Source organism: Natrix helvetica, assembly GCF_964273705.1.
Source record: "Natrix helvetica genome assembly, chromosome: 1".
Lineage (NCBI taxonomy): Eukaryota > Metazoa > Chordata > Lepidosauria > Squamata > Natricidae > Natrix > Natrix helvetica.
Window position 1 is genome coordinate 50,585,684 of NC_138548.1, and position 288,358 is coordinate 50,874,041.

The following is a 288,358-nucleotide window of genomic DNA, read 5'->3' on the forward strand; positions in this document are numbered from 1 at the left end:
TAGAAATGTGTTAAAATATGAACTGTAAATTAGCTGGACAGGAGGACGTCATCGTCAACCAATAAAACTATGAAGTGTGTGTGTGTGTGTGTGTGTGTGTGTGTGTGTGTATACATTATATATATAATGTTGTATTTGTGCTGATAAATAAATAAAGGCATATTTGGGCATACCAGGGGTTGTAACACAAATACATGCATACATACATACATACATACACACACACACACACACACACACACACATACATACTTGCACATATACATATACATAAATACACATACAGACAGACACACACACATGTATGCATGAATGTATGTATATTTTCATAGATTTTCACTGGTGTAGGTATGATGGTCTTGTTGTATTCGGGTCTTTTCCCATGTAAAATTGAGATTGTCTTGGCAACATTTGGCGAGGTCTCACTCACCATCTGCAGGCTGGGTTTTGGGCTTAAAGCGTGCACGGAGCTGTCGTCCTTCTTCAAATCTTGGTGGGGGTGTGTGGAGTGCTGGCTTTGCTTCAGTAAGAATCTTGCCAAATTCCTCACCAAAAAACTCCAACCCTACATAGAATCCACCACCTCACATGTACAAAACTCACTCCACTTCATAGAAACAATAAAGAAACAAAACCTACAACCCAGCAACCTACTCGTGAGCTTCAATGTCATATCCCTCTTCACACAAGTGCCTATAAAAGAAGCCTTGACAGCTATCCAGAACAATTCCAGGCCCCTAAGCACATCCTGAACTTGACCAACCACTGCCTAACCAACACATACTTCATCCATAATGGACAAAGATACAAAGAGATAGAAGGAGCACCCATGGGATCACCCCTCTCACCCGTCATTGTGAACTTATACATTTAACATTTTGAAACTAAACCCAAACTCTGTCTTAGCTAGGTAGATGACACTTTCGTAATCTGGCCATATGGGAAAGAAAAACTGGACAACTTCCTCACACATCTCAACAGCTTTCACCCCCAAATACAATTCAGGATGGAAATAGAAGCTAACAACCAACTTCCCTTTCTGGACATCCTAATCTACAAAAAACCCAATGGCTCCCTAGGACACACCATCTACCAGAAAAAAACCCACACCAACCGCTACCTAAACCCACAATCCCATCACCACCCTGCACAGATCAACTCTGTAGCCAAGACCCTCATCTCCAGAACCAAATGCCTAGCCAACAAACACTACCTGAAAACTGAGTTACACACTCTCACAAACATATTTATCTCCAACGGATTCCAAAGAAAAACAATTAACAACCTAATCCAAAGGGAGACTCCCCCCAAAAGACAAGACACAGAACAGACAATGGCATTGCCCTCCTCCCTTACATCAAATGCACCACAGATAAAATCAGCAAAATTCTCCACAAACACAATATCAGAACAGCCTTCAGTACTGACCAAAAAATAGCCAACATCTTAAGAAACCCCAAAGACAAAATCCAGGTAGAAAACCAAGGAGTCTATGAAATACCATGCAAAATCTGCCCAGCAACATACATAGTACAAACTAATGGGAGAATAAATGCACGCATTGCAGAACACAAGAACACAGTAAGAAAAAAAGTCCTTCCTTTTCCAGCACCTTAAAGCTACAGAACATGAAATTAATTTTGAAGGAACCAAATTAATCTCCAAAACTGAACACTTCAACAAGAGAATAATTATGGAAGCTATCACAATAGAGAAACACCCCCACAACATGAATAAATGTGAAGATACATCCCACTTACCAGACATCTGGAAACTAGCCCTAGTTAACAAACAACCCCACCACCATCCAGGCCATTACAACACAAAACAACAAGGGACACACAGCAAACACCAATCAGCACCAATCTACCAATCATGATACAACTACACAGCCAATCAATCGAGTGAGATATCGTCAAAATTTTGCCAAGACAATCTCAATCTTACATGGAAAAAGACCCGAATACAACAAGACCAGCATACCTACACCTGTTAAAATCTACGAAAGCAAGTATCTTACCTCTACAGGGAGGAAACCTTTCTGCTCACCAGGACCTACGAGATCAATCTTACACGGGGCACTGTGTTGTTTTAAAAGAGCAACATGTAACTCGAACATGTGAGCTTAGTTCAAGTCTCTTGAAGCTTAATGTTCAGTGATTCACCTTTGAATAGTCACTAGCTGTCAACCTAACCTTTTCATAAGATTTTAGTCAAGATAATGGAGAATTATGCATATTATGTTTATTCTTATAGTACATAGAGTATTAACATGCCTAAACAGAAATGGTAGTGTAATGTATTATAACATTTTAAGATAGACAAATCCATAATAGGTAGGTAAGTCAGTCAGTCAGTCAATCATCCTGCCTGCCTGCCCGCCCGCCCGCCCGCCCGCCCAGCCAGCCAGCCAGCCAGCCAGCCAGCCAGCCAGCCAGCCAGCCATTTATTATGAACGTAGATATCTTTTTATAGCATATTGTGCTTCTAAATGTGAGGTACTAACATAAATTAATAACAAGGTGCTGTAGTAACATGTCCTCTTTTTGCCATTTCTGTTAGGTAAAAGAAGTCAGGAACAATGGTACAGTTGAAAAGTACTATAAGTTTGTGTATGCACACTCGCTTCGTCAGTGCATGCGCTTTGCTCATGCGTGCAGCTAGCACACATGCACGCAGTTTATCAAACGTGGCTAAATAAGATGGCATAGTGCCGGGGCGGGTACCACCCACAGGTCGCCACTACCAGTTCACCCAAACCGGTCTGAACCGCCTGAATACCACCACTGGTTTCTTCTATCATAAACTATACAGCTTTCAAGCTGAACCAGGATTTGAAAATTGGTATATTCTACATTTTATTCTTGTTTAGAATACTCACATTGCCCCATTTAATTGACTGACAATTTTGTCTATGTCGGGGATTTCAGGTCGGATGCCCTGCTAAATCAACCCAGAGGGTGCTGTCCATTCTCAAATATTAAAATTCATCATAAATGAATAGGCAAGCAAAACACTATTTTTAATGCGCCCTACCTAACAGTTGAATATTATGGCTTGCTGAGTTCTTAATTACCTTTTGATTTAGCAGTTGGATTCTAGCCACAAAGCTTGAAAGTGTTCTGAATTCCAATGGGTTGGCTTTGCCTTTGGTGAGGCATACCTATTCTCTGGTGTTCAGCATGCAATGTTTGGGACATGTATGACAAAATTAGCAAATGCTTTCCTTGAATACTTTAGGTGTATAATGTATGTGTTTGTCTGAGTGTTCAGAATGCAACATAGACCTTATCATTAAAATATTGTATATGGGACAGTACATTTACAGTACAAGAAATTCCTGTGAATGAGCATTTTATGAGGATGCTTGGCATGGTAATCATGGTGAATTTTAGAAATCTTTGTGTCTCTGCCTAGAACTTATCCCTTTCAAGAAACCATGCATTAAAAGGATGGTCAGCAAAAATAAATTATGTTTTCCTAAAGATTTGTAAACAGACAAGTAAAAACCTGCTTGGCATCTGGCAGTATGTTAATGGAGGCCCCATTATTTCATTAATGAGCTTTCAGAGATAACAAAATGTCATAGCAACAATGGATGAACAGTTTAAGGATATAAAACATGGTCAAATTTTTTAGCCTTGAAAGATAAAAAGGGCAACTGTACAAGTCACCTGAGATAATTCTCTGCATGTAATAATAGCATCTCTTCCCTTAATGCATCAGCCTTGAGGCAAAGACTGATAAGATTTAAGGCTGACTATTTCCCAGACTTAAGGCCTACTCACTTTTTTGAGCTCACTTCAAAGGATATGGTTTTATCTGCTTCTCAAGTGGGAGACAAACAAAGGTCTTTCCAACTGTCATCATTGCTTTTTCCTTGACAGAGAGGGTATACATACACAAACCCCTCTGGAATTTAAGGTCTACAATCTAGAGGTCAGCTTGAACTATTTCCATCTGTAACACTGTAATCAGTAGTTTGGTGTCTTCTTCTGATGTCCTTGACAGATAACTTGAGAGTGGTGGGGGACGTTTCCTTGAACTGTATCCTTCTATTGGCCAGAGTTTTTAACAACACTACCCTCTCTACATTGTGACTGATCTTATACCAATCCATCTTTTCCTTCTCTTTTAAATGAAAACAAACAAAGTTCAGTAAGGACTAGAAGCTTTTTATACTTAAACAACTTAGACAAAGGCAGGGATCAGTTCACAGACTAGAACTCTCTTCAAAGAGAGTTCAAAGCACTAACTTTTGAAAACATTTCAATTATCATATCAAGCATAAATTGGAATTGCTTTAAATAGGAAAGAGGAAAGAAAAATGGGGAAAATATCTCTTTATGTGGGATTAAACTGCAATGATCATAAAAAGCTGCCAAAGAAATCTGGATGGTTTTGCCACAAGGGTGATGCCCTTCTTGCCTCACTGGTTTTCTACTAGGTGTCTGTCATAATTTATGAAGCATAATCCAAGACCGATCAGAACAAACAGATACCCAGCATGCTATTTTTGATGAAGAAACTCAGGGATACTTCAAGTATTGTCACGGGGTGTTCAAGACGGATGAATTTGAAATGATGGTAAATGTTGGCTACATTAAAAGAGTTACCCAACCCAATAGCTTGTTTGGTCTTATTGCCATTATTCTGACTTTAGATTTAGCAACTGGATTAATTGGTTATTCAATTAAGATTTCAAATTTCTTTTATAGCACTTGCAAAAATTGTAATAGCAAGAATGACATTCCAAATACATATACTCCCTGCTGATTCTTTGTTATGCAACTATATATTTGGGAAATGTTGTAATTAACAAACCAATTTTAGTATTTTATGCAGAACATAGGGAAACTGTCATAATCAAGGAGAACAAAGTTTGTGTATGTGGGGGAATACCATATACACAATCACAGAAGCAAATATAACCTTTTCAAATAGAGGAAGAAAACAAGTCATTCAGTAGCTGACTTTTCACACTGCAAAATAAAATAGTCTATTTTAATATAACCCTTGTTGCTATACAAATATGCCCACATTTATTTACTTTTTCTTATTTTAACAGAAACAAATGCTCAAAATAATAATGCTGGCAAAAATCCTTTTTAGAACACTTGATCGCATTAATGATTCATGCATGCATTTAAATGGATAGATAAGATGCTACAGGAAAAACTCAAATGGAATTTACTTTAAAATTGAGATTGCAGTTAGCTTCTGTGGAGTCAGCCAAAATAAATGAAGATGAACATTTATATTTTATCCATTTGAGTTGCTCAGAACTGTGCTTAATGGTTATGTATTTCTTTATCTCTTTTGTAAAGAATAGTACTTTCAAACTGTTATCATGTTAAACTTATTTCCTTTTTTAGCTGTAATCCTCCAGGGATTGCACTCTAAAATTCAGGAAAATGAGAAAGAGAGAGTCCAAATATTTTAGAAATAATTTTACATTTTTTTCAATTATGGAAAAATAAAATAAAAACCTTGATGGAAAAACTGAATTGATTTAACATAGTCCCAAAATGCTGTGAAAACATGCCAGAAAATCTTGGCTTCTCCCACTGACATGTTATGACATCATCATCAACCATCTTACTCTGTCTCTTAGCCACTAAAAACATTGTTTAAAAAATCTGCTGTTCCCAACTGCACAAAGATTACCTCAACTTTATAATAGGTACTGCAGAGTATATAAAGTTATCCAATAGTATATATCCCATTTTTTGTCACACTAAATAACACAAATCCTTTCACTCTGTTCTAAGTAGCTCCCACATCTCCTTTGCATCCACTTTCTATTCATTCTAGCAGGAAACTAATCTGTATTCTATTTGTTTTCAGATCATTCACTTCCAGTATCCACTTCCAGTATCCATTTCAATTTTCCTTGTCTTTTCTTTCACCTATTCGCTTTTCTTCCATTTCCATTTCTCCTCAATATCTGTCCCATATTCTTAATTTATCATCAGTAATTTCTCCATGATTCATCATAAACAATCAAATAATTCAAGTATACTTTTCTCATGTCCTAGAAAAGCTCAATCGATGTAATATGTTTTTGTGACAATTATTTTTATTCTTTTTTTTTTTTACTTTTTTCTATTTTACAAAAATTATTGTACATATACTCCACTTTACAATAGCTGGTATAGTCAAAAACTCATATTTGTACATTTATTAATTTATTCATCAAGCATTAATATTGCATTTGTTACTTTGCCATGGGAGATAATTTTCTATGAAGATATTAATCAAACAACCACCATTCTTATTCATTAATTTATTTATTCTTAGACAGTCATGTCACATAACAGAATAATTGTTTCCCCTGGAACAAATTCATTCAGAATATTTCAGAGTTCAGGATGTTGTACAAAACTTTTTTCTGAGTCTTCGTTTTGCTTCATTCACTGGTGTTTAACAGACAACGATCACTAATCTATGATTTCAGTTGAACTTGCTTTACAGCCTTGTAACAACTCAACCTCCCTATGGAATCTAATTGTATATTAGGCAAATGGAGTGGCAAATGGAGAATTATGAGAAACTCTAGACTTATCAGGGAGTGATTCATCCACAACAAGTGACTGATAGAAATATCAACTAAAATCATGTTGCCACTGGCCTGAGTGGGAAAAATGGTTTAATGTGTGATGCTCCCGTGATTAGTAACTGGGTCAGGTCCATGGTGGGCACAAACTCCTAGGATGCTTCTGAATCTATGCTCAGTGAATAAAGATTGAAGTCCCCCAGGACCATAAACCTAAAAAAAACTCCACTGCCAAGCCCAGCATGAAAGAATATGAACATAGAAGCTATCACGTAGCATGGAAGCTGTTATAGCAACAATAATCCCAACTTGATTCTCCAAGTAGAAACTTCACCTGACTATTTGCATCCCTGATAAGCTCAGGAGTTTCCTGGAAATACATAGCTACAACGCCACACACACTCATACACTTCTAGGTTACAACTGGTACCAAAACTGAAGCATAGCTGGTCATATTTTGGAGAAAGCTATTCCTTTTCTGTTCTGTTCTAAGCTTTGCTAATACATTCCAGGTTGGCCCTCACATCCAATATTAGATTTCCAAATGATGTCAGCTTCATTAGAGGCTCCAATATTCAACATAGCTGGAATCCAGAACCACGCAAGACACAAACATCAGGCCGTCAGGGTATATATAGATGACCAGAAGATAGAACTAATACAAAGCCTATACATGGGGCTTGTGATCACCATGTGTGACCCACCCTCATTTCCCCCTATACTTTATTGGCCATCAAAACCGCATTGGACAGTAATTTAGGAGAATTGTTTGTTTGTTTGTTTTAAATGGGGCTGAAGAAATTAATGGAAGCCAACAGTGGCTGGAATCAGAGACAAAATACCAAATGCTAAAGAGCAACATGAAAGCTATCTTCCTCCTGTTTATAAAATTTCTGAATGCATCTAGTGTTCATACAGAGCCATAGAGCACTGAACTAGAGAGCCATTAGTGTTAATCAGCAAAATTATTCCTAAGTGTTTATTTCATGTAGCCAAGTCTGCCCTGAGGAAGGTTTGCTCTGCGTATTCTTTTTAACTGATGTCTCTATCTCCTGTCCTAACTATTAGGAATTCAGACTCTTTTTGTCCATCTACCAATGCAACATGAGGGAGAAGGTGATAAATTCTTTTCTATCAACAAAGCTATCAATCTACTTCCAGCTGCTCAATGTTTATAGCAAGGAGTGAACAGATAATATCCCTGTTTATTTGAGCTACTGTTTTTATACCATGGTCAGAGTATCCCTACTAATTACATTAAACATTATCACTTCCCCCTTTTCATTCCAATAAAAATTCTATAATTTCATTCTGCTTACAGTTGTCTGTTCTTGCTTGACATACCTCCTTTCCCCACCCCTTTATGAATGAGTACAAGTGCTTCACACAGTTGTCATACTGCATTCTCTCATCATTGGCATGGTTTCTTTCAGCAGTCAAATGTTATTCTTATAACAGCTGGTTAGAAGAGTTGATCTGACATAATTATTCAGGAAGAATAATTCTGAGAAATAACTGGTCATATTTCTAATCCAGGCAAAAGCTGTGAGAAAGATAGATGTAGTCAAGAGACTACCTTTAGTCTAATGATACAGTATATATCTCAGAAGGAGATATAGAAGAGACCAGGAACAAAACATTATGAAATGTGGGCAAAATATTCCATTCACCTTAATGCGAGTTTAAAGTTTTGAAATAATATTATTTCAAAACAATGAGAGAAAAAATAATGAGAGTATTGTTTTAAATAAGTAAACCATTTACTTCATCATTGTCACATTACTTTTTATAGAAAGAAATGGGACAATTACTTTTATTTTTATCAAATTATATATGAGGACACAGATGCAGTCTTTCTTGATCATTACCAATATTCTACTGCAACTACTACCTATTTTCTGGGAGAAAAAGTTTTATGGCCTAGAAAACAACAACAACAACATATGTAAAATGAAACCACATTTAGGGGAAAAAACCACTAGATTTAAGATTATAATGGAAAATAGAACTAATTGCTGATGTGATCTGTTTAGCCTGTTTCCATATTCTTTCTTTCCCATTAAACAAAAATAAAATAGGTGTAGCAAGAAGAGAACTGCTGTCTGTGGAGAACACCAAGTGAAGCCAACTTGAAATCAACATCTTCATGCCCCTCCCTCCAGTTCTAAGATGAATGGTATGGTTAATTCACCACAAAAATAAGTTTCAGCTAAGCAGATAGTAATACTGCCACCATCTGTTCTTGAATCCTCTTTTCCCACGACTAAACTTTCAAATAAATGCCTCCAATTTCCCCTTTTACTGCTACTTGCCTCAGGTAGAATCCCAGCATCAAAGATGACAACAGTGGAAAGATATGACAGAACAGAAACTGTACCAGGCCATGCAGAGGCTAAATATGCAGGACCAGTAACCATTAACTTCTAAACAGACTAGTTAAACAAAGAGATAGAAATGAGAACAAAAATAAAGCTGTATAACTGGGCAAAGCAGCACTGAAAGGAAATAAATATCCCTGAGGTTTATGCCTATATTATCCTTACAACTTTTCCTTATTTGTCCAATCCTCTCCGGAGTTCTAAACCAAGCCAGAAAAATCTGTTCCTAAAGTTCTTGCTACTTTAAGAATCTGGGTGGGGGGAGAGTGGGGAGAACATTGAACTCCATCTCCCAGCCTGGATCTCACACTTTGTCAAGGAATAATAACTTCAGTTTTAGGCTATTTAAGACCTTCCAACTAAACAGTAGACACCTTAATTAAAAATCACAGTTAGTCTGAAGGCCTCTTGATCTACTATGGATGGCTTCCTTTGTTAGAGAGGCAAGGATACAAAGCTTGTGGGATCAAGGGAAAAATAAAACCCAGCATCCTAACTTTGTACATTAAAATAAAATTAGATTAAGTACCCTATAGCTGAGTTGACATTCTGACATCGTTTATTTTCACACCAAATTTTGGCAGCAAGAGAAGAGGAAGAGCTTAAGGGTTTATACAGAAGTACTAGAGGGGCTTCATGCAGTTCACATCCCATGGATTGACCATGTGTGCTGCTGTTACATCAAAGGCATAAGTAACAACTCTTCTTTAGCAAAGTGTGATGATCAATGGCTTCCTCCTCATCATCATCTTTGAATCTATGTACTGAGTTAATGAAAAGGTGGCAACAAGCTTGTTGAAACCACTGTATAATGGCACAATACTTTTATGACCTTTTTTATTACCAAATACAACAGTTCTTTAATGTCAAATGGATATTTTAGTCCTTTATCTTTCATAGCACTATTCTATTGTGTCTCCCATAGCCAACTCATTAACTGTGCATGGTATATCCCTGCCTTATAACACTTATGTCACCTACTGTAACTTACAAACCTTTAAGCCATTACAAACATATAATGTATTTCTCTATTTGGTACATTTATAGCCTTCTTTTCATTCATACCCTAGAGTAAACATTTGTGGTTTTGTTTCTTCTGATTTTATATTTGTTTACAATCCTAAAATATGGTAGGCTAGACAGACAGACAGTGACTGAAAAACAATGTAAAAGCTGTATGTCTTTATGTCTAGATTTGAAGAAAATCTACTAACACTTATTTACTCTATAAAAAATCCTACTATAATGGAAAACATTGGCATAACATTGATTTACCTGCAACAATCAGAAATATAGATAGAAAAATAAAATATATGGCAGAGGAAAAGGAAAGAAATATATAAAAACGGACTTTCCCTTTGTCATAGTTCATATACTTACTTTGTCAGCAAGTATAAATGATATCAAATTATCACCTTCTCTTAAAAAAAAACAAAAAAAAACCCACCCCACTCTTCACCTATATTTCATCTAATATCATATCTATAAACAACCAATGTAAAGAATGCATGTATCATGATCCGGAAATGATTTATAAGCTGACAGATATTTAGCTTTAAAGGATAATAGTAATACATAGAGACCAATTTTATATGGGAAATTTGCCACCACTTAAACTTCTACATAGGATTTTGTTGGGGAGAAAGGAATGCTAAGGGTGCAGATATGAACTCCACAGTGAACAGCAATATATAAACCAAGGAAAATAAAAAGTGGAATAAACATTTGAAAATATTGAATTAATCTAGTGTTATACGTATTGTAACAGCACATATTTTTGCCAAGCTCTGCTATTCAAGTTGATATTTCCTGAGAAAACTGGATTATCAGACTAAGTAACCATCTATTGATTAAAATGTATGTTACATCAACACACACACACACACACACATCACACATCACACAAAAGAGAGAAAGACAACACACATATTGCTTCTTTGCTGATACACCTATTAGATTTTTGGCAGGTTTCTACATATTGTTTTAAATGCTTCTATTTACCTTTGAAAAATTAAGAATATGGGATAGATTTTGAATATATATACAAGTGATTGTTCTAGCTCGGCTCCAGCGCGCATGTGTGTGCTGGCTAGCTGATTTTTGACTGGCCTGCCCACGCTGCCCTTCCCTTCCCAGGAGTCTCCACACGATGCCAGATAAGTAAAGGGCTCATGAAGAGGCTCTGGGAGGGCATTTTCAGCATCCGGAGGGCCTCTGGGGGATGGGAGAGGCCCGGAGTCTGGGGAGGATGAAAAATGGACCTACCAGAACCACCGGAAGTCAGGAAATGGGCCATTTTCATTCTCCCAAGGCTCCAAGAAAGCCATGGGACAGCAAGAGGGATGGGTCATGTGTGCATGTGCAGGGGACACAGTTCAGGGGGTTCTTAAATTATGGGTGTGGGTATACAGGCATGTTTTTGGCACCTGAGGCGAAAAAGGTTCACCACCACTGGATTAGACTGACATGTGTTTGTAGAAATGGCTAGTTTATATTATTATGGGAAAGGAAAAAGTTGTGGTTCAATGTTAATGTTTTGCTGCAACAGAGGAAGTCAGAAGTCAATGATTTTTTTCTTTGCCCAGCCCTTCCCCTCACTGTCTTCCTATTTTCTTTTGTATTTTCTATCTTCTTTTATAATATAATAAAAATATCTGAGAAAAAAGGAGCATTACTTCTGCTTAAGATGCAAGAGGTCCCTTTATACATTTTATTTTATACAAAAGGCTTCATAATTCAGTGTAAACCAGAGGTGGGCTGCACTTCCTTAACAAAAGGTTTGCTGGTTGTGAGAGTGCCCTTTGGGGAAGAAACAGAGCTTCAAACAGGCTCCTAATCAGCTCAGGCAGCTCCAGCGAGAACAGCAGGGGTGGCATGGAATGCAGCTGGGTCAGCCTACCAGCCAGAAAGTAAGTTATGAATGGATACCACATAAACATGGGTGAATGGACAGGCCCAGCCAGTAATCATAGATAGGGGTTCATCCAAACCCTTGAAACCATGCAGCAGCCCACCACTGGTGTAAACCCTAGGAAGAAGGAAAGTTTTGTATAAGAAGGGAGGAAGAGAGGGAGGAGGGAGGAAAGGAGGAAGGAAGGGAAACAACCTTTAGCAGAGTTACTGTTTACCTAGGATATTACAGGAAGAGAATTCCCCCCCCCCAAGAATTAAAGATCCCAAACCATTTTGGGGCTTAAGCCTCGTTATCAAGTCAATAGCATTCCTATAGCCATAGCAATTTTTCTGCTAGTATCATTTCCTAGGTGTTTTCTATAAATTTTTTCCCAATAACAATTTAAATTTAACTTCTTTAATGTGAAAGTAATGTCTGAAACTGGCATTGCATTCCTTTTTGCATCATACAGTATAGTTATTAGAAGAAGCAATACCAAAGTAATTATTCATCATACATTTTTACTGCAGAATTTTTCTACATTTCCTTTTTATAAAACTGGTACATTGTCCTATAAGTCTACCTGGCCTGTCTTTACTAAATATCCATGGAGGCTTATTTCCTATTATCTGCCACTTAAGAATATTTAACTGTATTCTTAAGTAGAGACTTTGATTTTGTTCTCAGAATATAAATTCTACTATGGAGTATGTCCTCTTGCCTCCTCTCAGGTACCAATAGTGTTTTATAGCTTCAGGTTGCAATAATTTCTTCTAATATTCTCTTTCTTCTATCTCCTAAATAGTTTCATCTAGCTCATGGGATAGATTTGAAGGTCAAGATAATTCTTTTCCATCTTATGCTCTTGATATCTTTGTGGAATTTGATTTTTTTGTCCAAGATTTTTATAGGATTTATGGGCATAAATTGGTAGTATTCCAACCAAAGACTAATTGAAACCAATTTTCCACACCTACAAGAATTTTTCTGAAGCAAACTCCATTAGAAAAGTAGCCAGCACTGAATGAATGACTTGTGTTTGGTAGCTCTAAAGTGTAAATTCTGACCTTTTTGAAAGGGAAAAAAGTCTTTTTGAAAGTGCCAACCCCAGAGTGAAAATGCCAGAGGGAGAGAAAAAAAAGGGAGGGAGTTGAGATGGCGAACAGCCTGTCTTACTTCTATTCATGAAATTCCTGGCTATCTTTCAAATAATTCAAGATTTTTGTTTTTTTCTTGCAATCAATGAAAGCTTTTTATTGGCAAATCACCTGTTTGTAAACTGATTTCACATTATTCTGAATGTAATTGAAAATTAATACTATTTGCTTATAGAGCTGAAGCATCAGAGTGCTAAGATATTTGAACTCATATGTGCATGAGTTTAATATATATACATGAATATTCCAAAAGCCACAAATAAAATAATTTATACTCAGTATAATACCCAATCCATGATTTCCTTATGTTCCATATAACGTGTCTTTATTAAGGCATGTAATTTTCTAATCTATATACTTGAATAATGTATCAAGAAAGCAGATGCAATCCTCAGTTAACTCACCCTAAATTGCCATACCAAATTAGTGGGTCCCACCATTTCAATATTGTTTTAAAAGAATAGCCTACTACATGGGAACTTGGCACAAACATTATTATCCATAATAGTTTTTATTTTTATTAAAAAGTAGTCCATACTTGGTGTTCATTGTCCATGTGTCTATACAAGATATGAAAAGGGAATTGAATTAAGAACATTTTGTATGCATGAATGTGAGAGAGCTGATATAAAAGTATAAACAATTGAAAAAAATCCAACCACAACCAAAAGTTGAATGCAGCATATATGACTCATTCTCTCTCTCAATCGCTGTTGCCCTCTTATTTGCTGAATTAGTAGGATAATTTAGAATACTGACATTGGGATGACACTGGGGAGAACCATTACCATGTATCGGGTTTGCCAGCTCTTGCTGTTCCTGGATAAGAGGAATTTGTCTGTAGCAGTGCATCTTCTGGTAAAGTTCTTATAGGGTACTATAATGAATTATTTGAAGAGTTGTCCTTGACATTCTCTAGTAGTTCATGACAGAAATATTAGTCCAGCCAAATGGGATTATGTTGTATTAATGTTGAAGGAAGAATTGGCAGTATAATTGCTTCTAGGCCTATCTCAAGTTTTCCTTTTACAACTCTGAGGAGTTTGAAATCCACATTTCAGCTTGTCTTTGCTTTAGGATAGATAAGATGGCCAAGTTTTACAAAATCAAGACAAAATTCAGGACAATGTTCACAAGTTAGGAATCAAGACAGAGTAGAACAAAAACAAAGCAAATGTGCAGTTATTGGATGGGGAATACCAGGCTGGTTATGTAGGGAAATGGTCTTGTAGTCAGAGTGACTGGTTAGATTCCCAACCTTGAATACTTTGATCTTTTTAGGCACCATACATTATGAAAGATTCATCAAAATGGAAAATTATCAGGAGGGTCAAAAACGCCATCCATAGTTGCCCTCTATAAAAACTTTTCTTAAATTAATTAAATAATTTAGCTTCAGGCACTTAGGCAAACTCGCCAGAAGTTAATCTAGACAAAGGTACTTGTCTTCAGGCATTTAGCAATCTGCCATTCTTCACCACTGTAGAAAATAGTCTAAAAAATTTAGTGCAAAAAAAAAAGTCTAATTTAATCAGGTTACTCAATTCAACTTTTAAAATGGGAGTTTGTCTGGAGTGAGCTCAATTCTTTTTGGTGCATGCTTTTGAGAACTTTTCAAGAAAGGGACTCTTTTCAAATATTAATTAAAACTTAGTTTCTTCTCCTGTTCTTCCTCCAATGCAATTTATTTTAATAGTCATTCTATAAATTCATCAACCCATCCATATTTTGGTAGCCTTTGGTAGCCTTGCAGGCTTTATCATACCGAATAGCCCCACCTGTCTCTCCCCTCTCTTTCTTCTAAGATATAATGTTAAGACTCCAATCATGTAAACCTTTAACATTTGTTTAATTGTTCTCTCTCTGTAAAAACAGGCTTATCCCATTCAAATGCATTACCTGACTCAATTATTTCTCCCCTAAATCCCCACAACTTTAACCTTAGACTGTCTACTCTTGACCTCACCCCATTCCTAAAAGGTCTGTAAGGGGCGTGCATAAGTGCACCAACATGCCTACCATCCCTGTCCTAACAATCCCATTTATTTGTATCCATTTCATGTATTCATAATCTTGTACCGTGTTTCCCCCAAAATAAGACAGGGTCTTATTTTCTTTTTACCCACAAAATATGGCTTGGGCCTCATTATGAAGGGAGAGTTTATTGTTTTGGGGTTGCCAGGCAGCTGCTCTCTTCCGAGCGGGCTCCCAAAGAGCCAAGCACAGCCTCATGGGCGAATGGCTATGTTGTGCTGTCACTCTCACTCATGCATCTGCCAGCTCTCACTCATGCACCTGCCAGCCTCACAATGCCCTGGCCCAGCTCTCTCTGCAGAGCCAGGGCACCTCCGCTGCCGCTGCCGCATAGCTTTTTCTGCGGCTTCCAAACCGAGTCTTCCGGCAGTGGCCATTTTGGGTGTACGCTCTATGGCTGTGGGCCAGCTGCCAGCAGAGCATACAACCATAGAGCGTATGCCCAGAGCAGCCATTGCCGGAAGACTTGGTTTGGAAGCTGCAGAAAAAGCCATGTGGGCGCAGCGGCAGCAGCAGAGGTACCCTGGCTTTATGGAGAGAGCTGGGCCAGGGCATCGTGAGCCTGGCAGGCTCATGAGCAAGAGTGGAATTGCCGCTCATATAACCTCCTTCCCCAGCCGTGCAGAGCACCATTCACTGGCATTTTGAAGGCGCCAAGCCACGGGAGCCGGGTGGCAGCGAACAGGTGCTCACGCGGCTTGGCAATACCCTTAGGTCAGTGAATGACACTGTGCCCAGCTGGAAAGGGGGTTTGCCGGCTGGCTGCTCATGAGCGTGGTCGCTTCATGGCTGCTGTGTTGCACTGCTGCGACAGCCAACACAGCCATTCGCCCATGAGGCTGGCCTGGCTCTTTGGAAGCCCGCTCAGAAGAGACCAGCCGCCCAGCAACCCCCCCTCCTCATCTGGGCACAGAGCCGCTCACCAACCTAGTGGTACCCCTAAGACACCAAGCAATGCGATCACCTTTGCCTCCCTCCTGGTTCTCGCAGCTTGGCAACTTCGGGATACCGCTAGGTTGGTGAGCTGAGCTCTGCCTGGCCAGAGGTGGGGGGTTATCCATGGAACTTATTTGCAGGAGAGGGCTTATATTTTTGCCCACCAGAAAAATGTGGCATGGTCTTATTATCAGGACATGTTGTAATTTCGGGGAAACACGGTATGTAGTTATATCCACTATCATATACCCGCTTGGCAAAACAAATAAATAGCAGGGAAAAAATATCTGTACGTTTGATTTGGGGGGGGGGAGGGCAGGACTACAAGTGGTTTGATTTAATCTATGTTTGTTAAAAGGGAAGGAGCCAAACAGAATTAGATCAGTGGGAGTTGGATTTAATTATCAAAAGTTACAGTCTGTTTCTATGTACAGATAGAAATCTTTGAAAGGAGGCCAATTTGCAGATGTGATCAATATCCATATTATCTCAAAGGCCAGAGTGGAATCTATTTTTCCCCAATCACAAAATAGGTGAGAATTATGGTGTCAAATTGGAATCCATTCAGATTTTCCCACCAAGGAAAAGTCTTCCATGGCATAAGATGTCACAGTGGATAATAGTTCTTTAAACAAGTTTCATTTGAAAGTACTCCCTGTGGGTGACAAACCATTAGACTACTTGTTGGTAGGTTCATTTTATCCATGAACCAACTAGAAGCTTAGGAGGAAGCAGCATTTACATCATTGTATAAGCACATGAGCAAGCAAATAGATAAATAAAATCATTGTCAATCCTCTCTTCTTTTCATGTTGTGAAAAACAAGTAATATTTTTTCCTGGGTAATATTTTGTTTGTTAGTAGAGAATAGGAGGATTAAAAAAAGTTATTTATAATTATGCATCTGCCAAATGTCATCTACCCACACATACATTGCATTATACACAGTATGGTTTTGAATACTTGTTGCTGAGGAACACAAATGTGGGAGTGTGATTGCCCTTGTGTCTATTTAGCTAGCCTGGAGATAGAATGTTGAATTAAATGGTGTTTTGCTGACTCAGCACAATTTTACCCAAAGCTAGAATGCATAATGGCTATAATGGCTAAAATTATGAGGTATTGTCAGGTGAATAAGCAGCAAATACAATAAGATTTTGCAGAAGAACATAAGCAGAGTATCATGTCTTCAAAAGTCTATATTGATGTCTGTAACAATTTATGGAATTGTAAAATTTGATGGGACCATTCAGACCATCAAGGACATTTTCATTTTCAAAAAAGGAATACCCACTAAAGTGCCTAGAACAATTCGTTGTCCAGTATCCAAGCAATGATCTCCAATCAAAGGGAGACATTGTCTTCCTTATACTTACCTTATCTCTTTAATTGTTCTTCACCGTTAGAAAGCTTTTTTCTAACTGTAAATGATGAATAGAATTTACCTTTCTTTAATTTACAATCATTATTTCTTCGCTGCCTTCTGGGGCATTAGAGAACAGAGAACAGATCTTAATCTCTACTTAAGTAATAGCCCTTCAGTGTTAGGGTTTTGTTTTTATTTTTTTGTAGAAAGTTATCATTTCTCCCTACTGTTATCTCCTCCCCAAAGGCTAAAGTACCCAAAGAGTAAAAATACTTATTGTTGGACTTAATTTTAATGCTCTAATTACAGTACCCTTTTTTATCCCCTCTGAACCTGTTCATGTTTGCCTGAATTGTTCTTAAAATGTGGTGCCTAGAACTTGATATGATAATCAAGGTTAGATCTGATCATGAGGAATATAAAGGAACATGCCCTATTTGCAGTTACATCATGCTGCTTAATAGTATTTAGTATGTAATCAACTAACATTCCACATTCTTTTTCATATTTTATTTTCTAACTACAATAGATACCCTTCATTCCATAATGCTGCACTTTGATTTTTTTCCCTATATGATGAACTTTGTGTTAGTCTCTGCTAAACTTCCTTTTGATACTATCAGCTTATTTAACCTAACCTATCAAGTTCATTTTGAATTTCATGTTTATTAGTATATTAGCTATTCCAATTTAATTTTCTGTCCTGTAAAAAATGGATAGACATTCCTTCCACCATTTCCTCATCCAAATCATTAATAAAAAATGTTGAAGGGTACAGGATTTATTATTATTATTTGCATTTTTCTAACAGACTATGCTTATCATTTTGTTATATATTAACTGCAAACATTGTTTTCAATTTATTATATTCCTGTCTTATGAATATTTAATTGCTATTTCCTTTCATGAGATTAAGAGATCTGCCAGCAAATGAATTTCCCTATTTAACTCTTAAATAACTATGAAATATTGGCAATAACAAGGAAGATGATTCATGTGCTTAAAAGTAATAATTCTTTGTATTCTAATTGAAATTTATTCTCTCCTTCAATGAACATTTAAAAATTCAAATAAACCCAATGCATCTTTACCTTTCTCTGTTCCTTTCCTCTGAACATCTGGTATGATCTTGTTGGTAAAATAAATACAGGTTTAGAATGCAACAGCACTGGGAACTTTTACAAATTTATATTTTCTCAAGAGTAGAAATGTCTACGCAGCCAGACCAAACAATTGATCAGACATTAAGATTAGCTACTGCATGCGGATTAAGGGAGCTGCTATATTCTTAAATGTCACTGAAATTATCTTTTGGTGATAGAGGTAGCAATAATAGTGGACTTCTCTCCCCAACTTCTCTCCCTATCTATCACTCACTGTAGGGGTTACTATCATGCAAAGAAAGAAATTCTAAGAGATAATTATGGTAAAGACAATCTTACATTCAGAACAGTGGTATGATTAAAAAAAATTACTACTGGTTCTGTGGGCGTGGCTTGGGGGCATGGCATGACATGGTTTGGAGGTCTTGGCTTGGTGGGTGTGGCAGGTAAAGGATACTGTAAAATCTCCATTCCCTTCCCACTCCAGGGGAAGGTTACTGCAAAATCCCCATTTCCTCCTGATCAGCTGGGACTCGGAAGGGAGAGAATAGATGGGGGCAGGGCCAGTCAGAAGTGGTATTTACCAGTTCTCTGAGCTACTCAAAATCTCCACTACCAGTTCTCCAGAACTGGTCAGAGCCTGCTGAATATCATCTCTCATTCAGGACTGAATGAAAGGAACACTATATGGAATTTATTTTATTCAAAATTATTATTCATTGGTCCATTGGATCAATTTTATTTTTCCTAGATGGCAGTTCTATTGATGGATGTTCAGAAACAAGTTCTACTAAGTTTCATTATTCTAAACCTTAAGTATGAGAATATTTTAGCCTACCATAAAAGTGTATAAACAATCATTTCTATCCAAAATTCATGGATCCCCAGAATTATAAAGTTAGAAGAGATCATTTAGATCCAGCTCAAACTTCTGGTCAATGCAGAAATCCAAATTAAAGCAGCTTCAATAGATGCACAAATCATCCATCCATAATCACTGAATAATTTTTTTACAGATGCTGCTGAACTTATAGCATTTATTTGACTGTGTTCCTTTTCTTATGCTGAGTAAAAATAGAATTTCATCCTATACCAGGAGTGCACTGTGTTATAGAAGAAAGAAAAAAGCACCCTATATTATATTGGAATGAATAAGATGATTCTGGTTTACTAGCTCAACAGATGCACTGAAAATACAACAGATGTTGTAGGTAGGGTTATTCATACTTATTTCATTACAGGGTAGGAATGTGAGCAAGGAAAAGGTGAAAGGAGCAAGGAGTTCAGCCCGACAACGAATAGTAATAGCAACCGGCTTTAAAACAGTTCAACTGTAATTAATCATTAAAATGGAAATCTGCTTGAGAGGCCATATTGGGCACAGAGACATATTTCCTTAAAGTACATCACTTTATATAGGATTGTGATTCAAGTTCATTGTTGGGTACATGCAGGTGATGTATGTCACAACAAGTTGAAAGAATGTATGAGTAGCTGCTAAACAGATTCCTCTCTTAATGTTTGCCTTGCTCCTAAGAAGTGCAGTTTGGCTATCTCAGATTGCCATCTAAATTTCAGTATCTAAGAGAATTGAACTTAAAATTATTTCTTTTTCTCTCTCTACACATCCTGAAAAAAAATTACTTGCAATTTTTTCTCCCTATGTGGATCAGACTCATAATCTCCCTCAAATTCCTCAAAATTACATTAGAATGGTGTGGGAGAGAGAGACGGAAGAGGCTGGCAGAAGAGCTTCTGCTGTTCCCCTATAGATAGTCTGCAGATTGTGTGCTAAACCATGTCGCCTGAAATACCTCAGTTTGCCAAAACGTTTGACTACTTGCAGCATTACTTCAGGCAATTACTTTATATGCACTGAAGCCAGGTTGGCGTACTAGCATTTGGGAAATGTTATAGAAATACCCTTCACCCAATTTGGGGTTGAGTGGCTTTGACACATGCCTCATATCTGAGATGCATCAAGAAAACATGATCACTTTTGCATCTGCTGCTCCCCAGTATTAAGGTGACCAACCGTCCTCCTTTAGGGAGGACAGTCCTTCTTTTGTAAGTTCTGTCCTCCCTCGAAAAGTGTCCTCCTACATGTCCTCCTTTTCGATATTTGAAGACTAATCTGTTGCGCGTTATGTGACGTATTTGTGTTTGACATGACAATTCGTCAAGACTCGGTATAGTGCGGTATAAGACACGATTATGAGACGCATGCGCTCCGCACGGGAGACCTTGAGAGAGAGTGCCGCGTGCAAGTGGCTTTGTTTACTTCTTACCGAAAAACGACATGGCACATATGCACACAGTAGACTCACGGCACGTCGGCAATTGAATGACTCACGGTAATTATTTCTTTCTCAGTGAATATTCAATTATACAGAGGTAAGTACAATTCACGTTTTATTAAACAGTTTTTAATGTTTTTTTTTTTACTTCATCGCAAGTATATTGAACAGATATTGAATCTTGTGTTGAATTTTTATCTAAAGAAATGCTAGACATTAAAATAGACGACAATTGTCTCTTTGAAGAAATTAGAAGACTGAATGTATATTTCAATTCTGAAAAATTAATACAATGGGAAAATCAACATGTTGAAATTGATAAAAGATGGGTGGATATTTTCAGCCATTTCAAAAATGAACATATTCCATGTGAACATTTATTTATCGTTGTTCAATTTACGTTGTGCTGCCCTGGAACTAATGCAGCAGTTGAAAGAGTTTTTTTCAATTGCCAATGATTTTTCGACAAGTGAGAAATCGAGATTGAATGTTGATACTCTAGCTGCAGCACTTGCCGTAAAATTCAATATGAAGGATATTTCTTGTTCAGATATTTCCAATATATTGTTAGAAGATGATACATTGACAAAAAATATTAATTCAATGGAAAAGTACTCATTTAAATAATAATTAACAGGCATGTAAGCATAATTACAATATAAAATGTTGCAAACATTTTTATTATGCATATATCATATTTTAGTGTATTATTGTTGCAATGAATAAAATATTTCTTTTATTTACGATATATTTTTTCCAATTTATTTGTCCTCCTTTTCATTGTGAAAAAGTTGGTCACCTTACAGTATGCTACCTATTCTGATACACAAACAAACACACACGCACACACAAACACACAAGTACTTACGTACATGTATGTATGTGTGTGTATGTATACATACACACGCACACAAACACACAAACACACACAAACATGCATACATACAGTATCTACTGAAATGTATGTCTTTGCAATGGTTCCACTTTAAATTCATCTTGCTTATTTCTGTTAATGTCCAAGCTTGTCAGGAACCCCTGAATTTTGATGATATCCTTTGAGTGGTGCTCTATTCCCTTATCTCAGTAGCAAGTATAGAGGTATTAATCTTGTGTTCTAACTCACTTCCACATGATTCATAAATATGTCTAACAGTTGAGATCAAAGGTCTGTGGTATTCTGCTTAACAGTTTCTTCCAGCTTAATATGAGCCATTGACACCCATTTTCTGGGTATGATTCTTCAACTAAATCTTTATCGACTTTGTGATAGCAGAATCCAGGCTGCATAGGACACTGTTAATAATTTGCTGAATGTGACTGCCTTTACAATTTGCCTTTCTCTGAGAGCTTAGGAAACACATACATGGGCAAATATCATATTCAATTTTGAAATTTCTATTGGAATCAGAAATGTTTATGTGCTGTAGTGCAGTAGCCATTGATAGGGTCATCCTAGATTGATTAATTACCCTTGTAGCCATATTAATCATATTGCACGATAGGTAATTCCCTAACTTCATTATAGCTGTTGTAAGTATCTTGTAGTAGCATGTAACTTTTTGTTGTTGTAAATTAAAAACTTATGAGTGATATACGAGTCACGCTTATTACTGCCTATATAACTATACCTCAAGTTTTGTTGGGCTTTAATCTGGACAGTTAATTATAATGCCTTTCAGAGTTTGAAATATTGTTCACTTACATCTTTTTTTCTCTTCCAAGTTTTAATCTCTACATTATACTATGTGTAATGATATATATAGCTATTATATTTTCCCACTTCTTAATTCTGTGAAATATTAGTTAATCCATATAGTTAATTAATTAATTGTGTGTGTGTTGCACATACTTGTATGTCCAACATTTCAAGCCAAGCTTTATTTTCACATTCATTTTTCCTCCTATTATCTAAATACCCATGGCTGCTAATATATATTTTTAGATTTTGATAAAAGTATTTTGAACTACATATACTTATTACTGAGAAACTCATTTTGTTCTTGTTTTTCATGAATGATCCAAAAATAATTGCTGCAGGTAGAAGCTACTAAAGTTTCCTGAAGGGATATTTCTTGAACAAAATCTGTGAGAAAACATGGTAACCACGGGTGATTATTCTTTACCGTTGCTGCCATAGTCAGTAAGGAGTCCCTGTGGATTTTATTCTACTAGTTTCTGCAGATTATAGGGGAAATCCTCATCTCCATTTCAAAACCACGGAGCCAGCATTGTCTGAAGACATTTCTGGAGTCATGTGACCAACATGATGTAATGGAACACTCTTATCTTCCCACTAAAGTGGTACCTATTTCTCTATTCACATTCGTATGCTTTCAAACTGATAGGTTGGTGGCAGCTGAGGTGAGGATGGGAGCTCACCCTATCATGTGGCACTTTCCAGTGGACAAGCCTAGTGTCTTGACACTGAGCCACCATACCACCTCTTGCTGAGCTACTTCACCACCCCTGCCATAACCAGTTAAAGAAGAAAAAAAGTCATGGGAAGAAATCTCTCTGTCCTTTACTATTCCTGATAAATCCAACCATATTGAAATTCTTCTTGATAAGTTCACATTCCTTTGTATGTTTACCTAATGGAAAATCTCTAATTCTTTTTTATATTTACATTTTTGGTTAAATGCTCATGGCAGTTTTATTCAAAATATGATGCCATCCAAAATCTCAAGTGGAAAACAAAGCTTGCATCTAGAGCAGGGGTATCAAACTCACATTGTTATGGCAACATCACGTAACATATTGGGATGTTGTGTCACAACCCCTGGTATGCCCAAATATGGGGGGGGGGGGGAGCATACTGCTTCCCTTTTCTGTCTTTCGGCTCACCTTAGGAGCCATTCAGGCAGAAAGCCATTTTTTTATGTTGCCTTTGTTACATTTGTGTTATATTTGTGTTACCTTCATTTATTTATCAGCACAAATGTAACACACACACACACACACACATATATACATACTCTCATACACACATATACATAAATATACGTACACACACACACACACACACACATTATATATAGCAATACCCTTACTGGGATTCGAACCTGGGCTGTATTACATATTAGGCAGATGTATTAGCCACTAAGCCACAGGCTCTCCTCCTTATCAGCTGAGCCAGGGAAATAGGTATGTATTTGTGTTGCAACCCCTGGTATGCCCAAATAGCCCAGATTCGAATCCCAGTAAGGGTATGGCTAGCTGATGAGAGCTAAATAGCTTGAAATAGATCTGTACTAGTCTTCCTTTATTTATTTATCAGCACAAATACAACACAAATATAAAAAGGCAACATTTAAAATATGGTTTTCTGCCTGGATGGTCTCCTGCAGTGAGCCAATAGACAGAAAGGGGGAGTAGTGAGTTCCCTCCCATATTTGGGCATACCAGGGGTTGTAATAGGGGTTGTAACACAAATACATACCTATTTCCCTGGCTCAGCTGATAAGGAGGAGAGCCTGTGGCTTAGTGGCTAAGTGGCTAATAGATCTGCCTAATATGTAATACAGCCCAGTTTTGAATCCTAGTAAGGGTATGGCTAGCTGATGAGAGCTAAATAGCTTGAAATAGATCTATACTAGTCTCACTTTATTTATTTATCAGCACAAATATAACACACACACACACACACACACACACACATACATACATACACACATACACACATACACACACTTACAGTTCACTCTAACCCACCAAAGTACCTTTCAGCTGCTACCCTAAAAGCAATGTTTGAATCAGGCCATCCTGACCTGAAGGCAGTTGTGTGGGTTTGGATGTTTTGCACTAGGCAGGCAGCAAACTTTAATGGAAGCCAAAGTGAAATAAAGTTAAGACAATGCCAGTGCATTTCATTATAAGAGACAAACTTAGCTTGGATAACTTATTCCAAATGGCCTAATTGTAAGGATTAACCAACTTGGTCTTTAACATTTAAATTTTAGTGCCACCCTCCTTGTTGCATTATTAAAGCTAATAGGGGCAACTGTGAGTGGAATGGTATTTGTGAATCACCTTGGCAAACAGTTGAACCTAGATGATGATCAGAAAAAGAGTAGTTAGTCTGCAGAAGGAATGTGGATGTGGCAATTATCTCAGATGGGACTCTTCCTATATTCTTGGACTGTAGAAGTGAACAAGGAGATATGTACTTTCAGATTTGCAAAATTCTTTAAAGTATTGTCACAACAGTGGTAGAGCTACTATTTCTGAGTATGCTTCTTGTTTTGACTGTCTCAAAAACTGGCTGTGGAGAAGTGGAAAAATAGATAAGATGGTGGAAACAGCATTGCAATGCAGGGCTATATCCCTATGCATAATATAATCATAAGATTCACAGCAAATTATTTGGGTTCTCTCCACCACAGCAACACCTGTTTGCAAAATAGATCCATGCTCATGATAAACCAATGCACCTTTAATCTCATCACAATATTTTCTCACTGAAAATATTGGGTCCAGTTCTGAATGCCAAAATTAAAAAGGGATCATGATAAATTGGAACAAGTTCATATGAGGATTATTAGGCTGGTGAAAGGCCTAGAAAACTAGTTCAATGAATGTGTGAATTGAATTGAACTAATGCAACCCAGGTGTAAATAATATGGTTGGAGAGCTTAACATAATAAGAATGGACTTCAATTAAATCCATTCTCAGTCATGTGACTTGACACTTGCTTCTTCAATGTTGTTGCTTTCCTAAAAACAACTAAAAATACCCACATGATTTTCATTTACATTGCTGGTTGACTGGAGAAATAAAATATCTCCCTGCCACAGTCATAACTAACATGTTTTCAAGTTGAATTTGCTCCTAATAGTTTGAGAAATATTTTCCGCCCTTGCTCCAAAATGCAGTGTAGAATAGAAAGTGATTTTTACACAAGCATTTGAAACAGGATAGCCTAAACTTTCCTTCTCGTTCTTTTTTTAAAAAAATCAGAGCCCCTGACAAGAAGGGAAGAACGAATTAGTGAAGTATTAATTATGCCACTACTTTAATTAGAATTGAAGTGTGAATTATAAAGACAGAAGAAATAGCTAAAACAACAAAATGGAAAATTCCTGATTAATTTACCAAAGATCTCCAAATCCAGAAATAGTGAAATATTTATTCGAAAAGTGATAAAATAGTTATTCTTTATCTGCTAAGAAGGAACAAACATAGGCTCTTTTAGTTACAAAATGTTAGCATGAATAATTTTAAAAATGGTACATGTACAGTATATATCTAAATGTGAAGATACAACACGAGGCACAGAAGTAGCTGAATCAACTGATACACGAAGTGGTATGATAACATTTTAACAAAGCAGAAATGAGAGATAGTGCTTAAGGAATGTACACTCTTTGAGTGTTGGTCTGTGGCCTGTAATCTAATCTTGGTTGTTTTACAGGACTGCAAACTAGTAACAACTTAGATATGTGCCAGTAGTGAACTTTATCTGTACCTTACAATGTGACCGAAATAGCAGCCCTTTAAATTGTCTGGTGACAAAGAAGAAAGGGCCATGATGGGCAGTGAGTATGTTTTAAAATAAGGAAGAGTAGAAGCAATTCACAATGTAATGATAAGGAAGGCATAGGGAGAAAGGGTCTTTGTTCTGATTAGGATTTTGGTAATATATAAAGTTCATTTGCCAAGATTTTTCTAGCTTTTTTCTGAGAAGAAAAATAATTATATCCAGTTTTAAATGATTTGGACAGCAGTGCTATGCATAGAAATTACTTCTACTGAAAACAGTATTTAGCATATGACATATCCTACATGGACTAGGAATATATATTAATATATATTTCATCTAGATTAGTAGAATACAATCAAATATAAATGTTAAAAAGAACTATGTTCAAATCCCAATGTCTAGGCCCCTTAACCATTGAAGTGCAGCATCATTTATATTTTAAAAAAAAATCAGATACTGGACTGGTATATGTCCTGAGCCTTATTAGCTCCTCTGGTCAGCAACACTTCCCATCACATCAATAATTCACAGGACTTTGTCAGCAAGGTTTGGAAACTAAAATTGGATCTGAATGAAACTATGGTTTCTTATGATGTGACCTTCAGGTGCATTCCAACAACTGAAGCTGTCATGGTACTGAAGAAAGGTGTGTTACAAGAGAGCACATTAGGCAACAGAACTAACATCACCCCAGACCACACATGTGCCATGTTGAACCTCTGCCTGACTACTACTTATTTTAAATACAACAAAGGTTTGGACAGACAAAAGCATGCCTGTGCCATGGGTCACCTGTGTTCCCCATTGTGGCCAAACTCTACATGGAAAAGGTTGAAATCAAAGCCTTAAACTCCTTCACAGGATGTCCACCTCTCATTGGTATAGGTATATGGACAATACTTAGGTCAGGATTAAAACATGGGAGGTGGAAGTCTTCACCAAACACATCAACTCTGTGGACAGATACATTAAATTCACACAGGAAGATGTTAAGGAAAACAATCTGGTTTTCCTGTATTGTGCAGTGCACATTAAGGGAGACAGGAGCCTTAACACTGAAGTTTACTGAACACAAATAAGTCTGCTTGTGAATAAACATATAAAGACTATGTTGGGCATTTAATTTGACTTAATTTAGCTGTAATTTGGAAGCTAATACTTAGTAATAATGTTTAGGCTTATATCCTTTTTTCCAAGCTATAACTTGTGGCTCATTCCCATTTTTGAAACTAAAAAATAAAAGCAGCATTTCTGACAAAAAATATCTAAATGTGAACAAGGAACTGATTTTTCTCTTATAGCAATTAAATGGCTATCAATAATTACCTAAAGCATTTATTTTTCCTATCTAATACTTTTATTATACTATAACATTGGCAAGTCAGAAACATATAGGACAACACAACTGGAGGATTGCAGTGTTTTATAGAGGAAAAAAGTTATTGAGTGTTTTGATATACTCTTGTTGAGTCAGAATTCTGGAAGAATTTTGGGAAGCACAATGCCAGATTGGAAATGTTATAAGCAGCCATTCTAAATCAGAAGATCTGTCTCAACATTATTCAGTATGATTTGCTCCAGAAGTAATCCTGCATTATCCAGAAGAAGACAACTATTCTCTAATAGTCTAGACAAGCATGAAGGGGCAAAACAGGTGCAAAGTTTTTCAAGCTATCTATATTCCAAATACTTATTTAAACATTCTTATGTCTTTGTTCTTTTTGGCTGGAAGATGATAACATTTCTTATGGTTAATAGCCTTCCATAGCCGGGAACACCCCTGTCAAATTTTAGACAAATAAGCTGTGAGAAAAAATTCCCAGGCTGAAAAGAGGATTGGTTGTTATCAAAACTAAGAACAGATGCAGTTTGTCCCTCTGTTACAGAAATGCCATGTCTCCTCCACCCTCCCTAAGCATTTTGCACTCAAAGAATGCTAGGAAAAGAGGGGAGGGAACAGAGACTTCATTGGAATGGAAATAACTTGCTGTAATTCTCACTCTACAATATACTCCTTATAAGATGACTGTACACCGCGCCGAGTCCCTTCTGGGAGAAGGCGCGGTTTATAAATTAAATAAAGTTAAGTTAAGACTCACTGATCAGAATCATTTAGATTTATTTGTTGGATTAACTGTTTCCAACATAATTTGAGAAATTTAATGAGTATCTTATTCATATATTTATTTAGTTTATATGTCATGCATCTCATAGTTTGAGGCAATTCTCAGTAAGGGTTCTCCATTTCTTCAGGCCCTGCTGGAAGTTCAGTCACCTTTTCCTCTAATTCAGGGGTGTCCAAACTTGACAACTTGAACACTTGTGGACTTCAACTCCCAGAATTCACCAGCCAGCCATACTGTTGAAGTCCACAAGTCTTCAAGTTACCAAGTTTGGAAACCCCTGCTCTAATTCATTAGTTAACTGCTACTTTCCACAACAAAAATCAGTTACTTTTCCAGTTCGGCTATCTAACAAAATCCCCATAGTCATATAACTAACTGGTCATGTCATAAAACTGGATGGCAATGATACCAAAGTAAAAGTTAAATAAGAATCTCAGTCAACTCCCAAAGATTATCGAGATTATAGGAAGGATCAGTCTGATTTGATCACTGAATCTGTTAAAATATTCATGACTGAGAGAGACATGGGAAGAAAATCAGCCAATGAATAGGCATAGCAACTAAGTCAGCCAATAGGAGTTTAAACAGATCTAAGTCTGTGCAAAGAATTGAAACAGAAACTTAAGAAGTAAATAGTCTGCTGCTCTGCGAAGTAAACTAGCAGTCTGTCTGGGCTGGGCTGGGCTGCTGAAATGAAGCTAACTGCTTGTATTCGCCTATAACTCTCCTGCCTTGTGTTTACATGGAAGAACCACCTCACTTGTTGGTATTGTACATTTATTCATCTATTCTTATGTGTATAAAGAAGTTAATGAATCCTGCTGCATCAGTTATCTGTGTGTGCTTCTGGATTTGAATTTATGCAACAAGCTCTGACAGAATCCAATACCCAACCTCTTCCACCATGACAAAATATTCTCTTTTCTTCTTTTTGGAGCAACTATTGTAGTACTGTAGATCACTCAGAGAACCAAAACAGGAATGAAGCATTAGGAAATAGACTGAGAACAAAACAGATTCTGACTATCCATTTTGTTTTCTAAAATTATGTTGCTGTACTACTATCTACTGTATTTTCCGGAGTATAAGATGCACCAGAGTATAAGACTCACAAAGATTTTGAAGAGGCAAATGTAAAAAAAAAAGTTTTTGCACTCTGCAGACCTCCCAAAATGGCCCATTTTTCACGAACATGTGCCCGTTTTGTTTTCAAAAAAGGGTATGCATAGCCTTTAGGAGACTTATGGAATGCTTTTGGGGACTGGGGGGCAATATTGAGCAAAAAAGGCCCATTTCTGCTCATTTCTGCCCTCCCCAGCCCTCAGGAACACTCTGGAAGCCTCCTAAAGGCGATTTTGGTGAAGGGGGAGCAGTTTTGGGAGGCAAAAAATGCTGTATTCAGTGTATAAGACACAGATTTTCAGCCTCTTTTTGAGGTAAAAAGGTGCATCTTATACTCCCCAAAAAATGCTAGGTTTTTTTTTAACCAACTCCAACATACTTGTCTCATACATAATCTCAACATACTTGAAAGCCAAACAGTTGGGGAAGACTGCTCAAAAGACTGCTTGTTGGTGTTATTTGTTTAAATTAAAACTTTTTGACCCAGGTTTCTATATTACGTTGTTTAGAAATGTTTCACCCTGTTCCAAAATGTATATTCTTTTTTGTTCCCTGAATCATTGCTTTGGATACTAGCTGATTTTGGCTAAAGCATGAGATATGCAAGATCAAAACAATATGTGATGTCTCAAACTTTGGTAAATAGTAATTATCCAATTTTATTGCCCATTTCTCATTACAACATATGATTCTTTTGAAATAGCAGCAAAAGATGAAGACAACCAAAAGCCATGGATTTTCAGCAACTCCTAAAAGCTGTGCATTGTATATGGTTCTTGTTGTCAGTTCATATGAATCATCATTTATATTTTCTTTCAAGTACAATTAATCAAAGATGTTTTTTTTTTCCTCTTGTAGAAAAGTATGTGGGAATGATTGAACATTTCACTGTGTTTGTAAGAGAATTGGCAAAGGTATAACCTGAACAAATTAATGGGTGACAAGTAACTTATCTTTCAGAAGATCAAGATAATTATCAAAACAAAATAAATAAAAAACCTAAAAGAAGATTTTTGGCTCAAAAGAATGATCTATATGAAATATGTAGCAAAGTTTACATTTTTGAAAAAAGTGGGGAAATGGAAAATATTTATTAGAGAGTGAGGAGAAAAAGAATGGAAACAAATCAGCACTTGGAGACTACCTTGAAGAGTATTTGGAAGCTGCTACTGGTACAAAATGTAGCAGCATGAGTAGTTCAATTCAATTTCAAACCTTTATTTTCAATGCACAACATGTGTACAACGAGATTGGCTGAGCCTCCCTTAGTGCACCCCTCTCAACACAAATGCTTCTCAATAACTCACACCGAAAGAAAGAAAATCCCTGACGCAGTACATCACACTAACAAACACACAATCATCTATAGTTTTGTTTGTCCATCAAGTTGTGCATATAACACCTGTATTACACATGCTGAAATTGGGTGCTGGTTTTTTTCTAAATCCAATTCAAGTTATTGGTTATTATTTATAAAGCCCTTCATGGCATGGTGCTATGCTATCTGAGGTACTGCCTTGTTCCACTCATATCATCCTTTCCCATCTACTCAGGCAGGGAGGAGTACTGTATATTACAGATCCTGTTGTTTTGACCAGTGGGATCAAGGAGGACAGCCTTCTCTGCCATCACCTCCGCCCTTTGGAACAGCTTTAACAGAGTAACAGAATTGGAAGAGACCTTATAGGACATCTAATCCAAACAAATGGCAATCGAATCTCTTCTTGAAAGTCTCAAGTGATGCCCCAACAACTTCCGAATGTAAGCTGTTCCATTGGTTGATTGTTCTCACTGTCAGAAAGTTCCCCTTAATTTCTAGGTTGAATCTCTCCTTGGTCAGTTTCAGTGTATTATTCCTTTTCTGACCTTCAGGTGCTTTGGAAAATAGCTTGATCTCCTCCTCTCTGTGGCAGCTCCTCAAATATTGAAACACTGCTATCATGTCTCCCCTGGTCCTTTCTTTCCCTAGACTAGCCATGCCCAGTTCCTGTAGCCATTCTTCATATGTTTTCATCTCCAGTCCCCTAATCATCCTGGTTGCTCTTCTCTGCACTTTTTCTAGAGTCTCAACATCTTTTTTATAGTGTCGTGACCAAAGATGCCCAAGATGGCATGGACATCTCTTTTTATGCTTTCTGAAAGAATCAAGATCTGGTCCTGTCAATTGCCATGGGTCTCATATATGATATATGACCCTGGTAGTGATTGATGATGTGAGGGTGCTCCTCCACCTTTTTAAAACTTTTAATACCCTAATTTAATATTGTTCTTGACTCTGTTTTAAATCCACTTTAATATCATTTTTTACGTTTTTATGTAAACCAGAGTCACTTAGAGGAGATGGGCAGTGTAGAAATATGATAAATAAAGAGGTTTGACCGAGTTGAGATCAATTCACTATTTGTAAGGTTTTGTCTATGTATGCCAATTTGGCATAGACTTTGTGATTTATTTGAATCTAATATAACACAAAGCTATTTGATTATGTACTGTTATACATTCATTAACTAATTACTGAGATGTGGAGGTATACTGTGTCATGAACTGAGGGGAAGCTTGGCATTATCTCTCCCTGATTTTGAGCAGAATGCCCTTTCCATTGATATTCTAATATAATTTGGCCAAACTAAATTCTAATTTGATCTTGAGTTAGAATAGAATAGAATAACAGAGCTGGAAGGGGATTTGTATGTCATCCACTCCAACCCCCTGTTCAAACAGGAGACCCTACACCATTTCTGACAGATGGCTGTCCGGGCTCTTGAAAGCTTCCAGTGATGAAGCACCCACAACTTTTGAAGGCAAGCTGTTCCATTGGCTGATTGTTCTCGTTGTCAGTAAATTTCTGCTTATTTCTAGCTTAAATCTCTCCCTGATCAGTTTCCATCCATTATTCCTTGTCTGACCTTCAGGTGCTTTGTAAATAGGTTGAATACCCCTCCTCTCTTTGTGGAAGCCCTTCAAATATTGGAACACTGCTATCATGTCTCTCCTGGTCCTTCTCTTCACTCGACTAGCCATGCCCAGTTCCTGCAACCCTTTCCTCATTGTTTTAGTTATGCCACAATATTTTGTATTGTGCAGTTATGCTTGACGACATGGAAGAAAGGGTATGACAAGGACAGAGAATATTGTAAAGCTGTTTAATAATAGTCTCATAGTGCCATAATAGAAAACTGACCCTACATTCTTTTTTTGTCTAAAGACAAAACCTCTGTTATACTATTATATGATGGTATACTGCCGTTGTCTCCAAGACTTTTCAACTAAATGCCACTTGATTATTAAAGAATTGAGATGAAATCAGCCTATCATTTCATTCAGAATATTGAACATTTCACAACTTTGACCTATAGGTGAAGGAGTTCCATAACCCACTTCAAATCTCCTTTTATCATCCAATTTCTAGCTCCTTTGTCATTCAGTTTTCAGTTTTTAAAAAAAGCCAATGCTCTAATATGTTTTCCAAAGGGTATGCATTATGAGGCAGACATTTGGCGTTTAATAACCATGACATAACAAAGACATATTGTCTTAAAACAAAAGCTGCTTTGATTCCACCCTGCCAACTATTTTTCTGCCAAATGTCAAAGAAAAGGGTTATGAACATTTATGCAGAACATTTATGTGGAACGTTTGATGTAGCAAAAAGAGGGGGCATTTCAGGACCCTTTTTAAGGTTTTTTTCTATACATTATGTGGTTTGATGTAAGAGGCAAAAGAATCTTAAAAGCGTAATGATGAGTGATCATTGCTCATGGTATTCCACAGTCTTTGGACGAGCTAAAAAAATAATAATCCTGAAATGCAATTTAGTGACTGTGGTAAAATTCAAAATGTATTAAAATTTGCAGAAAGTTGCTTATACTTTTAAAAAGGAGAAGATGATATGATTGGGAAACAGATTTTAATTGTAGAGAACTTCACAATTAGTGCCTAAACAATGGAAAGCAAAAAAGTTAGTCAGGAGTCCTAGTTTTACCAGTCTCCAAGTAATTGAGGGTCATAAACCAGAGGCTTAAAATGACTGATTTTTAATAGTGGTACTAAACGGAGAACAAAAGGAAGAGAATATTGATATCCTGATTGGGCTTGCAGATATAGGAAAAGATAAAAATCAATTTTCCCCACTTTGTAACACTTATTCCATGCACTTTAGCTCTCTAGTATATGAACACTGATTTTCTCAGAAGGATCAGTGTCTTTAAGTGATAGTTAAGTGAAGAGCTGTAACATTCTATTGAGTCTGCTAAGTCTTGTACTCCAAGAATTATATCATATCAAAACACAATTAACATGGATTTAATTATAGGTTCATTAATTAAATACAATAAGCATGATTTCAGATTTAACCATTTTTGCCTTTACTCATATTACATGTGCCTGATGGCATGTACGAATGACCTTGGGAGAAATCAGGAATACTGACAGCCTAGGCAACAATCTGATGAGGATTGTGTACCCATGAGGAGAAAGCCCAGGGAGCATCTCAGAGGAGACCCCCCCTAGTATTCCAGCACTAAAAATAAAGGAGGGCATAAATATTTCAGTCTTGTAAGATTGTTCTTTGAGGCAGTGCAGACAAGAAACATCACTGGGAGCATGAGCACAATCTTTATTACAAGGTTGCATTAGACAGAAACACCTCCTCCTGTCTCCCAAGGTCCCTCCTATGTACCATCGCAATGTGACAATGTGATATACGATGGTCCTTGGATATTATACCTGTAATCTGTCCTAAACGATACGCACAGGGATTCCATACCAGAAACTCATTGCCTTGAGATATTTGTTATTTTATTTGTGAAACATTTTACAAAATTATTTTATCTAAAATCATGAAAAAAATCCCTGCTATCTCATATATTCATATTGATTTAAATACATACTGGTACATACATACATACATACATACATACATACATACATACATACATACAGTATATACATATATACCAGTAGTGGGTTCCTACCAGTTCCTACCAGTTTGGCCGAACTGGTAGTGGTTTGGCAGCGACCCAGTCCTGCCACACCCTTTAACTGGTTCTCCGGATGGCACAATAGGTGCCACCATCTTGTTTTTCACTTCTGTGTATGCGCAGAACATTTTTATTGCACTGCACATGCACGCACAGTGTGCACCAAGCCTGTATGAATAGCGTGCACACAAGCGAACCAGCAGTGCCTGCCGGAACCTACCCATGATACATACATATACATACATACATACATACATACATACATACATACATACATACATACTCCCACATACATACATACATACATACATACATACATACATACATACATACATGATCACACTTTATATGTGTCCATCTGTCAATTGCAAAAGGCCACTTATTAAACTTATTGGACCTGAAAATTTGCCTTTGCAAAAAACCTTCCTACGATGAACTGCCTATATATTCAGATGCTATCTTAATAGCTCTTAGGTCCTTTATTGGGACTTAAACTGTTAATTTTTTACCTGTCAAGGCGGCCTCCTTCAGCAACCAAGAAAGAAAGCACTTAACTCCATTTTTTTCAGAATTAAGAGTACTTTTGCTGGTTATGAAAAGAGAGCAGCTAAGTAAAGCAAGGTCTGAGGCAAAAGCAAGCAAAATCATACATATCAATATTTGTCCAACCTCCTTCCCCGGTAGCCCCCATCCCATTGCCCAATCTGCAAATCCTTCAGGTGTCATGTGGGTTGCATCTCCAAGGAGCATCATCAAGTTGGTATGCAGGACGGTTGGTCTTGACCAACTCTAAACACCAGCCATCAGCATGCACAGTAGATGGTGAGAACAAAATTCCCTCTTAACAATCTCTCCTGTACCAAACATTCCTCTCCCAAATACCATTCCCCCATTCCCAGTTTCAATGGCAGCCGAAAGTGAATAGTAAAACAGAAGCTGACATTACCAGTCCCAGATTATGAATTGAATTGAAGATTAAATCTATAACAAAAACAACAACTCAGTTGTTACCAGCACATTGGGTACCATATTAAGGAATCTTAGATGCAGTGGTGGGTTTCAAATCCCATTCAAATCCGGTTGGAACAGGGCTTGCAGCGGCCTCATGGACGCACGCACTGCGATGCTCTGCAATGCTCCAGCTGATCCGTGGAGCATCGTGCAGGTGCTGTATGCACCATGCCTGCGCGGAAACGCAAAAGCCTTTAAACACCAGTAAGGAGCTCAGCTGGGCGGGTGGGCCCTCTGGAGCACCGTACTGGAACGGTATCTGGTGCTCCGGGCTGGCTCCGTTACATGCATACCTGGGCGTACCGCCTGCAACCCACTACTGCTTAGATGGCACTTAGAAAAGCTGCACATTAACAACATTTCCATCTCTGAGTTACAAAACGCCACACATATATTACATTAGCATGTTACGATCTCTGATGACGGATTTCTTAATCCCGAGAGGTGGAGGAAGCGGAGACTTAGGGGGTTTTTAGTGAAATGTTTTTTAAATTCTTTTAGGGGTTTAGGGGTTGGGGGGGTGGGCCAGATCAGGAGCGATGACGGAGCCAGGTCACCAGGCGGGGTCTTGAGCAGAAGGAGCAGAGAGGAGGAGGGGGGAGAGGATATCATTCCCATACAGGGCTTCATGATTCCAACAGTCGTAGGGAGGGGCAGATGCGAGGACAGACTAACAACCCGTAGTCGGTTGGGAGACCGTGGGTGCTGGTTACACCCGGTCGCTTGTACCAACCCCCGCGTTCTAGGTGGTCAGGATCTGCAGGCCCAGGGCCTGAGGCTGTTGTTATGCAATGCGAGGTCCGTTGTCAATAAGGCCCCCCTCATTCACGATCTGATTTTGGAGGGGGAGCCGGACCTCGCGGGAATAACGGAAACCTGGTTGGGCCACGAGGGAGGGTTACCCCTCGTGGAAATGTGCCCACCAGGTTACCAAGCATTTCACCAGCCCCGGGCCCGGGGAAGGGGCGGTGGGGTAGCAGTGATCATCCGGGAGGATTTAGAGCCGAGGGAGTCCACTGTGCTACAGACGTCCGGATGTGAATCCCTGGTTGTGAAATGGGGCCCTAGGAGGCAGATGGGCTTGCTGATAGTATACCTGGCTCCCCGCCATACATCAGCGACCCTGCCTGAGCTCCTCGAGCTGATCTCATCGGTGGCGGTTGAGACCCCCAAACTTTTAGTGATGGGGGATTTTAACCTGCCGTCGGTGGGAGAAGCATCAGAGGGGGCTCGGGAGTTCATGGCTTCCATGATAGCCATGGACCTGACTCAAATGATTCAGGGCCCGACACACGAGGGAGGTCACACCTTGGACCTTGTCTTTGCCTCTCGCCAGTGGTTGAGTGATCTGGGAGGAGTGAATTTAACCATCACTCCTCTGTCATGGTCAGATCACTCACTCCTCCGTCTTGACTTCCCTGGTGCTACTCCTCGCCGCGGGGAGGCGGAACCGGAGAACACTAGATGGTTCCGCCCCAGGCGCTTGATGGAACCAGACAGGTTCCAGACGGAGCTTGGGCCACCTCCTGCAGCCCTGACCCGCCCCCGGGTAGAGGACCTGGTGACCGTGTGGAATAATGCGACAACCGGGGCCTTGAACCGGGTGGCGCCTTTGCGGCCTCTCCGGCGGCAACGATCCACCCTGGCCCCTTGGTTTACCGAGGAGCTAAGGGTGATGAAGCGCCGCAAGAGATGCCTAGAGAGTCGTTGGAGATCCTCCCGAACCGAACTTGACTGAGCACAGGTACGAGCCCATTTAAGGACGTACCTAGTGGCATTGAGAACGGCCAAACGTCAATATTGTGCCGCTCTCATTGCATCCGCAGAGAACCGCCCTGCCGCCCTGTTTCGGGTGTCCCGCTCCCTTCTGTTTCAGAGGCCACGGGAGGCCCCTTTACAGGGCAGGGCAGAGGAGTTTGGGAAATACCTGCAGGATAAAGTCGCTCAAATCCGGAAGGATTGGGTCCCCTTCAGTGGCCCAGTCGAGACGCCAGTGGCGAGTCTTGAGAAACCTTTTTGGGAGGAGTTTGACTTGGTTGTCATCGAGGATTTGGACAGATTGCGTGGGCGACTGCGACCTACCACATGTTTGTTGGACCCGTGTCCCTCCTGGCTTGTACTGGCATCCTGGGAGGTTACACGCGACTGGCTCCTGGACCTAGTGAACGCTTCGTTGGGTGAGGGGTCTCTCCCGGCCGCCTTGAAAGAGGCGGTGGTGAGACCCTTGCTCAAGAAGCCTTCCCTGGACCCTATGGAGCTGGTCAATTATCGTCCTGTCTCCAACCTTCCCTTTTTGGCGAAGGTTGTGGAGAGTGTGGTGGCTTCTCAGTTTCCACGACATCTGTAGGAGAATGATTATCTAGACCCGCGCCAGTCCGGCTTTCGCCCTGGGCACAGCACTGAGACGGCCTTGGTCGCGTTGGTAGACGATCTCTGGAGGGCCAGAGATAGGGGCTGTTCCTCTATCCTGGTCCTATTAGACCTCTCGGCGGCTTTTGATACCATCGACCATGGTATCCTGTTGCACCGACTGGAGGGGTTGGGGATCCGGGGCACCGTCTTGCGGTGGTTCGGCTCCTACCTCTCCGGCAGGACGCAACGTGTGTTGGCAGGAGAGCAGAGGTCGACCCTAAGCCCCCTCATCTGTGGGGTGCCACAGGGGTCGGTCCTCTCGCCACTCCTGTTCAACACATACATGAAGCCGCTGGGTGAGATCATCCGTGGTTTTGGGGTGGGATACCACCTGTACGCTGATGATACTCAGCTGTACATTTCCACCCCGAACCACCCCAACGAGGCCGTCGAAGTGATGTCCCGGTGTGTGGAAGCCGTACGGGTCTGGATGGATGACAACCGACTCAGGCTCAACCCTTCCAAGACGGAGTGGCTGTGGGTTCCGGCTCCCCGGTTCAACCAGATAATTCCATCTCTGGCCATTGGGGGCATTCAACTTGCCCCCGTGGAGCGGGCGCGCAATTTGGGCATCCTCCTGGATGCCAAGCTGTCCATGGATGAACATGTGACAGCTGTGGCCAGGGGGGCGTTCCATCAGGTTCGCCTGGTGCGCCAATTGCGCCCCCTATTGGACCGGGACGCTCTACGCACAGTCACCCATGCGCTGGTGACGTCTCGCCTGGACTACTGTAACGCTCTCTACATGGGGCTTCCCTTGAAATGCACTCGGAGACTACAGTTGGTCCAGAATGCGGCCGCGCGGGTGATTATGGGGAGCACCAGGTACTCCCATGTGACACCACACCTGCGCGAGCTGCACTGGCTTCCTGTGGTCTATCGAGTGCGTTTCAAGGTTTTGATTACGATCTTTAAAGCGCTCCATGGCTCAGGACCTAGTTACCTCCGGGACCGTATTCTGCCCCATACATCCCTACGACCTATTCGCTCGCACAGAGAGGGACTTCTCCAGGTGCCGTCCACTAGACAATGTCATGGGGCGGCGCCTAGGAGCAGAGCCTTCTCTGTGGCGGGCCCAGCCCTGTGGAATGACCTCCCCCCGGATATTAGGACCACTACAGACCTCCGCTCCTTCCGTGTTAAGCTCAAGACCCACCTTTTTCAAATATCTGGCCTGGCCCAACCATAACTTCGTTACGCTCCTGAGGGGTTTTTAATTCAGCAATTTTATTTAGGGGATTTTAAACTGTGTTTTAACTGTGTTTTTAGCTGTGTTTATTGTCTTTCACTTGCAGGTCTACTCTCCTCCATGCACAAATGTAATTGTCCTTGTTTTTTCGGATGTATGTGTGTCCTATGTGTATTTTATCTTTTTGACTGTACGCCGCCCCGAGTCCTTCGGGAGAGGGTTGCGGCTAATCAAATAAAATTTGATTGATTTGATGGTTTGATTGGGAAGAACTGGATATGTATGTAATCCAACACCAGATAAAGAATTGGCAGCTGTGACTTTACATTGTTGTGTATAATGATAATTGTAGTACTCGAATTTACTTGTGTTTTCATACTGGAAATAGACTCTTGGATTATAAGAACCACCATATTTATATATCCAATGACATTTTTTAAATAATGTTCAGTACTTTTAATATACAGCGCATTGGATCCAAACTGTCAAAGATCCTTTGAAATTGAAATGAGGCAGATTAGTTATGCACTACATAAATCCCATTGTTTTCAGAGACTCTCTTCTGAGTCTAAATCTGGATCTGTCTCATTAACTTGAACAACCTGTTACTTGAGAAGTTTTAAATAAAATCTTGTAGCATTTTAATTGCTGTTTTGTAATTTATTTTATTTAGTCAGTTATTTAGTTGGGAATAGTTATTTTCGGCATGAAACACTGATTATTTATTTAATAATGCCCTGCACTTTTAAAACACTAATCTATAAATGAGCATTAATACTGTTCCACACAAAGCCTGCAAAGATCAAAGCAAGTATATTATCTATAGTCACAAACCATCACACTTCTATATAACTTAGAAAAGCACTTTGCATTATTTATAATTAATATTCCAAATGGGGAATCATCTTGGGAGTTCCAAATGTGTTTTGAAGAATTATCTCTTAATATTTTTCCTCTTTTCAACTGGCCTATTTTGAGCATATCCTTTTTATTCCCTTTTGCCTTCAACATTATTTTTCTTTCCTTTATTATAAAGTGATAATAGTTTTAATTATTTTTAGAGTTAAAACATTTTAACGTTGCTACATGCCTGGCATATGATTTGCTTTTGTTACAAATTCCAATTCCAAGATTAGAGTTTGAGAATGTTTTCAAAAAAAGGCTCATAATAACACTCCTCATTTATCCTCATCTTATGACCAGTCACTCAGCAACTGTTTAAAGTTATAATGGATTAAAAAGTGTCCAAAGTTCATACACATTTATGGCTGTTTGTAGCGTTCTGTGGTCATGTGACCATGTTTTATTATCATTTGCTAAACTTTGGCACTTCTGGTTTTTAGCAAAACCATGCCCTTTGGTTTCCCTAATGATTGAGATGCTCGCTTAATGACTGTTGCAAAAATAGTCATAAAATCACATTGTAAAATCATGACATATGACCATAACAGACAGACTCCATTATGGTTGCATGTCAATGACTGCCTGTATACCAATCTTATCCATAGATCAGATAATAAAATGAAGATAGGACAAAATCTTTGGCCACCTAATTAGAAGGAAGGACTCATTGGAGAAGAGCCTAATGATGGGACAAAATAAGCAGGGGGCGGAAGAGAATGAGGTGGCTGGATGGAGTCACTGAAGCAGTGAACATGAGTTTAAATGGACTTGGGGGGATGGCAGATGACAGAAAGGCCTGGAGGAATGTTGTCCATGGGGTCACGATGGGTCAGACACAATTTCGCAACTAACAACAAAGGACAAAATCATTCCATGACTCTGATACCATTAATCCAACCTCTAAAGGTTCTTTCTTTCTAATGTAATTCTATTTTTTGTGAAGTGTCTCTCGAGTTTACAGAATTATTAGATTACTAATCTGTTCAAAAGGTAAGCATTTGTGGAGTTTTAGAGATATAGTATATGCATCTTTGCCAGCAATCAATCTATGTTTTGTTTTTCTCTACTCCTTTTTTTTCCTTTTCACTAGGAACATTTATCTCCCTATCTAATTTATTAATTATTCAGATATATAAGCCACAGAATTCTAATTGTACTGGAAAATGTTGTGGCCAAAATTTGGATCACCTGTATATAAACAATGTGGTTTCTTGGACCACTAATTTCTGTCTGGTTGTGCCTCATGTTGTCACTCAGGTAAATTCAATTTACTGTGAATATTTTACTACAAAGGAACTTTTAAGCAAGGCACATGCATCATTTGGTGATTTGCCATCATAGAGCCTGTGGCTTATGGCTATTATGACTATTAATTGCCCAATTGGAGCAAGGAACTGTTCCCTAATGATTTTTAAAGGATCATTTTTTTCCACACAATATATTGTGGTCATGCAGCTTGTCAGCACATCCTGCATCATTAGTTTTAGGAAGACACATAACCTCTAGTTAAGAACTGAGAAAAGACAATACTTGACACCAAAATTATATAGCTGTACAGGGCTATGCTGGATTTAGGGGTACCTTAACCCGATTCAGAACAAATACAATTCCCAACTTCCCCAAAAAACAAATGAACATTGATGAACCAACAGTAAATAGTGGGAGTCACTAATGTTCTCTAATATATCTAAATGTAGTCTGATTTTTCCAGATGCTACTATGCAGCTGGCTCTAACTTCTTTTAGTTTCCTATAGTTTCCTATATTTCCCCAATAGTCCCCAGTATGGGATTTGTGTTTGTTTGTTTGTTTGTTTCTTCATTTGTTTCATGACAGTCAATCAAAGATATTTGGTCAATGGCCACAACTCCCCACTAGGGTGACTAAAATTCTCACACAGGGTGTTAGCATTCCAATTGGCCAGACTGAAGAATCCTGCATTAAGCTATAAAATCATGTGTTTTTGCTTTAGTAAAATATGTGAATAAAAAAAAAAACCAGTATTTAAAAACTGGCAGCTAAAAAGCCATGATTTACGTCTTAATGTGAAGTATGAATTGAGTTAAAACATAGCATTTACAAACCATGGCTAAAGCAAATTATAGCATACCGCATCACATAAATACAACTACTGCAAGGGACATTATATGAAATTGCAATGGTGATTGTGTCAACTTGACTGCCACCTGCTATTATTATCCCTCTGTGAGTACATCCAAGGTTACCGAAGAAGGAAGATATTGACCAGAGTGGAATATTCCATGTCTAGCCAAACCTGCAGCCAGCTCTATCTTTCTACTGACTTCAAGGTAAAAGTCAGATTACTGCTATTGGACCAAACAATACTAACACTGCCTACACCTGGTTCAAAATGAGTGTGTCTGTCAATCTGGATGCAATGAATTTGTCTGAAATAAAGTATAAATTGAATAAAATGTCAAATTAAAAACACATATAAACCAAACCAAGGAATTAAAGCCATAAGAAAATAACATTCACCACAATAATTTCATTTGATCTACAGACAAGAATGCAACTCTTGCTTGCTTAAAAAATAATGCTTTGGTCCAAGATTCTTTTTTTGCTTTATCCAGATGTTGGAAAGTGCATATTAGTTACTTATCTATAGCCAACTTTAGTTCCAAGCACAAGCCTGAAAAACATAGTTCTGAAATAATAGTTCAGATTTAACAAATACCAGGGATGATAATTTCTCATCCTGTTACAATTCATCACATATACTTATTAATTCAATTTACCTTATATAAATAGATAAAAGCCATAAACTGTCATTCAACTTTCAGCAATTATTTTCCAAATTTCCCACTGAATGGTGATTCCACCCTTTTAAGGCTAAACCAAGCAGTTTGTGGGAGTTATGTGTGAATACGGCTCAAATATTATGTGCTGTATATAATGTGCTGTATATAATGAAACACAAGTGGGTTTTTTCCCTTCCTCCTCCATATTCACTTTTTTAAAAAAGAAACATTATCCATCTTCTTGTGTTTTTTTTTTTGCTTTCTACACCATCACCTTAAGGCATTTTCTACTTTCATTTGGCAAATACAAAGTAAATTGATTTGCATAGCAGAGTCTGAAAAACAATTTCAATTGGAATTGTTTACATGGGATGGAATGGGAAAGGAGTGAAGAAGAATGAAATACAGTCCTGTGTATGACTTTTACAGAGTGAAATGTGAACTTTATTCTTTGAATAAATTTGGGCATCATTTAATACGTTGGGTACATTTTTGGACCACAAGTTACAGCTACATTTTTAATATTAGAGCTTGCGATTAAATTTGTTAAAACACTTTTAAATAATATAGAATCACCACTTTTTCTGATTTTTTTTCAATGTTATAAGAGAATCATGATACTGAAATGTGGCAACATGCAACCTAACATTTTGTGTTGTAAATGAAGTCAAAAATGCAGTTGTTGGATGGCCTTATTATTCCTAAATATGCACACAAAGCTGTAAAAAAACCAAACCATTCAATTTTTATAATGTCAGCCCATTGAGACATTTGGCCTCTCACAAAATACTCAAAGGTCTAGTCTTTAAGTCATAAAAATGTGGCCTGCTCATACCCTGCTTCTTTAGTTAATGCTCCCTTTCCTTCTTTCTACATCACAGCTTCTATGATCAACTCAGAATTCTATCTGATGGTTTTTTTCTATGCATAAAACATAAAGAAAGGAAGGTGGTTTTGCTGGAGTTGATCATTTTTAACATCAAAGGCTGATTATTTTCTAGAAATATTCTTCATTTAACTTTCATCTGTCAATGACTAACATTTCATGTCTTGAGTTGAGTAGCTAAGGGATAATTTTCAGCTATTTAAATAGCATCCTGTGTTTTAGCTAGGTGTTTCATCTTGCTGGTTACAAACTACATTTTTAATGGAGTATTGTCTTGTCAAGTTATAGTAACAACTGATATAAGGAAAGGTTAATTTAATATATAATGTCCATCCCATTCAGTCATATGGGAAATGGAATAATTTCAGGATAATGTCTGTGAGCTCATATCTATGGAAACCTCCAATTGACTGTATCAATAACCAGCACCCAGGGTTACTGTAGGTAAATGTAGAGCACTTTTTGTAGCCTTCGCAGCCATGTTGACCTGACTTCTTGTTCCTAGTTGCTTACTTATTCTCTTTGGCAATCCTTGGATTCTTTATAATCACTGCAGGAAGTTGTAATATTCGGAAACTGTAGTATTTGGAGTGCAATTCTAGTGTAATTACCACTTTCCCCCTTCATTTAAATATACGAAGGATTCTGCAATTGTTTCAAGGAAATAATTTTATGAAGAAACAGGATCTGTACCCTGTAGCCAGCCAGTGATTGTCTCTCAAGCAATCTCTAGTAAAGAAGCTGATGATCTTTTGAATTTACATTCTCTTTCATCAAATCTGCCAGAAGAAAAACCTTAAACCGCTTCCTGTACTTTATGCAATCCTCACGGTGATGTGAATCCACTAACAAAGAATCAAAGAAAAAGGTAAATAACATACAAATGTATTACTTCTTTATCAAATTTGTACAGCAACCCATCTCAAAAACAGCAACTGGGCAATAAGCAACTATAAAAAAAAACATAAATATAAAAACAACATATATAAAAAGCAGAAATCTACATTTAGAAATAAATAGTATATATTAAAAACAAATATACAAACCTCTAGCAAATGGTCACCTTGACAATGGAAGCATTAAACAAATTTTCAGCTCCCCGGAACTCGAGGCCTGATAACAAGTCTTGAGGGCTTCTGAAATGACAGAAGAAATGGAGGTAATCTAATTTCAAGGGGAAGAATGCTCTATAAAGTGGTTGCCACAGCAGAGAAGGCATGTCTCCCAGGACCCATTATATACAACTTCTCTGCCATATGTAATGGGGCAAGCTGAAATGATTGGAAGAGATGGTCCCTTGTATTGCCTGGTCACTGTCTAAAATTGTATTCTTTATTCTTTTGGTTTCAGACAGACAGAAAATACTGCTATCATTTTTACTTTTGCAGTTGTGTTTCCTGAGCTTGATATGCATCAAAAAAATTCCATGCACAAGGGGCAATAGTGACTTTGTTTACTTGAAATCAATGCAAGATAACAATGACTCCTGAACTTGCCTGGATTTCCTTGAATTTTTTAACCACCATAATTGGTCAGCAGCTGTCAAGCTTTTGTTGAATGCTGTGCAGAACAAACTGATCCTTTCTTGACACAAAAAGCTTTTTGATACTTCTATATAATTTTTCTATTTATGTTATTCCACCTCCCTGGCTAGTTCAGCTCCATCCAATCTCCCCAACTCTATCCTGATTTAAGGAATTATAGGGTCATAAAAAGGGAGTTTTTAAATCATAAATCATGTTCATTTTTTTCTAGTTTCTAGTCCACAACAAACATAGGTATTATCTTTTCTCTGATCAAAGAGATACATCTAAGCAAGTTCCATTATCTTCACCAACCATTCCTCTATTGTGTGTTGAATGTTTTTATCTTTGTGCATATAATAATAATGTTGCTGCAATTATACACATCTAAAAAAGTTCTATGCAATTTTTCCCAACAGCTTGTCCATGAGTTCCAAAAGAAAAAGTTCCAGTCACAACTGCATATTAATTTTAAAATTCTCTGAATAAGTGAATCCAAAATGTTCTAGCTGTTTTACATGTCTGTTGAACATAATAAAATATTCCTTCTTATTGTTCATATTTCTAACATAAATTTGAAATCGCTTTTTACATTCTAGACAATTTTTTTCTGATTATATATGACAATGGTATATCATTTTATAAAAAAATCTTTCTGACATAATGTAGATGTCAGGTTTTTAACCATATACAGTATTTCCCCACTGTTTTGCTTCATTATAACCAAAACCTTTAGCTTTTACGATATGTTCTTTCACTTCTTTCAAGTTTCAATAAAAGTTTATACGTTGTAGCAATTACATGTTCATTATTGATACATTACATATTTCAAACTCAGGTTCACAATGTTCTAAAACCATAAACTATTTTACCTACTTTAAATCTTTGCAATAACCATAAATAAAAACATTGACAACTATATCCCTCTGCCATCAGTTCATCTCTTGATTACATTTTACATTACCTTTGCCAAAATTCTAGTTTTTGTATCTTTTTTGTACTTTTATTTCATCTCCTTTACCTTCACACTACAGAAACTTTATCAGCCTAAATTCAGCCAATGGGATATTCCCCACCCCACACACCCCCAATTTCTGCATGAACCTATGTCTGATTCTCACCACTTGTCTGGAATACTTAAAATGATTGAAGAAAATGCTCTCGGTGATCAAACCTGAAGAGTTTATGATGGCAAATGTTTGGAAAAAGCTTCATTTAAAACCTGGATGAAGCATCTGTTAGTTTTGGCTCCAAATATCCATTGAAATGGGCAAGATCTGTGAATGTGTAGATGAATGTTTAGATATAAACACTGAAGTTTTACCATGGCTGGAAATTCTAAACCATCTTTTAAAAAGAGGACTTAATTCAAGGCACACAGAATATGCTCTGCTGCAAAGAAATAGATTTTGTTTCTTAAAAGGAAATAAAATAAAATAAGAAACCATAGCAAAAGGCTATGTCTTCTATAGTCCCTGATCTGCATACCTAAAAAAAACATTTTCTTCTGGCAAGAAGAGTCATGAGATTTTATTCACACAATTTTATTTTATTTTGGGGAACATCTGCAGCTGCATGTTAGCATTTATTTCAAAGGGTAATCTAATGGTAAATGCTGGATGATTGTTACCTGTAAGAATGGCAAGAATTGTCTAGCAATTGACTGCATTAGTCAATGAAATAGCAGAAGTGAAACCTAGAGTATATAAAGCAGGGGTGTCCAAACTTTTTGCGAGGAGGGCCAGATTTGGTGAAGTGAAAATGTGTGGGGCCGATCATTTAGCCTGACATTCTTTGAACCCTTAACATTAAATGCGAATTAACTACCGTATTTTTCAGAGTATAAGACGCACCAAGATTTTGAAGAGGCAAATTAAAAAAAAGTTTTTGCACTCTCCCACGAAAATGGGCCTATTTTTTAAAGGGCACAAATAGCCTTTAAGAGGCTTCTAGAGTGCTCCTGGGGGCTGGGGGGGGGGGAGAAGTTGAGCAAAAAATGGCCCGCTTGCACAGCCATTTTGGTGAAGGGGGCAGAGTTTTGGGAGGCAAAAAATGCTGTACTCAGTGTATAAGATGCACCCAGATTTTTAGCCTCTTTTTTGAGGGGAAAAAGATGCATCTTTATACTTCGAAAAATACAGTATTTTATGAAAGACTAAACAAATAACTCCAGTGGGGAGAAGAGGCTGCGGGCCACTTGAAATTTGAAAAAGGGCCACATTTGGCCCCCGGGCCGCACTTTGGACATGCCTGATATAAAGTGTGCTTCACTTGCATTGTAATTTAAACAAGCAAAATGCTTTCTAAGCATTTCCATTTGAATATTTCCATCTGAGAAGCCAACATTTGCAATTATCTGCATACCATGAACCATCAGTCTTATCTTTGTGTACTCGTTTTAATCTAATATCTAAATGAAGAGTTTAAGCCTTGCATATTGAGAACACAGGTGCTAGTGGAGAACTTTCTCTCTTCCAGCTCCAATTGCCTTCTGAAAAACAAACTCTCTCATTGTACTAAAGAACACCTTGATATAGACCACAGGTGTCAAACTTGCCACGTCACATTGATGTTGCTTGATATATTGTGATGGTTTTTTTGCCTTTGCAGAGCTGGGGTGGCCTGTATGTGATGCATCCGGCTCGCAGGCCAGTGGGATTCATTTTTTTTTACTACTGGTTCTGTGGGCATGACTTGAGGGGCATGGCAGGGGAAGGATACTGTGAAATCTCCATTCCCACCTCCCTCCAGGGGAAGGTTACTGCAAAATTCCAATTTTCTTCCAATCAGCCGGGATTTGGGAGGCAGAGAATAAATGGGGGCGGGGCCAGTCAGAGGTGGCATTTACCAGTTCTCCAAACTACTCAAAATTTCCACTACCAGTTCCCAGAACTGGTCAGAACCTGCTGAATACCACCTCTGTCTCAGGTCACCAGTTTGACATCCCTGATATAGACTCTCATTAGTACAATGATATAGTGCTTAAGACACAAGGTTAGATACCAGGACACTGTGAGTGCTAGTCTCATCTGAGTGACCTTAGGCCCATCACTCTTACTCAGCATTAGAAAGCCGAAACCCCACCACCTACCCAACCACATTGAAATTAATGAAAGGTGCAACCTCACTTCCTCGTATCCATTTGTTCCTGCTTGAATCATGGCTTTGTATGCTTAACTGAAGGAAAAAGCCATTAGGAGATTTAACTGCATACCATATCATTTGTTTCATCTGAGTTTTCCAGAATACACTCACAGAAAGAAGCAGAATTTAATTCTGGATATAAAAGGAAGAAAAGTCCTTCCTCTATTCACACATTCATGCACTCATTCAATGTGATCATTGAAAGCATCTCCTCCTATCTCTGTTTTGCACATGCACACACTCTTTTTATGTTATCATTGAAAACAATTCAAATTTTCCATATGTTCTTTCTTATCTTTTTTTTTCTTTATAAAAATGTCCTTCCTGGTTTTTAGCCAGAAACTATGCAATTTGTTCATGTTAATTAAGGCTATTTCATTCGTTTTAAAATGATTGTCAGTTAACAGCATTTTCAGAATGAACAATAGTTTTGTGAATACTATGATCTTGAAAATCAGTTTTCATGACTTTGTGTCTATGTGTGTAAATAGCTTTATATTTGTACAGGTGAACTATAACATAATTAGCTGCATTTCAACTCCAAAAGGCTTTTTTAAAAAAAATCAACAAGAAGAGATACACAAAAATAAAATACAGACACAGACTTCTTAAGAGGACTGCTTTAACTCTTTAACTGCTTTAACTTCTACCCCTGATCTGTTTTATTGCAGAAATCCAGAAGGATTTCTGGATCCTGTTCTTTTCTTTAATACCACCAGAGCAATTCTCAAGGGATTTTTTTTTTAAGCAGAAGATTTCATTTTAACAGCAGTGCAGGGAAACACAGATGCAGACAGAGGCCTAAAAATATATGAAGTGCAATTGCACAGGGTGGTTTTGATCCTCAAAATAGGTGATTCATGGAGGGAGATGCTTACCTGAAACTGTTTCCGTATGTTCCCTGTCATTTATCTTTCAATGTATACAGCACCACAGAATGACGATTAATGTCCTCATAAGTATATGATCAATGGGAATGTCTGTCCTCTCTACCCTCCTGCCACCAGAGATCAAGACCAACATATTTCATTCCCCTGCCCCCAATAAAAAGTGAAATGTAGCCCTTATAGCCCTTTGGCCAGCAGCTGAACGCAATGCCACAATTGACAAAGGGGAAAAGATTAAATCAGGCCTGCAAAACTACAGACAAACAGAAAACTCTAACTCCGTTGCCCTCCAGTAATCTTCTAAATTTTTGCATCCCAAATCTGGTAGCCCTTGTTAAGAAGCTTGGAGCTTTCTAAAGTCTTAGACTACAAGTCAAAATTGTACCTGTGGGTTTCTGTTCATTGTCAACCTCAGATCTGCAGTCTCCTTCAAAGGTTTGTAGATAATTCTATAGGGAATAAAGGAAAGAACCAGCAATGCATCAAACACAAAACACAGATGTCTGAAATATCCTCTCCTCCTCTAAGAAGTGCATGTTAGGAGCAGCAGAAAAAAAAAGGAAATGCTAATAAATGTATGAATAATTCTACTTTAATTGTTCTGTTAAAAAAAACTATGTTTTTGGAAAAGTTCTACAAGTTGAAACTAAATTAATGTCGTGCAATTATATATTCAAAAGTTTAAAGGTTTGCTGTCTAAATTTAACACAAATTTATTTTTATTTAGATTTTCAGTTGGAAACTGAGTGCTACTTTTTTAAAAGTATTACTTGCAATACCACCATTTAATGAGCAGTATTAATGAGCAAATGATGCTAATTTTAAATTTTATTTGTTTGCATGTGAAACAAGGAAGATCAGTTTATAATACATGCATTAACAATGTCCAAATTATGAGGAATATAAAATATTTTTTTTAATAATTCTAGAATACTAGCATGTTTGCTAATTATGATACCTGTGCACAAGCATGAACCAAGCAGGCCTAGCAGTCTTAGGCATCCAAACTACCACTCTGCATTAGCATTGTAGTCTCCTGGCTAATATAACATCTTCATATTCTAAATAAATAAATAAATCCCAAAAGGTGATAAGTACAAAGGTGTACTTATCACCTTTGCAACTAAGTCCATCTACTTTGGTTTGGTCATCCCTTTCATTCTTTTCTTCCACTTTAGTATGTCACTGCTTATTGAAGTTCCTTACTTCTATGACTAGGTGGCTCAGTGACTAAGACACTGAGCTTGTTGATCAGAAAGGTCACCAGTTTGGCAGTTTGAATCCCTAATACAGGTCTTCCGCATGAATGGGGTTGGACTAGATGACCTCCAACTCTGTTATTGTTTACTGTTTACTTTCTAAATGTCCTCATCTGCTAAACGAGAGGAAAAAAGTACCTAGAAAATTATTGTTCTGAATTAAATCTATGGCACAACATTGCAGGACTGTTATTCCAAGCATGTGCTTTGCTCTAACGTAAGAGCCAGTAGGCTGATAGGAGAAGAAAAGAGACAGAATAACAAGAATGCCAACACATTACACAGCTGATCAAAAGTTCTCTTCTGTTCAAATATACATATGATTAACAAAGCTATTAGGTAAATTTCCTGTTAACATTGTCACTCACTGCATATTTAGCCTGATAATGTATGCATATACTTACTCCTCAACTTCTGGATAAGCTGTCAAATTTTAATTAAGAAGAACAATTAAAGTTTCTACTGAATTTGCCCCTTCTTTTCAAAGGAGATGAAAAGTTCAATAATTAGCTGAATTATTCCATGTCGTTGCAAGGATCTGAAGAGTCTTCAGTTTGAGGCTCTCACAAACCAGATCTTCCCAATTCTCCTTGATTGTTGATATTGCTGCTATTTTGAATCTCTTGAGTTTTCTGTTGATTCAGAAACAGCTATTTTGCTAGCTTAGAATGCCTCGACCTAAGTCATCCCTTCCAGAAGCAGTAATTAAAAGTGGCAAACATGCACTTTTAAGTTCAACATTGGCAAAAGCTTGTGAATGAAACAAGCTCATTTTCTGGATTGGCTGAGTCCTTTGCCAGGTGTACAATTGTCTACCTATCCTGATACAATGCTCCTATGATCTGAGAATGTAATATACAACCTATCAAAGCATGCCATATCTGCCTTGGAGCATTTCAGACATATTTGCGACTAGCAGATCACAGAAGATAGCAGAATTTCAGACACTGTGATCTCAGGATGTATTTTTCTGTGATTTGGGTTGATGCAAAACTGGATGGACAAGATTTGTTGAGAAATGTATCATATTTGAAATAAACATCTGAATTTGTTCTTTATGCAGATATAGTTTTCAGTTTAATTAGTTCATGATAGAAATGCAAACTTGATTGATGGACTTTCCAATCTGAAAGATATATCAGCAAGATGCCCACCATTTAACACCTACCTATTTTTATAGCAGTGACGGAAGCATCTTTTGTTTATATTACTGACATTATTTTTAAATCTGTGACATGCATGCAGCAAGGCTGAACTTTAAAGAGTAGAAGTTCTTCTCCCTTTCTGATATGTGACTATGCCACGAAAGAGATCTCTACTCTTCAAGAAAACCATCCATTGTGATAAACACATCTGACTCTAAAAATGAAAAAAGAAAAATGAAAATGAACTCTCAATCATTTCACTCACTTGAAAAAGTTTGTTTCTAGAGCAAATTTATTTTCCAAGCAAGAACAAACACATACTACAGCATTATCCATGGATCCAGTGTCTATATTCATTCCAGAAAATTTTGTGAGAAAATTATTTTTCAGTTCTAATCTGAAATATATCCTTCAATCCATTTTAAACATAAAAAGGTATACAAGTGTGTGTGTGTATGTGCATGAGTCACTATTTTGCCAATTTCTAAAATTCTGAGAGGTTTTATCAATATAGGTGTAGACTGGGAAGTAAAAGAAAATCTTCCAATCTTCCAATACTTGAAGAACTGCCCCAAAGAGGTTAACCTATTCTGCAAAGCAACTGAAGGCAGGACGAGAAGCAATGGATGGAAACAAATCAAGAGAGATCCAACCCAGGAATAAGGTGAAATTTCCTGACGTTTAGAACACTGAACCTGTGCAACAGCTTGCCTTCAGAAGTTGTGGGAGTTCTATCACTTGAAGTTTATAAGAAAATAAATAATGCTATAGCACTGCACACCAAGACAACTAGACAGAAGAACAGTTTTTTTCCCCAAACACCATCACTCTGCTAAACAAATAATTCCCTCACCACTGTTAAACTATTCACTCAGGCTGCATTACTATTATTATTAGTATTCTCATCATTCCTATCACCCATCTCCTCCCACTTATGACTGCATGACTGTAACTTTGTAGCCTTACAATTTATATTGATATTGATTGTTTCCTGGTTGCTTATTTGGTACCCTATGACTATCATTAAGTGTTGTACCTTATGATTCTTGATGAATTTATCTTGTCTTTTTATGTACACTGAGAGCAAAGACAAATTCCATGTGTGTTCAATCACACTTGGCCAATAAAGAATTATATTCTATTGGACAGCCATTTGTCTGGAATAGTATAAGGTTTCCTGCTTGAGTAGGGATAGAGTAGAAGGGCTCCAAGATGCCTCCTGACTCTATTATTCTATTATAGAAATGATGAACCACTTCTATATTCTTGCCAAGAAAATTACCTGCATATTGCATATGTGCATGTTGTTTCTAAGATCAGCCGTAAAGTTTATCTCTACTCTCTTTTCCCCAAAGATGTCCTTGTAAAGGAATTTCTTCAGTAGGACCATGGCTTTTGAACTGGAGTTCCTGCTGTTGCTTGTTTCATTTTCTATACTAAATGGCTTCATCAGTTCGGGCATTTCAAAGCCTTGTTGAAATAAGTACAGTTCACTCAAAAAAAAGTTTTCCCCTCCATATAAGGAATATTGCTATGTCACTTTATAGTTACAAAATGTCGTTGGGGAAAAGAGAGGAGGGAAGCTAAGGTATAAACATTGGTTTATACCTAATCTATTTATTCTTTTTTTTTTCATTCTTATTTTAGCAACAATGTAAGAATAATGTAGTAGAGAGGTGGAAAAGAAAGGTATAAGCTCACATGACCCTGGTATACAAAAATGATTATAATGCACCATGTAGGAGGAAGAAAATTATGGGAATTATCTTTAGCAGTTTGCTGATAATTACATTGCATAGATTATATAAGAGTTACAAAACAAAACAAAAAAATGTGCATTTCTCTCTGATTTTCTTTTCACCGATTCTGGAGACGTTCCACATTGCTTGAAATTTATGAATTAAGAAGATGTATTAAATAAGTCAATTTGGCTTATTTGAGGTACCTCGTGATGCATGACAGAGGCAGGGATGATTGGTTTGAATATGTACAATTCTTGCAGAATATACATGTAGATGACTTAATGAACTGGTGAAAAGAAACACATTGGGGAACAGCCTCCATTTAGAGAGATGAAGATTAAAGCCCAATAATTGCATCTGAATTTTCATTTTTATTTGCTGAAGTGCTTCCCTGATTAAGCCTTTAAATTATTTTTATGCTAAAGGAAAGATAATTAGGATATTCATCATCTTATTCGCTACAGATGGGAAAATATGTGATTTCACCATATTTTGTATACACATGCATTCATTGCCATTATTTCTACTTATGTGCAATTTTGGGGCCTAGAGAGAAATTTTATTTATTATACTCCTGGTAGAGGCAAGCATAGGTGAAAACCCTATTTGTAAAATTGAATGAAAGAATAACTTTGCTCTTCTTTTATTAACTTAATCAGTCTGTGATTAGGAAGTGAGTGGGCAAAAGGCATGGAACACAGGAAATCAGACAGAAGTCTAACATTTTTTATTTTAAAAGTTGAGCAAGAAACAGTGCTGTGAAGCTATTTAAGCTTCTCTCTTCCCATTGCATTTTATTAAATTGTTCCCCTCTCCAAGTTGTAGAAAGTTTTATATTTAAAAGAAAAGAATACCCTGCAAATTATTGTTTATTAGAACGGCTAACAGGAATAACAGGAAGAAAGAAAAAAAATATGTCTGCCTGCCTGTCTGTCCATCCACCCATCCATCCATCCGAATAGAGCTGGCAGGTTGTTCTAGTCCAAAACCTGCTCAAGCAGGAGACCCTATACCATTTCAGACAAGTGATTGTCCAGTCTTTTCTTAAAAACCTCCAGTGACGAAGCACCCACAACTTCTGAATGCAAACTGTTTCACTGGTTAATTGTTGTCACTACAGTATTAGGAAGTTTCTCTTAATTCCAGGTTTCCTCTCTCCTTGAGTAGTTTCCATCCATTGTTTCTTGTCTTGCCTTTTGGTGCTTTGGAAAATAAGTTGATCCTCTCTTCTTTGTGTCAGCCCTTCAAATACTGGAATACTGCTATCATGTCACACCTAGTCCTTCTTTTCTCTAGACTTGCCATACCCAATTTCTGCAACTGTTCTTCATATGTTTTTGTTTCCAGACCCTTAATCATCTTAGATTGCTCACATCCAACCAAGTAAAAGAACAAAGGTAATATATAAGGAACCAGAGGTGGGTTCCTGTACCAGTTGGTACCAGTTCGCTGCATGCACACTTTTTTACTACTACTACTACTACTACTACTACTACTACTTGTAGTAGTAGTAGTAGCAGCAGCAGCAACAGCAGCAGAGTTACAAGTATCTGGCATTCATTTTGATTTATGGGCATATCAACATTTATAATCACTTCACCAAACTTGATAGTTTATTTATAACATATATAAATATTAGAAATAATATGGGGATAGTTTGTCTTTCTACACTACAGTTTCGCCATATGAGTGTGGATGATTCTTATACTACTTACAATTAAAGATATAATTTGTTATTGTTCACCAGTAAAATTCTAAATCCATGTTTTAAAAAGTGAACACTTTTACATGTATAATCTTTTGCAAAACTTCCTCGATTTATTTGCAATACAACATTAAGCATGATTTTTAAAAAGAGAAAGTGAGCATATTTCCATGTATATGTTGTTCAGTGGATTGTGCCAGAAACAGTGAAAATAAATATTTGTGTGAAATAAATGTTGCATACTGAAATGTGTGATTTGGGATATACATACCTTATTTTTTTTAAAAACACATTATTGAGCATTTAATTCTGTTTTGTTGTATAATAACTAGGAGTGGCTTTTCAGACCTTCACGTGAATATTTCTCAGCTCTGTCATGAGGAAGAGGGAAATACTGGGTCTTCTACAAAAAAGGTACATGTATATATTTCAATGAAAGGGTTCTTCCAGGTTTTATGAAAAGGACATCTTTAACATAATTCATATAGAACACATTTCTCATTTTATTCTTGTCACACTGTTAATCAGTATTGGGCAAGTAAGTATTCGGAAGAAGAGAACTGTGATAGCAAAACCCACCTTAGCAAAATCGGGTTGAGTAAATTGTTTATGTTGTTCAAGGAATAGACTGTGTCATGGAGAGTTTTCGCTCCTCGTGTGACTTTTTTTTAGATTACTCACATGTTGAACCTCAAGGGTCAGAAAAGATGCTAGTGAAATTCCCTTTGAATCTCAGTAGGCTGGCCCAGATTCCATAATGAGTTCTGTATTTAAATAGCTGAATAGGGCTAAGTTTCAAAGGAGTGCTTTGCTTCAAGGGAGCTTTATTTGTTTGGATTTATTTCAAAGATGTGCTGCCTAACTTATGCAATATAACAAAGGGCAGCCATACGAGCTTCCAACAATGCATTCATACAAAGCTGAATTGTGAACTAATGTGAGACTTCACTCTTACCACTAGTTGAAAGGCTTCCAAGGCAGTCAACTCTGGCTCTTGCTATATGATTCCCTCCAGTGTATGGCAAAGCCTCCCCAGCCTTGAGCTCTCTTGACACATGCCAAAATTTATAGAGAAAAGATAGATGGGGAAAAGATGCTATGTAATCATTAGAGGAAAATATCTGCATAAGTACTGATTGACTTATGACTACAATTGGGGCTGGAAATTTATTCATCTGCTCAAGGTTGTCCAAGTTAGATGTCTCTGGTGTAAATTGTTGTAAAATCTAAAATTTGTTGAATATCAGCCTATTAACAATTTGGTCAGCAATGGAGAGAAAGACTATAGGAACCTTCTCCAGCATCAGTAGTCCAAAACAGTTTTGGAACATCTACCGGTACATTGCTGCTGGAAAAAAATAAATCAAGTGGCTTATTGATTTGGTGAAGTAAACCCATTGCTTTCCTACTTAGAACTAACTTGATGAAAGGAGTCTGTATAATTTTACACAAGCTTTATCTTTGGTGTCATATATGCATTAAGGAAAGCAGTCATTCCATGTTGTTATAATATGTCTGAGATAAATAAATTAGGAGGATCCTGATCCAGCCATTAGTTTATCAGGACTAGGTCAGTTTCATTATCCTCAAAATATTGACCGAAGAAATACCATTCTGAAGTCAGTGTCAGTTCTCTGGAGCAGCAACAGTTTTGGGAAATTGCACATCAGCGGAACAGTGAACCAAATGATTCTGGGAAACAGAGCATGAAGGCAATAGTTTTCTTGCTTGCTCCCCTGAAGTTAAGTAATTTCCTCCACTATTGTAAACACATAACCATCACAACTGCTAGTAATTGATATTTCTCCCCTTCATAATGTTCTCCAACCTTTTCATTCCTGTACAACACTTTTAATGCAGCATTGTTGCCTCTTAAATGCTGTATAAAGAATAAAAGAGAAAAATTCCTGTCAGAATAGTTGAGAGAGTGAGAGAGAGGAGGACAGAGGTAAGACAAGGAAAGCAAGCAATGCTTGGATATTGGGGATAATACTGGGCTGCCTACAGAGAGATAGGCCTGTGTGAGATGGACGGCATACAAGTTTGATTAATCAATAAATAAATTGCTCCAGACAATTGGGTGGAGATGAAACAATCTTTGCTGAATTCAATTACTATTTATACTTGTTTGTTTGTTATTATTTGGACAAAGGAAAGATATACAAATAAAGTAATAGTTCATGTCTTTCTGAAATCATCTTATGACATATAGTATAAAATGGCTGATAGAGTTTATTTTGGTCATAGATCAGTACATATGATAAGCAAAATAAAGTTTAAGACAGAATAAAAATACAATCTAAGATCTATAAATCAGGTCCAGGATTCAGCCTATATTAAATTATAATATAAACACTAAAATTAAATTAAAAATAACATCTAAAATTCAAAACATACTAATATTTAAAAGTCTTAGTATTACAAAACAATACTATCTAAAACTTAAATGAATTTTAGTCATTAAAAATGCATGGTGGATGATTTGCCCAGCAGAGTCAGATGGATAGTCCAAAGTGCTGCAGAAGCATAACTATATGCTCTGTAACAAAAGGTACTTTATTTATTAGTAGCATCTGAACATAGGCCAAATATGAGTGAGAAAGATATCTCTTTAATTTGACGTAATATGAATCTGGTTCCATAAAAGGTAAATAAAGAAAAAAACTGTGGTGGTGCAGTGGTTAGAAAGCAATACTGCAGGCTACTTCTGCTGAATGTCGGCTGTCAGCAGTTCGGCAGTTTGATTCTCACCAGTTCATGGTTGACTCAGCCTTCCATTCTTCTGAGATTGGTAAAATGAGGACCCAGATTGTTAGGGGCAATATGCTATGTAAACCAGTTAGAGAGGGCTGTAAAGCATTGTGAAGTGGTATGTAAATGTTATTGCTATTGCTATTTTCAGTTGTTTTGACCTCTCCAGAATCATAAGACAGAGCCTTTGAACCAATGGTACTTCATAATATTTACCATACCATACTGCAGAAGGAATAACATGGTACTGGACAAGAGTGAAAGACATAGTGTAAGATGCTATAACATTTTCCATCTTTAAAAATAGAATCATTATTATTATCAAGATCATGTTATTATATAGTTATTGTGTTATAATCCACTTACCATATTTTCATGAAAATAAGACAGGGTCTTATTTTCTTTTGACCCCTAAAATAATCAGTTGACCTTATTTTCAGGGAGGTCTTATTATTATTATTATTATTTTATTTTTATTTTTTTAAAACAAAGTTTTATTGGGTTTTTTATATTTTACAAAGGGGAAAGGTAAGGGAAAAGTTACAAATTTTGGCAGCTGCGAAATACGGTAGATGCACCCCCCCTCCAAACTCATAGTATACATTTGCATAAAATTCAATATTAAGTAATAACATGTAGTCAGTGTGGTAAATTCAATTGGTAATTTCAATCAGTTTATATCAGATGGCTTTTCTTACTCATTTGTGTGATCTGAGCTTTCTTGTTGTCGCCCCATCTCCCCCCGCTGGCAGAGCTCCGGCCCCTCCCGTTTCTTGTATGTCTGTTGAAGAGTCATCTGGTTTTTCTAGGAGCAGTTTATTTTTCTCCATAAAGGCCTGCGCCTCTATGGGTGTATTAATCCTAACTCTTGTCTCCTCCCAGAATATTAACATACCTTCAGGCATCAACCATCTAAACCACACCCCCTTCTGGTATAATTTATTCACCAATTGTGAATAATGTTTTCTTTTTTCTCTCACTTTCTTGGGAATCTGTTTCAGGATGGTTATCTCCTTATCTTTATATGTCAAGGCTTGCCCCCTTTGTGCATTCAGGATTTCATCTCTTGTACTTTTCCTAAGAAATCTAATGTGTACCTCCCTGGGAACATTGTGTGTTCTAGCATAAGCTGAGTTTACTCTATAAGCCAGGTCTATTTCCCACCCCATCTGTTGTTTCTCCTTCTGAATATACTCAGCCAAAATGTTTGTCATGATGTCCCTTATGTTTTCATCATCTGTCTCCATCACGTTTTGGAATCTAAGATAAAAAGACATTCTCTCAAACTCTATTTTCATTTGTTGGGTGTCAAGTTCTTTGTTTCCCTTCTGCACACCCTCTATCCCCCCCCTCATCTCAGCCGCCCCATCCTCCAAAAGATACAGTCTCTGTGAGTTCTTATTAATTTTATCCTGGTTCTCTTTAATTTCTTCTTTCATCTCCTTCAGTTGTCTCTTTATTTCCTCTTGTCCCTGTAGAATTTGTTGAAACATTTGATGAAACTCCAGGTCCGTAGATTTAGGTTGCTTGAAGGCTGTTAACGTTGATTGTGTGCTAGGACTGGAGGTTGCAGATGTTGGGGCAGAGGCAGCAAAGCCTGACTTTCCAGGAGGTGGTCTTTTAGATGCCATTGTTTATGAAGTAAAGAGTCCAGTCAGTATAAAGAAGGATCAGTCAGAAGAGTAGAATAGCCAAGAGAGTCCAGAACAAGAGACTCTGGCTTATAGGACCTAGGTACTTGCGGGATCGCATCCTACCACACACTTCCCAGCGACCGATTCGCTCTCACAGGGAAGGACTCCTCCAGGTGCCGTCCACTAAGCAATGCCAACGGGCGGCACCTAGGAGTAGAGCCTCCCCCCCCGATATCAGAACCACCACCAACTTCCACTCCTTTCGACAAAAACTGAAGACTCACCTGTTCCGTTTAGCTGGCCTGGCCCATTTATAGTTTTATTCTACCTCCTGGCAGATATTTTAATTGGGTATTTTTAGGGTATTTAAATATTGCTTTTAACTACTTTACTGCAGATATGTACAGTTTCTTATTGCCTCCTCTTTGTGTTTGTATTTTCTATTTATTGATGTGTTTTTATTTGACTGTACACCGCCCCGAGTCCCTTTGGGGAGAGGGGGCGGTATAAAAATCTAAATAAAAGTAAAGTAAAGTAAAGGAGACAAAGAGTCCAGGCAGAGGGGGATTTTCTAATCACCCTGGCAGATGAGCAAAAGTTTTTCACTCCAAGGAGTTCAAAGACAAACAATCAACAAGAGAATTATCCAAGTAGCACGGAGACAAAGACCGGAAGCCTGAAGTTTGGAAGGTGGAGTCAAGTTTCACATTTCATAAAGACAACGGAAGTGTGCCATCTTGCCCTGCCAGCTTCGGGTTTCGAGGCAACAAATAAAGTTTTCAAAGTTCAAAAATCCCAAAGCTTCCAGATCTCATTATTTTATAGGTTTAAGTTCGAAAATCCACTTAGTTAGGGTGTGGCATCTTTGGTTTGGCTCTCCCCCTCCTCCTTCCCTTGGGGCTGAGAGCACACTTGTTTCCAGCCGCTTGTCCGAGGGGGGGGGAATCCCCCTCCCCTCCAGCCACGCCTCTCCAAGTCAAACCGAAAAAAAAGTTTGCACAACTGACGAGTTTTTAAATTAGTAATGGGGATGGAGGGAGTCTACGCCTCACCGCTCTGCCGCCGCATCCTTCAGTTTTCTTTTTCTCCACGCAGCCTCTCAGCGAGGACGGGGGACCTCCCGCCGGCTGCCGCCGATCCAGGGATCCCCCGCGGTGCTGCCCCTCTGGCAGGACGCCTCTGCAGGGCGTCCTGTGCCCCCCAAGGAGTGGGGAAGCCCACCGGGGAGCCGGAGCGAGCAACAAATTGCCCGTCGCCGTCAGCCGCCGGAACCGGAAGTCGGAGATCTTATTATTTTTGAGGTGTAGGGGATGGCCAGTGTGGTCACCTCAAAGCTTGCAATAATTTCAGGGGCTTATTTTCAGGAGAGGGCTTATTTTAGTGCATGTACCCAAAAGCCCAATTGGGTTTATTATTCAGGGAGGTCTTATTTTCAGGAAACAGGGTATTATCTACTAATTCTGATAAAAGTTAGCTCAAGAGAAACATTTCCTGTTACTTCTTTCCTTGCATTTGGTTTTGTTTTAAATACATATACAGTAACTACAAAATAGACTGCTGTCTATGAATTAATTACTGTCAAATACATTTGAAATATTTCCTGATTGTTAGGTTTACTTACTGAAATTTAATTTTCCAGATAGATTGTTTGATTACGCTGATTGTATTCCATAAAGGCACTGATGTTGATGTAGTGTAATAACAAGAATCATATTTCAGACAGTATAAATATCAAGTAGCTGTGGTAAAGTAGGCTTAGAACTGAGTTAATTAAGAGATTCAGAGAGAATCAAAATAAACTCCCTTCCTTTTAAGGGTCTTATGATTGTTACAGTGTAATTTTGATAAGGTTATTTCTCCAACAGCATTTTCTGATCTTGCTAGGTGGCCTTTCCTATTAGCTGCCTGTTCTCTTCCTTCCCCTTCCTCACTCCTCAATATTATACATAAGATATTTATTTTCTGAAATTAACATATGCACACATATCCATATATTTATTGTATTTAGAGAGAGGAATTTTAGTCAGAGAGTTATTTTTTGACAACTGACACTGATCCTAGGGTGACCACCTACAGCTAGAGAAAATACAGGATCTGGTTGCCAAACAGAATGGAATGAATAAATGATAGATTACTCTTTTTTTTTTTTTACCTCTACTGTCTTTTATCACAGTGAGTAAATACCAAGTTAGTGGTTATACCAAGAGCAAATGTTGGTGTAATAGAAAGCTGGCCAGTCTAAGGATTAAAGATACTTCTGAAAATGTGATTCAGGTAACAAAGACCTGCAATTTTCTTGACAGTGTGTGCCTTTTGGTGTGTAGAGACCCAAATGATAAATTGGAGGAATTAGAGGACCATGTTTAGTCATCATCTATGCTCAAATTTCACTCATATTTTTCTAGACTCTTTAATTTGATTCTTATTTAGCTTGCTGAAAAATGCAAGGGTAAATCTAAAATCTTCATAGATAGTTGTATTCTAACTAAAACTGACCAACCCCAAAAGTTAATACCCCAAACTTCTCTGTGATAAGCGGGTGGCTTCCACACCAGGCAGGAACATCCCTCTCAGACAAGAACTAAAATCACTCCTAGCACCATTACTGCACTCTCATAGCAGACAGTTTGCACTAACAGTGAGAAGAGTGGCCACCTGGAAGCCAATTGCTAGGTCATCTCAGTCAACTCTTATCTTAGCTCTGTCATTAACCTTGATTATCGTACTTCTGGCATATTATCTCCCATTGTTCTATTATAGCAGGCTTTCTGCTGCCTGAAGATAAATTCCTTACTACAGCAAGGAAGAAATGCTTTGAGGCTGAGGTCTAAACTTAATTTTAAATAGGTTAGATGCTGTGCACAAATGGAATTTCAGACATAAACATGTGGGAGATATTAATGATTTCAATTTAATTGGAATTATCAAGGGGATTACATATTTTACCCATTTTTCCTATAACACAGTAAGCATATTTTTACCCAGAAAATGTAAGCAAGGTAGTGTTCCTGTTGTGATTTATCTTATTTGAGTCTCCAATTGGCGATCCACTCAGTTGCATTTACCTGAAAAGAGCAATAATTTGATGCATTGTGTTACCTACTTATGGTAGCATCTTTACAATTCATGTGAATAGCTCACACCAGTAGTGCCTTATACTCCAATGGCCATTTATTCCCCAACCTGTAACTTTCTCAAATAAATTGCAGCAATAAGATACAAGTAAAAAGTATAATAAACTAAAAGTCACATAAATATTGTAAAAAGTTCAATCTTATTACACTAATCTGAGACCAATATAATAATTTTCATATAAATTGTAAAATTCAGAGGAAGCAGGATAAGATTGTGCAGTAAGGAATTTTATGTGTTACAGTAAATTTAGCTTGCATTCTTTAAACTGTACATGCAGCCTGCATTCCATAAGCACAATTGAATTCATGATATTGTCCTCACAAATCTGAGTATATTTAAAGTGTGAAAGGAGAATGGGTTGCTTTATTTTCAGACTTACATTTGTAGTTGTCCCTGAATAAATTTCCCAAGTTGCAGTTGTTGTTGTTGTGGTTGTTGTTGTTGTTGTTCTTCTTCTTCTTCTTCTTCTTCTTCTTCTTCTTCTTCTTCTTCTTCTTCTTCTTCTTCTTCTTCTTCTTCTTCTTCTTCTTCTTCTTCTTCTTCTTCTTCTTCTTCTTATTATTATTATTATTATTATTATTATTATTATTATTATTATTATTATTATTATTATTATTATTTGGTTAATCTTTGGTGAGATTCACAGCCTTTGGAGCTGGCTGGTAGCCTAACAGCTCAAGTCCTAACCAAGGACCTAGGAACTGTTAAGGTAACTTCGGAGGATATAAGTTGTTCCAAGTAGGGTGGTTTTTTGTAGAGTCAGAATGTTCAAGTCAGGTAAATTTAGAATTTTCAAATAGCCCTTTAGATATTGCTCCAAGGCCTCCAATTACAATTGGGACAACACATGATTTCTTTTTCCACAGTCGCTCAACCTCAATTTGCAAGTCCCGGTATTTTGTGATTTTTTTTCTTGCTGTTTATCTTCAATTCGTGCATCACCAGGTATTGCAATGTCAATGAAGCATACTTTTTCTTTTCAGTTATTGTTATGTCAGGTGTGTTGTAGGCCAAATGCCTGTCAGTCTGAATTCTGAAGTCCCACAAGATTTTGCCTTTCTCATTCTCTAAAACCTTTTCAACCTGATGGTCCCAGTGGTTTTTGCTGTACTCAAATCCAAACTTTTGCCACAATTTCCAGTGAATAATCTTAGCAACACAGTCATGGTGTTGTAGGTAGTCAGTTTGTGAAATTTTGCTGCACCCACTGATCAAGTGGTCGACAGTCTCATCTTTCTCATTACAGAGGTGACATTTGCTGTTGGTGACTTTTTGCTTTCATGCAGTTTGTGGCTGAGGCTTGTTCTTGAGCTGCCAAAATAAAGCCTTCTGTTTCTTTTTTCAGTACTCCTGATTTTAACCAGTTCCAAGTTAGTTTTTGGTCAGCTTTGCCTTCAATACATTTCAAGTATTGGCCATGCATAGCTTTGCTTTTTCAATTTTCAGCTCGCTTCTTAATTACATACTTCTTTCTTATATTCAGCTTTTAACTTAGTTGTCTTCAAAAGGCCTCCTTTATTTACTTCCTTAATCATTGGTTCTTCACTTTTCTGGATGTAATCATCCAAGCTGTGTCTTTCTTCTTCCACAGTCTGCTTTACTTGTAGGAGTCCTCGACCACCCTCTGCTCTTCATAGATACAATCGGTCAACATCACTTTTAGGATGCAAAGCATGATTCATTGTCATAAGCTTCCTTGTTTTTCTGTCCAAATTGTCCAACTCCATCTGGGTCCAGTCAATTGTTCCTGCAGAGTATCAAATTACAAGTATAGCCCTGGTATTTATGGCTTTTATGATGTTTCTTCCACTCAATTTGGACTTTAATATCTTGCGAATTCATTGAATGTACTTGGCTGAGGTTAATTCCTTGACTTTATTATGCATTAAGTCAGAGGCCTCTAAACTCCCCAAGTACTTGGAGCCTTCTTCTGGTTTTACTGCCTTTATCATTTCTTCATTCTCAAGTTGTATTCCATCATCTTCTAGGACCTTGTCTGCCTTGGTTGCCATTGTTGCACATTTGTCAATTCCAAACTGCATACCAATGTCTTGGCTAAATTCTTTTGTGCTTTCAATTAATAAATTCAGTTCAGCTATTATTATTATTATTATTATTATTATTATTATTATTATTATTATTCACTCACAAAGTCTGGCTTGATTCACTCTGATCTTACTACTATGATTAGGAAGCTGAAAAACAGAAGTCTATGAATAATTAAAATAAATAATTATTAACAAATATCAATTAGAAGTACTATATAAGGTTTGTTAAATTTGCGGCCCATGGGCTAAATGTGTCATGTGCTGGCCAGGCCCACCTCCAATTTAGCGAAAAGGAAAAAAAAGTCATGATACGTCATGTGATGACAATGTGACGCTGCGGGTTTGACACACTAGTACTAGATGAATTCTTCATTTTAAAGATAGCATAACTTTAAAGCAGGAGAGCATAATTTGTAACCTACTCCTGACCCTGTACTCCTTCTCCAGAGTTTCATTCATTCATTTTGTAAGCCACCAAGTCGCCAGGCACCAGGCGCAATATAAATTCCCTAAAATAGATTCACTGCAAACTGTAGAAATTCACTGCTTTCATGCAATCTGCAACTAACTACTTCTTCAACAAATAGGATAAAGAATTAATGTTTTAGGAGAAGATAATAAAAGTGAAGGGGCAGAAGCTAGGCTATATAGTAGACTGTAGTGATTTTGGATTGTGATTGGGAAACCAAGCTTTAATTTCCATTTAGGTGTGATACATTTGTTACTAGCTGTAATCACATAGGCAAGTCACTATTGTTCAACCTAATATTGGTAACAATTAAGGTACTAAAAGAAGAACTTGCACTCCAAGATCACCACAGATGGGGAGTGCAACCAAAAAATGTAAAGATGCTTGCTCCTGGGAAGGAAAGCTATGGCAAATCTAGGCAGCATACTAAAAAGCAGAGACATCATCCTGCCACCAACTGCATATAGCCATAGTTTTCCAAGTTGCAGTGCATGGCTGTGAAGGTTGGACCATAAGAAAGGCTGAGTGCCAAAGAATTGAGGCCTTTGAACTATGGTGCTGGAGAAGACTCCTGTAAGTCCCTTGGACTATAAGACGATCAAACCGGACAGTTCTAGAGGACATCAACCTTGATTTCTCTTTAGAGGGCCAGATCCTGAAGATGAAACTCAAATACTTTGGCCACCTAATGGCCAATGCTGGGAAAGATTGAGGGGGAAAAGAAGAAGGGGACAACAGAGGATGAGGTGGCTGGATGGAGTCACTGAAGCAGTAGGCATTACCTTAAATGATAGAGGACAGGAAGGCCTGGAGGAACATTGTCCATGGGGTTGTGATGGGTCAGACACAATTTTGCAACTAACAACAATAACAGAAGAAGAAGAAGAAGAAGAAGAAGAAGAAGAAGAAGAAGAAGAAGAAGAAGAAGAAGAAGAAGAAGAAGAAGAAGAAGAAGAAGAAGAAGAAGTTGTTAACAACATAACAAATGCTTCCCTTCATTATTAAAAAAATTGGAGAATAAATTAATATAATATAATATATAAATACATAAAACTCCAACAGCTGACCAGTGTATATCTATATTGGTTTTAGAATCAGCTGAGCACAAACAAACTAGGAATTTTATAAAGCTTAGATATTATTAGCTTATGTTTTTAATTCTTTCTCTATGGTTACAGCACAGGAGAGGAAGTAATGGGGGCATATTTACCAAATATCAACGTGTTAAGTACGTTAGAGAGAAACATGAAATCCTGACTTTTTTCTTTGACAATATGTTTTATGTCTTTACATTTTAATTCTACTTTGAGTCATAAATGAATTGCTAGAATAATTCATAACCACCAGATTCTAATTACAGAGTCACTCTATGAGTGAGATGTGTAATCTCCAAATTTGTTAAATGCGTAAATAAATGGAAAAAGATGACTAAACATATCAAGAATCACTTCTATTACAAACAAACAAGCTACACTCCAGTGCAAAAGTTAAAAGACAGACAATTCAAGCAATCTGTTTGTTTTTGTTTTTTATGCATTAATATCATTAGTAGAATGGGTGTAGATCAGTTTTCATTCATTTTATTATCACTAGATGTGCTGGGCCTACAGCTCCTGAAATTCTCAAGAAAAGAATCAGCATACTGGATGTGGAAAACAAGTCCACTTTCAGCCATAGAAACTGTGTAGGAATCAGCATCTCTTAATCCAACTTCACTCAGAGGAAAAATTAGAAGTGCTATACGTAATTTCTCTAAAGGGTGGTTCAGTGGCTAAGACGCTGAGCTTATCGATCAGAAAGGTCAGCAGTTCAATGGTTCAAATCCCTAGTGCTGCATAAGGGAGTGAGCTCCCATTACTTGTCCCAGCTTCTGCTGACCTAGTAGTTCGAAAGCATGTAAAAATGCAAGTAGAAAAATAGGAATCACCTTTGATGGGAAGGTAACAGCATTCCATTTACCATCTTCATTTAGTCATGCCGGCCATATGACCATGGAGACATCTTCGGACAGCGCTGGCTCTTTGGCTTTGAAACAGAGATGAGAACAGTCCCCTAGAGTCGGGAATGACTAGCAAATATGTATGAGCAGAACCTTTACCTTTTACCTTCATGTAATCTCAGGAGGAAAGATGCAAGTGGATGGCTGGATGGCTAGATGACTATTTATTCAAGGTTTGTGCCATGTAATATTTAAAATATAAAGTTACTTCCACACCACTATTTTTTGTGTTCCACTTTTCCTCAAAAGCATTTAGAAGCTGATCAGCAATCATCTGTACCTTTGCTGATCTTGAAATGCAAAGAATACAGTGATAAAATAAGGACTATACACAGCTTCAAAGGCATACTTTGATTTATGAAGCCTGTTTGTGAATCAAAGTGAGGATCTGCTTCAAAGCAGCAGATTGAAACAGGAGACTACAAATAGCTTGATAGTTATTTTTTAAGCACTTCACTGTCTTTCCCGCTTCTGGGGTTGGTACCATACAATGGTACAACTTCTCTATATAGAAAATGCTGAGAGGGAGTGAGTGTGATGGCCAGCTAATAATTTTTTTTCACCTAATTAAATTATATCAGAGATGTTTTGCATTGGCAAGTTTTAGACTTCATTCATTTTATCAAGTTTCAATCTCTATATGTCTCTTAGCTTTAACTTTACAAATGGAATGTTACAATTTTGTACTGTTCCTGCTAAACATAACTGAATCTGCATGTAAATTCAAAACTGATAATGAATTAATGAGTGCCAGGCTAATACTGGTCTAATTGTTTACTGATTGAAAAATAAGGCATACCTTTATTGTATTATTCAAGGATTAAGACATAAATTTTGCTCCTTAAAAATCTTGAAAACTATCCAGCTCCCTCAAGGTGAACCAACACCCCCACTTCAATAATTTCTAGAGAGTACAAAATGAATGTTAGAAGATGACAAAATACAGTCGATAGGGCACACACTGCTGTCCTGTGCTCAACAATATTTTACTAGGCAATGATTCTGTTAAATGTATGCTTACATTCAGGGCTATCTTTCACATACACACTGCAAAGAGAAGCCTTTCCTACAACCAAGAGCAATGAATTATATGCTTTCACATCCTATTTTAGAGAATCCTGAAATCATCCATAGATCTGCTGGTGGGTGGGAATAGATCCTGACCTTTGAATATATAAAAACTACTGACTGACTGACTGACTTATTTATTTATTTATTTATTTATTTATTTGGTACTCTACTTTTTCTTTTGGTCAGTGATGGGATTCAAACAATTTAACAACCAGTTCTCTGTCCTAGCGATTTTTCCCAACAACCAGTTCAACAAACTGCTCAGAAAGTTAACAATCGGTTCTCCCAAAATGGTGCGAACTGGCTGAATCCCACCACTGGTTCCAGTGTATTTTTCAATATAAACTGTTTGTTAGTATTGACAGTCCCCATTTTTTTCTTTCCATAAGATATCCTAGAAAGCCTCAGTTGGTTAACTTTGTCTGACTAGTCAGTTGGTTTATATCATCTGATGTCAATTAAAGATAGAAAGTGTTTTTGGAGAAACCCTTAGAATGCTTCTCCCAAAAGGCTTTTTAATATTTATTTAATTATCTATTGCATTTCAACCTCTCGGCTGCTGCCATATTTCAGAATTCCTTATCATCCCTACCAGCTGTCGAAACTGTCAAAGTGTTTCTCTTTTAAACTGATTGCCATAAACAATGTACACTGTATATAATCAGGTAACGATGAGAACAGGAGTACAGTACTCACTTGACAGATGGTTTGTAGAACTCTTTTATTTGTCTTGACTGTATCTTTTATTTTTAACAGAAACATGACTATAAACATGCCTGTTACTTATCTACTGATACAAAGGGGTAGCCCGTTGCCACATCAGAGAGACATTGCTCTTTAATATACTTGAAATGCTTAGTAGCTAGTGATCAAGGACACATTTTCATGAGAAAAGGAAACCAAGTCAGTTTTTAAAAACTGGGTCTTTATGAAAGTGCATTTTAGATTTAAGTCTCTACTCTGAATAACAACAAATGGAGATCACATTCCCTTTGTTTACCCAGCCAGGAAAGCTGGCTGAATTTAACAGAAAATATCATATGTCAGCATATGATCATGAACAAATGCAGTCTAGCTACAGAGGTGAAGATTTACTCTGCAGTGATTTTTATTTCTGTTAGGAAAAATAAATGCAAAATCTGTTACTACTAAGATGAGAAACCTCTCAAAATCACAAAAGGCCTTTGCATGACAAAATACTTCAAACTCATATTTTGCTTAGTTATTCAACAACTTTGATTAATTACTTAATTATTTAGCACCATGTCAATATCAGCAGACATAAGCTTCTTCTGAGACATTTCAGCATTGTTGTGTGATTTATATCACAGAATGGAACAACTCATCATTGCATACTCATCACAGGGCAACTTGCCACAGGACAATTAAGAATTCAAGTTAATTATTTAAAATAAATAAAAAAACATATTTTAATTTTTGTCATTCACATTTCATTTTGTCCCTCCTTTTCCCTCCTTTCTTTAATGATTCTATTCCACCATTTCTTTGATATTACTGTAACTCTTGTCCCGCAGTGACTTATCCACAGATGGCTGTGATGAGTTGGCTGTAGTGACTTGTCATAGACCTCTAAATCACACATATGTTATGCTAACTATTCAGTACTTGAGGGCTTTGGAAGTATGTCCATTCAGTTCTGTGCCACTAACTTTTTGATTTGTTTATTCATTTATTTTTTATTTCCCAAATTTATCTATAGTTACATATGTCCTTTATTATAATTATACCATACAAATTGTACTACTTAACACAATTGCAGTGTTTCAATGTTTCATGTGAAAAATATGAAAATTCCAATTGCCTTTTAAAAATTTACATATGTTTTGATAAGAATATGCATTTTGTGAGGGTTTTCTTGGTTGTACTCCTGAATTTTCCTTTAAAAAAGAAAGTTACAAACACAATCAATTAACCTTTTTATTCTTATGAATCTGTTTCAGATTTGCCTCTTTTATAAGTTCTCATTTCTTTTTTCCAAGAAAATATGGTCCGTATAGTATTAATCAGGTTTAATCTGCTTTATGAAAGTTTGGCATAGTGGGTAAGACATCAGGCTAGGAACCAAGAAACTGACTTCTAATCCTGCCTTAGGCACAAAGCCAACTGGGTGACTTTGGCCCAGTTATTATGAAACTGAATATATACTGGGCACCACATTAGGTAATTAAGATGGTTTTAGGCACAAATCAAAGAAAGGAAATGAAATTGAAGAATGCTAACTACTTGAAGGGTATGAATCATGAGGGATTAGGTGAGAGATGAAACTTTAACACTAGATCATATAGATGAGAAGATACAACTTAATAACAGGGTGGTACTCATAGTATGGCATTTAAGCAGTTACATATTTGTAAAATTCCATCTCATAATAAAATACTTAGTATTCCTAAAACTTCAGTAGTTTATGATTTGTAATCAAATAGCCACTGTTTGTCCGATTTGCTCTTACTTTTTCAGCGTTCTTAACTGTATATTTAAAATTATGAATCTAGTAAAAATAGCAGAAAAATATCAAAAAGTAGAAAGTAGGAAAATATGAATGATACTCTATGCATTGATTTTGCATTAGGTATTTGAAAGTGTGTGCCAATGGTATAGATTAAATTCATTCATTCATTCATTCATTCATTCATTCATTCATTCATTCATCCAACTTACAACCATAATTGGGACCAAAACCTCCATCACCAAGTGATGTGATCATTGAGTGAGCCATCATGTGATTGCACCTGATTTTACATTTTGTCACCATCATTAAATGAATCACATAATAATTAAACAAATCCAGCTTCCCCCACTCCCTTTGTTAATCAAAAGCCAGCTGAGAAGGTCACAAATGCTGACCATGGAGCCATGGGATGCTGCATTGTAAATATGGACCAAACACCTGAATCATGATCACATGATTGCAGGGACACTGCCATGGTCCTAAGTGCAAGGACCAGTCCTAAGTCACTTTTCCAGCTTTTGTAACTTTGCACAGTCATTCAATGAATGATCATAAGCCAAGGAATACTAGCACTCCCCCTTTTAAATGTACATTAGACTGCAATATTCACAATAGAAAACCTGACAATGAAAATTTGCACCATATTTTACTGTCAATTTGAAACTACAAAATAAATGTGGTTGTGATAAAAATAGCTACCTCCATAAAGGCTGTTGCCTACCAAAGAAACAAGAATGTTAAAACAGTATAAGCTTTGAATCTGCAATTTTCTTGTACTTCCTCGCTAAAATAAATCAACCTGTGGTTCTGATATTATACAGCCATTCTGAAATTAAATAAGTCACCCATTATTTACTTTCAGGAAAGAAGGTAGCAGTCTCAGCAGAACAAAATAGAGTACAGTCAGTGATATAATAAATCTGCCATATTTTTGAACTTCAACAATGGATATGTTTGATGTTTTGGAAATCCCATATTGATTCCTCTTTACAGTCTTACAAATAATTCTGGCAACAATGCATGTTTGGTCAGATAACAGATGGTTTATGGCAGATTCTCTGAATTGTGCCCATTTGTCTTATTCTTAGAACAGTTTGTTTTATACTTGGAACAGTTGAAAAACTCAACCACAGCCTTGTACCCCACAAAAATATGTCTGGGAATCACAAGAAAGAAAATTAAAATAATCCAAATAACATTGGATTTCCTCTTAAGAATTTTGTCAACAGAAATCATCATGCTGTTGGCTTTCAGGATATTTCAAACAAATATTGGAAGCCTAGGTATAGAAACATCACATATCCACACAGATGTAAGTAAGATTTGCACTTTTTAAAAATAATCTACTAGATGTGCCAAAGGGTTTGTAGATATTTGGATATAGGCTACTGATTTTTAATGAATTCTTAAATGCTTCCTTGTATTTTAAATCTCTTAGAAATGGAAATCAAGGCATTGCTGGCCCTGGAGCATAACTTATGCTACTCATCTACTTAATAGATGTGGCATCAGCCTCAGGAAATAAAGCCTCCCTGTGTAATATCACTAATTACTGCAAGGCTGAACTTGTAGTACAGCAATGACTTATGCTTAAAAAGGTTGAACATACTGACATACTGGTTCACCCCTTGCATCTAGCCAAGAGCTTTTTTTTCTTTTTTTCTCTGTTTCTTTACATTTATTATTTTTCTTCAGTTGCTTGAAATAATATGTCCATGGCTCTGAATGAGTAATCTTATAAGGATTGAAGATGAGAAAGGCACTTTCCTATAAAACATTTCTTCCCTACTTCCACCCTGTCTCCCAGAACAAAGCTTGTTGCAGGGGCCAAGTTGAAAAAAAATGTCTCTTTTATATATCTGCAGTACAAGGGTGGGTTCCAGCAGTCACTACTGCTGGTTCGCTCATGGGCACCCTGCGCACATGCGCAGTGCAATGCAAATTTTGTGCATGCACAGAAGCAAAAAATAAGATGGAAAACTGGTTCAGGTTGTGGCAGGCCTGGGTCGCTGCCAGTTCCAGCAACCCAGGCTGCAAAACCACCATTGGTTCGGTGAACTGGGCCGAACCAGTAGGAACCCACCATTGCTGCAGTAATCAAAGAATCCATCTCTGTAATATCGGGCATAATGTGAGAGCGAGTGATTAATCAGCACAGATTCAATTGGACTTTGGATGAAGAAGATTTCCTAAATGATATACTGGAATCAGAATTCGCTACAGTTTGTCTGAATATGTCATCACATTATGTTTAGCAGATACACCTCTGTTTATCAAACCTTGATATTGGTCTTGGACATCATCACCATTCTGATTATCAGAGTGGTAGCATAATTCTGCCCGTGTCCCCCTGAAATCCATAATTCATAAGACAATCTTTTAGTTCTGTACAAGAAGCAATTAATGTCACACTGACTAGGAAGAAGACTGAAATTGCACAGCACAATAAAACAACACTGTATTTTAAGACAATTTATATCATCCTCACCACTTTAATAGCGCCGTTATCATTTCAAACCCAATTAACTATCATTTTTCCATTTAGTGTAAGGTGATAGGGCAAAGCTTGTATCAAGTCTCCAGCTATCATAGGCTAGGTCAAACTCCTGAAGAATGTTTGCATTAAGAACCAGTGAGTGAAGCAAAAGGTTTGGATCAGAAACCTCAGCATGTTAGAGACAGACTGTTCAGAAACTTACCAGAAACAGTGGCTCTAGCTATAAAAAAATGCATCCATTTGGAGTTATATACATAAATGAGGAGCATATCAACCCTCACCCTTTATTTTGTTTTGAGACAGTCTATCTAGCTTTAAAGGTCATTTTGTTAATGATGGATGGTGTTGATTTATTAATAAAAGTCACTTCATTTCTGCAATGGGAAGCCTGAAAATAATCTCAGCCTCCAGCTTGTGATAAAGTACTTTATAAGAATGTCAATGGTAACAAAAAACTTAATTAATAATTGATTGTTTAAAATGCTGATGTCTTAATAATCCAAATTAATTGATAGCCAGCTATAGCATAGTACTAGTACTTAGTTGGGTTGTGTAATTGGGAGAAGAATGCAATGTCCTAGGTCAAAGTCAATAAAAATCAATGCATTTAGATGTCAGTATTTGCATACTAAATACTATACAGTACTCTTTTTTTTAAAAAAAAACATGCTCATAGAGAAGGAGATGCATGGCCCATCATTGGGCTGATTCATAAGTCAACCAGTTGGGAAATTTATTGACTTTTCTTAAAGTTGAAGAAATCTCTTCCACATCCCCTTTTCCAAGCATGTAGTTGCCATTGTCAGAAGACCATATTCCAGTTTGCTATTAAACTACCTGAAATGATCTTGCACACTACAGTTCAAAAACATTATTGATTGAAACTCAAGAGAAATTGGAAAATGCCTTGAGAATATGTAGCATACATTTCAGAGATTCCTTCCCCCCCCCCAAAAAAAAAACTGACTGACTGATGGATATGTGAGAAATATAATTAAATTTAGTTTAGACCAACTCTATTTACGATAGGTCTCTACAGCAGTGTTTTTCAACCTTGGCAACTTGAAGATGTCTGGACTTCAACTCCCAGAATTCCCCAGCCAGCATTTGCTGGCTGGGGAATTCTGGGAGTTGAAGTCCAGACATCTTCAAGTTGCCAAGGTTGAAAAACACTGCTCTACAGTAATGAGCCGTGGTGGTGCAATGGTTAGAATGCAATACTGAAGGCTTCTTCTGCTGATCAGCGGATGCCAATAGTTTGGCAGATTGAATCTCAGGGTTAACTCATCCTTCCATCCTTCCGAGGTGGGTAAAATGAGGACCACGATTGTTGGGGGCAATATGCTGACTCCGTAAACCACTTAGAGAGGGCTGTAAAAGCACTATGAAGTGGTATATAAGTCTAAGTGCTATTGCTATTGCTATTCCCTTCTCCCTGGCAAATACACTTGTTCCCATCATGTCCACACACTGTTCAATATATTGCTTAATTTTTTCAAGTCCCCCTCTTTTGATGATCTCATCAATTCCATGCCCAACCCAACTTTTACTTCCACCTCTACTTGATGAAAGGCATCTGTAAAGGGGTACAAATCTTTGCCAGGTGATGGGGGAGCACCATGATCCAAGTCCTGTCCCATCTCACATTCACCTTCTTATAAATTTTGACATTCTCTTGTGGCTGCCCCTGCTCTTGATTTAAATTATCCATTCCCATTGCATCCATCTTACTTTTATGTTTTGTCTTTTATACCCAGTTCTTATTTCTATAAAGCAGAGTAGGCTGCCTTTTCCACTTTCATTTAAACAAACATTTGCCAAATATTTATTTCTCTGAGAGTGGTGCCATTTAAAAGGAGGAAGGATTGTTTTGCAAAGCTGTCAGAATATCTTAAATTTTAGCAACGTACTAATTGGGTGTTATGTTTTGTTTTCTTGAGATTAAGTACCTAGCTTTCAATCCTCAACTGCAGTAATTTGATTCATCAGAAGACCAGCATCAGCATTTGCTTAAATACCAAGCTATCAGGATAGAAAAACATGTGTTTAGGTTCTTCACACACTCTGAAAATTTGCTAACCCAGGCAGGTGCTGACTGTGCACTCTGATGGGAATTTGAGTATACAATGAAAGAACCATTGTCACTAGATCTGGCTGGTTTACTTAGACACTTAAGCTCTTTATTGTAGTTGTACTGTATTGCAGTTCCTGAAATGGCAAGCATAGGATAGTATATCTATCAAAGGAACATGACTATCCTAGGTCCTTCTTAAAACTGCATCAAATTAGACTGACCCATACTCAAAAGAGCAACAAAAGCATTGTGCATGTTTCCCTATAGAGGTTGGAGATATTTTTTTAAAAGCCAGTATATAAAAGTGAAATGTGAAATTTACAAATTCATATGTGAAGCTTATACAGGTGAAACTCGGAAAATAATAATAATAAGCACAGTGGTCCAAAGTCCTGTTGCTCCTTGGTCCAAAGTCCTATTTTCTGATGAGAGCAACTTTTGCCACAAGCACCAAAAACTGGTTCAATGACCGTGGGATTACTGTGCTTGATTGGCCTCTCCATTCTTCCTCCACACTCTGGGTCCTTGGTTTCCAAATGAGATGCAAAAGTTGCTCTCATCAGAAAAGAGGACTTTGGACCACTGAGCAACAGGACTTTGGACCACTGTCCTTCATTAAGCCCAGGGTCATTGCAGCCGTCTACCAGGAGATTTTGGAGCACTTCATGCTTCCTTCTGCAGACAAGCTTTATGGGGATGCTGACTTCATTTTCCAGCTGCCCACACTGCCAAAAGCACCAAAATCTGGTTCAATGACTGTGAGATTACTGTGCTTGATTGGCCAGCAAACTGGCCTGACCTGAACCCCATAGAGAATCTATGGGGCATTGCCAAGAGAAAGATGAGAGACATGAGACCGAACAATGCAGACCGAACAATGCAGGCCGCTATCGAAGCATCCTGGTCTTCCATAACACCTCAGCAGTGCCACAGGCTGATAGCTTCCATGCCACCCCGCATAGAGGCAGTAATTGCTGCAAAAGAGGCCCAAACCAAGTACTGAGTACATATGCATGCTTATACTTTTCAGAGGTCCAATATTGTTCTATGTACAATCCTTGTTTTATTGATTGCATGTAATATTCTAATTTTCTGAGATGGTGGATTTGGGGTTTTCATGAGCTGTATGCCATAATCATCACAATTATGACAAATCACGGCTTGAACTATCTTGCTTTGCATGTAATGAGTCTTATCTCATATATTAGTTTCACCTTTTAAGTTGCATTACTGAAATAAATGAACTTTTGCACGATATTCTAATTTTTCGAGTTTCACCTATAATTGTGTTTAACATGTACACTGTTTCTATTATTTCTTATTGCTTTGATGATTACTATTACTAAAACAAGTATTATATTATACTACTGCTCTAGAACAATATTTCCTCTATGCTATTTGGTATAACTATTCTATTATTCCATCTCCTCTTTATTGTTACCATATTGCATTGCATACTAGCAATGTTTTCTTCTTGAAAATCCTTTTGCCTTATTTCCTCTCTCTCTAGGAGTTCTGTTGCTTTTTTACATTTCTGTTAATGACCTGCATGTTGAATACTTGTACCTTTTCCTGTTGTGCTTTGTTTAATGCACCTCCGTACTTTTTAACCCCCTCTGGATCATTCAATCTCTGAGAACAAAAACCATTTTTTTGCAGGTGCTTTTCTCTGTTTGCTATTGGATGCAGAGCTTCCAACATGCATATATCCTCTGTTCTCCTCCAACACCTCTTTCAAGGTTGCAGCTTTATTAACAATTCTGCCGCTGGGGAAAAGGCTCATATGAAAAGGCAGGAAGGCAGCACGGAAAATAATAATAATAATAATAATTTTATTTTCTAAGCAGCCTGCTCTGATACATAGACTTGGAGAAGTATCAGTGAACATAACAGCCTTGCTAGTAGGATGAGGCTCACTAAAGAGAGTGCATTACATTTGTGCATTAATTTGTTCCTATCAGGTCTGCCAGTTTCAGCTTGGTGCCTCACTGGTATCCTGCCATTAAATGCTAGGAGAGGAGGGGGTATGGGGAATGAATAAATGTGCAATAAACCTGTGTTGGTCAATAGGAAGGGTGATAGTCAATAGGAAGGGGGAAAATGAAAGTTGAGGAAGACCAGGAAAGCTTTGAACCAGTCTGTGCCAGTCTTCAAGGACACCGAGACACCAGAAATGCTGGGAAAGGACACCAGACACCAGACCTTTCCAAAACAGCTATACACCAGCTCATTGGATAGTGTTGGACTGGACAAGGGGATGGGAGATAGGATGGATCAATGGGAAAAGTCTGTATGCTTTCACACGGGAAATTCAGTTTGACTATATTGCAGCTATCTTTTATTAAAAGAACCAATCACTTCTACCAAATGGAGTCAAGGGTCTTCTTTCCTAAGAGATTGGACTGGGGCATGTCTGACAGTTCCTTAAAGATCTCCAGTGAGATATGGAGTCATCCAGGTCATGGCTGTCTCAAAGGTGCTTTTTCAAAAGGCAACTGTACTATGTTTTTTCCTTGAAGAAGAAATTTTGTTTCTCTTCCAAGGAAGCTTCTTCACTTTTGAGTGGATGGTGTAGGGGAATGGCATGGGGAAAAGGAATATAATCCTTCCACACACACCAGTCAGAACTGAAGAAGCATCTTGGATGCAAGCAAAATATCTTCCTCAAGAAAAAAAATAACATAATCCAGTTGCCTTCTGAAAAAAAAAAGCCTTTTAGTTAACTACTTTAATTTATGGATATCAGCAATTTAAATGAACACTGACTTCCTCTTATAGAAGGTTGATTAAAGCTATCTCAGTAATACACAAATGAAATAAATACTTTCTGTATGTGTGTAAATAATACTACAATGGGCCCCGGGAATTAATCAGAAAAACAACAACAACCTTGATTGATAGAAGTCTCATTGCTGGTAGAGGAAAGGGTATCTTTTGATCTTATATATATACATTGATACACATATACAAGAGGAGGAGTTCAATCATGAAGCCACAATAGCTATCTTAACTGTTTTAGTTATGCCCCACTTCCTCTGCGGGTAGGTTGCAAAGAATAGGAGCTTTCTTCTATAGTAAGATAAATACATATTCTGTCCTCATGATCTGTTTCATGTGTCCATGCTATCTATTGTAATTTAAAATATTGCATGTAGTGATTCAGTACATAAAACAGTTATTGAATTCAGCTGTTCAATTACCCCTCTAAAGAAATCCACCTCACTAAATCAATAACAAGAGAGGAAGCTGCTTCTGCAGTAAAAATAACAAAGTATCTTGTAGCACCTTGAATGACTAATAAATTTATTACCCTAGAAGCTCTGGTGGATCATAGTCTGATGAAGTGAGCTCTGATCCTAGAGGTTGCTGTAATAATACATTTGTTAGGTTTTAAGGTACCTCTCTGCTCTTTTTATTAGATAGGGATACATTCTTAACATAGATAAATCCCTTGTTCTTCAGCTCTCAAATTGGGTTATGAATATTTATTATTACTATGGCTAAGCCATTTGCAACGGGAATATTAGTGTACTTTTATTAACATGATTCATTTTTGAATGATGTGTTAATTTGTATTGCATTAGTTCATTTCATGAGCTACCATGGACTGTTTAAATGAAAAGGTGGATAATGCATATTTCAATAAATGAAATAAATCTCAAGATGATTGGCATGATACCGACAAAATGTCACATCAACTGGAATATGTTTGCTATATTAAAATTAATCAAATGTGCACAAGACTATCTTTATTTCTTTTCTTTTTTACTTTTTAATTATAGGCAGTCCTCACTTAATGACCATTTATTTAGTGAAGTTATGTGAAGTTATGGCAGCACTGAATGAAGAAACTTATGATTGGTCCCTGAAGTTAGGGCCGTTGAAGTCCCCCAATGATCAGATGATCAAAATTTGAGGCTTGGCAGCCCACCTGCACTACCATGCTGTGAAATGCTTCAACTGCCCCCATCTGCCTATCTCACTGCACTCTGAGGCTCTGCCTCACTAGTTGACTTTGTCATCTTCTTGCTCCCACAGCTGAGGCATGCCTCTTGTGACCCCTTACAAGGCAGTTGCTGGCTACATGAGACCATCTTCCTCAGGTCTTCTGAAGAAATAACTGAGACCAATCTAGGAAAAAGTGCTTCATGTGGCCAGCAGCTATCTTATTAAGAGCCAGAGGACAGGATAAGAGGGACCTCAGCATGCAGGGTAGCAATGATAATTGTAGCTGGAAGTGAGCTGGGGCAACAGTGGCTTCACACCATACTGTGCTGCTGGGCTGGGGCTTTCTGGGATTGCTGCAGTTTCACACTCAGCTGAGGCAGCTGAGGCTCCCCAGGGAAGCAGCAGTTTCACATTATGCCATGTTTCTGGGCTGGACAGGGGCAGCTGAGATTTACTAGGCATTAAACCATGATGTTTAATGGGCCAGAATTGGGTTGCTGAAGCTTCATCTTACTTTATTGCTGGGCTGGGCAACTGGGCTTTCCTGTGGTGGCTGCAGATATAACCATGCTGCTGGACCAGAATGGACTTCCAGGAGTGGCCACAGCAACCTAGCATTGTGTTGCTAGTTTAGGCTAGGGTGGATAGAGTTCCAGGATGATGGGACAACTTGTCACAGCCAACTCATTGCAGCAAACTCACTGCAGCCAACCTGCCCATGGCCAACTTGCCACAGCCAACTAACTACGGGCAACTTGGTGCAGGACAACTTGTCATGGCAAACTCACCTTGAGACAACTCATTGGGGGACAATTTAAAAATATGATTTAATTGTTTAAAATAAATAAAAAATATTTTAATTTTTGCCATTCACATTTCATTCTGTCCCTCCTATTGCATTCTATCTTTAATGATTCTATTCCACTATTTCTTTTATATTAGGACTCTTGTCCTGCAGTGAGTTGTCCCCTGGCAAGATAGCCAGGGTGAGTTGTCCTGCAGCGAATTGTCCTTGGTGAGTTGAATGGGGTGAGTTGGCCATGGCAAGTTGGCCGTGCTGAATTGTCATAGACCCACTTATGGGAGTGGCTGTAGATTTGCACCACACTGCAGTTCTGGAACTGCTTGCTGGCCTACAAGGCAGGATGAGGTAGTCAAAAGAGCAGAAATGGGGGGAGGGACAGTTGAGGAGAGTTGAAGGGGAGACAATCCCTTACCTTGGAAGAAAGAGGCTCAGGGCTAGGAGGGGCTAAGTACAGAATTGCTTGAATTCGGGTGTATCCTTGGCTAACGACCAGTGGAATTTAATTAATAACTGAAACAGGAAGAGCCAAGACTAAGCAATGTGGTCATGTAACATTGTACTTTATGACTGTATCACTTAGCAACAGAAATTATGTCCCAATTGTCAAGGACTATCTGTACATCCTTGCATTGACAATCTGCCCTCTATATAAGGGAGAGCTTTCCCTCAGCACACAGATGGACAATCTAGTGAAAAAAATTGTGCTAATAGAATGATATCCTGTAGAATTCTGTACTCCCTCTCTAAAGTCCAATATGGAAGATGGCATTGGAGATGCAAAACAAAATGGATTTCCTTCTCTTTCTACTGTTATGATCATTTTTATCTGATTGGGATGGGGGGAATTAGAGCAAAGCTATGTTCTATCTTTAAATTTTACATGGGTAAAATAATTCATTTCTGAAACTAATAAAATTTTAAATGCCTGAAGTTTTTTTAAAAAATGTATATTTCAGAAACATATAATTATCATTGCAGTATTTCTAATGGACCAGGCTTTTTTGAATTCAATGTAAATTCAGAAATTATGGTTACTCCACTCTGTTCCTCTTCCAAATTGCTGCTGAAGGAGAAATTTCCTAGCAGTGAGGACAATTAACCAGTGGAACAGCTTGCCTTCAGAAGTTGTGGGTGCTTCATCACTGGAGGCATTTAAGAAGAGACTGGATACTCACCTGTCGGAAATGGTATGGGGTCTCCTGCTTGAGCAGGGGTTTGGACTGGAAGACCTCCACGGTCCCTTCCTGCACTATTCTGGTTCTGATATTTGAATAGGTACAGAATAAATTATAACTCAAATCATCATAAAAGCTTTTGGTTTGGTACTCTTATTTCTGTGTTATATAAGCGCAACAGTATTTTCTGGAATCATACATGTTTCTGCATTAAACAGATTTTATTTTCCAGAGCACCAGAAGACAAGACAAAACACTATGTATGGAAACTAATCAAGGAGACACGCAACCTAGAATTAAGAAGAAACTTCCCAATTGTGAGGACAATTAACCAATGGAACAGCTTGCCTTAAGAAGTTGTGGATGCTTCATCACTGGAGGTTTTAAGAAAGAAACTGGACCACCACCTATTTGAAATGATGTAGGGCAGTGGGGTCAAACTCAAGTTTTCACAGTGGTGTCATGTGATGTATTGGGACTTTTCTCCCCTTCACTAAACTGGGTGTGGGCGTGGCCAGCCTGTGACGCATCCCGCCTACAAGCCAGGAGTTTGACAGCCCTGGTATAGGGTCTCCTGCTTCAGCAGGGTATTGTACTAGAAGATCTCCAAGGTCCCTTCCAGCTCTATCTGGATTGATGGATAGATCAGGTTTTTGTTCCCTTTCCCCTTTTCCTAGATCTATATTTGTAGCATGAAATTTTGTAAAAGACTGCACAGTTGAGATCTTAAGTAGTTCTCCCTATGCATTAAATGGTTTTTGTTGTTAATGTCTATTCCCTTTGCTATACTAATGTCTTAAACCAAGAACAATGTGTGGGTTGCCAGCTGTAACCTGATGCAGTATTACATTGTATTTAAAATGTGCACTTTCCTAATGTATTTCTAACAGTTCCTGGATTAAGAGCAAAATCCATAGACAATGCCTTTAAACCACCATATAATTTGGCAAATTTCACAAAGTGTACTTACTACAGGCTCAGCAGTGTAAAAAGCTCAATAATTCCATATCTAAGGCTGTGAGTCCATTACAAGAACAACATGGGGGTCTTGAACAGATACAGAAGCTTAGAAATTAAAGAGTAGAATTGCACCAATACAGATGTGTGGGAGTGATATGGTGAGCAGCAGCCTGAACTATTCTTGGATCAAAGTTATATGATATTAGTCACCTACTGTTACAACATCAGAAATGTTCTATACCTTATAGAACATGTTGTAGAATATAATCTAGCTTTCCAGTGCTATATAAATGATGAGATATCCCCTCCTCCAAAAAAAAGAGAAATATCACAATGTAAGAACATAACATAGTCTCTAAATTCTCATTAATTATAGGGAAAGTAACTGTATTTAAAGCATTAAGGTAAAATTACATTTAGTAATTATCCCCTTTGCCTACATTTTTATCTGACACTTTTGGGAATGGATTTAAATGTATTTTTGACCTGAATTTTTTTCTGCATCTCTGCAGAAAGGTATTGTGTACTTGTATGTTAAAAATAGAGGCCAATATTTTATTAGAACAAACCCATACATAGAGAGAAATTAATAGGGTTGCAATGATCTGTATTTGTAAGAGAAAATTCTATGTATTGCTTTGTTTTATTTTCTGAAGCAACTATTTTCTTATCAGAGAAGCATCGCTAGATTGGCATAGTCCTGATTGTCTTTCTTTTGTATGGCAGGGCTCAATATTCTCTTCCTTCAAACATTTCCCCTGGGCATCGTATGCCCTCATCTTAGTGTCTGAATAATTCCTTTAACAACATAAATAGTTCCTGTGTTCTATACTAAATGAAATTTCTATATTCCCAGACTTTTAATGAAAGAGAGATTTTGGAAGTACAGTCATTACAGGTTCATATGAATTGGAAAAGAATGTCAATCGAAAAAGCATTTTTTGTGCTTTTCCTGAGACAGGAACTTTGCTGAACTTTCAGTACAGTTTCCATATAGGCAAATATCTTAGCTATACACATTTTCAGTGGAGTAAGCCTACTTTAAGCGACTGTTCAAAAAATCTCAATGTTTCTTCTATAACTAATATTGATAGTCTCCCCCCCTGACACTGACTCTTGATTTCCTGATGTTCATATTGTTCTAATCCTAATGAAGAAAGAAATGGGAATTTGACTGAAAATTCACCTACTGTTAAACTCTTCATTGAAGGCTGTAACACTGAGCACAACTCTAGAGAGGAACTACATAGGGAAACATCTACCATTCATCATGAAGACTGCACTAAAGGCAAAGGTTCAAAAGTTCATTCTGGATTGAAATTTATTGTCTGTGTTGTAGTCTATAAATTATACCTAAAATGTTGCAAGAGGCATTCCAATTACATCTCCAGGCTTTTAGGGTATGACTTCCCTGGAAATAGCTGAAGAACTTCTCTTGTGGTATTTTCATTTCCTGATCTGGCCACATCCAGAAAGAGCAGAGTTGTTACTTGAGCCAATTTTTAAATGTCTTTTTCATGCTAAACCCAACTGTAAATTAAATTCCTCAAGTTTGGCAACCAACTGAAGTCAGGTCAAATGTGTACAACTGGCTAACAAGCCATCAAGCATTCCTTGGTGATGTAGCTTTTGAAGTCAGGAATAGTCATTATGTTCTAAGGACATTGGGGTAGTTTTTTTTTTAAAAAAATAAAGAAAACATCTAATAATCCAATTTCCAGCAGACTGATTTTTTTCTTTTTTTAGAATAAAGTTCTACTATTATGTATAAAGTTGTAAAGAACTCCATTTCTGACATATAGTTGACATAGAGCAGGGGTGTCCAAACTTGGCTGGGGAATTCTGGGAGTTGAAGTCCACAAGTCTTAAAGTTCCCAAGTTTGGACACCCCTGACATAGAGACATGCAGTTGACTGTCCTGTTCTGACCTGGAGAACAAGATTCCAAGCAAAGCAATGAATGCTTAGTACAAATTTTCAAAATTTCACTGTCAACCAATTGTATGTGGGGGGGGGGAACCCTCTTGAGTTTATGTTTTTGAAGACTTCACATTTCTAATTAAACTGATGTCAGCAATGATTATCTGGGATCTTTGTCCATGGATTTATGCACACAATAGTCCATAAATGTGGTCTTATGTTTACAATAATTTTTGTACTATTGCTTTCCAGTACTTGGTAAATATTATTTTTGTCTTTGCAATAATTCTGAAACATACTTAAATAGTATTATCAACATGCTGTGGATATGATTATCTTTAAAAAATATGAAGATGGAAAGAACTGGGGTGGTGGACTGTAAACCTTTCGAGTCTAGGTCTGGACATTTATCACCATAAGTAAAATCTGAGGGGAGTCCAATGCTTTGCAGGAAAGCATCAAATACTGTATAAAATGATATTATAGTGTTACATGTTGTATTTGAATAAGTTGCACCTATTAACTGTCTGCTTGTTCAGTATTGAAAGACCAAAGGACAGAGTCTAACTCGTAAAGCAAGCATAATATGTGAAACTAGACAGCATTTGTATAGTTTATATATAACAATGTGGAAGTTAAGATAATTTCTGAATGTGATAATGGGAGGTACAACAGAGTTCCAGAATAATTAGCTATAAATGAAAAATGTTCTAGCAGAGCTACAAAAATTGCAGGAACTTGGGCAGCATATAAACATTGTTATTATTATTATGTGGTAAATCTTTGGTGAGATTCACAGCCTTTGGGGCTGGTTGGTAGCCTAACAGCTCAAATCCTAACCAAGGACCTAGGAACTGTTAAGGTAACGTCGGAGGATATAAGTTGTTCCAAGTAGGGTGTTTTTTTTGTAGAGTCAAAATGTTCAAGTCAGGTAAATTTAGAATTTTTAAATTGCGAGGTATCCCTTTAGGTATTGCTCCAGGGGCTCCAATTATTATTGTTGTTGTTGTTGTTGTTGTTGTTGTTGTTGTTGTTGTTGTTTTTGTTATCCTGTTATGTTCAAATTCTTTTGTGTTCTCTTTTATAAAACAAGTTGGATCCTGGTTTAGTTATACTTTTAGTAGGCACACTAAAATTAGTTTGATAAATTGTCTAGCATCAATTGGTTTAACTAATTTAAATTTAAACTCAATGGCCACTCCAAATATGACTAAAGCTATACCCAATGATACACATATGAAATAAATAAATATGAAATAAGCAAACATTTTTATTTCATCATACAAGGAGCCAGATATAATACATAGATGCTTCTAATGCCCGTATGATAATATAAATTTTGCTGTTCCGCCTTTTAAAAATGATTTTGATTATTATTTGACTTTTATGTTTTTAATTTATATGCCATCCAAAATCACTTTGAGTGAGCAGCCTATAAAGATGATTAATAAACTATAAAAAGCTTTGCTCATTCCTTGGGAACATAAAAGTACTGTATGCTGTATATGCAATTCCCTGTGCAGAAGGGATATGGGCCATAATAACAGATGTTAGTGATTTACGTTCACAATTTATATGATGGACCATTGCAGACAAATAATGTTCATCTCAAATATTAGCGTAAACTATTGTCTAGAAATTGAACTGTTCTGCTATGCAACTAAAATACTCTCATCAACCAAAACAGTTTAGAGGAAGGAAGAAAAAAGCCTTAAACAATTACTTTTAATATTAATATTTCTTTCTAAAATCCGTTAATTAGGAATATTTCTTTCTTTGTTGAAAAATAGAGAAATCCAAAAGATCTCATTTAAACTCCATAACTTGATTGTTATGGTGGAAGTTTTCAAGTCAATGCTTCATTAGTTTTTCCCAGACTTTTGCCTCTCTTACCGGCTTATCGTTGCTTGTGGTTAATCTCCTGAACAAAGGCAATGGCTATCAAGGCTGAACTGAAAAGTAACAACAACAAAAAAAACCTACATCAAGCTTACCCTAGCAGCTAGCTATGACTGAAGCTAATGAGAAAAAAAGACAACATTAACCACTATGTAGCTTTATAATAACAAAAGAAGAATAAGTAAGACAAATACAAAGTGCTCTTCCAAGCAGAGAATTCAACCATGTAGCAGTTCTCTCATAGAATTCCCAGCCTTAAAGCAGCTTTATTGCTCCATCTCTCACTTATGTGGTTCATAACAACCTCGATCTTGTCTGATAGAAGTTTTTCCACAACAATAAACAATACTTTTTGTCCTTGCAAAAAGCAGATCGTAGTAAATGTTTTCTAGAACTTTTTGTTTTGCATAAATTCAAGCAAATAGTTTCCTTAATTAACTTAGTTGATAGGCAGTAAAGACTTCTTCGCTTAAAATATATACCTGCTATTGAATAACTTCATTAATTGTTAATGAATTTTAATTTTCAAAATACTGGCACCAGCCAAACTTCTGCTTCTGGGCATTGCAGAACTAACTGGATCAATACTTTATAAAACAGGATGGTGGATAGGCTAGATCAGAAAAGTACCCATAATCTTATTAAAAGAGCTTCACTTGCATTGTAATACTTATCTACTTGAAGATAAGCACCTACTGAATTCAGAGCAACCTACTCTCAGGTGTGTGTATGTGTGTGTGTGTTTATTAGGTCTGAAACATCAACAATGTGCATTCTTTAATTTTTATTTATAAATAGGCCTATAACCAAAGGAATCAAATGTAATTTTCAAAGTTCCTTTTGCATACTTACTTGGCAAATATTATTATTCATTTATTATTATGTTTGTTTATCTGCTGGGGCTTACATGCCACTTTAACACAACAGGTTATTCACTGCTCTGCATCATTTCCTTAGTGGTAAAAGATATAGGAGAGCTTAACACAATTGGTTTATCTGCCTACCTGATTTTATTCTTAGGAAATTTTCTCAACATTCAATCAGAATCTGCTGTCTTGTAATTTAAGACCATTATCTGTGTCTTGCACACTGTGATGATAAAGAACCTGTCTTGAGTGTGTGACTTTTTTTTCCAAGTATTTGAAAAATCCTTTTGTTTCCCCCTTCTGTTTTCTCTTCTTTTATAGTAATTTTATTGCAATTTACAAACTAAAACTAATACAAGCTAAAGAACAGAAGAGAATAAAGAAAGGGTGTTGAAAAATATAAGGAAAAATAAAAAAATAAGAACATAGTAATGAAAAAAGAAAGCAGATATATAAATAAATTGTCTTTCCCCTTCATCACAAGTATAACCAATTTAGTAACTTATGTCATACCCAAGCTATGCTATTTATGCCTAATGGAAGAGGTTTGCCAAACTAAACCTATAACCTTTTGACTTACTAGATGTATTCTGAGAGATTCTAGGATCTGGCTATTCAGAACTTCTTCCTGCCTCCACCCTCCAACTTAGCACTGTAAAGTCTTCCAGAGCACTAAACTGAGCAGAGACCATCATCTTCTGCACAAGAAGCAACTGTTTGAAGTGCTTGTCCTATCCTTGTCCAGAGAAAATTATGAAGAACTTGCCTACTCAGTGGCTCATCATTCCAGTGTGATTATTGTTTCCACTTTCCGTGGAACCATCTTCACAATTTCTTCCCTGGGAATCTCCCTTCTGTTTTATCTTCTAAGTTTCTACTTTAGGGTTGTACAATGCTTCATATCTGACCTAGATGAGGTTCTTCAGATAGGAATTAGAGCAACCATCTGTGCCTCATTAAAACAGCTACTGCATCTGTTACCAGGCTCCATATCATATTTTCCCTCATAGTATCACTTCAGTTATAGGATTAAGATGCTGATAAAGTGTTAGGGAGACCGAATCCTCCCCAGCCACAGAAACTGAGCAGAAGACATTCGACAAGTCACTTCCTCCTCAAGGGTTGTGCTTGAAATGATATATTAGAGGCATTACATTAAAACAGAGAAAAGTTCCATAAATTTAGGAATAGTTACCTGAAGATACATTTCATCTATTCCTGAACAAATAGCCGTTTCTCTGTGAAGGGTATGAGCTCTGTGAATAGCCTATGTTGTGTGACATACAACAAATATGGGTATGCCTCATATAGAGGACTTTTTAATATTTATGAATATTTACACTTTCAGACTTTAGCAAAATTATATAACAACATTGTATAGAACAATACATTATAATACAAGTAGGTTTTTTATTTTTCTTTATTGACTTTAATATATTGACTAAGCCAATAGATCTGGGTTGCAAAAATCCACATGGCCATGAGAAGGCAGCAGAGATATAATTTTCTACATGTCTTTCTTTTCATGTGATATTCACTTGGAGTTTTATAGCCCATTTCTGGCAGCTTTAGTCAAGATAAATTTTGACCGAGATATAGATTTGCATACAATAGTTAAATAAACAGTAATTTCAGCTTGACAGCAGAACAATTTTATGGGCCTTTATGAATAGAACACCTATCTATAAAGGTTTATTTATTATTAGTAGTACTGTTTCTTATTATTTTCCAACTTTAGGTTTCCTACTTTGAATTAAATAGTCTACATCATGGCACAATTGTGTATTTCAAAAGATCCATATGTGTGTTGCATCAGTGAACCACAAGTAAATTTCAGGATGTGCTACACATCTCACCCCTGTGGCATCATTAGGAGTGAACTGTCTCTATTTCTTCTCCCAGCTCCCAGCAACATGTGATATCCAGTTTTTCAAGCCATATATCCCATTTATGAGATGTGCAACCTCAGAAACTAGCACCTCATCAGTGTGCTATGAGATTAAATAGTTGAAAGCCATTGATCTGCATAGTTCTTTCTACCTGTAAGTGAAATTTGCTCAATATAGGCTTTGTATAAATCAAGTCAATGTATGCCTCCTAATACTATAAACCAATGGCCTCCGGTCTTTTGGCAATAAGGAACTGGTTCCATGGAGGGAGGTTTTTTTCATGGACCAGAGGTGTCATGATTTTGTGTATCCCATGAATGGGCCTTCACTTGTTTGTCCAGCCCAGTTTCTGGCATGCCAAGGGCTGAGGCCAGTCCACGGACCATGGATTAGGGCCTTCTGCTATAAACAAACCACAATATAAGTGTGCATATGAGTGTGCATCAGACTCTCAATTTTAACAATGTTATCATGTAATTTGAAAATACAATGAAAATGGGAATGTTAGGTGAGGTTATACACAAAAATGCAAAACCAATGCAAAAAGTACATGAAAATATTATAGTCAAAATAAAAATAAAATATGTTTTTAGGATATCTTTCTCTGCTTCTGGGGATCTAAAAAAAGCCAGGTCCAGTTCTTCCTTAATGTAATCCTCCCATACCCAAAAAAATGACTCCATTTTTTAAACAAAATCCCTTAATCCTCCTCTTGCCCGAAAGGAATGAAACTGATTTAAGGCAGCATGCAATTGCCTGATCTGATAAGGGAAAGTCATTGCTGGAATTTAGCAAAAATGCAGAAGTTCTGCACAATTTTAACATACATGCTTAATCCCATTGACATTATACCACATATTAGCAAGGATACCCAATGCTGCTACAACTTAGGAAAAGTCTGGTTTCTCTTAACAATAAAACAATTCTTCTTCTGCAAACAAAATTTAACCAGTTTTTCTTATGTGATTCCAAACTCTTGGCAACAAGTCAGAGTCCTAGAACTTCTTGCTTCACAGTTCAAAATTCTTATAAGTGGCTTTGTACTGTTCTCTGTTTTTCTGTAAATCAGAACCTAATCATCATTGTCTCAATGAAGTTATATGATCTTCCTCCTCAGAATTGGGCTCCAGTGTTTTCATTCCACACAAAGAAGAAGGTATTTGTACAGGTAAACATTTAACTGGACCTTTGGAGCTAGCAAAGTGACAAAGAAATAAACTCAAAGAAATATGAGTGAATAAATTTTACATAACTTTTTATTTTTATCCTGTGTTCGGTGCACAATTTTAATTTTATTATTCTCCCTCCCTCCCTCCCTCTCTCACTCTCTCTCTCTCATACACACATAATCACACACATACAGACAAATGGGAGGGGCAACAACATCCATATAGAATACTACAGAATATTTAAAAATTGTTAAAGTCTTGATTTAGTATAACAGAATGAAGTTAAAGGAAAAATTACACCTACGGTAGAATATTTTAGCAATAAAAGTATAAATAAATGTATTTGAAAATGTTTTCCTCTTTAAATTATATTGAAATAACAGCATTTCAGTCCAGTCTGCAGGCAGGCTATATCATCCAGGAATGGAAAGAGGTTTGCAAACTTTATCTATCAATACTTAAAAAAAATATTCTAAGAAATGTGCTTTCTCAACTGGAACTGAAACCCTCTTCACATATTTTTGTAAATGTTGAGAACTTGCACAGAAGATAACAGTGATTATATTTCTCTTATATCCCAGCAGATCCCTGGCCTTGCTGTTTGGCATAGCAAAATCTGAGGAGAATTTTGTGGATGTCAAATTGCTGTAAAACATCTAGTGACAAATTGCAAGGTCTCTGATCAAAGCTCTTTTTATGCTTCAGTTGTATTCATGTCCCAATCTAGTGAGACTAAAGATATACAGCAAGATTGGCAATATCTATCACCTGTCTGTCTATCATCTATCTATCTATCTATCTATCTATCTATCTATCTATCTATCTATCTATCTATCTATCTATCATCGTCTGTCTGTCTGTCTGTCTGTCTGTCTGTCTGTCTGTCTGTCTATCTCTATACATCCACCCACCCACCCTCCCATCCATCCATCCATAATATCTATAATGTACCTTTGTTTTTATATTTCTGAACTGCCCATCTCCCTGAGATCTCCCTCTCCCTCTGCACCTCAATTTCTAGGCCATCCAACTCCAAAAATATCCATCACAACCTCAAAAAGTTAGAAACAGACAAACCAAAACATTAAAAAAATATTAAAGAAATGATGAAAATAAAAAAATATATCTCATGTTACCCCCAATTTAGAGGAGCCCATTGGACACTCTGATTCAAGCTTGAGGAAAGAGTCAATTTTTAGGGAATATCTGAAAGTAGGTAGGGACAGGATCAAATGAATTCCTTAAGTTCTAGAAGGCAGGAGCTGTAACTGAAACGAGCAACTTCACAGATTCTATGAGAGGACATTTCTTAATCAACTGAATTGGAATGTAAATGTGAAATAAGGAAAGAGGAAATGGTGAGGACCAGAATAGAATAATTAATGCAAAACTCTAAACTATTGAATATTCCATTAATATTCTGAATGGGGTTTTTGTAGCCACTTTATTAGTGATTTAGAAAACCATTCCCCCAAATAAAGTAGAAGCTTATCAAGTTCTCGTCCAAGACTGAGTGGCTGTGGCTACCGGCACCCCGGTTCAACCAGCTGATTCCATCACTGGCCATTGGGGGCGAACATCTGGCCCCCGTGGATCGGGTACGCAATTTGGGCATCCTCCTAGATGCCCGGCTGTCAATGGACGACCATGTGACAGCCGTGGCAAGGGGGGCGTTTCACCAGGTTCGCCTGGTGCGCCAATTGCGTCCCCTATTGGACCGGAACACCCTTCGCACAGTCACCCATGCGCTTGTGATGTCCCGGCTAGACTACTGCAACGCTCTCTACGTGGGGCTCCCCTTGAGATGCACCCGAAGACTGCAGTTGGTTCAGAATGCGGCCGCGAGTTAGATACTCCCATGTAACACCTCTCCTGCGCGGGCTGCACTGGCTGCCTGTGGTTTTTCGGGTGCGTTTCAGGGTGTTGATTATCATCTTTAAAGCGCTCCATGGCACAGGACCTAGTTATTTGCGGGATCGTATCCTGCCCCACACATCCCTTTGGCCGATTCGCTCACACAGAGAAGGACTCCTCCAGGTGCCGTCCACTAGGCTGTGCCAGCGGGCGACGCCCAGGGGAAGGGCCTTCTCTGTGATGGGCCCGACCCCCTGGAATGACCTTCCCTCTGACATTAGAACGACCACGGACCTCCGCTCCTTCCGCCAGAAGCTCAAAACCCACCTATTTCAGCTAGCCGGCCTGGCCTAATTCAAGCTTTCCCACCTCAGTTTGTATTTTTAAATTTTACAGTTTGGTTTTAAGGTTAGGTTTTTAATTTTTATAAACTTGTATAGGGGTCTGTTTAATCCAACTTTAATTATATTTATTATCGATTGTATGGTTTTAATTTTGTACCTGTACACCGCCCCGAGTCCCTTCGGGGAGAGGGGGCGGTCTAGAAGTCTAATAAACTAAACTAAACTAAATATTTTAGATTCACATTATTGTGCAAAATTTACTTCAAAGGTAAAAACGTTTTATTAGTAGAAAATAGTCAGATTAAAAATGTGGTGTCCTCCATTTATTTTTATTTATTTATTATTGATTTGAATCACACTATGAATCCTTAGAACTTTGATATTCAGAGTTTTATCTTCTGCATCAGATCACCATATTTATTTCCTTCTTAGGGGAAAAAATGTCCTAACTAGATGGCTATGCCTGGCTGATCTTGGCTGATCAAGAAACCTAAAATGAAACAGCCTAAATTAGTACTTAAATGAGGGACCATCTGTGATGTTCAGGACTATAGACCAAATTTAGAATAACACACATACAAACACACACAATGTTTATATATTACCTACCAAACTGTATGGGTATATCATTATCATCATTAGCGGTCACAATCTGCTTGAATGTTTTTGAAAATCATTTCTAGATTTTCCTAGAAAAGCAACATGGATTAGGATATTGTATGGCAACTAGGATTTATTTTTATCCAAGGCATTTCAATCTTTATTCTTTCGCTCTTACCCACTTACCCACTAACAACAAACAGCAGCTATTTAATATAGTACTAAAACTTACAATAGACTCATTATTAGACTTCCAAAGGAAATACCAAGACCAACAGCAGAAAGAAAAAAGTAAATGTTTAGGTCCATTATTCTGAAGAATAAGAGAAAAATATGGCAAAGAATTAATAAGAAGAAAATCATCAGAACTAGGATTGGAACTAGTTTCAATTAGGAATCAGAAAAGTTGATCATTAAGATGCAAAAGATAGGAAAAGCATTTCTGTCTCTTCTATCTCCTACAACTTGGTCTCTTAAGAAATAAACTATGTGTTCCTTTGCAGTTTGCTAGTATCTGTTTTATGTCACATTTTATTGGATTTATTAATATAGTATCTTACAACTATATTTTGTCCAAAAAATTATTAGACTCCCTTAAATTCCATGAAACACTATCCCTTCTGTTGCGTTCATATGTAAGAACATATCAAACAAAACCGATTCCTTCCCAGAAAGGCAGGGTGGATCTGGTCCAGAGGTCAGTGTTGTGATCAGTGGGATTTGAAAACAGGAAGATGATGATTGGACTTGAATGCTAACCAGCCAAAACAACTAATTGAAAGATCAATTAATCGTCTGAAACTTAACTCATCAGACATACACAGCCAAAATGAAAGCAAAAACGACTTACAATGATTAAAGAGTAGCCAGTTGTTTACATAAGGGATTCACTCCATATGGTACAGTCAAATATATTATCTTTTTTACATTATTTATAGAATAATAGATTCATGGAGGTTTTCTAGTTTAATCCTCTGCCCAGGACAAGAATTTTTGTATTATGCCAGGCAAAGTCCCAAATGTGTATTTTCTAAAAGGCAACTGGACTTTCTTGGATTTTTCCTTTGAAAATGTTTCACTTCTCATCCAAGAAGCTTCTTTAGTTTTAACTGCCTATTGGAAAATGGAATGATTTAAATTGTTTGCAGTCATCTGGTCATTAGCACAGAAATGTTTTCAAAGGAAAAAAACCAAAACAAAATCCAGTTGCCTTTTGGAAAAAAGCACCCTTGAGAGAATCATGACCTGGGTGATTGAGAATCCCCATAGACATACCAAGCAAAGGGCTGTCTAATTTTTCCTTGCAAATTTCCAAAAATGGATCAATTTCAGGAGACAGACTATTCCATTACTTGATAGTATTCAAAGTAGAGAACGTCCTACTTATTTCATTTTTGGATCTCTTCTTCTACCCACTGGTTCTTGTCTTACTCTCAGGACCCATGAAAAATAAATCCATATATCTTGTCTTGTAATAGCTCAAGTTATTTGTAGGAAGAGATTCATGTTAATTTATGAAGGTAAAAAAATCAGGAGTCTGGTAGTATCTTTCTTAACAAACATATTTTATTGAAATATAAAATCTTTGTGTTCGTGAGAAAAAGATGTCACCAACTTCTGATTTTTTTTACTGTTCAAATATTAGAAGATTGCTAACTAAAGGAAACCTTCTCTTCTGTAAGCCAAATATTCACAGTTCCTTTAACTGTTCTTTATAGCATTTCGTTTCCAAGTCATTGAAGTTTGTAGCTCTTCCATGACATTTTCAGTTTTTCAGCATCTTTCTTGAATTGTCCCAGACACAGTATTCTAGATGTAGTTTGGGAAGTCCATCATAGAGGAGAACTACCCCCTCCCATGTTCTTGACTGTAACTGTTGAAAATGGCACAAAATTGCATTGGCCCTTATGGCAGCTGCAACACACCATTGGTTCACAATTAATGTAGGTAATATTTCCAAGCCAGGGACCTTTTTGTGTGTAGAGGTAGTCCTCCATTTGAGCCCCAAATTTCTGTTGTTAAAGAAGACAGATGTTAAGTGAGTTTTGGCCCATTTTATGACCTTTCTTGCCACAATTGTTAAGTGAATCTGACTTCCTCATTGACTTTGCTTGTCAAAAGGTCATAAAAGTGGATAATGTGGTCCCTGGGACACTGTAACCATGACAAATATGAGCCAGTTGTTCAATTTTGGTCACATGATCATGGGAATGTTGCAATGGTTGTAAGTTTGAAAAATGGTCATGTCACCTTTTTAGTGCCCTTATAATTTCAAATGATCAACAAATGAATTGTTGCAACTTGAGGACTACCTGTATACATCTGTTTATCAAGAATGAAGCTACAGTGAGTTTTTCTATTGGGTTATTGAAATCTAAGTACACTTCATCCTTTGGGTATTCCCTTGAAGCCCTAATCTAGTCAATGTGCCCCACTGCAGTACAAGTAACATTTATCATCTGCTTTTAACAAACAACCCTTTACTAGGATTTTTGCCAGTATTGATATTGTTCAACTCTAGTTTTTTGGGTTCATAATTGCCATGTTTAAGAAATAAATTGGAACATTAGATCTTTTGTGATCTGCCATTTTTTCTCTACTAAAAGAAGTTCCGAAAGAAGAGTCAGTAGTTCTGAGGTTACAACTATCAATTCCTATAGACCCTCAGCTACAATTCATCCAGGCACAAAGACTTAAATTCACTCTAAGCAGTTAAATGTTATCTTACCAATCTCCTTATTAATTCCTGTTTTGAACTGTACAGTATTTCTCTTCTGCCCCATAATGTGACTTGATCCTTTCATTTCATCAAGAATATTGTGGGGTATTTCACAATAATTTCTCCTGATGGCTGAACATGGATTGTCTACTTATTAAAGGATTGTGTGGTGAGCATAATTAATACAAAATAGGAATTAAACAGTTCCGATTTATGACTCTCGTCCATCATCATTTCATCATATCTGTCAACTCCCAGAAAATGAATTTTCTTTCTACAGTAACAAGAATGCAGCAAATTGAACATTACATGATAAAGAAGGAACATGTGCCAGCCTTGTGAGGTATGCAGACAGAGACCACACCCAGAAGTACTAATTCTAATTATTGTAAGGTTACATTAACAGAATCTTGCAAGTCTGAAAGTTCACCTCTCCTCCTTCACTTTTATATTCTAAGAAACTAGGGAAGGTCCTTTCTGATATATATACCCTACTCCCATTCCTTCTATGGCAGGAGTGAGGAACTATGCCCCCTTTATGACCTGTGGACTTCAACTCTCAGAATTCCAGAGACAGCCGTTTTTTTATAAATACATAAAAAACCCTATAAAAATCACAATTCATTTGTGGGGAAAAATCAATTAAATCTAATTGGCTTAAGTATGATGACTCGTTTTGCCTTACAAATCCAATATCAGAAGATGTTCAAAGCAGAAATATAGTGTCTGGAGGACACAGGATTTGATTATTAAAAGCCCAGGAGTAATGATGTATTAGGGACTGTAAATTAGAGAAATGGAAGGGAAATATGAAATATTTGCTAGATTGAAACATAGGTCAATTATATTTGTTGAGACTAATGAACGTTAAAAGATTTTAATGATACCTGATCAACCATTTACTCTATTAGCTAAATTGCTGATTAATAGTCCATCATGATCATTTAATGCTTTGCCTATAGGAGATTGTGATTAAGAGATAGCTGGGAATCATTCTGCATTTTACATCAGAATTTCAAGCAAGGTAAACTGTTTCGGAAGAAGATGAATGTATATAATGGTGGGGAACTATAGTGCTAGATTCAAAGAGTATGAAAGCTATAAACATACTAAAGATTGAATGAATCTTGATAACAGAACTCCTCTTTGGAACATTTTATGAGCAAAGTGTTTGGAGGGTATAGATTTTATTGCTTTGTAGAAGTGTTTATTGCTTACCTTCACAGTTTTGCAATATACAATTCCATGAAAAATGGACAGTTGCCCGATTGGTAAGAATGAATATAGAGGATCAGGGAAGATTTTTTTTTGTCTAATTAATGCTGGGCCAAGCTTTGGCAATAAAAGAGTTCCCATGAATCACCTCAATGAAGAGAAATATACCACCATTTTCTAAGCCATACAAGTAGTCCTTGCTTAATTACTGCACTGTTTAATGAACGTTTGAAGGTAACTTCATTATGAATCATGTACTTATGACCGTCACAACATTTCAGTGGTCATGCAGTCAACATTTGGTTGCATCAACACTGGCAGACAGTTACCACCATTGCAGCATTCCATGGTCATGTGATCAACCGTTTGTGTGTTTCCCGGCCAAGCCTGCAATAAAAGCACATATTGTGGTCATGTGCTATCTTGCTTAATTGGAAACTCAATTGAAAGTGATATCTTAATCCCATCACAGTCACATAATATTTTACTTAGTGACCACATTGCTAAACGATGGAGTTACCATTGCCACTTATGGTTACTAAAGAGGACTATCTATAAAGACAGTGGAGATACTGCTCAATCAAGAAAACAAAATAGCTTCTGCTCGCTTCCACCCCCCCTCAAAAAAAATGAGGCAGACAGCTGTAAATGAAGTGGCAAAGAGAAGGAAATTTTGTACCCCCCTATTTCTAATGATATTCTTTTATGTTTATGTATTATCATTTTTGTTGTTGAAAAGCAGGAACAAGAAGAAATAATGCAGAGTAGTAACATGAATTCGAAGGCTGAAAGCACAAAGAAGAAAGTTACATTGGGATCATATGCTATAAGGGAATAATGAGTAAAATAAAGGTAATTTGAGATCAGAGGGCTCAGATGAACAGTTTTGGGTTTCTAGGTATAGAATATGTATTCTCATGGGAAAATTCTACCAGTTCTGTTTGTTACAGCTAATGTAAAATTGCATTCTGGCAACCAAATGCAGAAATGAAGGCTAGGCAGCATGAGCCAGAAAGAAATTATTAATTTCATATATTCATTTGAACCACACTTCTGGTAGCTACGTGTTGCTACCCACCTAGCATTTATTAAAATGCTTGTTGAAATGGCAAAGTTGTGGTAAAGTTCTATAAACCATTACTACAGTCACTCAAAAATCTTATACTTTTTTGCCATCTTTTTACTAGGAGAAAAGAGAAAGCTGTCAGTTTGAAAGGGATTAAAATTTCACACAGGTTTGGTAGGAGGCTAAGATACAAGGAAGTGCAGGATTGAAATTCTGAGGTATAAAGGCTGAAGGAATGCTGCTGAAAAGGCAATGGACTGATACATAAAGTTCTTCAACAGTTTTGGTGCCAACTAATTGCTTAAGAGGGGATATACTCATCAGCTACATATTATACTTACACACTGCCAAAGTCTTATTTAACCATCACTAAGGATATCATTTAGAATGAAGTGTGTCATTGTGTAAGCTAAACCAAATTTTCCCATTGGATTTCTGAATGCAAATATTTTTCAACTGAGAGCATTTATTACACTCCCATTATGTTAAACCATGAAATGTTAAAAGTATTTAATTATAATATGCACATTCTCTTTGCTCAAGACTATCCTTAAATGAATATTTCTCATGGATTAAACTGAAGCCATCTTTTCTGTAGAATCCCAGAAGGGGGAAAAAATTGTGATGGAGCTGGCAAATTTTCTCATTTGTATTCTTCACACTCATGTTGTGGCCTACTTTTGAGAAATCCTAACAAGGCTAGTTTGTTTCCTGCATAACTAAAAATCCAAATATACCATAAGGAATGCTAAGAGACATTCCATCTAGACAGTTATTGTGGAACAGAAATTGTTCCATTGTCTTCACAACAAATTTAAATTAAATCTTACAAGAGCCAACTAGAACAAAGAGTTCAAGAGATCTTTTATATGGTGAATCCTTGAAAAGCAAGCATTTCAGACAAGTGCCTAACTTGGAAATTAGTAAGCAACCAGTTCTAATGATATTTTTGTCATGGTATATGAGGTCATTTTATATTTGTTATTGATTTTTTTCTTGGTCTTTGAAACTACCCTGTTTTTTTAAAAAAAACAGCAGAAAGCTTTCGCTATAGGAAGATTAAACTGGTCTATGTAAAGGATAGTCTGTGTAAGTCTTTTTTCTGTTCCAGTTCTTTCTCTTTATTTCTGTCCATTTCTTTTAGTTTTTTTCCACTTAGATCTTGTTTTCTTATCCAAATTATATACTTCCTTCTCAAATAGGCTCCAAACCATCTCTCGCCTACATTTCCCCCTCCCTTTTCAGAGTTTATTCTGCAATCATCTGCAAGCACACTTGGAAATAATTATTGACTTCAACAGGTCAACTTTCCAAATAAGGATATACAAAATTAGACAGTAAATTTATAAAGAGAGAGGCAGAGTTTATTTTGACATTAAATAATTTAAGCAACTTTCCCTGTCTTTCTTTTGTTTGTTTTCCCATTCCTATTTAAAACACTCTCATTTTTTCTTTTGATCCTTTCTTTTCTACTGCAGATCTTTCATCAAAACATTTCTAAAATAAAATGGGACACATGAGAAATTTGTCACTTTTTGAATGCAAAGAGAACCAACAATTAAAGAATAGGGGAAGCAGCCATAGGGGAAGAGAAGAAAATAAATATTAAAAGAGAAGAGATGTGTTGTTACATGACATCATCCATTCAAAAAGCCCAACATCATCCCATTTGTGGGTGGCTTTCTGTAGTAATTAAAAGGCATTAAGAGTTGTTAATCTAATATTGTGTAGTTTCTTCTCTGGTAATATTATACTGATAACTAGAGCATACAAAACATTTGCTAGACCAATTCTTGAATACAGCTCATCTGTCTGGAACCCGCAGTGCATATCAAACATTAATACAATTGAGTGAGTCCAGAGATATTTCACAAGAAGAGTCCTCCACTCCTCTGCTCACAACAGAATACCTTATGCCACCAGGCTTGAAATTTTGGGCTTGGACAACTTAGAACTATGCCACCTTTGATCTGACCTAAGCGTAGTACATAAAATTATCTGCTAAAATGTCTTACCTATCAATGACTACTTTAGCTTCAACCTCAATAATACATGGGCAAACAATAGATACAAGCTTAAAATAACCACTCCAAACACGATTGCAGAAAAAACAACTTCAACAACAGAGTGGTCAATGCCTGGAATGTACTACCTGACTCTATGGTTTCTTCCCCATACTCCCACAACTTTAACCTTAGACTGTCTACTGTTGACCTCACCCCATTCCTAACAGGTCTGTAAGGGGCACCCATAAGCACACCAAAGTGCCTATCGTCCCTGTCCTAATGTCCCCATTTATTTGTATCCATTTCATGTATTCATAATCATGTTTAGACTTATATCTGCTATCTTATATATGCTTGACAAACAATAATAAAAAAAAATAGAGATGTGTTACACATGCTCATGAGCTCCCTTGCTTGATACATTCATATTACTCTCCCTCCCATCCAGGACTGTTTTCTGATCACAAGGCCAAAGGTCTGGGTGACAGACATGGACTTACCATGACATCTATCATTCTTCCATGGAAATGAAACAGTCTCTGCAGTTTTCAAGCTGATACACCAATGAAAGCAAATTCCATTTTGCTACAGAAGGTTTAGACAAATATTTGAAGACTTCTGCATTCTGAAACTTCATAAACCGATTGTGTAGGACTTTGGTGACATTTCTTTTTCTAAAAGGGGAAAACTGTAAATTATAGTAATGTAATTTGGTTGGTCTGCTTGGGACTTGGATAATTATGGGCAGTAGGCTTGGGATGCACTTAAAATAGTGTGTTACCATGGTTGTTTCATGAAGTTGTCACATGTTCTTCATTCTAAGAGAAAAATAATAATAATAATCAGTTAACCTTAAAAGAATTGAATTGGTTATATAAAATACCTGACACTTTGTTTGTCTTCAGAGAAAAATGATGCTTTTTGAATAGATAATATTTGCACAAAGCATTTCTGAGTTAATACATATTACCATAATGCAGGTAATTATGTATCTTAGCTTTATATCAATACAAAGTTCACCAAGCTTTCCCATGGTTCATGCTATTAATAACTTCGATGGATGTTACTATTCTGACTGAGAAGTGGAATCTGAGATCAGTAGGCAAATCTTTCTTTCTCTCCTTCCCTCTGCTGTTAGAGGAAGACTTCTGAAATATTTGATAGTGTTTTCTTTTGAGACTAGGGTTTGGTTCTGTTTGGAGTTCAGATTTTGCAGCCTAATTACGTTCATTTAGAGTCAGTAGTCTGGATGATAAATAACCCTAACAATAATTTAAAATTGGAACTGGTGAACTTTTATATGAACTGACATGAGCTATACACCCCACATTCAGAGACCGGTACAAAAATATTAAAAGAAACTTATTTCTCTTTTGGAATATATCCAATAGGGACAGTCAGGGATTTTTAAAATTTCTTTAAGAGAATAAAAAGGTAAAAAAAAAATCTTAGAGATTTAAATTGGAGCGAAATAGCATACATCATCAAAATGGATTATTATGAGGCATAGATTGACAGATTTAATAATGTTCATATCTCTCCAATGAAAATTTGTAAAAAAGGAGGAAAATGCAATTGCAAAATACAGGGAAGGAAGGGAATTGGGACCTGACAGAAAATACAGTTTGCTGGTTTAAAGAAATGCTAAGCATTATTCCAATTATTACCCTGCCTTGGCAATGAAGCAGAATAGCAATTCTGCCCTCATAAGAAACAAAGGAGAGAGACAGGGTGAAGAATGTCTCCTTTGGTACCAGTATCTGGCACTGGAGATCTCTGATCACATTCATTACTTTTATCTTCTTCCCATCTCACAGAAGATGCAAACTGTGGTGGAAGTAACTCTGTGGGCATCTTTACCGTGGGGTTGCCATCTGCTTACCTTGTGCTTTTTAGACAACATCTCCCTAGTGAAGCCGTGGGGAGTTATAGTCACTTTCCTGCTTGTCCACACTGCAGTTTCAGAGTTGGCCCACTGTGTATTCTGCACTAAGCACTATAAATGCAGCCTTCTAAGGGATGGGTAGATAGCTGTATAAAATACCATTCAGTTATTTAGGCACAGCTGCCACTCCTTGGTGGGATGAGGTAGCTATACCACTGTGGAAAATACTTCTGCAGGCAGCATCTCTACAGTCAAGCATACAAGGGTAATTGCTGAGCCCTTCTTAGAAATAGTTCAATAGGCAGGTTTTTCCACATAAAAGCTTCCTATGATTTTAATGAAGGACTGTGGGCTTAAGAGCTGCATCCACTCCACATGACATCCTCTTTGAGGAAAAAGTGTCACTGGTACCAAAATAACCCACTACCCTTCTTTCTCTCCTTTCTTTTCCAGCCATCCAAAGGTTAGCAAGGGAAATAGGTAAATTGGCCTTTTTGATGACATGGCATGAGAGCTCTGACTCTCGCACTGTGAAAGAGCAAATGGTTCTGTAAATGGTGATCAGCAAATAGATGGTAGGCATACCATAAGAACCTCAGGTGGCTGTAGAAACAGGGCAGGCCCTTGCCTCTAACCTAATCTCTATATGATGTGAATCAGATGGACCAGACGGTACAGCTTGATGGGAAGAAACTACAACCCCCCCACCCCACCCCCCCAAACTGGAGCAGGAAGATGGTTTCAGGCTGTCTTCTCTGCAGGTCAGGACTGAATTGAACATGACATCAGCTGTTCACATCCAGAGAATTTCTTTGCTGAAACATCACTGGCTTGGAGTTACCCAGCCAGGGGAAAATGCCATATCAAAGTGACTGGTTTTAAATATACTATGTGATTCAGTCAAACAATTACATTTTTATAAATTTGTTATGTTTGAAGATGAATGAGTTTGATGCAGCAGTCTATGGATAGGTTTTGAAAGTTTTATGTTTTCATGCCCATATCTGGTTTGAGGAAAGGACATACTTTACAAGTACGCCCTGAAAAATACAAGAATTGAAATCTATAAAATTTACTTTTCATGTCTTGTATACCACAACAGAATCCATTTATTTCGGCATATATGTATAAGATGCACATTTGAATAGTGCTTAAACATGCCTGTCATGTGAAATGCTGTTTCTTCTTGCTGCTTGCAAATTAAATTACTTTTTAGATTGCATGACAAAAAAGCTTTGTCAAAATTATTTAGCAAAGATTTAACAAAATTAGATTGTGTTTAAATATGACATAATGCTTTTGCTGTTGTTTTGTTGCAATGGAAGATTACCTCTCAAGTACTGTAGGAACACCAAACCAGAAATTAGGGAGTTATAAATAGAACCCAGGTTATTACCTGATTTGGTTAGAAAAGAAATACATAGTAATTCTTTCCAAATTTCATGTATTATCTACTGTTGCTCAGAACAGCAACATGCTAAAATTAAGCAACTGAATATAAATCAAGTTCTAAGAAATATGCTCTACTGCAGAGTCCCTGTGACTACTAATTTGGAGGTTTACAGGATGTATATAATCAGTGGTTATTTTAAGGCAGAAATCATAATAGTCAGTGACAGAATAGCAAAGAGGTCTACTGAATTTCAGTTGCAAATTACTATGCTAGTGTGATTATGCATCATTTCCTGTTTGATTCAAGTAAGGGAATAATTTTACATAAACTCTCCCCTTGCATCTAACATTTAGAATTAGGTTGTAACTTAGGGTCATGTAGCACTTTGGAAATAATTTGGGAAAGGTGCTTTAAAGCATGCAGGAGCGTGATCCTTACACTTGTCTACAACTCTTTAAAGTAGCTCCAACCTGTCTGCAAGCTGAGACCTTAAATGTAATTGTAGATTTTGCGCCAGAGGTGCACAGCTACCCTCCATCACATGATGCCCCCTCCAAAAAAGTTGAATCTGCTTTGAACAGTTATAGAGGGGGGCTAGGTTTATGGTATCACATGGTCCAAAGCTTCAGAATGAACTCCAAAGTATTGCATAGCCTAATAGTTCTATCTTACAACCAGAGATAAAATATTCAGTTAAGAAGCAGAACTTGTGCTATTTTTCCTTCAGGAATTGCAACTGGATCTTACAGAATGTCTAGAATGTCTCTATTTTGGTAATACCATTCCTTTTTTTTGGGGAAAGTTTTTTATTTTATTTTTCCATCACTTCTCTTCCATCATTAATCTTACAGTGTGTCATCTGGGTACAGTTTTTGTATTATCATATTTAACAGTTACATTATTTAAAATTTATTTTTATCTTGCCTTTGCATTTACATTTCTATTATCTTTTAATTCACCTTCTCCCCTATAATTCTACGTCCACCCCAAAATTATTTAGTTTTCTATTTCTTTTTGCCTACATTCATTTTCTATCCAATGATAAAAAAACATCCCCATATCTTATAATACTCTGATTCTTCCTTCTCTTTAATTGCCAATGTGAATCTATTCATTTCTGCACATTTCTGTCAATGAGCCTTCAGATTTTTATTTTGAATTACGACATTCCACATTTACATGAAAAAACATATTGTAATCAGCATTATTTTCATCAAACTATCTGTGTATTCTGGGTGTCAAAGAGTGTGGGGCAGTGGGAGAAACAAGAGGATGTATATGTGTTGTCCCATGTATAAAGAAAAGAGATGGGGTTTGGATGACAATGCCATTTTGCTTGTTTTGTCATACACACCCGGATGCTATATTTTGGGAGCTGAATTCCCACTAGGTTTTGGATGTGCCAGGTTGGGAGGGGTTGTTTTACTCTTGCAAGTGAATCCTGTTCATTCCAGCATTTTTATAAATTTAGTATTAAGATTTTTAAACTGCATTTTTTTTATTACATGTACAGAAAATTCTTGAAAAGCACTGGTAGGTTCAGAAGCAGGTAAATAAAAACATAGCAATAGCGATAGCACTTAGACGTATACACCATCATAGTGCTTTATAGCATAGTCTGAATGGTTTACAGTGTCAACATATTTCTCCCAACAGTTCTCATTTTACCGACTTTGGAAGGATGGAAATCTGAGTCAACCTTGAGCCAATCAAAGTTGAACTTCTTGCAGTGGAATGCAGAATTAGCCTGCAATATTACATTCTAACTACATAAATGTATCTATTGGGAAAATGAGTGGCATAGAAATAAAATAAACTAGATAAATAAATAAAATGCATGATCTTTTCAAAAATATTTATTGGACCAAATAAATATGTGTAAGCGTAGCCATCCCTCTAAGCTAAAAACAGACACACTCCTTTTTAATTAAATTTACAGTTTATAGTATAAATGCTCTGTGATTCATCAGATCTAGCAACCTTCTTCACTGCACCTCTGAACCAGTCCCTGCCTTGCCTACTTTTCCCCAAAAGATTTGGCTGTGAAGAAGGAGAAGGAAATGTATGTGTCCCTTTTGTCCCCCTTTCTTTTCACATAGTTAAGGGAATACAAAAACATATTTATTTTCAAATCAATCTTTCAGAAACTGTAAGGTTCCATACAGGTTTTTATCTTACCACATAAGAAAAACAGAATGTGAATTATCTGTAAACTATTCACATATTCATGGCAGGGTGCAATTCTTAAGCAACCTTCAAAATTTAAACTGGATGGTTTGGTCTAATGCTTAGGTGGGACACCACCAGGAAATTTCAGGGGTTTCTAGAGTAAGGAATTTTTTAAAAAATAAGATAAAATAAAATGACTTGAAAACCACTTTTATCTTGTTTTAAGAAAACTACAGGGAAATATCAATGTAGTTATCAGAAAATAAGCTCGCTTGAGGGAAATTCTATTTACTGTTCACCTATCTTGTTATGCAAATTGGTTGCATGCACCCTTCTGACTCTGGAATTGTTTTCCTGCAGCATAGCAGTCAGCGATGGACAAGCTGCCCATCGCAATTCAAAATAATTCAATTTGAAAACATGCCAGAGAGTGTGGTTAATTCTTGTAGGATTTTATTTTTTTCAACTGTGAGTTTCTTTCTGAAATTGGAATATGCCTGGCTTAAAATTGTCTGTGTCTTACTAGGCTATGTCATCATACTGAAGAAAAGTCTTCACTACTTGGCACTCCATTTCATTTCCCATTTTACTTCCTCTTCTTGTTAAAAAATGTTTAATCTGCTTCATTTGGATATATATTGGCAACATCCACTCCCTTTTGAGATGGTATCAATAGTGATGGAAACATATAACCTGATCATGGTACCATGATCAGCCAAATAACATAAAATGACATGCTTTGGGTAATGCAGAGTAGGTGACTACCTCATGGGTAACTAGAGATATCAATGTCTTTTTAATCTGGATCTTGGGGCTTTTGGACTTACTACACTTGGAGGATAATGATATGTGTACATATCTTTTAAGATATGGCATTAAAAAAGGGTGGCCCTATTTCTAATACTTATTGAGAATAAAGCCATGTTGTCCACAAATTAATTAGCTGAAGATGATTCTCACATCATGGAATATGTTCTTAGATAAATACATTACATATTCCTCCTATTTATGTTATTCTTGCACAAAACTGGGAAAAACCTTGAAAGTACAAGATCTGATGGATAATGGAAAATTATGACCCACACTTTAGTACAGGAGTTGCAAATCCAGTCAATCTGAATTTCTGTTCCTCAGTCCTCTTTCCATTGAAGAAGTTCTAAGGTTTCCAAGAGACTATCCTATTAACTTATGTTTCATCCTTGCTTGGCCCAACCCTAAATGAAGTAAGTGGCAATGCCTTGCTGAAAATAATACAACCTGCATGATGAACCATTTCACAAAGTTAATGTGCTACAGAGAGTTAGCTGGAAAAGCAGTTTTAAGCAGCTTACATTTGGCAGTTGAAGTGGTGCTTATTTTCCTCTTACTGATATGATTTGTTTCCATTCTGAACAGAAACACTGAAAGCAGTCCCATTAATATTTTCTGTGATCTAAAGTCTTCAAATGTTTTCCTTTTCCCCCCAAAAGACGCCTTGGTCTTCATTTCTGAATTACCAAGGAAGGCTAAATGGAGGCAACCAGAAAGTGCTCTACATTAGATTTTCTAGCAGCTGTAGGTTGGGCCAGTTCTGGATTTCCTGCCTTGTTTCTTGTTAGTTTCCTCTTTCTCCAAAGGAACTGGGCAATGGGAAATGAAACTAATGATGTTTTTGTGACCTTGGAAATCCTCTTAGATTACAAGAAGTCTGCACCATATTGTGATGTTGAAAAGAAGATTAATGTCCAAAGGTCTCAATTTCCCAAGCTCATGTTTGTCTGATAATAAAATATGGTGACCACTGCAGTTAATGCCTCTAGGCAAGTAATTTATGTCTCACTCAACTGCTCCCTCATAAACAAGTTATAAGATATGCCCCCAAAGAATTTCATTGCTTGAATTCCCTGGAAATTGTAAGAAATGAATAACAGAAGTCAGGAACAAATGCTCTGAACTTCAAATATTTGGGATAAAGATTTTTATGCTGGCTAAATGTCAAATGAATAATTTTAAAAGAAAGATGTCTTAAATATTCCTAATATTTTGTGTCATTACAGTATTGTCACAAACATAGTTCTGCAGAATTATATATGATCAGAAGTACTATATTTTATCTTTAAAAAATCAAAATACTTTTCTGTATAAGGGGATGAGAAATTGTGCATGCTATTAAGGAATCCAACTGCATAGCAAAAACAATAGAACTTAAACTTATATACCACTCAAAGCGCTTTACAGTACATTCTGAACAGTTTACAATTTCATCATATTTCCCCCAATAATCTGGGTTCTCATTTTACTGATTTGGGAAGGATGGAAGGTTGAGTCAACCTTCAGTTGGTAAGGATTGAACTCCTAACAAAGGGCACAGTTAGTCTGCAATACTGCACTCTAACTACTGCACTACCATGGCACAGCAGTCTGTTGAGAATGGGTTTATTTGCATGTAAGAATGAGATGTGTTGAAGTAATAAGTGAGTTTCCTGGCATTGCCTTGTGTCTCATAGTCTTTTTTTCATAGAAAATTTTAATAAAAAAATGTGGGAAAGGCAGCATCGCCACCAGATGGATTTGTAACTGGCTGACAAACCATACTCAAAGAATAGTCCTTAACAGTACTACATCTATATGGAGGGAAGTAAGCAGTGGGGTAACACAAGGTTCCATCTTAGGCCTAGTACTCTTCATAAATTACTTAGATGAAGGAATAGAAGGGGAACTCATCAAATTTGCAAATGACACTAAGCTGACATGAATAGCCAAAACCCAGGAAGAAAGGGTTCAAAAAGACCTTGACAGACTTGAACAGTGACTGTATCCAACAAAAGGAAATTTAATGTGGAGAAAAGCAAGTTTTTTATATCTGGGCAGAAAAAAACTAAAGGTACAAGTACAGATTAGGCTCAAAAACAGTAACTGTGAAAGGGATCGTAGAGTCCTAGTGGACAATCATGAATCAGCAGTGTGCGGGAGCAGCCAAAAAAGCTAATACAATCCTTGATTGTATAAACAGAATCAAAATCACATGAAGTATTAGTAAAAAAAAAAAAAAACTACACAAGTGCTACAGCAATTTCAAGAGAGATCATGACGTGCTTTCTTGAGTGTTGTGCAGAAAACCATCATTGACACCCTCCATAAAGCCTCAAAAGGTAATTGCAAAAGAAGTTGGATGTTCCCAAAGTGCTGTATCAAAGCACATTAATAGAAAGTTATGTGGAAGGGAAAAGTGTGGAAGAAAAAGGTGCACAAGCAGCAGGGATGACCGCAGCTTGGAGAGGATTGTCAGGAAAAGGCCATTCAAAAGTGTTGGGGACTTTCACAAGGAGTGGACTGAGGCTGGAGTCAGTGCATCAAGAGCCACCACACACAGACGGATCCTGGACATGGGATTCAAATGTTGTATTCCTCTTGTCAAGCCACTCCTGAACAACAAATGGCATCAGAAGCGTCTTACTGGGCTAAAGAAAAACAGACTTGGTCTGTTGCTCAGTGGTCCAAAGTCATATTTTCTGATGAGAGCAACTTTTGCATCTCATTTGGAAACCAAGGACACAGAATATGGAGGAAGAATGGAGAGACACCACTACAAGATGCTTGAAGTCCAGTGTGAAGTTTCCACAGTCTGTGTTGATTTGGGCAGCCATGTCATCTGCTGGTGTTGGTCCACTGTGCTTCATTAAGTCCAGGGACAACACAGCCATCTACCAGGAGATTTTGGAGCACTTCATGCTTCCTTCTGCTGATGAGATTTATGGGGATGCTGACTTCATTTTACAGCTGCTCACACTGCCAAAAGCACCAAAACCTGGTTCAATGACCATGGGATTACTGTGCTTGATTGGCCAGCAAACTCGCCTGACCTGAACCTCATAGAGAATCTATGGAGCATTGCCAAGAGAAAGATGAGAGACATGAGACCGAACAACGCAGAAGAGCTGAAGGCTGCTATTGAAGCATCCTGGTCTTCCATAACACCTCAGCAGTGCCACAGGCTGATAGCTTCCATGCCACCCCGCATTGAGGCAGTGATTGCTGCAAAAGGGGCCCAAACCAAGTACTGAATACCTATGCATGCTTATACTTTTCAGAGGTCCGATATTGTTCTATGTACAATCCTTGTTTTATTGATTGCATGTAATATAATTTTCTGAGATTGTGGATTTGGGGTTTTCATGAGCTATAAGCCATAATCATCACAATTATGAGAAATCATGGCTTGAACTATCTTTCTTTGCATGTAATGAGTCTATCTCATATATTAGTTTCACCTTTTAAGTTGCATTACTGAAATAAATGAACTTCTGCATGGTATTCTAATTTTTGAGTTTCACCTGTATACTGTAGAACCACCCTGAACTCATATAATTCATCTGCATGCATTGAAATCAGAAAACTGCCTGGGAAGCAGAACTCTGGAAGAGAATGAGCCAAATCCAAGCAGCACAGTCTAGATTCCAATATATCACCTCGGAACAACAACAACAACAATAAAAAATATAAATAAACATAGAGAAAGGAATAAAACTCAAATGAGTCTGTGGCTGCCGTGGTATGATTTTGTGCAGCTTATTCTGACAAATGTCTCAGAAGAACAGGATTATATTTCTTCCAATACACTGCTTTTGAAGTTCATGTTAAAAAAATTATACTTTGTTTAAAAAAATAAACACCAAACATCTATAGAAAATGTGCACTGTTCCTTCAAGGAAATTTAGTTCAATCGTTCTGGAGAAAAGGTAAATATCGAATAACTTTTTTTAAAAAAAAAGGCATGCTAATTCACTGTTCAGAGTTTTGATTAATATTTGTGTTATCTTCTGGTTATCTCATTACCAGAATTATCATTACTACTTAGCACAAAAAACCCCAAGTGATTACAGACATTTTATTATGCATAGATTTATTTAAAAGCAATTCTGGGGTGTTTTGAGTTACAAAGGTGCCCAAGGACTTTTCCACATCACCACCACAGCTTCCTAAACAGTCCCCAATCTTGCATTTACCACAATCATTGCAAGACTGCAGTGTCTTCAGTTGTCCTATCAATCTCTAGCCAATATCTCATCCTGTTCTTCTTTCGTATCATGGCATGTCAGTTCATGGTGGAGCAAAATAAATAATATGGTTTGTTTATTTATAGAATAAAGCCATTATGGTGCTCCAGAAGCATTGCAATCAAGGAGAGGCCTAGAACTGGACGTTCCCACAAATTCAAATTCCCAAATTCATGAAGCCCAATTATCTAATGTACCAAAACATGAAATTTACAATATGAGACTGAAGGCAGCCAAATATAATTCTAGCACTAGTGTGTGTGTGGAAGGGGGGGGGGATGGTGTGTGGCACCAAAGTCCCTGGTTAAAGTCTTTTGATTAGCTGTGCTGTGGTCCGCCAGTGGCCTGCAGAGCTGGCAGCAGAGTTGGACAGCAAGGAGGTTGGGGAGGAATATGGGCCAGTCCTGGAGTCTGTGAAAGCTCAGAAGAGGGCTCTGCATCTGAAGCGGATAGGGAGCCAGGGCCATCTGAGAGTTATGTGTTGTCTCTGGAGTCTCCAGAGTTGGACAGCAGTGAGGCAGAGGAACAGGTGCCCCCTATTCCCAGTGCAAACATGCACAGAGCTGCCAGAAGGCAAGAACAGTTAAAACAGAAGGAACTGCTCAGGAGTAAGGTTTGGAGGTGATTGGTCCCTCCCATTGGACATAAAGGAGGAGCAAAGGCACATGAGCCTTTGCAGGAAGCAACTTGGTTCATGCTGGACAGTTTACCTTCTGAAGCTCTGTTTTGACTCTTTGTTCCATGTGGCCTTGCCAAGCTAATTGCCAACTAAGTCTTTAGAAGCATTTTCTAAGAAGATAAAGGTGGGTGCTTATCAGCCTTATCCCAAAGGACTCTGGCAGCCTACTGTAGAACTCTTTACAACTATTTGGGACTCGTTATGGGCTATTTGGGACTCATTATGGGCTGTGAATGGACCTAAGTGTGTGCTTTTTACTGTATCAGTAAGCCTAGGTAAGAACAAGCTGGGCCTAAATACTGAGAAATGTTTCCAACAAGAATTCTGTTCCATACAGATAAATTTTTAGCAATGTTTAGTTTGTCTGATTCATTTTGATTTTCATTTTGTGAATGTAGCCAGGAATAAATTTGATTGCAAAGAACAAAAATGCCCTCATAATGAAGAGATGCTGGTCAGAATGATTGTACGTTCTGGATCACATCTTTAAAATCTAGTGGCAGATGAATAAGGAACAAGCCATGGCCTTTGAGTGAGTGTGCAGGGAAAAACATAAATCAGGTCTAAAACCAATCTAATGCTCAGGGCCAGGTTGTTGTCTCATAATGGAATTTATCTTCTTCCATTCCCTACAACATTTTAAGAGATCTTGAAATAAACCTCTCTATGCAAACTGTTTGCTTTATTGAGTAAGTTTCTGCACAAAATATTTCAACCTAGCAAAGAAATCCCATAACGGCAAATTGATCTTCTATGACTCTTTTATACCCAGAGCTTTGAAACCTGAGAAACCAGACCTAAAAAGGAGAGGTGGTTTTATTTATTTTTAACAACATACTTATGATAGTGCTAATTTACATTCAGAACCACCCTCTTGTGGTCATCAGTGTATTCCAACCAACCCCCAACAAAGGCAGATGCTCCTTTTTATTTGATATGAATATGTGAAATATTCAGTCTAGACAATAGATCAAGACAAGGTGTGTAGCCAACTCAGACAGGTGCACATTCAAGTGATTTTAGTGGCATTCATCTCAGCTCTATTCAGATAACATTTCACATTCTTCAACAGAAAATATTTTATACTTTGAACATGTTCTTCTCTTAAGAGGATGTGTGCTTATTTTTATTTTTTTTATTTACAAAAGTTATTTCATTTACAGCCAGACAATGCCCAATCTGCTTTCAACAGATAATTCTCCTTCCAGGTATATAATCAGCTTCCACTCCCATAGTAGTAATAACAATATTTCCCTAAAAGAAAAATACACCCATGCTTATTTGAGCTGATATATTCTAGCTAACACAGTAGATGTGAAATTCTGCTTTAATTATGACAATTGCATTTTAAAGGGTGGAGATTTTCTATTTTCTATTTGTTTGAAAGGTTATTGACCAAGTGCCAATTTATTAAACAGTGGACAAATTGTGTCTCTTTGTAGCCATTCTTTATTACTAGGCTACTCTGCTGCCCAACTACTTAAAAAAAACAACACCAAAAATCTTTGCATCACAAAAAATAACAACACAGATGGACTATCTACAAGGCAAAACATCTTAAAAAATCACACATCTAGAGAGATCAAAGGCAACATCTTAACAAGCATCATATTGACTCATCAAAGCTGTGTTTCATCTTAATGCCTACAAAACTTCACCTCATTTATTTTTACCATTCCAAAGATACCTTATTGTTCTATCCATTGCCAATCACCAGAGCAACAAGCTAACCAGATGATCTACCACCACCCGTACTCCAATTCCCTTGCAAATATTTAACAGTGATATTATTGTTCAAGTATTTAACTAATAATAATAATATTAATAATATTTAATGCTTCTAGACCGCCCCCTCTCCCGAAAGGGACTCGGGGCGGTGTACAGTTCATACAAAATACAAAATACAAAATATACCAAGATACAATAAAATTAAATATGTACAGTTGACAATTGACATGGAGGAGGTTAAAATGCAATTAAAAGAACTGTACAAAGCAGATATAAAATAAATTCAAAACCCCTAAAAACAAATACAGTAAATTAAAAAAAACCTAAAATAACCAGATATAATATATTTGCCAGGAGGGACAGTTGAATTATGCCAGGCCTGCTAATCGGAACAGGTGGGTCTTCAATTTTTGCCGGAAGGAGCGGAGGTCAGAGGTGGTTCTAATGTCGGGGGGGGAGGTCATTCCAGAGGGTTGGGCCCATCACAGAGAAGGCCCTACTCCTCGGTGTCGCCCGCTGGCATTGCCTAGTGGACGGCACCAGGAGAAGTCCCTCCCTGTGTGAGCGTATTGGCCGCAGGGATGTATGTGGGAGGATGCGATCCCGCAAGTAACTAGGTCCCGTGCCATGGAGCGCTTTAAAGATGGTAATCAGCACCTTGAAACGCACCCGGAAAACCACAGGCAGCAAGTGCAGCTCGCTCAGGAGAGGTGTTACGTGGGAGTACCTCGTACTCCCCATCACAGCCCGCGCGGCTGCGTTCTGAACTAACTGCAGTCTCCGGGCGTGTCCCAAGGGCAGCCCCATGTAGAGAGCGTTGCAGTAATCCAGGCGGGACGTCACCAGCGCATGAGTGACCATGCGTAGGGCATCCCGCTCCAGTAGGGGGCGCAATTGGCGCACCAGGCGAACCTGGTGGAACGCCCCCCTTGCCACGGCTGCCACATGGTCATCCATTGACAGCCGGGCATCAAGGAGGACGCCCAAATTGCGCGCCCGTTCCACAGGGGGCAATTGTTCGCCCCCTATGGCCAGCGATGGGATCAGCTGGCTGAACCGAGGTGCCGGTAGCCACAGCCACTCAGTCTTGGAGGGGTTGAGCCTAAGTCTGTTGTCCCCCATCCAGACCCCGACGTCCAGGTGAGTAAAGTGATTCATCAGTGCTGGCAGAAATATTTTGCTAAGGTGAAATCCTGTAAAATGAAACAAACAACACATTTCTCTTTATTCAGAAATCTCCCAAAAGTAATCTAGATGCAGAATAACACAACTTTGAAATGTTCTCCTTTTGTTAGCTTTGGTAGAGCAGTTTATGGTGAGAACAGAGGGAATGGTTAATAATTGCCCTCTGATAGTTAATAAAAACCCCAACTCCCAACAGGTAGAAAAACTAATAAAATAAACATGACTACCATTTAATAGCCCATGTTATAGAGCAGATGTATTCCTTTTCATAATACCCATTGTTTATTAATAGTATCAGGAGAGGTTTATCTTTGCACCATCTCATTTAGAAGTGCCCTGCCCCTACAATGTGGAAAGGAGTTCCTGTTGATATCGTAGATAAAAGCAGGCCACTACTCCCACTAATACTAAATACCAGCAGCAATGAGAAGAATAACTGCATAGATAAAGCACATACTCAATTGGTAAAGTGGGTTTTTAGAGGACATTTGAATGAAACAGGGACGAAGTTAACTCAATATATAGATCAGATATTGATAAGTTCCAGCAGGGGTAAGACTAACATAGTAACAAAGTGGAAGGCGTACAATAAAAGTGAGAGATGCAAATGAGAACAAGATGTTTAGGATCCTGAAAAAAATACGTTAGTTACATGAAGGAAGTGAAAGAATTGTTTTCAATTCAAAGTATTCATTTGTAGAGAAGACTGACTATGTAAGCAAGGAGACCAAAAGATGGATGAACTGTCATCCCAATTTACTTTTGAAGCTGAGAAAGAATTTCAGAGTGAAAGCATCCAAAATCAGGATGCTAGGAATGCCATCTAAAAAAGGAAACACCCAAACTCCTCCTTGTGTTTGAGATTCATCAGCCCATTGGACTCTCTTTCTGGATTGTGTCCAGCAGGGAACCAGAATAGTCTTTCTTTCCAACTCACAGCAGAACATGCATTAATGGAAAAATGGTGGAAGCACAAGCACCAAATTCATTCTGTAGCTGCAGATCATGAATTTTCCTTTCAGCCTGCTGGACTTTAGTGGAAGGGAAAGAAATTAACACTCAGTTCTCAAGAAAGCCAACCAGGTAATTCTCCTGCTCCCCCACACCCATGAACGCATAGTTTTAAGTTCTTACAGAGGGGACCATAGAATTACAGCATTACATTTCCATTCACCTGGATCACATTTAATTGGTTTTCCTTTTTTTTCATTTGTTTCAGTGCAATATTGACCTCAGTGGGTGATAAAGTACACTTACTCTGCCTATATTATTCTCTATGTGAATATACCGAGGTTTTGATCCTCCTTGTGTGGATCAAGGACCTTGAACAGATAGGACAAAATGTCCCTGTATTATAGAGTGCTGTGTCTAATAATCTCAACAAAAATTAATAAAACATGCATAGACTGAATGAAAAAAGAAGCATTCAATAAGAAGTTTTCATTAAGAACTCTTCTATTTGAATCTCTGTTCATTGTTGTAGTTAAGCAGGAATGAAATGACAAAAAGGGCTCTCTTGTTCCCAGTTGCCATAAATCCTAAATTAGATTGCTTTATTGCAGAAAATAGAATATAAAAAGCAGCCTCAGGAAAGGTGAAAAAGAAACATTATTATTATACGATTGTATCACAGCGGCCAGTTGTTTTGCCGGATTTGGCATTGATTACTAGTCGGGCCCCACCCAGGGGCCTAGGACGTTGTAATGTATTTTCGTAATATATGTGCAGATCCAAGCAGTGCAGCTTTTTGCATTTGACTGATGGTGATTTTGTCAATTTTTAACTGTTTTAAATGTAATTCCAGTGTTTTTTGAATAGCACCCAGTGTGCCGATTACCACTGGAGTTACCACTGCTGGTTTGTGCCATAATCGTTGAATTTCAATTTTTAGGTCCTGGTATTTTGCAATTTTTTCATGTTCCTTCTCGTCGATCCTGCTATCACCTGGTATTGCGATGTCTATGATTGTAACCTTATTTTTCTCAACCAGTGTGATGTCTGGTGTGTTATGCGCCAGTATTTTGTCCATTTGTATACGAAAATCCCAATAGGATCTTGACCATCTGATTTTCGGTGACTTTTTTAGGCTTATGTTCCCACCAGTTTGTTGTTATTTTAATATTATAATTTTTGCACAAATTCCAGTGGATCATTTGTGCTACTGAATTGTGCCGCAATTTATAATCAGTCTGCACGATTTTTTTACAGCAGCTGAGTATGTGGTCAACAGTTTCATCAACTTCTTTGCAGAGTCTGCATTTGGCATCATCAGAGGATTTTTCAATTTTGGCCTTAATGGCATTTGTTCGGATAGCTTGTTCTTGCGCAGCCAGGATTAGTGACTCTGTTTCTTTCTTTAATGTACCTGTTGTTAACCATAACCAAGTTTTTTCACTGTCCACTTTATCTTTTATTTTTTCCAGAAATTGACCATGTAATGCTTTGTTCTGCCAACTCTCCATTCTTGATTTTATCACATCTTTTCTGTATTCTTGTTTCATCTGTTGGGCCTTCAGTAGATTTTTGTTCTTTACTTCGATTAATAGATGTTCTTGACTTTCTTTTAAATAATCAGCCAGTGCATGTTTTTCTTCTTCAACTATTTGCTTCACTTGTAATAATCCTCTGCCACCTGATTTTCGGGGCAGGTATAGTCTATCAGTGTCACCGCATGGATGTAAACTGTTGTTGTTGTTGTTGTTGTTGGGGAGAGGGGGCGGTCTATAAATCAAATAAACTTAAACTTAAATTTGTTGTTGTTGTTGTTGTTATTATTATTATTATTATTATTATTATTATGATTATGATTATGATTATGATTATGTCTATGTGTATTTTCCTTTACAAAATTATTCATTCTGATACAATAGATAATTCTTATGAAGTTGATGGAAGAGAGGTAATAAGCTACAACTTTCATTCATGCACATAACACAAACTATTGTGGATGGGTTTTTTCCCCCTTTCCATCATCCATATAACTCTATTCCCGGCACACACGCTTATCAGCAAGCTGTCTCCTCAAAAAAAAAAAAAAAAACTTTTTAGATTAATATGTATTTTAGTGGCATACTCCTGCTACCATACTTTCAACCAAACTACAAGCCAGGTACATATCCAATTTCTAAAATTCTCAGCAAGGTCAAGTTAGCTGGGGAATGAAGCTGGGATTCACAGATTTGGAAGGCTCTAGATTGGTTCCACAGATGCCTTAGGAAAATTAAGATGGTGGCTGGAGCCATTATACCACTACAAATTTTGGGAAAACATCATGGATACTATGTGGCATTGACATCCAAGGGAAGGACAAAATGCATGTAATGACCCAGTATGAAAATACCACAGATTGCTACTTCTTTTAAACATTGGGTAGTCAAGTACCTAATCATAGTATAAACGCATAAACACAAAAATCTTACCATATGCTACTTTAACATTGTTGTGGTTAACATTGTTGTGGGTATGGATGGTCTGGGTGTGGTGGCAGTTGTCAGTTCTGATATGCCCAAATTTAAGACATTGGGAGACAAGTACCTAATTATTGTATAAAGACAAAAATCTTACCATATGCTCCTTTAACATTGTTGTGGTTATGGATGGTCTGGGTGTGGTGACAGTTGTCAGTTATGATACACCCACATTTAATAATAATGTTATACTATTGTCTTTCTTTTACTTCTGTTTTCTTCTTCATTTGTCTGCTGCTTCCTGCAGTGATTGTTTGAAGACAACTTCAGATTTATGGGGTAAACTAAGCTAAAGCCCAATGTTAACAGAAATAATTACCTATACTTTCAGGCACACACCTCCCTCAGTGGCTATCATGGTTACCAAGGAGGCAGCATGGATTGTATAAAAGTGCTACATCTTAAGAGGCTCAGATGCTCAAACCCACAACCTATTAAGATCTTTTGTGGATTTGACCGAGATATATTCATTGCCACTTAGAAGTAACATTCTGAAAATTAAAAACAAAGTACACAAAACATGTTACTCAATACTTGAACATTCTGACCTACATAAGATACACAACTTCAAAACCCAGACTAATTGTTGTTCTCCCAAGTTACCAGGTTTTTCCACACCTAATCAATGGGAGCTTAATTAGAGCATCACTTGATGTTTCCTTGCATTGGATGAATATGGAAAAGTTCAGTACATGAACACAAATTGTATTGCGAGGTCATACAGATTTTGCTTTTTGGTGCTATTACAATACAATACAAACCCTATACCCTATATCCTATAATTAAACAAACTCCACTGTCCTTTGTAATAGACTAGCAAAAAGCAGAACAGAGCACATAAAAAGGAAAAAGTCATTTATATCAATATAAATTAAAAATTTCACAGGGATAACATCATTTGAAAGCCAACTTTAAAAAAGTACTTAAAAAAAAACCTACTTGCAAACATATTTTGTAGTTATGAAGACAAAGCTTGTGACTATTTTTTTTAAAAAAATAGATCATCCTAACAATGGGATTAGTTCATACCGATTTTTTTTTTTAGTTTTCCCAAGATCAATATGGCTACTAGTGTGTATCTTACTGGCATGTGAATAAGGTTTGTGCAGTCAGTAGTTAATTAAGAGATTCAGGAAATCATTATAACATGGTATACAATCCCAGAGGCACAGACACTCACCAAAGAGCATTAGTAAATAACAGAGCATCCCAATCTATTAGACAGCAGAATGCATCTTTTAATGTATACTTAAAACATTTGCATTTCCTGAACAAATATCAAAGGAGAAAAGGAAGGGACAAGGAGGATCATTACTTCTTGCTTAAGGCAAACCTGCACTAGTGTTTCATCTTGGCTGGAAACTGAGCATAGTTTGCTGACATGCAAATTAGCCAGTCTGACACAATAAGTTTACATCAAGAACACCCTCATGGCTTGTTGAGAAGAAGCATGGAAATAGCTATTGATCCCCTTCTAAGCCAGTCCTGCTTTCTCTGAAAGGGCTTATTACCCTTCCATCATTGAGAAGGTGACTTAATTTGCTTTTACTGACCCTTATTCAAATAAATATGTTAATTAAAAAAGAGAAGCTGCCAGCTTTGTTAATATAAATATTATAGTAGAGACTACATTAGCTGTGGGCATTTTAAGTCTTTCTGTTCACCAGAGATAGATAAGAAGTGTCCTTACCAGCTCTAGGTGAGTAAGTGCTTCTTACTTGGCTTATTGATAATTAAATGAGTCTAAGAGACAAAGGAGAACTTCCACTTCCTCTCTCCCTGTTGGGCTTCCCTCTAGTACTACTGGTTCTGTGGGCATGGCTTGGTGGGCATGGCAGAGGAAGGATACTGCAAAATCCCCAGTCCCTCGCCACTCCTAGGGGAAGGATACTGCAAAATCTTCATTACCACCCCACTCCAGGGGAAGGATACTATAAAATCTCCATTTCCAGCCCACTCCAGGGGAAGGATACTATAAAATCTCCATTTCCAGCCCACTCCAGGGGAAAGATACTGCAAAATCCCCATTCCCTCCCTACCCCACCAACCTGTTTTCCAGCTCCGTTCTCCTGTGCAGGACAACAAAAGAAGACCCAGCCAATCAGCTGGGACTCAGGAGGCAGCAAATAGATTGGGGGCGGGGCCATCTGGAGGTGATATTTGCTGGTTCTCTGAACTACTCAAAATTTCCGCTACCAATTCTTCAGAACCTGTCACAACTGGCTGAATACCACCTCTGCTTCCCTCTCTTCAAAATGCACATTTAAATAGAAATGAAGGTCTCTATATTTTTTCTTAATAAGTTTAAGTTCAGATATAATGAATATTTGCTGGTTTTCACTGACCCTGGGCTAAGTCTACTATCTGCATCTGATTTAATTGAATAGGAGCATTTTCACTTCTTTTTAATGCTTCAGGACTCTGTTTATGGTCAGGAAAACAACTTCTTACAAAGATGCTGCTGAATTCCTATTGCCTAGTTGCTTTTTGTTTTCTATAGGCCAGCACAATTAGTTGGAGATTACTGCACCCAAGAAGAGGAACAAAATTATCCAAGAAGGAAAGTACTCAAGACATTTAAAATTTACAAGAAAATTACCCAAAGAGACAAACAAAATTATTAGCGATGGGTGATCCGTCACTGGAGACTTTTAAAAAAGAAACAGGACAACAATAGCCTGGAATGGTTTTGGGTCTCCTACTTCAGCAGGAGGTTGGACTGGAAGACCTTCAAAGTCTTCTCCAACTCTGTTATTCTGTTATCTTTATTAGATGAATTTAATATTTTACTTTATTTATGCCTACTCCCTCATTGTAACTCATAAATAATTATTTACATTTTAAAGATAGAACATTATTTTGTAAATGTTTGATTACAACAATCCCATAAAATACTCTCATAACATGGACAGTAAGAAATATGTCAATATGTTTAAAGGCCTAGTTAACCATAGTATCTCCTGAGTTACTGACTTTCAGGTTTTTGAGCAATTTCATAATCTTTCCATCTAGCTCTGGAATAGTTTGCTCTCTGATGCAAAATGTAGAGTGAAAATCAAACCTGAGAATGTATTCTAATACAAGTGCTCATTTTGTATCTGACATACTTTCTCCAGGAATGTTGTGAAAATCCAGAATGATTAAATCATAACCATAACCCATCTTGCCATGACATCTCATGAAGTCTTGCTTTCAATGAATTCCTCGTTTATCGAAAAAAGGTGATAGTTTCTATTTGCTTTCTGCTGCTTTCTTTTCTTTCTTATGTCATTATCAGTCATTACTTCACTTTAAGCTATGTCACACATTCATTCTTTTCAGAAGCTTTATCTTGCTTCCAGTGTAAAACAATTTATCTTCATGTTGCTTTTAAAGTAGCAGCGCTACTTTAAACAATGTGACATAACAATGTGACTTTTTTACAGTGTTATAATGCAATTGAATCTGAACTGGTATTTGTGAAATAAATGTGTAGGACAAGGCAGGGCTGCCTTAGGTTTCTCTAGTGGTCCCTGTCCTATGGAACACCCTTCCCCTGGAATTCTGGCAGGGCTCACTGTTAAAGCCTTCTGAAAGGCCATAAATGACTGGCTTTTTTCCAGGCACAGGAATAGGGTAAGATGGAAACCTATAGATAGTTTAGTTGGAGGCACCCAAGAAGAATGGCTGAGGCAGGGGTGAAATTAAGCAGGTTCTGACAGGTTTTGGAGAACTGGTAGTGGAAATTTTGAGTAATTTGGTGAACTGGCAAATACCACCTCTGGCTGGCCCCAGAATGGGAATGGAGATGCCAGCCCAGAGGCCTGGAGCTGCCATTCAAGGGAGGAGACTGGGCCAGCTGCCAAGACTCACCGTCCCACCTCCACAAGCTGAAGAAACTACAAAGCTCCTGCTAACAATCCGTGATTAATTGCTGGGTGGTTTTTGCTCTGGGTCACAAGATGATGGGTGTGCGCAGCACGGGGTGCGGTTTATCTTAATTACGAATGTAACTATAAAAGGTGGTGGGAAGCACAGGGTGGCAGCTCTGACAATGCATTCATTGCCTTAGTGCTTTGTTGGTCAGATTGTGCCGAGGAAAGAATACAAACCGCATTTACAAACCATTTCTGTGTTTGGCTGGTTTCAGAACCTGACAGGAGATTTTGCAATATCCTTCTCCTGGAGTGGGGTATTTTGCAGTATCCTTCTCCTGGAATGGAGATTTTGCAGTATCCTTCCCCTGCCATGCCCACCAAGCCACCCCGACAGAACCGGGAGTAAAAAAAAAATGAATTTCACCACTGGGTTGAGGTGTTAGGCTTTTTGTTTGTTTTTGATTTTACAGCTTTTATTGCTTCATAGTTTTATTATTGTGAACCACCCCCAGTGATGTTCCAAGAGTGGTGGCCATTAAAATCTTTAAACAATCCATTTCTTCCAGTATTAAGTACAGTATGCTATGGAATATGAAATGCATACCACTCATTATACAGTGCTAGGAATGAAATGGTAAATATACTAAACATTAAGCACGGAAAACGATACAAAGAGTTGGTGATGGCATCATATGTGATAGACAAGCAATGGATTCCTTGTCATGGAGAATGGTTTAAACTTGATTCCTCTATTTAGAAGAAATAATAGGCTTCATGGCTGAAATAGGCCTTTAACTGTGCACTTCTGTGATACTTACCACTCATACCTTATACCAGGGGTGTCAAACTGGAGGCACGTGGGCCAGTTGCATCACATGCAGTCCATGCCCACCCCAGCTCCACAAAAGGGGAAAACATTGTGATACGTCACAAGACAGCAATGTGACACTGCATGTTTTACACCTGTGCCTCATATCACAGGTTTTTTTTAAAACTTTAATTGGATGTCCAGATAGAAATGTAGGATGCGTACTCAAAGAAAAACAGTTAAGCCATAGCCCATTGATTTATTTGAGACAAGAAACATATGACAGAAAACGAACATTAATCAAATATGATTGGAATAACAGTCTGTAAAGAGTTGGACCAACCAAGTCGCTTTCTTCAGTGAAGGATATAACTATGCATACATTGGTAACATCATCAATCAATTGGTGTTGATTCTTGGCTGCCACAAAGATAGATTTTCTTCAGGCTAATCTGTTCTCAACCTTGTCCTTCAGGTCTTCTAATGGAGAATACATTCCATTGAAATTTGGTCTCTAATAAAGTTGTAATAATATTCCAATAATACAGTTGTTCAGCAGGGCAAGATTGAATCACATACACTTCCAATGTATTATTATTATTATTATTTATTCATGCTTCTAGACCGCCCCCTCTCCCAAAAGGGACTCGGGGCGGTGTACAGTCCATGCAAAATATATCAAAATACAATAAAAAATTGAATATGTACAGTTGGAATGGAGGAGGTTAAAAATGGAATTAAAAGAACTGTACAAAGCAGTATATATAAATATAGGTTTTTAAACCCCTAAAACACACACAATAAATTAAAAACAATACCCCTAAAATAACCAGTTAATAGTACATTTGCCAGGAGGGACAGTTGTAATTATGCCAGGCCTGCTAATCGGAACAGGTGAGTCTTCAATTTTTGCCGGAAGGAGCGGAGGTCAGTAGTGGTTCTAATGTCGGGGGGGAGGTCATTCCAGAGGGTTGGGCCCATCACAGAGAAGGCCCTACTCCTTGGTGTCGCCCGTTGGCATTGTCTAGTGGACGGCACCAGGAGAAGTCCCTCTCTGTGTGAGTGAATTGGCCGCAGGGATGTATGTGGGAGGATGCGATCCCGCATCCCGTATATACCAAAGGGAGTTTCAGCTACCAATGCTTGTCACCTTGCCTGAAATTTCTGTTATCCTCTCCACATTTACCATGATCCCAAGAATTGCTACAATCCTAAGAATTCAGTAAATCAAAGTTTGATATAAACGGGAAATGGTCCCATGACTCCAAAATGGTATTAAGGGGAGATGGGGCGGTCTAGAAATCAAATCAAATCAATAAATAAATAAATAAAATCTGAAAATCCTGATGCTTAGCACTTTTGCTGTGGTTGATGTAATACAGTCATGCACTGGAAATGAATGAATCCGGCCTAATTATTTCAAGAAGAAAATTACTTTTTTTTTTCCAAATTGGGTTTCAAATGAATTCAATCATAGGAAAGAACCAGTTAAATGTTTGCTATTCATGTAATGTGATTCATCCCTATAAATTATTACTGCTTCTTTTCTGCATAAGTATTTATAATTTCTAGTTAACAGCTTTTGATCATGCCATTATTCTTTCTAACTATTCATCTCTATTGAGTAAATTATTATGTTAATCACCATCTTTGACTTTCTAAGACAGCATTAAGCCCAGCTCGTAGAACATGTAAATACTACAGAGTTGATTTTCTATTAAATGCAAGTGGAGGTTGCCCCACAAAAATCACAAAGGCATAATCAATGTCATTAATAAGGTACACATTAACATCCAGTTATGTAATTGCTTAACAATTTAGAGGCCATCGTATACATGAAGATAATATGGATGTATAATGTAGCTGAAATAATATTTCTGAAAACAGATGCTTTTTCAGCCATCTGTGTTATGTCTGTTTGTACTTCAGTCTTATTTCTTGCTTAGAAGCCAATATAAATAAAACAGACACATAAACAAATGTTTCATGAATGGTGTGGGTAAGATAAGCCCTGTCCATCCATCTGTCCATCCGTCCATCCATCCATCCTTCCATCCATCCATCCATCCATCCATCCATCCATCTATCTATCTATCTATCCATCTATCTATCTATCTATCAGTGATGTGCGGTGAGGTTTATGGCTGGTGAGGCACTGACACAGTGGTGGGTTTCAAATATTTTTAGACTTGTGGACTTCAGCTCCCAGAATTCCACAGCCAGGCATGCTCAGTTCCGATTTAAAATCACCTATTTCAATCAGCTGGCCTGGCACTTTCTTAGTTTTACCTCCCGGGGATTTATTCATTTTAATTGGGTTTGGGGTTTTAATAAGCTTTTAATGTACTATATTTATTATTCTATATACAGTCTTGCAACCTCCTCCACCTACGTATTTAATTATTTAACTGTTTTATGTATGTATTTTATAACGCATTTTAGTGACTGTACACCGCCCCGAGTCCCTTTCGGGAGAAGGGGCGGTCTATAAATACGAATAATAAATAAATAAATAAATAAATAAATAAAATGACAGCATTTGTTTCTCTCTCCCTTCCTCCCTCTCTCTCAAACACACACACACACACACACACACACACACACACACAGAAGTTGGATTGGACTATCTCTCCTACCCCCTTCCCTCTCTTACTCACTCTCAAACAAACACACACAGACAAAAGTTGGATTGGATATCTTTTCCAGTGGCTTGAAAGCAGCTCCTTTGCCACCCCACCCCCACATTCCTCTGCTGCCTTCCCCAAACATCTCCACCATTGCAAATGCAGCCTGCTGTCTGGGTGGGAAATGCCTGGAATGCAATAAAGCTTACCCACTCACCTCCTGCTGGCAGGCTGGGATGAGAGGAGAGGCAGAGAAGCCGGAGGGGAGCTGATCAATGTTCCCTCTAATTTTTTTTCAGTGTGAGCGGAAAAGTATAGTGTTTGAGCAGCACATTTTCATGCCTGAGCACCTGATTTTTTTCATAGATGTCACCCAAGACAACGAAATCAGTGTTATTTGAAACTCAATTCTACCATGTAAATATACATTAAGTGAAGAAATCTCCCTATACTGGTAGTCCTCAATCTACGACCCTAATTAAGCCCAAAGTTTTTTTGGTAAGTGAGACATTTGTTAAGTGAGTTTTACCCCATTTTACAACATTTCTTGCTACATACAGTTAAGTGAATCACTGCGGTTAAATCAGTAACCTGGTTGTTAAGTCAATCTGACTTTAATAAGCTATATTAGCCATTAGAGATGAGGGCATTTTGAATGGGAAGAGTGAGTTAAGTTATTGGCCTAGAAACTAGGCAACTGAGTTTTCGTCCCGCCTTAGGCATGAAAGCCATCTGGTGACTATGGGCTACTCACTCTCTCTTAGCTCAATCCCCCTCATTGAGTTGTTGCTGTGGGGGAATTGTCCATTGAGTTTCTTATAATGTAATCAAGGCAGGACATTAAAAAAATATTTTCAAACAAGTCAATGACGCGCACTCATTATTTTTCCCTAATTTCGTTTTGAAAAACTTACACACAATGGCATATAAAGAACCATTGTAAATATTCATTAAGTTCTACTAAAATTTAGTCATTCTTGACAAGGTTTGGATGACTGAGAGTGATCTTTGTGTTTACATCCCTGTTAATCCTTTTTACATCCTCTTACATGTTCGGCTTAATTCAGTACTTAATAGTTTGATCATCAGACACAGCTCCAAGCTGTGGTTTGATGGATCAATGTTGTGAATCATATCAGGCAAATTTAATCTGTTAGAGTACATTTGTTAGTTCTGAACTCCACTTGAATATTTATTTCTTTACTCATTGCTGTATTTGTTACACTAAATGAACCATTACTTATTTAGTTCCATGTCTCTCGGCAAGTCTCTTAAGACCCATCAGTAGTCATTCTGTTAGCATGGTTATGCTACCAGAAATCTTAAGGACATTGAAAACCATTTGGGGATTTGGAGGAGAAAGGTTCTTCACATACATTCTTGTCTTGTGGCTGAGCACAAAACAGACAATAAAGATTCCTAAGAATTCTAGACTTCAGCCTTTAGCCTACTCAGGTGTCAGGTTTCATTGCATCCAAATGGATTTGATGTAACCTTAGTTGTGTAAACCCATGGCTTTGTGGTGAGCTTGATATCTCCCTAAAGGGCCTGGAATGTGATGGCAGCTGTTTGTCTGCTTTCTTCTATATTTTTAATAGATTGCACAGTGTTCTAAATTATACCTCCCATATATATGATAGCTGCCATCTGCTCAGTGTTTTATCTGGATCTAACTAATGCTAAAGCCAGCTCAATGATGAGGTGCGGCTGTTTAATGTCAGCAATTTTATCAATAATCATATAAAGTATTTGGCCCTTTTTGATTGATCAGCAGTTAAATCATTTCAGGCATCAGCCATGAAAGTAAAGCCTTGGGATAACCAAAACCAGATAGTGAAATTATCTTTGATCAATATATTTCCCCTTGAAACTCACTCAACATTTGGCAAATATATTGAGACCAGTCATAGAAGCAGATATACCATTTTGAAATTACCGTATTTTTTTGGATGATAAGATGCACTCCCCTCCTCCCAAAAAGTGGGTGGAAATCTTATAGAATGTTGCTGAAGCCCTGCCCATCTGCTGACCCCCACCCTTCAGCATCTGTCTCCCAGCAATTTGCTTCCTTGCAGCAAAAAGCCTGGTCAGCTTCAGCACATCCTGCTTTAGCACGAGCAGCTGATTGGCGGTTGGATTGGCCTCCCAGAATACCAATGATCAATTGTTCCAGGTTGTGGGGAATGCTGTCACCTGTTGCCGCCTCCGTGCATCCTGTTTTTGGCATCAACAGGGCCCATTTTCAGCCTCTGTGCATCCCATTTTCAGCCTGTTCCAGGCAATGGGGATCACCGCCAATTGCTATTGCCATTCAGCATCTGGAACAAACCGAAAGGGGACATGTGGAGGCCAAAAACAGGATGCAGGGAGGCCAAAAATGGGGCGTGTGAAGTCAGCAATAGGCGATCGTGACAGTGGCTGTGATCCCTACAGCCTGGAACAGCTGATCATCAGTATTCCAGGAGGCCAATCCAACCACTAATCAGCTGCTTGTGCTAAATCAGGCTGTGCTGAAGCTGACAAGGCTGTTTGCTGCAAGAAGGCAAATTGCTGGGAGGCAAAGGCAGAATTTTTTTGTGTGTGTGTTCCTCCCCAAAAGCTTGTAGTCTGGAGCATCTTATAGTCTGAAAAATATGGAATCTCTAAATCATACCTCCAATCACACACATTCTTTGATAATGTGACAAAATTAGTGGACCAGAGGAATGCCGTTGATATAGTTTACTTGGACTTCAGTAAGGCTTTTGATAAGGTAGACCATAACCTACTACTAGATAAAGTAGAAGAATGTGGGTTATACAGCGTCACCACCAGATGGATACGTAACCGGCTGACCAACCGCACTCAACGTGTAGTCCTCAATGGAACTGCATCTACATGGAGGGAAGTATGCAGTGGAGTACCCCAAGGCTCTGTTTTAGGCCCAGTACTCTTCAACATCTTCATCAATGATTTGGATGAGGGAATAAATGGGGAACTCATCAAATTTGCAGATGACACCAAGCTGGCAGGAATAGCCAACACTCCAGAAGATAGGCTTAAGATACAGAAGGATCTTGACAAACTTGAACATTGGGCACTATCTAATAAAATGAAATTCAATGGTGAAAAGAGTAAGGTTCTACATTTAGGCAACAAAAACGGAATGCACAGGTACAGTATAGGTGGTACCGTGCTCAATAGTAGTAACTGTGAGAGGGATCTTGGAGTTCTAGTGGACAACCATTTAAATATGAGCCAGCAGTGTGCAGCAGCTGCCAAAAAAGCCAACACAGTTCTAGGCTGCATCAACAGAGGGATAGAATCAAGATCACGTGAAGTGTTAATACCACTTTATAATGCCTTGGTAAGGCCACACTTGGAATACTGCATTCAGTTCTGGTCACCACGATATAAAAAAGATGTGGAGACTCTAGAAAGAGTGCAGAGAAGAGCAACAAAGATGATTAGGGGACTGGAGACTAAAACATATGAAGAACGGTTGCAGGAAGTGGGAATGTCTAGCTTAAGAGAAAGAAGGACTAGGGGAGACATGATAGCAGTGTTCCAATATCTCAGGGGTTGCCACAAAGAAGAGGGAGTCAAACTATTCTCCAAGGCACCTGAGGGTAGAACAAGAAGCAATGGGTGGAAACTAATCAAGGAGAGAAGCAACTTAGAACTGAAACTTCCTGACAGTTAGAACAATTAATCAGTGGAACAGCTTGCCTCCAGAATTTGTGAATGCCCCAACACTGGAAGTCTTTAAGAAAATGTTGGATAGCCATTTGTCTGAAACGGTATAGGGTTTCCTGCCTAGGCAGGGGATTGGACTAAAAGGCCTCCAAGGTCCCTTCCAACTCTACTATTGTATTGTATTGTATTGTAAGTATCGGTTTCCCCAATCATCTCCTATTTTTTAATTTTTAATTGTTATTTTTTAACAAAGATGGAAAATAAATACTGTTTATAAATACTACATTGATTAAGCTATTTATTTATGTAAAAATAAATATGTGATTTAATTAGATAAAAATAAGGAAAACAAACATTGTAAAATCATTTATTTTATGAAGTTAATATTATTCCTTTTGTCCAAGGTATTCTAAAGCAGAATACATGAAACCCAGTTTTAAACTTCATTAAAATATAAAGCATAGTAATATGAAATTACAATTATTTTAATATTAAATATTAAATATTTAGTACTTAAGTACTTAATATTAAATATGTATTTAGTATTTGGGAAACAAAACAAAATTTTATATAATACAGAAAAACTGAAAAGTAATATCTTAAGCAGATATTTTAAACACACATCCATATATCATACTCAGTTCCATTAAGCAAAAAACACTCTAAATAATAGGATTTGAGATATGTAACTAAACAGATATTTTAAACACATATTTATATATCATATTCAGTTCCATTAAGCAAAAACTAATCTAACTAATAAGATTTGAGATACTGTAAATAATCTAGACATAGAGGAAAGTTTGTTATAAAACAAAGGAATATTACTAGATAATATCTATGTTCTTGCATTATTTTATTTGTTGAATAATCCCATATTAGTTCAATTCATTCCAAACCCTTATATAACAAAATCATAAATAATGCTTAATAGCAATTGGTCGGTCATCTAAAAACAGTGTGGACAAGGTTTTTGTGATTCTCTCTCTGCTCCTCTGGTTAATGGTTACAACACTTACAAGTGATGTAATGATATCAGTGGAAGGAGCAGAGCTGGATTGTTTTATCATTCTTATGCATTATAAGTTTTTGAGTTTTGCTTTCTGAGCATTAAGCATTGGTAAATCTGTTACAATCTTAATGCATGCAATTCACTACCATAATTGCTCTTTTCACTGAATTTTAGTCACATGGTCTTGTAAAACCAGAGCAGGGGAGATGATATTTATGTATGTACTGCCTGTCTGCCTGCCTGTCTGTCTGTTTATCTATCTATCTATTATCTATCTATATATATATATATATATGGTGAGTGTATGCAAAGAAAATTCATGTAGCCTGTTTTCCTTGGGTTTCTTCAACTTGGCCTAGAAAACAATGAAATGAAATGCTACCTGCCAGGTAGATATGTATTATCAAAGACAATTTTTCTTTTCATACAAATGGTTGGGAATAATGTATGGCAAGATGCTAGTAATAGTATTCATGGCCCCTCTATGAACTCCCCAAAGCAGCAACACATTTCTCACACTTACTACATTATTGCTAGGACAAAATGCTAGACAATGAGATCATGGCAGCCTCAGCTTGAGCACTTACATTAAACCAATGATGGGAAAAACCTTGGAAACAGTGCTGCTTTTTGAGGTAAATAAGGACTACTATGGGCACCACAGTTCAAAGAAGGGAAATGATAGATATAAAATGTCTTTGAATATTAGCAACTCGGATTGGTAGTTATATTGTTGGGTTGAGCTCCGAGCTTTGCAATTTGATTGCAAATGTTTCATCCCCATTCGAGGAGACATCTTCAGTGCACACTTGTAACCCAGGTGAAGTCAAGGAGAGAAAGGGAATTCCTGGAAGCCTGGTTTTCCACCAATAAATAAATAAACAGACACATTGACATCAACCCAATCTACCAACCACTTAGAATGAAAGAACAACATCAACCACAATCTCAAAGGCAGCATTTAAAGACCAACGCACACCCACACTGCAGACAAAGTTATAACTTGACAGATCACATGAAATCAGACCACTCACATGCAGCCAATGAAATCAACCTGAAACTAGACCATGACATCATTAGAAGACATCTGAACAACAACACCAGCAGTAATTTACATCACACAGATGGTACTAAAATCCAAGGACTATGACTCAGCAACTACAGCCAGCCTATCATACAAACCAAAATCAGACCAGGACTTAGAAAGGTATTTAAAGGCCAGTGCTCTGCCAGACAAGTAGAATCCAAAGCAAACTGAAGATGTCTCCTCGAATAGGGACAAAACATTTGCAACCAAATTGCCAAGCTCAGAGCTCAAACCAACAACATGATACGTTGGACATCATGATACAGACTGTTTGCCTTCAATAAAGGTAAAGGTTCCCCTCACACATACGTATGTGTTAGTCATTCCTCAGTCTAGGGGGTGGTGCTAATCTCCGTTTCAAAACCGAAGAGCCAGCGCTGACTGAAGATGTCTCCATGGTCATGTGGCCAGCATGACTAAATGCCGAAGGCGTGTGGAGCACTGTTACCTTCCCATCAAAGGTGGTCCCTATTTTACTACATGCATTTTTACATGCTTTCGAACTGGTAGGTTGGCAGAAGCTGGGACAAGTAACATGAGCTCACTCCTTCTGTTACATGGCGCTAGAGCCAAACTGCTGATCTTTTTGATCGACAAGCTCAGTGTCTTAGCCATTGAACCACTTAGCCATTGAACCCTTTTGCCTTCTATAGTTATGTCTAAATAACAGGATACAAATGCAAAAGGCTGATATGACAGTGTTTTGGTATTGTGTGTGTTTTTTTGGGTGTGAGTGTATCCCATTGTGCCAGATGTCTATAATAGGTATAGCAGTGATACAAACTAAGAGGGTTCCAAATTTTCTATTCCCCTTCAAGATTTAGAATAATTATTTCTTTAAAAAGAATTATGTTGAGATTAATTTGGTCCCTCACAGCATTATTTTTTGATGTTCTTGACAAGACAGAATTATGTGTCATCAATTTTTGAATGTATTCTGAATATCATAATGAAGTTCGTCAGACAAATTGCCATTTCTTAGATCTTTGCTTGCCTAAATTAAGCATGTTAACATATGATATATCTTGAGGCATAACGCTTGATCACACATTTTCCTTTTTACAGTCAGGCATTTTCTTTCTGAATGGTTTTTAAAAGAAAATAAATGTAAGAGAAGTTGACCACAGATAATAGCCTTCAGAAATTTATGTGCTTGCCATGGCTGCAGATGTGACTTTACATGAAGGCAGCACTTGTAAAATAGATATGCAGACAATTAACTACACAGTGGCATTATCCTCTACAAACATATACACTGACTGACACAATTGTTTTAAAATACAAAAAAGCTGAAAACCAACATTCAAATGTCTTATAGGAATATTAAAAAAAACATTTCTTACTATTACAACCATGAAAGACATTTTCAGACTACATCTGTAAAATGCTTCATGCTGAAATGTCTCCATGAAAACTGTCTTTATTTCATGGCTGTGGTTACTTTCCCTGTGAGCATTTGAGCTGTGGAAGCTGAAGTCTGCCACTGCTTCAACAGCTGCACATTGACCACAAAAGGCATAGTACTGTGTGAGGTAGGGTATTATTTTCTTCTAAAAATATATACTTAAATTATTTGAGAGCTCCAGAAGGTGGTGGTTGCTGTCTCTGAAGAATGTGCTGATTATCCATGCAAGATACTGATAAGCTCTCTGCTCGCATCATTTCATTTCTTCATATTTGAAAAGAGCACATGATGATTAATAGCTGACTGTGTGAACTAACTCAGCTGAAAGGCATCAATCTGAAACTAAATCTGTCACCTTCTCAGCACTGTTTCTGAAATGGCTAAGTAACTGTCATCAGGGATGAGCATGCTTGTGGGAACCATGCCATAAAAATTTCAAAACTACAACAAGGAAGATTATAAGATTTTTAAAAAAATATTCTAATGCTAATATTCTAAAACTCATTATACCATGGATTTGATGGAAATGAGATACCCAAAATGGATCTATGATAAAATTCATTTTAATGCCTTTGAAGGGAATATCCCCTTCTCCCCCTCCCCCTCCCCCTCCCCCTCCCTCCCTGTCCTTACGTGCTACTCAGGACAACGACTGATCTCCGCTCCTTCCGCACGAAACTCAAGACCCACCTGTTCCAACTAGCCGGCCTGGCCTAACTAGAAATTTCTAACCTCCCTGGCAATTTTAATTATTTTAATATTTTATACGTAAATTTTGGGGTTTTTAACTGTTTTAATTGTTTTAATTTATTGTTATTTATTTGAACTTGACTGTTAAATATTGGTGTTACCTCCTCCATGCCACACCTGTATTTTGATTTAATTGTACGTCGCCCCGAGTCCCTTTGCGGAGAGGGGGCGACTGATAAATCGAAATAAATAAATAAATAAATAAATAAATAAATAAATAAATAAATAAATAATAAATAAATAAATAAATAAATAAATAAATAAATAAATAAATAAATACTCCTTTCGTCCTTCTCTGGCTGAGTTTTATTATTTTTGAGTTTTGTTTATTTTTCCATTAAGTGTTTTTTTTTTTATTTTCAGATCAAGAGTAATAAGACATCTTCCTCCCCTTCAATCTCTAAATGGAATCAAACTGGTTGTTGAGTATGTCTTCAACATGACAGAAAAGGATTGTCTGCTGTATTGTTTAGACATAAGGCAAACCACCTGGAAAACTTATCTTTGCCTACCCCGTGGAATTCATTATCTTTGATGTATTGCTTTATGTAATGAAAACCTTCCCCTTGTCACTGAATAGGATGGAACCATCACTTAACCATTTCATCCTATAGCTCAAGAGATGAAAACTGAAAAATTATATTTGAAATAATTTTTGTAAAGGTTTATTTTATTTTATTTTACAATTATCCCAAAAGCTGTTTAAACTAAGTTAAGACCTTTATCCCCTACTCAAACCTGACCCAATGTTCCTAGGATTTTCACATTTGTCTGTCTGACTTTTAAAAAACTGATATGACAGTATAAGAAACAATCCTGTGTTCACCCTGTTTTTAACTGAATCATTATCTTCGGATCAAGAGTAATCAGACATCTTCTTCCACTTCAATCTCTAAATGGAATCAAACTAGTTGTTGATATAACTGTATGGCAGAATAGTAAATTTTGATCCAAAATGCATCAACTGCTTTGAATAATCTTTATGCATTACAAAAGTTGGAGGAATGTTGTCAAATTAATTAATTCATATTGAAAAGTCTGGTAATTAAAATATATTTGCAATGATAGTTTCTGTTGCATGAAACAGTTGTTATTCACATGGAATTTAGAACCCTAAAATGTGTGTTTCTGTGTTATAGAAAACCACTGAGAAAGCATTTTACTTCAAGATAGGTGCAAACATGCAACTCTTGTACACTCTTGGTACCCATTTTTCCCTCTTGACATATAATAGGACCAGTGATGGGATCCTATTGGTTTAACAATCAGTTCGGTGATTGTGCGCTTCGCAGTTTTGAGAAAACTTACCTTTTGCACTACTGCTGGGGATGAAAACAGCTGAGGCAGAGCAATCCATTCTGCTATGCAACTCAGCTGAGAGGATATAGGTCAGTAAAATGCAAGGGTGGGTGGATGGGCGGCCCCAGCTGATCGTCGGAGTGAACTGGTTCGCTCCCAGCTGATCTTCGGAGCTACCGTTTCACCCGAACCTGTCCAAACTGGTAGAATCCCACCCCTGAATAGGACAGAATGAAGGAAATTGCTTCACAGTACACAAATGCAAAAAAAAAAGCATGTGCCTTCAGATCAGGGATGAGGAATTCTGGGAGTTAAAGACTACACAATTTAAACTTACGAGGTTTGAAGAAAACTGCTTCAGATAATGAAAGCAGCCAGTTTAAAGCATCCAGAAGAACCCAATTTCTCTTGTTTTACTCCACCACTCATCTTCTCTTTGTGCAGTGGTTTCACACTTCAGTTGCTATGCTAAATAACTAAAGTTGAGAAATACTAACATAAATTTGTTCCTTTTGTATGTTACTTACAAGCGTTAAAATAAATTTGAAGAAATAGGTATGGAGATTAAAAGGGTTTAAAGTACGTATTTTCTCACAAATGTAAAGCACCACTTTTTAAAAATGCAATTAAAATAGCTAAATTCAGTGAAAAAGAGATGAACACTTCTAAATCATGCCTCCCCCCCCCCCCAAAAAAAAAAACCACCACCAAATAAAAACAAGCAAAAATCACTTAATCTAGCTCTTCTCGGTCTACTGGAAACAAATTAAAACATTTTCTTTACCATCATTCCTCCTTTAAAACCTAAATTAACTGGGTAGTCCTTCATTTTTAATAAGACCTGTAACTTTTTACATTATAAACCAGACTACCTGTCTGCTTGTCATTTGTTTGTTTGTTTTCCCTAAAGCTCAGGGTAAATACATATGCAGGGTATTATATTCTGTAACTTGGAAAAACAAAGGGCAGCATAAAAACATGCATTCATTTTCCTTTTCATCCATTTTTATTTTAATGTGAGTTTTGTAGAGTTTATTTCAGACACAACTTTCCTGGATTAGCTTGGTAGCCAGAAGCATCTGCCAGTTCTTGTTGCTTTCATCAGAATGATAAAAGCAGAGTCTTGGCATTGTGCCACAAGTTCCAGCCCTTTTGAGTGAGTATGAAATGTCACAGCATACAAAAAAGAGGCAGGGTTTGTCTCACAATACTGCTTTGCAGATTTCCTCATTCTGACTGCCTCTTGCTCTCCTCCAACTCCAGTGCCATTATTGGTAGATAACAATAAAGCAAAATATAGTAGGGTCTTTCAAATTTATGTGCAACAAAGGTGTTTTCCTCATTTTACATTTTAAGAACAGAATGTTAAGACATAAACATTAATCCTATGTTTCGTAATTAACTATTTACTTCATTTAAAAAAAAACCTTCATGACCTAATTTATCACTAATCTGAATGTCAGTAAAGAGAATTTAGATAAATGTAAAGATATCATTCAGTGTAATTTTTGTCTTGACCGTACATTTTAGCTTTAATTAAATGCAATAAATCAAAATGTATGTGAGTACATGAGGTATGAAAGAATATGTGCCATTACTTTTTACACGTGAAAAATCCTTCATTCAATTGCAGAGTCAGATTGCTAGCTGACAAGGTATTTTTTCTGATATTCTCAAATTTGTTATCTAGCTTTGTTAGGAATGTCTTTTTCCCCCCATCATGACCACAAAATCCAGAAGCAATTTCTAAACAGAAACAAAATTAAATATATTTCCTTCTTTGGATAAAACAATTGATTTATCTATCTCTGCTTTTCCTTACTGTGCAAAATAAGATATATTTCTGCTTCTACTTATTGATCTTTATAGACTATCATTATTTATATTAACAAAATTCACAATCATCTTTCAGATTTTTGAACCAAAAGGAGAAATTTTAAAATACTAAACATTTCTTTAAAACATTTTTAAAATCAAGAGGGGAGGAGCGAAATCAATACAATACAATAGTAGAGTTGGAAGGGATCTTGGAGGCCTTCTAGTCCCCCCCCCTGCCTAGGCAGGAAACCCTATACCGTTTCAGAGAGATGGCTATCCAACATCTTCTTAAAGACCTCCAGTGTTGGGGCATTCACAACATCATGATGAGATGACATGCGATCTCAATGCTCTAAGATCGCAGTCGATACTTTTGTCACTGGGTGGTCCAAATGGACCTAAACCATCCCACAGAGATGGTGAACAGGAAGAATATGTCTTGCTGATCTCAGGGACATCGCAAAGTCCCTGATCGATCCAAGAGAAGTTCTTCAAGCCGGTGACAAAAAATCTGATGAAGTTGGTGCGGCTCCAAAACAGAGGGATATGGAAAGAGAAAGTGTTTCCAGCTGGTGAGGAATTTTTACCGTTTTAAAAGTGACTGTCTATAAAAAACTGAAAATAAATTTAAATTGGAGAATAGAAGAAATAAGCAGTGGAATTAAATTTGGAATGGTTTTTGACAGTGGGTTATCTTTTTTAAAAAATGCTATCTTCACGGATGGAATTTATGCAAGCCTTTTAAAATGAATGGATTAAATTTTCTTCTACTACTTTTTATTTCTTTTTATTACTCTTTGTAACCTATGGACTAAAATTCTCCTCTTCATTACCATGGGTGTTTTTCTAACTCATTTAAGAATCGTACTTTTTTTAAAACTTGAAATACAAAAAAGATACAAAAAGAAAATTGCAACATTGTAACAATAACACTGCTACTCGGAGGCTAGAGGTTTGTGTATTGGAAACGAAACACTTTTATTTTCTTTCACTGATTATCCTGGCTTGGCACTTCAAGGTCTTACTGCTTGTTTATAGAGAGTGATAAGAAGAAAAGCACACAGATGTTCCTTTGAAGTATATTTTTAACCAGAGAAAGGTGAAAATGAAATGATTTAGTATGAATCGATGCTTAATCTTTGTTAAAACCTTCTAAGCTAGAGCAGCAGTGTTTCTTTAGCTGGAGATAATGGCACAATTTCAACAGGAGAAATAAGTTTTAAGTCTGCAAAAGATATTCTCAGAAATACATAAATTATCAAATACACGTGAGAGGATAGAGAAGAAGTTGGATGACTTAGTGCATTTAACAGCAAAATATGATGGAGAAGTTGAAGATGTTCATCAAATGGAAAAAGTGGCGGTTAAAATCCACAAAAATCAAAGAGGAAAATGAATATAAAGAAATTAAAATCGCTGATATTTATAGTGATTGGTTTGTTTCTGAAAATGGAAAGAGTAGAATACTGAAAGAGGAATTAAATGAGGGGAAACCTATCCCAGATGGCAAGATACAGAAGAAGAAAAAATAAAAGAATTTATGGATTTAAAGGGAGAAATCTTATTAGCAATAGTTTTGATAACACCACCGACAATCAAAGATAAGCTGATTAAGGGCAACAGAAGGGCATCGAAATTACATGAGAGATTTTATAAGCAAGGAGTTGCTAAGAGGAGTCCATACAAAGTTAATTAAGGAGATGATTAGAGGACTGATAGCACAAATAGCAGAAGATATGAGACTGTTTTGCTATTGGATAGATACAGGTTGATAGATGGAAGTGTATAATTTAAAACTAGTTAAACTTAGTGAAATTAGTGATAATAGATATTGTTAAATAAATAATTGATAATGATAATAATGTATACAATGTGTAGTGTCATGATAAGCAATAATGGGATGTGAATATTGAATGGTACTCATGAAAGGAAGATTATATATTTTTTGGATTATATATAAAGGTTAATAAAAAAGAACTAAATTAGATATAGTTAAGTTTTGAATATTAGGGGGGAAATGTTATAATACAGGATATAGACAAATAAAGGAGGGATAATGATAACAATGTATATGTAGGTACAACATAAGGAAATTGGATATAAATTGCAAACAATAATTTGGAAAGAAGGATTTAAAAACTTTGTTATTAAATATTATGGATGTTTAGCTAGAATAGGACATAAGGATTCAGTGTTATTGGATGATTTTAGAAATAGTAAATGAAATGCCAGTATGTGGTTATGTATTAAATCTTGATATTTTCTATGATGAAGGACGTTTAAACGTCCTTCATCATAGTTATATGAAAATAGAAATATGATGATGGTAATGTATAAATATCTGTATAAATATGTAGAAATATCTGAGTTAAAATACTTGAGTATTCTTGATTAGTTTCCACCCATTGCTTCTTGTTCTACCTTCAGGTGCCTTGGAGAATAGTTTGACTCCCTCTTCTTTGTGGCAACCCCTGAGATATTGGAACACTGCTATCGTGTCTCCCCTAGTCCATCTTCCTTGAAGATGTTTCACCTCTCATCCAAGAAACTTCAGTTCAGTTCATCTTCAGTTCTTCTTTAAAAAAAAAAACTCAAGCAGAACTGAAGAAGCTTCTTGGATGAGAAGCAAAATATCTTCAAGAAAAAACAAAAAAAGTTAAATTGCCTTTTGAAAAGCACTTTTGGGACAATAATGACCTGGATGACTAAGAATCTTCATAGACATCCCATCTTGAAATTAATACATTATTTGTTCTGGTCTGATTTATTACCTTTCATTGTTTTTATGTTGTTGTTCATTCTGCAAGTTGCACTGAGTCAGGTGGAGTCAGAAAGTCAGGCAGCATCAAAATTGATGGGATAAATAAAGATGAGTAAATAAGAAAAGTATTGTGATAGCACATAGCATTCTTTCTATTTTTCTTTCCAACAAACAGTATCACTGTCCATATTTTTAATTGCTAAGTAGAGATAACATATTCTTCAGATATATAAGAAAGATAAATTGGGATTGGGACTGTCACAATTTCAGCAAGAAGCAGCATTTATGGTTAGAGAAGTGGATAGGGGGGAGATAAGGCACTGTAAATATGGCAATAGTAATATATCTAGTGATAATTAGAGATATTTCAGAAGAATGCTCAGCTCTTATTATTATTGGTGTTACCCTGATCATTTGTCTCGTGAATATCTTTATTAATTTTCTTCCTCTATTATTATTTTTTAAATACAATTGGGTGACAATTTTTAAGAAACTCATTCTGTAGCCTCAACCTACGTGTTATTTCCAGAAGGTTAGTATACTTACTAAGATGCTTTCTGTTTTCTCTGATATCTCAACCTCTCTTTATTTTTCATACTCCTTTTTCTTAATTTAGTATGCCATTTTTTTGTTTTGTTTCTCAGAATAGGCTAAATAATTCAGGCCCCTGGCAGGCTTCCAGCAATAGAAAGGAAGTCAACGGGAAGCACATTTCTTGTATTAAAAAACAAATCTAATATTCCTGGTATTGTGAATTTGAAGGGTGGTCTTAATATTCCCTGTGTCAAGTCAACTTGTTTTCAGTCTTCAGTATTTAAAAATGGTGGCCTTTTGATTCCATGTTATTGTTCTTCTTTTCTATTGAGTGTTAGTGTTTAAGCCCAGGTTCTCATGTCACCAAATTAATGTAAATCCAAAGCAGCAATTATGAAATAGAAGGATTATTTGGAGGCATCTTATCACAACTGGGATCAATGTCTGGCTTGCATGTCAGCATACACATAACTTTTTAAATTTAATTTTGAATAGTTAAGTAAACATGTATAAAGCAGAAGTGCAAAAGTCAAGGAAAGGGAAGAGCTATCATCGTAGACAGCTAGGAGTCTCCAGGCATATTTCTTTATTTCAAACCATGAGCAACCTACTGATTCCTTTTTTGCAGATGGTTTTGTTTCCCCTTCATGTTCCTTTGCACAGAGCATTGTTTTTCCTCTTCATCCTTTCTTCTTTTCCCTTTCAAAAATTTATTTCCATTTTATATATTATAGACTTATCTCTTTATACATTGTCATAAACCAATTGAACTTCTAAAAACAAATCTAGATGGCAAATTCAATCATGACACTGTGGCAATAGTCTTGGCTATTTTTATTCTCTGTGGACTCTATTGACCTGCATGCATCCCAGTTTTGACTACATAGTCCATTTGTATCAACTTCTATTTTTCTATTTCTTTTTTTGCCACAGCTTTTCTTTATATTCTCCCTTATCTGCTTTGATTTCTTTATGATAGTCATTTGTTCACCTCAGATTCCTTTATATTAAATTAAGTTACCTCACCTATTTGATTCTTGACTATTTGTTTAAAATGCCCTAAAATCTCCCTTTCACCACTGTTTCCTACCTTATGATGCAATAATTTACAGTCACCTAACCCTGATGCTTTGAGGACAACAGTGCCAAGGGATCTGCTGAACATTTAAACAATTGTCTATATTCAATACAATGCACAAATTTGCAATTTTTTTTATTCTGTTGATAGAAATGATCTCTAGATTCGTGTTCACGAACATATCTATTTGGATGGAGATGGAGTATTATATTTCTTTTAAGCACCACCACCACACAGATAAATTTATATGTATGCTTTTCATCTGGGGGGGAAAACAAGATATTCCCGGTATTTGGAATTTTCAATTGCCTTATTTTTATTTCCACACTTTGAATTTCCAGCTCAGTATTTAAAGTATAAATTTTAATAACAACTGAAAAGCTGATATTTTTGTTGTGCAATTGTTATAGTAGTCTGTAAACCATTTATTTCCCTGAGCTTTAGTTACAGATCAAAGGAAGAAGTCCAAATTTGAAGTATAGTTAACCAAACATGCAACAGAATGATGGAGAGGTGCATGACAATAACAACAACAAATTGTCAATACTGCTTGGCAACTCAATATAATAATATAATCTCCAAAACACTGCCAAAATAAATTCTAAGATCTAGAATATAAGGATTAATTAACAAAATTTCTAAGCCTTTTTTTCCAAGTCACTGTATGCAATTTATATCCAATTCCCTTATGTTAAACCAGTACACACACACACACACACACACGTATGTATGTATGTATGTATGTATGTATGTATGTATGTATGTATGTATGTATTTGTGTTACAACCCCTGGTATGCCCAAATATGGGAGGGAGCTCATATTACATCAGCCTAATATGCAATACAGCCCTGGTTCGATTCCCAGTAAGGGTATGGCTAGCTGATGAGACCTAAATAGGTTGAAATAGATCTATACTAGTCTCCCTTTATTTATTTATCAGCACAAATACAACACACACACACACACACACACACACACACACACACACACAAGTATATCTCTTATCATTTCATTATTATTGTTATCATTAATATTTGTTTACAAAATCATTTACTACTTATATCCAACTTCCTCACCTCCAGCCAACATAAACATGTACCTTGTTACCATTATCAACTATTTATTTAACAAAGCAATCTAAAAATTACTGAATTCCTACTTACTAATCACCAAACCTAGCTACTATTTTATCATTAACTTTCATATATCAACCTGTATCCTTCCAGAAGGCATATAGTCTTATTTATTTTGCCATTTGTGGAATTAATCTTCTGTTTATTTCCTTAGTAAGTTTTTATGGACATATCTCCGCACCTTGTTACTTCTCTCAGGTAATCTCGGCGCCCTCCATTTGCTACTTTAATTAATTTATCTTTGGTTGTTCATCATGCTTCTGGTAAGGTTTATCTCCTTAAAATCATCATTTTTCCCTTTTTTCTTCTTCTGTGCCTTTAAATTTGGGGTAGAACTCTAGTCCATCAAATTCCCTTTTCCATACTCCCATTTTTTCGCTTTCAACTAATTTCACTCCACAAATCAAATCATTAGTTTTCTTATCTTTGTATTCATTTTTCTCTTCAATTTTTGGGGCTCCATCGCCATCATTTTTTTCTAGTATAAACTCCATATTCTTCTCAATTCTCCCAGTTACCTCCAATAAATTTTGAATTCCATCCCAAATATTTTGCAAAATTAAAGTTTCCTCTTCTGAAAATTGATCCATATTTCCAAATTACTGCCACTCTAGCTTTCCAGATTATATATATATATAATTTTATATATATATTTATATATATCTTAAACACAAGATCATTTGTAATCTTCACAAGAAAGAGGTTCTGTTTTTCCCCCTCTCCCAGTGTCGATAAGGCTCTCAAAGGACACCTGTGTAAACACTTCATGCTCTTATCACTTTTAATTACGGAACTTTGAAGTACAAAGACAGTGAAATCAAAGGAGAAAAAGGAATGAATGCATAGTTTCAGAAACTCTAGCCTCTAGCCTCTGAGCAGCAGTATTGCTTCCTTTCACTCTCCGATGTTGTCTCAGGCTTAAGGGAAACAAAGTTCTTAAATGGAGTTTAATAGCAAATAATACAAACTTTTGTTAAAATAGAGAAGGAGATTTTAATCCTTAAGTTAAAAAGTAAAGCAAGAAAAAGTCAAAGAAGAAAAACTGGTCCATTCACTTTAAGAAGAGGAGAGAGAAAAAAAGTTGCGAGCACTTCAATCCACAAAGTGTAATTACAAAAGAAAAAAAAAGCATACTATCCAAAACAATCAAATGCAGGTCAATTTTGCCGCTTACTTCTTCTGCTTAAGGATTTAATTTAGCATTAAAAAGGGTTTTTTTGGGGGGCAGTCTTTTTCAAAACACAAAGGATTCCCCACCAGATGGACACACATTCTCTTTCCGTTTCCTTCCATTCCAGAACCATCCCAATTTCATCAGCTTAGGCTGCCTTTTGTCGCCAGCTGGAAAACCTTCTCTGATTGATCCAAATCAGGGACTTTGCGGGGTCTCTGAGATCAGCACGACATAGTCTTCCTGTTCACTCTCTCTTTGGGATAGTTTAGATCCAATTGGACCACCCAGCAGCAAAAGTATCAGCGGCGGTCTCAGAACATCAAGACCGCACGTCCGTACCATTGCGACATTGGGTCCTCCTGAACTAGGTGTGATTATTGATACACTAGGTTGCATACCAAAGATCTTAGTAGTCTTGGGAAAAAAATCTTAGAAAATCTGCACATTGACAAAAAACCAGTCAATTAAAAATAGTCACACTGCTTGGGTGCACATATACTGTGTACTATGTCAAGTCATTACAATTTTGTAAGTTCTTGAGAAAAACTTCATACATATAAAAGCCAAAACTAGCTAAAGAAGTGACAGCTGTAATTTCACATTTCTGTGTATATAAAAGTAAATACCAACTGGGCAGTTCCTTAGATACTGCTGAAATATGGGTAGTCCTCAACATACGACCACAATTGAGCCCATTTCTGTTGTTAAGGGAGACATTAAGTTTTTAAGAAATAAAAAAAAATATTTTTCTTAATTTTTTTCTTAAAATTTTTCTTAAAAGTATTATTTTCTTGCCACAGGTGTTAAGTTAATTACTGTAGTTGTTAAGTTAGTAACACAGTTGTTAAGTGAATCTGGCTTCCTAATTGACTTGTCAGAAGATCAGAAAAGGTGATCATGTGAATCTAGACCACTGCTACTGTCATAAATATGAGTCAGTTGCCAATCATCTGAACTTTGATCATGAGACCATGGGGATGCTGGGGTGGTCATAAGTGTGAAAATCAGTCATAAGTCACTTTTTTAGTGTCTTGGAAATTCAAAAAGTCACAAAATGAACTGTTGTAAGTCGAAGACTACCTGTAGTGGATTAAACTCAAACAGAACTAAAAGTCCTGGAGAAAAGACCATCAGTGTTGACAAAATAACCAACTGTCATTAGCAAAACATAGCTTTATGTTGTGGAGCTGTAGTGGTGCAGTGGTTAGAATGCAGTATTGCAGGCTAACTCTGCCCACTGCCAGGAGTATGAGCCGCACTGGCTCAAGGTTGGCTCAGCTTTCCATTCTTCTGAGATCAGTAAAATGAGAATCCAGATTGTTAGGGGCAATATGCTGACTCTGTAAATTCCTTAGAGTGGGCTGTAAAGCACTATGAAGTAGTATATAAGTCTAAGTGCTATTGCTATTTATTCAGAACAGCTTACATCCTGCAACAATACCCTTAAAACCAACAAAGAGCAATGTCTGCCTATCCCAGGAAGATGCAATAGAATTGCCAAAGCCAGTCTAAACATCTTTCTGACTGTGTGACTGACCATATAATATATGTATTCCCTAGTTCTTAGAATTTTAATTAAAAAAATCAGTCTAAAGACAGTGTTATGGATAAATATAAAACAAAAACAAGAATAACAACAACAATAATAATCACAATAAAACATTCACTTGCTGTGAATCCTACCATGGAAATTCAAAATGAGTATTGGCTCATTTTATAAAACAATGTTTTTCAGGTCCAATGTGGTCACAAAGGCAGATTGCTAAAGATGCATGAAGTGAAATTGAACAGCTTTTATTTATTATTAGTATTATTCTGCCACTCAAAAGAAGATTTCAGGAAGCTGAGAATATTCATTTTTCTATAGAAGATGTAGCTTCATATTTGAAAAAATATGAAAACAATATGAAAATGCCTCTGGAAATGTGAATCTTTCAAGTGTCAACATATGTCACTGTTATTTGCTTCCTTATGGGGGTGTCATTGTTTAGTTACTTTATTAACTTCATTGCAGATGGCTCACATAATCAGTCATGGTCATGACTTGAAGGAATCTCATGTTTCCATCTCCAGTCTGTATCTCATATAACTATCTTATATATTAAACTTGTCTTGTCCTAAAACTGTTTCTCTTCTCTTCACCAATATGCACAACCTGGAACAGATGGAAATAGCACAAATATAAACAACAGGGGATGAATTTTAGAAGTGGAATCGGGAATAACAGGGTTAGTGTGGCAATCTTTGTTTGTTTGTTCATTTGGGGGACAATAATTTAAATTTAAATTGTGAAGTTAAATCCTTGTCCAGATTGAAAGTCATTTAATATCACAGATGTGCAGAATTGTATATGTTATGTAAGAAGCTAGCAAATTATTACTAAAAGAAATTATTCTGATGGTATTTCAGATCTTTAGGCAAACTGATGCATAGAAGGTAATTCTAGCATAGGGGGAAAGAAACATATGTCCTCAAAGCCAAGTCACAATGGGGATCCACCTTAATAGGCTTATCAAGGTACCCCACTGGGTCTAGGTAATGAAGGACATATGGTGCATTTCACCCTGCACTGTAATGTTCTTTTAATGTCTGCAAATAATTACATCAGTACAAAAAAATAGCACATTTTCTTCTCACCAGTATGGAGGGCTCTTTCATAAAATAAATCCATGTTCTGACTAATAATCGGTGCTTCCTTCTTGATTAGTTTCTCCTTTGATAATGGTGGCAGATTGCTGTGCATGCCTTTTATTATACAATTTTTGTGAAAAAACCATATTAAAAGCTGGGTTGAATTACATGGTATTGTACTGTATAGATGAATATGTATATATGCATGTAGAAAAATAGCATGAGTCATTTACATATATTTCATTTACACAATCAGAATTCAGAACAAAGTGCCCAAATATGAGTCACTACATTTCTTAATGCTAACTATAATCAACTGTATGATATTTTTCAAGCTTGTCATGCTTATGCAATAAGTATCACCATCTGAAGTAAACTTATGGTCATTATACTGTGACACAGAGAAAACTCTATCCAGTACATCTCACAATTTAAGATTAATATTGGAGTGGGGGGGGGGGCGGGAAAAATATTTTGATTCCATCAGTTCACCTTCATAGTTATATAAACTCAATCTCCACAGAGTATAATTGACACCTTTTCTCACTTTCCTATGAATTACACCTTGAGACAAATGTAATTTGATAATACTGAGTCACCTAAGAAAGGTCTATAGATGTAATGAGGAGCATGTTTTTTGGTGGCAAAGCAGGCATTGATCTCAAAAATGCACCATGGTTAACAAGGGTTAACCAAACTTGACAGAAATGATACCCCTCAGTTAAAGATCATTGCCTCACAGGATTTTGTCCACAGCGTTTTCTTCTAATGGCTCAAACATATTTTATTGAGACTTAGGATATTGCATTGCATACAAGATATCATATCCCCTGCTAGAATTACAAAATAATAGACTACATACTGACCTCACTATAAGCTTACTGTTGAAACTTTTTGCATCAAAACATTGGGTGAAAAACACTTATTCATGTTTCATCAAATAAGTGGCTAGATAATTGTATCAACATTATCTCCCCCCCCCCCTATCACACACACCTTTCTTCTTTTTCTAAAAGGCCACAATTTTTCCCTTTGGGGTAGATTTTGCTTAAGCCTACATTTAGCACTTCTACTTCTTATATTTAAGAAAATCATCTAATTTAAAAACACTTGTAATATGTGCAATAAGTAGAATACTGTAATAAGATGAGATTATGTTATGTTGTTGGTTTGAGGTTGTGTTATTTAACTCTGCTGCAAATATTTTGATTTTTGAGGTATTAAAGCAAATCACTACTTGTATGACTGAGTCATCCTTTCCCCCTAATTATATGTCATGTATGAGCAGCACCTACATATGTTTTTGATCTCTGAAATGCCCTTTCTTAATTTCCTCTTTCCGCACCATTTACACAACTGTTCTAAAGCTCTTTAAGGAAAATGCAAGACTTTAGTGAATTAAGTTTTGTGGACAAGTCTTACTGTTCCATTTCAATTGTTGCTTTTCATTTCCCCCCCCCCCTTGTTGTTATGATCTTGTTATTGTAGTTAGTAAATGGCAAGTTTTATTTCTTTTCTTGAATCACTTTACTGATTGAAACAAATAGTCTATGAAGGTATAGTACCAAAATCTAGAATTCATTACCTATGGGTATTTTGTGGGGAAAAAATATCTCTTCCTCCAGGTCTGAAATGATACAGGTATTGCTGCAAATATTTCCACATAAATAAATAAAAAATTATGTCTTTCATTATTGGAGTTCTTATGTGGTGAGGGGGATACAGATAAAGAGAGATGTACAATATTGCCTATTGTATAGATGGTGAAGAATTCTCTGGTTTTCAATGCTGAGTCATTTTGAAATATTGTCTCAGATTCTTGCTGTTTGTTGAAGGTGTTGAGTATAAACAATAGTAATATGAACCTAGCCTCCAATTCTCTATTTCTCTCTCTCTCTCTCTTGAGTATCACTTGGGCATCGAATGAAATTGTCTGAAAGTGAAATTAGATCAGATGTAATCAAGTACCATTTCATATAATAGTCTTTCACTATTATAAAATAAATTTTAAGGAATGATTTGGGGGTGGGGGGAAGGAGAGCCATTCTGTACGTGGCTATTATTCATATGTAATAAGCTGTTATATGATCTACATCACTCCGTATAATTCCTGTGCGACTTTAAATAGTGGACACATTATATGTGAGAGTTCTTAGACTTTTTACAAAAAACAGTCCAAAAAGGGAAAATGTGTCATCTTCCAGTTCTTTTTTTCCTTTTAATTACAGTACCTGTGTACTCCATGACCATTTGGGCTTTATACCTTTTGATAGTTATGAAGGTACCTTCCCAAACTTGGACCATAGCTGCTCCTGAAAGGTATACAGATACAGAAGGACAACTTTCAATCTGAAGCTCTTTCTCTTTCTCTTTCTCTTTCTCTTTCTCTTTCTCTTTCTCTCTCTCTCTCTCTCTCTCATGCGCGACAAAGATGTACCAAAACTTCAGCGTAAATTTGTAACTGTTTTCAATTTTTTTATGGGGCAAGACATTTTTGTAAATGTGCAGTGTATTTATTTAAAAAAAGATTGAAATTTATTCTTTCCTTTGATTTTAGTCAATATATAGATACCACCGTCATTAGCTAAGTGAGCCTAACTTCTACTTTCCTTCTTTTTTTTCTAAAATGAAATCAAAGATTTTAAGCATCATATTCTCTGAGTGATTACAATTTGAGAGCAGGAATCAAAATACATGACAAAATCCCATAGACCAATTAAACCATAATTTTAAAATACTTTTCCATTATAAGGCAATTTACTTGCCTATAAATGCCCTTGAGCTTACCATAGAAGTAAAACAGCACATGGGCTGTGTGAATTTTCAGGTACATCTGTTCCTCATCCAAAGAGAACTGTTTTGAATCAGTTCAGGCATTGGGCTGTTTGATCCTAACTAGATAGGATTCAGCTATTGAAATGTGTCTTTCTTTTTCTAATATGCAGCATAGTGAAAGCTTTATATTAAAAGATTTGATGAAATTAATCTTTGCATACACCAACATGTCAAGACACTGAGGATTTAATAGCTGCCAGCTGATGAAAAGTTGTAAACTGTAATCAGTAAGGTGATGCACTGAAAGGCAAGGCTGATGCAATGAGGCTGATTCATTGCAGCTATGGTATAATCCTTTTAAGACTCTGATGGGAAGCCCACACAAGTCTATATATATAGGTGGTCATTAGAGGATATTTCTCTCTCTCTCGTCATGTATTTCATTCTCTCCTTGTGTCCGAGCGGTGGTAAGGGATTTTTATCTACCATGTATATGACTTTATATTTCTGTATATATAAACCACTGTTAATTATCTAAAGGCTCTGTGAGCTGTGTTATGCTCCTGCGGTTTATCTCATATTAATAGTCATGCTGCCAAAACTCTGACACAACACAACATATATAAAAAAGAACCCCTTTGGATTTTGTTCTACTAGTCATTGCTGACTCTAGGGGATGATGCTCATTTCCGTTTTAAGGCCATTGGGCCAGCACAGTCTGAAGACATTTCTGTGGTCATGTGGTCAGCAGGACGTTACAGGGGGTTGTAACCTTCCCACCAATATGGTACCTATTTAACTACTCACATTGCATGCTTTCAAACTGCTGGGTTGGCAGGAGCTGGGGCGAGAATGGGAGCTCACTCCATCACAGTGAGCTCAGGTCTCAAACCTGGGCTGCTGGCTTTCTACCCAATAAGTCAAGGTCTTAAACTGCTCAACCACCGTGCTTCCCCAAACACACGATAATTAATATTTGTTTAGGCAATCACATTTTATCAATCTTCCCATCTTTTCAGTATTGTAATTACTAACCAATCACTTGGTGAATCTCAGTATTGGACTTTTGTTTATGTTGCATACATTTCCAGAGAGATCCCTATTTTCTATGCACATAAAGCTCAAGAAGTCTGAAATGATAAATAAGCACATTTTCAGAATAATCTACCTATTACCCAAGAAACTTGTGCTTTTATCTTTCTCTTTAATTCAGAGATTTCCACTGATTTTTGCTTATAACTTGCATCAGATTTGCAACTTTATTATCTGACTAGTATGCTGTTGCCCACCAGCTGAGCCACAGGAGGACGTGGGTAAGGCTGCTATCTTTTCTTTCCTACTGCTCCCTGGTTCTCTGCTAATTAGGTGAAATGGAAAATGAAGTTTACAATGATCCCTCCTTGCAACAATATTCAGGAAAAATGTGGAGAAATGGGGGATGATGGAGTTAAAATTGTGATTTTTACTGTGACTCTAAAAAAGGAAAGGATTCAAAGTTCTCTGTATAAATCAATAAGGAATAATGATTGGTTGGAAGAAGAGGATTGGGCTTCAGGTAAATGTCTATTTCCATGCATTGTTGACTTGAGAAATGAGTCTTGATAGCCACTTCTTTCTTTTCCTTCAGACGTGAATGAAAAGAAGACAAATGTAATTCTTATGCATACATGGATAGATGGAGGTCTCTGTATGTGCTGTCAATCTGCCATATCACATGTATCTACTAAACACATCTTTGTCATCATTTATACAGTTGCAAACGTTTGAGAAATTATCTATTAATTCCAGCCCTTCAAGGTAGACCAAACTTAGAAATCAAATTATAAGTGCTAATACTACATTTATTAAAAGAGTACAGTAACAGAATATTGCAAGTATGAATGTGTCTGTACCTCGTACATTTTTGCCTCATATTCCTATTTCTTACATCTCTGACTATTGTCTTGGTTGCAGCTCTTTCTTCTGATCCTCAATGATTCCTACATCCTTTTACAGTTTGTAAATATTTGGCAGGATGAACCAGGATCCAATATTTTGTTTTTCTGTATGAGAGGGGGGGCAGTAATGCCGTCACCAACTGTGTCTCAAAGGTGCTTTTTCAAAAGGAAACTGGACTTTGTCTTTCCTTGAAGATGCTTTGCTTCTCAGTTAGGAAGCTTCAGAATTTAGAACTGAAGAAACTTCTTGAATGAGAAGTGAAATATCTTCAAGGAAAAACAAAGTATGGTTGCCCTTTTGAAAAAGCACCTGTGTGACAACCATGACCTGGATGTCTGAGAATCTTGATAGACAGCTGTCTGCATTATACACAATGTCAAACCACTTGTCCATTCATTCAGATGCTACTTACACCATCCAGTTTCCTCCAGGCACAAATATTTTGTATTTTAGTGTGGAATGCATTTTATAGGCAAGAGAGAAATCCAACCATCTGAACTCAAACACAACTTCAGGCATATCTTGTTCTATGGGGGGCTGGCTACACAACATTAGTGTGTGTAGATATTGACAAGACTTTTATGTGAAGATCAAGGACAGATTCATTGAGGGGTGTTCTCATTTATCTTCCCCATGATTCTTTTCTTATTAGATGGATAATCTGATACGAAACAATGTGTCATTTGCCTGTTCTCAGACAAAAGAAACATAACAATAACCCCAACTCTTGTCTCATTCTGAGCAGACATCTAACTTAAGCCTGTATTACTTATGTTACTTGATTACAATAGAGATCTCCAAAAAAAAATGGCTATTGCTATTAAAGGTTGATGAAAAGTCAACCTTTTACAACACTGAAAGTCATCAAAGCACCTTAAATGCAGAGACCTGCCTCTGGGAGAGCTGTTGCAGAATTTTATGTTATTCAGAACTTGTAAACAATGATACAAACATGTCATCTCCACCACCAACTCCTCCTCCTCCTCCTCCTCCTCCTCCTCCTCCTCCTCCTCCTCCTCCACTTCCTCCTCTTCCTCCTTCTCCTCCCTAGCATATTACCACAAGTGCAGGATCCACTTTTCAGATCATTGAACACCACTTTGCATAGTCAGCTGCATCTCCAGCCTGGAAATATTTGTTTTGATGGTGTTTTGCCATCTCTGTTGTGGGCGCCCGCAAGGTTACCGGCCATTGACTTCTAGTTGGTAGGCCGTCTTGCCAATGGTGGAAGTTGCTGCTCTCAGGACATGTCTATACCAGTGGAGCTGGCCTTCTCTAATCTTCTCTATAATTGGTGCCACACCAAAATGTTGTCAAATGGTATCATTTATGATGTGGTCAGGAAGGGAGATGCCCAATATCCAATGGAGCATTTGCATTTACATGGCATGGAGATAGCTTTCAGTCCCTATCATTGCTGGCCAGCATTTAGTGCCACAGGGAGGATTGTTTTCTGGTAAATCTTAGATTTAAGATGGGTTGGCATTTGTCTGTCACACCAGGGAGTTCTCACCAATGCATCCAGGCTGCATACACCTTTGCTCGCACCTTGCCATTGATGTTGCCATTGCTTTGAAGGTGGGATCCCAGATACCAAAAAATGTCCACCTTCTTTAGGTTTTCTCCATTGATTTGAAGAATTTCAGAGGTTGTGATAGACTCTAATACTCAGTTTTCCTGATGTTGAGTGGAGTCCGAAATTGTTGATGCCATCATTCCATGTTGACCTTGTGTGCTCTGCTACAGGGTGTGCTCTGCTGCTACAATTATGATTTAAGCAAGATAAAAATAATTAAAATGATTGCACAATATCTCTGATCACTATTTATGTCTTTCTAACATGTTTGCACATGTCTTTTCATCCATTCTGCCAAAGATGAAGGGAAAACTGTTAGGATTGGAAAAATTCTTAGAACTTTTAAAAAAGAAAGTTTTAACTCACAAACGAATCCTGATGAATGATTCAAGCAAAGTGCTGATCTGATACCCAAATTTGAATTGCTAATAGCATCAATGTTGCTTCTCATGCTGCTGCAGTTACTGTTCATTTTGCTAAACCAGATGTCTATTATCCATCCTTCTGCACACAAATTAAATTGTGATCTTCCAGAAAGTCTTTTTATCTTTTTTCCTGTTGTACTACACTGATTTCTAACATGCAGGGCCAAATTTAAGCTGGACTTCAGCCCCAAAGCATATATGGGATATGCACTCCAAATGGATTGACACAATGTTAAACTGATTTTATCAGAAAGTGCTTAGGTATTATCACTAACTTATACCTGACCACATGCTAGATCTATCCGCAGTTGGATTTTTAAACCTAATCTTCCAGTGATTTCAGACTTCAGTTGATTTCACTTTTTCGTTGTGAGGCAGGAAATAGACTGATACTCATATTTAATTTGGCTGATGTAGTCTGACTCTTCTAAAGTTTTGTTAATCTCAAAACTGAATGTCATGTCTTACAGTTTGCAGTTTATATTTGTATAAGCTTGAAAATTTGTATCTTTCAGGGGTTATGGCTTAGGGTTTTTCCCCATCTTTGCCAGTTGACACTCCAGATGTTCTTTTCTTCTATTAAAATAACTGACTTACATTTGGTACTATTATTGCTTCAAACATTTTATCCACAGAAATAAAACTTCAATGCAACATCTGGCACCATCCTTGCTTAACTAATTGAGAGACAAAAATCAGGTGTATTGTCCAAAGATTTCATAAAGATATTTTTTTCTCACTGCTTACACTTTTGAAAAAAAAAAACCTTTCTTGAAGTTATGATTTCATTTCATCCTGGATTTTAAAAGTGTAATATGCCATATTTGATAGGCTTTCAACAAAATTGTTGTCAGCCCTTTGAGTTCAGGAAGCAGAAACAACTAGGTTTTCAAAATACTGTTAAATTTTTTATAATAAATCTTGAAAACCTATCAGAGTTTTTCTCTACTATTAATGATTCCTAATAAAAAATGTCTCCATCATGGCTACATATAGAGTTCACCTATACGTATTAACCCAACTGTTCACATACAACCATTTTCACGGAACCCTTCTTGAAATAGGCTAAACATGTTTAAATCATTAATTTTGTTTGATCTCTTATATTTAGATATGGTTATGAATTAGATCATTTCAGAATATCCTTAAAATCAAACTTGTAAGGAATTTAAACCATGTTCTACAGGAGATGCTATCATGTCTAGGCTGTAAAAATGTAGATAATAATTATATAGCAGCAAAGAGATACAGAAGACTCGATGTCTTGAAGACATTTAGAAATATATTTTGCAGACCTAGACTGGTAGCTCTTATAAGGTTATCAACATAACTATTGATTATGGTTATGTGGTCTGATATAGTTATGTGTGCAATATGTCACTGTCTATCACAAAGTGTTCCTTGAAAAAGAAATAAAACTAGATCTGACTTCCACAGATCACAAGCTGTTATTCCATAGGTTCTTAAAATACTTGACTTTCTGCTATCTCTGAGGGAACTTTAGTATCAAGATATCATAAAAAGTGAGGACTACTATTTCAATTTCAATTTATTGTGGTCAAAGGGCAGTACAGATAATAAACAAAATTAAATTTAAGACAGAGTTAAAATATAAGTGAGACCCAGGATAAAGGCTAGTTCATGGGTGTCAGACTCATCGCATCACGTTGCCGTCATGTGACACTTTGTGACATTTTCCCTTTGAGGAGCTGGGGTGTGCGTGGCCTGTATGTGACCTGGGGGCTGCTAGTTTGACATCCCTGGCCTAGATTAAGTTATGATGTAAATATTACAGTTACAGTATATTAAATATTATAGCATCTAAAATTTCAACAAGGTAAAAATACCTAAAATTATTAGTGTCAATAATAATAATAATAATAATAATAATAATAATAATAATAATAATAATAATAATAATGTATACAATTTCGATGAATTATATTTTCAAATAATACACTGAACGATATTGGCTCAACAAGATTGGAGGAATTTTCTCTGCTGCTGTACAAAACCTAGTTACATGTGTTTTAACAAGGGATATTTCATTCATGAACAACATGTGGGTGTAGGCCATAACTGGGCAACTAGGATATCTACTAATCAGAAGTAGTATGAATTTGGTTTGGATGTTTCCATAAAAGTAGCCAAAGGACCACTGGATATTCTATGTATAGTTCTTGTTAATTAATGAATAGAGTCATTAAACACAGTCTCATATACAGAGTAAAGAATGATTTAGAGTTGCTTGAAACTGTCCATGGCCAATGCTGCATATCTACAGTGGGAAGGCGTTAGTGGATAATTGGAGATGTAATGTCTCTTAACTTGGTATCTTTTATACTTTGCACATTGTACAATGAGAGGCAGTATATTAAGAGAGATTAAAAGAAACTACTAGCATTATGGATGATCAAATGTATTTTGCTCATCATAATGCCCATGAAAATGCTCATCCCCATTTCTGCATTATTTTGAAATAAAAAAAATGGATCCACTTTTAATTTTTATTCTCACTAAATGTATTTTTGTACACACACACACACACACACACACACACACACAGATTCAATTTCTTCATTTTAATATGGTAAAAGGTCTCCTGCTTGAGCAGGGGGTTGGACTAGAAGGCCTTAAAGGTCTGTTACTCTGTTAAATCGCCATTAAGATAAATGTAAAACCTTAAGAATAATTATATCCTGGTTTTGGATCTTAGTTTGAGCGGTGTATTTAATGAAAATGAAATACATTGGTCAATTAATTGATCAACTGATTGAAAATGTTTCTCTGTCTTTCCAATAGCTTGTATCTAAGCATTTATAAAAGCAATTATTCTTCCCCTCAAAAAATCTACCATATAATTAATATGTTTAAGAATATATATAAATTTATTAACAGCATAATCCATATTCCTCATCATTGCTGAGAACTGGATATGATCATCCTTCTGCCCTCTACATTTACTGCAGCCTCTTGGGTAGCATATGTCTGTTTTGAAATTAATTATTCTCCACACTTAAAGTCCTAAGGCTCCTTTTGGACCAGAGTTTGCCAATTACAGAATGAGACAACATTAATTTTCTAAAATGAAACTCTCATTATGAATCAGAAATGAAATTTGCTTTCCATTATAATGCAGACTGGATTTGAATGTACAGCAGCTATTTAAGGATGAAAAGGAGTATTTTCCTAAGCCTTTGCTTCATCAGCTTCCTCCCTGCAGCCTAGCAAATATAGTCCTGATTTAAGCCCTTTCTGATAAATGTTAGTGCCAATTGGTTTGGCAGCTGCTGATACAATTTGGGTCACTCTGGTTGGAATTTAACTACATGTGCATATATTTTGTGCCACCTCTGGCACCATTATGTCATGTGCCAAGTATACAAACCTGCCAATGAGAGTAATGATTTATTTTGATAAAAAAAGAGAACAAGATGATGATATTTCATGCTTATGATTTGTAATTCATATTTCTGAAGCCAGAATCTTTCTTGCATTTCATTATATATATTTTAAACTTCTATCTTTAATCACCTTTGCTATCACTGGAGAAAGTCAAAACTTGATAGATATTGACAGCATTAAAGTTAGTAAGATTTAAAACATGATCTCTACTCAATTTTGACTCATTTCTTCAACTTTTGAATTTTTGTTATTAAGGAATTTATAGTATTTTTACTATGCATTTTTGTAAAATATCCTGAATTTAAGTTATCTGGATAAAAGAGACAAATGAAAATTTATTTGGTTTGATTCAGGGCCTATTTACCAACAGTTCTGGAACACTTCCAATGATAGTACTGTTCTATTTTGAAGCAATTGTTAAATGATAATGTCTGAGATTAATATTATTAGAAACACCTATGATAGAATAATTAAGAAAAGGTATGATCCCAGCTCTGAAGTTTAAGACACATAACATTAGGTATTAGTAGTAATGGTTCTGAGACCCTCTGGGAGCTGAAATGACATAACAATGTGTCTGCAATGCCAATGGAAAAAAGTCTAGAAAGAAGAGGTATGTGCCCAAGTATGAACCTACTGTACACAACAGCAAAAAAGAGTGACAAAACATGTCTACTTTACCTCTTATTGTATCATATGACTCTCATCCTGTTTCCTTCGATAGAATGGTAAACTCCCTATTGGAAGGAAACAATGTTGTGGTATAACCAGTTTTCAGAGCATTTTGTTGATAGGTCCACTAAGATTCACTGTAGCCTTGAGTTGTCATAGTCAGAATATTTGTGGTGATTGAAGCATGACCATAACTCTGTTATCTGGGACCTCATGTCAAGTGCAGGAAATCAAAAGTCCAGGCAGTTCAAATGAATATACAGGTTTATTGTACGCGATCTTGTGGGCCTGAAGGGACCCCCCCCCCTTGGGCTCAGCCTGGTTTTCTCATACACTTCTTTTGACCTGTGACATTTAAGGAAGGAGATAGGGTGCTGTATCAGTTGTCTTTTGTTACTTGTCATTTGGATCCATGATCCTGCTGGTTTGTATGGAAAGCATTTAAGGAGACAAAACTTGGGTCTGGGAAATGATCAATCCCAATAGCACTTAGATTTATATACTGCTTCACAATACTTTGCAGCCCTCTACTTTTCTGACATATTTCCCCCAACAATTTTACCGACCTCGGAAGGATGGAAGTCTGAGTTGACCTTGAGCCGGTGAGATTCAAACTGCCAAATTGCAGGCAGCCAGCAGTCAGCAGAAATAGCTGCAGTAACTGCATTTGAACCACTGCGCCACTGTGGCTCAATACCTCATTGTGACAAGCTAGAAATCCTCTTAATACATAAGGGGCTTCTGTCAGTTCCAAAATTATTCCTTATGAGCAGGAAAGTCTTTCTATAGTCACAGCTCTTTTTGAATTAGCCATGATCAGAAGGGCCTATATGTAACACAAAATAATTATTTGTCAAATTTAGATACCTCCCATCTCACTCTCAGAATGTGGCCTAGCTGGGGCAGTGAGACCTGGCTACAGTAATGTATACCTCTTTGCTACCCAGTTAGATTATTGTAACAATTTTTACTTGGACCTGCCCTTAAAGAGTGTTTGGAACTATAGTTGTTGAAAATGCAGCAGCCCACATTCTTTCAGGCTACTGAAACAAGTATATCACCCTTGTTTTGTAGATATAGTATTGCTTGCTGATGAATTTCCTAGTCCAACTTAAAGGGCTGGTCTTGATCTACATGGCTTTTATGTTTAACACCTGGATACATGCAGGACTATTGTTTCAATGACTCTCAGCTTGAGTGATTAGATTGGAGTAGCAATATCAAAGCCCACACTTTTGGAAGATTCTGGGGCACTGAAGAGAGGCAGTACAGTAGAACTTCCAGTCATGACTATAATCCATTCCAGGACTTACTTCATTAGGCACCTGATTTGGTCATGACTGGAAGCAAGACTTACTGTGCATGCATGGCAAGAAAAAAAAAGGCGTGGAAGGGGAAATCGCTGCAGCAGAGAACATTGCTGCGGCTGTGATCACCATCTGACAATGTGCTCATGAACAGAGGGAAACGTTTAGCAGATTTTTTAGTTGGCACATGATTTCGTTGTGGTCAGAAGCATTCGTGACCCAAGGTTCCACTATATTGCTTTCCTGAAACCTCAGCTTTGTGGAACTGCCTCTCCATGGAGTTTAGGCTGACACCTCTTTGATGGTGTTTCAGAAATTCATGCAGACCAAGCCAGAGATGGGTTCCTACCGGTTTGGATCAATTTCGCTGAACCGGTAGTAACTTGGCAGCCTGGGTTTCTGGAACCGGCAGTGTCCCAGGCCTGCCACACCCCCGAACTGGTTCTCCCAGCAGCGGCACCATCTTGGGTGTTGTTGTTGTTTTGCTTCTGCGCATGCGCAGAGCAATTTTAATGGTACTGTGCATGCATGCTCATCTGTGTGCATGGTGCGCCCCTGAGCGAACTGGCAGTAGCAGCTGCCAGAACCCACTCCTGGACCAAAGTGTTCCAGAGAGCTTTACCCTGATTTGATGTCACCATCTTTTTCTCTTTTTAATTTATCTTGGATGATTTTACTTTTGTAATGTTTAATTTGGCTATATTGTATTGTTTTGCTTTGGCTGTTTTAACCATCATTTTTTATATATAAGCCACTAAAAATATATTTGACTGCAACAACATTAACCATAAACAAACAAACAGAACCAGGATGAGCAAGAGAAGATCCTGGTAATGATTTGGGTTTTGTGGCAACCTTCAAAGCTGAAGTCAAGACGCAGAAGGTACAGGACTGAGCTATTGAAAATGCTTTTATTTAGAGCTCCCATATTTCCAACACTTCTGTTATGGAACATTTTTGTTTGTCTAAAATGAGCTACTTGAAAACAGTAACTCAGCACTATCTGCTTTTCTTCTTTTTGCTCTTGCTCAGAATTTTGAGGAACAAAACATGGAACTCTCAGGTTGGTTTTGCAATGATTGTGGTTCTATGGAATGTTTTTTTTTTAAAAAAAACAATCCTCCTGTACCTCCTCCGTCAACTAGACAATGCCATGGGGCGGCGCCTAGGAGCAGAGCCTTCTCTGTGGCGGGCCCAGCCCTGTGGAATGACCTCCCCCCGGATATTAGGACCACTACTGACCTCCGCTCCTTCCGTGTTAAGCTCAAGACCCACCTTTTTCAAATATCTGGCCTGGCTCAACCATGACTTCGTTACGCTCCTGAGGGGTTTTTAATTTAGCAATTTTATTTAAGGGGATTTTAAACTGTGTTTTAATTGTGTTTTTAGCTGTGTTTATTGTCTTTCACTTACAAGTCTACTCTCCTCCATGCACAAATGAAATTGTCCTTTTTTCGTATGTATGTGTGTCCTATGTGTATTTTATCCTTCTGATTGTACGCCGCCCCGAGTCCTTCGGGAGAGGGTTGCGGCTAATCAAATAAAATTTATTATTATTATTATTATTATTATTATTATTATTATTATTATTATTATTATTATTAATGAGAATTTGTTGCAGGAAGTCGTAGCAGGTAGTGATAAATTTGAGTGCAAGTGGGAGAGACTTCTGTTGCTTAGGTAACGGATTAGTGTATGAAAAGGGAGGGAGAGCAGTTTAGTGTAATGGTTAAGGCATCACATTAGAAAGACAGCTGAGTGGTTTTGGCCAGATACTCCCTAAAGCAGGGCTATCAAACTCATTGTCTGCAGGCTGGATGTGTCACATGCTAGCCACGCACATGCCCAGTTTAGTGAAGGAGGGGAAAGTCCCAATATGTCATGTGATGCCGCCGTGATGATGCAAATTTGAAATCCCTGCTCTAAAGTTAAGAAGGCAATAGCAAACTACTTCCAAAAATATCACTTCCTGCAACAAAATGCAGTTTAAGTTTTTAACTAGGCAATGCCAGCGGGCGACACCGAGGAGTAGGGCCTTCTCTGTGATGGGCCCAACCCTCTGGAATGACCTCCCCCCCGACATTAGAACTACTTCTGACCTCCGCTCCTTCCGGCAAAAACTGAAGACCCACCTGTTCCGATTAGCAGGCCTGGCATAATTCAACTGTCCCTCCTGGCAAATGTATTATATCTGGTTATTTTAGGGGTTTTTTAATTTACTGTATTTGTTTTTAGGGGTTTGAATTTATTTTATATCTGCTTTGTACAGTTCTTTTAACGGCATTTTAACCTCCTCCATGTCAACTGTCAACTGTACATATTTAATTTTATTGTATCTTGCTATATTTTGTATGAACTGTACACCGCCCCGAGTCCCTTTCGGGAGAGGGGGCGGTCTAGAAGCATTAAATATTATTATTATTATTATTATTATTATTATTATTATTATTATTATTATTATTAATTCATTTGTTTTTTTAAGAAAACAAGAACAATATAATTTCTGTTTTCCAAGAGTAGCAAAATAACAGTCACATTTACTTCTGTCCCAAAATATCTTCAGCTACTGATTTAACCTAACATACATACTTCCCTGTTAATAGCATAATATACTGTAGTGCCATGATGATGAACCTATGGCATGCGTCCCTGAAGTGGGACACGGAGCCATGTCTGCTGGCATGTACAGCATCGCCTGATCCTCTTCTGGGTTTCTTTCGGGCGCACATGTGTGCATGATGATCAGCTGGGTTTTTTTGTGTGTGAAATGCCGGAAACTAGAAGAGCTGGTCTTCCATTTTCCGTCTTGTGATGCATGCTGCCAGCTGATCGTAAGGTGCGCATGCATGCCAGTAACCAGAAGACAAGCTGGCTGGTGCGCATGTGTGTGTGTGTGAAACCTGAAGTTCATTTTCTAGCATGCCTATGCCCAGTGAATAGCTTTTTTTTCCAGCATGCACCTCTGCAGAACATGTGTGCGTGCCATACCTTTTCAGCACTCAGTGCCGAAAAGGTTTGCCATTACTGGAATAGTGCAAAGTGGAGTGATGTAGTATAGCATAGTATAGCATACTAACAACAGGGAAGCATATATGTTATATTAAATAAGTGGTTAAAGATATTTTTGGATAGAAATAAATATACAGTATAGATAAGTATTATATATAATTATATTATGCTGTATTTATTATATTAATGTCAGAACTAAGAAAAAGATTTGTAGATAGACCAAAATAGCAAGCTTAAATATTGTGTCATCTGAGTGATCTGTTATTTTGTCAAGTAGTACACCAGAACACAAATCTGCATTTGTGCAAATCTGCATTATTATATTTTAAATGTAGTATTAAAATATAATAAACTATACTTTAAGGCAAATATCATTTCACTATGTACATCCCTTGTTGCATAATGGTGAATTTATTCTTGTTGTTGTTTTAGTCACGCTGAGAAGCTAGTTTGGGAGGGCTGCATATTAATTAATTACATGTAGTGTAATGACTGCCTAAAAAATAAAACTTCACACTGAACAGGTTTCTCATCACAGGACTGCACCAAAGTCAAGAATGAAATATTGTCAACTCCATCTCCAGTTATGATTTCAAGATAAACAGTCTGTCTATAGCAGCTGGCCCAGGGGGTCTGCATTTAGTCCGTGCAAAATGGATTTCATTTGTCCAAGATCAAACTGACTGCATTGTCAAAACAATAACTTGGGCCAGCATCCCCCTCAACAGGAAACTTGTGCCCGACACTCTCTTTCAAAACACATAACCAGTTTGATGTCTGACATACCACTTGTGATTGTCCTTCAGCAGGCCTGACAATTAGATTAAAAGGGGGCTTAAAAGCCACATTGGAAGAGGAACCTAGAATCACTCTGGGCAATGTAAATTCTTTGAAGGAAAGCAAATTCCTTCCCCTTTTGCACAAATGCTTTCATGGAGTCATGGACAGATACTGTTAATAATACAGGATTAAAGATGACTGATGCCGCCACAAAGACAGATTTCAAAGGCAGCTCAATCATCTAAATCTTATTTTTGGCTGACCTAGATGGGCAAATTGAACCTGTGTCAGGCCACCTTCATGAAACACTCATAAGCTGTCACTCACTCTTGCATGGGCAAATGAAGTTCTCAGGGTGGTTGCATTTTTTTTTCTTCCAAAAGCTCAGTTCCATTCTAGAACTGGTATCTTTCTCCTTTGAAAATAAGTGCCATGGCTGAGAATAACTTACTTACAAAACCAAACTGGAACTATATGAAAAGTTAGAAATAAGTGATGGTGTCTAGTTGAATCCAAATGAGAGGTTTGCCAGTTTGGAACAGCAAGTGAAGCAGATATAACACAGATTTCCTTACTTCAACTTAACCCTGAACTGAAGTGACCTTTTTGGGGGGCAAAAGGACAAATCAAGCCAGGGCCTCAGTTGATGAAAGGCAAAGGATTGTGATCAAGTACATATGAGATCAGACATAGGGGAGAGGTTGACATTTTTATGGAATAATGATGATTAGCAAGATCAGTATTTTATTTTATTTTTCTTGCAAGCAGTCATTCAATTAAGTCTTGGTGGTATTTGCAGATGTATTATCTATGGACAGATATAAAATAGAGGATTTCAAAACATAAATATTTCATTTTGACAAAGAGTTACCAGAGATGATAAGAAACAGTGTGATGCAATGTTTAAAATGTAGTCCAGAACAGTTCTTGATAGTAGATTGGGCTGAGACAGAAAACAACTCAGTTTCTAGGGTTGAAAAAAGTCTTGTTATAAATTTCCTTAATACCTAGCCCAGCACTGTTCCACATATATTTTATGTTTAAGGTTTTTATGGTTGGGAGAGGATGGATATTTGGAAGTATCATGAATGCATGTTGCTTTATGAAGCTGATTTAGCTGAGCAAAAGGTCTCAAAGCTACCTCTTTGAGACTTTCCTAGCAGTAATATTTTGTTCAAAATTATTAAAAGGGTATCTGTGCATGCTACTTTTTGTTCTTGAAATTGTTTTGGATAATGATAATACTGCTAATAAAAGAGTAGTATCAGTAAAAGGCTAAAGAAAAATGAGGCCAGTAGTTGTGGATTCTAAACAAAATGTATAACGTGAATCCAGCTATGATTTATTCCTCTAAGTATTTTTAAATAAACCATGGTTTAGTACAATAAAAGAACCTATTCTGCATTTGTGTAGTGGTATAGCTACTTGTGAACTGAATAATCGGATAATCTAAACCTTCAAATTCCATCAAGGGAGAAAAAAGAAAGAACATCTGTGTGTAGAAATGTGGGTATATGTTTTACAAACAGAGAACCTACTGAAAGGTAAGAATTTATTCACTTGCCTTTGCACACATACAATTCTCCTTTCTATACTGTTGGGTTCTGAACAGATTTACAAAGCAGCCTTTCATGTAAGACACAGTTTGACTGTGTAGACTGTGGGTAATGTTTGAGGCTTGAAGATCTATGTATGCTACTAAGGATAACTAGGGATTGCCAGATGCATACATACCGTACAGTTACTGAAAGTGTCACTGCAGTAAATTTTCAGTCTAGTGGCTCTTATCAACATTCTGCTCAGTTGGAGTGACACAAACTTACATTTTCTTGTTTTGGTTGAGATTTGGTGGCAAGCTCTTACACTGAAGACATGAGCAACTACAAAGCTAAACACCAAGTTTCCTGGATGATTTCTTGTAATTGCAGAGATTAATCACATCATATTTGATCTGATCTTACTCTGAGGACACATCACAGAATGTACCATCCCTCATGGTCACCATCAGCTATAATAAATTATTATAACTGTATTTACCCTACCCATTATATGTTCCAATAGTTTTGGGAACAAGATAGCTTAAGATTGATTGTCCTCTACTCACTGGGACAAAGATAACATAATCTTTGATTCTCTTACCTACAAAGCTCACAATCTACAAGGTTGCAAGCTACCAAAGTCATCACCTCTTCCTTGGAGTGTCTTCTTTCCATGCCTGTCACATATAGGAAATGCATTAATTGTTTTTGAAAACAAAAAACTCAGACTCTGTCCGCACAATGTTTTGTATGGCTTGTGGTACTTGTAGTTTATTACTTTCCTGCTCAATGGCTTGGATTTCATTCTGGTAGAACCACTTTTCTAAAATAACTCATTTCAGTCTTTACCTTAAAATAAATTGTCGCTTAGACAAGACATTTTCCAAGACATTTTGGTCAGACAATTCATTTCCACAGAAATTTGTAGCATTTTTTTTAATCCCGTATTTTACTTATTAGATGTTAAGATCTAACCCCACTCTGCTTATTATTCACTGTCAGGTGGAGAAATGAAGACAAAGAATGCTACCTGAAAGCAAGTCCTTCATTGATATAAAACACCAAGAAGACAATTGGCTTGATAGTTTAATTACACCCTCACTCTTATACACTCCACAAACACATATTCATTACTGTCGGAGACTATGTCTGTTTTTCTATCATATTTCTTCCACCACATGACCAACTAAAAAGCTAAATACTCAGTTTCCTAGATGATTTGCCATATTTGCAGAGATTAACTACACTGTATTTGATCTGCAATTTCCAGACACACTGGAAATAGCTTTGATTTTACACATGTCCCTTCCTGATTTCCTCTGCTCCTCTGCATATCGTTTCTCTATCACAATTCTCATTGGGCAGAAAGGGATGGGGAAAGTAAAACATATAATAGAATCCTGCATAGAAAGTGCACACTGGAATTGGAAGTGCTACACAGATATGAGATCATGGAAGCAGCAAATGGCACACTACACTTACTTTTGATAGTATTATTTACAGCATTATTTGCAGCACACTCACAAACCCAGTACACCTGGTTGGTCACCTGTTGTAGCTTCCACACTACTTATTCATAATTCAGATTTGGAGGACAACAGAGAGGAAACAGTTATTTCTAGAATTACAGAAAAAGAAACTGCCTTGCTCAAAATGAAGTGAGAGAGATTAGAAATGGGTAAGCTACTGGTAAGGAGGCAGAAAACATCAATGCTTTCCTCTTCTGCTGTCTGGGTTAAAGAGGAAAAGGATTTAGAAGAAATTGAAAGATAGGAAAGTTGACAGGTTAAAAAAAAAGGAACCCACAAGATTCCCAGGCTGGAGATCATAAAATCAGAGCAATCTGAATGAGAGAGTAGATGAAGACTGGAACATCAAAGAAGGTCAAAATACATCCAGAGGGAGAAAATGATTCATACTTGTCATCTCCAGGTCAAATGGATGAGAAGAAAGAGAAAGAGAAACGGTTGAAGTTGGTGTGGTTGGAACCAACACTTCCAAAACCAGTCATATCCATTTTGTAAACATAGAACTGGATTCCAGCCTTAAAGCTCAGAAAATAATAACCAAAAGTTTTATCACCTGAATAAGCAGGAAATAAAGGATTTAAATCGTGAGATAGATGACAGATGGATTGATGGATTGTATTTATTTTATTAAATTTGTTTGCTGGGGGAAGGTGGGATCTGATATGGATCCATCAACTGCTTCTATGGAGGTATCAGGTTCCTAGGCCAACTGGCAGAGCCACCTCTTCAAGCCCTTATAGAAGGTTAGGACAAAGGGATCCAATCTCACCTCATGAATGTTCCAAGAGAAGGAGTTATTCCAGTTGATTTTTTAAATACTCTCTTATTTCTATACATGCTCTTTCCCACTATTGTGCTTTCTCCTTAGTAATACATATGTTAACTTTGCAGTGGAGTATCTTAATGATTTTTAGAGATTCTGTGACAGTTCATTACGCTGGTGTGTAAACATGTTGAAAAACAGCCCCAGGTAAAAATCTCTCTATGTAAACAATGGTAATATTCAAACAATGAGCTTAAACTTTTAGTCTCATTTGCACTGCATTTTATCCTGAAACTTCATAATTTCATTTCACTTAAATTTGAAAGTCTGAAAATTGGTAACAAAGAAGTAATGAATACAACATAGTAAAGTAGCAACTTTGCATGTTGGAATGCATATGTGAGGAGACATTGACAGGATGCTTATAAATCATCTAAAATTAAATCAGAGTCCAAGGCAAAGTATTCCTCAAAGTTCCAATTTATTAAGACAGACATGTTGGCACATCTGTAGAAACCTGAATCTGAAAGCTTCCGGGGTTTTCCCACCCAGTTGAAAGTTCATGATCTTGCCCCCACACCCACAAGTCCATCACATGGTCCAATCTTCCACTGCCACGCTGGCAATTCCACCCATCCAGTTCTGGTTAGGCTCAGAGGTGTAGAGAACAAAAGATGATCTTGGTTTCTAGAAAGGAATTCTATTTTGACAACATCACATTCTAATCCTTACTAGTCCCCCTTCCAATTCCCCACTAATGAAAAGTATAGTAGAAAATAATATTAGATCATGTGGTAGGCCATGATCCTAAAAGGAACTGGCTGCAGGCCTGACAGCTGGGCAGTGTAGTCCTCCATATGTTATAGAATTGCCATCTGATCTGGTTTATCCAGCATACAGTCAGGAAGGCAGACAGAAATAGGATCCTAGCAACATTTGGAAGGTTACACCTCTAAAATCTTGAGCTACATATCTTTACTATTTATTAGGAAATAAAGCTCATTTATGAGGAAGTAATACTCATTCTCCTTTACTGAATCACATTTAATCTAATGACACTATTTTAGTGAAAGTGCTTATGATAACACTGCTAAAATCCTTTCTATCCATTCTGAAATTATTTTTCTGTGGAGAGCTGCTAGGTGGAAATCAGTGACTCCTCTTAGCATCTCCCCTTGCCTTCTCATTGTAATCTAAGATATCAGAAAGTTGAGCATTTAAGAAAGACTTGAGGGAACATGAAATTAGTACCACCTAGCAGAGATGCATACATCAAATTTTAAAAAAGAAAGTTTGATTTAAATCTGCTACGTGTATTTAGAGCCTGATTTTACAAATATAGTACAGATAGTCTAATAAATTAGAGACCTGTATGGAAGATTAGACAAAAAAAAAATAGGAGTTAAAATTTAGTGTAGAAACAAAACTTCAAATTTTATTTTTTTCTGTACTTCAAGAAATTTCATGTGAAATTAACATATTGAAATTGGCTGGGCGCTAGTAATTTATTTGTTCATTTCACAGACTTTGGTTCCTAGGGAAAAAAAGGGGGGAGTGCAAGAATGTGGGCATACTTCTAAACCTTTAGCCTTTTTAAAATCTTTGACCTAATCATAATATATTAACAAAGGAATGGGAAAGAAGAAGAAAGGCAGTTTTTCCATCAACTATATAAAGCAAGCTGACCTTTAAAACAGAAGAGGTTTCATACAAAAAACTCTCAAAATTGAAAATGGGTAAAACTGATGGGTTTACCACTCCTGGGAACATTGCAGGCATAGATTGAATGGGCCACATTTATCCAGCCATTAAAATAGTAAGCTTCATTTTCTACCCCTTAACCTTTCAATAGAAAATGCCACAAACAATCCTGGGAAAACAATTTCCCCACAGATAGAAATGCGAAAATCAATTACATTAATATAACAGGTGCCTTAAAATATAATGAAAATGGATTAGCAAATAATAAAAAAAACTTATCTTCACATCAAAATCAGCAATTTGACTGCAAGATTCTGTAAGTCATTTCAAGGAAATGTATTTGGTGGATTGCTGCTTGATTCCCATATTTTTACAATGGCATTCATACATGCAATATATAATATTATCTCCAGCTTAACATTTGAAAAACCCATATCTAGCAATGTGAATACAGTTCTCTATCCACCTGATAATATCAGCACTATTATCCTGCTATGATCACAATTTTGGAACTCTTTTCATGAAAGGTTGAAGGAATAATTTGCTATATTTTCTGAGAATGATTTCTGAATGCTTGTCTGGCAATTTCATTTAGTAATACTGACTAGGGGGAGGTTGATCTCAACACTGAAATGACAGATAAATTCATCATTTCTACTTTGCTGTTTTTTGATGGGGAAAACTGTTCTTATTTTTTAAACATCATTTCTTACTTACCGGTAGCTTTCATTTTGAACAGTCTTTTTAGTTGAGAGATTTCAGAAGTCCCCTTCCTTTGATTGAAAGGTTATTAGGGCATTATTGTAAACAATACAAGAAAAGCAGAAAAAAATTGTCTGCAAGGAAATAGCAACCATTTGAATGCTCCATTCCCACTCAGAGACTTTGATTTATCTATTAAATTGTTATCTAAACTGAAGTTAAAAGGTTTATGCTGCCCTAAAATTGTTTTATGTATTTCAAACAATAAACCATGTAAGGTTAATTTTAACATATTTCACTTACAGTTGTCTTATTCTTGAAATTCCATCAAATGCTTAATCTGAGTGTATAACAACTTTGTTTGTTTGTTTCATTTATATGCCATCCATCTCACTATCCAAAGCATTTCCACATATGTCATACTTATCTCTAAAGTCTTGATTAAGTATCGACTTTAGCTGCAACAGAATGTAGCCGAGTCCAATAAGAACCATTCAAAAATAAAGATTTTTTACTTATAGTCTGAAATCTATCCAACCATTTCTTAGTTAATTGTTTTATTTCAAAATAACTATGTAGTATATATAACCACATCTCAATTTTGAAGGCAAAGATAGGGAGGAAGCTGAAAACAATTAAGATTGTGTATAAATATTCTAAAACTCCTTGCAGATAATCAGAAATGTTACCAACTAGTTATGGTTTGACAAGTTAATAAAAGAACTCTTAATAGTTGTGACAATTAGAATCTACTCTTCTATTTTCCGAAACATTTTTCCCCATTCGGTGGATTGAATGTTTAAAAATGTAACAACCAGCAAATAGCAAATGAGTAGGAAATAATATTTAAACCTAGTAAAGAAATATAGAAGACATGAGTCACCAATCTTTTTTTTCTTTGTAACCTCTGAAACTTTTAAACTTACCCTAAGATTCCTAATAAAAGCTTATTTCTTAATTGCACTATTATATATTATATAAGTAATATATCACACATACATATGTGTGTGTGCAAACACACACGTATGTGTGTGTGTGTGTGTATGTATGTATGTATGTATGTATGTATGTATGTATGTATGAATGTATGTATGTATGTATGTATGTTTGTTTTCGGTATTGTTGTATTCAGGTCTTTTCCCTTGTAAGACTGAGATTGTCTTGGCAATGTTTCAGCAAGGTCTCACTCACCATCTTCAGGCTGGGTTTTTGGCTTAAAGTGTGATCGGAGCTACCATCTTTCTATAAATCGTGGTGGGGTGGGGAGTGCTGGCTTTGTTTCAGTAAGTGGAATGATTGGTTGTGTGGTTGTATCATTATTGGTAGGTTGGTGCTGATTGGTGCTGGCTGTGTGTCTATTGTTATTTCATGTTATAATGGCCTGGGTGGTGGGTGGGGCTCGTTTGTTGACTAGGGCTGGTTTCCAGATGTGTGGTAGGCAGGAGGTATTGTCACATTTATTCATGTTGTGGGGGTGTTTCTCTATTTCAATAGCTTCCATAATTATTCTCTTATTGAAGTGTTCAGTTTTGGAAATTAACCTGGTTCCTTCAAAATAAATTTCATGTCCTGTAGCTTTAAGGTACTGGAAAAGTGAGGAAGTGTTTTTTTTTTCTTACTGCGTTCTTACTGTTTGTTTGTCCTATGCAGTGAAGATTTTGAATGGTATTTCGTAGATTCCTTGGTTTTCTAGCTGGATTTTGTCTTTGGGGTTTCTTAAAATGTTGGCTATTTTTTGGTCAGTGCTGAAGGCTGTCTTGGTATTGTGTTTGTGGAGAATTTTGCTGTGGTGCCTTTGATGTAAGGGAGGAGGGCGATGCCATTGTCCTGTTCTGTGTCTTGGTTTTTTTGGGGTGTCTCCTTTTGGATTAGGTTGGTGATTGTTTTTCTTTGGAATCCATTGGAGATTAATATGTTTGTGAGAGTGTGTAATTCAGTTTTCAGGTGGTCTTTGTCAGCTAGGCATTTGGTTCTGGAGATGAGGGTCTTAGCTACAGAGTTGATCTGTGCAGGGTGGTGATGGGATTGTGCATTTAAGTAGCTGTTGGTTTGTGTTTTTTTTTTTCCTGTAGATGGTGTATCCTAGGGAGCCATTGGATTTTTTGTAGATTAGAACCTCCAGAAAGGGAAGTTGGTTGTTTGCTTCTAATAGAAGGGAGTGGCTTGCTGGCCATGTGACTGGGTGTGAGTGGCTTGGCAATCATGTGACCTGATGGGAGTGGCCAAGACGATATCACTGAATTCTTTGCCCCAATGGATGATCTACAAAAAGAAGATATAAAAAAAAGGAAATTTATTATTTTGTGCACTTACTACTTAAATAAGATTAAAATAAGTACACAAAACAATAAAAGAGCTACTTACAGGAGGAAGATGACTGTCCTTGCCAGTGTTCAGTATCACTGACTCCAATGAATGGCCTGCACATAGAAGAGACACAGAAATGAACTCTTCCATTGCATGCACTGCATTAGGATGAAACAAGCACATAAAACAATAAAGACAGCTACTTACAGAAGGAAGATGACTGTCCTTGCCGGTCTTCTACATCACACTTGCTCCAATGAATGGCCTGCACAAAGAAGAGACACAGAAATGAACTTTTCTGGGAAGGCGGGTCTTGAGGTCGCTACGACATGAAATGCAATCTTGGGGCTCCAGGATTGCTGTCGATATCTCTGTTGCTGGATGATCCTCTAAACCATTCTGAAGGAATGGTGATAGAGAAGGGCACATCCTGCTAATCTCCAGGACATCGCAAAGCCTCTGATCAATCCAGGAAAAAGCTCCTTTTGCTGACTACAAGAGAAGCAGCCATGGCTGCAGAAAGTTGGGACAGACCCCTGAAACAGAAGAATAGGAGTGTGTTGAAATGGTGAGAAAAATCTTTATTATTAGAGAAGAGAAAACCCAAAAGACTTAAAATAAAATTGAAGACAGAAGAAAGAAAGCGGCGAATTAACCCTGGTTTAAAACTATCATGCTATTTTTTTCACTTTAATTTTATTTGTTTTCTATGGATAGACTTTTTACAAATGTTTCTTACTTTTAAACTGGACTGGTCTTTTTTTTTCCTTCTTCCTTTATACTTTTTCCATTTTTTTGTATTCGTGGATTAAAAATTTCTTTCCTCGCAAGGCTCGGCTGGATCGCAATCTTTAAACAATGTTTTTTCTTCTCTTCTGGAGTTTGGAGTTTAGAAAGAGAGGCAAAAACAGAGGGAAAAGATGTAACACTGCCATCTAGAGGCTAGAGACTTGGCAATATCTGATATTACAAAGCTATTGGCTTTGTTTACTGAAAGGATTAGTGGAAATTGTTTTGTTTATACAGGTGTTCCTTTGAAGGAAAGAGAAAGCTTTGACCTCAAAAACTTCACTGAATTTGTTTGAAACCTAGCAAAACCATTGGATGTTTTAGTGGCAGTGTTTATAACCTGAAAAAAATGGCACAATATGAAGAAGTAAGTAAGTAAGTAAATTTATTACGGTCAAAGACCAGCAATAAATATGAAGAAGAAGAAAAACTAACATTGCAAAGAATTATGCTAGAAATTCAAAAAGTCTTAATAATCACAGAGATAATTGAAAAGAGACTTGAAATTATAGATCAAAATACAGAAACTACGGAGGGAAGAGTTGAAAATACTTATAAAACAACGATGAAATTTGAGGACAGAGTTCAAGAAACCACAGAGACATATGAAAGTGATAAGAAATTGTTGACAGCAAATCGAGAGTGGGGTAAATGATAAATGTGAAATATGGAAAGGAGATATTGATGAACTGAAACGCTATCTCAGATGTCAAAACATAGATGAAGAAAGGGGAGAAAATTTGGCAGAAACAATGAGAGTAATTTCGGCAGAAGCACTAGCAATAACAAAAGTCAAGCTGATGAAAGGAACAGATAGAGGGTTTTGAATTCTTATAAGATATGCAATTAACAACAAGTTGTCAAGAGAAGTCCACATGACTTATCAAGAAAACACTTAGAATACAGATTCTACAAATGGAAAGAGATATTGGACTGCACTATTTCTGGAAGGATACAGGATGATGAAATGAAATGTCATGTCACAATAAAATTTAGTTAAATGTAGTTAAACTTTGAGTACTATGTATAAGACAAAGTAATAATAGCTATAGTCAAATAAATGATCAATAATGATAATAAAGCATTTATATATACTAGATTGATAATATGAAATTTTATACAAACTATAAGTGAGGATGATGGAGATGATGTTGAAAAGCCTTTTTATAAAAGATAAATAATGTTATATAGAATAGAATATAAAGATGTAATATCATTGGATGATTTCAGGATGATGTAATGAAATGCCATAATATAAATTTACTTCAAATTTAACATGTTTCATATAAAAAGGATGTAATAATAGCTATGCTTAATGGATGTTTAACAATTATAACAATTTGTATACATGTATATTAGATTGATGATACTAGTAATGGAAAAAACATGGAATTGAAAATTATTAGAGAATGTTATCAATGCTAAAACAATAGAATGACAGAATAGGATATAAAAATTCTTTATTTTTGGATATATTGAAGATGATATAATGAATCATTATAATATAAATGTATACATATTTAGAATACCTTGTTTAAATGGAGAAACAATAGAGATAATCAAACAAATGAAGTATAATAATAATGTATACAAAGAGATTTGATAGACAATATGTGATTTTTGATAAAGTTCAAGTGATGACTATGTAAAGGATGCAGAAAGACCTTGAAACCAATCGACACACTGTATGCAGTTAAATTTTTATTGTCTTGTGCATGCGCGTGCATGCAAAACAAGCACGCATGGTGCACCCATGAGTGATCCAACAGTAGTGAGTGCTGGAACCCACTCCTGGTCCAAATGTAGCTTTTTTGTATGTCCAATTTCTCAGAATGTGTAAAATTGGACATACATTCTAGGTGCCACAGAAAATCACAAAATATAGTGAATAACTGGAATAATCAATAATCTAAAAATAGATGTGAACTCTGAACTAATAATTTATGTACAGATAGTCCTTGCTTAATGATTATCAATTTGGAATACCAAATCTGTTGCTAAGCCTAGGAGTAGTTAGGTGAAACATCACATGGCCACCTTAATCTGGCAGTTCCAACAGTCCCGGTTGTGGTTAATCAAACCATTTTACAGTTTCCTCTTGCTGGCTTCCCCATTGACTAAGCTTACTTGAAGCTGACTGGGAAAGTTGCATGTGGTGATTAAATGACTACAGGATGCTGAGACCATTGTAAATGCAATAAACAGCCATAAGTCACTTTTTCAGCACCATCAAAATGTGGAACAGTTGCTAAATGAATGATTGTTAAAGGAGCAATATCTGTACTCCCAGAAGTGAATTTTAAAAAATGCAAACAATTCAGACTTTTGCACCTCCACTTGACATATAATATGAAATTAAATTAAATTAGAGCTCAACAACTTCATGGACTTCATGGCTCTTACTACAGATGGAACCATGTATAAATTATGTCATGCATAACATATATAAGTACATTTTTAAAAAAATCTAAGCACTTTGCCTGGTTTAGCATCATTTTATGTGAGTATGACAAATTGGTAGAGGCATCTTAATCAATCAACATTTACATAGTGCTGATTGAGGTATTTCTTACCTCAGGAATAGGGGGCATGTTAGTTTGGGTCTGCATTTTAATATAACCATATGGAATTTATTTTTTAAAATCATACGTGAACTGCTTTTCCCCCCTTTATACCTACATTTTTATGAATTTTATAATACGACTTGAGAAAGAGGTACATGCAAAAAGTCTATTTACAAAAACCAATATTATCAAGAGTATATAAAAATATACTGGGCTAGAGAAAATTTGCTTGCAAAGATTTATTGGCAGAGTTAAATATAAAAACGCAATTATTAGGAGAAATGCATACAAAATGTGTATTTTTAATGGACCCATTCTTAAAAAAGACAAAAAACCCTTTATAAAATAAAATTAAAAATAGTATTGTACAAATTTCCTTGTGAGGAAAGTAGTTCCTGTAAACTGCTACTGGGAATGGATTCAGTGTGCAAAATTATGTATCTTAGTTGGGTGGTTTATCCAAACCAATACAAAATTCCTTAAAGTTTCATTTTACCAATCTAAGAAAAAATTAAGTCAGATCAATCAATTTTGTCATTGCCTTGGGATAAGAAACATTGTGTGGGACCTTTTATAGTATCTTCTATATGATGGTTTTGTAATAAATGGTTGATCTATGATACCAAAGAAGAAATTATTAAAGAAGATAACCTTGAATACAAGCATGAATAAAAGTGTGACCAACAGTCATTCAGGGTTTCCTCTGTAGGATGGTGCAAAGTAAAATAAAGAGGCATCGAATGAATGAATACTAAAAAGGGATGGTGGATACTATATTAAGCTTCCTCTTTGGTTTTATCCTCAAATAAATCAGTGTGACTTTTTCCTTATTTCAAGTCTTCCCAAATATGATAAGGCATGAACTCTTATCCCTGATAAATTCAAATTTAATTTTATGTAGAAACATAATTCAGCTTGTTTTGAGTCAGTGCCTTTGGCTTGTGATGAAGCCAAGAGGAATAAAACATCATTTGGCTGGAATGCAGCATTTTAAAAAGCAAGAGAATGAATGGGTCTCTTCTGTAATTTTTATAGAGAGTGAATTCTAAAATAGAGAATTTTGAATAACAGATAAGAAAATGTGTGTTTTCAAAACACACATGTGTGACCAACGTAAGGCCATTTTCTTGACTTGTCACTGGAAAGCATCTGTACATTTGGAAGAGGTAAAATTGTGTAGGATATTTTTTCTCCATTTTCTTTTCAGCTATTAATAACTTCACCAAAAATCTAATCCCAGTCGTGTTTTTTTTTTTTTTAAATAGTAAGACCTGCAATAAGGAAATTTCTTTTTTTAGACAATGCTTAATATTGGAAGACATGCATTCAGGAAAGAAAAAGACACTGCAGACTGTATAAACAATGGTGTAGACAACAGTCTCTTCTGGATTTGTTAGCTTCTTCACAGGCTCCTGATATCTTTGGCCAGCCTTTGTTTTGTCAACATAAATAATTTTCATTTTCACTTTTATTTCTTTAAGGAGGAAGAACAAAAGACAAACATCTGATACCCTCTGATCATCTTTGTCTCAAAGGGTTTTCAATGGTATAGTGGGTATAGTGCCCACCCAGATAGAACATTCTCAGGCTACTGTCTTGAACAAGAGAGAAAAGTGGTTGGTCACATTCTAAAACAAACTAGTAATTTTTCTTTTCACACACACACTTTTGTCCAGGAATTCAAAGAATCTTTAAATAGGGACCTTAAGCCCATTTATACCCACCTAGTACTTGTCCGATGCCTTAACCAATATAATACACTAACTTTTATATTACAACCCAGTTACAAGGACATTAATCATATTAGAAAGATAAGCCAACAGCAAAATTTGGATTTCTTTCTCTCTGGCTTTCTCCCTGATGTCATGCTGTTTTCTCCCTATCCTTTTCTGCTTCCCCCTGCACACCCATACACAAACACACAGAGAGATACATAACTTTTGCCACCTTCTTTTTCCTTCCCTCTGACTGTAACATCATTCAGCTGTTGTAAGATTTGATTGTATTAAAGCCCTTTCCTTAATCAGACTTTCATCTAAAGTGCCTTGGAGCCTGATTTAATTGTATTCTGCAGCACAGTAAGAAATTGCCACCATGCACATTGTTCACGGTTTCTCCTCCATTTCTTTTCTTTCTCTAAAGCTCAAATTGTCAGGCTCCCTGTCTTAGATTCTCTGAATTTTGTAGAAGCTTCCCTGTCACTGGGGAAAATCTTTATTACCTAGTAAGAAACCACAACAAACAGTTGATTGTCTGTGAACAGAATGAAATTGCAGGCACTTCTCACAACCTCTTAGCAAAAACCCCATCCTATCCACAGCTTAACAATACTCTAATCTTGTGCTCCTCGTGTTTCGAGCTAGATGGAAGTTGGCTGTCTACAGCATCCCTGCCTTGGGGAATTCCAACTCCCAATATGTATCCCATACATTTTGCATTATCCCCCTTTTCAAAGCTTGCATTTCATCTGGTTCATTATTCTTTGTGTTGTAGAAACCCGATTATATATATTTTTCTCATTTAACAGAAGAGTTGGGAATTTGTTTCTCACTGATGAGGGTGCTCTATGGTATGCTTACTTGTTTGTAAACTTGCAGCCTTTCCTACATAATCAGGATGAGTTTTATTTCAGCAAATTTTAGATAGCTTTTTTTGTAGGTATAAAAGGTATATTTTAAAGAAATAGTTGATGGATAGCTCATTGAATAAAATAAGTAGGTTTGTGCAAAATCCACCATTTCAGAAACAGAATGTTTCAGAAATCTCCTGATCATACCTAACCTTCCCCACACTTGGAAAACAATTTGAAAGTAAAGCTTTTAAGCCAGAAACAGCTTGAGAAGGTCTGGGATCTTCTTGCTTTGAAACAGGTGTGTTTAATCCAGAATGTTTATAGCTCAATATGCCCTTCTTTCATAAAACATATGGCACCCAAGAAAAAATGTGTATAGGAGTTTTATATGCACAAATTGTTGCATTTTAAACAAAGTATAGAAAACAAGCAGATGATGATTTCTGGATTTTTTTGTGATCTCCTTACCAAAATGGGCATAAGAGGTACCTGTACTTTGAAGACAAAATAACATTAGGAAAAGCAAGTCAATTAATTTTACTTGGGAAAATAAACTTATGTCAATCATAAAACATTTAGGCATAATACGTTGGGAACAGCACTAGAAAGCAAGGCCACCAGGAGATAACATTAATAGCAAATTTAGATGAACCTCAACAGTTTATTCAGCAAAGTTAACCAATGTCTAATTATATCAGTTATTAGCCTTGTAAATCCATCCTCATTACCTCACTGGCCTTACTTCATCAACAATCAGATTATGTTGCTGTATCCAATCAATTGTTTAGCTATACTGTTCATATGTATAGTCTAATTAGGATACATCTATATAATAGGCTTGCATTTCTGTTCCTTTTAGGTTTGTGAGAACAAATCTAAAAGGAGCAGAAATGCAAGCCTATTTTATATACATTCTCACTGTAATACATTATATAATTGTAGGCAACCAATTCTGCAATAAACAATCTCGGTATTACTTTCAATTCTACCATTATCTTTTTTATATTTGCAGCAGGGATTTGTACAAAAGTGTTGTGATTGTGGTGGTTTTATTTTTATTTCTTTTACTTTTATTATTATTTTTTGCTTTTATTCTTTTTCTTTTAATGAATTGCAATATGTAATTATCATTTTTGAGAACAATTTAATATTTTTTGTATTTTCATTAACTTGTTTTTAATAGAATGTTGCAACTGGATGGATGGATAGAAATAGATAGATAGATGATAGATAGATAGATAGATAGATAGATAGATAGATAGATAGATAGATAGATAGATAGATAGATAGGCAGGCAGGCAGGCAGGCAGGCAGGCAGGCAGGCAGGCAGGTAGACAGACAGACGATGGTTGGATAGATGGATGGACTGATGATAGGAGATTTAGATCTTATGGTTTAACATGAAATCACAAAATAAATCTTGAAAATCCAGGATAAAATTCTAACTTTCTATCTGAACTAAGGTTAGTACTTCTGAAAGGAAATACAGAGAGCTATTTGTTAAGAATAGCACCATTTATAAAAGTTTCCAGATGTGAAATGATAGCTTTCTGCACTGCATTGGAAGGGAAAAGAAATTGTTTTCATTTTTTTAGAATTTTACTATTTTAAAAATGTTTTTATTTAGATTTTCCAGCATTGCCATGCTGATAGTTCTAAATATTTATCTTCAGGAATGATGTGTTTGGACTACTAAAATATTTATCCATAGAATGATGGGTCAGTTTTGTTACCAGTGAGACTAAACTGATGACTTAGAAAATATATATATATAGATCATGTCTGGTTGTATCTGCTCATCTTTTATTCCTGACAGCAATTCATTCTAGAATATAGATAAAGCTTTCTTTGAGGAAAAAGCCTGTGAAGAAAGCTCCCCATAGCCAGGTGTGCAAAGCAAACAGAGCTATTATATAAGCAATACATTTCTGATAGAATCCTCATCCACATCCTATTTTCTGGGGGTTGGAGGAAAAATACAAATGGGGCAGGTGTTTGTGTAAAAAAATTTTTTTTCTGGGATTATAGTTGGTATTAGTTACCCTTTATTTTTCAGAAATCTTGTTCTACATTAACTACTTCAAGTAATGCAAGGTATTGCTTAAATTAGGGATTGGAGTTTACAGGTAGTCCTCATTTAACAACTGCCCTACTTATTTACTACTAGAAATTACAACCACACTGAAAAAAAATAACTTTATGACTGGTTCTCACACTTATGACTCCTGCAGCATCCATGGTCAGTAACTGAGATTTGGGCACTTTACATCCAGCAGGCATTTTTTGCTTTCACAACATCTCGTGATTGTCATTTGTGTGCTTGTGCATAGTTGGAAACTATGGCTAGTTTCCAACAAGCAAGAGTCAATGAAAAAGCTGGCAGTAAATTTGCAAATTCAATCGCATGATGTCTTGCTTAATAAGGCCAGATGATTTGCTTAATTACTTCAGCAGAAGTGATGTTGAGGTTGTAAAACTGTGGCAATCACATGATGTCTCGCTTAACAACCCTGTCACTTAACAGTGGAGTTGCCAAATGCAATTGTAGGTGTTAAGCAAGAACTACCTGATGGTTTCTGGTACTGAGATTTTAATTTTATTTCTAAGTAACTGTAACTATTAATTTTATTTTTCTATTGTATCTAAAATAATGGTATACAAAAAATTAAAAACATATTATGATGTGGGAAAGGAAGAGAGGAAAAAAACCCAGAAACCATTCATCCATGGGAAACCTCAATACAAAACAATGATATTATGGAGGTCATTGTTCAGATCATTGTTATCTGCAAGGTACTTTTCCATAAAGCAACTGTTTACTTGATTTTTTCCCCCTTGAAAACATTTATCTTCACATCTAAGAAGGCTTTTTAATTCTGAATGTCTCTCCTCCCCTCCTCTTTTTATTCACGGAAAATGGAACAACAATGAACCGATAATGATCACTTGGAGTTTTAAAATTCACTTACAGTAGTCCTAAGATTTCTCTTCTCTTCTTCTTTATCCTATTGCACATATTTATTCAAGGCTTTAAGAAGCCTCTTTTGTATATCCAGGAGGAAAACATTTTCCAGGTGTTGTATTTCCCTTTTAATTTTTAAAACTTCAGCCAGTTTCATTTGTGGATATAGTAAAGCATCTCTTCCCAAATCATTCTCTTGGTCTGCCATTTGTAGTTCCACATTCTTCACTTTCTCTGTCTTGACAGACAAAATTTGTTCCATTCGGTCTATCCATAGAAGCAGATGTCATTTCTGATAGAGTTGACAGAGTAATTTTAGTGGGTTTTCTTGGGTAGCCAATAAAATTGTGTGTCCAAAGTGAAAGACATGTTTGCCATTTGGTTTGGAAAGAAGGCCTACCAATCCAATCATCAGCATGTCTAAAAGCTTTATTCTACATTGTCATATTCCACTGCACAATAATTTACTTCATAATACATTGTGAGGAAGGCATATAATTGACTATATTGGCTGCTGTCTCACGTGCCTAACAATTAATCACTCTGAATTCTGTTTTAGAGCAATGCCTAATGGGCAATCAGTATACTAGCAATTTTACTGGACATCCATATACCTTAGGCATAGATGGGTCCCCTTTCTAATGCTGAACCTGGATCTGTAGTTTCAGGTACTCTTTAGTCCCAGTTTCAGACTCTTTGGTTTTGCATTGGAATGTTATTTTCTGACTTACTTTTCTGGAACCATCGTAGTTTTATTTTTATGGCTTTTTATCACTCAACTCTACAGGCGGTCTTCTGGAATTTATCAGGCCTGCACTACCTAATGGATCTATGGGGAAGGAGGCAGGGGTGATAGTGGTGCTGATGAGAAACCATGCTTCAGTTTGCGTTAGCTAGAAGAAATGGTTTTCTTTTCCTGCCATCAGTGGGACGTTAAAAGACAACCTCCTTAACATTAACAATGTTCTACCACTCATTGTCTAGTTCACATAATTTGAACAGAGCTGTGAGCTAGGAGACAGGCCTAGCAGATTTTCAAAGAAACCTGTTGCTTCAAATAAAGCTCAAGCGAAACATCTTGCTGTTTCATGAAGAAATTCAACCATATGCTTCTAAAAGAAAGGCAGGAGTTTTTACTTTATTCTATTCTGAGGCCACCTCCGGCAGTTTCAAAAGCTAGAACAGACTCCTGGGTGTGTGTTGTACATATGCTGTGTTGCTATTGCAATGGCTATTACAATGGTTGATTGAGACTGTGAGATGGAATACAGAATAGATACAGATATAGAATGTTTTCTCACAACAATATTCATTCCCATTTCTCAAATATAAACTCAATCATATTATTTGCATGGTGTGGAGCCTTTCATTGAGTTGAATCCATCTGCCTTACATAGGTCTACTAACTAACCATTTCAAACAAATTCTATGTGCAGACCTACATTCACCAGAATTGAATTTTAGTAATCAGCCACATGAATTGCAGGCATAGAAAAAAACATTTTAAAAAGCTCCATTACCCACCTTCAAAATCACTACCTACATTTACATAGTATAAGGTAAATTATATTTATTTATAGGGCTTATAGGCACCCTAATTAGCTGTCTCTGAGTAGTGTACAACTCCCCAAATACATAATTTGGGATTAAAGCAAGAAATAGATAATCAAATTTTAAAACAAACACTATGTTGTAATTGCATATATAAAACAGGAACTATGTTCAGTACAATAAAAAGCAATTCATCATCTGGAGGGATAGTCATAACATACCAGTCCCCATGGCTTGATGAAATAACCAAGTTATAAATTAAGAATACGGGAAATAATTTGAATGCAGCAGGAGAATATACTTATCACAAATGTTTCAAGCTATGAGCCTGAAGGCCTCTAATAATGCTTGATAAATACATTTAGGTACAATATTAATTATATGTTATTTACTGTTACTTTAGCACTTATTAAAAATTCAGCACACTTCTAAAAGCCACCCGTCTGAAAGAAGGCAAACTTTGTACGATATTTAAACCTGGAGAACTTGCATTGTGGAGTTTCTCTAATGTGCATTTCATCTCTTTGAAAGTCACTTAAAAACAACTTCTCTGCATGATAATATTAGCGTATGGAATCCATTACTCCTACTGGCAAATTAGTTAAAGCTCCCAGCTCCTCAGTCTGGATGGGAGCAGTGGAAGAAATGCTTACATTCAATGACAGCTAAAATATGCCTTTCAGACTTAAATAGAAAGTAATGGAGGTACCAGGAACACGCAAAGCTACCTATTATTTTTCTTAGCTGTGGTAGTTCAGTGCTGAAGGTAATGTTTCTGGAGATGTGTTGAAGGAAGCTATTTATCATTTTACTCAGTGTAAGACAGGAGGCAATACATTTTCTGTAGCAAGCAGATAGATTTCAGTTTAATATTGGGAAACTGCAAGGTTTTTTGAGCAGTAGAACAAAGAAGAAGAAAACTTGCTTTGAAAAAAAAATAGCACCTAGGTCAGCTCTCAGATGGGGCTTAAGCGTTACATTTGCCCATCACAGTTTTAGGTATACATCATAGTTTTGAAGTCCCATCTAATTTTCTGTCTCATAAAGTTCCATACTCCATTTTTGTACTAAACATAATGTTTGCTGGTTGTTTGTCTCCTGGCATTTCTCTCAGGTCATGATGAAATAGAGAGGGGTTTTTTTATTCCCAGATTTCTGTGGGCCAATCTCATTTTGTGAAACCAGCAAACAACCAGCGAACATTATGTTTAGTACAAAAGTGGAGCAGTGGGCTGCTACAGGTTTGCCCGGGTTCAGAAGAACCCATAGCTAACATTATGGCTGGTTCAGAGAACCTCCAAATCCCACCCCTGGCCTCTGGAGGGCCTCCAGAGCCTGGGGAAAGCAGTTCTCACCCTCCCAGAGGCTCGAGGAAAGCCTGGGGAAGGTGAAAATGCCACAACTTCCCACTGTGGTACGGGAGGCCGACTAGGCCACGCCTACCATGGCAACACCCACCCAGCAACTGGGTCCACCCTGAAATGGAGTATAGAACTGTACGAGACAGAAAATTACATGGCACTCCAAAACTATGATGCATGGAAAATCCTTGGTGAAGAGTGATCTAAGCTAATGGATTACTAAAGGCACAAGCATCAGACTCTTCCATCTCTGTCTCCACACAGAGAGCCAGTACAATCTAGCGGCTAATGTTCTGGACTAGGATTGTGAAACCAAATCCATCCTCCACCTTGGAAGCTCACAGGCTACCTTCAGGCCAGTCATTTACTTTCTCAGTCCAATCTACATGTTGTTTTTCTTTTGTCCTTTGGGGGTGGGTGGAAGACAGAGTGCTCTGTCAGCCAACTGCAACTATAGGAGGAAAGGTAACTCTAATAAAGTAATAAAAGTAATTTCTCTTTAAAAGAATATGAAAACTTTCAAGGTGCAGGCCTAAACTTGCAGCACCCCTCTTGATAGCTCACTCTACTTTTGAGGGAAAGATTTAGTGTCACATTAATAGTAGGATATCTGACAAAAACAGCAGACTGATCTCTCACTTTTCTTCATAATTAATACAGAAGTACATAAGCTTAAAATACAAGACAGACTATAATTTTCTATGGTCTCTGGGTTTTTAAAAACTGTTTGAAAGCCAAGATTTACTTTTTTGTTCTCTTCTGTGTAATAAACAGTCTTTGACAATAATAGCTAATGATAATAGATATTAGATAATTTACAACAGAGATAGAGGAGGTTGAATTTTATTGATTTAATGACAGCTGACAAGATGAATATTTCAACTGACCCTGTATAATCTCAAAGAAAGCTTCAGACAGTATGAAAAGCTAACACCTAAGGGGTCAATTTTCATCATCAGTTATTTATCATCACACTTGGCATGAAAAGTGCTCCTTATTAGAACATATTTCCAAATCTTTTAAATTATATCCAGGAAATGGAAAAATACATTGACATATAAAACATGCTAGCCCTACAAAATGCACTGAACATGTAAAGTATTAAATTCACAATGGATTCACAATCCAGAAGGAACACTTGAATACACCTGAAACAATTAACAAGTACTTTGCAAGTAACAAAGCACATTGGAATATTTAAAAATGTATATGAGCATTATTGTATTTTTTAATTTTTTTAAAAAAAAAAGCATTTATTTTTTAAAAGAAATATAAGTCTTTAAGTTACACTAGATTGCTAGAGCAATATTGAGTTCCAGAACTTAGTACTAAAATTAGGAATTGTCAATTTTTGACCAGAGTTCAATAAATATTTGCAATTTGAAGTATTTCTGTTTCACACATTTGCATATCTACAAAGTTCATTTAGAGTAGTTTATGATTTTTTAAAAACTTTACTTTTCTGAATGAGGGGTTTTTATATACTTAAATATATGATACACAAAAATGTTTGCATTCTTATAAACACAGTTTTTGCATATTATTTCCCCTACCTAAAGGTTTTAATGCATTGTTTTTGTACAATTTCCTTAATCACAAGTTGATTATGGTGATGTAACTGTATTAATTATAATGGTCCATCCACAATTTAATGAACTAGCAGGGAAGAAATATCAATTTTACATAGTACATATATGCCAAATGGGGTTTTAATGTGCAGAAACATTGATTTGAAAGAGCTGATTTGTATTTTATATTCAAATATGAAGGTTTATGAAAGGTTTGCTCTATTTGTGGAACAGGACATTTTAAATAATAATTAATGTTTAAATAATATCTACTTAAACTACATTTAAAAATACTGTGTTAGTTAAATTTGCACATAGATGCAAACAAAATGAATTCCATTTTATCTGTTCATGACTAATAAATTGTAATCACAGGTACATATAATGTACCATAAAATACAATGTATCATATTTTGTGTAAGATAACCTTTTTACTTTGAGCACACTGGCACACATTAAAAATGAAATTCGGTTACTATCTCTATCTCTGTCTGTCTGTCTGTCTGTCTGTCTGTCTGTCTGTCTGTCTGTCTGTCTATCTATCTATCTATCTATCTATCTATCTATCTATCTATCTATCTATCTATCTAATTATTGTTCATCTTGAATATAGAACAGAAAGAGGAAACATGAGAGTTTACAAGGTTGATACTATATGGAACAAAGCTACACAATGTACCATAAAATACAATGAAATAACAATAGAATTGTGCATTTGTAAAATGAGTTAATAACAAGAATATTAGATATCAAAGGTTATAGTTAGAAAAAGCCAGAGATACAGCTAAAAAATTAAGTATTTCTAAGTATTTTTTAAATGAGAGCCAAACAGAAGTAGTAACCTGGTTACTACTTTCATCTACATGTGAAAGCTACCATTAATCTCTATAACTATATGTGTGGTGAAAATAGAGTACAGAGCCATTTTTATATCTACAAGACTTACAATACAATACAATACTTAAGCTTCATCTTTCTCCCAGTGAGAACAAAGTTTCTTGCTACACTTAGAAGTCACTGGATGAGAAGACCACTTTAAGAACAGGAATTAGAATTTCAATAAATGAAAAATTCTTGCATTACAAGGATGTAAACATTATTCATGTTGGGACAGATATTTTTTTCCCCAAAATGATCTGGGGTAAACAGAAAGGTAAAAGATTTTATCACAACACTAAATTAAAGTGTTTATAATATGCAGAGAGCCTAAATAGTTGCAAAATATCTCCTTAAATTAGTATATGCTAAGTGCCAAAAAAAATTGCTAGTATCATATATTATATTGATAAAGTCTAAATTTGTGATGAATAGCTATGAAAGGGATCTTGATTAGAAGGATTATTCAGCCCATGTCTCTTGCAGATTTATTTTTTGAAGTTCATTGGTAAGGGGAAAGGGGGACAAAATAATCTCCCTTAATTGCTATAAATCTGCACTTGTTTCTATAATCTAGTAATACTTCTGATCACGAAATAGATTTTGATTGATTATATTTCTGTGTTCTGCTCTTTTTCAGTTTAGAATGTATTGCAATGAACAATTAAAAATGTATTTATATATCTATGAAGTTCAGTTTATGAAAGATGCATGGATGATCATCTTTAATTTCTAAATTTTGTATGCTGCTATTTATGTACAACCAGAATTGTTGATCATAAATAGCTACATTATTGAGAAAACATACCAAGTTAACTTGTCATTAAAATTTAGGTTAATAAGCCCTTGTTGAGGGGTGGGGGATTGGCCAGAAATGTAGAAAATGATTGTGTCTCTATCAGTGGTGGTGTCAGCATTCCAAATATCATACAGAATTAAATCAGAGTCCAAGACAGAGCTTTCTTCAAAGTTCCAATTTAATAAGAGAGACATTTTTATTTTCTTCGAATTTCTAGACCGCCCCCTCTCCCGAAAAGGACTCGGGGTGGTGTACAGTCCACACAACAAACAATAAGTATCAAATACAGATATAAATACAGATATAAATACACATAAGGAGGAGGTTAAAAATTTAAAAAGAACTGTACGGAAGAATATAAATCTGGTTCTAAAAACCCTAAAATCAGTTAAATTTAAAACCGTACCCTATAAATAACCAGGTAAGAATATGTTTCCAGGAGGTAACAGTTGTCACAATTATAATTATGCCAGGCCAGCTAATCGAAACAGGTGAGTCTTCAATTTTTGTCGGAAGGAGCGGAAGTCTGTGGTGGTTCTGATATCGGGGGGAGGTCATTCCAGAGGGTTGGGCCCATCACAGAGAAGGCCCTACTCCTTGGCGTCGCCCGCTGGCATTGCCTAGTGGACGGCACCTGGAGAAGCCCCTCCCTGTGAGAGCGGATTGGCCGCAGGGATGTATGTGGGAGGATGCGATCCCGCAAGTAACTAGGTCCTGTGCCATGGAGCGCTTTAAAGATGGTAATCAGGACCTTGAAACGCACCCGAAAAACTACAGGTAGCCAGTGCAGCTCGCGCAGGAGAGGTGTTACATGGGAGTATCTAGAGCTCCCCATGACAACCCGCGCGGCCGCGTTCTGGACTAGCTGCAGTCTCTGGGCGCGTCCCAAGGGAAGCCCCATGTAGAGAGCGTTACAGTAGTCTAGGCGAGACGTCACCAGCGCATGAGTGACTGTGTGTACGGCATCCCGATCCAGAAGGGGGCGCAATTGGCGCACCAGGTGAACCTGGTGGAACGCCCCCCTTGCCACGGCTGCCACATGGTCATCCATTGACAGCCAGGCATCTAGGAGGACGCCCAAATTGCGTGCCCGTTCCACAGGGGGCAATTGCTTGCCCCCTATGGCCAGCGATGGGGTCAGCTGGCTGAACCGAGGCGCCGGTAGCCACAGCCACTCAGTCTTGGAGGGGTTGAGTTTGAGTCTGTTGTCCCCCATCCAGACCCCGACGGCTTCCAAACACCAGGACATCACTTCAACAGCCTCGTTGGGGTGGCTCAGGGTTGAAATGTACAGCTGAGTGTCGTCAGCATACAGATGGTATTCAACCCCAAAACCACGGATGATCTCGCCCAGCGGCTTCACATATGTATTGAACAGAAGGGGCGAGAGGACCGACCCCTGCGGCACTCCACAAGAGAGTGGCCTCAGGGTCGATCTCTGCCCCTCCGTCAACACATATTGCATCCGGCCGGAGAGGTAGGAGCCAAACCACCGCAAAACAGTGCCTCCGACTCCCATCCCCTCCAGCCGGCGCAGTAGGATACCATGGTCGATGGTATCAAAAGCCGCTGAGAGGTCTAATAGGACCAGGATAGAGGAATAACCTCTATCTCTGGCCCTCCAGAGATCATCGACCAACGCGACCAAGGCTGTCTCTGTGCTGTGTCCGGGTCGGAAGCCGGACTGGCATGGGTCTAGATAGTCGGATTCATCAAGGTGACGTGGAAATTGCTGCGCCACCACATTCTCAACAACCTTCGCCAGAAAGGGAAGGTTGGAGACTGGACGATAATTAGCTAGCTCCATTGGGTCAAGCGAAGACCTCTTGAGTAAGGGCCTCACCACCGCCTCTTTCAAGGCAGATGGTAAGGATCCCTCCCCGAACGAGGCATTCACCAGGCCCAGAAGCCAGCCTCGTGTCACCTCCCAGGATGCCAGTACCAACCAGGAGGGACATGGGTCCAATGAACATGTGGTGGGTCGTAGCCGTCCACGCAACCTGTCTAAATCCTCGGGGACAACAGAGTCAAACTCCTCCCAGAGTGGATTCACAAGACTCGCTGTTGACGGCCCGTCCAGACCACTGGAGGGGGCCCATCCGCTTCGGATCTGAGCGACTTTGTTCTGTAGATATTCTCCAAACTCCTCTGCTCTTCCCTGTAAGGGTGCCCCCCGCGTCTCCTGAACCAAGAGGGAGCGGGTCACCCTAAACAGGGCGGCAGGGCGGTTATCCGCAGACGCAATAAGAGCGGCGCAATGTCTACGTTTGGCCGCTCTCAATGCCACAAGGTAGGTCCGTAAATAGGCTCTTACCTGTTTTCGGTCAGACTCGGAGCGTGAGGACCTCCACCTGCTCTCTAGACGTCTTCTATGGCGCTTCATCACCCTGAGCTCCTCGGTATACCAAGGTGTCCAGGTGAGTCGCTGCCATAGGAGAGGTCGCAAAGGCGCAACCCGGTCCAAGGCCCCAGCCGTCGCCCTATTCCAGGCGGCCACTAGGTCCTCCGACCGAGTGCGGGTCAGGGCTACAGGTAATGGCCCAAGCTCCGTCTGGAACCTATCTGGTTCCATCAGGCGCTTGGGGCGGTACCAGCTTGGACGAACTGGCTCTGCCTCCTCGCGGTGGAGGGTAGCGCCAGGGAAGTCTAGCCGGAGACATGAGTGATCTGACCATGACAGGGGGGTAATATCTAAATCCCCTATTCCCAGATCACTCGTCCACTGCTCAGATACAAAAACAAGGTCCAGTGTGTGACCACCTTCGTGTTTCTGGGGCCCTGAATTAGTTGGGTCAGGCCCATGGCTGTCATGGAAGCCATGAACTCCCGAGCTACCTCGGATGCTGCTCCCGTCGACGGCAGGTTGAAGTCCCCCATAACTAAAAGTTTGGGGATCTCCACCGCCGTCTCCGAGATCAGCTCGAGGAGCTCGGGCAGGGCTGCTGACGTATAGCGAGGAGCCAAGTATACAATCAGCAAACCCCACTGCCTCCCTGGGCCCCATTTCACACCAAGTGACTCACACCCGGATATCTGAGGAACAGTGAACTCCCTCGGCTCTAGGCCATCCCGTATAACTACCGCCACCCCTCCACCCTTACCCAGGGCCCGAGGCTGATGGAATGCATGGAAACCTGGTGGGCACATTTCCACGAGGGGTAAACCACCCTCGCGACCCAACCAGGTCTCCGTTATTCCTGCAAGGTCCAGCTCCCCCTCGGAGATCAACTCATTAATGAGGGGGGCCTTATTGGTCACGGACCTTGCATTGCAAAGCATCAGCCGCAGGCCCTGTCTCTGTAGTTCCCAACCACCTAGGTTGCGGAGGTTGGTACAAACGACCGGGCGTAGCCAGCTGCCACGGTCTCCCAACCGACCTTGTGATCTTCTCTTGTCCTCGCATCCCCCCCTCCCCGCGACCGTTGCAATAAAACAACCCTCTACTGGAATAGCTTGTTCCCTCACCCCCCCCCCATTCCGCTCACTTCCCTCCTGGACTCACCTGTTCGTCTGGCACTGGCTTCCCTCCTGGCCTGGTTATCCCCCCCTCCCTTCCCAGAACCCCCTAAAAACAATATAAAACATTTAGCTAAAAAGCCCCTCAGCTTCCTCTTCTTCCACCTCTCGGGGTTCACAAACCCGTCATCAAGGCTGGCCCTTGAGAGAGCCAAGGGCCACACCTGCGAAAGAGGGGCCTCCCACAGGCGGAGCAGGTCAGACCTCGAATAAATTAAAACGTTGTAATAGTCCCAGTAGGGTAGGGGTGCAGATGATGCAAAGTCTCAGTGGAGTGGAGGGTAGGAAGTTAATAAATAGAAGAGTCTCAATGGAGGGTAGGGGATATTCCAGTGTCCAGGTGGTACTTGGTGCTTGGAGGCAGGGGGGGGAGGGCAAGAAATGATTAAATATCCCAGGTGGTAGGGGGAAGTCAAAGGTAGCAAAAATGGTGGAGGGTAGATGAAAGTTCAGCTCAGCTGTTTCCAGGTGGATACAGCCCCCCCGATGGATGGGGGGGCATTCTTGGCCCAGCTGCTTAGCTCCCATTAGAGTCAGCAGGGCCCTGGAGGGGTATGGGAGCAGCCAGGAATGATAAAATAACCCAGAAGTCCCTGGCTGTCCCATGTTGGTACATCTGTGGGAAACCTGAATCTTAAAGCTTCCTAGGGTTCCCACCCAGTTGAAAGTTCATGATCTTGTCCCCACACCCACAAGTCCATCACATGGTCCAATCTTCCTCTGCCTGGCTGGCATTTCCACCCATCTAGTTCTAGTCAGGTGCAGAGGTGCAGAGACAAAGAATTACCTTGGGCTTCTAGAAAGGAATGTTTAATTTTGACAACAACACATTCTACAATTCTATTCCTTACTATTCCCCCTCCCAATTACCCCACTAATGAAACAGCATAGTAAAGAAAGAGAGGGAGCGTGGCAGGCCAAAGATCCTAAAAGGAATATGACTGTAGGCCTGACAGGTGGTATACTGTGGGTTCTTACTGGTTCGGGTGAACCGGTAGTGGCAGCTGCTGGAGGTTTTGCCCACCTGCAACCTGATGTAATGTGCAACCTTCTGAGCATGCACAGAAGGTGGAGCGTGCGAGCATAGTGAGTGTGTGTATGAGCATGCTAACATCTGCGAACAGGTAGCAAAGGTAAGTGAATCCCACCACTGGTATTCATGTATGTGTGCATATACATTTATCATCTGTCTGTAATTTATCTACAAATTGGATTTTATTGGGATAACTGTTTCACAGCAAAATAACTGGTTAATTTCCATTGAAAATAATACTGGAGTCACAACTTAATCTTACCCCAGAAAGCATTACAGCTTCTTTAATATTCCCATTTGGATTGCTTAAAAAAAGTGATAACACTGATATTAGTATTGACTATTGTAATTTGGAAGTGAATATTGCTCTGAATTATAAACACATTCGCTTTTAAGAAAATTAACTTTATGAATAAAGTGATGTTTATTTTTGTTATTGTGAACTACCAAGAATCTTGGAATAGTGTTGGATAAAGAATACTATGATAAGTTATGAGTTGTTATATGGGTTTCTTTACCATGGTAGGTGCTTTTAAAAGGCAAAAACTACCCAACATATCAATATCTTCACTGCAATGAAGATTTGGTTTGGTCTTCTATATATTTAATATTAATCCCATTTTTCCCACTGTACTATTTGACTTTTGTTACTAAAACTTGCAGATCACTTGCATTTTCAGCTATCAGAGTATTACCATCAACATAGTACAGGTTATTGATGTTTCTTCGTTCACTTTTAAAAGCAAACTAATCTTCTTCCACTGCAGTTCCCCTTAATATATATTCTACTCAATATATGTGTGTAATAAATATGGAAAGAGTGTATAGCCTTGACTTACTTCTTTGTGAAGTTGGAGCCAATCTGTTTTGCTATGTTTCATGCAGATTGTGGCTTCCTGATCCATGTATAATTTTCTCATGAGGGTAATGAGATGTTCTGGAATTTTCATTTTTTTAAAACAACTTGACATAGCCAATACAATTAAAGGAGTTTTATATAATCAATGAAGTTTGTTAAGTTCTTTTTTTAAATGTTTTCTGGCTTTTTTAATAACCAGCATGCCTCTTCTTCCTTTCTAAAGGAAAGGAAGTCCTTTGTCCTTTCTAAAACCACCTTGAATTCTGGTATCTCTCTTTCCATGTGGATCTAGAGTATGCTCTAGAATACGTTGGATGACCTTAAGCATTATTTTGCTAGCTTGTGAAATTAAATATATTATTTATACTTTGTACACTCCATTAAGTTTCTTTTCTTTCTTTCCCTCCTTCCCTCCCTACCTCTATCTTCTTTCTTTCTTTCTTTCTTTCTTTCTTTCTTTCTTTCTTTCTTTCTTTCTTTCTTTCTTTCTTTCTTTCTTTCTATTGGTGCGTAGCTTGATTTCTTTTAATGTAAGGCCAGAGTGTCATTCTCTGTTTTTGCTTGCATAGCTTCATTAGAATCTTTACAGATACTTCCTATTTCTATAGATATAAATTCTGCAGTCCTCTGATGTGGTTCAGACCAGAGTGCTGACTTAAATTCATGTTCTAGTGTTAGGTTCTTGTAAATTGGGAATATCCTTTAAGGCATTGCTACTATATAGAATTTAGCATTTAGAATATGGTGAGTAAACAGACAAAAACACTGTACATTGTGAAAACTGGATGGCTTTGTTCTTCTGCTTCACCTTAACTTGGATGTTACCGTGGTGGTGCAGCGGTTAGAGTACTGTACTGCAGGCTACTTCTGCTGACTGCTGGCTGACTGCAATTTGGCAATTCAAATCTCAACAAGCTCAAGGTTTACTCAGCCTTCTATCCTTCTGAGGTCGGTAAACTGAAGACCCAGATTGTTGGGGGCAACATGCTGACTCTGTAAAACTGCTTAGAGGGGACTGTAAAGCACTGTGAAGCACTTTCATGTTACCCATGAAATGGCCTGGCAATGTCTTTGCTGTTACGTCTGAGCTTTTCCAACTCCTTTTTCCAGTAATATAGTGGATTTAATTCCTGTATGCTCCATCTGAGGCTGTCTATGTATATAGATTTTCTTTAAGGTATCTGAAATAACAGTGAAGAAATAGTGGAATTGACAGAAATGTAAAGTCATTCTTCTGCTTTATTTCTTCTTCTTAACCAATATGGGTTCATTTACATCTTCCTCCTTGCTATTTCTAAATTTGGAACTCCAGTCTCCAGCCACAAACAACACTTTTTGTTTCTATGTTTTGCCAGTTCCAGAATAGACTTGGCCATAAAACTAGTCAACCACCTCTTCCTATTCATCAGAGATTGGAGCATAAATATGAATAATTGTAATCTTAAAGCTCTTAGAAAAATATAACTGATATTGATTATTGACTTCATTGTGGCCAAATATTTTGTTGTATCCTTCCTGAATACATAAACAAACTGGTCCTACTTTATTATTCATGTCCTGAGCAGTAAACAGCATAGTCTTCTGATTAAAATTATCCAGTTCCAGTGCATTTCAGTTTTCTTATGTGACAAAGATGTAACTGAGTAGTCAATTCATTTTATCTTTCACCTAGCAGAACTTTCTCATGATTGCATTTCTTACATTCTATGTTCTCCCTATAATTTTGTCTTTGCAACTTCAAGTTTCCTTTTCTTGCATCATTAAGTAGACATCACAAAGGCTTTAATTTACATTATAAGCACTACTCCAAAAGATCCTCAGTTCTCTCTCAGTAGCATGTTGAGTGCTGTCTTATCTGAAGGGCACACAATCCAGCACTATATTGCCAATCACTTTATTCTCTCTGTCTGATTTTCTTGATAAAATACAGGAGCGGTGTGTTATTGCCTACTCCCATGCATTATGAATTATGTCTTTGCCATTGCACTGAAGTGGTCATATATCTCCCGCATCTTCTTTTATCACTTCCGTCCAATATAGCTGCCTATTTGCTTTAGTTGGACAGCTAGGATAACCTTCACACCTTAGATGACCCTGCCTGGAATATATACTCTTGGTGTGTGTGTGTGTGTGTGTGTGTGTACTCCTAGTGTTGCACACAACCATGCACACACACATTCATATATGCATAATAAACAAACAAAAAGGTATAGAAGTAAATAGAAATAGATAAATTGATAGTACTCTTCTCCTCCTTTGGTCAAGTGGGAGAATAATTGTGAAAATTAAAACATGGGAAAATATTGAGAGTCATTTTATCCATGGGTGGCACATTTATCATGGTATTTTGGTTACAAATTCAAGTCTGGACTTATCTGTTGATTGGCTTTTCTTACAAATAGCAAGCTGAAGCAAACTAGACTTAGCTGATTTTCCTTTTTCATACCTCACATTTCATATTTTTGGCTTACTATTCTTTACATTTATCTGTGCTGGTGTAACATCATTTTGCCTGAAAAGGAACGTAAGATTAGTATGTAAAAAAAAAAAAAAAAGAACAGCAAGATAGACCTTTTAAGCTTTGGTCCAGTTAATGCAAATTAATTATTATTATCAAATAATGACTTTGCTCATTGTTTAGGATGATTGGGGTCATGAAAGCATCAAGAAAGGTATCTAGTTGTCTGGCCATCACAACTCCAGCTCCAGAATTTGGTCAATATTTATATTATCAGGAAATGAAAACAATGATTAGTAACATGCTGATTGCACAGCTGCCAATACTGGACAGCTTCTGGGAGCAAGGCCAGGTCCCAAACTGGTGTTCTGATCTTTACGGCAAGACCAATTTTATCCAGTATACATGGTGTTTGCACACCCAGGTTAGTTCCCCTGATACCCAAACCTTTCTTTTCTTGTTTGAACGGATACTGTAGTCCTTAGAAGAAAATATCCTTCAATTCAATTAATATGATTCCTGTATAAACATGCATCAGAGTTTGCTGTAGGATTCTCATAGGAGAACACTGCATCAACATTATTAGAATATAATTCAAAGCAAAATGTGTTCAAGTGCAGAACCAGTCAATCTAGGATATCTGTGCAAAGTATATAAATGCATTTGTCTTCCCTGCTAGTTGTACCTGATTAAAAATAGCCCCTTTGACACTAGGGAGGGTAAAAAAGCCTCCAGATTTGTTTAAACTTGATGGAGCTCTGATTAGCACACTCATGAAGAATTTATTTGAATCTTAATTAAACATGAATCAGTTGAGATAGCCTGTAGATCTGTTTGCTCAGTGTTATTATTACCCTTTTGCTGAAATTATCCATTTACATAATTGGGAGAAAAAAGACCAAACCATAAAAAGGACAATATCTTGCGTGTCTTTTATCAATTGTGCACTCACTGATGTCTGAATGGTGAATTTTCAGAACTAGTAAGTAGACAATGTGGAAATAATGATGAACAATAATGGCTACCATTGCAAATATGGCAATAAAATAAACACTGGGGGGCGGTTTGGTGTTTTTTTTAAACGTATTTTAAAAGGAACATCAAGATATAATATCAGTGTCTCCATTTGCTTTGCTTTTGTTTTTCTTCAAATCCCAGGATCTGCACTGTGAAAAAAAAAAACAGCTGAAAACTTTGGTATTTTATAGGCAAATTTAGCATTAGATATTTTGCTGTACAAGATGAAAGGTTAAAACATTGCCTCCTGTTGACGGTTGAATTGGAATCCAAAGTCGTCTAATTTCATGCTGTGTTAGCCACCAGTTTTAGTGTCAAAAGCTTCCAAAATTTTGTTCCATCAGCCATTCACCCTCTGCTACCTTATAGGAGTAACCTATCAGTGATCCTTGAGCCGTATCACAATCAGCTGTCCATCCAAAATAATGGGTCAAAACAAAAGAGAAATGGATCATAAACCCTATTCATCCATAGATATCCATTTCTAGCCATGATAATCCCAAAATGATGAACCATGAATTGTGATGTGGTAATCATCATAACATCATATACATTTATGATAAGGGCAGAGTTTGCAATGACAGAATGCATAGTTCCTTGCTTTTCCCCTCTGAGTCCCATGTACATTTTACAAGACTGTATCTCCCCAACATTCAGTCTCAAGCTTCCTACTCCCACATTTTCCTCTGTCTTTGGAACCATTAATCCTCATGTTAATTAACATATTATTGCCTGCAGCTTTTACTTCTTGGGATTCTTTTAGTTGAGAGAAGAAGATTACAGTAAGGTATTTTTCAGCTTACTCATTGGACCGTTATGTTAAAGAAGATTGAGGACAAAAGGAGACGGGGAGGATAAAATGGTGTCACTGATGAAAGAAACATGCATTTGAGCAAATTCCGGGAGACAGGGGAGAATAGGGGAGCTTGGCATGCTTTGGTCCATGGGATCACAAAGAGTTGGACATGATATAGTGATTGAACAACAATTTTTAATCCTATTTTTCATATGTTATTTAGTCTATGCATAATCCTCACATAACCCTCACATCATCACATAACTTTCACATAATCCTCACATTTTGGACATAAATTGTTTCAACTTCAACCTTCAAAATGATGTTATAGAGCATTGCACACTAGAGCAACTAGACACAAGGACAGTTTTCCTCGCATGCCATCACTCTGTAACTCCCACAACACTGTCGAACTATTCACTAATACTATTCACTACTATTACTATTATTTTTCTCATCCTTCTTATTACCTATCTCCTTTTCTACTTATGATTATAATCTTGTGGCTTGTATTTTTACAATTTATATTGTTTTATTTACTAGTCTCCTAGTATGATTTTTATTGCTTATTATCCTATGACTATCACTAAGTGTATCTTATGATTCATGATGAATGTATTTATGATGATCATGATTTATCACTTATATATTTTATGTACACTGAGAGCTTATGCACCGAAGACAAATTCCTTATGTGTCCAATCACACCTGGCCAATAAAGTATGATATTCTAATGTATGTTACATAATGACAATATAACACTGTTAAAGTCCTTGCTTAACAATGATAATTGAGACCAAGCTTTATAATCAATAAATAATGTAGTCATAAAACATCATATCACATGACCACATTGTTTAGCAATAACAAACCTGGGATGCTCTGTTGCAGTCATTAAGCAAGGATCATAGATAGTTAAATGAGGATCTTTTCACAAATAATGAAAACGCTTGGAAAGGAAAAAAAAAGATTAGAACATGTTTTCTTCAGTTGTCAACAATCTCCTGTTAAGCAGGGAATAACAACAACAAAACTAATCAAGGAATTACTAAGGAAAAAAAGTATATCCCCACAAACACTAGAAGGGCAAACTATTCTATATAAAGAGGGAGAAACCCCACTGTCATTAGCACTGATAGAGTTACTTAGTTGGGTAATAAAATATCTGCAAGCAAATAGCCCAGCTCAGAAAGCACCAAGGGCTCCTCAATTTAACCCTAAACTACATCTATTCTTTCAATAGGAAATTTAATTTCTTTTAGCATAAATCATCAGAAAAAAATTACCAAAGTGGTCAAGTGTGTATTACATGCATTGTATCATAAAATAAATTTTTCATAACCATCATCATAAAAGAAAACAGATTGCATTATAACCCATACTGAAAATACAATATTTTTGAAAGATTATGCCCTCCATTTTGTTCCCTCAGACACCAGAAGAGTCCTTGGAGATATTTTCAGGATAGTATTTAACTTGAATAGAATGTAAATTCATATGAGAGGAATGAGGGAGGGCTCGGGAACTGTAGATATTTGCTTAGTAATCAGGGAGGCAGTGATACTGAAACACCACACTATGAGAAGTACTGTATATAAAATGAGAGACTGTCCAATTGCTTAAAATGATCCTTTCATGACTGAAGAGGCTAAGAAGAGAGACGAATGAGATCATCAGTGTCTGCAGCAAATCACAATAACAGGTGCACAATGATGTTATTTGGCAAATGTTGTCCTTGTGTACTTGCTCCCCAAATTTCACACAAATATGTAAGTCTACATTTTTGTATAGATGTGATAAGCATTTCCTCATTCATAATTCTCTCCCCTATCTGCTCATGCAGGAAACACAAGAAAATAACCCATTAGCCTCTAGTTTATCTGCATTCTATGTTGTTTATTGATTTATTTAAATTTACCCAATTCCAGGGAACTCTGGGAGGAATTGTCTTGCCTGTTTTTCTATCACAGAAAAAAGGAAGATTATATCAACCATAAGACAGAAAAATGCAATTTTATGCATCTTAGAAATTACATAGATGGCAACTAAATGTAACCCTTTTGCCCCTAAGATATTGTATTAACCATGAAAGTAATTTTTATGTGATCCATACTTTCCATAAAGATATACTAATCAGGAAATCACATATACTTGTAATTATTTTACCACTTACTATTCTTACCAAAACTTTTTTGTCTTTGCAGTGAACTAAAATGTTGATCAGCCTATGGTATATGAGACCCTTTAGCACTGCTGTTTTCTTTTCACTTAATTTCAGCTGATGAAAAAAAAAACCCTTCAATGCTACTACTACTATAGAGGTGGGTTGCTCCTGGTTTAGCCCAGATCGGGCAAACCAGTAGTTAAAAATGGCAACCCACCACTGTACTACTACTATTACTACTATAACTACTACAGTCATAATATTAGACTAGTGTACAGTTATGTATAATGAACTATATGAGTGAAATGTAGTCTTCGTTTATTTTGAACAATATAACTCATTAGAATTCCTATTAGACAAAATACATAGAAATGGTACACACAATAATACTCAAATGAGAAAAGAGTTTGTAACTGGGTTCCTTTAGAGTTAGGTTTTTGCAAAATTTGATTGAGCTATTGTACATCTTCTGAAACATTAGGCCAATATATGCCTAGAAATATATTTTAAAAGTATGAAGAATAAAGAAATATAAAGCATAATAAGAATAGAAAGAATTATGGAATGAAGACAAAATATGACAGAGAACAGAATAGAAATAAGAGGGGAAACTGTTTTCTTAAGCTTTCCTCCCATCTGAATCACTCACATTATTTATAGTTGAATTCTAAGAGCGTTAATTCAGAAATAGAAGGATATGTAATCTGAATTTTGACTGTTTTATGTACATCCCAGGGTAAATGAATACTTTATGTGTGCAAGTATTAATAGACAAAGTGCAAAAGGAAAACAGGAAAGCAAAGACAGAAGAATGGAAGCTGGATTCAGAGCACACCAAAATGTAATTCACAAATCAGAATATAAATAGGGACAACTTGTTTATTTATTTATGCAATGTATAATAATAATAATAATAATAATAATAATAATAATAATAATAATAATAATAATAATAATAATAATAATAATAAAAAATTTATTTCTTAGCCGCACCCTCTCCCGAAGGACTCGGGGCGGCGTAGAATAAAACACATAAAAAACAATATGGACAATACACACACAGAATAAACGAACACGCGTACATGGAGGAGGTATGAAGATAAGAAAAGACAGTTAAAACATAGTTTAAAATCCCCTAATAAAAGTCTAAAAGTCACAAAAATTAAAAAACCCGTCAGGAGCAGTGTGAACGAACTATGGTTGAGCCAGGCCAGCTACTTGAAATAGGTATAACCTGCATTTTTATTGTTTTATTCACTAACACAACCTGGGATAACAAATAAATTTTAAAAATCCAAATAATGAATTAAACATGAAAATGACTAATTTAATGACAGTTCTCTTTATAAGGGACTGCATTACCTGTGAAAGAGCCTGTGGAATTTGAAGGTCCTTCTGGACTCATAGCTCCTCCTGAAGTAGCAGGTCGAAGCTGTAGCTAGAAATGTCTAGCTAGTGTACCAATTTTGGTCTTCCCAGGTAGCGAAGGCCTGGCTTGAGTAATTCAAGCTCCAATTAAAATATTGCAATGTGTTTTATGTAGGGTTGCTTTTAAAGATTACTCAGAATATACAGGAGACCACAATTCAGTGGTCCATATGTTAACTGAAATCCAATGTTAGGAACAGATAACATCAGTGCTGATGGCTGATTAGTTTGCAAGTATGGTTTGTGTTTGTTTGTGGGTTTGTTTTTAACCTATAAGGACTTCCATAGTTTGGATACCTGCAAGATTCTGTTTCAATCCGAATAACCTCAATTTATTGTATCATCTAGGGATAAGCCACTGGTAGTGTAGCTTGGGGATTTTATACAATAATGAAATGCTCAAGGGATATATACAACTTCTGTTAAAACCTAGAGAAGCTAAATTAATTACATTTGTTTAAGCATTGAATGTACGCACATACTCGTACTCACTATTTCTGCTACAAAATTGATTGATTGATAATTCATGAGGAAGACAGTTGAGAGCCTGTGCAACTTAGATATTTTTAAATGTAAAACAGAATTAGTGCTTTACTTAACATTTCTGGGTGACCCACGTTGTCTTCTGATGAATTCAAATCCAACACTTTATACTGGATGTCTTTAGGAGATTAATGTAACTAACAGCAACTACATTTTCAAGACTGCACAAGTCATTATTATTATATTTTGCAGTTTTGAGGGGGCTGCTGGGCTGCTGCTCACAAATGCACCAACAAGTTCAAAACATGCACTGAATACCCTGTGTATACCTATTCCAGAAACAGCACTCTGTGATCCTAGAGTGATATTGCCAACATATTCCAGAATTGAATCTAACAGGTTCTTTGTAGTGCTGTACATGACCTACTTGCCTTATTCATTAAAATTTTGTAGGATAAATATTTACAGTTTAATATGGTGACCGAAATATTACCTGTCTTTCAAAGCTTTAAATAAAGGCACAGTATTATCAGCTGGCCATGTAGAAATACAAAATAATAGGCTCTAAAATAAGGTATCCCCAAGGTCCTGCTGACCTGTCCCATTGCTGTGGGTGGCTGGTCCTGAGAATATGAGCAAAGAACATTGGGAATGATCTGGAGGAGGAGCTTCCGGAGGGAATGGAGGTTTACCTCTGAGCTCCGTTCACGCGGAGCTCTCTTTCGGGCTGGGGATGCTGCCGACCCTCTTTTTCATCCCGAGGGTCGGAACTCCTGTTGGCTGACCACCCTGCCTTCTGCCTGGGACCCGAATTGGCCCGTTTGGTTGCCTGGTTGCCCGGGCAGGAGCGAGGGAGATGGCGCACCAGCTGGTGTGGGGCGGAGCGGAGCGGAGCGGAGCGGAGAAGCGGCAAGGCCTTGAATGGGGGGGCGGAGGAGGCCGGAGAACGATTGGAAGGCGGCGCCGATCAGAATCAGGATCCAAGGAGCCGGGACGGGATGGCAGTGACTCAGGGAGAGCCAAGGGAGAGTCGAGAGTCGTGGGAGAGCTGAGCGGAGAGCCGAGCCGAGCCGAGAGCCGAGCGGTCCGAATTGCGCCGGTCGTGGCGAACTCAGACCGGCGGGAGGGCCGCGGAGAGGAGAATAAGGCCCGGATGGTGCCCGAGGCGCCGGAGGGAAGAAGGAAAATGGAGCGAGGCCTGAGGCGCCAGAAGGAGTGGAAAAAAAAATCAGAAGGTAGGCCACAGGCAGGCCGTGGGGAGGTCGGAACGCTTCTCCAGGCCCAAAAACGGCCGAGGGTTGTTGGACAGATCGAGGACTATCAATGATTGGCGCTGAAGGCAGGCCACGGAGACAGAGGCGCTGGAGCACAGGCCATGGACTTAGTGGTACATCAGAGGCCTGTGCGGAGGGCTGCCCTGTACCCCCCCCCCGTGCGATTACAACCCCCCTCATTCATCTAGGGCTACCTATTTCTACCACCCACTGCGGCCTTCGTCTCAGTTCCAGCCCAAGCTTCCATATTCACCAGCTGGTTATTATTATTATTATTAACCCATCATTTTCATCTACGATGTGGACTATGTGGACTATTTCCATCTGCCTATCTCTACCAGGACTATTTCATCCGTTTCATCTGGATGTATGTGGTTTTGGCTAACTTACATTAACATCGACAGCACCCACTTGATGAGCGCTGGCCCTTTATTATGCTTTACTCGAGAGTAGACCTGCTGCTACTGCGAGAGTCCCCCCTCTCGCAGCTATGGCCTCCAGCCCTTTCAAGGGCCCACCTCGAGGACGGGTTTGTTAACCCAGAGAGGTGGAGGAAGCGTGCTTTAAGGGGTTTTTTAGTTAATTGTTTTTTAAAATTTATAAAGGGTTTTAAGGGTGGGGGGGGGAAGGACCAGATCAGGAGTGATAGTAGAGCCAGGCAATTAGGTGTGGTCGAAAGAGGAAGGAATGGAGCGGATGAGGAAAGGGAGGATAACATTCCATTACAGGGCTCTTTGATACCAACGGTCGTGGGGAGGGGCAGGTGCGAGGACACATTAAGAACGCGCAGTCGGTTGGGAGACCGGGGTTTTTGGTCATTCCCGGTCGTTTGTACCAACCCCTGCATACTAGGTGGTCAGGTTCCACAGGCCCAAGGCCTGAGACTGCTGTTATGCAACGCGAGGTCCGTTGTTAATAAGGCCCCCCTCATTCATGATCTTATCTTGGAGGGGGAGCCGGACCTCGCAGGAATAACCGAGACCTGGTTGGGCTCCGAGGGAGGTTTACCCCTCGTTGAATTGTGCCCACCAGGTTATCGAGCATTTCATCAGCCTCGGGCCCAGGGGAGGGGCGGCGGGGTAGCAGTGATTATTCGGGAAGACCTTGAGCCGAGAGAGTTCACCGTGCCACAGACATCCGGGTGTGAGTCCCTTGTTGTGAGATGGGGCCCAGGGAGGCAGTTGGGCCTGCTGATAGTATACCTGGCTCCTCGCTATACATCAGCGGCCCTGCCTGAACTCCTTGAGCTGATCTCATCGGTGGCGATTGAGACCCCCAACCTTATAGTGATGGGGGATTTCAATCTGCCGTCGATGGGAGAAGCGTCTGAGGGGGTTCGGGAGTTCATGGCTTCCATGACAGCCATGGACCTGACCCAGTTAATTCAGGGCCCTACTCACGAGGGAGGCCACACGCTGGACCTTGTTTTTGTCTCAGGCCGGTGGATGAGTGATCAGGGAATAGGGGACTTAGCCATTACTCCCCTGTCATGGTCGGATCACTATCTTCTCCGGCTGGACTTCCCTGGTGCTACCCCACACCGCGAGGAGGCGGAACCGGAAGGTATTAGATGGTTCCGCCCCAAGCGCCTGTTGGAACCAGATAGGTTCCAGACGGAGCTTGGGCCACCTCCTGTGGATTTGACCCGCCCCCGAGTGGAGGACCTGGTAGACGCATGGAATAGTGCGACTACCGGGGCCCTGGACCGGGTGGCGCCTTTGCGGCCTCTCCTGCGGCGACGAACCACCCTGGCTCCCTGGTTTACCGAGGAGCTAAGGGTGATGAAACGCCAAAGGAGACGCCTAGAGAGTCGTTGGAGATCCTCTCGTTCCGAATTTGACCGAGCACAGGCACGAGCCTACTTGAGGACGTACCTTGTGGCATTAAGAGCGGCCAAACGTCAACATTGCGCCGCCCTTATTGCGTCTGCAGATAACCGCCCTGCCGCCTTGTTTCGGGTGACTCGTTCCCTCTTGTTTGAGAGGCCGCGGGAAGCCCCTTTACAGGGTAGAGCAGAGGAGTTTGGGAAATATCTACATGACAAAGTCGCTCAAATCCGGATGGGATGGACCCCCTTCAGTGGTTCAGTAGAGACGCCCGTGGCGAGTCTTGAGGGTCCGCTTTGGGAGGAGTTTGATTCGGTTACCATCGAGGATTTGGACAGGTTGCGTGGACGTCTGCGACCCACCACATGTTTATTGGACCCGTGTCCCTCCTGGCTTGTACTGGCATCCTGGGAGGTTACACGTGACTGGCTCCTGGTCCTAGTGAACACTTCGTTGGGTGAGGGGTCTCTACCAGCCGCCTTGAAAGAGGCGATGGTGAGACCCCTGCTCAAGAAGTCTTCCCTGGACCCGACGGACCTAGTCAATTACCGTCCAGTCTCCAACCTTCCTTTTTTAGCGAAGGTTGTAGAGAGTGTGGTGGCACAGCAGTTCCCACGCCACCTGGAGGAAAATGATTATCTAGACCCGCGCCAGTCCGGCTTCCGACCCGGGCACAGCACGGAGACGGCCTTGGTCGCATTGGTGGATGATCTCTGGCGGGCCAGAGATAGGGGTTGTTCCTCTATCCTGGTCCTATTAGACCTCTCGGCGGCTTTCGATACCATCGACCATGGTATCCTGTTGCACCGGCTGGAGGGGTTGGGAGTCAGGGGCACCGTGTTACGGTGGTTTGGCTCCTACCTCACTGACCGGACGCAACGTGTGTTGGCAGGGGAGCAGAGATCGACCCGGAGGCCTCTCACATGTGGAGTGCCACAGGGTTCGGTACTCTCGCCTCTCCTGTTCAACACATACATGAAACCGCTGGGCGAGATCATCCGTGGTTTTGGGGTGGGATATCATCTGTATGCTGATGACACTCAGCTATACATCTCCACCCCAAACCACCCCAATGAGGCCATCGAAGTGATGTCCCGGTGTTTGGAGGCCGTACGGATCTGGATGGATGGCAACCGACTGAAACTCAACCCTTCCAAGACGGAGTGGCTGTGGCTTCCGGCGCCCCGGTTCAACCAGGTGTTTCCATCTCTGGCCATTGGGGGCGTGCAACTAGCCCCTATGGAACAGGTGCGCAATTTGGGCGTCCTCCTGGATGCCCGGCTGTCCATGGATGACCATGTAACAGCCGTGGCAAGGGGGGCGTTCCATCAGGTTCGCCTGATGCGCCAATTGCGCCCCTTATTGGACCGGGATGCCCTACGCACAGTCACCCATGCGCTGGTGACGTCTCGCCTGGACTACTGCAATGCTCTCTACATGGGGCTTCCTTTGAGATGCACTCGGAGACTACAGTTGGTCCATAACGCGGCCGCGCGGGTGATCATGGGGAGGACTAGATTCTCCCCTGTAACACCTCTCCTGCGCGAGCTGCACTGGCTTCCTGTGGTCTTCCGAGTGCGTTTCAAGGTCTTGATTATGATCTTTAAAGCGCTCCATGGCACAGGGCCTAGTTACATGCAGGATCGCATCCTGCCCCACACATCCCTACGACCAATCCGCTCTCACAGAGAGGGACTTCTCCGGGTGCCGACCGCCAAACAGTGTCGGGGGGCGACACCCAGGAGCAGAGCCTTCTCTGTGATGGGCCCAGCCCTGTGGAATGACCTCCCCCGGGACATCAGGATTACTTCCGATCTCCGCTCCTTCCGTGTACAACTGAAAACCCACCTCTTCCAACTATCTGGCCTGGCTCAACCGTAATTTTCTCGTACTCCTCCTGACTGTCTGTTTTTTAACATTTTGAATTTGGACTGTACATGGGGTTTTGTAATTAGGGTATTTTAATGGTTTTTAATTGTCTATGTATTGTATCTGTTAACCTCCTCCGAACATGTGTGTCTTTGTACTTATGTATGTCATGGATTTATGTAAATGTTATATGTTTTTTACTCCATTGTACGCCGCCCCGAGTCCTTTTCGGAAAGGGAGCGGCTAATAAATTTAAATTATTATTATTATTAATTATTATTAATTATTAATGTGTGCAAGAGTCTATATTCCCAACAGGATCACCCAAGGAATGAAGGACAGCTCAGCTGCCCAGATAAAGCAAGCAACCACCTGAATTCAGTAGAAGTGATATAAAAAGGTACAGGGTTTTGATGACTATGGCAAAGGTATCAATTGATAATGCTTGAAGACCATGGTAAAACATTAATGTATTGTGACTAAGAAACATACGTGGGTAGACAATATAACATTGATGAAATAGTGTCAGATGATAGGACCCTCAAGTTGGATGGTTCTCAACCTGCTACTAAGAAAAACCCGAGGGTCTTTACACTACTAATGGTGTTTATGGAATGGTTAGATTTAAACCTCCAGGACATCTAGTTGCTGGTGTTGCCATACAATGCCATACAATCAGTTAGGAAGGACCTGCCCTAACTGATCAAACAGTTAAAAGTGATGGCAGGAAGTTTGTTCCTTCCAACTCTCAAGATTGTGTTGATCAGAGGTGGTATTCAACTGGTTCTCTCCAGTTTGGGCAAACCGGTAGCAGCAGCTGTAGGAGGCTCCATCCACCCACACTGACATTCTGCATGTGCAGAAGGTGACACATGCACTCATATTTGAGAACCCATAGGGAAGATAAGTTAATCCCACCACTGGTGTTAATGTAACATTACAATTAAGTTGCTTTAGATCTAGTCATGTTTCTTGTCTGGTTTACTCACAAAGGCTGACAAGTTAGCTTTCTTATGAAGAAGATGAGCATGAAAACTGGAAGAAGAAATATCAATGTCACTCTTACCAGGTTAACTAGACAGGAAACACAAAGAGATAAGCTAATTCTACTTTATTGTAAAAGATACATTAATAGAATCGTGCAAGTAAGAAAGTATAAATCTCTCCCCATCTCCTCTACAACTTGAGAAACTAGAGAGGGTCTATCCTGAGTCTCTTGCTCCGCCCACTATGCAGGTACAAGCTATTTCTTCACCCATTTTCCCAAGTTCTTTCCCACATACCATTACCATCAATAACCTGATGATACTATTCTGTTAGCCAAATATGTGAAAAAAATGTGCATTCTACTAATAAAGGTTAAGGAGAAAAGTGAAAAAATGGAACTAATATTGCATAAAAAGAAGACCAAGCTAATGACATCAGGTGAGACAACCAGCCTTGAATTGACAATGGAGATTTTTGAAGTGTTGGGTAACTTCTGTCTTTTAGGGTCAACCATCAACAGCAAAGGAACAAGTAGTCAAGACATACACTGAAAGCTAGCACTTGGTAGAGCAGCTATAAAGTTCTTGGAAAAGATATTTAAATGCTATGATTTGACTATACCTGAAACTTCTGGATTGTGCAAACAATGGCATTCCCTGTGACCCCCTATGGATGCAAATATAGAAGTTTAAATAATCAGGATAGGAAGAATATTGATGCCTTTGAGTTTTTGTTCAGACATGAGTCCTCAAAATATAGCCAAAAACACGAGCCAATGGATCATCAAATAAATCAACCTAGAATCCTCATTTAAGGCATAAATGATCAGGCTGAAATTCTCCTATTTTGGATAAACCCAACTTTTTTGGGGGGGTTGGTGGAGCTCTAATGCTAGGAAAGGCAGAAAGAAGAAGAGAATGACCAGCAACATGGATTCAAACAGTGGCAATGGAGGCAATATTGGAAGACCTGAATGATTAGGTTAGGTACAAATGATCATGAAGAAAATCCTTGTAGTCACTAGGATTCAAAACTGATTTGATGGCCGGCAATCAGTCAGTCAGTAAGTCAGTCAGAATAAGGCTATAATATGCCATAATGACATTTCAAGAATTAACTCTTAACTTAGAGATGCCTGAAACATGGTGTGAGACTTTCTTGATATTTTACAGCTGATTGTTGGATCATACTAGCTGGTCATAAAGTCTTTACGATGAACTATTTTGCTTTCCAGTGAGATTACTAATTGGTTGCAGCTAAATGAGATTTATTTGATCTTGGCTCTGAGCAAGAGGATTAAGTGGGATGAACCTTCCCTCCAGACATAGAATTCTTTTTCATGTATCAGACTTGAGAGATTCCATTTCTGAAAGTGTCATTCAAGACAGAAAAAGATGTTAATATAATTAAAATATCCCTCCCAGTTTTCATCACTAATCCTGCAATTTAGCATATGGAGACAAACTGAAGCTTTCATACTAACGCCTGTTGAGCAGCCATCAAGAACATTGCCCGCCAAATTACAGTTGGCTGTCTTGCCATTTTAGGGCTAATTGCAAACAACATTATTGTATGCAGGGGTGTCAAAATGGTGGCCTGCAAGGTAGATGTGTCACGCAAAGGCCACACCCATACCGGCTCCGCAAAAGCAAAAAGCGTTGCAATACTTTCCAATACATTGCAATACATCACGTGATATGATCAAATTTGATGTCCGTGTTGTAAGGTATCAAAGAAATCTCTAGTTTAAGTAAACTTTTGAGTATCTCACTAGAGAGGTTTTAGATTTTTTACTATTAATTAGTTTGGGTTAATATACAGACTGTATGTTTACGTTGTTTGTCTGGGGTTTTGTGTGGTGCTTTGTTGTTTTTATATATGTACTGTCTGTACACCGCCCCGAGTCCCTGTGGGGAGAGGGGGTGGATTATAAATTTAATAAACTCAAACTCAAACTCAAATTAGAGAGACTAGAGATACATCAACTTGTTTAGAGGTAGGTTACAAGTTTAGTCTGAATCTGAAAATGACTTCAACATCAAACACATTAATCTTCCCTTCCATTCTCACACATACACTCTGACAGCTGTTTGAATATGTATAAGCAAACCTGGTGAGAAGGATGGGAAAGAAAATATTTGATTAGCACTTGTTCTCTGTGCCTGAAGAATATAAGAGACATGTTACTGTGAATATTATATTGTATGTAGATCTGCTGAAAGGTCCACACAGTACATGAAAAAATAGACTGGATTTTCATGGCACTCCAGCAATTCGTCGTTACTGGAAGTTAGAATCTGTAAGTGTCTATCAAAAGGAACCAAAGGAGCAAATCACCAGATTGTGCTAAATTATATGGTATAAGGATTGTCAATCAGTGAGGTTTCTTGACTTGACTCCAAAGAACCCCTGAATTCATCTACAGTTTTCCTGCTCAGAAAAAAATAAAATAAAGCAAATTTGTCCCCCTCAATTCAACTCCTTGTATCAAATTAAATCCTTTCCTCTTCAACAGCTATTTAGAGGAAATTACAGTAGGTATAGTGCAACATGGTGGTTCAGTGGCTAAAACACTGAGCTTGTCGATCAGAAGGTCGGCAGTTCAGCTGTTCGAATCCCACATAATGGAGTGAGCTCCCGTTACTTGTCCTAGCTTCTGCTAACCTAGCAGTTTGAAAGCATGTAAAAATGCAAGTAGAAAAAATAGAAATCACCTTTGGTGGGAAGGTAACAGTGTTCTATGCGCCTTCAGCATTGAGTCATGCCATCCACATGACCATGGAGACATCTTTGGATTTTGAAACTGAGATGAGCACTGCCCCCTAGAGCCAGAAACGACTAGCACACATGTGTGGGGGAGCCTTTACCTTTTACAGTAGGTATAGGTGATCTGAAAATGCTAGTTACAGAGAACAGTATATTCGCTTCTTAAATTCTGAATTATGAAATGTTATTGATGCAGACCAGTTAAAGATTCCTGTGCAATAAAAATATTAACATGTTTATTAAAATAAAATTTTATATTATTTTATTTTAACATTAAAAATTGTTCATTCTTCATTTATTATTTCTTTCTGTAAATATGAAGATATTTGTATTGTTGCCTTTAAATATTCTATGGTTCACTAGATTTGGATGGTTTAGATATTTTTGATATCAGGTGAACTAATTTTCTTAGCAAATAGAAGACTTGCTTTTGTTTGTTCTTGAACTATATGGTTACAACTATTGACTACTGAGCAAGTCAGACAATTGAGCTATTGACAACATAACTGCACTACTGCAATAAACTGTGCATCTGTTACCTTCTTTCAAAAAGTGTCCAGGAGCTTCAGTTAATGCAAAATGTAGCAACTTGATTTCCAAGAGTACAAGCTATCAGGGTCTGAAATGACTATTATGCAAAATTGGTTTTTAGGATCAAGTTCAAGAAATTGTGTTTAAAGTTCTAAGTTCCTCTGAAATAGTTGTCTAAGAACCCCCGTATCATTATGAAATTCCTCAAATATTGAAATTCAACATATCATTTTCTATGGTTAAACAGCTATTTGTTGAATGCCTTGAGTCCAACACTTGGGATTAAACAAAATATAGGCTCAGAAATCTGTTCATTGGCATCATCCTGATCATTTCCATTAGGCTTTTACGAAGCAGATTGAACATATAGTCATTTGACACTCTCTCTGCAATGTGGCAACATATCCATCTTAAATTTCATGATGATTATTGTTTTTAGAGTCCAATTATGGAAAGATAACTTCTGACTCTCAGTCTAAATGGCCTGCATTCACTTTATTTTATTTCAATACCAACGTTAAATAAGCAGATTGTCTTGAAAAATCCACCAGTTCCATAGAGACAGTGATGTTTTGCTCACATTTGATATGTTTCATCAAGAATTACAGATACAGAATATGTCAGGGGAAAAGAAGGAAGAAAGCCTGACCATAAAAATAAATGAGGCACTACATTTTCACACTCCTTGGGTCTTGGGGAGAAAGAACATTCTACATGAAATGGGCTGAGCTTGATTGTCTGCACCTGCCTATCTTAACATAAATGTTATTGAGGAATCCAGTTTGGTTTGTGCTAACGGAATCTGGTGCAGAATTTGTTCACACAATGTGTTCGATAATTGTTTTGACATTATTTCTTACAGATGGCCAGAGATCCAACATCTGATAGATTAATTGCAACTTTAGTTAATTGAAGCCCTATGTCATGGTCTTGAAAAAATATTTTTTACTGAGTGTTTTATAAATATCACAATGACCTCACACTGAGTGAAGGCATATGTTAACAGACGAACCTGTATGAACCTATGTTGCTCAGGGATGGGAAGCAGAGCATTAGTTATTTCTGCAGTCTACTTTGCATGAACCTTTCCCTATTCATATCTATCGGCTTCATCCTATTCTCCTTGGGCAGTCAACCGCAGTAAACAGTGTGCAAAGATCTGTACTTTTTATGTAGCAAGGCATCATTGAGTGAATCAAATGCAGAAATAGATTATTATTTTTCCCGACCTGGTAAAAGATTGGTTTTTATTTTCTTTACTGCCAATAAATTACCTGGAATAAAAAAAAAACCTCTGCATCTTCCCCATTAAATCCAGAAGGAGTCTGTCTTTTAATTAAATGTAGGCATTGAAAGCCATTTATCTAGAAATAGTATGTCTTGCTGACTGCCAAGGAATTATTGGGCAGTAACCTACTATGACAGTCCTGGCATGCAATCAGAAGATGCTTGTGATAAGTACTGGATTCACACAATCCATGGGGGAGACCCAAGGTCACCGGTGTTCTACGCTGGAGCTTTCCTGCCTCTCTAAAGAATCTATTGTATTACCCTGGCATGTCTGCTAACTTTCAAAGCAGAAGTAGATAGGGAGGAGAAAAGGTGAGTCAAAGGCACCATCCATCTTCCTGTACACAGAAAATTGCCAGCATGCAATTGGTACTTTTCATTATTGAGAACACACAGCAGCTCCCTTTCCACTGCATTTTATTGATTTTCACAGCTGGTTCATAAAAGGCTAAAGATGATATGAAACTTAAAAGGAAACCTTTAACTGAACTGTGGTATCTATGCAGCATATGAAATTTAATCTGGAATTGGAAGCACTAAAATATCATAACAGTTCTCTGGTCATCAGCATTCACTTTTTCTACAAGGTCCATTTAAATGCACACATTTAATATTATTTTACTAACAATAAAGTATATAAATATGGACTAGATTTTAAAAAGGAGATATAGACGAAGAAATGAGATAGGGAGAAAAAAAGTATTGCTAAAAGTATAGCTTTAGGTATGGACCAGTGGTGGGTTCCGGATCCTGTTGCAACTGGTATGGTGCAATGGGGCCTGGCGTCCCCCACATGTATGTGCACAGCACGCACACAGCGTGCACATGCATCCTTACTTCCGGGATACCTCTGCAATGCTCCAGCTGCTCGGTGGAGCGTCGCACAGGGACCTTACATGTTAGATTGGGTAATGGATAGGGCTTCCTTCTGTAGTGGCACTGGGTGTGATGTGCTGAATTAGCAAATCGTGGTCAACCCATGTTTGCCAATCTCCCGTGCCCATCCTAGAGAGGGCCTCTTTTGTAGATCTCACCATTTTCTCCGCCTGACCATTGGAGGCTGGATGGAATGGTACAACCAGGGCATGCCTGATTCCCTGAGCTGCTAGGAAGGTCTCAAATTACATGGCCATGAATTGGGCACTGTTGTCAGAGACCAAGACATCAGACAGTCTCTGTAGCACCTTGATGACTGCTTCTGCCATAGTGGAGGTCATCAGGACTACCTCTAACCATTTTGAGTAGGTATCCACAACTACTAAGAATGTCTGGCCATGAATGTGCACCCTAGACCATGGTGTTTGAGGTTGATCCCACTCCTTAGCGGGCACCTCTGGGGGAGCTGGTCTGGACTCCTGGCACAGTGTGCAGGTAGCCACCCATTCGTTGATCTCCCTATCCATGTTAGGCCACCACACATAACTCCTAACAAAAGACTTCATCCTGACAATTCCAGGATACCCTACGTGTAAAGCCTCTAATACTGCAATGCACAGTTTGGGTGGAACAACAACCCAGTCCCCCCACAGTAAACAGCCATTTACAACCAATAACTCATCGCGTTTGGCAAAATACATTTTGAAATCATCCCCAACAGGCCCCTTGGGCCATCCCTCCACACCCAGTTCAAAATTTGTTTGATGGTGGAGTCCTTTGCAGAGTAACAGGCAATGTTAGTGGACGAGACAGGCCCAGTCTTAAGGCAGTCAATGAGGAGCACTAGTGTCTCAGGGGTAGGGTCAGCGAGAAGTTCAGGCATTGGGCAGCAGCTTAGAGCATCAGCATGCCCCAAAGTGGAGCCTGGTCAGTGAATGAGACGTTAGGAGTATTCAACTAGGAAGATGGTCCATCTAGTCATGTGGGGTGATAATGAACTGGGGTAGGTTAGTCCCCAGCCAGTAAGCCCAGAAACGGCTTGTGATCCATAACCAGTTCGAAGTCCGGCCATATAGATACTCACGGAACCTCTTTACTGCAGCCACTGCAGCCAAAGCCTCACGGTCCAGCTGGTTGTAGTTCCGCTCTGCAGCAGACAAGGTCCTGGAGTAAAATGCAATAGGGGCTTCGGTTCTGTTGGGCATGCAGTGACTGAGGACGGCGTGGATGCCGAACGGGGAAGCATCGCAGGTCAGCACCAATGGCAGGGTCTGGCTGTATTGTAGCAGAAAGGAGTCTGCTGACAGGAGTCATTTTACCGCGGCAAATCCGGCAGCCTCGGCTCTGCCTCAGGACCATTTCACCTTCTTAGCCAGGAGACGGTGTAAGGGCTCAGCAAGGGTGGCTTTCTGTTTAAGAAAGATGCTGTAGAAATTAAGGAGCCTGAGGAACGCCTGCAGTTCAGTTTGATTGCGAGGTGTGGAGGCATCCTGAATTGCTTTGATTTTTTTTTTTTTGGTCAGGTGAATCCCAGAGCCATCAACTAGGTACCCTAAGAATTCAACCCTTGGCACATTAATTTGGCATTTCTCTTTTTTGAGACAAAGGTCTTTGTCTCTAATTCGAGCCAAAACTGTTTGTACACGTTTGAAAAGTTGTGCCTCATTTGCAGCTGATACCAAGATGTCATCGAAATAGGGGATGGCTCCTGGAATCCCCTGCAAAAGCCATTCCATGACGCTTTGGAACAGTCCAGGGGCGAAACTAACGCTTGAATTGCAGGCAGTGACATTTGAATGCACCCCTGTGCGTCACAAAAATGTTTGGGCCTCCACCATAGTGTCATCTACAGGCAATTGTTAGTATGTCTGCACCATATCCAATTTTGCGAAAAATTTTCTGGGGCCTAATGAATGAAGGAGGTGCTGTACAATGGGTATAACGTAGGCACTTTGTTGTAGCACTTTATTTATTGTGCACTTGTAGTCCGTGCAGATCGGACAGACCCATCAGATTTGACTGGTGTCACTCTAGGGGTCTCCCAGCGTGCGTGATCAACCGGCTCTAGGATTCCCTGGCCTACGAGCTTGTCAATTTCCCTGTCAATTTTAGGACAGAGAGCAAAAGGTATTCTCTAGGATTTTAGCCTTATTGGGGCTATGTTGGGGTCCAAACTAAAGGAAATTGGAGTCCCCACATACTTATCCAGACCAATGCCAAAGACATCCTTGAATTCCTTAAAGATGGATTCAGCGCTGTCGTCTTTCAAAGTGTTGATACCAGTCACCTCTAGGGCCAGGATTTGGAACCAATCTAGCCCTAGGAGGCTCTGCAGGTTGCCGCTGACCACTGTCACTGGAAGCTTCCCACTGAACTGCTTGAACTTAATCTGGAAGATGCCTTGGCCTATGATGGGGATCCGGTTTCCCTGGTAAACACATAGGCAGATGTCAGGAGTGCGAAGATGCTGCTTCTTTAGGCTAGGGATAGCCTGCTTTAGGGTAGACCACGGCATGATGGTCAGTGATGACCCGGTATCAATCTCCATCTCACATGGAGAATCCTCGATGAGGACTGTGACCTTCAGATTTTTTGGCCGCTTGGTGTGGACTTGTCCGATTGATGTGTGGTAGGTGACTCTATTGTCACCCTCTGAGAGCCATGGTGGCTTCGGCCAGGCCCCTTGGGGATGTTTGCAGTTTGGTGCGGTTCTAGGCTGCCAGGTAGTGACAGAGAATTCGCTCCGGCACACCTTGGGGATGTGCCCCTTTTGCTCGCTGCGCAGGCAGGTTGCATCACGGAAATGGCAAGCCGTTCTGGCATGGTCTCCTCCGCAGCTAGTGCAAGGCGGGAGACATGGTTTGAATTTGTGCACCGGCTGGGTACGTCTGCTGTGCAGGTGGAAGCTGTTATCTTCCTCACCCTCTGAGCTATCGGGCTCTGCATCCTCGTGATGTATGCGTGTACTCTTTCACGCCTCTTGTGGAGCGCTTTGGTGCTGCAGAGTCTCAGTAGATTTGATGGCTGATTTGGATGCCCTGGCCTCGCCCAATGCGATCTGCAGAGTGAGGTTAGATTTAGCAAGTAACCTCCTCTGTAGGTTAATGTCCTGCACGACGCAAATTATGCGGTCCAGAATCAGCTCGTCCAAGTCTCAGAATTCGCAGTACGCTGCAGCCGTGCGAAGTGCTGCAACATACTCATTAATCGACTCATCCTCTTTCTGGTTCCTGATGTTAAATTCATGCCAGCGAATTGCTTGGATGGCTTGGGGGCATAATGGGTCTTCAACGTTTGCTGGAGCATGGACCCGCCGACTGATTGCAGTGGTGTTGGTTCAGAGAGGTCTTTCGCCATCTCAAACACTTCCTGGCCACAGTATCCGAGGAACATGTTCTTCTTGTGGCCTTCAGAAAGGCCCATGAGGTCGTTTGCCTTGAGGAAGCAGTCAAATTGTAGCATGCATGAGTCCCAGTGCTTGGTGAAAGGGTCATACGGAGTCGGTGGGGCATGGATGTCCATTTTGTGTTCAGAGGGCACTTTGAGTTTGCCGCTCAAAAATGGCTGTTCGAAGCCGCGCTGAGCTCCGGCCTGGATGTACTTGCTGAATTGCTATGCTCTTTTGGTTCGCCTAGTTGCCTTCCAATCCCACCCTCGTCGCCAGTGTTAGATTGGATAATGGATAGGCACACACAGGCTTAATGGTAACAACAGCTCTTTATTAAGTACAACAAGTGATAACAATCCAGCAAAGGTTGAGTCTGACCGCAGCCCTTTTATAGGAAGCAGTCAGACCCTTCGAGCAATAGAATTAAACCTCTGTTCCCGCCGGAACAGAGGACCTTGGTGGAAACCACTGTAGTTACAACAAGTATCTAACAATACACTTCGTGAACATTTGCAGAAGCCCCGACAAGCTCAAATATAGATAAGAAGCTTGGGTGAGTAGGTGGGCTCTCCAGAGCACCATACTGGAATGGTACCTGGTGCTCCCTGCAAGCACCAGTATGTCCATACCGGGCCGTACCACCTGTAACCTGTTTACACATTGTTGAGAAAATGTGCCCATTCGAAACCATTGATCTATTAGGTCTCAGGGACTAATGGACTAGCTTTAATAGACCCTCAACTCTTAATGAGATTAAGAGTACTCACAACCTGCAGTTTGTTCATAAAGTGAATTGATCATAATAAAAGATAAATATCATGTTCTTAATATTGAAATTATGTCTCACCTACCCCAATCATATCCAACACGTACCGACTAGTCAGGGCTATAAATATTTGTGGCAACCAATGGATGCCGTGGAAGTAATGAATTTATGAGACCTCTTTCACAAGATAAGGAGATTTGAATTTCCCAATTCCAGATGCCTCAGGGATTTCAGGCACAAGCCCTGAAATATTGTCCAGTAATAAATACTTCCTGCAACATGTTTCTCACACAATCTCAGCCACCCATCTGTAAAACCTTGGCATTGAAGACCTAAATTTGAGAAGAGTAGGATTCTAACAGGGCTACATACCCATCTGTAATGGGACTCAGTGATATGTGCCAGATCTGTGCAGATACTGCTCTATACAGCATCTGAGAATATAGCATGAATATTTTTCAGCAGCAATCTGAAAACAAAATGCCCAGTAATTTGGCTATAGAGAACAAAGTCTGGATAAACTGGCAGAGAAGTCTCCTACACCAATATCCTCATCCTGTAACAGCTTCTTCAGTACCTCTCTGCCCATCACAGACACAATTTGTCCCCCTTCCAATAGCTTAGCCTTTTCTTGTTCAATCCTGTTTAATTGCTTAACTATGTCATGAATTATGTGATTCCTGAAAATTAGCTATTTCAACAGCCAGCTAAAGCATATTTCAGCTATTTGACATGAAATGTAATAATGAATTCTATCTACAAATTAAATAGAAGTAATTTAGTTTCTTAAGAAAAGAAGAAACAATTTAAACAGCATATCTGCTGAAGAATGAAGTCTTTCTTTATTTAATGTTGATTTTATTGTTGCTCGGCCTTGTTTTACAAAGTGGAAATCTCTATGCAAACTGTGAATTACCTCTGGTTATTAGTGCCTAATAAAAAATGGAGCTGATATTGCATTTTATATTTAGTTTTGCAGAACATATCTGAGTGCCTCTTCCGACATTTGGCTACTATTTTCTGCAATAAAAGCTGTGTTTGTATGAACCATTTTTCTATTAGAACCAACCATTCTATATCTTAATTAATTGGGGGAAAAATAAAATAGACAAAGCTCTGACTTGCCATTATGATTGCAAATTCACCAGAAAACAGTTTTGCAAGTTTCTGTTCTTTAAAACAAACTTAAGAAATAATAGTAGCTGATATTAGTATTGTTCTTTCTTTAAAAAGCTAGCTTAATTTTTTCCTGAAGAGACACTAAAATAAAGTAATGTTAGTAAAGAAAAGTGCATAGACTATGTCTTTTTTTAAAAAAAGCCCACATAATATAAGGATTACTATAACAAATGAAGCACATCCATTTGCCTCCTGCATAGGTGGAGGAGACAGACAAAGAGAAGACTTTGTCATCAATTTAGAAAATTCTTAGAAAATATTCCATATAGTTTGTGCTTTATGACTAACACATTCATATTTTTTAGTTATTGTTTTGAATTTATTTTGAGAGCAATGGTGAATTAGAATGCAGAAAGATTTGATAGATCCATGCAAATAAACAGCTACTTTGAAATGCATAAAGATTCAGGAGCTATCTGCTTCTAATTGCTCAAACCATTTTATATTTTCCCTTAAAAAAATGTTTACTTTAGTTTGTTTTTATTTTAATAGGAAAGGAAATATAGTCTATCATCCTTATTGTTGTGGTTATATTCAATAAGTTTATTGAAGGCTATTAACTCACAAGTTACTTTCTTTTTGAATGAATACACATAGGTACAGTACATTCAAATTAATATACAACAATAAAGAAAAAAACCAAAATGAATAAAACAAAGAGAAAGAAAAAGTGCAAGAAAAGAAAGAAAAATTAAGCAAATAAGTTTTTTTCTGACATTCTTCACAGCCATTATATGTACACTTGTATTTTAACTCTTCTCTCTAAAGTTACATCAAGATATTCTTTTTCTATAATCTACCCTATCTAATCCTACAAACCATAATCTACCCTATCTAATCCTACAAACCATAAATTACACAAAAGTTCCATTAGACATTTCCAGTCACCAATAAATATAGATTGCTTGATTGGTATGGATGCCCACCTCATAGAAATGACTCTGGATGGTGTACAACAGCCCAATAAAACAGTAAATAAATGAAACAATAATTACTTAAAACCATTATATAATTGTTAAGAGCATTAAAATAATAAAAGCAGAACTGAAACAGCATAAGAAAATTATAGATGGAGGGATATTAATAATAACAGACCACATCATGAGTTTTATACACAAGACCAACAATCGAGAAGTAAACAATACCCAATCAAAAAACTACTAACTCAGATAAACAATATAATAGTAAGCAACATTCCAATCAAGGAACCACCAAATACACTTCCACCAATACTGACAGAGCAAGTCACTAGTATATAAAAGGGGAAAACCCCTACTCCCATACTAGCGCTGATGATGTTTCCTAGTTTGGTAATGAAACATCTGTAACAAAACAAGCTCAAAGATTTTATAGTTAATTAATACAATTTGCATTGATTGTATTTTTTTCTTTGTGGAGTAAAAATCCTAGTCAAACATATTGATACATAAGATATAAGAAACTGTTGTCCCGTTAAGTGTTTAATTAATATTCATATTAATTTGATATTAAACTGAGGTTAACATTGAAAAAGCATGTCCCTAAACCTTAAACACAACCTCATTTAAAGCAAGGAAAGTAGCGGCCATACAAAGGACACATACATTTTGGGAAGGAACTCTTGGCCATTGATAAATCATGTACATTGCTTGTGGAAACTCCCTATTTTGTTGCCTGGCAATTCCAAGCTGTGGAAAGGCTCTAGAAGCCCCGGAGAGCTACAGGAAGTCAATGTAAACATTATGGACCACAAGTGACTATTGACATGACATGGTATAAGTCAAGGTACTTATAAGTCAGCATAAAGAGAAAGACAGAGAGAGAGCTGAATATGCACATTCTGAAAAGCACAAAATCAGTGAAGTGAATTTTGATGTTTAAATACTGTCCCAGGGGAATCTTGTGTCATGTCATGGACTGTCAGAAGGATAAAGAATCATGGAAACTTAAACAGTTTTCCAATTTCCACACATTGACAACCTAATGCTGAATAAACAGATCTCTTGCTTAAGCCTGCTCATGGCATCCTGCCCATAACATCTTAAACCAGAAGAACATGACAAGCAGAAGTGACAAGTGCAGTGCCATAAACTAACACAGACCTCTGCCTGTTATTGTACTTAACTCTGAAATATAGTATACTCCTATTCATCCCTATAAACAGATAAGTCAGGCCATTAAGGCAGCACCTGAAATACATGCAACACATCTAAAGAAAGCAGATGGGAACCCATCGATTTGGCAGGAACCTGGAGAAATCATAGGTAGAGTTCCATGGCTGCTTTGTTTTGCTGTTGGTTTGCATCCAACTAGGAAACTAAGTCAGGAACAGATGGCAATTAATTTTGGACAGAGTTGAAGAGATTGGCAAGTTTAAATGAGCTATACTTTAACCTCTAAGCCCACTAGATTCTTCTCCCAAAGTCATTGTTACTGTTTTCATTACATGGAAGAAATTACTTTGCAATCTTCCTGGAAGCTTGGCTCAAAGCCTCAACATTTCAGAATTGAATTTAGCAATTTACATGTTAGAAAGATATATTCTGGCTATTTCTCTCCCAACATTGTATAAATAGAGAAAACAATTAAGGATGGAAACAAGAATCCAAAGAATGAAAACACAGGCATAGCGATGGATTATATTGTCACTGAAGCAGGTTATTGTAGGAAACAGCTGGTGACACTAGGATATCCTACCTAGCTTTCCTAACTTATCTATGGGCATCCTTAATGATGAGAAGTGGAAGATGCTACAGCCAAAGTTTTGAAAGTATGTGTTGGTGAGAGAAGAACTTCTTCCCTGCTGCTATCAACACTCTTAGTCTACACTGGACTAATCACCTATTCAGTTTCAGAAGTGAATAACAGCAGTCAGGAAAAGAAAATAATATTTCCAAAAGGAGAAGAGAGAAGACAAAAGGAGACAAAAGGAGATGAAAGGAAACCCTGAAAAAGGGAAAGGGTATTTAGAAGACCCCCCCCTATTTGTATCTTAACTACCCATACTATCCTGTTATTACAACCAGCCCTACAAATGGACATCTTGGAGATAAGAGGAACAAATTCCATTCAGTGCCATTTTGCTGTGATGTAACCTCCACTTGTTTTATGGTTGCATTTTGATATTGCATGGAACAACACATCTGCAACTACCACCTGACCAGACCTGTGTCATAATCAGGTCTGGTGGTAGTTGCACATTCCCATGATTTTCTATGTTGTTAGATTATACCAAATGTTTTATTTTGTACACAATTAACATTTGATTTAAAAGGGAACAAGAAAATTCTAATTTTCATGCCTAGGGGTGGCAGAGGGAGAGGGGGAAGGGAATGCAACTTGTCTTTTTTTTTTTTTTACAACCAGCCATCTCTACACTGAATCATAGCTGGGCAAGAGGAATCATAGTTGGATAGTTTAATCTGCTGAATCATGGGATGCTATCACAAAAATATATAGATATGTATATCTCCCCTCATTCTGTAAAAGTGCTGTTTGCCCTCTGCGCTGCTCCCTTGTTATTTTTTGCAGTTTGTTGTTGAAGTTCTAGTGAAATCTTACATTAAATTATGTCCACTAACAGGGAAAAAATTGTGAAGGTTCACATAGTAAAAACTTATTCATGATCAATATTTCATATTCACTGTGTCCTTAGCTAGGGCCTTGAGTTTTATTTAGTTTCCCCTGCCAAATTCTTCCATCTAATTGCCCCCAGGTCCCTTTATTACAACATCTCTGTTGAGCTGTAACAGCTCTGTTGAACTTTGAAAAAATGATCAGCTGTTACAAGTGAAAACTTTGTGGTTTTTTTGTTTGCAGGCGGTGGGGCAACAAGTGTTGTCTTTCCCTTGCTCCCAGATGTGTGAATGTTAATTTGTTCCAACATGAGACAAAACACAATTTTAATTACTGTTAATTCACAACACAAGGTGTCATTTAGCTACATATATCTAGTCCCATGGAATTACAGTCAACTTCTGAAATCTAGTGTCAAGATTTGCATTATTTATTTAGCATATGATGAGAACATGACAGAAGAGAAGTAAACATACGGTATACAGTCCAAGTAATTATATATAGAACATCTATGAGGATACAACAGTAGCCTCATGACTGGATGTCCAATTCAGCTATCCAGATGATCACCTCTGGCATTGCTTCATGCAGATGTGCATGATAACATAGCACTTATTTTAATGTTATGACACATAGAAATTTAACAATAAGCTCACTATTCTCAAAAGCTCCATACACTCAGATGTATGTTCCATCTAAGCCTCAAAGGACTCATTTCCAATAAGAAGAAGAATGATGAGAAATTAAAGAGAAAGCGGTGACAGATTATGGGGGCAAAACAGTGGTAACTCTTCATAAAAACCATTCATGAAGAAACAATATCTTGAATCCTGGATGACTGCATTTCCACTGAATGCTTAGATCAACTCTAAGTGAATGTTCATACTTGCAGTTCTTCCAGAGCTACTTCTGCTACTGTGGCTATAAAACTCAGTACACATGCCTTCATAGACCACTTCTTCAGAATCCTCTACAAAGATAAATTTGAATGTAGATATATTTAGTATTTTCAATGCTGGCAGATAAATAGTTGAATCATTTTGGAATAAATGTAGTTTTTAATAAACAATAAATGCTGCTCTGATTTTTTTTTAAAAAAATAAGTTAATCTGGAGATAGCTCCAGGGGTTCAAAGGGGTGATAGCATTGAAGGAAGTTGGAGTCCTACTCTCATCCTCAGACTTTATAGGTTGCCTACACTGACACCATAATTGTGCATAAATGTACTGTATGAAACATTGAGACTATATTTATCCAACAAATGTATAAAGTCATTGCAAATATCCATCACCACCATATGAAAAATTGGGGTGAAAAAGACAGAGATGTTTCTTACATTCTCATCTTGAATGTCTGAAGAAACTTCTGAAAAATGTTCAGAATCCAAGTCAAACCAAAAGAAAACCAAAAACCAATACTCATTAAATTCACAGTGGACAGAACAAGAAAAATAAAAAAAGGTAAGATGACAAATTATGTCACATAAAATATGCCTTTGTATAGCTTTCTTTTTCACATGGTTGCATCCAAAATAATGATACACATAAATTTAAGTAAAGCTTCCAGGGGGCCTCCAAAGAGTTGGTTTAAAAAAATATCCTAGAGATTAACTTGAAAGATTATTGCCTTGTATCCTCCTGATCTTGGCAGACTTAGGTTTTTTGGTAATGGGCTGGATAACTCACACTAGGAAACTTTAATGTGGCATTTTATCATATCCTGTACTCAATTTCTAAAAAAAATATAAAAAACAACAACAAACTGGAAAGCAATAAGCCAGACAGTGATTAAATTGTACTAACAATTTTAGTGGGTTATATTATCTGTTGTTTAACTTATATACTTTGACAATACATAAATCCTATCATATTTATTGCTGCTTTTTTTTAACCTCTTTCTTGAAAGTCAACACATTCTGACTCTGAGACATTTTGATTCTGGGACTTGAAGCTATTCATTCAGAAGTAGACTATCATGGTACCTGATCTTGACAAATAAAGTCTTTTATCAATAGAAATGATCACAGACATCAAAGTATAGAGAAAAAGGTATCATAATTAGCAGACATTCAATAAATAATGACATGAAAAAAGTCCTGTCGAATTCAATAACACCCTCAGGTAATTGATTATAGGAAAAACTCATCATATATAGAAAAGTTTGTAAAAAATGGTAATTTTTTGAAGTTAAAAATTTAACTATCTGTTCTTTGAATACTATCCAAACCTTAAAACAAGGATACTGATGTTGCCTGCATATATGAATCAACATTTCCTCTGCTCGCTTGTACAGGTTAAATAGGAAACTGCAAGAGATATGACTCCCCCCCTCCCTCCAATACAGAATACACTTTCTTACAAGTTCAATACAGGTTTTTAAGAAGCTTTGTTTATAGTAACCGTTCCTATACAAGCAGGTAATATGTTTACTTTAAAGACATATAATTTGTTTTAAGTTTCTCTCATACACACACAAATATGTTCATATACATAAACATGATTCCACACAATTGCTTTTTATTGTTTAAAATACTCTGATATTTACTATATACTATTGTAATGTATCTTTAAAAATCAGAATATAAATATATAAAAGGATAATCACAGGCCTTATAAAAATACAAGTGAGGTTACTAGTAATATTTGGAGTTTGGGTAAACAATACATCAAACAAATTGCTAATACTGAAAATAGTGAAAAATGAGCAAGTAGTATAATCATTATAAAAGAAACCACAAATAGTCAGGGGGTCCCCAAAAACTAACAATGAGATTTTCCCCAAGAATATAGAAGTAGCTGCTGTTCTTCATAAGTGGTGGTGGAGGATGGTAGATATACTCAGATAAATGATTAGATTCATATAGAAGTATCCTATATGTGGTCACAGTTCCGCTGTTTTAAAGCACAGTAGGTGTCCTTTAATATTCATGACAATTTAAGATTAAAAGCAATATCAAATTAGAAAGTCCTAGTGAATGATCTCTTGGTAACATCTGTTGTAGCTCCTGGAAAGCCATTTTCAGTTTTAGTAGTCTATTCAAAGCAATTTAGATGACAGAATGCAGCTAAAAACAGCTAGAATAGTAGAAAGACAAAGATGTCTTTCTTTCTTTCTTTCTTTCTTTCTTTCTTTCTTTCTTTCTTTCTTTCTTTCTTTCTTTCTACCTACCTACCTACCTACCTACCTACCTACCTACCTACCTATCATCTATCTATCTCTCTATCTATCATCTATCTATCTATCTATCTATCTATCTATCTATCTATCTATCTATCTATCTATCTATCTATCATGGTGCAGTGATTAGTATTGCAATCTAACTTTGCCCATTACCAGGAATTTGATCCTGATAGGCTCAAGGTTGACTCAGTCTTCTATCCTTCCAAGGTTGGTAAAAAGAGGCCCCAGATTGTTGGGGTGATATGCTGACTCATAAACCACTTAGAAAATGATGTAAAGCATTACAAAGTGGTATATATGTCTATATGCTATTGCTATCTCTATTTACCTGCCAACCTTTATATTTAATTACACTTGTATAGCTATCCATCTTAAAACCAAACTTTGGGCAGTTCACAAACAGTACATTATCTGAGATTATCTGCAGCAGTATGGTAAGGGGAAACAAACTTACTTTGGTGAAGGTACAAGTACCAACTGGGCAACAAAGAGTAGCTAAATTTCTATCCTGATTTAAATAGACTGGTTGTAGAGAGTTTTTGATTCCCCCCCCCTTTTCTCTCCTGTCCATTTTTAACCTGCAACTTTCCCTGCTTTTTCTTTTCTTCTACAGAACATATTTAGGGTTCCTATTTCTTTATAATTGTCAGCATCTCCCCAAATACTGAAAACACATCAGTTTTTACTTTCCGTTCTAAAACCTTTGGAGAAATACAAGTCTTTTAGTGCCAAATGTATCAACTACTGGAACTGGAAATCTTTTTTTTTTTTAGAAATAGAGGAACAAATGTGGGGAAAAAGATTTTTAATGAAAACAATGAGTGATCAGGAAGTGACAATTGACTCCAATGAACAAAGTCACCAATCATCATTATTTTTGTCACTACCTTATGCTAAAAAACTCTCCATTCTGCAATTATTTCCCAGGATAAACTGAGCATTATGCTAATTATTATAACATTGATGGTTCTATTGGTTTGCATGATCACTGGTTAAGGAAAAGTGGAAAAGAAGGCTTATGAGTTTCTTTTCTATGCCAAAAATCACACACACACAAACACACACACACACAAACACTTTTGAATTGTATAGACTTGGCTGTTCCTATTTTGTGAAAGACATCAGCAGAAATTTGATCTTCCTGTTTGGTTCCTATTGTGGTCTTTGGCTATTATAGAACCTGCTATAAATATATTGGGAGGCATATGGCAAAATAAATTGGCAGACTGTTCACTCTTGATAAGTGAAAACTGTTAAAACTGGCATGCTGCAGGATTTGTCATTCTCCCTTATGATTTAATATCTGCATGAAGCCACTGGAAGAGGTGGAATCTATTAGCTCAACATGTGGTACCATGAGTATAAAACTTGGGATCATCAGCAAGGTCAGTGTTTTGAATGAACATCTTAGTGGTTTGATGATCTTAAGGTATAAGATGGAAACCTTTGGAGACAGCTTAAGTCAACAAACACTGTACCAAATAATAGTACCTTAGCACTACTTTCTGGGTACATCCTGACAGAAAGGACCAAATTCATAGCAAAACAGGACCTCCAAGGCCAAACTCTGCCAAATGGCTTAGGAACATATTGTGACTGATGATATCAACACTGCTGTAAGACAAAGTGCTGCATTTTCACCTGTTTCTGGCATAGGTTATCTATAAAGCAGCCAAGCAGTTTCTATACTGACAACAGGATGTAACTCAAACAATAATTCAAATAATCAATCCAGCACAAAAGCCACTACAGTCAGGTGGCTAATTTTTGTAGTTGCTTTTAAATTTAGGAAGAAAAGAATCCAATGAGAGAAACTCATTATATGTACCAGACTCTAAAACTTTTTTATTTTTTCTATGCAGCAAAATGACTCGGACGGGTCCTGAAACAATCACTTTCTACTTGTCTCCAAATCATATATTATGTCTTTCTGTAAAATACTTACTTAGTAATCTCTAGAAATGTAAAGTAACATCAATCCAACTATCTTTGTCCTCTTTCACTCAACTTTCAGCAGCACATTTTCCCATGTTTGTGCAGGGATCACCAGCATATTGACTGACATGCTGGAGAATATAACTTGCTGGCCCTAGGCTTGTAAGCAGAATTTTTGTATTAATACTTTTGTATTTTGTCAGACATATTAATTTGTCCAGACCATCCATAAAGATGTTAAGCTGGAGAGTTTGGATTGAATATAAGGTTAGCAAAGTTTCAATGCACCTTTTTATAGAAGGAAGACTTATGGTGATCAATACATAAGCATCATCAGATAAGCAGGAGGGAAGAATGATGAAATATCACCATACAAAACCAAGAACTCACATACTTTCAACAGATATCAGGGCACAAGTAGGGGGCTTATACAAGAGGCAACTGGACTTTCTGGTTTTTCTTTGAAGATGTTTTGCTTCTCATCCAAGATAAGAAATGAAATGTCTTAAAAAAAAAAACAGAAAGTCCTGTTGCCTCTTGAAAAAAGCACCTTTAGGAACAACCTGGAGGACTGAAAATCTTCATGGACATTCAGGGGCATGTTATATGATAATATCAAGCATATCCAAGTTTTTCTATCTGTGAATTAATGTTTTTCTTATTAAATGTAAACATGTGAGGAAACTACCACAATTTTCCTTTAAAAAAGGTATTATTATTAGCCTTTAATTTATGAAGCAGGGATTTAATACTGATTCCCACAGAACCCCAATCTGAGTGGATGTATAATACCATTTTATTTAAGTTAAAATAGGATCTGGGAAGGGTACAACATGAATTGCAGGATTGTCCCAAAGTAGCAAGAAAAACTCAAGAATAATAATTTAACAATTATTATCCTGAGAATGTAACATCAGGATGATAGTTGTTAAGTTATTGTTCTTGAATTTTACAGAATTTTCAAATCATCCAGCATTTCCCCAATTTTTTGTATTATTGTATTGTATTGTATTGTATTGTATTGTATTGTATTGTATTGTATTTTTGTAATGTTGAAGACTGAAGGGCCCTAAGTGAGTGAGGCTAAATCATAGTTGTGGCAAAAACAGATTTGGTGAGGAATTCTTTTAACCAACCTGTTTTTTTATGTGTTATACCTTTTCTTTCTTGGGAGTTGGGGTTGGTGGGTTTACACTACATCCACCCACACTTTGGGGGGAGTTGAGGTAGATGGGTTTACACTATAGAGTTTATACCATAGAATTCATTTGTTATCAAATGGCAGAAAAATGTGCCAATAGTTTTATGCAACCATGGCTAGAATATGATCCAAGAGCTGTTAAAAGAAGATTTGAGACCTGGATTCTGCCCATTCTTGAGACAAATATAAACAAGATGAGAACAAAATGAAAACCTGTGAAACTCCATTGGCAAATGGCCAAGGAAATGAGCAAACTCTTCTGGCACAGCTTTCTGGGTCTGGGGCACTGGTAGAACAGTATAAGCCATGCCATGAAACCTCATTGTAGCCAAACAATTAGAAAAGTATTATGGTTAATCATGTGTAAGGAAAAGTGCATATTAAAAAAACCTGCATTAATACTGAAAGCTGATATATTGCATAAATTATCAATGTCACCTAACTTATTATTTAAAGAATAATTTTCCCCCTTCATCATCTCATTTAGTTTGAAGGCAAAGTTGTAAGTTAGAGTGGCATTTATGTAAAAAAAAAGTTTGTGAGAATTGGAAATAATTTATTTCCTTCACTGCTATTAGTAATGATTATTATCTTAAAAACAGAAATCTCTTTTTGAGTCTTTCTCTTTGTTAATACTTGAGATCACTTATGAGAATTGCAGAGAGGGCAAGTCTCTACATGGCAGATTTTTGTTTGTGTCGTGGAGAAATATCTCTGAACCATCTAAAAACAGGCACCCCTCTAAACTGGAGCTGATGAGCAGAGACCAGTCCTAGACTGAGTTGGATTTCCTACTTAGATAGAAGCAGAGATTTCAGGGTTCCTGCAGCAATCCTACTGAATTGGGTCCAGAATCAGATAAAGGCATGCTGTACCAATATCCCTCCTTTGACTAGGCAGAGTTTGAGTCTCAGCTCCAGGACAATAACTCCAGGAAGCTAAGAAGTACAGCAGGCAGGCCACTAAAATAATACTGATAGGTACTCCCATATTCCTTCAATAACTAAAATATCCATCTTGCATTGCCCTCAAGGACCAGAACACTATGAAATGCATTTTTTTACCTTTCATCTCTTCTTAACTTCAGAAACACAATCTCTATTTTATCCCATATTCCCATATAAAGTGGTTGTGTAAAATGTGTTTTCCTTAGGACATATATGTATATATGAATGCTACAATATATAAATACTTATTTCCCTGTTTTCTATTGTCAGGAAGATTTCTAAATTCTGACTTTGTTGTGGCTAAAGTTTCTCCATGGAAAAACACTGTGTAAACGGAATCACTTCTGGAAACCTTACACTTTTTCCCCTCTCACTTTCAATACCTTGTCTTTCTCTCATTGAATTAAATGTGATACTTTCTGAATGTCTTGGCTCCTCTCAATGAATTGAATAATGTGCTAAATTCTTATGCATTAATTACATTTACTTTTACATTTACATTAACTTTGATTTACTTTTATGCTATCAACATTGAATGTTTGGTGTTATATTCTTCATAAATTGTCAGCTGCCTTATATGCTATTCATTTCAAATATTTAATACACTTGAAATTTGAAATCAAACCTGTTTTAAGTTACTCTTAGCAATACCATTTAGATGTATATACTGTTTCACAGTGCTTTACAACCCTCTCTAAGCAGTTTACACAGTCAGCATATTGGGTCATCGTGGAAGGATGGAAGGATGAGTCAACGTTGAGCCTGGAGAGATTCAATCTGCCAAATTGCAGGCAGCCAGCTGTCAGCAGAAGTAGCCTGCAATACTGCAGTCTAACCACTGTGCCACCACTGCTCTTGCTAATACTCTTGCAGTCTTAAGATTTCCATACAGATTCAAGACCCTGTGACGATGCCCGACTGTATTCTCTGCAGTCATTTATATCTGGTCCCTGGTGACAAAAGCATTGTTCATCCTTTTTTAAATGGTTTCTATTAGGCTGGTTGGGATCAGCTCTCAGAACTGTTTTGTAATGCTCAACAACCAACTAATTGTTTATCCCATATGGGATAAAGAGTTTGTAACTTTCAGCCGGACCCTTGATAAAAACAATCTGGAATTGTAGGTGGGAGTCAGAAGGGCACTCATCTCTTCCTTCCCATTTGTTATATAAAAAGTTTTTGTAAGTTTACATGCAGCTGTGATTATAGGTCTTTCAATTCAATTTAATCACATATTTACATCCACAATCTGTTGTCCTGTGGTTGCTTTTAAACAAACTACACAGAGATGGGAGAATCCCACTCCTTTCAGTAACCATAGCCCTTTTAAAATAAGAATGTCTTTAATACAAAAATTAATTGTATATGTCTTAGATGATTTCCTACTATTGTTAGTCAAATGTAAACAGTTTTAGCTTATGAGTCTAATTCCTCAAATCATAATCTATATTTTGTATTCATACTTTTTTAATATGACTGTACACCGCCCCGAGTCCTGTTTAGGAAAGGGTTCGGTTTATAAATTAAAGTTTATTATTATTATTATTATAATGATGTCAATCTAAATTTTATTCATAAACAATGAGATGACACTTCCAGTATCTCATAGCATGAGATATTTATACAATTTATAATTTTTATTGGAATCAATGTTCATGTTTTACTTTCTTCTTTTTTCTATTTTCCTACCTACATGAAAATTTCTCAGATTCTGCAAGACTATGATTCATTTCTTTTTCAGAGAAGAAAATCTATGTTAAAGTTTGTCCCACTGAAATTAACATCAAATAGAACAGGTGGTTCTATTAATGAATGTTATTATTATCAGTAATGAACTTGATTCACAGATTCTCTTTGTAATTCTCAAACTTTGAGTGTACCCACTTTTAATCCCATGTACTAATTCAGGCTGCCAACAGGAGGATGGCGACTCACCCCAAATCTTCTCTGCTAGGGGTGGCGGCCATTACCAACAGCTTCAATTGACACACAAAAGGCATGCCAGAAGCCACCTAGTGGAGACAGCAGAGCCTGGAGTGGTCATGATTGATGGGAGTAACTAATGCGGGGGGGGGGGGTAATGTGCTAGGAAGATTAGAAGGCCTGCAGTTTAGTAATTGGATGGAATAACTAATTGGGTGCTGTGGGAGAGGTTTAACAGGAGGAGCCTGGGTGGGGCCAGGAAAAAGGTTCATAATGTGGTGGGGAGTACAGAGCTTTAACTCCAACAATTTTTTTCTCATTGTAATCACATTGGGTAGTCAGTGAGTACCGGTTACATAAATAAGGATTAGATCCTGCATTGGTATCCTGTTTTTATTTCCCAGAACCTGACACTAAGGAGTAAAAAACCTGTTCCATATTTGGTTTTTATTTCCTTTCCAAACTACTTCTATCACTTACCTAGAGTTTTTCTTGATCACATTTCTAATTTTAGTAATGGTCAGGATGAAATTTAAAAAAAGCTTCAGTGGAAACCACAGCTGTCGTCACCAAGTAGTTTAAAGAAGTACATTTTGAATAACAAATACAACTGTCAACAATTTAGCAAAATAGAAAGTGATGTTGTAGAGAGTCACATTTCTCCATACATCTTTGGCCAAAAATATTTCCTTCTGAATTAAGGATCTTCTATCTAAAATGCCAATAAGTAATCCAGGAATTTTTAGCTTGTGAACCATGTATCTTGTTGCTCAGCTGTGGTTTCCTCCACTTCTGTTCTTAAACAGTTCTGTTTTGCTAAATGCGTTAAGTCCAACAAAAGATGCAATTTCTCTGAGAAACACATATGTATAATTTATTTTTAAATGACGCTGTGATAGAAAATATTGGACAAAATATAGCCAACACTTTATAAAAGCCCTCAAAAAGTTTTCTATGGATTTGATTTGGGTGCATCTACTAAAATAAGATACTTGGAAGAGATTCTAGGAAGCATCATTGTAAATAAGATAAGTAGTCAATCTAGTGCAAAGATGTCAGCATGGACTAGACGAAATGATGGATTCAGAATGTCTCAATGTAAAGTATTTGAGACCAGACAAGCCTATTATCAAAACAATATTCATATTCCCCAAAACTTCAAAAATTGAGAAATGGATGAACAACTACCCCCCTTCAACCTCCCCCCAAAAAAATTAATATAGGGGTGGGTGGGAGAAAGTTACTGGCATCTACTGTATAGTAAAAAAAAAACTTATTTCAGTCATCCCTTGTTTTCCACTATTAATATCATGAATGTTCACCTACCTATAGAGAGAACTTTACTGTTGTGGCCAGGATGAAGTAGTTCTCCTGGTTTTAGAAATGTATTTCTGTAGCTAAATTGAAGACTGAATCTGATATCTTTCATTTGCAAAGCTTGAACTAACTTAATATAAATATTTCCCCTTATATTTCTAATACCCACACAAAGTATTTATGGCTCATATTTAGATTTATGAATTCAAGTCTTTGAAGAGCTATGAATTTTTGTGAGAAAGTGTTATCTTGGTTGCGCTTATATTTATTTTTAGTTATGCATTTATTGTTTATGCACATGTGTACATGAATACACATATTAGTAATTCTTGCAAATTATATATGTGTGTGTGTGTGTGTGTGTGTGTGTGTGTGTGTGTGTTACAACCCCTGGTATGCCCAAATATGGGAGGGAGCTCACTCCTCCCTCTTTCTGTCCTTCGGCTCATCACATAAAACCATCCAGGCAGAAACCCATATTTTTTATTTTTAATGTTGCTTTTTTACTAGTCTCCCTTTATTTTATCAGCACAAATACAACATATATATATATATATATATATATATATATATATATATATATATATATATATATATATATATATATATATATGTGTGTGTGTGTGTGTGTGTGTGTGTGTGTGTGTGTGTGTGTGTGTGTGTGTGTATGTGTGTATGTGTGTATGTGTATATATATATATTTGTTTTTGTAGATTTTCACGGGTGTAGGTATGCTGGTTTTGTTGTATTCGGGTCTTTTCCCGTGTAAGGTTGAGATTGTCTTTGCAACGTTTCGGCAGTATCTCACCTGCCGGTGAGATACTGCCGAATACAACAAAACCAGCATATATATATTCATGAACATTCATGATGTTTGTGTTACAACCCCTGTTATGCCCAAATATGGGAGGGAGCTCACTCCTTCCTCTTTCTGTCCTTCGGCTCATCACAGAAAACCATGCAGGCAGAAACCCATATTTTTATTTTTAATGTTGCCTTTTTATATTTGTGTTGTATTTGTGCTGATAAATAAATAAAGGGAGACTAGTATGGATCCATTTCAAGCTGTTTAGCTCTCATCAGCTAGCCATATGGCTAGCTGATGAGAGCTAAACAGCTTGAAATGGATCCATACTAGTCTCCCTTTATTTATTTATCAGCACAAATACAACACACACACACACACACACACATATATATATATACACACTCAATTCTTACACACACACACACACACACACACACACACACACACACACACACATATATATATATATATATATATATATATATATATATATATATATATATATATATATAGTAGCAATTATATATTGACCTGGGGATGGTTATCAAATGTATCAAATGAGCAAAAATTAAATCTATAGAATGCTGTTGAGTTCCAACTATTTCTTCTGAAAACCTTCTGTCCTATATTTATTTTTTACTAATGAGATTTTAATATTAAAGCTTTCTTTGAATATTAATCTCATGGAAGCTAAAATAAATTTGTCTTCTTTTGCTTCAGAAGGTAGGCCTCAAAACAGAATATTCAAACTGTGTGATTTTTGCATAATTATAAGAAAGGGATTTGAGACTGTAAAAGTTATTCTCTTCTCAGGAACATACTCAGGAAACCACGAATTCTTTCTCCTTTGGAAACTTTTTGGCAGACTTTATATTTTCAAATGTCATAGCATTTTGGATTTTCTGTAGCCTTTGTAGCCTGAATTTTTGTCCCCTACTTATATTTATAATTGTGAATCATAGCCTCCTGCCAATCTATCACAATTCTGAAAGCTTGCAAAATAAAGTAAAAAAAATCAAGAGTATGCATATTCTAAATAAATAAATAAAGCCATCCAAACCAACTCAGTCTAATGAACAAAAACTTCACATAAAAGGTCCATCACAAACTCTAGGCCGAGGTCTTAAAGAAAAACCAGGTTTAAACACCTTAATTAAATGAAGTCAGGGTGAAAGCTGTACAAATCTAAATGGAAATGCTGTTCCTGAAGACACCATGACAGAGAAGGTCCACTTGATAGATCCATCTGGTAACATTATTTAATCAATGGGACCCAGATCAGGTTGACTCAATTAGAATGTGTAGGATGGGCAGAAACTCCAGGAGATAGGAAGTCTTTCAGATAACCAGGTTCCATTCTATGCTTAAATTATTTCAACTGACAAATTAAGCTTATCCTTATTTTGTTTTTATTGGCATAACTATAATTTAAACAGATTTAATTTTGGCTTGCCAATACTCTTTGCAACTCCAGAAAACACTAGTATTACAACAGTATAATTACTACTGATCTTATTCATATTATCTCCTCAGTGCTTCCTGAAAAAATATTAACAAATGGAAATGAGTTTGGTCAAACCCAGTGCTTGCCAAATAGTGGTGGGATAGGGTCATCAATTTCCCATCATCCCATTTTAATCTGCTAATAAAAAAGGCATATTACTCAATCAACCTGTTTTTTAAAGTGAACATTGAATTTAAAAACAGCTGGCTCAGCTGATAAGGAGGAGAGCCTGTGGCTTAGTGGCTAATGTGTCTGCCTAATATGTAATACAGCCCTGGTTCGAATCCCAGTAAGGGTATGGCTAGCTGATGAGAGCTAAATAGCTTGAAATAGATCTATACTAGTCTCCCTTTATTTATTTATCAGCACAACTACAACACAAACACACACGTGTGTGTGTGTGTGTGTTCAAAATTTAGTCAGTTTTTCTTTAATGACTATGGTGTAACTTGAAATAAGTGGTTGTCAAATCATTTTAAGGGGAAAAATTACTAAGACGTAAAGTAAACACCATCAAATACAGATGTGAAAACATAAATCTGCATTTCTATATATGCCAATCTTTTCCATACCATGAACTTTGAACAAATACAGTTAGTAATATTTATTTCTAGTGAATTACACAGACATTGGAAATAGAAAAAATGCACAATAAAGTATTTGTAATTTTAAAAAAATGTTGTCTCTCACCTCAGCTACATAATTTCTTAACTACTCACCTGGTGAGCATATGTTCCTGCTTAGAGACATATTGTTTGTAAAATGGCTGCCTGTCTCGGATTTCTGTGTGGCAAAACAGAATAGTGAGATCCCAGGGTGGTAGCAGCTGAGGTCATCCTGAGGCACATAAACACCAGTGTGAGGAATGTTTCTGTCTGTAGTGCAACTGAAGTCTGATCAAGAAAGAATTTCTTCAACTGGTCTTTTGAAAATTCTAAAATGGGAGATAGTTGTTTGACTGTTAGTAGATCAAGTAGCCCTTGAAGATAATGAACATGCAGAAACGGCAGCTGCACAAACTTCTTGGCCAAAACAATTGCCTGCTTAAAAAGAAAAGGAGGCAAGAGTGCCATTATGATTAAAGCTACCACAGTGAGTTACCATTAGAAGGTGGAAATGTCTGAAAGGAAAAATGTCCAAAGAGCATCTTTCATAAATAAGCAACATAAGACAGTGTGGCATACACCATGGGTGTGAAAAGCATGGGTTTCAATCTACACGTAGCCTGAAGGAAAAAATTATGTGCAGCCTGTGATTTCTTGTATCCAAATTCTCATTCTATAGCTTTTCTGTCTTTTGTTATGTGTCTTGCACTGTAAATCAACCTATTAATTACTGCAATTCTCCCCATTATATATTTTGGATTTTTTTCTCCTCTATCCCAGGTTATAATGGTCTCTTGTTAGTTCTTCAGTTTCCCCCACTGCTCTGGTTCCAGTTGTCTTCTGCATATGGCTACAACTTTAGCTTTCTGCTTGGCTTTTCCGTATCCCATATTCCCAATTTCCCAGCACCAATTTCCCACACACTCTCTCTAAACTCTACACACCCTATTCTTCACCTACTAGAAGCTATATCTTATCTCCCATTTTGCCAAAGAAAAAATGCACTGGTTTTATTCACTTCAGGAAAGGGACTGAATATTAGATTGAGAATGTTTGCAAAAATATATTTTTTTAATTTTTGAAAGGAAGGAAGTAGGGAAGAAAGAAAGGAAGGAAGGAAGGAAGGAAGGAAGGAAGGAAGGAAGGAAGGAAATAATCTATTTAATGTTAATATTCCTTTTGCGAGCCTAAGAAGCAGCCTTTGTCATAGCACTTTGAAATGGTAAAAAGCTACTGTTGCTTTTTTTCTTAATCTTACTCTTCCCTACCAAAAAAATTATAAAATATGTAGCACATAATACATAATAAAATATAATGTAACTTACTTTTAAAATAATAAAAAAATAGATAACGAAAAATAAAATATTCTCACCAACTTTTAGTCCTCAAAAAACTGCACAAAGTATACACTAGTTCTCAAAATAATTGTGCATCCTGGATCTGGCCAGGATGTAAGTTGCATTAAACCCATTGGAGTTTATTTCTGAATATATAATAAGATATAGTACTCTCTACTATGTACTGCTGAACTTCCTTCTACATTATTCTCATTCATGTGGGTGAATTAGCTGTATAGACAAAAGAAACATTTTTATAGTCTTTGTTTTGAATTTCTTCAAAATCAAAAGCACCCCAGAAATGGGCTGTCTATCAAAAGCAAATTATCAACTATAACTCAAATAAAGCAGCTAAATTTGAGGTAGGCGAAATGAATAAGAAATTATTCTTGCCCATTTGGCACATCCTTAGGACAACCTGTAGTTCAAAGAAGTCTTACCAGTAAGGTAGTCTAAATCAAATAAAAAATAATAAGGGTGACATGCTGAATATGACCCAAAGATCCGATTATACCACATAAAATGGGACATACCTGGCAAACCGAATTATTCCAAAGGGAAGTCCTTTGGAGAAGAGATTTTCATGTGGTGTTTCATTTAACAATCAGTAAATGAAAAGTCAAAATGATGCTCTGGCTGATTTAAACTGATTCTAATTTGTTTTGAATACAGAACCAAAAAAAAAATGGAATTAGAAAATGTGTGTCAGGCCTGCAGCCGGTTCCTTTTAGGATCTTTGGCCTGCCACACTAATATTCTATTCTACTATGCTGTTTCATTAATGGGGAATTGGGAAGGGGAATTGTAAGGAGTAGAATGTGATGTTGGTAAACTAAAATTCCTTTCTAGAAACCAAGATCATCTTTTGTTCTCTACACCTCTGAGCCTGACCAGAACTGGATGGGTGGAATTGCCAGCATGGCAGTGGAAGATTGGACCATGTGATGGACTTGTGGGTGTGGGGGCAAGATCATGAACTTTCAACTGAATGGGGAAAACTGGGAAGCTTTCAGATTCGGGTTTCCACAGATTTGCCAACATGACTCTGTTAATAAATTGGAACTTTGAGCAATACTTTGCCTTGGACTCTGATTTAATTTTGGATGTTATTTGGAACCCTGACAATGTGTTACTTTCTGAAGCAACCATTTTTAAGGTACATGCAGCCTTCCAAATAAATCCAAATTATTTTTAGTGGAGGAAATTTAAAACAAGAATTATAATGGAAGATTGAACACATCTCAGGAAATCATCATGTATGTTAGGGTCCAACTTATTTTGATTTAATTTAGACCACTGTTTTCTCTCACATATAATCATGTGAATGAACTTCTTTTCAGTATGGGGAAGTGAGCTAATTGTCTGCATTTTTAAACAAGAATTTAAAAAAATACTTTGGCCCTTTTACTTAACAAAGAATCTTCTGTATCTCAAAGATGATTTTATAGTACTCTAGTGTATAATTGCAGAAAGTGTATTATTGTCCTTTATAAAAGATAAGGAAGACAAAATTATAATATATTCTTCTTTCTGATGTTTTTGTGTTTCTGAAAAGTTTTCATTTGGGAAGTCCATGATCCAAACTGAGATAATACTGTTAAATATTAATTCTACTCTGACTTACTCTGCAGTTCAGTTTTTGAAGATCGTTACGTAAAACCATATTATTATAGGAGGGCATTTAGGGCATCAACTTCAACCCCCTGTTTGGTGCAATAATCCAGATTAAGAAATGTCTGGCAAATGATTGTACTTGATTGTATGTCAGTATATCTAGTGAGATTTCACCATTTCCCTGGATAATGTTTCCAGTATTAACCTGCTCCATTAAGAAGTTTTCCTGCCTATTTTCAAGAGGAATCTATCACATAAGTCCATTATTATGTACATTGCACTCTATAATAAGAGAGAACATGACTTGGCTTTCTGCGTGAAATCCTTTTAGAAGAATATTATCATTTCCTTTAAGTTCTTGATCTATTGTTGTTCTGTGAATTTATTTCATTTCTTTGATTTCTTCTTAAAAATATGGACCGAATACACAGCACTGTAATTTAGTACTTGGATATGATGGAAAGCAGAATAAAATGGAATTAAAACTTTTAGGCTATATCAAGAGAAATATACTTCTTTTGATACAGCCTAAACCTGCATTTGCCTTTTTTACAGCCAAATCAAACTACCAACCTACATTTACATTGTAATCAATAACAATTCTATTTTTAATCTATCAAAAGAGATAACCCATTCTATACCTGAACATTAGATTTTTACTTCCCAAGTGCAGAACTCCTTAATTTGTCTTTGTTAAATTTCATGTTGTTATATTTACTCTTTTTTAAAAAAATTTCAGAATCATTTTGAATTTTATTTCTTCTTCTAAATATTAGTTACCCTACCGAATTTTGCCACATCTACAAATCTGATAAGTATTCCCTTCATTTTTTCAAACAAACAATTATAAAAAATGAGGGAGAGAAGAGGACTCAAAATTGAGTCTTATAGCACTTCCGCTTGATACATTACTCCAGTTTAATAAGGATACATTGAGTAGCACCATTTGAATATCATTTGAGACTATGCATGTAATTAATTGTTATACCATCGGCTTAACATTTATAACTTGCTAATCAGAATGTTATAGAGTAGTTTTTTCAAGTGTTTTGTTGAAATAAGGATAACATTTTAGTGCTTTCTTATAATCTGCCACAGGAGTTATTGAATAAAAATGAGATAAAATTAATCTGGCAAGACTTGTTCTTACCATTCTATGCTGACAGTTAGTAAGCACAGTACTGCTTTTTGTTGGAAAATTACTGTAGATAATTTTTACTTTACTTTGCATCCAGCATATTCCCAATGCCTACATCCAAATCAGAGCAAGTTCACATGTGACTTAATTTGTAGGTGTGTCTCTGTCGATGTTTGTAGTTTGTATGCCAGAGTCACTGGAAAATTAGCATAAAGAGCTCCAAATTGAATGGTCTTTGATTTTTCTAATTTTAACCCATATATAGGATTAATGCTAACTTTGAATGAATGAATGAAATGAATGAATGAATGAATGAAATTTAATTTGTTAACCGCACCCTCTCCAAAAGGACTCGGGGCGGCGTACAATAAAACACATACAATATACATATATATACACTACATATACATATATATACACTACATATACAAATACAAATAAACACATACACATACATGTACCTGGAGGAGGTAACACTCATAAAATATAAAATACAATTAAAATAGCTATTTAAAACACCCTCAGTTAAAATTCCAAAATTATAAAAAACCCGTCAGGAGCAATAGGATAAAACTATGGTTGAGCCAGGCCAGCTAATTGGAAGAGGTGGGTCTTGAGCTTTACACGGAAGGAGCGGAGATCAGAGGTAATCCTGATATCAGGGGGGAGGTCATTCCACAGGGCTGGGCCTGCCACAGAGAAGGCTCTGCTCCTAGGCGCCGCCCCCCGACACTGTTTGGTGGACGGCACCTGGAGAAGTCCCTCTCTGTGTGAGCGAATTGGTCGTAGGGATGTATGGGGCAGGACGCGATCCCGCAGGTAACTAGGTCCTGTGCCATGGAGCGCTTTAAAGATCGTTAACAAAACCTTGAAATGCACCCAATAGACCACAGGAAGCCAGTGCAGCTCGCGCAGGAGAGGTGTTACATGGGAGTACCTAGTACTCCCCATAATCACCCGCGCGGCCGCATTCTGGACCAACTGCAGTCTCCAGGTGCATCTCAAGGGAAGCCCCATGTAGAGAGCATTGCAGTAGTCCAGGCGAGACATCACCAGCGCATGAGTGATTGTGCGTAAGGCATCCCGGTCCAATAGGGGGCGCAATTGGCGCACCAGGCGAACCTGGTGGAACGCCCCCCTTGCCACAGCTGTCACATGGTCATCCATGGACAGCCGGGCATCTAGGAGGACGCCCAAATTGTGCGCCCGCTCCACGGGGGCTAGCTGTATGCCCCCGATGGCCAGAGATGTAAACAACTGGTTGAACCGGGGGGCCGGAACCCACAGCCACTCCGTCTTGGAGGGGTTGAGTTTGAGTCGGTTGCCATCCATCCAGACCCGTACGGCTTCCAAGCACTGGGACATCACTTCGACGGCCTCGTTGGGATGGTTCGGGGTGGAAATGTACAGCTGGGTATCATCAGCGTACAGATGATATCCCACCCCAAAACCACGAATGATCTCGCCCAGCAGCTTCATGTATGTGTTGAACAGGAGTGGCGAGAGGACCGACCCCTGTGGCACCCCACAAGTGAGGGGCCTTAGGGTCGACCTCTTCTCCCCTGCCAACACACGTTGCGTCCGGCCGGAGAGGTAGGAGCCGAACCAACGCAAAACGGTGCCCCGAACCCCCAACCCCTCCAGTCGGTGCAACAGGATACCATGGTCGATGGTATCAAAAGCCGCCGAGAGGTCTAATAGGACCAGGATAGAGGAACAACCCCTATCTCTGGCCCTCCAGAAATCATCAACCAACGCGACCAAGGCCGTCTCCGTGCTGTGCCCGGGTCGGAAGCCGGACTGGCGCGGGTCTAGATAATAATTTTCCTCCAGATGTCGTGGAAACTGAGAAGCTACCACACTCTCAACAACCTTCGCTAAAAAGGGAAGGTTGGAGACAGGACGATAATTGGCTAGCTCCGTTGGGTCCAGGGAAGGCTTCTTGAGTAAGGGTCTCACCACCGCCTCTTTCAAGGCGGCTGGAAGAGACCCCTCGCCCAACGAAGCGTTCACTAGGCCCAGGAGCCAGTCACGTGTAACCTCCCAGGATGCCAGTACAAGCCAGTAGGGACACGGGTCTAGCAAACATGTGGTAGGTCGCAGCCGTCCACGTAATCTGTCCAAATCCTTGATGGCAACCAAGTCAAACTCCTCCCAGAGTGGTCTCTCAAGACTCGCCTCGGACGTCTCCACTAGACCACTGAAAGGGACCCATTCCTTCCGGATTTGAGCGATTTTATCCTGCAGATATGTCCCAAATTCCTCTGCCCTGCCCTTTGAAGGGGCTTCCCGCGGCCTCTGAAACAGAAGGGAGCGGGTCACCCGAAACAGGGCGGCAGGGCGGTTCTTTGCAGATGCAATGAGAGCGGCACAATATTGACGTTTGGCCGCCCTCAATGCCACAAGGTACGTCCTTAAATGGGTTCGTACCTGTGCTCGGTCAAATTCGGAACGGGAGGATCTCCAACGACTCTCTAGGCATCTCTTGTGGCGTTTCATCACCCTTAGCTCCTCAGTAAACCAAGGGGCCAGGGTGGTTCGTTGCCGCAGGAGAGGCCGCAAAGGCGCCACTCGGTCTAAGCCCCGGTAGTCACGTTGTCCCATGCGATCACCAGGTCCTCTACCTGGTGGCGGGTCAGGTCTACAGGAGGTGGCCCAAGCTCCATCTGGAACTTATCTGGTTCCATCAGGCGCTTGGGGCGGAACCATCTAATATCTTCCGGCTCCGCCTCCCCGCAGCGGGGGGTAGCACCAGGGAAGTCAAGTCGGAGAAGTGAGTGATCTGACCATGACAGGGGAGTGATAGATAAATCCCCTATTCCCAGATCACTCATCCACTGGCCAGAGACAAAAACGAGGTCCAGCGTGTGGCCTCCCTCGTGTGTAGGGCCCTGAATCAATTGAGTCAGGTCCATGGCTGTCATGGAAGCCATGAACTCCCGAACCCCCTCGGACGCTTCTCCCACCGATGGCAGGTTGAAATCCCCATCACTAAAAGTTTGGGGGTCTCAACCGCCACCGATGCGATCAGCTCGAGGAGTTCAGGCAGGGCCGCTGATGTATAGTGAGGAGCCAGGTATACTATCAGCAGGCCCAACTGTCTCCCTGGGCCCCACCTCACGACAAGGGACTCACACCAGGATGTCTGCGGCACAGTGGACTCCCTCGGCTCTAAGTCTTCCCGAATGATCACTGCTACCCCACCGCCCCTTCTCTGGGCCCGAGGCTGGTGAAATGCTCGATAACCTGGGGGGCACATTTCCACGAGGGGTAAACCTCCCTTGTGGCCCAACCAGGTCTCCGTTATTCCTGCGAGGTCTGGCTCCCCCTCAAGAATTAGGTCGTAGATGAGGGGGGCCTTATTAACAACGGACCTCGCGTTGCATAACAACAGCCTTAGGCCCTGGGTCTGCAGATCCTGACCACCTAGTATGCGGGGGTTGGTACAAGCGACCGGGTGTGACCAACAACCACGGTCTCCCAACCGGGTTCTTAATCTGTCCTCGCACCTGCCCCTCCCTACGACCGTTGGAATCAAAGAGCCCTGTATTGGAACGATATCCTCCCTCTCCTCCTCCTTTCCACTCCCTCCCCTCAAGACCACACCTGGGGACCTGGCTCTATCATCACTCCTGACCTCCACCCACCCCCCAACCCTGGAATCCCTACAAATTTTTAAAAAACGCTTTACTAAAAAACTCCTTAATTTACGCTTCCTCCACCTCTCTGGGTTAATAAACCCGTCCTCAAGGTGGGCCCTCGAGAGGGCTGGAGGCCAGACCTGCGAGAGAGGGGAATCCCGCAGCTGCAGTAAATCCGACTTCGTGTACATAAGAATCATATAGAAAGAGCATAGGGGCAAAGTTAGTTAGTTACAGATGCTGAAGATGTATCATAGTTTGTCGTAGATATTGTCCTAACCCTAGGTGGAAAGGCTAAGTTAGTGGGCTAGTCGATGGTAAAATAAATTAATGAGGTTTGAAGCTGTGGCAAGAGAATCAGTACTTGATAAAGGCAGGAAGGAAAAAGTCACACCTTCAGCAAATGTCCACCTATCCCCCTGGTGTCTCTCCTCCATGACCAGGCCCAGGAAAAGATGGACACTTGCCTCCTTGGGACCCCTGCAGCTCATCTTCGCGGGGGCTATTGTTAGATGTTAGTCATGTTAGATGTTAGACATGTTAGATTCCACAACCTTAGATTTCAAGCTTGCCATTCCAGTTGGCTTTGCTCTAATGTGCTTCACTCATCTCCCCTTCCACCAGCCGCTTCGTTTAGCTCTCCTCTCTTCTCCTCTCCTCAACTCCATCCACACAACGAAGCGGTCCTCCAGCTTTCCGACCATCGCCCCGGCCAGCACGCCAACACGCCAACACACCAACACGCCAGTCACCATCATCGTGGCTCCGCATGTCTCTCCACCTCTGTACGCCTCTCGCCTCTCGCCTTTCGCCATTTGTCTCTCCGCTCAGTGCCTGGCGCTCTGGCGCTCCGCTCAGCGTCTGGTGCTACCACCAGCCAGACAAACACCCCACTGCACAGCTCTGCTCGCCTCTCGCCTCTCCGTTCCGTTCTCCGCTCCGCTCTCCGCCCAGCGCTCAGCGCTCAGCGAAAGGCAAACTTTCTATAAATGATAATCCTCTATAAAAGTTAAATATAATGGTAGCAGAATAAAGATGAAAAGTAGGACACCAAATGATCCCTCTTTTACTCTGCATTATGAAAATGATAATTTGGTGGACCAGAATTATGTATTCAACATTTTTATGTTTGTTGTAAAACACAACTTTTATAAAATGATCTAAAATGAAACAGGTAGCTATGACCCAAATGTCAGGGTTCCAAATAGCATCCAAAAATAAATCAGAGTCCAAGGCAAAGTATTGCTCAAAGTTCCAATTTATTAAAAGAGCCATGTTGGCACATCTGGGAAAACCCGAATCTGAAAGCTTCCAGGTTTTCCCCACCTAGTTGAAAGTTCAAGATCTTGCCCCACACCCAGAAATCCATCACATGGTCCAATCTCCCACTGCCATACTGGCAGTTCCAGGCAGGTGCAGAGGTGCAGAGACAAAGGATGATTTTGGCTTTCTAGAAGGAATTTTGTTTTGGCTACGTAGCATCTAACTCCGTATAATCCCCCTCCCATTTTTCCACAATAGAAAAAGGCATAGTAGAATAATAGAAAGAATGGCAGGCTAAAGATCCAAAGAAATATTTCTGCAGGCCTGACTCCATAATTCCTGCTCCATAATTCCTAAGTTTCTCCATACCTCTTAACTTTGAAGTTGTTCCTTCTCCCTGCTGCTGAAGAAGACTGAAACAAATAACTAAATTTGGGACAGTTCCCAATCAAAAAATTAAAAATCATTTAAAAAATATAAAATATAAAACATTAAAAGCAACAAAAACCTGATACCAATCAGTACTAACCTGCCATCATCTAAATTTCTCCCTCTACTTGGGTAGAAAAGCCAGGACTTTAAAGTATTATGGAAGACTAAAAGGATGGAAGGCCTGCTTATCAAGGGGTAAGATGTTTCACAGGTCAAGGACTGCTACTGAAATGGCATCCTTTACCTCATATCTCCAGTTTTTTTCTAATCTTTCTGTAGATCCTGTGCTACTTGTATTACATGGATTTTTTTTTCTTGAGGCATACAAACACATTATTAAACTGCTTCTTTCCTGTGTTTCTGATTCCTTAACTCTGAACTGTTTTAAGAAAAAAAAGTGTCTGGATTGTGACATTTTGGCTATAGTTGGGACACTTTGGCCAAAGTATTCAGTCTCCTGGGAAAGGAGAAATGGTGATCTGTAGATGGCAATGACAACCACAGCATTGTGAAAAATTGGCAAGTAGACTGGTTCTTCATAATTCCTCTACAGACAAGTAAAGAACGAGATCAACCACAAGTGTCCCAGACACTAGTTTCTCATGAGGAAACTACAAAGCAGCAGTCTTGTATACTGTAAGTTTAGAACTCTAAACTTATGCTGTCACATTTGAAAGGACATTAGGTTTTCATTCTTCCTTTCTAATCACTTTCGGAAATTATTTATTAACTGCTTTTCAGCTATTAGGAACCTTTGAATTGACATGTTTTATAGCACTGTGTGAGTTTCCTTCAAACCTTAATAAAATAACATTTAAATATAAGTTTAAGGACTATTTTTTGAATAAGAAAGTATTCAATCTGTTAGATTGGGTAATGGATAGGCACACAAAGGCTTAATGGTAACAACAGCTCTTTATTAAGTACAACAAGTGAGAACAATCCAGCCAAGGTTGAGTCTGACAGCAGCCCTTTTATAGGGAGCTGTCAGATCCTTCGACCAATAGGATTAAACCTCTGTTTCCGCTGCAACAGAGGACCTTGGTGGAAACCACTGTAGTTAGAACAAGTATCTAACACAGTCTTTATTGGAAGCTACCACATCTGCTGCTGTGCCTCTCCAGCATATCATCCCAGGACAGCAAGGTGGGTGGTCTTAGCAAACATCTCTACCTTTATATGTCCATCTGCTACTCTATCTAAACAAAAAAGACGTATGTATACAAAATTAAATTACATTTGTATATACAAGTTAAAGCATCAAAAGCTGGCACCATAACAAGTTTTAAGGCTTTTTAAACAACATCTTATATTTCCCTCCGGTTTTCCTAAATAAAGTCTTTTGCAGCACCTGCTATAGCTGTTTTATTTCTACCTAGCATTATAGCTACCAGACTGCACTGGCATGCAGAACAGGCCTAGTTTAAAACCAAGCAGGTTTTTTTAATTACTATTTTTCTCTGTGTTTCCTATTTTTCCCTTGTGCTTCTTATTTTTTCTTTTTCTAAATAAACAAATAAGTACAGAATAAGTCCATTGCTAAACTGATATTTCCTCAAAAAAAGAATATGGACTTCGTTCTGTAGAAATTCATTACTGTATTCATATGTTAGGTGTTCTCCAGGAAGGAACAGTACAGTTTCAATTTCTACACCCAAAGACTGACTAATAGTACATTGCACAATAGTGGCCAGTCATATACCTGAAATCCTGATATCTAGAAATATAGATAAATAGATAACTAAATGGTCAGATTTCTAAATATAACTTTTTCTTTCCCTTTGTACCCTTTTCTTGGGATGCTTAAACTTTTTGTTTAAAAAAAAGCTCTACTGATGGTGTCTTATCATTGAAGGTGAGAGAAGATGCCACCTTTTGTTAGCTGATGTTTTCTGTTGTCTAGCTTTCCATCATGTTGTAGTTTTTCTACCACCTTCCCTTCAAAAACTGGAAGAACGAGAGGAAGTATTTCATGATTTCTTCCCTTGAGATTTAATGGAATCCTGAGACACTCAGAAGACAAAGTTATTAGATGATTTCTGAGTGAAAAACAAGACATTCATTCTCACTCCTTAGCCACTTCATAACAACAGCTACCATCTTTCAGAATTTTATTGGGATTCCATCTTTCTTTGAAAACAACATTAAAAATAAATCATGATAATTTAAAGAGAGAAAAGCACTGCCATTGCTAGATACTTTTTATCAGGGGAGCCAGCATCAAGCAGCTCAGGTTACTGCCTACCTTTGATTAAACAACAGAACTTTTAAATGGATGGATTCCTTCCTTCCCTCACTCTGTAGTGAATGGTGGTTTTGATATAATATATTCTATCTCTGCTGCAACTAGAAAAAGCCGTTATTCTAGGCAGAGTACAGCCAAAAGATGAAACAGCATAAGCATGTATATTGGCATTGATACTTTAGGGCACTGCACACTGGAGCAACTACACACAAGGACAGTTTTTACTGAATGCCATTAGTCTGCTAAACATCTAATTCTCACAACACTGTCAAATATTTACTAAGACTGTATTACTATTCTTCTTCTCATTCTTCCAAGTACCTATCTTTTCCCACATGGCTATAACCATGTTGCTTGTATCTTTACAATTTATATTGTTTTATTGTTTCCTAGTATAATTTAATTGCTTATTAGTAACCTACGACACTAAGTGTTGTACCTTATGATTCTTGATGAATATATTTTGTTTTTTCTTTTCTTTATATACACTGAGAAAATATGCACCAAAAACAAATTCCGTATGTGTCCAATCATACTTGACCAATACAGAATTCTATTCTTTAAAAAAAATCTTTTCTATGTATTTATTTATTGTTTATTTTACACAACTCAATCTACAGACTTTGTACAGCATACAAAAACCCATTCCAAGATAGATGCTGATAAAAAAATCATCTAGGGCTTATATTTTTCATTATCTCTTTGTCATATTCTCATCATATGCTAAATAAAAATATTAGTTATCTCTTTTACAGGAACAGTGTGATAAACATTTTTTTATTAATAAGATAGCAGCCTTAACTTCAGATATTTCAGTGTTGAAACTCTATTCTGTTTATGCTTTAAGGGTAGTCTAGATAAAGGAACACATGTATCCCTTTTACACTGCCAGCATTACACTGCCATGGTGATGTAGTGGCTAGAATGCAGTACTGCAGGCTACTTATGCTGCCAGCTGCCTGCAATTTGGCAGTTCAAATCTCACCAGGTTCAAGGTTGACTCAGATTTCCATCCTTCCGAGGTCAGTAAAATGAGGACCCAGAGTATTGGGGAAAATATGCTGAATTTGTAAACCACTTAGAGAGCAGTATGTAAGTCTAAATGCTATTGCTATCCTAACAAACCAAATTCACTGTACTATTTTTAAATGTCTACATAATCAATTCTGTCTTCATGGTGTGCTTGAAACTTTTATTATTGTCTAATAAAAGGTTATCAGCTGAGGCAAATAGAGGATGCATAGCCATAATACACGTATGAGGAAATTAGGATCAATTTTCAGCATGATGGGAATGACAGCATTTTCACTTCCATTTCGAAAAGTTTGCAAAAAATTTAGTGTTTCCAAATGTTATTATACAATGATCTTTAAAAGTTGTATAAATTAATGAATTCCTCCTCCCTTTGCAGATTGCAGAATTACGTAGTGAGAAAGGCTGAGACTAGAGATCCACCTGCCATCTTAAATTCCCCAGTGGCACAAAATATACCTGATAATACAAAACTTGATATGTTGTTTGAATGTTAATGTGTGGGCATGTTTCCAGATGCAGATCTCTCTTCCAGTTACAGCCTGTAGATTGCAAACATTAGGAGGTAGAGGCTTGATTGAACATGTTTCTACTGAGGTTGATTGCAATTTAACTCTAGCATACCATTCACAATGAAATGTAATATACCCCTGAGTAGGCAGCTCTAACTATAGTTCTATATTAGAAGGAGCTTGATGGAAAAATAATTTTATAGCTGGTCACCCCTCAGGAACACTTCTATCTCTGATGCATTTTGATTTTTGTTATTCTTGATTCAAACATTATTTTGACCACTAGCGGTTTTAATCATGTCTCACTGTGTGTCATAATGCATAGTTTTGTAGCTCTAGGTATATCTTTTCTAGAACCAATGATTAATTAAGAAATACAAAAGTCTTATCAATGAGGAATTCCCCTTACAGTGATCTTTTGGAAACTATAATCTATGAGGATTTCTGAATCCTTCATTACATATTTGTTATAGAAACAAACAGTTAAGAAATAGCATCTCTTTTCAGAGACATACACATTCAGCATGGAATTAGAGAAAAACTAGTGAAAAAGGTATGGATATAATAGAGAAGAAATGCAGGAAAATATTAGGATACTGGAAATAACTATTAGGAATGTGGTAAGAATTTCTAAAAATTCAAAAATTCAGCAAAGAATTCAAGAGATACCAAAAAATCTAAAGAATATACCAATACCATATGAAGATCTGGAGGGGGAAATTTTGGCATTTTGCACTGATCTAAGATACCTTGATTTAGATGTAAACTATTTCTATCCTATTTATTTTTTATTCACAACTTCAATTTATACATCTTCCCACTCATAAAAACTTACTTTCTATACATAATAAGCAAAGCAAATTGGGAAAAAAGAAACCAGAATGTCACAATCACTGAAAAAAATGGATCTGGAAACTAGAAAACAAGAGCCAGTTTGACATCAGGCTAGAAACTGAGAAACTGTGAGTTCTAGACACGGGTGGGTTCCAGTTTCTTCTACTGTCAGTTTGCTCAGGGACATGATTTACGTATGCACACACTTGATGTGCACTATGCATGCATGTGCATTAAGTAAACAAATGATTCTGTGCATGCGCAGAAGCAAAAAACAACATGGTGGCACTTATGGCACTGCTGATAGAACCAGTTCGGGGGCATGGCTGGCCAAGTTACTACCTACTTGGTCGAACCGGGCTGAAGCAGTAGGAACCCACCTCTGGTTTTAGATCTGTCTTAGACACGAAACTAGGTGTGACTTTGGACCAACCACTCTCTCTTGCCCTAGGAAGAAGATAAAGGCAAATAAGTTCTAAAAATCTTGCGAAGTAAACTATAGGACTTGTCCAGGCAATCACCAGGAGGCATATACATTCATACACATTCAAGTGCACAGATAACAGAGATGGGAGGGAGAGGGGGGAGAGAGAGGGGGAGATAGGGAGGGAGGAGAGGGAGAGGGAGAGAGAGAGAGAGAGTGGGGTGGAGAGAGAGAGAAATAGTTCACATTTCACCACTACTATTACTTTGCTGACTTGTATCCTTTCCCTCCCCTGAAACAAATAATACCAACCTTCTACACAAAATTCTTAAGAAGATGGCCAAGGTAAAATGCGGTAACATTTTTGAAGAATACTATTATTCTATACTATTAAGAGCCATGGTGGTGCAGTGGTTAGAATGCAGCACTGCAGGGCTAACTCACTGCTCACTCCAGGAGTTCAATTCTGAGCGGCTCAAGATTGACCCATCCTTCCATCCTTCCGAGGTGGGTAAAAAGATTTTTGAGGACAATATGCTGACTCTGTAAACCACTTAGAGAGGGCTATAAAGCTCTATGAAGCAGTATATACATGCTATTGCTATTATGTTTGCAAGGATTCATAGTAAGCTACATTCAAATAGTCCACAAAAAGATTAGTGAACAATTCAGAAACTCTACACATGGTCACTTTTCTTTCTGAAAATAGAAACTGAGGGAATATTAAAAAGATAACATTAAACTGATTACATTTTATTACCTTTTATAAACCAGATACTGAAGAATAAATATTGTCAAAATATTACTTATATTTGTAGTGGATTGTATAATATGTTGTGAAATTCTTGTCGCTGATTTTCAGTTTAGTTTGCACCCAGCACTCTTGGTCAATCCCTGTTTCCAAATCAAAACAAGCATGGACATTACTCAGTTCAGCTAGCAAAAATATAGTTTGATTTTTTTTTATGAAAATAGAGTTAACTAGCAAATATTGGCAAAAGCAAAAGAGAAAGATAAACATGAACAGGCAAGAATGTATATGTGTCTACACATTCATACATACATGCATACATTGCAGGCAATTAACATGGACAATCTCAAAGGAAGTGCTCCAAACCCATGTACACAGCAGCAAATAGGAATGGGAAAATAGGACATAAGATGATCTCTCTTCCATACTGTGTAATTCTGGTGAATACAGATGATGTATGTAACACAAAAAGCCTAGAAATGTTCCAATCTATACACAAAATGAGGAAACACTTCAATAATGTTTTATTTTGTTAATATATACTCATAGGATGCTTTATATTTTCACAGATACTCCACAAAATATGGCCTTTTTTTTCTCATATATTTTGTTCCTATTTCCTGTGTGTCTATTTAGGTGATATGCGAATATATCTATACAAAGACACACAAACATCATAGGAATAGTTTGTTCATTCTGTAGACATTTAACTGAGAAGCAAAACCATATGCTTGCTTTCAGCTTTCCCTGTCAACATTTCTACAAATAAAGAAATAAGCAAACTACTACTTATTTCAAAAGGCTCCTCAATTGGTAATGTAAGTCTGCTTTTTTGGTAGCTGAGTTACTATTCCTTGGGGAAAGAAGATGGGAGTTATTATGTTGCCTACTTATATTTGCCTGGATTTTGAAAATTGGCTCCATATAGCTTTTTCATGCTCTGTAACTCTGTAATATTTTCTTAATGAAGGATATAGTTTGCATCTGTTGCTCTTTTTTTCAGCCCCTTAATAACATTTCCCTTTCAGTCAGGGCTACAGAGACTGTTTCCCATAATTACAAACAAGAATTATACAAATATGCCCGCTCTGTCATTGCTTTTGATTTGAATTGCATAATATTTAAAAAAAAACAGTTTTTGATTAAGGCATTTGTCCTAAGTAGAATTCTAATTAGCTTGCAGGCCCTCAAAACAAAACCTCTTTCTCTTCCCAATGTTCTATCTATTATTTTGGGATATGAAACAGAATTTGGTTCAAGGGGAATACAATAGAAACCAAGAGAACAAAAGATGACAAAGGGACCTAGCTATCAATGGCTTTCCTATTTAAAGTTATCAGAAAGATTCAAAATAGAGAAATATATATATATATATATTCATAGTACTGAATATTGTAAGACTGATTTTGAAGTGAAATTGTGTACAAATGATGAATGCATGTATTGAAATTTATAAACTCTTACTGAAATATCAAACAGAAGAAAGTTAATGTCAGGGTTCTGACTCGAGAGCAGGCCAAGAATGCTTTACGAGTTGACAATGAAATAACGTGTAAAAGTAAGTTTAAAATATTGGTTATAATATATACCAATTCGCTCTCACAGGGAGGGACTCCTCCGGGTGCCGTCCACCAAGCAATGCCAACGGGCGGCGCCTAGGAGTAGAGCCTTCTCTGTGATGGGCCCAACCCTCTGGAATGACCTCCCCCCTGATATCAGAACTACTACCGACCTCCGCTCCTTCCGACAGAAACTTAAGACCCACTTGTTCCAATTAGCTGGCCTGGCCCATTGATAGTCCCATTTATACCTCCTGGCAAATATTTTATCCTGGGATAGTTTTTAGGGGTGTTTTTTAATGTATTTTTAAATTTTTAAAATTTTAAATCTAACTTTAACTATTGTACAGTAAACTACTGCTACCTCCTCCAGCCACACCTATATTTATTTTATATTTATATTATGTATATTATTGTTTTTTAATATGACTGTACACCGCCCCGAGTCCCTTCTGGGAGAGGGGCGGTCTAGAAATCAAATAAAAGTTAAAGTTAAAAGATATAGATAGAATAATGTGAAAATAAGTACTTGAAACGACTTAAATTTGCACAATGTTATAATCTTAAAGAATACTTTTATAAAATGATGTACCATTGACATATGATACCAGGAAATTATCTAAAATGCATAGCAGATATTTCAAATCTATTTCGAAAATATGTACAAGAAGAAAGGTCATTTTATCATACTTGGTGGACAATTTTGGGTTCAAATGTAAAAATCGATTCAGAAGATTTTAAATGTTAATATTCAATTGAAGCCAGAACTTTTCCTCTTGAACTGATAAAGAGTCATAGAATGTTTTTTTTAAATATATAATAACCTCAACAACACTACTGTATGCATAAAGTTGGAAAGATTTCACAATACCTACAACGGGGAAATGGTTGATGATGATAATGGAACTTGCTAGGAGGTTCAAGTTGACCTGCTTGAGTTGAGAAAAACAAAAACAAAATCTACATTTATTGCTGAAGCTTTAGGACTTTATGTTTAAAACAGAAATAAATGAACTTATCTACAATCTCTTGTGAATTAGGATAGATCACGGGTGTCAAATTTGCAATGTCACGTTGTTGTCACATGATGTATCACAACTTTTTGCCCCTTCGCTAAACTGGGGATGGACATGGCCAGTGCATGATGCATCTGCCATTGGGCCGCAGGTTTGACACCACTGGGATAGATAATAGAAATAAGATAGTCATGATGCAACTTTAGAAAATAGGTATATCTATAATTGTAATTATCTGTTGTAAAGAAGATCAGAAGCCACTTTATATCTTTTTCTTTTCTCCTATTTTTTCTGCTTTTTTCTTTTTATATTTTAGTGTTCTTTTTTATTTAACAGAATAACTGAATAGGAAGGGACCTTGAAAGTCTGCTCAAGCAGGAAACCCTATACCGTTTCAGACAAATGATCAGCCAATCTCTTCTCTTTAAAAAAAAAACTCCTTTTCTTTTCCTTTTAATTCTGTTTTAGCTTGTATTTTACTTATGTTTTTAAAACTTTTAATAAACTAACAACTTTCATAAAGTAATTATTAATTGTGTGAAGAAATTCTTTATTTGGTCCATTTTAAATCATTTTCTAATCAGCTTTATAAGATGATTATTTATTAGATTAAAACCTTCCAGTGATCACTTCAGTAATATCACATGTTATTTATATACTACAATGTAGATTTGGTAGTTGAATTTGCATCTTTTACTTTTGTCTCCTTTTTTAAAAAAAATCTGGCTTATTTTATATTGTAATCTATGCTGTAGCATTTGTATCACTTTTGGTGATTTTGCAGAAATCAGACTTTGACTGATTTTGCAGAAAATAGTCCAATTTTCCACAATGAATCTAGGAATCCAAGGGATTAGTGCTTTTTCCTTCAGTATATGTTTGTAAAAAATATTTTTTTCGGTATTTACCATAGCTAACATTAAAAATAAGCATAACCTAAATATTACTGATTGATTGATTTGTATTTGTATGCTACCTAAGTAACTCTGGCCAGCTGACTCTGTTAACAAATCTAAATCCAAATACTGATGAAATGGATTGCATACAGAAGTACATGTGTGCCATTAGTTTTAGTATCTATACCAGGGCTATCAAACTCATGGCCCGCGACCTGGCTACGTCATGCCCTGGCCATATCCTCGCCTGATTTAGCAAAGGGGGGGGGAGTCCCAATACATCATGTGACACCGCCATGACAATGTGAGTTTGACAACTTGATCTATACTAAATACAAGGTAAATAAAATATTGTTAAAATGTTTCTATGTTCTCTTTTTTTTATTTTTAAAGAACAGTTATGGGAAGGTATATGTGTGCACATATGCACACAAAAATATATAGTTCACAGTTTAGAACAATTTAAGAAATACTCTGGAGTATAATAATAACAAAATGGAGAATATCTATTTGCATTAATCCTAAATAATTTCCAAGACTAGATGTTCAGGTCTCCCAACTTGTATTCAAGTTGTATGTTCTCCCTCACCCCACCCCTTTTTAGCCAAAGGAAAAACACGGCCTTTTAGTAACATAGATGATAAGGTACGTTCTGATATTACTATTTCATTTACATTAGTCTGGGGATAGGATGAATATTATGCTTGTGGGCCACAAATTAACCCTTTAGTGCAGAATAGATAGTTTTATATATTCTATATGCTTGTATTATCGAGGTATTTCTGAAAAAAAAATGATTATCTATTTTATTTGCTGATGTAGTTCAGTCTGTGCAATGGAGCTGTCAGAATGGAGAATGGAATGGAAGTAGATTAAAAGAACAGAATTAAAATAAGACCTGCAAATTGCAGAAAGCAGTCTGCTTGGCAACAGAACTGTGTTTCTGCAGCTACAATTGCATATTAATTGCCTATTGGATGAAAGCCAACAACAGAAATGGATGGTTTTTGACAGGACCCAAAACCATATTTATGGTTTATTTTACAGCTGTTGTGAATGTTATCATTTGATTGTAAAGTAATGTGCCATGTTCCAAAACACTAAGATGAAAACAGAAAAATAGTGAGAGAAAATAGGAAACATTTTTTTTTTCCTCACAGAGATTACTTTTCTTGTGATAAAGAGCTCTGGAAGGATAGAAGATTTTTCTTTAGTTTGAAATTTTCTAAGGAAAAAAAATCAAATGGATATAACTTTTTTTTAAAAAAAAAGCTAAGCTATCTATGCTGATAGAAATGGCAGCACCCTTGGTGTGAAAGAGCACTTTGACAAATGGGATGGCTTCTGGGACTATCTGTGCTGACATCTTTATAAATTTGACAGCTGCTTTTATCATTAAATAAAGAGATATTCCAAGTTCCGTAAGTTATAGCTATACTTCAGAGTGTAAGCTCAACAGAAAAAGATCTTATCGTAATTATATTATAATAACAAGCATGGCTTTTGTATTCTATTGACATGTTCCATAATCTTATCTGATGCCTTCCATAACATTTTGCTTTTTAGAACTGCAGTCTAATAAAATAAATGAATAGGAAGCCATATTCACCTCTACCTGTGTTGGCATTAGCGTACAGAAGTAGGTGAAAGCAGAATTTGTGAATTCTATGTCTATAGTGCACATTCTTCTTTGTTAATTGTGCTAATGTGGGAGATAATAGTCAACATTGCAATCTTAAATAGCAATTTGTAATTTCATAGCATAAAACTGGGGAAGTACTTCAGAGAAGGAGTGGGTACAGAAATCAGATGAATCTTGTCTCCCAATTAAAGTGGGCTGATTTGGACAAATTATTGTATATTCTCCCAGAGATAAAGCTAGAATGAGGTTTCCTATAAAAAAAAGCCAACACAGTTCCAGGCTGCATTAACAGAGATATAGAATCACAATCATGAGAATGTTAGTATAACTTTGTAACTATATACTTGATAAGACAATGCATTCAGTTTTAGTTGTCATTATATTTAAAAAAAAACATGTTGAGACTTTAGAAAGAATGCAGAAAAGAGCAACAAAGATCATTAGGGGGCTGGAGGTTAAAACATGTGAAATAATGGTTGCAGGAATTGGGTATGTCTAGTTTAATGAAAAGAAGGATTAGGTATAACATGATAGCAGTATTCCAATATCTAAGGGGCTGTCACAAAGAAGAGGGTGTCAACTTTTTTCCAAAGCACTTGAAGTCAGGGCAAGGAACAATGGATGGAAATTAATCAAGGAGAGAACCGACCTAGAACTAAAGATAATTTTTCTGAAAGAACAATTAATCAGTGGAATGACTTGCCTCCAGAAGTTGTGAATGCTCCAACAGTGGAAAATTTTAAGAAGAGATTAGACAAGCATTTGTCTCAAATGTATAAAGACTTACATTTACTTAGTAGGGAATTGGACTAGAAGTTCTCCAAGGTCCCTTCCAAATCTGCTATGAATATTGCAAAAGGGAATTTATGTCCTACAAAGCTTCAGGACTGATCCTGAGAAACACTGAGCTGCAAAAAATTGCATCTGTTCAGCTCAGTTCTTGAGAAGCTAAAGATATTTTTAACAATTCATATTATAAAGGCTAATATTATACATAACTCACTTTATAAATCCTTCAGAAATTTTGCAAATTTAATTATGGAGAAGGCACAATGTTTCTATTAATTTTATTTAATTATCCCAGGAGAGAAAGAAAAAAGAATATTTCTATTATAAGTTTTAACTTAGAATGATGCAAAGTTCTTTTAGTCATTTTCCCACTAGCTAGAAATATTTATTTTATTTTATTTTATTTCTATAGTTGCCCAACTCAACCAAGCAACTCAAATGAGGTTATCACATCTCTGATGGGAATCCGGGTAGTGTACCTCTAGAAATTTATTCTTTGTTATTTATGAACGGAACAATTAAAAATACACATTGTAAAAGTTAAGCTAAGATTGTTGCAACTTGTCCACAAAAGAAAATCTTTCTTGTGCTCAGATATTATAATTCATTGGATAACAATCTCACTAATATCTCTTTCATACTGACTTTCTTTATTTCTCTATGTGAAGTCTGACTTTTGTCTACATATCTATCTGTCAACCATCTACATAATTTTCATCTCTTACATTAATAAAATTACATTTTATTTCATTTTTCCAGCTTCTAAAATGATAATTTAGGTGACTTTCCTATTTTTGCTTACCATTTCCAATTATCTTTAGCAATACTCCCAATAATCTTTGAAAGTAAAAGAGAAGGTTTATGAGTATTGCCCAAATTTGATTCTCTATCTAGGCAAGACAAAGTGAACCAAATACAATAAAACAATACAATAGCAGAGTTGGAAGGGACCTTGGAGGTCTTCTAGTCCAACCCCCTAGGCAGGAAACCCTATACCATTTCAGGCAAACGGCTATGCAACATCTTCTTAAAGACTTCCAGCGTTGGGGCATTCACAACTTCTGGAGGCAAGCTGTTCCACTGATTAATTGTTCGAATTGTCAGGAAATTTCTCCTCAGTTCTAAGTTGCTTCTCTCCTTGATTAGTTTCCACACATTGCTTCTTGTTCTACCCTCAGGTGCCTTGGAAAATAGTTTGACTCCCTCTTCTTTGTGGCAACCCCTGAGATATTGGAATATTGCTATCATGTCCCCCCTAGTCCTTCTTTCTATTAAACTAGACATACCCAGTTCCTGCAACCGTTCTTCATATGCTTTAGTCTTCAGTCCCCTAACCATCTTTGTTGCTTTCTCTGCACTCTTTCTAGAGTCTCCACATCTGTTCTACATCATGGTGACCAAACCTGAATGCAGTATTCCAAGTGTGGCCTTACCAAGGCATTATAAAGTGGTATTAACGTGATCTTGATTCTTCATGTGATCTTGATTCTATCCCTCTGTTTATGCAGCCTAGAACTGTGTTGGCTTTTTTGGCAGCTGCTGCAAACTGCTGGCTCATATTTAAATGGTTGTCCACTAGGACTCCAAGATCCCTTTCACAGTTACTACTGTTGAGCAAGGTACCACCTGTACTGTACCTGTGCATTTCATTTTTCTTGCCTAAATGTAGAACCTTACTCTTTTCACCATTGAATTTCATTTTATTAGATAGTGCCCAATGTTCAAGTTTGTCAAGATCCTTCTGTATCTTTAGCCTATCTTCTGGAGTGTTGGCTATTCCTGCCATCTTGGTATCATCTGCAAATTTGATGAGTTCCCCATTTATTCCCTCATCCAAATCATTGATGAAGATGTTGAAGAGTACTAGGCCCAAAACAGAGCCTTGGGGTACTCCACTGCATACCTCCCTCCATGTAGATGCAGTTCCATTGAGGACTACACGTTAAGTGTGGTTTGTCAGCAAGTTACGAATCCATGATGCTGTCTAACCCACATTCTTCTACATGTAGTAGTAGGTTATGGTCTACCTTATCAAATGCCTTACTGAAGTCCAAGTAAACTATATCGATGGCATTCCTCTGGTCCACTAATGTTGTCACATTATCAAATAATGCAATAAGATTAGTCTAGCATGATCTGTTTTTGACAAACCCATGTTGGCTTTTGGCTATTATTTTGCTTGCTTCTAGGTGTTCGCTAATTTGTTGCTTGATTATCTTTTCCATAATCTTTCCTGGTATTGATGATATGGATGATATCATGATATCATGATATGGAAATGATATCAATGATATGGAAAGATGTACACTAATGGGTAGGGGTGAAATAACCAACATCTTTTGAAGCCTTCATTGAGAAGCACTTTAAATTCTGAAACAACACAGAAGTATACTGATGTAAAAAAATACAAACACATTGCTTTATGTAAGGAGTTAACTTCAAACCATACAAAAGTTCTAATCTGGCTTTTAAAGGGGATATTAAATAAATTTAAAAATAACAAAGGAAAACTATAAAATATTCTCTAGAAAGGTAAAAAAGCAGTAGATATTTAACATTGCATAACAAAAAGAAGGAGGTATGGAAAAGTGGCAGCATTTTATTTTTAACTCAAGAACTGAATAGCTTGATTGACACATAAAATGCACTCTAAATTTAAAGAATTTAATAGGATAAATTCAGAAGATAAATTGAATTAGGGTTTGTTTTCCGTCACACCTTCAGCAAAATCACAGTGTTCCTTTTAACACTTGCAGGCAGCCTATGAATGCAATTATTGAAGTGGCTGAGGCATAGCAGAAAGGAAATCTGGGTGAAAATGTCTATATGAAGCTGTTCTCTTGAGTCTTTCTATGAATTTATATTGTGTGTGAAGGACTGAGCCTTTCCTTTGAGAAGGAGGGAGGTATCACTGCATTCGGAAACTTATACTTTAATAATTTCAAATTCAATGGAATTCACAGAGCAAAGTATAGAAATGGGAAAAATAAATAGAGAAAATATGCAATTATCATGAAGTCACTTTTGTTACAGACCAAGCTATAGTATCACACATATTGGAAGGAATTCTGGATCATATACAGTATGTGTAAGGATATGAGAGATGACAGAGATGTCGCTTTTTGAGTTTTCACCTTAGGGTTATTTTCCATGCTGCAGTTCTTTCCCATGTAGATAACTGATTTGTATTATAGGCAAATTATTATTGTGAAGCAGTCTCTTGTGTCAATATAAACTATAATTATTCAGTGTAAGAATTGGAAAAGAATATTTTTTAAAAAAAAAGAAAAAGAAAAAGTCCTTCAGATTAATGTTAGTATTTTCTGCTGAATGGAATCTCTGTTGGAACAATTTTGGTGTCAAAGAATAACTGTTTAATTGAATGCAGATATCTCTGAAGTTTAATGGAAATAATTTCAGAATGCTGATCTTAAGATTCAATAAAGATATACAAGCATGTTCTCTAACTTTTTCTAATGATTGTTAGAGGAACAAGCAATGGTTACCAATCATGCTTCCCACTTTAGTCCTTTCATTCCATCAACATTTGATTCATATGATCTATGCTACTGTACTCTACTTTGTTATATTACTATATGTTGTTTTTTAAAAAAATCCAAATCTATGTACCCACTATGATGAGCCTTCAACTGTTTTGCACCTTGGGGTAGCTAAATCTTACTTTATACAGACAAGTAGCAGTTCTATTGTATCTCCTAAACTTTAATTATAAAATAATTAGTTGAAGGTATTGGATATTGTGAATTTAATAAAAGTTGCATCAGCCCAGGTCATCATAGACAGGGGGGCATGCTTGAGGTGAGTGAATGAGTCTTACAGTAGAATATGTCAGTAAGTAGAGACCAACATGAGTTTACAGCTATGAAACTTGAAATTTTGCTGGCCTGATTCTACAGAAATGGATGAAAAAGAAATGGGGTACAATTCCACTTTGATTACCATCATGAACTGCAGCTGTGTAGAAGCATTTTATAAAGAATAACTAGATATGTAAAAGATTCACTTATTTTAAAATGTACCAAAGAAAAAAGTAAACAAGGAAATGATTGCAGGAACAATTCAAGGAAGAATGGGTACCGGTAGATACACTGTTCAGATGTAATTGTTACTTATTTCTATATATATATTTTTTGCAAATTCTTATATTTACTTATATTCCCTTTATGCTAAACTTCTCAGATTAAATCTTATTTCAAAATGAGTATAAATAAAAACAAAGCAATAAATACAGCTTTCCCACTTGCTGATTAATAAAATATTTTATTCTGACTACTGCGTGTTCTTTGTTAAAATTATAAATCACCAGTTCTGCACAATTCTAATCACAATATGCCACATAAGCAGAGGAATAATGTATATTACAATAATAAATAAAAAGGATTTTTTTTCAGACAAGCAAGCCAAATCATCTGCCATAACCGAAAAGCCTACTGTCTCTCCAAATCTGAAACAAATTGTCTATGTAAAACTTTTTTGCAGCTTCCAAATTTAACTATCAAGCTCCAGTGGAAATAAAATCTGTCTCCAGAGAATTTCCCCCTGGAAATGGGTAAAAATAATAAACACCCAATATTTCTTAGATGTGCTAGACTACAGCTTCCATTATTTGCAACCAGCATGCCTTATGGCAGTGTTGTATTGAGTTAGAATATGGGGAAATGGAAAAAATTTAACATGTACAAAAACAGGTAGAATGGTAATTGGTAATAAATGGTCTGCAACAGAGAATGAATGTTTATCAAAACAACTTTAAAAGTGGTGTTTACGACTGCTTTGGTTTACTATATTATATGGAATTGAGAGTTGGCTGTATTGGTAGGCATATAAAAGTAAATTAAATGTGATAGGAGTGATGTACTTAATAATTGTGCATGCTGTAAACACCGGGAATAGGTATAGCATGTATGGTTCCTGAATAAGTAACAAATATGAAAGGTTTGAATGTAAATACACTTTGAGGGTAAATTGGGAAACATAAATATAAAGGAAATAAATTGAACCAAGAAGAAGAGAAAAAACTGCTAAAAACTATACTTGAATGGAGAAAATTAGATCATGAAAATATATTGAGAAGTTTAAAGAGCAAAATATAGAAAATAATATATTTTGCTTGTAGGTATTGCTTGCAAGGGTAGAATTTTAAGTATAAGTACAATCTTTATTGTCATTGTACTTAAATACAATGAAATTGGTTGTATTAAATGCAACAAATTTCATGGGAAAACATTGTGAATGATGTTGGTATAAACTGAATTTAGTTTTGTTTGCTTTTCTTCTGATCCATTAAATATCTGTGGTTCAGTTTCTTACTCTGGTCTGTACTTTGAATAAAGTTGCTGAGCAACATGATAGGCATTTATGTATATGCATGGGGCTGTTTTCTTAAGTGAGATTCAGACGTAAGGATATGTTAAATTTAAACCATGCCATTTCCATTGACCCAATCATCTCTCTGGTTATCATTTGCTTCAGGATAATCTGCTATAACCATCTGTGCTAGAAGGCTTGACACAATTAAGACTTAAGGCTATGTTGTGCTTTAATAGTGAGAAGACACATATAGCATCTGCCTACAACCCTTTAAGAGGCCACACTTTACAAGACACCAAAACCAATATATATGTTTTTAACAGTTGCAAACTGGTGTTACATTTGTGGTTCAGCATGCCCCATTTTATTTCTTGTCCTATTTAGGATTAGGATAAAAATATAATCATAAAAAAAAACCTGAATATTACTGGATAATGGTGGACAAATAAAAGGAATAAAACAAAGGCAAAGAGAGAGAAAAAGAAACAATCTTATCTCAAATGACCTTCAGCAATGGCAGCAGATTTTAAAAAGCTTATTAAGTGTATTTTATATAGTTATCTAACTATGATTCATAGTTAGCCATAATCTATCTATATACCTTTATGTTTTCTTATGTTTTCTGCAACATTAATTTTTTCCTTTGACTAGTGGTAAATTTATGAATTGCCCTTATTGTAATACATTTCCACCCTTCTACTTTTAAATCCCCCTCTCCACTCTCCCACATACTTTAAATCATAGTCATAAAATACAACATTTTTAAATGTGGGAAAAACTAAGTGAAACCAAACTAGAGTATTTGGAGAAAAGGACATTAGGATTTGGTTTGATATTCTCTGGCTTGAAATTGCAAACAATATTAGTCCATCTGGAAATGCCTGTCTCAGAAAAGATATGGGACAATATGCCTTCCACAAATACATTAGATATCCACATGATGTAGCCTGAATTACTCCGAACTATACAAAATGAGCATAGGTTGCCTGTTGTTCAAACATTCTATACAATGATTGAAGATTATTCTTCTATATGTATCTGTAAGGGGGAAACTTAGTATTAAGCCTAAATATTTAATAGAGAGATGATAAATGTACAGAGACATGAATAAAAAGTGGGATTACAATGATCATTTGTATAATCAATTAACTTGCATACATACAATTTTGTAATATTTTACAGAGTAGAAGGATAAACTCCAGAGCACCGGTGATAAGCATTTTCTGAGACTGGATTGCTTGGAGCCCTTCTTACTTTTTCCCATCAGCCAGTTGCTCATTTTACTCAGATGCTGAGTTCAGATGTTTTGTCAAGTGCCAATAAAAAGAAAAAGAAAACCAATGATCTGCAGTGAGTTTGCCAATGTGGACAACAGAGGGATTTTGATTCTGATTCATCCCCAGTGACCCAGGAATATGAAAGATAGCAATCTACATCACAATTTTGTGGGGTGAAGGATGGAGATGGAAGAGAAATGAGGTTTCCTTGTCTAAACAACTTTAGTCATAATTATTGGTTTCTTTTTACTTTATATTTCCTGCCAAAGACTAATCAAGATTCCTGAGGAATTCTGAGAAATGTTTCCCATTTCTTTCAGTTATCCTTTTAGAAGGAGGTTGTATGGTCATCCATAGCCATCACCAGTGTTTTTGCCTTTAAGTTTATGCTATCCAGGAGGGCACGCAATTTGGGCGTCCTCCTGGATGCCCGGCTGTCCTTGGATGACCATGTGACAGCCGTGGCGAGGGGGGCGTTCCACCAGGTTCGCCTGGTGTGCCAAATGCGCCCCCTATTGGGCCGGGATGCCCTTCGCACAGTCACTCATGCGCTGGTGACGTCCTGCCTAGACTACTGCAATGCTCTCTACATGGGGCTTCCCTTGAGATGCACCCGAAGACTACAGCTGGTCCAGAATGCGGCCGCGCGGGTGATTATGGGGAGTACGAGATACTCCCATATACCACCTCTCCTGTGCGAGCTGCACTGGCTCCCTGTGGTCTACCGGGTGCGTTTCAAGGTGTTGATCACCATCTTCAAAGCGCTCCATGGCACAGGACCTAGTTATCTGCGGGATCGCATCCTGCCCCATACATCCCTACGACCAATTCGCTCTCACAGAGAGGGACTTCTCCGGGTGCCGTCCACTAAGCAGTGCCAGAGGGCGGCGCCCAGGAGCAGGACCTTCTCTGTGATGGGCCCAGCCCTCTGGAATGACCTCCCCCCCCGACATTAGGATTACTACCGACCTCCGCTCCTTCCGTTCAAAACTCAAGACCCACCTTTTTCAACTAGCCGGCCTGGCTCAACCATAGTTCCATTTTAATCCTCCTGGCAATCTTTTAAATTTGTAATTTTATATTGGGGTATTTTAACTTTTAACCTTATTATTACTATTGCTATGTATTGTAATGATCGTTTTGTGATTTTTATACCTCCTCCGTGTAATGTTTAATTGTATAATATGTGTTTTTTATTTATTGTACGCCGCCCCGAGTCCCTTCGTGGAGAGGGAGCGGCTAACAAATCTAATAAATCTAAATCTAAATCTAATCTATTTATCCAATTGCTATTGTTCTTGAAGTAGGAATCTTTGAATAAATAAAACTTTGAATAAATAAATCAAAGGTTTGTCAATGTACATAGCCTCTAATTTATTTATTGGCAAGTGCTTCTGAGATAAATTTATTTTTCTCTAATAGAAAAATAGATTTAATTTCATGCAGTTCATATAATTTATAGGGTAATGCTTCTCTACTTTTAATTTATTTAGATGTTACTTCTTTGAAATAATTGTTGACTCATTCTTTGCATAGCTTTGGGAAAAATATGATGAAATGTAAAGTGTAACAATTTCTGAATCTAGGAATATCTTGATGTGTTTATAATAGGTCTCATGTATACAATTTTGTGACGATAGTCCAATCATGAGCAGTTACAGGCAATGTTAACTGAGAAACGTTTGTTCTGGTGGAATGACTAACTCTTAAGAAATCAAATGAGTCAAAGATTTGGGGAGGTGCATGTAGTTGGGTCTGGGATGTACAACTTTAATAAAGTATGTGAAATATCTAAGTCATTCCATATTCAGTGGGAACCATCCATCACACAAATATTATGAATCAATACCCCCCCCCTGAGCTGAAAATGTGTCAAAATGTGAGCATACTCATTTGAGGCATACCTGAAAAGTTGCAGCATGAGCAAGGTAGAGTAGAATAATATCTTAAGTAATGCAATCCATTAATGCTGAAACTCCAGTGCAAATAGTGCATCTGTTTTATTAGGAGTCCCCATTATACATAGTTTTACTCATATTCATATAAACATTAGGAGTTGTTGTCCTCAACTCACATCAGTCAATACAGGAATGTTGACCAAGGAACGGTGCACTTCCAACTATAACTTGAAACTGAGTTGTACAGTTTAGGGCATTAAAACCAGCTTTTTGTCCACTCTTTTTATTATTCTTTAATTTCATTTTATTTAAAGAATGATAATTATCTCTTCTTATTCTTTCTAGCCTTTCAAGTTTAGTCAGTCCAATTTTAAATCTATTATTATTTTTTGATTAGAAATCCTAAAGCCATCCAAAGGTCTCTTGTGAGAATTGTAAAAGTAGAATAGCCATTCAGCTGAGTGAAGCTTTCTGATGGGATAGCAGTTTTAGATGTCTCTTGGCAAGGTTTCATCAGAACTCAGGGCATCTACAGTGGATTTGGGACAAAAGGACAGACTCCTGTTTCATCACATAAAGCTAGAAAGAAATGTAAAGACTGCTCAAGCATTTCTCCTCAACATATAATATAAATTTTCTATTATTTTGGGGTTTCATTACTGGATATCATAAAACATTACAAGGTTCTCATATAAAAAGAGAACATAAATAATACAAAGATTGGGTTAAAAAGTCTTCATTCTAAAACACAATTCATGGATGTTCAAACATTTCTTAACTATATTTTCTGAAAGTGGGAAAGTGACCTATCTGTGACAGCATCATTAATAGAGAGTGATAGAATGAAGAGCCCAATTTATGACTGAGGAAAAATACATGCTTTGTCAAAAAGCCCTAAAGGGCAAAAGCTGACCAAATTGGTGTTTCCACTAGTAGGGTTCAAAAGCTGAACACAGACCTGACTTATTGCCTTTGACTGATAATTAAGTTGTGTTTTCACTCTGGTAAAATAGGTTTTTGGTGTGGCTGGCTCCTGTGCAAAGGCATTATTCAAAATAAGGTGAATTTTTCCACTTGCAAAAAAGACTGCTTGGGGAAAACTAGTTACTCTTAAAGTAGAATAGCTATTGCTTCTCATTGTATTGTTGACAGATTTTCATTTGTTGATCTGCTTCTCTATAAGTTGCCTTTTCTAGACTTGCTCTGATATCATATAATTTGATCATGTAAGGAAACTGAAATTATTTGCATTGAACATCTTTTCCCTACTACCAAACTATAGACACTGCTTATTAGGGTACCTCCAAAAAAGAATATGATAATATCAACATCTTGATATTGATCTGTCAAGTTGCCTTGTACCTTTTTCTGGTTAAATTGTTAAAATGTACAGAAGAGCTCTTCCAAATCACCCATATTTCTTGGCAGTCCTTGTTAAATGGAGTAATATAAACTCAAAACAAAAGAAATGAGAATTCATACATGTGTATTTATAGGGTATTTTCAACATCTCTTCCAGAGGTGGGTTCCAGCCAGTAGGCACTGGTACGGGGGCCTGGGGAGGAAGTCATTCCCCCTTCCCTAATAGCTGGATAAAGCTATGCAAAAATCCAGCCCAGCTTCACTGACTACAGGTTTGAAAAGGCAACGTGGCTCTGCCTGCAATCAAATAGACTGGGGAACATGAGTGAGCACTGTGGAGACCACAGGAGGGGGGAAGCCAGGCAATGCTGTAGTGCACACACTTTCCCCCAGCCCAGTTCTTTCAGAAGGTTCCGATTGGCTCTCCACTGACTTCTCTGCCTCTCCTCTCACCCCAGCCTGCCAGCAGAAGGTAAGTGGATGGACTTTATTGCATTTCCCACCTGGACAGCATGCTGCATTTGCAATGGGGGAGGTGTTTGGGGGAGACAATGGGGGAATTGGAGGGGGGCAGAGGAGCTGCTTTCAAACCATTGGGAGTGATATCCATTCTAACTTCTCTGTGTTTGTGTGTGTGTTTGAAAAAGAGAAAGGGTGGAGAGGGTAGGAGAGATATATCCAATCCAACTTCTGTGGTGTGTGTGTGTGTGTGTTTGAGAGAGTGAGAGAGGGGGAGGGAGGGACAGAGGGAGGAAGGAGGGGGAGAGAGAAAAAAAGAAAAAGAAAAAGAAAAAGAAAAAAAGGAAACTTCTTTAGCAAAAAAGAAAAACAAATGTTATCACTTTAAGTTGGAACTGAGCATGTCTGGCTGTGGAATTCTGGGAGTTGAAGTCCACAAATCTTAATGCTTATAGCTTTAAATTGAAAAGGTGCTGGGAATAACAAATTGTTTATATGGTTATATGTTATATGGTTTTATGTTTTTGAAGTTTTGGGGTTTGTGCAATATGGACTTTGTGTTTCTAAAAGGGTTTGGGAGATTCCCTGCTTGTGAATGGAGCCAAATTTTCTCTAGGGTCATTATCACATTATCTCTATCTGGCAGGAATGTGGAATGAGCCTCAGTCAGGTTTCTTTGTTAGCAGAAAGAAAGAAAAACAGCACAGAAATTTAGGGCTAGAAGGCTACTCGGAGGTCATCCAGTCCAACCCCCTGCTGCAGCGAGAAACCTTACATTATATGGATTATTTTGGACCCTCTAACAGAGAGGAAAATTGCCAGAAAGGAGAAGGAGTTTACTAGGACAAGGCTGCCATGCAGAGGAAGGCAGAGATAGTCCTTGACTTATAACTACAATTCAACCCAAAATTTTGGTTGCTAAGCAAGTGCGTTGTTGAGTGAGCTTCACTACATTTACCCAATACAGGACATCTCCTGGTGAGTGACATCAAGTTGGCCACTTCCACCTCAGTCACAAGACAGCCGAGCCACTCTCACAAAACAGGCCACACCTACAGAATAGGTTCTAAAAGTTTTTGAAACCCACCACAGGTCTCTTCAGTACAAGGCTGAAGTATATATCTGCTTGATATGTAACTATTACTGCCATTTGTCTGTAAAAGCATGGATGTATTTCTCTCAACTATCAGAGCTGATCTGGTTAGACTTTTTTCTAAGCATGTTTTGGAGAGGATTCTTTTTCTCATCACATTAAAAAACAATATTGTTTTGGATATTTCCCTCCCAGATATACTTACTCGTGTTCACTTTCTAATCTTCCCTCCCTCACACCTTTCCTTCCATTTGGCAGAGCCTATAATGCATAGGTGCCAAACACGCAGCCTCACATTGCTATCACATGATGTATCACAATGCTTTTCTCTTTGTGGAGCTGGGGTAGGCATGGCCTGCATGTGATGCATCTGGCCCACAGACCATCATTTTGACACCCCTGCTATAATGTATTTTCTCCCTTGCCTCGTACTAATAGAATTCAAAATGGAAGAATTTCATAATGAGGAAGATATCAGGTCAATACAATCAGCTATATTGTGGAGGATCCACAGCTTCTTACTCTCCTATACATTTACCCTAACAGTCTTTGACATGTACCTGCTGATGAATAAAAATTACAATGATTCTCTTGCTGAGATATGAGGAAAAAAGGAACCTTAACATGCCAAGCAAAGGCTTCACCTTATACCAACAGCTTGATAGCTGAGATTATTTGTAGCTCAAAGTTTTGTCACTTACACTTTTCAAATTCCCCAAATATTCTATGCTGCATAGCTCTGGCATTAACCGTGGATTTTCAGACATAAAAATGCCTCTAAGGAGTTCATACACATGTTTCAAATGTAATGTGAGGAGTGAACCTGAAACTCTGAGGTGTGTTATTACTTACTCATTAGGAGCAGAACTAATGTTCTTTCTATTAAGCAAATAATGTAATTTAATAGAGCTGTACCTATTACAACAAAAATAGGTGAAGAAGACCTTATGTCTATCATTGTGCCTATTTTTTTTAATTGAAAACGTTGGAGGACTGCAGGGAAGGTTTTTTGTCTACAATTTTGCTTGTAAAAGCTTGACTGTATTTCTTTTAACAATGCTGCTTAGAAGACACCCAACCAAGAACAAATTGTGAACAATATATATTAGTAAATATTGTTGTATATTATGGCCCAATAATATTAAACACAACTTGCAGTTCAAAGTTAGTGGATGTCAGACCCACATAAGTTCATCCATTACTTCATGTGACTGTAATTGTTAGATGTGATACAATCCTTGGATTTTTTAAAGTTTTTTTTTATTTTTAAACAAAGACAAACAGTACATGTAACATAAAACTCTCATCAATTACATGTAGCATGTTGTTAGGTTACAAGCATTTGTGCATCACCACTTTCAATTGTGTATAGGCTCACTGATTATTCATCATACATAGATACATGATTGACATTGTACATCATATGGTTCAGTTATAATTGTTATTCTTTCATTTTAAGCAAATATTCTAGAAACCAGATTCACATATATACCAATATTCCATTGCATTCTTATTTGTCTATTTAATAATAATATGTCTTTATAGAATCACCTATCTCATTATATTATTTTTGCAATATAAAAGAATTCTCCAATATTTTATATTTATGCATCAGTACTTTCAATTATATATAGAATCACAAATTATCCATCAAGTATATATAGGTACATTGTTATCATTATACATCATATGTTCAACTATAATTGTTATTCCTTCATTTTAAACAAAATGTTCTAGATATTCAATTCATATATGCCAATATTCCATTACATCATTGTTAGTCTATTTAATAATAATATAGGATTATTGATGTTTTGATGCCTGCATTGGAGCTCATATTTCTCCTGAAACTAATTCCTCTTTTCCACATTACCATTAATCAGTATGGAAAACTGCAATCTAGTCTTCCTTAAATCTTTTCAGATGTGTTGAAATTAAGTCATTGAGAACTCTTAAAAAATGTACGCACTAGCAATTCTAGGAATTTTTGTACAGCATTTTTAATAGACTTAAGTACAAATTTTGTTTCTATAAACAATAACATTGTGATATTTCTATAATAAACTCTGCCATGCCTTTTACTTACCTTCATTTCTCTGGCAGATAGCATAGTGATTTTAGGCTTATAGTTTGCCCCATAGTGCTTTATAGCACTCTCTGGGTGGTTTACAATGTAAGCATTATTTGCATATTTCCCCCAACCCTCAGTTCTCATTTTACCAACCTTGGAAGGATGGAAGACCAAATTACCCCCATTAGGATCAAACTCCAGGCTGTGGGCAGAGTTTGCCTGCAATACTGCACTTTGACCATTATGCTACCAGGCTCCTAGTGACATACTTTGTATCACAAGCTCACATACATGGTCTGAATTATAACAAGGAATCAGGGTTACTTGGAAAAGTTGTTTCTCATAAAATAAGTTACATTTGATTTAAAATAGAAGCAACAATTGTGAAAGATCTGAACCAAACATTCTCAATGCAATTAGTACTTGTGATGTTCATTCTACTTTCAGCCTGAAAGGACGTACATAATGCTTGATTTGCATCAAATGTATATGTGACAATGACCATTTTTAAATAAAGAAGGGAATATGTCAGGAGGAGGGAGGGGAAAAAAAGAAGGGAAAGAAAAAAAGATATATATAGAGAGAAAGAAAGAAAGATAGGAAGGAAGGAAGGAAGGAAGGAAGGAAGGAAGGAAGGAAGGAAGGAAGGAAGGAAGGAAAAAAATAAATGGAGGGTGGGTATACAGGTGGAATAATATAAAGTTATTCAGTAACAAAATTATTGAAATATGGAGTAGAGAATGTAGATAAGGCCATAAGGAAGGTTTTTGTTTGATCATTCTGGCATGTGATCAGCAGCATTTATGTCTTCAAATTTTAAAAAGAACATGCATATACCCCAGCAGATAAGCAGGAGAAAGAGCTGAAAAATGGAACCTAGAAGAGGTGTGTGCTGTCTGGCATAATTTCATGCAAGACACAAACATTTATTGACTTATACACAAAAAGCTTTGAGACCTCTCTATTGGTTCCTTGTTCCCTTCTCCTTCTCTGTCTTGGTTCCTAATGAAAATGTTAATGTAGCCTTTTGGCTGCACTCCTTTGCTGTTTTGTTAAATTAACTCTCATCCTGTATAGAAACACAGGCATATTACATTCAGCCATGAAACATGAGAGTGGGTTAAGTTGTTTTAATGTAACCACCAGAAAAAGCAATACATTCTTGCTGCATTTCCTGATTGTTGGGAGGCAGAAAAGGAGAGAGAAGAAGAAGCTAAAGTATAGTACTGCAAAGACTAAATAGTTCTTACACTAATTTATATAATAAATACATTTTTTAAATCAAATTCATGAAATTATCAGCATACATGCCTGTAGATTATATTCATTCAAAGCACTGATATTACTGCTTTGAGGAATGATCCTTGTGTGATCCATTTGATATGATTTTTTCCCTCCATGATGAATTTGAATTGGGGAGAGTGGCCACATCATTTTTAGTTGACAATTAATATTTGCCATAGGTCTCAAAAACAGTCTATGTAGCAGCATTATGCATTGTGCAACATGTTGAATAAATGTCTTCCTCCACTATTTCTACTGCAGAGTAGTAGTTGGGCATCGACTTTCTTTCAGTTAATGTCCTTAATGGCCAAAGAAATGGATGACTATTCCTGTGTAAAGGTTATAGCTCCTCTTATGAACCTCCTTGTTTCTAACTATAGGTGATGGTTACTTTATATCATTCACTATGATACTAAAATCTGTGTACATGAAATTAAAACAGAATGAAAGATCAGACATTAGCCAATTTGTGTAATTTCCCTCCTATTTGCCGAGCTAAGGCCCCAATTGTGCCAAGATGCTAATTCAGACACTAGTTTCCTAAGGTCAAAATATTTGATCTGATAGTTTTTAAAAATGCAACCTACTTCCTTAGACATCTATTTACTTGAAAGGCTGATTCAAATGAACTTTATAATGTATCTAATGTGCAGTAGAGTTTTCGTGAAATGTAGGTGACAAAAATGTGAGGTGTTGCAATGGAATGGAATAGAATGGAAGAAGAGACCTTGGAGGTTTTCTATAGTTCAAGCCCATGCCCAATCAGGAGACTTATACCATTTCAGACAAATGGCTGTCCAATCTCTTCTTAAAAGTAGGCAGAAATAGAGTCACATTTATCAATATCAGTAATAAAATGTGACCTTCAGGGATGTTTGTTTGGTTCAGTGTCACTTTAAAAAAAAATTGGAAATTGATGCCTTTGGATGAACTAACTAACTTGCACTTCCAAGTTAGTTAGTTAGTTAGTTCATTGCATGCATATTACATCCTTATAGATCAACCATCAACATCTCCATTCTGGCATGAATAGCAGGCTGCTCACCTCCATTATTCCAGTTCATGTATATTTGGCCACTAAATATCTAATTGACCTTAAGCAGGTGATCAATGAACAAAAATGATATCCAAGAATCAGAAGAGGGTAGATAAATAAAAACAATATTTCTATTGGTATCAGGCTGATTACAGGTTGAAACAAATATTAAATCATAGCTTTAAAATCAAGACAAGTGGTTCCAGATAAATACATTTGGAATCTAAAAGAAGACTGAGTTGTCTATAGCTAAGACTGAGGGAGGGAGCTCAGAACAAGCAAAGAAAGAGTGATTCCTGGACTTCATAGGCTTACATAGTAGCAACAGCCAGGCAATCAAGCAGTCCAAAATCAAACCATGACTCAGAAATATCTGAACAAAAAACATTCAGACTATTTTGCATCTCATAAAAAGGTATTTAAAGACCTCTTTTCTGACAGACTAGCACAATTCAAAACACACTAATGAGGTCTCCTCGAATGGTAATGAAACATTTGCAACCAAATTGCCAAGATTGGAGCTCAAACCAACAGCCTAAGCAGTGAATAGCCTCTACCAGATACATCAGCCAGCATCAGGTTTTATGAAGAAGAATCTAAACCTTTTCTGAGGGTGTGGTCCCTTTTCTTATCTGCTGCTGATGTCATGATAAAAAAGAGAGATTCATGTGAAGTGATGTGTGACTTCATTCTTTAGCATATATTTTTATTAAAATAAATCGGTAGTTTATGGGAACATTAGGAAACATTATAATGTGGTGTGAGGAGGTTAATGTATTTTGCTAAGTTCATGCCTGCTGAACTCATTTAACAGCTTATGTATATGTGTATATATATTAGTTGTTTGTAAAAAAAATAAGGGAGTTTACAACTAGAAAAAATTGTATGATGGAAGCAACAGTCTCCTCTCCCATTTCTAAAATCATTTCCTCTTATGATTAAAACTGATAGTTTTCACTAGAATTAATACACAGCTCCTAAACCTTCTCTATGCCATCTTTGAAAAGTGCAATTATTATGTAGATTTTACCTTGTGTTCAGTTGACTTTATCAACTCTGAATTAGAAAGTGCTTAACAAAAGTGAATCTTCCTCCAACAGAAAGGAAATTTAATTTCCATTGTTTCCTTTTTAATCCCTAATGCAAAAATGTACACACCCCTCTTCATTCTTGAGCATATATTTTTTTAATCTATTCATTTTTCTGCAATGTATAAAGTTATGGCCTATCATGGTTATTTAAATGAAAATGACAACACTATAGAAATGAATGCTATCGAGAAGTAACAAATACACCATCCAATAAATGGACTAGCAGAACAAATGTTCAAGCCAGTACAGTAGGCACCCCTCAATTAATAGCTTTTTTTTAAATGCAGACGTGTATTAAAAAGCACATCATTTCTTAAACTCCCAGTTGAAATGGCCTGGCCAGTAAATCAGGAAAAACAATATTTATTCATTTATTGAATTTTTTATTTATTTTAACTACAGCAAACAGTTGCAATTTCTACATTATATTTTGCTGCTCTGAATTGGTGCTTGTGGTGCATGTTTCTTCACATTCAAATTCCATGTTTTATCTGTTGATGATATATTTTGCTAAAGCTCTTCTGATTCTATAAAAATGAAATTAAACCATGCTCCAAAGGAAAGGATAGGTGTACCATAATCTTTTTTTTCAGATTAATGTTCTGTTTAAGTATTGCCTAGATGCATTCTTAATAAATAAATAAATAAAATAATGTAGAACATTTCCCTCTTAAGACATAAGCTAAAAGGTAGACAAAAAAGGGGATGTGGTGGCTCAGTGGCTAAGACGCTGAGCTTGCCAATCAGAAGGTCCACAGTTCAGCAGGTCAAATATCTAGTGGCGCATAACAGAGTGAGCTCCCATTACTTGTCCAAGCTTCTGCCAACCTAGCAGTTCAAAAGCATGGGAAAAATGCAAGTAGAAAAATAGGACCATTTTGGTGGGAAGGTAACAGCGCTCCGTGCACCCTCGGCATTTAGTCATGTCAGCCACATGACCACGGAGAAATCTTTGGACAGCGCTGTCTCTTTGGCTTAGAAATGGAGATGAGCACTGCCCCTAGAACCAGAAACAACCAGCATGCATGTGCAGGGGAACCTTTACCTTTAGACAAAAATAAATGTTTAGAACTTGTAGTGAGGAATAACTTCATCAGTTTGCCTTACTCTAAGCGGCTACTTGCTTCTTTATTAGCTACCATTTTAGGAGAGGGACCATTTTATGTTCTCAAAATTACAAATGAACCCATCACCACCACCCTTCAAGTTTGAAAACTTTGCCCAGAAAGACTGCTTTAGTCTGCCTTGATCCCTTTCCCAATCCTCTCCCTTTTTCTCAGACAATCTGAGGATAGATGATAAGAGGAAAATAAAAAATGCCAGAGTTTTCTGTTTCCCCCTTTACTGTGGCTTCTTTTCCTCTCTGCAAAGCATCTGCAAAGATCTCATTCATCACGGTGATAGCTGTGAATGAAGAGTTGTATAATTCCCTAAGGTCCTGTCTGTTCTGGTAGTGTAACACCTAACCTCTTCTCTGCTAAAAGAATGTCTACATGTAGTTTTGTCAGCTTGTCAGCAAACACTGCTCTACTGATAGCATTTGTTCAACCCCTCCGGACAGTGTCAACCTTCTGCAAATGTTTCACTTTGAAGAAACCAGGTACAGAGAGGGGTTGTTAAAAAGTCATTTTGTATCCATATAGAGCATGGGGTTTTTTTGGGGGGGGGGATAATGAGATATCTTTACAAAGTCCTTTATCTAATTTCCTATTGCCTAGTCCCTAGACATCTGCAAAATATCAACCCTTCCATCTTCAGGCATTTTTTGATGAGCAATATGGGATGCTTGTTCCTTTCTTCTCTACAAGCAATTCATGCAATTCCATTGCCTGTATTTTCAAGGTCCTAAAACCATGCAGGAGTTGAACCAATAACTTTAATAAGTATTGAGACTGTCAACTATGACAGAAGGAAAAGAAGTAGCAGCCATGGTGGCACAGTGGTTAGAATGCAGTACTGCAGGCTACTTCTGCTGACTGCTGGCTGCCTACAATTTGGCAGTTTGAATCTCACCAGGCTCAAGGTTGACTCAGTTTCCCATCCTTCTGAGGTGGTAAAATAGGACCCAGATTGTTGGGGCAATATGCTGACTCTGTAAACCACTTAGAGAGGGCTGTAAAGCACTGTGAAGTGATATATAAGTCTAAGTTGCTATAATTGTATCACAGGATTGAATAAAATAAGATATAACTCCTAGATTGACATATAAAAACCTATATTCCTTTGTATCCCTTGTTTCCTTTTTACAGTATCTTTCTCTGCCCTAGGGATACTGTATTATCCTCTATTATCATTACTCATTGCAGGGGAATAATATTTATTATTATTATGGTATTTAGAGCAGATTTGGCAGTGTATATTCATCTATTGAGTCCTTCCCAAAGACCTGGGATAGGCGGAGGTTGTTTGATGGTATTAAAGATATGGCCTTAGGCTTTTCCAAGCAAAGCTACATTTTGTAATTGACTGGTGGGGATTTTGTCAATGCCAATGGTGTTCAAACATTGTTGTTGTTGTTGTCGTCATCGTCATCATCATCATCACCATCATCATCATCATCATCATCATCATCATCATCATCATCATCATATTTCTATGCCCCTGCAGTCTAATGGCTCTTGGTTTCCACAGATTATAAAAACCAAGTAAATCATCCACAATGTAACGGTATTAAAAGCAATAAAACAACACCACACAAACAGAAAAGTAGATACAATACAAGTACAAAATAAAGGTGGCATGATAAAATCAGGAGAAGGCTGTCCAGAACAACTATCTATAAAATGTCAACAAGGAGTGGTTTGTTTGATCTCAACTAGAACACTGTTCCATAGAACCAGTGCAGTTATATAAATGTATTTAATTGTTTTCTAAATCAAAATGAAATATGTAAGTACGTGTTGTTGTTTTTTTGAGTAAACAAACCTACTGTGTTGATAATACATTGAAACAACTGGCTTCCAAAAACAGAATGTGTGTATGTTGTGAAGAACCTGTCTTTGATGACATGTTTACTTCAAGAATTATGTTTCAAATTTCCTTGGTCAAGTTTATCACGAGACAAAATTTTTCGTAATCTAAGAGGAACTCCTGCCGGTATAGATTAGTGTACAATGGTGCATTTTCATGGACAAGCAGAACTACTGGCTGAAAAATAAATACATGTGGAAGGAATATTGGACTCGATCATGCCAAATCCACAGCATGATGTGATGTGCCTGTTTACTTAGTGGAAAATCCCATGCTTTCAGTAGGATTTACCTTCAAGTATGTATGCATTAGATTACAGCCTTAGACTGTAACTGAATACTCACTTAGCAGGGAGTAAATCTCATTGAAGTCAATAAGGCTTGTTTCTGATTAAGTAAAAGTGTGTTGAATATTTCAAGGTAATCACTCTGAAATTCCAGTGGTTTAGTGGCCTAAACAGATGCTGAAATCTGTTCACTTGAAATCATGGGAACCAAAGGTGCTTAAGTCATGGATTACTTATTATGAAAACAATATGTGTATATGAGGTTAGAAATTCCCCATTCGTGCCAATGAATAGCTATTATGTCTTTAAATAGAAAATAGAGACACATAGTTTCATATTTAGTCCTTATCACAAAGTGGTAAATAATGTACTAGGACAGTTTTGCTTTTAATAAACAAGATTCTGGTAGTAGTTGAAAAATGCCTTTTATTACTTTTAGCTAAGTCTAAATGTGACCCATATTGCTGAAATTAGACTTTGCCAAGGTCATTCAGGCTCTCCTTGTTTCAATAACATAATCAACTGGGAGCTGTTATTAAAAAGGGATAAGTAATTATGTTGCAATACGGAAAGGACCCAAGTATTTTATTTATATCACATTTGAATTATTTAATCTGAGTGTTGAAAGGGCTGGTGGTTATTTAAAGGCTACTCTCTTATATATCCATATGCTCCATTCAATTTCATGATACGTATCTTTACCATGAGAGGAAGATAAGAACTGTAGTTAAGTTGAGAGCAAGAGGGAGCATAGCTAATTTAAATGAACTTAAATCTCAAGGATCAGATGGATCACATCCTAAGGTAATAAAAGAAATAGCAGAGGTGGCTGTGAAACTATATTTGGAGGAAAGCAGATGCCACCCCAAAGTAGAGAATAGAAGGTCTCTTAGTAAACTATAGACAATTCAACTTTGCATCTGTACTGCCAAGGTGCTTGAATAGATTATCAAGTTTATATGCCTGCTACAGTTGACAGGAACCAACAACATTTGTCATAAATGAATCATACCAAGGCACCCGAGGGTAGGACAAGAAGCAATGGGTGGAAACTAATCAAGGAGAGAAGCAACTAAGAACTAAGGAGAAATTTCCTAACTGTTAGAACAATTAATCAGTGGAACATCTTGCCTCCAGAAGTTGTGAATGCTCCAACACTGGATATTTTTAAGAAGATGTTGGATAACCATTTGTCTGAAGTGGTTTAGGGTTTCCTGCCCAAGCAGGGGGTTGGATTAGAAGATTTTCAAGGTCCCTTCCAATCAGTTCTTCTATTCTATTCTATTCTATTCTATTCTATTCTATTCTATACCTAACTATGATTTCTTTTACTACCTTAATAGATCTGGGAATGCCATGGACAAATAGTAATCAAACTTCAGCAAAGGCTTCATCAGATTATTTCATAATATTCTCTATAATAATATGATAAATTATGAACTAGGTGATATTACTACTTGGTAGTTCATAAATGGCTGGATGTCCGCATCCAGAGAGTTCTCATTAATAGCTCCACTTTAGCATCAAGTAAAGTGACACAGGGCTTACTGATGACTTTGGATGTTAAGAGAACACTTCACAAGGTTCCATATGTCACAAAGTTGGAGTAGGATTGCTAATAATAAGAGAAAAATAAGAGTTAGACATGATTGGAAATAAAGCATTTGGAACTTAAGATGGAGAGAAATGTAAAGTTCTGCATCTGAAGAATAAAAATAAAAGAAGCAAGTATACAATGAGAAGGACCTGGCTTGGCAGTGGCAGATATGAAATAATTTTGGATATTTTAAATCTGGTTGTTAAATATGACCTTGCAGTGTGGTGCAGGTGTAAATGCCATCTTGTGGTGCATCAACAGGGACATGGACTTTACATTACATAATGTAACTGTTCCTTCTACTCTGCTCTGCTAAGACCTCCCCCCCACCTTGGAATACCATGTCTGTGACCAGTTCTGGTCATCACAGTTCAGACCGGACATTCAGGTTTCTTCCTTTAAATATGTGTGATTTGGTGTCACTAAAACATATTGGAAGCTTGGAAGCTGCAGAACAAAATGCTGACCTTGTTTTTCATTTACAACAATAAGCTTATGCATTGGGTTTTGTTTTGTTTCCTTTTTTTAATGTAGTTGAGCTATTTTATATTTTACTTTATATTTCCCTGTTGACATATCTTTGAGTATCCTAAAATAGCATGATAAAAATGAATTATAGTAAACAGTGGTTCCTATATCAGTCCTACAGTTATTATTAAGGGGCAAAATAGTGACTATAGAGTAACTCTTTAATTGGTATTGTGACTGCCTGCCAATAAAAATAGCAAAAGTAAATGGCTCGTGATAGCAATTTCTTGGGTAGCTAGAGGAACTGGCCAGGATAAGCTCATCAATTTGATGTGAAATCAATGTGTGTGGGTGTGGGTTTTACTAATAGCCATTATTCATGCTATCAGAATTCCAATTGTATTTGTAGTCCCCAAATACTTGCTTACTGTAAGAATTTTATATCATTGCATGACAATGGACAGAGGGAGAAAAAAATTGAGATATTTAAAATATCAGAATGATTGTTTTATATTCTTTTACTTGCTTCTTTTCATGCTTTTAAAGTTTTGTGTCAATCCCCAATGTTTATCGAAGATTGCAAAGCAGCATAAGATTTAGTTAATCAACTAAACAATAGACTGCCTAGTTGTAGATAATGTGAGCCACACATGAAGTCACCGTTCTTCTCTTGAGAGGTTTGGTTTCATAAAAGTCAAGGGTGTGAGAGTATCCACCAATTATTAATTAATTTATGGGTCCTTACCTTCCTAATGTTGCCCCGCTGCGTTGATGATATACAGAAAATACTACTACTAATAATAATAATAACAACGCTCAAGAAAAAAAACGGAAGATTTAATACTGGCTGCTCAAGAACAAGCACTACAAACTAATTCCATGGAAGCAAAGATACAAAAATCCACTGACAATCCAAACTGCCGATTTTGCAACGACAAAGTTGAAACTGTTTCACATTTAATATGTGAGTGCAGCAAAATCATGCAAACTGGTTACAAAGCTAAACATGATCGAGTTTCTAAATGAGTCCACTGGTCATTATGTAAAAAATATGTCCTACCTGTATCTGAAAAGTCATGGAAGCACAAAGTGGAAAAACTCACCAAAATGGTATGGTGAAGATCTTGTGGGACTTTCGAATACAGATAGATAAGTCATGTGCTACACAATATGCCAGATATCTTCGTTGTCGAGCGCCAAAGCATAATGTTTATTGATATCATGATACCAGGAGATGCCAGAGTCAAAGAAAAAGAACTGGGAAAAATCACAAAATACAGCAACTTGGCCATCAAAACTACATGATTATGGATGAAACATACCCATTGTCATCGGACCACTTGGTACCATGTCCAAGAATTTTATAAGATACCTCAACAAGTTGCAGCTTCTTGCAATAACATCAGCAGAACTGCAAAGGACTGCATTACTCGAAACAACATACATTTTAAGAAGAACCTTGGTTGATACCTAGGAGGCTGGCAGCAACATGTATCAACCATCAGTGCCTGTCAATAATATTTGTGATACTTCTTTAAATGTTCAGTTGACTGAGTTTCATGTTTAATGAAAAAAAGTTAACAAGAACAACAACACTAATAGCATGAGCCTGGGAAAGAGCCAACAAAATTCAAGTTGCACCAGTTTCAGCCCTTCAAAACTGCATTGCAGTCAGGTTAATTCCATTGATATTTTAAAATGTTAGAGTTGCAGAATCTGATCTTCATTTGTAATTGGAAAGATTGCTTGCTTTACCAAGCCCACATTGCTGATGCCATGCTTTTATACACAGAAGCTAATCTTTCACTCAATTATTTTCTCTAAATAATAATGAAAAACTACATTTGTGAATATAACCACCATCTCTTTTAGATCCTTTCCAATTTGAAGCAGAACTAGCTTGGTTAAAAATGGCACTACATATATTATGATTGTGTTTTTTCAAAATTCCTAAGTAAATTTTACATAATTGGTTTCTGTTTAAGTTTGAAACTTACAAGGACACCAAAGAAGATAAAAAGCTAGTGTAAGGCAGATAGAAAACAGATAGAGAAACTATATTTACCATAGGGGAAGTATTAAGTGGGTCCCACATGGATTAAAACTCAGATCGCTGCTGCCTTTTATCCATATAAATGATTCAGACAGTAGGATCAAGTTGAATGATTACATCTGATGATACTGATTGGAGTGTATGGAACATGAAGATTGCTGCCTTAAGGAGTGGGGGGGGGGACTTTAAAAGAAGGAGAAAATCTGAAACATAGTACAATCCAATCACATAAAAAAGTAAAATAAACAGTAGCTCATAATAGGGAACCACACAGAGATTCTAGTCTCCCACTGAAAGCAGATTTCTGGTCTTCATACTAATAACATTGAGCCTTTTGAAGTTTTTAAATCTATAGAGCATGTGGTCATTGTACAGGCTGAAGATGCAAATTTCTTCTATGCAACTTATTAATGCAAAACTGCCAGACAGAGATATCTATTTTCAGTATTTAAAAAAAAGGTGATGGCTTTATAGATGGGATTGAAAAGACAAAAGGTCTAAACTTCTGCAAAAATCTGCTCTAAAATATTTACTGTCAACACAATACTGGATAATCCTGTGTTTGACTTTCTTTGTCCATGTGGTAATACCCATGCCCACAGCAGGCCTAACACAGGATAACTCCCTATTTTTCTTTTTTTCTTTTTGGGGATATATAAGGTAAAGGTAAGGTTTCCCCTCGCACATACGTTCCCGACTCTGGGGGCCGTCGCTCATCTCCTTTTCAAAGCCAAAGAACCAGCACTGTCTTCGTGGTCATGTGGCTGGCATGACTAAATGCCAAAGGCAAATAGAAGGCAGAAGCTGGGACAAGTAACGGGAGCTCACTCTGTTACACAACGCTAGGGATTCAAACCACCAAACTGCTGACCTTTCTTATCGACAAGCTCAACATCTTAGCCACTGAACCTCCCCTTTGGGGAGATATGCTAACATTTAATTCAGAATAAGAAAAGAGCTGAAAAAAGTTTGATTGAAATTAAACCTCATTAAATCTAAGTAACCTTAACGAACATTTCAATAGTTTGATAACAAAATAGTGGTCTAATTTTTTTTCAGTGCTTCACTGGGTCACTTAAACCATTTTTTAAAAAAAGAATGTAAAAAAGCCCAGATTATGTGTAAAATACTCCAAAATGCAAAGGAACATGAAGGATTGGGATTGATTTGAAATCACATTTTGTGAGCTGCTACTTTGTATGAAGAGTTTGTGCTGTTGAGAAATAAGAGAATTTTAGAAGAGCACAAGCTGAGGTTTGGATCACCTAGCTTTTCATGGTGAGACAAAGTTAAGGTTAAAATAGCTTTTAAAAATTAGTATATTATTAGTGCTACATTGAGTACCTGGAATACATACAAACTGAAATTGTGTGTCAACAAATGTTTTTATGGGTCTTAGCACAACACATATTTTATTGAAAACCAACTGGCAGGCAAAGAGATGCTTAACCTAGTGTTAGTTGTAGAACAAAAACATTGAGAACATAAGATAAACTCAAGAGATCAATTGATTGCAGAAGGATTTAGTTTTTAATGGTTTTTGTTTATTCGTAAAAGAAAGATTGTAGTTAGATAAAAGGACATTTGGAAGAGACAGAACTTGAAATTGAACTACATAGGATAACACTACTATACAAAACATATCAGAGAAATCAGCATTCAAAACATTCAGGCAAATCACCCTTTAATAGACAGAGATAAACCACAGTTACACAACATTCAAAAAAGACAATAAAAAGCTAAGTAGAGAAAAAAAAGGATCAGAACACATCCCTGTCCATCAACCAACACCCTGATAAACATGGATTAACACAAGACAAACAAAATAATAATAATAATAATAATAATAACAACAACAACAACAACAACAACAACATTTAAAACTTGCATTTGTTTGTTGCTGATACATGACTTTGAGAAAAGCATTGGCAACAAACAAATGCAAGTATTAGAAATAACAACTGAGATGGTCAAAAATCGAGTAAAAAAAGTAAAGAATTGGACATCACCTGGAAAGGATCAATTACATGGTTTCTGGCTCAAATTTCTGACCAGTTTACATGCAATATTGGCCAGGCAACTGAATGAGATTTTACAAAATGGCCAAATTGATGAATGGTTGACAACTGGAAAAACATACTTGATTCAGAAAGATGCAACTAAAGGAACAATACCTGAAAACTACAGACCAATAACATGCTTGCCAACAACCTTCAAATTACTCACAGGCATTATTGCAGATAACATTATGGATTATTTGGAAACAAACAACATCTTGCCAGTAGAGAAGAAAGGCAACAAAAGAAGGAGCAGGGGCACAAAAGATCAGCTCCTAATTGATAAAATGATATTAGAAAATTGTAAGAACAGAAAAACGAACTTGAATATGGTCTGGATTGATTACTAAAAGGCATTCGACTCATTGCCACATAGTTGGATCATAAAATGCTTAGAAACAACTGGCATTAGTAAAAATATTACATCCTTCACTGAAAAGGCGATGAAACAATGAAGAACTGAGTTGGCAGTAGGGAAGGAGAACTACGGAATGTTTAATATCAAGCGAGGAATTTTCCAGGGTGATTCACTTTCACCTCTTCTCTTCATCATCGCGATGATCCCATTATCAGTAATCTTAAAAAAAATGAAATTAGGCTACCAAACAGCCAAAGAAGCTGAAAAAATTTCACATTTATTATATATAGATGATTTGAAACTCTATGGAAAGTCAGAAATAGAAATCCAATCACTGACAAACACAATCCGAGTATTCAGCACCGATATTTCAATACAGTTTGGCATGGAAAAATGCGCCACTGTATCCATAAAAAGGGGCAAAATCACTACATGTGAGGGAATTGAAATGCCCAATGGCCAACTAATTAAATGCAATGAAAATGAAGCCTACAAATACTTAGGCATTTTGCAGTTGGATAACATCAAACATGGAGAAGTAAAAACTATTGTCAGGAGAGAGTACACCAACAGAGTTAGGAAAATTTTGAAATCTAAATTGAATGGTGGAAATACAATCAAGGCCATAAACACCTGGGCAATACCAGTTATAAGATACACAGCTGGTATAGTTAACTGGACACAAGCTGATTTGGACATTTTGGACTGAAAAACCAGGAAACTAATGACAATGCACTACAGTTTACATCCACGTGGTGATATTGATAGACTATACCTACCCCGAAAATCAGGTGGCAGAGGATTGTTACAAGTGAAGCAAATAGTTGAAGAAGAAAAACATGCACTGGCTGATTATTTAAAAGAAAGTCAAGAACATCTATTAATTGAAGTAAAGAACAAAAATCTATTGAAGGCCCAACAGACGAAACAAGAATACAGAAAAGATGTGATAAAATTAAGAATGGAGAATTGGCAGAACAAAGCATTGCATGGCCAATTTCTGGAAAACATAAAAGATAAAGTGGACAGTGAAAAAACTTGGTTATGGTTAACAGCAGGTACATTAAAGAAAGAAACAGAGTCACTAATCCTGGCTGTGCAAGAACAAGCTATCCGCACAAATGCCATTAAGGCCAAAATCGAAAAATCCTCTGATGATGCCAAATGTAGACTTTGCAAAGAGGCTGATGAAACTGTTGACCACATACTCAGCTGCTGTAAAAAAATCGCACAGACTGACTATAAAATGGGGCACAATTCTGTGGCACAAATGATCCACTGGAATTTGTGCAAAAATTATAATATTAAAACAGCAACAAACTGGTGGGAACATAAGCCTGAAAAAGTCGTCGAGGGTCAGATGGTCAAGATGTTGTGGGATTTTCGCATACAAACGGATAAAATACTGGCACATAATACACCAGACATCACACTGGTTGAGAAAAATAAGGTTACAATCATAGACATCGCAATACCAGGTGATAGCAGGGTCGCCGAGAAGGAATATGAAAAAATCGCGAAATACCAGGACTTAAAAATCGAAATCCAACGATTATGGCACAAACCAGCAGTGGTAATTTCAGTGGTAATCGGCACACTGACTGCTATTCCAAAAGCACTGGAATTACATTTAAAACAGTTAAAAATTGACAAAATCACCATCAGTCAAATGCAAAAGGCCGCACTGCTTGGATCTGCACACATATTACGAAAATATGTTACAACGTCCTAGGCCCCTGGGTGGGGCCCGACTAGTAATTAATGCCAAATCCGGCGAAACCACTGGCCGCTGTGATATAATTTTGTTGATGCAATAATAATAATAATAATAATAATAATAATAATAATAATAATAATAATAATAATAATAATAATAATAATAATACTCTGATTAGGAACTACCAGGAAGAAAACCATACTCCCACCAACATTGGCAAGTCATGCTACTAAATATAATCAAAAAGCAAAGCCCACATTGACTAGCAATAGTAATGTTACCAGTGACGTGCGGTGACGTTTATGACTGGTGAAGCTGGTGACGTCATCAAACCACGTGGTTGCTCCGATCGCAGGGGCGCAGCCCAAACGGAGAAATTTCTTCAGCTCCAGCCTTAATCAGCGCAGCCGCGGTCCCCTTCATCTTGCCTCAGGAAGGAGGGGAATGGGACCACGTGTGCAGGGGAAGGGGATCGCGGCTCTGCTAATCTGAGGCTGTGTGCTGAGGAGCCTCCTGCACACGTGGTCCCATTTCCCTTGCAAGGATCACAGGCTCGCCCAATGCAAAAAATGCCTAGGTACCATGTTTCCCCGAAAATACAACCTGTCCTGCGCTCACTGACCTAGCGTTATCCCGAAAGCACCAAGTTACAGGAGCTGGGGGTGGGGGGAGCGCTCACATTGCTTGCCGCCTTCAATATACCGCTAGGTTGGGGAGTGGCGTTCTGTCCGGCCAGAGGGGAGAGTTGCCGGGCGGCTGCTCTCTTGTGAACTGGCTCCCGAAGAGCTGGGAACAGCCTCAGGGGCGAAGCAGCCATGAGGTAACTATGCTCACGAGCAGCCGCCCAGAAAATCCCCTCTCTAGCCGGGAAAAGCGCCATTCACTGACCTGAGCAGCCGCCCGGCAAATCCCCTCTCCAGCTGGGAAAAGCGCCATTCACCAAGCCCTTGCGCAGCTCTCCCATGCGACCGCTGCTGGCTGCTGCTGCCCGCCGCCGCCCCGCTCCGCTCCGCTCCATGCATAACTTCCAAACTCCAAAACTTCCAGCATCGGCCGCTCTAGGAGTGCTCTCTATGGTGGGCCGGCTGCTGGACAGAGAGTTTTCCGGACAGTCTTCTCTGAACGCCACTCCCCAACCTAGCGGTATATTGAAGGCGGCAAGCAACGTGAGCGCTCCCCCCACCCCCGGCTCCTGTAACTTGGTGCTTTCGGGATAACGCTAGGTCAGTGAGCGCAGGACAGGCTGTATTTTCGGGGAAACATGGTACCTAGGCATTTTTTGCATTGGGCGAGCCTGTGATCCTTGCAAGGGAAATGGGACCACGTGTGCAGGAGGCTCCTCAGCACACAGCCTCAGATTAGCAGAGCCGCGATCCCCTTCCCCTGCACACGTGGTCCCATTCCCCTCCTTCCTGAGGGGACCACGGCTGCGCTGATTGAGGCTGGAGCTGAGGAGCCTCCTGCACACATCCCATTCCCCTTGCAAGGATCCTGGGCTCGCCCGATATAAAAAATGGCGAGATCGGCACACTTGGGGCTGCTGCTGAGATGTCCAGGGAGGCTAAACCAAGCCGCGCGCCTCTCCCAGCCACTTTCACGGCTTCCTGGAGTAATTCTTTTTTATTTTCATGACGAGAGTGGTGAGGCTCCGCCTCCCCTGCCTCCCCTGACTGCACGTCACTGAATGTTACCTAGTTGTGTAATGAAACATTTGCAAGCAAACAGCCAAACTCAGCGAGCACCAAGGACTTCACACTTTAAAATAGCACCCACTAATATACTATTACCTTATACAAAGTGGAACATGGGGATGCTAAGCAAGGAAATAGCAAATTAGTAGACTAATTTGATACTGCAAGATAGTTTTTGAATCTAATTAAAGTATGCATTGAGAAAGTAATTATCACCTAATAAACTGCTTCTTTTGTTTTTGTTTCCTACAATCATGATTATTACAAAAAAGCATCTCTTCATTTTTCAAGAACATGAGTTTCAATTTTATTTATATTGGTGTTTCTTCAATGTTTTACTTTGTGTGATATAGAATTAACAAGGCTTTTCTTTTGTGAATTAAAATTTGTCTTACAGATTTTCAAGATAAGTTGCTAAGGAGGCTAATGCAGGTGACATCGATGAACAGGCTATTTTTAAGAGTCCCGTAAGGTTCTACCAGTGGCTCACACTATTAATCATATTATTAACAATATGAACCATAATGTAAAGTTCTGGGTGAAATAAAAAGGAAAAAACATAACAAAGTTCAAGAGAGAAAATAGACTTAGAGTAAATATTATAAATAATATTTATACAGAATGTCATCTCATTTGTGTATATCCACTAATAGATCAGACTGAATTTTCTATGTAACCAGTTCTGAATGTATCTAGATATTGGAATGCTTGTTCAGCCCAATAAATGTATCTTTACATGGAATAATCAGTGCCTATTAGCAGTTAACCCTGAAAAATATTATGGAATAGAATAACTATTACTAAATAAATGTAACACTATCATGAAATCATAAATGCATTCCCTACATCATTTTAAACTCAACTGACATTATTCTGAACCAACATTATGCTAAACTCAGGTTATTGTGATGTTCAGTTGAACACGCATTCTTTGAACATATACTTATAGTGATGGTAAATTCCTCTTCTCCCACCTTTGAAAAAGTGTACCATTATAAACATTATTGTTCCATCAGAATGTAATATAGAATACTTTTAGAACAATGTTTGCTGCATTTCTGTCCTACCATTCCCCCTTCAACTCAACATTGCCTATCAGTAGGAAAGCCAAATATCAACCACTCTAGGGGACATCAAGAAAGACAGAATTGGAAGTTTGGTTTTTCCCCCCTGCAACATTATTTTGCGGAACCCCCCCTCCCCCTGTGCAATACTTTTACAGCTATTGCTGGAAAATCTTGTTATGTTCTGCTAAATGTAAATAGAAACTGCTTCTTTTCTCTTTCTTCTATCTCCTTTCTGTGATATTAATTTTTCTAAATTATTTCTAGCTTTCCTTCCTCATTGTGGTTGATCAGTTTAGGAGTACTCTATGCTCTCCTTAAAATATTCCTCTTATTCTGAAATGATTCAGCTACAAAATTTTCAGTTTTTTTCCCCCTCCTTCACAAGTCTGGGTTGGTATCTATTTACACCACTATCCCAAAACTGTGTTTATTTATTATTTCCTAACACATATTTTTGGACTCCTAGCAATGACATTAAATCCAGACCGGCAATAAAATAATACCTTAATGTTTAATCATTTCATGTATTGCTGAATATTTGAAATCATCTTTATTATCGTTATTACTAACTGTTCTTCAGATAAAGAAAAACTGTTTTTATTTTCCTAAAACTTTAAAACACAGTTCAAGACACAGGTGTAGGTCATTGCATGGATGGTCTCAGATTCTGCCTCAGAAAGGACAATCTTCTTTTAAAAGGCCGTCAAAGCATGGGTGTCTTTTTGAGTTGTCATGTTTTAAAGCTTGCTTTGATTAAAGAGAGATTGCCATAAAAAGAGGAAGTAGAAATTTTCAAGTTGTGCAACAGCAGCCTGCAATTAGTGGGGAGATGTTCAGATACAGTTCTTTGGAATCTATTTTAGAGTAGAATACAATTTCCATAAGCACAGATTATTTTTACTCACCGAAAAGAAGAGGACATGATTTATCATTAATACTTTCCTCTCATTCCCTTAGCATGTTTTCTAAAGTCTGCCAGGTGAAAAATATTGAGATCTCCTATTGCATGAGTGGACAATAATCAGAGGGAGGTTGCTCCTGGTTCAGCCTGGATCAGGTGAAACAGTAGTATGGGTGGCGGGAGACTCCGCCCACCCACCCAGATGCATGCGCAGGAGCATCACACGCCCAAACTGGTAGTAAAAAAATTGGCAATCCACCACTGACATAGACCTATGTTCAAGACTTAAAAGGGAATTTAAATGCATTTTTATAGGATAAACATTGAATTGTGTTTTTTTTTTCAAACTTCGTCTTCCAAGCCCATGTTGATGCCTCTTCAAGATTAAAAACTACAACACACCATTCAGGAAGTGCAAACAGCAGCAAGTAAATATTCTGATCTGCCAAATTTGGCTGGGAATTACAGGTCAACTTAGTGCAGATTTCACTGACACCAAATTCTTCAATTCTCCTAGAAATTTCACTTAGTTCAAACACTGAGCAATTGCCACATGCACATTTCTCATCATTTAGGTAGTTACCATGAAAAAATGTGTAAAGTAGCAAAATCCTGACAGGGATGTATATACTTCAAAAATGATTTGGACAGTAGCTCCCTGCTATTCATTTTTTTAAAAGCCCTTTTTTCAGGCTTCTGCATGAGCCTGAGAAATTGTATGTCTGATTTATGGAGTCAATTCATTACAGTTAATATAACTCTCTAATGAATAGCAGAGATGACCTTACAGATGGTCCAAAGCACTCTTTCCAAATCAGTACAACTCTGTGGTCTTCAAGCTCCTCTCAGATTTTTTTTCCTGTTGCCAGATGTGTCTGTCTATATAACAGCTTTTAAGCACTCCATTTATATTTACAATTTAGGAAATGTATCAGGAACTGGAATGGATGCATAGCTGGAGACATTTAATAAAATGTATGGCAAGTGCATTGTCATAAGAATAATAAATAGAAAGAATGACTAGAGGAAAGGAAGGCAAAAACTGTCAGAAGCCTATACATGGAATGTAGAGCCATATGTTTGGGGTAAGTATGTGTAATGAGGGTGTAGGTTGCACTGGTTTGTGTGTGCTGATGTGAACTGAACATAGACAGCATGTAGGGATGATAGAAGACAAATTAGGATTTTAGCTGTGAGTGGTCTGTGTTTAAGGCAATAAATTATGGGAAGGAAATAAACTGTTCCTTCAATCCAATATATAAAATAACAATACAATATAAAATCTTCAGTTTTTAACTTAATGTAATCTTCATGTCCCTAACTGCAATTTTTTTATAATAGGCAAGGAAAAAGAGAGTTGTCTTAGCCTCACCATGTTTCTGTATTGTAGGAAACATCACACTAAATGAATTATTTAAATAACATGAAAAAAAATGATGACCAAAGACTCTGTAATGTATAAATATGAAATACAAGCATATTCTTGGCATACACTTGGAATAAACAAAGTGGAGGATTATTAAAATGTTGGACGTAGTGATGGTGTTTCATCCAAAACCATTAGAAGTCTCTAACTCAGGATTCAAACTTCTTTGTTATGACAAAATGGATTGGATTGAGAAGCATTTATGATGAGATGCAATCCTACAGAAAATTCCTTGGTTCCCCTGACAGTAGGTGTTTATCTGTGCTAGTCTTATAAGAGAATCGAAAGCTAACTGGGCTCATTTCATAACGAAAAATCCTAACCCTAACCCTCAATCTGGTAATTTGCTATTTTCAAGACTGAAGGAACCCTGTTGTAAGTAGGAAATAAACAAACAAACAAAAAATAACACCAAAGTGAGTAAATACAAGAAGATTAAAATTGCTCTTAGGGTTGTTTTCTTTTTCTGGCAACAATCATTATTTCCTAATCCCAACATCTGCTGGTATGGAGGGAAATGGAAGAAAATGTTTGCAAGAGAGAAGAAGGTTCAGACAAAACGAAAAAAATGGAAACAAAGAGAACACAGAACATAAATACATAATAGTAGAAAATAGAATATTGGAAAAAGAGGATCACAAATAGGGGTGTCACAAAGTAAGAAAAAAGGCGTCCTGTTGCAACTTTGGCTTAGTCCTACTCATCTTCACGAATCAGTCATCTATTAGTTCATCCTTGCTTCCATTAATCCATTTCCTTCTGAGACTATTACAAAATGTGGGCACAGTAAACTCTCTTTCCCCAGTTTACTTATAGATAATGAAGATTTGTTATGTACAAACATGATTATAGCCTCTAGAACCATGATGGAAAACCTATGGCACATGTGCCACAGATGACATGTGGAGCCATTTCTGAAGGCACATGAGGCATTGCCTTGTCAGCTCCAGCGTGCATGCATGCACTGGCCAGCTGATTTTCGGCCTTGATTTTTGGCCATTTTTGGGGTGAAAAACCACCGAATGCACAACTGGAAGTTTGGGAACGACTTTCTGTTTGTGCATTGGGCTATTTTTCACCCTCGGGAGGCTTCAGGCAAGCCTCCTGAAGCCTCCAGAGGGCAAAAAACTGCCCAACATGCAAACTGGAAGTTCACAAACCCTCCAGGGGGTGGGGGTGACTGTTTTCACCCTCCCTAGGCTCCTAAAAAGCATCTGGAGCCTGTGGAGGGTGAAAAACGGACCTACCAGGCCCCCCCAGAAGTTGGAAAATTTCCGGCCTCTGGAGGGCCTCTGGGGGTCCTCCGGGGGGCGGGGGGCCATTTTCACCCTCCGTGGCTCCAAGAAAGCTGTGGCAGCAGGGGGTTACATGCACATGTGCAGGGGGCATGACATCGGGAGGCATTTAATTATGGGGATGGGCACGCGAGTGTGCCTGATAGCGCTCGCACACATGCTTTTGGCACCCGAGGCAAAAAAGGTTCGCCATCACTATCTAGAAAATGTATCACATTCAATATAAAAATGGATATAATAAAACAACAAATTCATTCATATCAACATCATATATAAAAAGTTGTCATGAGCTATATAGCTCTGGACCAAAATGTGTTGTTTTTCACCAATTGTGGTACCTTATATACCTCAACACATATCCCTGAAACTGGCAAGTTTAACAGCTGGTGGAACATTGTGGTCTTACATGCACTTTGCAAGACATCCTAAATAACTAAATTTCATGGAAAATGTCTTTGAGATGCAACATTCTACATGAATATGCTTAAGTTGGATGCCCATCATTCAAAAAAACCAAAGCATAAGAAAAGAAAAATCACAAATGGTACGCAGAACATTAATTAAGACAGAATTAGTTTGTAGCAACCATGGCTGTTATGGAGTCCAGTTTCTGCTTGTTGCAAATTATCATTTTGCAATCATCAGCTCTGCGTTTCTTATATAAAGTGAGCAGCAATTTCAGCCACAGGGCTTGGATGCCATGCAGCTGTATAAATGATTGCAAATAGCT